This window comes from Trachypithecus francoisi, unplaced genomic scaffold, assembly GCF_009764315.1.
Source record: "Trachypithecus francoisi isolate TF-2019V2 unplaced genomic scaffold, Tfra_2.0 Contig01436, whole genome shotgun sequence".
NCBI lineage: Eukaryota > Metazoa > Chordata > Mammalia > Primates > Cercopithecidae > Trachypithecus > Trachypithecus francoisi.
Genome location: NW_022681430.1, coordinates 1,974,513 through 2,233,839, shown reverse-complemented (window position 1 = coordinate 2,233,839; position 259,327 = coordinate 1,974,513). Strand labels below are relative to the sequence as shown.

General features: G+C 44.0%; 2 protein-coding genes across 12 annotated transcripts; one reads left to right on the top strand and one right to left on the bottom strand.

Annotated features, from left to right (window-relative positions):
- Positions 1 to 30,736: 30,736 nt before the first annotated feature.
- On the bottom strand, positions 30,737 to 55,969 carry CEP55 (centrosomal protein 55). Of its 8 annotated transcripts, XM_033224754.1 has the most exons (10): positions 55,637 to 55,969; positions 55,197 to 55,468; positions 52,670 to 52,864; positions 49,227 to 49,502; positions 45,199 to 45,267; positions 38,724 to 38,874; positions 36,699 to 37,012; positions 35,004 to 35,075; positions 34,147 to 34,272; positions 30,737 to 31,880 (listed from the first exon to the last, which is right to left on the bottom strand). In XM_033224754.1, the coding sequence occupies exons 3-10, from the start codon at positions 52,850 to 52,852 to the stop codon at positions 31,677 to 31,679; spliced, it is 1,395 nt and encodes a 464-aa protein (XP_033080645.1). In that variant the 5' UTR covers positions 52,853 to 52,864; positions 55,197 to 55,468; positions 55,637 to 55,969; the 3' UTR covers positions 30,737 to 31,676. The 8 variants fall into 8 exon arrangements, with proteins under 8 accessions (XP_033080645.1, XP_033080674.1, XP_033080640.1 ...); XM_033224783.1 differs by lacking the exon at positions 55,197 to 55,468 and having other exon boundaries at positions 49,227 to 49,513; XM_033224749.1 differs by lacking the exon at positions 55,197 to 55,468.
- Positions 55,970 to 74,820: 18,851 nt separating this feature from the next.
- On the top strand, positions 74,821 to 250,367 carry MYOF (myoferlin). 4 transcript variants are annotated; one of them, XM_033224716.1, is made up of 55 exons: positions 74,821 to 75,151; positions 100,317 to 100,372; positions 105,337 to 105,428; positions 126,573 to 126,681; positions 131,289 to 131,376; positions 146,082 to 146,248; positions 146,906 to 147,034; positions 151,356 to 151,418; positions 151,502 to 151,552; positions 152,681 to 152,711; positions 153,197 to 153,312; positions 153,983 to 154,109; positions 156,010 to 156,113; positions 158,022 to 158,090; positions 158,186 to 158,229; positions 159,232 to 159,314; positions 162,124 to 162,162; positions 165,907 to 166,031; positions 167,593 to 167,709; positions 174,441 to 174,618; positions 175,851 to 175,975; positions 178,393 to 178,499; positions 180,853 to 181,045; positions 182,990 to 183,145; positions 186,299 to 186,430; positions 189,487 to 189,650; positions 191,957 to 192,071; positions 194,479 to 194,584; positions 196,052 to 196,197; positions 199,179 to 199,352; positions 200,299 to 200,407; positions 202,144 to 202,221; positions 204,194 to 204,375; positions 204,469 to 204,627; positions 204,745 to 204,843; positions 206,080 to 206,241; positions 208,264 to 208,429; positions 212,132 to 212,208; positions 214,076 to 214,132; positions 215,861 to 215,872; positions 218,109 to 218,207; positions 219,979 to 220,104; positions 221,999 to 222,154; positions 222,593 to 222,684; positions 226,748 to 226,918; positions 227,679 to 227,827; positions 230,607 to 230,746; positions 233,525 to 233,613; positions 233,703 to 233,798; positions 236,825 to 236,966; positions 240,078 to 240,177; positions 243,674 to 243,864; positions 246,182 to 246,291; positions 246,653 to 246,800; positions 249,798 to 250,367. In XM_033224716.1, the coding sequence occupies exons 1-55, from the start codon at positions 75,064 to 75,066 to the stop codon at positions 249,834 to 249,836; spliced, it is 6,243 nt and encodes a 2,080-aa protein (XP_033080607.1). In that variant the 5' UTR covers positions 74,821 to 75,063; the 3' UTR covers positions 249,837 to 250,367. The 4 variants fall into 4 exon arrangements, with proteins under 4 accessions (XP_033080607.1, XP_033080612.1, XP_033080620.1 ...); XM_033224721.1 differs by lacking the exon at positions 162,124 to 162,162; XM_033224729.1 differs by lacking the exon at positions 214,076 to 214,132 and having other exon boundaries at positions 74,924 to 75,151.
- The last annotated feature ends 8,960 nt before the right edge of the window (positions 250,368 to 259,327 follow it).

The window sequence follows — 259,327 nt, the reverse complement described above, 5'->3', positions numbered from 1 at the left end:
TCTTTTAGGACAGAGTATGTGTGGCAGTCATTAAAAACAAAACCAAAAAGACAATCCTATGTTAAAAACTTGACTACTGCTTCAATCTCCAGAGAAACTCAGTCAAGACTCACCAGCCTGTCACATGGCGATAAATAAGGACATATATTCCTACAAGCAAAGACCTCTGAATTTCCAGACCCTTTTACGTCCATGCTCTCTTATCTCATCTTGAGGACAGCTCTCCAGGGCAGTTGGTATGCTCTCCCATTTCACAGAGGAGGCAGCGGGTGGCCCCCATGCAGCAAAGGGAGATGATCCCGCTTACATGGCTCATTAGCCCCAGTGGAGCAGACTCAGGTTCTCAATTCTCAACCCAGTGACCTTGGAGGGGCTCTTCCCTGAGCTGCAGCTTTGCAACCATGCACCACTGAAGAATGGAACCTGATGGAACATTCTGGAATTCCACTCTGGAAGTCCCAAAGCTACAACACACTTCAGTGGCCAGAACCTAGGCCTGGGCATCTCTGCCACTCCTGCTCACCCGTTGGCCCTTGCTTGGGGCTGCGTGCTTCAGCACTCTGGCACTGCCTGTGGGGTGCAGCTGAAGAGGAAGATCTCTGTTTCTTCATTTGTAAAATGAAAATAACGGCCGGGCGCGGTGGCTCAAGCCTGTAATCCCAGCACTTTGGGAGGCCGAGACGGGCGGATCACGAGGTCAGGAGATCAAGACCATCCTGGCTAACACGGTGAAACCCCGTCTCTACTAAAAAATATAAAAAAAAGAGCCGGGCGAGGTGGCGGGCGCCTGTAGTCCCAGCTACTCCGGAGGCTGAGGCAGGAGAATGGCGTAAACCCGGGAGGCGGGGCTTGTAGTGAGCTGAGATCCGGCCACTGCACTCCAGCCTGGGGGACAGAGCGAGACTCCGTCTCAAAAAAAAAAAAAAAAAGAAAATAACAATGCATCCTTCAAGACTGGGCATGGTGGCTCACGCCTGTAAACCCAGCACTTTGGGAGGCTGAGGCAGGTGGATCACTCGAGGTCAGGAGTTCAAGACCAGCCTGGCCAACATGGCAAAACCCCGTCTCTACTAAAAAGACAAAAATTATCTGGGCATGGTGGTGGGTGCCTGTAATCCCAGCTACTCAGGAGGCTGAGGCAGGGAGAATAGCTTGAACCCAGGAGGTGGAGGTTGCAGTGAGCCGAGATGGCACCACTGCACTCCAGCCTGGGCAACAGAGCAAGACTCTGTCTCAAAAAAAAAAGAAAAAGAAAAAGAAAGTAAGAAAGAAAGAAAATATTAAACACTGAAACACTGAACCACTTCTAAAATAGATATAAGGTCAACAGTGGGGGAAGGTAAATAAGTTATATGTCTTCAGTAGAATATTACACAGTCATTAAAATACTTTCAAATTGAATGATATGGGTGGCAGGTGCCTGTAATCCCAGCTACTCAGGAGGCTGAAGCAGGAGAATTGCTTGAACCGAGGAGGTGAAGGTTGTAGTGAGCCAAGATCGTGCCACTGCACTCCAGCCTGGGTGACAGAGCAAGTCTCAAAAAAAATAAAAAAAATTAAAAATAAATAAATAAAATACCTCCTTCATAGGCTTGTGTAAGATAAAATACTAAATGTCACACCTTTAGTGTAGTAAAGGCTTAATAAGTGTAAGTTTGTGATTTTTTTTTTTTTTTGCATCTGACACATAGTAGGGACTTAAAATATTTTCAATAGTTGAATAATTAAATAGCTGACTGAATGAAAATGGAAATTTGAGGTTTAGTGAGCCTTTCGACATCTCTGCTATCTAAGTTGTGGTCCTCAGGAGCCTGCGGTAAAGATGGATAAGGATGGGGGTGGGGATGGGAGGGGATATCACCACACTGGTACTCCCCCACTCCACCCCCACTGCCCCAAAGAAACAGGCAGTGGAAATTAAAAAGCAGGGCTAGAGAGGATGTAACACAGAAGTAAATTTTGAGAAGAGAGGGATCATTTATCGTAAGATGTGTTCTCAGCGTGGGGTCCTTCCTTTCCTGGGAAATACGATCTCCAGGTGATCTGGATTCCAAAAGGAGAGAAAAGACATGGCTGGGGAAGGGGTATCCAATGAGGGCCCTAACACGCAGCCCTTGGGAGGGACTGAAGACAGTGACTCAGCCTGGCCAACACCCTGAACTCTGACTGTCTGTTTCCTCTATGCTGATTGAGTTCAGCAGCTGGCCGCAGATGAGCCTCCTAGGAAGGGATCCAGAGTCACTGAGAGCTGAGGGAGGCTTGGCAGCATCTGGGCTGTCCGAGCCTGGGAAGGTGGGCTTATGCAAATACTGTAATGCAGAGGGTGCTGGAGTCGCATCAAGAGCCAGCTCTGTTGCTGTGCGCTACTGACACAGCCATTCCTGTCTTGAGCCTCAACTCCTTCCTCACAAATGAAAATGCTGAACAAGGCCGGGCGTGGTGGCTCAAGCCTGTAATCCCAGCACTTTGGGAGGCTGAGACGGGCAGATCACGAGGTCAGGAGTTCAAGACCAGCCTGGCCAACATGGTGAAACCCCGTCTCTACTAAAAAATACAAAAAAAACTAGCCGGGAGAGGTGGCGGCGCCTGTAGTCCCAGCTACTTGGGAGGCTGAGGCAGGAGAATGGCGTGAACCCGGGAGGCGGAGCTTGCAGTGAGCTGAGATCCCGCCACAGCACTCCAGCCTGGGTGACAGAGTAAGACTCCATCTCAAAAAAAAAAAAAAGAAAATGTTGAACAAAATGAGCTCTCCAAGCCCAGCCAGCCGGGTCTGGTGGAAGAGTGTAGGGAGTTAGGCCTTGAAAGCTGCTCTGCACTGCCCCCTGGTGTCATTGGCTACAGTGACCATTGTCCCTCAAAGCTCTGGTGTCCATCCACCCACCCTCTCATCCGCCTATATGCCCATTCATCCACCCACCCATCCATCCATCCATCCATCCATCCATCCATCCATCCATGAGCCTGGTACATCTCTGAAGAGTGTGTCAGCTTTTCATTTCAGGGGGTAAGGGGAGAAAGGGACCTGGGCCCACATACAGGGGCAATGCTGACCTGAACAAGCAAAGCCACAAGGAGAAGGAGTGACCAGATGATGGTACCTGGAGTTTGGAGCTGTTGTCTGGACTCAGAGGTGTCAAGTGACACCCAAATGAGGGAACTGCGCTCCCTGTTCCTGGTGGCAGCTTGAATGACGATTCTTTGGATTTTTAAGGATGAAACTGTCCTGGAAAGGGGACCTTGAGATATAGATCATTTGTCTATTTCATACACACACACACATACACACACACCCAATACAGCAATGCTATTGTGGGGATATATATCAGACTTGATGACTGTCCTTTTGAACTCTATCAGGTGACTTGGAAATTTCCCGCAGTGTGAGTCCTGCCTCCCCAAGGGAAAGGTCAACACTGGCTTTCCCAGTCTCCCTTGCCCCAAGGCATGTACCCTAAGCTTAGGCCACCAGACATACCGTGAGAGACTTGGCTTCACAGAAGAGGACAAGCAGGGGTTTCACAGAATCCATTTGTGGGCAAGAGTTTAGGGCACAGTCAAGAGGCTTCTAGGATCCCATGTCTAGAACCAGTGGTACAAGCCAGGCATGGTGTCTGTGCTGTAGTGTGGTGACACTGAATGTTCCACTAGAGTAGGCTTCATCATGTGACATCATTCCAGACTGGGAAGTCTTCACGGTTAATTCTCTGGCCCTCCCATGGGAGAGCCTGTGAATTACATTATACCTTTTTCTGTTTAATCCAGCCAGAATGGGCTTGTGTGCGTGTGTGTGCGTGTGCGCGTGTGTGTGTGTAACTTTTGCTCCTCCCGTACTAATGTTTTGTTCAGCCTCAGAGGCCTCTGGCCTGGCTTCATTAGACTCCTGACTCCCCAGACAAATAACCAGACTTAGCTGAGCAGCTTCCGAATGGCAAGGCACATGTCCTCTCTTTCTACAACCCATGCAGGAAGGAGGCTCTAAGGCCTGGCTAACTTTCTCCCAGTTTACTTTTCCTCTCCCCAAACTGCATTGCAAAACCAGCCATTTCCGTCCAGCCAACCACCTCATCTCCCCTTTTTCCTCCTCTCTCGCAATTCCTGTGAAACACACACACACACACGCGTGCGAGAGAGTGAGAGAAAGAGAGAGAAACAAAAGGGTGAGGTGAGGTCAGTGACTCCTAGGCCATAAATTCTGGAATAATGACTCTTTGGTGAACTCACTGACACAGTGCTTTCTCTTTTCTCATAATTTGCATTATAGGAATCTATTCCTCATATTTTGATGCATGGAGAAATCTCTTTCTTTTTTGGGGGGGAGGGGGGAAATAAAACTTCCTTTTTTCTTTTTTTCTTTCTTTCTTTCTCTCTTTTTTTTTGAGACAGAGTCTCACTCTGTGGCCCAGGCTGGAATGCAATGGTGCAATCTTGGCTCACTGCAACCTCCGCCTCTCAGGTTCAAGCAATTCTCCTGCCTCAGCCTCCCGAGTAGCTGGGATTATAGGCACGTGCCACCACGCCTGGCTAATTTTCTGTATTTTTAGTAGAGGTGGGGTTTCACCATGTTGGCCAGGCTGGTCTTGAACTCCTGACCTCAGGTGATCCACCTGCCTCGGCCTCCCAAATTGCTGAGATTACAGGTGTGAGCCACCGCCCCCAGCTAGGAGATAAAATTCTCTGAATTCAGCTTTTTCTAACTCCTTAATAGGTAACATTTACTGATCACTCACTATGTAACAAGCACCTTACTTGTGGTAACTCAGCTAAGTTTCACAACGATCCTGTGCAGAATATCAACATTGTTATTATCATCCCCATTTTACAGGTGAGACGACTGAGGCTGAAGAATATAATGATCGGGAGACTTTGGGTTACAACTAACAGGAATCCAACTCAAACAAAAAACAGAAATGAAGGAGGAGAAGAAAGGGGAGAAGGAGGATAAGGGGGGGAGGAGGAAAAGTGAAAGAAGAAAAGTGAAAAAAATGAAATAAAAAATAAATGAAAGAAAGAGAAGAAGAAAGAAAGAAAGAAAAGAAGAAAGAAAGAAAGAAAGAAAAGAAAGAAGGAAGGAAGAAGGAAGGAAGGAAGGAAGGAAGAAAGAAGAAAGAAAGAAAAAGGAAGAAAAAAGAAGAAAGAAAGAAAGAACAAAAGAAAGAGAAGAAGAAAGAAAGAAAAGAAAAAGAAGAAAGAAAAAAGAAAGAAAGAAAGAAAAAAGAAAGGAAGGAGGAAGGAAGGAAGGAAGAAAGAAAGAAAGAAAGAAAGAAAGAAAGAAAGAGAAAGAGAAAGAGAAAGAAAGAAAGAAAGAAATGCACTGGCCCAGGTAAGCAAAAAGTCCTGGCTGTGACTCTAGCTTTAGGCACATCTGGATCCAGGGATGCAAACAACTTATTTGGGCACTTGTCCTCACACCTGACTCTTTTCTTTGAATTGGGTTTGTTTCAGGAAGCCCATTCATCCCCTAGTGGAGGCAAAGAGGCCACAGTGGCTCTTGCCCATTTCCTTCCAGTTCATCAGACTTGGTCAGCACTATCCTCAGACTTCCCAAGGCTGGCTCTTGTAGGCAGGGTGGGGGTCTCATGCCATCAGGAATCTGGACTGACTGAGGAAGGGCAGGTTCATAAGAAAAGTCAAGGTGCTGAGACCAAAAGATGGGGCAAGGGATTCTGGGTGGGCTAAAACAGGGGGTTCCCAAAAGATTAAGTTGCATAGAAAGTAAACTGTCCAAATTCAAAGCCAGGTATGACTTCATCTGAAGTCCATGAATGGCCCAGGAGATCTGGATCTCCTCCTGGTTTTGTCACTAATTGGCTGGTTAGAGGCTCACTTGTCCCATTTGCAGAATAGAAATAATAATACCTGTCCAGTCTCCGTCACTGAGTTATTACAGAAATCAATTTAAACCTTGAATTCGAAAGCACTTTGAAAAGTCAGATACACAATACTGTATTATTCATTTGTATATTTTCCATTGGTTGGTTGAAATCAGCTTAAAATCCTCTATATTTTCCTAATTCCCGTTCTTATTTTCTTTTTCAAAAACTCATTATGAAAGCAACACGTCCTATAAGCAATTTGAAAATATAGAGAAGAAAAAGAAAAAAATGTGAAATAAAAGAAAAAGAAAAGGCCGGGCACAGTGGCTCACACCTGTAATCCCAGCACTTTGGGAGGCCAAGGTGGGTGGATCACGAGATCAGGAGTTCGAGACCAGCCTGGCCAACACAGTGAAACCCCGTCTCTACTAAAACTACAAAAAATTAGCCAGGCATGGTGGCGGGTGCCTATAATCCCAGCTACTCGGGAGGCTAAGGCAGGAGAATTGCTTGAACCCGGGAGGCAGAGGTTGCAGTGAGCTGAGATTGCGCCATTGTACTCCAGCCCAGGCAACAGTGCAAGACTCTGTCTCAAAAAAAAAAAAGAAAAGAAAAGAAAAGAAATAAAGAAAAAGAAAAAAATCACCCATAGTTTCACCATCCTTAAATAACTATTATTAGCATTTTGGCATTCTTTCTTTCTTATCTCTTCTGTGTATATACCCACATGTATATTTTTGAAAAAAAAATACAATAATATTACAATGCTCTTTCAAAATCTGCTTTTTCCCCATCAGTAATATTGCAATCTTTCACGTGGCACTAAATCGTTTTCTACAACTTCAATTTAATGGCAGAATAGTTTCCCATTGTTTAACAAAATACTTCTTGTTAGATATTTAACTATTTGTAATTTTTCCCTGTTAGCAAAAATCTATGCAATCTAGAAAATTTTCTAGATATGAAATTTTGGATTGGGTTCATGTACATATGTGTGTGTGTGCTTGAGCGTGTGTGTGTGTGTTTAACTTTTGCTCCTCCTGTGCTGATGTTTTGTTCAGCCTCAGAGGCCCCTGACCTGGCCTCATCAGCCCCTCATCAAGCCCCATTTCCTGTCTTTCTACAACCCATGCAGGAAGGATACTCTAAGGCCTGGTTAACTTTCTCCTAGTTTACGAATTTTGCAAAACTCAGGCTTTGATATCTATTGCACATCTGGAAAGTTTGCACCAAATCACGCTCTCACGAGCAGTGGCCGCGCGTCCATTCCCCATCCCCAATTAGAGTAGGCATGACCATGTTGTAAAACTCTAACAATTGTGATAACCTTTTTCTTTTCAAATTTAGATCTGTGGTTGCTTCCACTCGATTACTTTTTGCAGGTGGCGACTCTTGTCTCCTTCCTGGTTTGTTCAAGGTGTCAAAAAGTTCTGAGGGTTGGCGGCTTGGAAAATTCTATAGTTTGCAAGGCTAAATCAGAAGACCAAATTTCACATTCCACACCCACATTTAGAAGCCGTGGGACTTTTGGTAATTCACTCAGTTTTGCTGAGCTACAGCGTCTATAGGTATAAAATAGAGATCTATATCCAGAATGTTCTGAGAACTGAAAAAATAAAAAGAAAAAGAAATCTAGTCCTGACGTGGGCTTGCCTAGCTCACAAACCTGTGACCAAATGAAAATGGATGTGAAAGCCCTTTCTAGAGGCATGGTCCTCACACGAGAGATGCCTTGTGTTTGCTCATTCAGCTTGCTCCACTGCGGTAGTCAGTCTCCACAATGGCTCCCAATGAAGGATGCTTTCTGGTATTCATCCGCTTGTGTTTGGTCCTCTCCACTTAAAGCAAGGCTGGTCCTGTGCCTCGTTTTTAAATAATAGAATGCAGTGGTTGGGCGCATGGCTCAGGCCTGTAATCCCAACACTTTGGGAGGCTGAGGCGGGCAGATCACCTGAGGTCAGGAGTTCAAGGCAAGCCTGGCCAATATGGTGAAACCCCGTCTCTACAAAAAATACAAAAATTAGCCAGGCATTATGGCACGTGCCTGTAATCCCAGCTACTCGGTAGGCTGAAGCAGGAGACTTGCTTGAACCCCGGAGCGGAGGTTGCAGTGTGCCGAGATGGCGCTATTGCACTCCAGCCTGGGCAACAAAAGTGAAACTCGGTCTCAAAAATAAATAAATAAAGGCTGGGCATGGTGGCTCACGCCGGTAATCCCAGCACTTTGGGAGGCCAAGGCGGGTGGATCACCTGAGGTCAGGAGTTCAAGACCAGCCTGACCAACATGGAGAAACCCCGTCTCTACTAAAAATACAAAAGAAAGAAAATTAGCTGGGCATGGTGGTGGGTGCCTGTAATCCCAGCTACTCGGGGGGCTGAAGCAGAATTGCTTGAACCTGGAAGTCGGAGGTTATGGTGCGCGGAGACTGTGCCATTGCACTCCAGCCTGGGCAAAAACAGTGAGATTCTACCTCAAAAATAAATAAATAAATAAATACAGTCAAAGTGGTGCTATGTGACTTCTAAAACTCGGCCTTAAGACTATCTGATGAAATTGCTGAGGGACTCTGAGAGGGAGCCACCCAACTGAGCCCCATCAATCCATAGAACCATGAGAGGTAGTCAGACATTTTTGTTGTAAGCCACTAGGCCTTGGGGTGTGTTGTTACACAGTGATGGATAAGCAAGACACCTGCTATAGGTTGGTGCAAAAGTAATTGCGGTTTTGTCGAAGTAATGGCACCACTGCACTCCAGCGTGGGTGACAGAGAGACACTTCATCTCAAACAAACAAACAAATAAACAACTATAAAGTGATGATAATCCCTGCTGATAAAGCATCTCTCTTATTTAGCTTCCTTAATTAAATTTCTTAAAGAGTATATATGTAACTACCCTGTATTTTTTACCCATTGCCTCAGCCACCATCCCTGTGGCACTTTCTCTGGGCATGCAAGGCACTCGACACTTTTTTTTTGAGATGGAGTTTCGCTCTTGTTGCCCAGGCTGGAGTGCAGTGGAGCAATCTCAGCTCACCGCAACTTCTACCTCCTGGTCAAGCCATTCTCCTGCCTCAGCCTCCCAAGTAACTGGGATTACAGGCATGTGCCACCACGCCTGGCTAGTTTTTTGTATTTTTAGTAGAAATGGGGTTTCTCCATGTTGGTCAGACTGGTCTCGAACTCCCAACCTCAGGTGATCTGCCCGCCTCAGCCTCCCAAAGTACTGGGATTACAGGCGTGAGGCACTGTGTCTGGCTCAACACTTTCAATCTGGGAGACATAGTTTTGAGTAAAACCAGGTCTTTTAAGGTATTTTAAGTGGGATTCTAAGTCAGTTTCCTTAAGGAAATGTTTTACATAGGTTGATGTCATTGACCAAATATTTACTTTATTTATGGCTGCATTTTTGAGGTTTGCATTATGGCATCTTGTGTATCCATGCTTATTTAAGGGTTGAATCATACTTCTCGTTCCTCAATGATTCTACCAGAAATTCCAAAGATAAAAAGCCAGGCAGCTCTCAGACACAAATGATTGAAACCATTGTTTCAAAAAGACCATCTTTCACTTGCTCTAAAAACGTCTGCTGAGCACCTACAATGGGCCAGATCCCAGTGTAGGCGTGAGAGATGGGAAGGGAAGACAGCCTGTGACCTTAAGAGGTCTACAGTCTGTTAGGGATCAGGGCTGGGGAGAGGGTGGCAGGCCAGTGAAAGACTAATACTGAGAGAGAAGGGTTAGGGAAGACAGAGGCACAAGAGACTGCAGAGGGGAATTGCTCTTTTTCACTTCTTAGTTGAGTCACTCTCCTGAAAACTAAAGTCAGATTAACAAAAGAAAAACAAGCAGAAGTGTATTAATGTGTGATGTACCCATTATGTGAAAGAGGCCTCAGTTTTAGAAGTATCCCTTTTCCACCAGGCACAGTGGCTCATGCCTGTAATCCCAGCACTTCGAGAGGCTGAGGCGGTAGGATTCCTTGAGCCCAGGAGTTTGAAACCAGCCTGGGCAACATGGCAAAATCCTGTCTCTACAAAAAATACAAGAATTAGCCAGGCGTGGTGGTGCACACCTGTAGTCCCAGCTACTCGAGAGACTGAGGTGGGAGGATCACTTGAGTCCAGGAGGTTGAGGCTGCAGTGAGCCTTGATTTTGTCACTGCACCCCAACCTGGGCCACAGAATGAGACCCTGTCTCAAAAAAAAAAAAAAAAATATATATATATATATATATTTCTTTCTCAAGGCAGTGACCTTGCTTAAATAGTACTTTAAGAAAGAGCCATAAATCCTACATAGTGACAAGACAAGGGAGAGAGCAGTTCCCTTTTTAAAAGGTAGGGAAAATGTGGAAAGATAGTAAAATTTGCTTCCAGATTCCTCTGGTACCTGCTGGTGTCTTATCTGGGTGCATAAGTAGTATAGAAGATCCATTCATCCACCCACCCACAAACCCATTCATTAACCCACCCACCCATCCATCCACCAACCCATCCACCTGTCCATCTATCCATCCATCCATCCATTCATCCATCCATCCATCCACCTACCAATCTACCCACCCACCAATCTATTTATTCATTTGCCCACCCACCCATCCATCCACCAGCCCACCACCTGCCCATCTATCCATCCATCCATCCATCCATCCATCTATCCACCAATCCATCCACTCACCAACCCACACATTCACCCACCCACCCATCCATTCATCCACCTATCAAATCCTCCACCCATCTATCCACCTACCCACCCATCTATCCACCCAATTATCCACCCACCCATCCATCCACCCGCTTATCTACCTACCCACTCATCCATCCAACTGCCCATTCACCCACACATCCAGTATGGAAAGATTTATGTCCTGCCATCAGGCAAGTAGAGGATGAGGTAGAATGTTCCCCTGTGTTTTAAGGGTCTTTAATTTAACAATCCTCAATATTTTAGGGAGAAATATTTTTATTTCCTTCAAGGTCATGGAAACCCACAGAAGGAGAGCCTTCCCTGCCACATCTTTGACCAGACTTGCTGGCCTGGTTGGGGAGTAAGTGGAAGTTAGGTGGAGTGGCAGATGCCCACCCGGCAGCCATTCCCAAGATCCTCCTTCCCTGACACGTGGGGGTGGCTGTTTGCCGCTCACAATACAATGTGTTCATCTTGCTGTTTCCTTTCCTGGGTCAATTGCCCTTGCCAGCCACCTCTGCAGTAGGTGAGGCCATGGGGCCAACTTCTAATAGGAAGGTGAGCAGAGATGTGGCACTTCCCATCTAGGGCAGTTAACAACCGGTGCACAAAGGCCAGGCGTGGTGGCTCGTGCCTGTAATCCCAGCACTCTGGGAGGCGGAGGCAGGCGGATCACCTGAAGTCAGGAGTTCGAGACCAGCCTGACCAATATGAAGAAACCCCATCTCTAATATGATGAAACCCCATCTCTAATATGATGAAACCCCATCTCTACTAAAAATACAAAAAAAAAAAAAAAATTAGCCGGGCATGGTGGCATGTGCTTGTAATCCTAGCTACTCAGGAGGCTGAGACAGGAGAATTGTTTGAACCTAGGAGGCGGAGGTTGCAGTGAGCCGATATCATGCCATTGCACTCCAGCCTAGGCAGTAAGAGGAAAACTCCGTCTCAAAAAAACAAAAACAAAAACAAAAACCATGCGCCATTTCCGTCTCTCTTTTCCCCTGCTGCAGTGATGGTGGATGCTACATGTTCCAGACGGTACAACACAAGATGAAAGAGGACCACCAAGACACAAAGATTGTCAGGCAAGCAAGAATTAAACCTCTGTTGTGTTCAGCCACTGAGATTTCAGGACTTATTTCTTACCGAAGCCTAGCCTGGCCCATCCTAATACATTATATATCCATTTCTAGTCAATGACATGTAAGGGACATGTGCTGTGGAGTTTCCTTATAGATATTTCCATTTCCAAAGAATGGATTTTCCAATAAAACAAAAGAAGCATACAAGGAGTGCTCATTCATGACCCTGGCTAGCTGTCTTCCTGGTTTTGAAGAAAAGTCTCATTAGAGTGTGAGACTTGGAACTGTAGCAGTCCACATGTGAACTTGAGCAGAGTGATAGAAATGAGAGTCCAGAGCCCCAACCTTGTGAAACTGCTGATCTAAACTGCGAGCATCTGATTCCATACTTCTTTTTAAAAAGACAATAAATGTCCTGATGGTGTAAGTATTTTCTGTTATTTGCATTTGAACGCATCTGCATTGATACTAGTTGCAAGTGAGGATGAGAGATGGTGATAATGGACAAGTAAAATGAATGGAGGTTCTGGGGGCAGGTCATGTCACTTTCTTCTCTCACATTCTCCCCAGCTCTATCTACACCAGTCATTGCTGAAAAATGAAAATAATCCGGGACAGTATTTGCCATCTGCAGTGTGCTTTCACATACATTTTCTGGCTTTAGGGTGATAGAAGAGTGGCCACATAATGTAGGGGTTGATAGCTCAGCCTCCAGAGGCAGACACACTTGGGTTCACATTCTGACTTGCCACTCTTTTAGCTGTCTGACCTTGGACAAGCTCTCTAAACATAGCTTTCTCGTCTGTATAATGGAACCATTATAGAAACTCTCATATAGTGTTACTGTGAGAATAAAATGACATGACACATATGAAGTGTTTAACGTATCACCTGGGATATTAAAAACACTTAATACACAGGAGCCCCTGGAATATACTGGATTTTGACTTTCTTTTCTTTTTTGAGATGGAGTCTCACTCTGTCACCTAGACTGGAATGCAGTGGTGCAATCTTGACCCACTGCAACCTCCACCTCCTGGGTTCAAATGATTCTCCTGCCTCAGCCTCCTGAGTAGCTGGGATTACAGGCACCTGCCACCATGCCTGGCTAAGTTTTGTATTTTTGTAGAGATGGGGGTTTCACCATGTTGGCCAGGCTGGTCTTGAACTCCTGATCTCAGGTGATCCACCTGCTTCAGCCTCCCAAAGTGCTGGGATTACAGGCGTAAGTCACCATGCCCAACCTGGATAACATCCTAGGATGTTATGGGATAGGCATTAATATTCCTATATTGGAGTTGAGGAAACTACAATTTTTACAGAATTTAAGAGACTGGCTCAAAGTCAGAACCAGAATTTGAATCCAGGTCTGGTAGTTTCCTTTTCAAAGCTCTTTGCACAGTAACATGATGTAAAACAAGTAGTAAAACAAAAGAAAAGTTTTAAATTGATTGGGCCGGGCATGGTGGCTTAAGCCTGTAATCCTAACACTTCAGGAGGCTGAGACGGCAGGAGGATTGTGTGAGCCTGGGAGTTCAAGACCAGACTGGGCATCATAATGAGACCTCATCTCTACAAAAGAAATCTTTTTAAATTTTGAGGTGCTTCTTTTTTGAGTGCCAATAAAGAGAATCACTTCCATAAAGTTCATTCCTTCAAGGGAAGAAATTACTACTGTAGCATATATGCAACAATTGTTAAATTCATTTAACAGATCAAAATTTAATTAACAGATTGTTAAGTTTATGCCGATAATAATATACTCTACAAGGTTATTTCTTACTCCTCTATTATCAGCTTCTCCTGCCCCTTACCTCTACCTTATAAAAGTCAAGTGAAAATGCATACCTTCATAACCCAAGCAAGGTAGCACATGTGCCATTATGCATAATTTGTGAATCAAACGGAATAATAGCCTTTTTCCCCCAAGGCTTTTCTTCTCCTTCATTAAAACCTTTAGTTTAGAGGCCACACCTGTAATCCAAGCATTTGGGAGGCTGAGGGCAGGGGATCGCTTGAAACCAGGAGTTTGAGACCAGCTTGGGCAACAAAACCGGACCTTGTCTCTGCAAATAATATAAAATTAGCAGCCGGGAGCTACTAAAGATACAAACATTAGATGGGCGTGGTGGTGCGCACCTGTAATCCCAGCTACTCAGGAGGCTGAGGCAGGAGAATTGCTTGAACCTGGGAGGTGTAGGTTTCAGGGAGCCAAGATGGCGCCATAGAACTCCAGCCTGGGTGACAGAGCGAGACTCCGTTTCAAAACAAAATGTAGCTGGGCACACAGTGGCACGTGCTTGTAGTCCCAGCTACTCAGGAGGCGGAGTGGGAGGATCACTTGTGTCCAGGAGTTTGAGGATGCAGTGAGTTAAGATTGCACCATTGGACTCCAGCTTGGGCAGCAGAGTGAGACCATGTCTCCAAACAACAACAAAAACACCTGTTTATTATCTCCTCTGATAGTTCAGCATTTAAAATAGTTTACTTACTGTATTTTTGAAGCTAAGTGACTCTCAACATTAAGTTAATAGAATATAGCCGGGCGCAGTGGCTCAAGCCTGTAATCCCAGCACTTTGGGAGGCCGAGACGGGCGAATCACGAGGTCAGGAGATCGAGACCACCCTGGCTAACACGGTGAAACCCCGTCTCTACTAAAAAATACAAAAAATTAGCCGGGCGAAGTGGCGGGCGCCTGTAGTCCCAGCTACTCGGGAGGCTGAGGCAGGAGAATGGCGTAAACCCGGGAGGCGGAGCTTGCAGTGAGCTGAGATCAGGCCACTGCACTCCAGCCCGGGCGACAGAGCGAGACTCTGCCTCAAAAAAAAAAAAAAATAGAATATGAAGGAACGCCTTTCACTTTATCAGAAACTGGATTGATATACTGCCCTTCCTCTACAGCCTCATCCTTTGACATCAGAAAGTGACCAATAAAATACAGGCCATGTTTTTCTTTAAGCTCTTCCCAGTGACTCACTTGCAACCTAAGTCCAGGAACAAATACTATTAATACTGAAATAGCGTTTGTTTTCTTAAACCTAGCTCGGTGTCTCGCACGTCCCTGTGAAGAGACCACCAAACAGCCTTTGTGTGAGCAACAAGGCTGTTTATTTCACCTGGGTGCAGGCGGGCTGAGTCCGAAAAGAGAGTCAGTGAAAGGAGATAGGGGTGGGGTTGTTTTATAGGATTTGGGTGGGTACTGGAAAATTACAGGTCGAAGGGGGATTTTTCTCTTCCGGGCAGGGGCGGGGGTCACAAGGTGCTCAGTGGGGGAGCTTCTGAGCCAGAAGAAGGAATTTCTAGAGGTTAATCGCTCAGCTAAGGTGGGACAGGAACAAATCACAATGGTGGAACGTCATCAGTTAAGGCAGGAACCGGCCATTTTCCCTTCTTTTGTGATTCTTCACTTGCTTCAGGCCATCTGGATGTGTACCTGCAGGCTTGGGCTCAGAGGCCTGACACTCCGTCATCACCTTGTTTGGAAAGCCTGTCCTCTCTTATCCTTGGGGTGACTTTAATGGGGCATTGACCTCATTGTGCTGCCATTGATCTGCATTGATGTCTGCCTGGCCATGGCTCTGCCAAAGACGATTTCTGCTTTACTCTTCTCTCCATCTCTAGTGCCTTGCACCGCACCTTGCCTGTTGCAAATGGGTTAAATATTTGCTGAAGCAAGTACAAGGTCAGTGCTTGATACATCCTGTGAAAGGGATGAGATTTCTTCAGGAAATTTACCTGTAATACCTGCTAAAACGTTTTAGTGGGAGATGTGCTGCTCCTGGGGTGAAATCAATCTAGTGAACCTGGCAGGTGAGGAGGTGAAGGCCATGATCAGATGCTAACTCATTCTCCTCGGTGCGTGCCATTCTTTCTTTCTATGGTTGCTTGATTTGGGTGACATAACATGAATGTGATTCTCTCTGAGTGTGCCTATCTACTTCTGGACCATGGGACAGTCCCCAGGGCTCAGTCTTCTCTACTCCTTTCTTTGTCATCTCTCTGGATTCTGTCTAGGCACTCTACAAAAACCCCTAGCTTGGTCTTGATCTTTCACCCTTGTTTGGGTGTTACCACAAGAGTGGCAGGTGGGATGGCAGACAGGATGCCCCTTGGATGTCTAGGTAATATTTCCTAGTCAACCATCAAAGCCAAAAATAATTAGATTCAAAAGCAGAGAGCACTGCACAGAGGACAAAGAAGAAGAAGGGAACCAAGCCAATAAACCACTAGGTTTGCCTTAGGAAGATGAAGCACTGAGGGGCTTAGAAAGAACCAAGTTGCTGGAATTGTGGCATACAGCCCCAGATGGTAGGGGCCCTAACAACCATTGCCTTCGGGAGCCTGGGCCTCCTTCCCTCTCCTGCAAATCTGCTCTGTGACCTTGGAAAAGTCACTTTCCTCTCTGGGACTCCATTTCATCAGGGTTAAGTGAGATCAGAGTTTTCCAATCTTAGTAATGCATCAGAATGCTTTGGAGAGCTTGTTAAAAATGCAGCTTCTTCCAGATGTTCTGATTTAGGGGAAGCCAAGAAACCACCGTTTTCAACAATCTCCATGAGTGAGGGATTTCCTGGACCAAAGACACTGGAGTAGATGATCTCAGAGTTCCTTTCCAGCCCTGACACTCCCTCCGTTGTTTGGTTAGGGGAGCAGAGGGTAGCCAGGAAATGCTGGCAGCCAGCCAGCTTTCTGTCCAAGAAGTGTAGCCAGGAAAGAAGCCAGATGGCAGATGGAAGGGAAGGGTCAGGGAGGGCGGTGTTCGCGGTGTCATTCACATCAGCACCTCTTTAATTGAACTGGACGTGGGGAGGCCTCCAGCGTAAGACCCGGGAGGGAACCAAGAACCTTCCTTGGTTTTCCTCCCACCCCAGCCTGAGCAAATCACTTTTCTTTTGCCTCATTCAGATGCTCCAAACAAACGTTACAAGCCGAAAAATGTGTTTGTCCCACAGTGTTAAAACTTTTATTAGATTTCGTATTTTAAAATCCCAACAAACAAACAAACAAATAAAATTCCAGATTTCTCTTGGAAAATCTAAAAGGATCAACCACACTGGACTCAGAGCGCCCTGGGACATCAGCTGGCGCTGAGCAGCTGCGCCCCCTTTGGGTGAAAGCGTGCATTTCCAGCATCTGCCATCGTCAGTGGCCTGCCTGACTCATGGTCCTTACCTGCCAGGCCCCCGTCAGAGGGGGCTCCCCTCACCCTGAATTTTATTCTGGGATAAGCCAGAACAGCAGAGAACTGCTCGATGTGACTGGACATTGCCTGCCCCTGAGGATTATGGAGTAGCCTCTGGTATTGAGGTTTCTCGCCTACTTGTAAAGGTATTAAGAAATCAGTGGGGTCGGGCACGGTGGCTCATGCCTGTAGTCCCCAGCACTTTGGGAGGCCGAGGCAGGTGGATCACGAGATCAGGAGTTTGAGACCAGCCTGGGCAACGTAGTGAAACCCCGTCTCTACTAAAAATACAAATAATTAGCCGAGTGTGGTGGCAGGTGCCTGTAATTCCAGCTACTCGGGAGGCTGAGGTAGGAGAATCGCCTGAACCCGGGAGGCAGAGGTTGCAGTGAGCTGAGATCGCATCATTGCACTCCAGCCTGGGCAAGAGTGAAACTCCGTCTCAAAATAATAATAATAATAATAATAATAATAATAATAATAATCAGTGAGGTGGGACTCACTGTTGTGTTTACGACAGGTAAACTGCTATGGGACTCACTGCTATGGAGAACATCCATCACTACACTACATGGTTTCTTCTCTGTGGAGCCCCAGTGGAGGAATGGATTTCTTTAGTCTCAGTACCCGGAGTGCTATAGTTATGTTTCTTCTGAGGATCAGTTGTGTTTTTAAGTCCTCTAAATGGTGTACAGGATGGTTTCTTTTCTTTTTTTTAATTCTTTTTCTTTTTTTTTTATACTTTAAGTTCTGGGTTACATGTGCAGAATGTGCAGTTTTGTTACATAGGTATACACGTGCCATGGTGGTTTGCTGCGGTCATCAACCCTTGTCACCGACATTAGGTATTTCTCCTAATGCTATCCCTCCCCTAGATCCCCACCCCCAACAGGCCCCAGTGTGTATGATGTTCCCCTCCTTGTGTCCATGTGTTCTCATTGTTCAACTCCCACTTATGAGTGAGAACATGTGGTGTTTGATTTTCTGATCTTGTGATAGTTTGCTGAGAATGATGGTTTCCAGCCTCATCCATGTCCCTGCAAAGGACAGGAATTCATCCTTTTTAATGGCTGCATAATATTCCATGGTGTATCTGTGCCACATTTTCTTTTTTTTTTTTTTTTTTTTTTTTTTGAGATGGAGTCTCGCTCTGTCGCCCAGGCTGGAGTGCAGTGGCCGGATCTCAGCTCACTGCAAGCTCCGCCTCCCAGGTTTACGCCATTCTCTCGCCTCAGCCTCCCAAGTAGCTGGGACTACAGGTGCCCGCCCTCTCACCCGGCTAATTTTTTTGTATTTTTTTAGTAGAGACGGGGTTTCACCGTGTTAGCCAGGATGGTCTCGATCTCCTGACCTCGTGATCCGCCCGTCTCGGCCTCCCAAAGTGCTGGGATTACAGGCTTGAGCCACTGCGCCCGGCCTGTGCCACATTTTCTTAATCTAGTCTATCATTGATGGACATTTGGGTTGGTTCCAAGTCTTTGCTATTGTGAACAGTGCTGTAGTAAACATACGTGTGCATGTGTCTTTATCATAGAATGATTTATAATCCTTTGGGTGTATACCCAGTAATGGGATTGCTGGGTCAAATGGTATTTCTAGTTCTAGATCCTTGAGGAATCACCACACTGTCTTCCACAATGGTCAAACTAATTTACATTCCCACAAACAGTGTAAAAGCGTTCCTATTTTTCCACAACCTCTCCAGCATCTGTTGTTTCCTGACTTTTTAATAATTGCCATTCTAACTAGCGTGAGACGCTATCTCATTGTGGTTTTGATTTGCATTTCTCTAATGACTAGTGGTGATGAGCATTTTTCACATGTCTGTTGGCTGCATAAATGTCTTCTTTTGAGAAGTGTCTGTTCATATCCTTTGCCCATTTTTTGATGGGGTTGTTTGCTTTTTTCTTGTAAATTTGTTTAAGTTCTTTGTAGATTCTGGCTTTTTTCTTGTAAATTTGTTTAAGTTCTTTGTAGATTCTGGATATTAGCCATTTGTCAGATGGATAGATGGCAAAATTTTCTCCCATTCTGTAGGTTGCTTGTTCACTCTGATGATAGTTTCTTTTGCTGTGCAGAAGCTCTTTAGTACAATTAGATCCCATTTGTCTATTTTGGCTTTTGCTACCATTGCTTTTGGTATTTTAGACATGAAGTCTTTGCCCATGCCTATCTCCTGAATGGTATTGCCCAAGTTTTCTTCTAGGATTTTTATGGTCCTAGGTCTTACGTTTAAGTGTTTGATCCATCTTGAGTTGATTTTTGCATAAGGTGTAAGGAAGGGGTCCAGTTTCAGTTTTCTGCATATGGCTAGCCAGTTTTCCCAACACCATTTATTGAATAGGAAATCTTTTCCCCCATTGCTTGTGTGTGTCAGGTTTGTCAAACATCAGATGGTGGCAGATGTGTGGCATTATTTCTGGGGCCTCTATTCTGTTCCATTGGTCTATATCTCTGTTTTGATACCAGTACCATGCTGTTTTAGTTACTGTAGCCTTGTAGTAAAGTTTGAAGTCAGGTAGCATGATGACTCCAGCTTTGTATCTTGCCCAGGATTGTCTTGGCAATGTGGCTCTTTTTTGGTTCCATATGAAGTTTAAAGTAGTTTTTTCCAATTCTGTGAAGAAAGTCAGTGGTAGCTTGATGGGAATAGCATTGAATCTATAAATTACTTTGGGCAGTATGGCCATTTCATGATATTGATTCTTCCTATCCATTAACATGGAACGTTTTTCCATTTGTTTATGTCCTCTCTTATTTCCTTGAGCAGTGGTTTGTAGTTCTCCTTGAAGAGTTCCTTTACATCTCGTGTAAGTTGGATTCCTAGGTATTTTATTTTCTTGTGATTTTTGCACATTGATTTTGTATCCTGAGACTTTGCTGAAGTTGCTTATCAGCGTAAGGAGATTTTGGGCTGAGAGGATGGGGTTTTCTAAATATACAATCATGTCATCTGGAAACAGAGACAATTTGACTTCCTCTTTTCCTAATTGAATACCCTCTATTGCTTTCTCTTGCCTTATTGCCCTGGCCAGAACTTCTAATACTATGTTGAATAGGAGTGGTGAGAGAGGGCATCCTTGTCTTGTGCTGGTTTTCAAAGGGAAAGCTTCCAGCTTTTGCCCATTCAGTATGATATTGGCTGTCGATTTGTCATAAATAGCTCTTATTATTTTGAGATATATTCCATTGATACCTAGTTTATTGAGAGTTTTTAGCATGAAGGACTGCTGAATTTTGTCGAAGGCCTTTTCTGCATCTATTGAGATAATCATGTGGTTTTTGTCATTGGTTCTGTTTATGTGATGGATTATGTTTATTGATTTGCGAATGTTGAACCAGCCTTGCATCCCAGGGATGAAGTCAACTTGATCATGGTGGATAAGCTTTTTGATGTGCTGCTGGATTTGGTTTGCCAGTATTTTATGGAAGATTTTCACATCAATGTTCATCAGGGATATTGGCCTAAAATTATCCTTTTTTTTGTTGTGTCTCTGCCAGGCTTTGGTATCAGAATGATGCTGGCCTCATAAAATGAGTTAAGGAGGATTCCCTCTTTTTCTATTGATTGGAATAGTTTCAGAAGGAATGGTACCAACTCCTCTTTGTACCTCTGGTAGAATTTGGCTGTGAATCCATCTGGTCCTGGACTTGTTTTTGGTTGGTAGGCTATTAATTATTGTCTCAATTTCAGAACATGTTATTGGTCTACTCAGAGATTCAACTTCTTCCTGGTTTAGTCTTGGGAGGGTGTATGTGTCCAGGAATTTATCCATTTCTTCTGGATTTTCTAGTTTATTTGTGTAGGGGTATTTATAGTATTCTCTGACAGCAGTTTGTATTTCTGTGGGATCGGTGGTGATATCCCCTTTATCATTTTTCATTGTGTCTGTTTGATTCTTCTCTCTTTTCTTCTTTATTAGTCTTGCTAGTAGTCTATCTATTTTGTTGATCTTTTCAAAAAACCAGCTCCTGGATTCATTTTCTTAAAGGGTTTTTTGTGTCTCTGTCTCCTTCAGTTCTGCTCTGATCTTAGTTATTTCTTGTCTTCTGCTAGCTTTTGAATTTGTTTGCTCTTGTTTCTCAAGTTCTTTTAATTGTGATGTTAGGGTGTCAACTTTAGATCTTTAGTGCTTTCTCTTGTGGGCATTTAGTGCTATAAATTTCTCTCTACACACTGCTTTAAATGTGTCCCAGAGCTTCTGGTACATTGTGTCTTTGTTCTCATTGGTTTCAAAGAACATCTTTATTTCTGCCTTCATTTCGCTAATTACCTAGTAGTCCTTTTGTTCAGTGTCCATGTAGTTGTGCGGTTTTGAGTGAGATTCTTAATCCTGAGTTCTAATTTCATTGCACTGTGGTCTGAGAGACAGTTGGGTGCGATTTCTGTTCTTTCATATTTGCTGAAGAGTGTTTTGCTTCTAATCATGTGGTCAATTTTCGAATAAGTGTGATGTGATGCTGAGAAGAATGTATATTATGTTGACTTGGGGTGGAGAGTTCTGTAGATGTCTATTAGATCCACTTGGTCCAGAGCTGAGTTCAAGTCCTGGATATCCTTGTTAATTTTCTGTCTTGTTGATCTGTCTAATATTGACAGTGGGGTGTTAAAGTCTCCCATTATTATCTTATGGGAGTCTAAGTCTCTTTGTAGGTCTCTAAGGACTTGCTTTATGAATCTGGGTGCTCCTGTATTGGGTGCATATATATTTAGGATAGTTAGCTCTTCTTGTTGAATCGATCCCTTTACCATTATGTAATGGGCTTCTTTGTCTCTTTTGATCTTTGTTCATTTAAAGTCTGTTTTATCAGTGACCAGGATTGCAACCCCTGCTTCGTTTAGCTTTCCAATTGCTTGGTAGATCTTCCTCCATCCCTTTATTTTGAGCCTATGTGCATCTTTGCATATGAGATGGATCTCCTGAATACAGCACACTGATGGGTCTTCACTCTTTTTTTTTTTTTTTTTTTTTTGAGACAGAGTCTCACTCTGTCACTGAGGCTGGAGTGCAGTGGCACGATCTCGGCTCACTGCAAGCTCCACCTATTGGGTTCACACCATTCTCCTGCCTCAGCCTCCCAAGTAGCTGGGACTACAGGCACTCACCACCACGCCCAGCTAATTTTTTGTAGAGACAGGGTTTCTCCGTGTTAGCCAGGATGGTCTCAATCTCCTGACCTCGTGATCTGCCCGCCTTGGCCTCCCAAAGTGCTGGGATTACAGGCGTGAGGCACCACACCTGGCTGGGTCTTGACTCTTTATCCTTTTAATAGGAGCATTTAGCTCATTTACATTTAAGGTTAATATTGTTATGTTTGGCCGGGCGCGGTGGCTCAAGCCTGTAATCCCAGCACTTTGGGAGGCCGAGACGGGCGAATCATGAGGTCAGGAGATCGAGACCATCCTGGCTAACACGGTGAAACCCCGTCTCTACTAAAAAAATACAAAAAAAAATTAGCCGGGCGAGGTAGCGGGCGCCTGTAGTCCCAGCTACTCGGGAGGCTGAGGCAGGAGAATGGCGTGAACCCGGGAGGCGGAGCTTGCAGTGAGCTGAGATCTGGCCACAGCAATCCAGCCTGGGCGGCAGAGTGAGACTCCGTCTCAAAAAAAAAAAAAAAAAAAAAAAAAAAAAAAAAAAAAATTGTTGTGTTTGAATTTTAACCTGTCATTATAATGCTTGTTGGTTATTTCCCCCGTTAATTGATGCAGTTTCTTCCTCGCATCAATGGTCTTTACAATTTGGTGTGTTTTTGCAGTGGCTGGTCCCGGTTGTTCCTTTCCATGTTTAGTGCTTCCTTCAGGAGCTCTTATAAGGCAGGCCTAGTGGTGACAAAATCTCTCAGCATTTGCTTGTCTGTAAAGGATTTTATTTCTCCTTCACTTATGAAACTTAGTTTGGCTGGATATGAAATTCTGGGTTGAAAATTCTTTTAAGAATGTTGAGACTGGACGCAGTGACTCATGCCTGTAATCCCAGCACTTTGGGAGGCTGAGGCGGGTGGATCACCTGAGGTCGGGAGTTCGAGACCAGCCTGTCCAACATGGAGAAACTCCATCTCTACTAAAAATACAAAATTAGCTGGGCATGGTGGCACATGCCTGTAATCCCAGCTACTCGGGAGGCTGAGGCAGGAGAATTGCTTGAATCCGGGAGGTGGAGGTTGTAGTGGGCTGAGATTGCGCCATTGCACTCCAGCCTGAACAACAAGAGTGAAACTCCATCACAAAAACAAACAAACAAACAAAAGAATGTTGAATATTGGCCCCCACTCTCTTCTGGCTTTTAGAGTTTCTGCAGAGAGAGCCACTGTTAGTCTGATGGGCTTCCCTTTGTGGGTAACCCGACCTTTCTCTCTGACTGCCCTTAACATTTTTTCTTTCATTTCAACCTTGGTGAATCTGACAATTATGTGTCTTGGGGTTGCCCTCCTTGAGGAGTATCTTTGTGGTGTTCTCTGTATTTCCTGAATTTGAATGTTGGCCTGCCTTGCGAGGTTGGGGAAGTTCTCCTGGATAATATCCTGAAGAGTGTTTTCTAAATTGCTTCCATTCTCCCCGTCACTTTCAGGTACACCAATCAAACGTAGATTTGGTCTTTTCACATAGTTCCATATTTCAGGAGGCTTTGTTCGTTTCTTTTCACTCTTTTTTCTCTGAGCTTGTCTTCTTGCTTTATCTCACTAATTTGATCTTCAATCACTGATATCCTTTCTTCTGCTTGATTGAATTGGCTATTGAAGCTTGTGTATGCTTCACGAAGTTCTCATACTGTGATTTTCAGCTCCATCAGGTCATTTAAGCTCTTCTCTACACTGTTTATTCTAGTTAGCCATTCGTCTAACCTCTTTTCAAGCTTCCTTGCGATGGGTTAGAACATGCTCCTTTAGCTCGGAGAAGTTTGTTATTACTGACCCTCTGAGGCCTACTTCTGTCAACTCGTCAAACTCATTCTCCATCCAGTTTGGTTCCCTTGCTGGTGAGGAGTTGTGTTTCTTTGGAGGAGAAGAGGCATTCTGGTTTTTGGAATTTTCGGCCTTTCTGCTCTGGTCTCTCCCCATCTTTGTGGTTTTATCTACCTTTGGTCTTTGATGTTGGTGACCTACAGATGGGGTTTTGGTGTGGATGTCCCTTTTGTTGACATTGATGCTATTCCTTTCTGTTTGTTAGTTTTCCTTCTAACAGGTCCCTCAGCTGCAGGTCTGTTGGAGTTTACTGGAGGTCCTCTCCAGACCCTGTTTTCCTGGGTATCACCAGCAGAGGCTGCAGAACAGCAAATATTGCTGCCTGATCCTTCCTCTGGAAGCTTCGTCCCAGAGGGGCACTCACCTGCATGAGGTGTCAGTCAACCCCTACTATGAGGTGTCTCTCAGTCAGGCTGCACGGGGGTCAGGGACCCACTTGAGGAGGCAGTCTGTCTGTTATCAGAGCTCAAACGCTGTGCTCGGAGAGCCACTGCTCTCCTCAGAGCTGTCAGGCGGGGACGTTTAAGTCTGGAGAAGCTGTCTACTGCCTTTTGTTCAGATATGCCCTGCCCTCATAGGTGGAATCTAGAGAGGCAGTAGGCCTTGCTGAGCTGCGGGGGCACTCCACCCAGTTTGAGCTCCCCTGCTCTTTGTTTACATTGTGAGCATAGAATGGCCTACTCAAGCATCAGCAATGGTGGACACCCCTCCCTCAACCAAGCTCCAGCATCCCAGGTCAATCTCAGACTGCTGCACTAGCAGTGAGCAAGGTTCCGTGGGCATGGGACCCGCCGAGCCAGGCATGGGAGGGGATCTCCTGGTCTGCCGATTGTGAAGACCTTAGGAAAAGCACAGTATTTGGGCAGGAGTGTACTGCTTCTCCAGGTCCAGTCACTCATAGCTTCCCTTGGCTAGGAAAGGGGAATCCTCCAACCCCTTGCACTTCCCGGGTGAGGCGACACCCCGCCCTGCTTCGGCTCGCCCTCCATGGGCTGCAACCACTGTCCAACCGGTCCAAATGAGATGAACCAGGTACCTCAGTTGGAAATGCAGAAATCACCCGTCTTCTGCTTGGGTCTCGCTGGGAACTACAGACCAGAGCTATTCCTATTCGGCCATCCTGGAAGCGACCAGGATGGTTTCTTTGTGCCACCATCTGCAAAGCTCAGCACCAGACTCATGGCTATCTTCGAAACTCCATGGCCTGCCTGGGGAGCTACCCTTATGAGTGACTCCATTTTCCTTTCTTAGAAGTGTCTTTTTCCTACTTATTTTTTATTCTATGTTAGTCTAAAATTTGTATCTTTGAAGAGTCAGATCTTTGATCTTTGTTAGAATAAACCAGAGTTTAAATAAACTCCTCTACCCTATATATACTTTGATTATAGCAGTTTCTACAATGTATTATACTTACCTGTTTAGATGTTGGTCTCTTCTGCTAGACTGTGAAGATTGAGCTGCATTTTATTACCACTTATCGCTAATACTGAGCCCAGAGCTTTGCATTTCATAAATGTTTGAAGAACGAAAGTAAAGATGTTGGAGAACTGGCATAGTGGGAATCCAGGTAACAGGTGGAAGTGTTGAACAAGGCAGGCCTTCTTCTCAGATCAGAGGGGTGCAAGAGACTGGCTGGTGTTTTCCATTTTTCTCTGTAACCCAAGAAAAATTCTATTACTCTAGTTAAGGTTTTATTAAGGCTCATTTAAGGTTATTTCACTTCACGCACTTCACTCAAGGTTATCGAGTTTGGACAATATGTAAGGGGTTTTCTGGCATGGTGGAAAGAAGATGGGCTTTGACCACGGACTTGGGTTGGAAACCCAGGAATGTCTTTTTGTTGTTGTTTTGTTAATGTTAGTGGGGGTTTTGCTTGAGCTTTCTTGCCTGTCAAAGTGGCTAGCTGGGCCAGGTGCAGTGGCTCACACCTGTAACCCCAGCACTTTGGAGGCCAAGGCGGATGGATCACCTGAGGTCAGGAGTACAAGACCAACTTGACCAACATGGAGAAACCCTGTCTCTAATAAAAATACAAAATTAGCCGGGCATGGTGGTGCCTGCCTGTAATCCCAGCTACTCAGGAGGCTGAGACAGGAGATTCACTTGGACTCGGCAGGTAGAGTTTGCAGTGAGCCGAGATCGCACCATTGCACTCCAGCCTGGGCAATAAGAGTGAAACTCCAATTCAAAGAAAACACACACAAAAACATCCAAGTGGCTACCTGTGGCACTTGATGAAGTAACACGTAACCACAAATTTAGCACATAGTGGGAACCTCAGAGGTTTTAGTTTTCCCCATAAAGTTCTCTTCTTTGAATGTATTTTTCTATCATCTGTCCCCTGCCTTTAAAACATTAAGCTCTTGGTGAAAGCAATGAATCCTGTAACCCATCTATCCTTCGCTCCCTTCTCCATTTACCTCCATCTGCCTTCTGTCTGATGATGAGAGTTGCTGATATTAAAGTCACCAAGGAATCACAAGTTTGTGCGTTTGTTGAGGGCTGGACATGCACACACAGAATGTGGCTCCTAGCATAAATTCCTGCTCAACTACAACAGACTTCTTAAGAAAAATAAATAAATAAATAAAAAATAAAAACAAAACAACAACAAAAAAAAACCAAAACCAGTAGATGGTTCCAGTTCTGGTAATGACAGTGCAGCTTTTATCAGACCAACCCACTATTCAATAACAGCTATAAACGCTGGACAAAATATAAAAAACAAGTGTTGATGGCAATGAAGAACAACCAAAGGTAGGCAGACACTGGAATGGCCATGGCTCTTGAAAGAAGGGAAACAAAATGTGTTCTATATTTAGCTGGCTTTCCCCCATAAGAATTATCTAGTCCTCACAGTGCATGGTGAAATAGAGCCTAAACAAATGTGGCAGTTTCAGTCTCCAAGAACACAACTGTATATTCTCAAAAGGAAAATAATCCAGAATTTCTGTAATGTATCATCTACAATGTCACTCCTATAATAAAAAATTTAATAGACATATATAGAAACAGAAAAATGTGACCCATAATGAGAAAAATTAGCCAATAAAAATGACACACAGATGACCTAGATGTTGGAATTAGCATCTATAATAACTGTTTTAAGTTGCTATGAATATGCTAAAGAATTTACAGGAAAAATGGACAGAATGGGTGAATAGAGAACTCAGTAGAGAAATGGGAACTCTAGTAAAAGAATAGAGATCCTAGATCCATGCTATCCAACATAGTAGCCCCTAACCACAACAGCCACAATGTGGCTATTGAGCATTTCAAGTGTGGTTAGTCCAAATTGGGATGTGCAGTAATTTTGAAATACTAAATTTCAAAGATTTAGTATAAAATAGCTCATTAATAGTTTTTATATTGATTATATGTTAAGCGATAATATTTGGGATATGTATAGTTAAATGAAATATATTATTAAAATTAGCTACACCAATTATTTTACTTTTTTATTTTTTGTAGAGATGGAGGGGGTCTCCTTGCTGCCCAGGCTGGTCTCGAACTCCTAGCTTCAAGTGATCCTATTCCCTTGGCCTCCCAAAGTGCTGGGATTACAGGTATGAGCCACTGCACCTGGCCTATTTTACTACTTTTGTTGTTGTTTTTTTTACTTTTTTTTTTTTTTTTTTGAGACAGGGTGTCATTTTGTCACGCAGGCTGGAGTGCAATGGCATGATCTCAACTCACTGCAATTTCCAGTTCCTGGGCTCAAGTGATCCTCTCACCTTAGCCCCCTGAGTAGCTGGGACTACAGGCATGCACCACCATGCCCAATTTTTTTTTTTTTTTTTTTTTTTTGGTACAAACAAGAGTTTCGCCATGTTGCCCAGGCTGGTCTCAAACTCCTGGGCTCAAGATATCTGTCTGCTCTGGCCTCCCAAAGCACTGGGATTACAGGAGTGAGCCACCATGCCTTGCCTATTTTACTGTTTTTTAATGTGGCTACTGGAAAACAAAATTACATGAGGCTTGCATATTTCCATTGCACAGCACTGTTCTAGAACTGTAAAATACAATATTTGAATTCAGAGAGGTGAAAATACTAAAATTAATTAATAAATTAATAAGATTCCAGGATGCTACTAGGTCAATATATAAAAATCAATTGTATTTCCAACCCTAGCAACAAACAATTAGAAAATATACATTTTTTTTTTTTTTTTTTTTTGAGACAGTCTCACTCTGTTGCCCAAGGCTGGAGTTCAGTGGCATGATCTTAGCTCACTGCAACTTCTACTTCCTGGGTTCAAGTGATTCTCATGCCTCAGACTTTCCAGTAGCTAGGATTACAGGTCCTCGCCACCATTCCTGGCTAATTTTTGTATTTTCTGTAGAGACGGGGTTTCACCGTGTTGGCCAGGCTGGTCTCGAACTCCTGACCACAGGTGATCCACCCACCTCGGCCTCCCAAAGTGCTGGGATTATAGGCATGAGCCTGACCAGAAAATAAATTTTTAAAAGGCCATTTATAATAGCATAAAACTCAGATTGCTAAGAATAAATTTAATAAAAGGCTAAGCTCTATGCACTGAAAGCTATAAAACATTGCTGACAACTGTTAAAAAAGAACTAAATAAATGAAGAAACACACCATGTTCCTGGATTGTGCAGATGTCAGTTTTTGAGAAATTGGTCTGTAGATATATGCTATCCCAGTGGACATTCCAGGAAACTTTTGTAAAAATTGACAAGCTGGTTTTAAAATGTATATGGAAATGGAAATGTCCTATATATTAGTCAAGACATTCTTGAAGAATAAAGTTGGGGGACTTACCCTGATTTCAAGACACAATAACACTCCAGCATTAGTCTTATTAATTTTGTTAATTTATTGTGACATTTAGTAATTTAGTTAATTAGTGTAGCTATTACTTAATTTAGTATGTGTTAAGATAAATAGGGCCAGGTGCGGTGACTCACACCTGTAATCCCAACAATTTGGGAGGCCAAGGCAGGAGACTTGCATTTGCCCAGGAGTTTGAGACCAGACTAGGCAACACAATGAGACTATGTCTCTACAAAAAATTAAAAATATTAGCAGGGCATGGTGGCATGCACTTGCAGTCCTAGTACTTGGGAGGCTGAGGCAGGAAGATCACTTGAGCCCAGGAGTTTAAGACTGCAGTGAGCTATGACTGCACCACTGCACTCCAGCCTGGGTGAGAGAGAGGACCCTGTCTCTAAAAATAAATACATAAATAAAAATAAAATTAAATTAGATTGCCTCTGGGAGGACGGGATTCTGGATTAGAAGTAATTAAAGAAACTTTCAGAAATGTTGGTAGAAATAGTCTGTAACTTTATTTGGCTGATGATTACAATGATATATATATATATATATACACATCTGTCAAAATTCATTGATCTGCACATTTTACTATATGTAAAATAATTGTTTAATAAAATACGTAAAATAATTTTTTAACAAAAAGCAACAGAGTGGAGTAATCCTGGCATGGCAGCCCCAGCATGTTGGTTGGGAATGTAACTGTACAATGGAGAGAGATGAACTCTGGGACACACTGAGCTGAGTTTATATCCTTTCTTTACTACTTATTAGTGGTGACCTTGGGCAAATTGTTCAATCTCTGCAAGCCTTAGTTTTCTCATCTGAAAAATGGTGCTGGTGCTAGCATTTTACTTCATAGAGTTGCAAGAAAGAGCTAATAAGTAGATAAAGTATTTAGCATGGTTTCTGCTACAGTTTATAGTTCCCCAGAACAAAACACACCCAAGGGTAAGTGGTTATCTGCCAAGAAAAAAGGTGGACAGTGAAGGAGGGGAAAAAAAAAGGCTTTAATTATGAGAACCTTGAAGATTTTCAGGTCTTGGAGATGCCTTTTATTGATCCTTGCTTTGGTAACATGATCCAGGAAAGTAGAATCCTTCCTGCTCTAAATCATCTACTATTCGGAAATATATAAATTCCCCCTCTACGGTAGCGGAGCTCAAGAGGCCTGCTCAGTTTTTCCAAAGTATATTTTTGATATTGGTGCCCAGATGTAGGTGGCTAAAGTGAGCTGGGAAAGCTAAGTACAGCCCTCCAGTGAAGCACAGAAAGTACAAGAGTCCTGAAACAAACTCCAGATCACCCAGTGTCTCTGGGAATCTTCAGAGGTCATCAGGCTGGTGCTTCTATTACGGGTTATGTCCTGGCCAGTTAGCCCATGAGACCGCATCTCTTGTTCCATACAGGCATAGACCAAAGGCCTGGGTTCTCCTTGACTCCACTGCTTACTGGATGACCAAGATATTTTCCACATCTATAAACTAGAGGTAATGCTTTAAAGGTAATGCTTTAAAGTTGTAAGGGGAGCAACTTCCTTATGGCATATATTTTTGCTTTAATACTATGATCTTTGCTATAACATTGTGGATCAGAATAAGAACTATGTGGCTGAATATTTCCATATCTTTTGTTCAACTGTAGTTGAAGATCTTGTGAGCCTGGGATTAACAGTAATGGCAAAATTTTATTTCCATAAACAGATCTGTATAATTTCTATGGTTGGAAAAAAAAAAAAAAACCCTGTATAATTTGGCATGCTTATTGTTTTGCCTCTGTAACAAATAACTCAGATTCACATTTATTGATAAAGAGTTGTTATCTATTCAAGAAAGATGCCTGAAAGCATCTACTCCCTCTAACTCCTTCACATAGTTTTCGGTTCTGATGTATCCTTAACTGCCTTATCATCTTACACTGAGTGTTAATCTGTAACCCCTGATAAGTCCTTGGGGGTAAAAATCTTAGAATATCTATTTATTGAGTTGTAATGGTGCTTTATATATTCTGGATACTAGACCCTTATCAGATACATGGTTTGAAAATATTTTTTCTCTTTCTATTGGTTGTATTTTCACTTTTTGGAGAATGTGCTTTGAATTATAAAAGTCTTGAATTTTTTATTGTGAAAATTTTAAATTTTGATTATGTCCAATAAATTTGTTTTTTTCAAAAAAGAATCTTAGAATATAACACGAATACACTAGACATATTAAAACATTAAATAATTTTATTCTTTTCTCATGTACAGTAGCCCAGTGGTAAGCATGTTAGAAAACCTGAAGAAATTTAAAAGTTTTTGGTTTACAAATAGCATGTATAAAGATATCTATTCAGATAAACAAAGATCTAATCATTACATTGCCCAGCTTTAAGAATGCCAAAAATAAATAAAATACAGTAAATCAAATGAGAGGGCTAGATGGGTTTATTAAAATTTATTTTAACAATTTTAGCTAACCAGCATGTGCCAATGTAATTCAAGTTACAGTTAGTGCCAGATAGTATGACAGAAAACATTGTGTGTGGCTACTTAAGAGTATGCCTCAAACAGATCCTGTTTTGTGCGCAGAACAGAGTTGGGGAACACAGCTGGGTTTAGTTTCAATGGTAAGCAGCAACAAAGATCAAGAAAATCCCCAACTTTTCTAGTAACCGCTCTACAATATGAAAAAAAAATAGTATCTATCACCACCTCTTAACAATGGACATCAAACTTGGGATTGTAGGTTTTCTAAGTGCTTGGATAAAAAATGCTAACACAGTTAAGATCCTCGGTTAATTATCTTTGATTTTTCAAAATCCCTAAAACATAAGATATTTTGCTTGCTGGTGCATTAACCCATTAGCAATAACCTGAGCTATCTTTTCCTCACCAAGTATTTTAACAGTGCAAAATGTTAGTAGTCTCAGTAGATGCTGCTCACCATATTCTGTCATTGCAGCCTGATGATGAACCATGTCAGGGAGGTATCACTGCCAAGAAAAATGCACAGCAGCCTAAAAGGTACATGATTCACTAGCATGCCAGGGTGTCAAAAGTAGATAGGCAGTTTTATGCAAAATGTGAAATATATAATTCAAAATGCCCACAAGATAACAGAAAATACAGTATTGAATCTTTTGATATAAAAACAAATACTTATTTTGCTACTTTGAACAGTACTCCACATGGACAAGCAGATCGCGATGCTCGGTGGCTGGATACTGTATATTGCACTTGGGACATTCCACCAGGCTTTCATTGAGTGCAGCAGTGGGACTTTTTGGCGAGGCGGCAACTTTTTCTCTCTTTTCAGTCTCTCCTTGGAAAGTGACTAATGGCTCTGTGATGGCAAACTCATGAAGCTGTTTCTGAAAAACAAGTTTCAAATAATAGAATTTGTAAATAAGGCCCATTGTTCAGCTTTTTTCCGTTTTTTGAGACAGTCTCACTCTGTCACCCAGGCTGGAGTGTAGTGGCACAAACACAGCTCACTACAGCCTCGACCTCCCAGGCTCGAGCAATCCTCGCACCTCAGCCTCCTAAGTAGCTGGGACTATAGGCACATGTCACCACGTCCAGATAATTTTTCTTTTTTTTTTTTTTTTGAGATGGAGTCTCGCTGTGTCCCCCAGGCTGGAGTGCAGTGGGGCGATCTCGGCTCACTGTGAGCTTCACCTCCCGGGTTCATGCCATTCTCCTGCCTCAGCCTCTTGAGTAGCTGGGACTACAGGCACCCGCTACCGTGCCCAGCTAATTTTTTTGTATTTTTAGTAGAGACGGGGTTTCACCATGGTCTCGATCTCCTGACCTTGTGATCCGCCCGCCTCGGCCTCCCAAAGTGCTGGGATTATAGACGTGAGCCACCGTGCCCGGCCAATTTTTCTATTTTTTGTAGAAATAGAAAAATCTGCAAAAAATTAATTCTATGTTGCCCAGGCTGGTCTCAAACTCCTAAGCTCAAGTGATCTGCCCACCTCAGCCTGCCAAAGTGTTGGGATTACAGGCGTGAGCCACTGTACCCAGCCTGTTCAGAAATGTTAACTGTTCCATAGGTATTCTAGCTGCTTCAGCACTGTAGACAGATTTTCTTTTGAATTTCAGCTCCTCAGTATTATGGGGACAATATAGGAGGTAGTTGTGAATTTACCCAGATATCTACTGTAATTACCCAGAAGTATTGGAGTTGGGTGTGTATATGAATATGTTTTATTAGGACACAGAGTCAAATATTAGGTAGGTCTATATACAAGGCTGATTCAATTTGCTAGTTTTGTAAAACAGAGGCAACCTCAGCAATAAAGTACTATATGGAAACCAAAGGCAGCAAGGAATTTTAGGAGCTCAAACAGCTTATACACAGAAATGACTAAGATATTGTATCATACCTTTGAGACTTGACTTTTTCGTGTTTTTTTCCTAAGAACTTGCAGTAGTTAAAAATGAGTATTTTACAGCACAGTGAAGAGGGTGACCAGCAGGAACAAAGTATAGGAAAATTACAAATTCTTTTGCATACCCTCTGCTCTCTACACTTTGAATGGTCAATAACAAAAATGAATTAAAAATTTTTATTTCAAATATTATAAATAGGTAAAATCAATGATATACTTAAGAACAGAGCCAAAAATATATTTTCTTTCTTTTATTCATACAGAAGTTACAGATGACTATTATTTTTACATTGCTTTCTTTCCTCCTTTGAAAACTGAGGAATCGTATTTGTAACATTTCACCATCTCCAAGTATGAATGAAATTTAAAATATGTACTAGTGGGACAGACATATATTCAAATGCAGACCCCCAACAAGTTTGGTCCAGAAGCTTATTAGTAAGGTGAGAATAAGTAAGTGAAAAATCATTTCCTCATAGAAATAATATTATTTAAAAGGTTCATGTTTTAAAAGATTATGTTTTCAGAGTGACTCACACAAATCTCATAATACATCTAAAAAGCACATGAACAGTAATAGTCCATTATCCCTAAAAACAGCATTTTTTTCTTTTTTTCTTTTTTGAGACAGAGTCTTGCTCTGCTGCCCAGGCTGGAGTGCAGTGGCACAGTCTTGGCTCACTGCAACCTCTGCCTCCCGGGTTCAAGTGATTCTCCTGCCTTGGCCTCCCAAGTAGCTGAGGTTACAGGCGCGTGCCACCATGGCCAGCTAATATTTTGTATTTTTAGTATAGACAGGGTTTTACCATGTTGGTCAGGTTGGTCTCCAACTCCTGACCTCGTGATCTGCCTGCCTTGGCCTCCCAAAGCGCTGGGATTAGAGGTATGAGCCACCGTGCCCAGCCTTTTTTTCTTTTTTAATAGATAAACACAATTTCAGTTCAGGATTCTGTGACTACCCTCTATTCTACCCTTTCGCTCCCAGCTCAGGCACTACTTAGTGCCTCTAGCATCACAGCAGCTGGGGTATTGGGGGAATGATTACAGATGTGATCATGTCCCTCTTTCTGGTCCTCTGAATTGATGCTCAAAGGGCAGTTGCTTCAAATGAGGCAGGGGCTCTGCCTACTGATTTGAGATACATCTAGCTGTTCGTTAAGCTGTATCCTTCTAAGTTCGGAACTGATTTGCTATATAAATGGAAAGACGAAGACAAATTTTAGTTTAATCATTCCAGACTCACCAAGGATTCCAACTGTGTTATTTGATTTCTTGCTTTTCGGAGCTCCTTAAGAATTATATGCAATTGATGCTGCATATGTTGACGGTCGAGTTTTTCATTTTCAAAGTCTAAAGTACATGCCTGCATCTGGAAAAGGCCCAGGACAAGACCATTACAGCTGATATAGACTGTCTAGTTCTCTTAACTGGATGCTCACATTTTCTTATTAGCACAAGAAGAAAATATTTATTGTACTATTGTAGCAAGAATTCACCTGAGCACCATGAAATGTTGATGAACGAGGCAGCTTATGGCTGAGGATTTGGTTTATCCAAGGAGCAAAGCCAATGCTGAGGTATAGGTGAGGGAAGAGCAGCTTAAGAAGTTGTTGATTAGAATGACTCCTCCCTATCCACCTTTTTTAAGGGGGAAGAAGAAGAAGGGAAAGAGCTAGCTATTCCCTGGTTTGGAATATACTAAATCTCAGCTTTACACCATTTATAATACATTCTGAGACTAAATGGTGTCTCTCCAAGTTCTGCTTGAAGTTATAAGGTAGCCCTAATTAGGAGATATTGTTAGGCTAGGAACTACAGCCACTGGGGAAGAGTAAAATTTGCCAAGGCCAACATCTACCTGTCAAGAAAATTGCCATCTCACCTCAAGAATCTGTTTAGCCTAAGGACAGTAACAGGAATAAGTAGCTAGCAGAGTCTCTTGAAATATCTTTTTTATTGAAGAAAAAAGACTTTTATTGAAGTATTTTAAAGACACTTTTCACAACTTTCAAATGCTTCTCCATAGAACAGCGTAAACATGAGGAAAAACTGCATTTTCTACAGGGCAGAATTGAATTTAGGAGCAACCCCAATGAGTACCTGTTGTTCCAACAGAGCTACCCTTGTTTGTTCTTCTTGCTGCTTTAGCAGAGTTGTGTAAAGAAACTGGATCTGTAGGATGTAAAGAGAACCAATGTTGTCACATCCGACCTTTTCTGGCGTGACCTGGGATGCATGAAAAGCTCACATCACAAGTCTCACATGTCTATCCAGGACACCTGCTAGTTGGGGGTGAATCATTCCAGCTGGCCATCTGATGGTTATCTATGCCAGCAGCTATGCAGTATTCCACCCTCGCCGCGAGTTCCCTGAGGCACACAGACTAAATGCTGATAAACAGCACCGAACTCTGCAGCGGCCACACCCCCTTTCTTGGAGGTTCTGACATTTCTGAGTAGGATAACATGGGTGGCGGTGCTGGGCCCTTAGCCAGAGTTGGAGCAAAATTTAATCAGTGCACTTAATCTCTCCCTAGTATCACTGCTCATGCCTGTAGACAGAAGTGTGAGTGGTAAAGACTAAGATGGCAGGCCGGGCCCGGTGACTTGCACCTGTAATCCCAGCACTTTGGGAGGCCATGGCAGGTGGATCACGTGAGGTCAGGAGTTTGAGACCAGCTTGGCCAACATGGCGAAACCCCATCTCTACTAAAAATACAAAAAATTGGCCAGCCGTGGTGGTGGGTGCCTGTAATCCCAGCTATTCGGGAGGCTGAGGCACAAGAATCGCTTGAACACAGGAGGTGGAGGTTGCAGTCAGCTGAGATTGCGCTATTGCACTCCAGCCTGGGTGACAGAGCAAGACCCTGTCTCAGAAAAAAAAAAAGACTAAGATGGCAAATGTTATAGATGGACTTGTTACTGTCCCAACACCAGCACTCTCAACTTTTGTAGGACTGTTAAAAATTACTATTAAAAGAGGGGCAATATCTAGCATTTTCCTTGCTTAGTTTACAAAGCACTTTCACCTTCTCTCAACTGACGCTCGCCAAAGCCCTATAAGGCAAGCAGAAGTTACTACTAATTTGACAAGTGAATAACCAGTGAGTAGTCAGAGAAGTTGGGTGATTTGCCTAAGGCCATATATCCTGGACTAGAGACTAGGCATAGATTCCAAATAATGTTCTTTCCATGATTCCAGGCTGACAAGCAAAATCTAAATTAGAGTTCCATCAAAGTAGTGTTCAATTCCAATAATCCTAACGTAGCAACTCCAACATTATTAAGATACTGTAGCATAAGGCTATGGGCATAACAAGAACATGGAACATGCCATGTGAATTCACTTGAGCACATATCATCACCATTAAGATGCCAGTCTAGGAATCAGCCTTGATTCCTGTCATTACTTCACGTCTTCTTTTGGCTTCTCACATATACTGACCTACCCCTCACCCAGAGCCTTTGTGTGTATAATTTCCTCCGTTGAGAGGAAGTAAGTCACCCACTTCACTGGGTCCTTCTCATCATCATGAGAATTTTCTTTCTTTGTCCAAATGCCATCTCCTCAGAGAGGCCTCCACTGGTCCACAATTTCCCTTTGTCACATCACCCTGCTACATTTTCTTTAGTTTCCTTATTTATTGTTTATGGTCTGTTTCTGTTCTGGAATATAAACTCCCACGAGGGGCAGGAACTTGTTTTGTCCCTAGCCGGTTCTCTAGTGGTTATATAGTCCCTGACACTTAGAAAGTGTTCAGTGAACACTCTGAATTATGGATCTGGTTAACCTTACCTGAGATAAGAGCTCTTCGGATCTCTTCTTCTCTTCTTCAAGTTTTCTCCTAGCAATATCATTCTCTTCCCTGAGTCTCCGTATCTTCTCTGTTTTATGCCTATCATCTTCCAGATACTGCACATCTGCCTTTCTTTGTGAATACAACAGCTGATTTAAATCGTGAACTTCTTTTTGGGCTTCTTCATATTTTCTTCGAAATTCACTCAGTTCAAAACTCAGCTGAGTTATGGTTTGTCGTTCAACCTCAAGATCTTTTTTTGCACTTGCCAAGAGATCGTTGTAACATTTCTGCTTCTCTTCTTGAAGATAACCTATGACAAACAACATTATGGCACAACACATTTTATAAAATAAATAATATTCCTGAAAAGTGAAACATCAAACATCTAAATGAATCACACTATTTCCTTAGTTTACAACATGAAGAGTCAAGAGATAGGGGCTATTGTTGATATCTGATGAAATAAAAAACAAGTTCAGGTATATTATTTGAAGTTATAAAAATCACAAATAAAAGAACTAAAAACAGTAACATCTATTTTGTAGGGAGGGAAAGTCTAAAGAAGTTCAATCAACAAATAGGAATACAAGCTCATTATCTATATATGGAGATAACTATCAAAATTAAAAACAGAAATATTAAGAGCAGTTGCCCTGATGGGAGGAAGAAACGGGGATTAGGATGGGAAAGACAGGGCAAGGCCCTTCTTAACTATTACATTATTCTAACAAGTGCTTATATGGCTTTGATAAAACAGATACACAGAGAAAGAGAGAGAGAGAGAGAGAACTGTATTACTAAAGAAAAGAAATTAGACTTAGCCCATAACTAAAATCCTGCTTTTACATAAACACATATTTTATAGAAGCAACTTTGTGCCATTAGGGCTGACAGCTTTGAAGTGCCTCCCGAGACATTTACAGTTTCTTTTTAGCATCAGCTTTGTTTTAAATATTCAAATATGATTCTCCAATCTTATGAATCTTATTCCCCTTTCTTTAGACTTCTCTATAAAATTCAAGGCTTTGGTCCCCTCCAAGCTGTCAGTCTTTTAAGGAGAGCTTTGCATGGAGTTTCTCATTTTTTTTTCTTAGCTTATCATCTAGAATTGCTAAACCTATTTCTTCATTTGTAAAATGAAAATACTGACCTTTCCTGCCCCGCCTCTTAGGGTTGCTCGGAAACTCCACTGAGATCTATGTAAGGGAAACTGCAAAGCACTTGGCAAAAAGAGAGCATCGTGAATAAGAAATTTCATCTCAGTTCTATACCTGAAGTTCAAACGATTTAAGGATCATCTATAAAAGGCATTCTTGGCCGGGCGCGGTGGCTCAAGCCTGTAATCCCAGCACTTTGGGAGGCCGAGACGGGCGGATCACGAGGTCAGGAGATCGAGACTATCCTGGCTAACACGGTGAAACCCCGTCTCTACTAAAAATACAAAAAACTAGCCGGGCGAGGTGGCGGGCGCCTGTAGTCCCAGCTACTCGGGAGGCTGAGGCGGGAGAATGGAGTAAACCCGGGAGGCGGAGCTTGCTGTGAGCTGAGATCCGGCCACTGTACTCCAGCCTGGGCGACAGAGCGAGACTCCGTCTCAAAAAAATAAATAAATAAATAAATAAATAAATAAATAAATAAAAGGCATTCTTTCTCCTGGGGTTGATATGAATAAGTGCTGAAGGGAAGCAAAGTGAAAAGAGAATTGTGACAAGGCCAGCTCTGGGGGAAGTAAAAGCTGGAGAAGGACTTTGAAGAAGGGGAAGGACATTCATGGGTAGAGAAAACTGAATGTGACTTCAGAACTGCCAAAGATCACCCATTAGCCTGTGTCGGTACTTCCTTTTGATCTGAAAACGTTAGGAAATAAAACTTGTGAAAATGGTATTTCTTACTTCAGGGCTACAAGACTTGCTCTTATTTTACTTTCTAACACATATCTATAAAAATCTAAATTTGATGAATCACTGTTTTTGGAAAATGTCAGGCCTATCCCAAGAGAACATTTTTATACCAGTCAGTACCTTCTGATTCAGGCTTTTTTGTCTGCTGTGGGAGTGAATGAGCAGCTGTTTCCGTTTTCTTTTCCAACTCAAAGATTTTTGCTAAAAGTCCTTTTACATAGACTTCCCGCTGCTGATCATACACGAGCCACTGCTGATTTTTCTCCAGAGCCTTAATGGGAAGATGAAAGAAAATCAACAGTAAAATACAAAAACAAAATCTTAAAATGGGCAAGAGAGTCCAAGTGATGTAGTCTTTTCCAACAAAAACTCTCTGGCTCATAGACTAATTCTGGGCAACCATTCTATGTTACATGCCTTCAGAATACATAACAACATGACACCGTCATAGTTTATGTAGGATTAAGTTCATCTGTTTGCTTTTTTCAGTACACAACTTGCTTTGTGTGTGCGTACATATCATTCTCTGTAAACTAAAACACCTTTTGCGGCAGACATGGAGATGAACTGCTCAGAACCCCCCTTCAAGAGCCCTGCCCAGTTAGCTGAGTGCAGTGGCTCACGGCTGTAATCCCAGCACTTTGAGAGGCCGAGGCGGGTGGATCACCTGAGATCAGGAGTTCAAGACCAGCCTGGCCAACATGGTGAAACCCTGTCTGTAATAAAAATACAAAAATTAGCCAGGCAAGGCAGCGAGCGCCTGTAATCCTAACTACCCGGTAGGCTGAGGCAGGAGAATCACTTGAACCTGGGAGGTGGAGGTTGCAATGAGCCAAGATCACGCCACTGCACTCTAGCCTGGAAACTCCAGTGAAACTGTGTCTCTCAAAAAACCAAAAAACAAACAAAAAAAGAGGAGCTCTGCCCAGCTGCATGGTGAGTGCTTAGCTGATTAGCTGACAGCCTCCATCTGTTAATTGCTTCAAGTCCCTGTCAGCTTTTGAGCTGAGCTGGGTTGGCCCAGCCAACAACTGAACAAGTGCCTAACTACTGCTGCCCAACAAGGACTCTGATTTGCAGTACTCTCTGCTCTGGAGCCTGCCATGGGGTGACAGAGACGTTGTTAGGTTTTCATCATGGTCTGATGGTCTCCCTGGCATACCTACTTCCTTTTTCCTTGCACAAATCTTGCTCCCCAATAAACTGTTTGCACTCCTAACATCATCTCAGTGTCTTAGAGGATCAACCTTAACAGCTACCTTCTCTCTTTACCACCAACTTTCATCCTTTATATGATCCTTTATAACCCCATTGAAAACTCCAAGGTGGGGTCAGTCACCTGTTTGTATAGGGATTTCATACTTACAGTGAGTTGAATAATGTCCCTCAAAATTCATGTCCACTTGAAACTTCAGAATATGACCTATTCAGAAATGGGGTCTGTGGGCCGGGTACAGTAGCTCAAACCTGTAATCCCAGCAACTTTGGGAGGCCGAGGCGGGCGGATCACTTGAGGCCAGGAGTTCAAGACCAGCCTGGCCAACATGGCAAAACTCTGTCTCTATTTTTTAGCCAGGAATGGTGGCACACACCTATAGTCCCAGCTACTGGGGAGGCTGAAGCAAGAGAATCACTTGAGCCCGGGAGGCAGAGGTTGCAGTGAGGTGAGATCATGCCACTGCACTCCAGCCTGGGCAACAGAGCGAGACTCCAACTCAAAAAAATAATAATAATAATTAATTTTTTCAAAAAGGAATCATACATCACTTAAGTATGAGAAACAAAAATACATGTTGAAGATTCAAGGGGTAATATTCTAAAAGGCCACAAGAGGGCGATGTTACCTCAATAAACATTTCCTTATTCCACCTCCTCACTGTGTGCATTGGCTTTCTATCAGTCTCTACATGGATTTGATAGCTATCATAAATATTGATATTAGTTTTGAGTTTTTAGAGTCAAACATCATTATATTTGATATGCTCTCCAGCTTTGTGTCATCTATACATTTGTTAGGCATGCATTTAACAATTTCCTCCAAGTTATCAATAAAAATATAGAACAAAAGTGGGAAAATAAAATGTCCTGTGGAGGCCGGGTGCGGTGGCTCACGCCTGTAAGCCCAACACTTTGGGAGGCTGAGGCAGGCAGATCATAAGGTCAGGAGTTCAAGACCAGCCTGCCAAGATGGTGAAACCCCGTCTCTACTAAAAATAAAAAAATTAGCCGGGCGCAATGGCAGGTGCCTGTAATCACAGCTACTCTGGAGGCTGAGGCAGGAGAATCGCTTGAACCAGGGAGGCAGAGGTTGCAGTGAGCTGAGATCACACCACTGCACTACAGCCTTGGCGAGAGTGAAACTCTGTCTCCAAAAAAAAAAAAAAAAAAAGGCGTGTGGAATGCTATAAAGGTCTTCCCCCAGGTTTGACAAGAATCCACTAAATATTCTGTAAACAAAAATTCCAAACAATGTAGATTAAAATGTTAGCCTGTACTGAAGGAATAAAAAATGTAGGTCAATTGACAAAACTGCAGTAGGAATGGTAGATTACAGAAGTATTGTGTCCATGTTAAATTTATTAAACTTGCTATCTGTGCTATAGTTGTGGGCAAGAGTATCCTCATTCTTAAGAAATATGCATTGAAGTCTATTGCCATACCACCCTGAACACGCCTGATCTTGGCTGATCTTGGAAGCTAAGCAGGGTTGAGCCTGATCAGTACTTGAATGGGAGAAGAAATACACATTGAAGTATATGAGTTTAAAGGGCTGTGGATATGTACAATTCATTCTCACATGGTTCAGAAAAAAATACTACATGTATATGTGTGTAGGTGAGGGTTGAAAGAGGAAAAAGAGAGTGCAAAATGGGGTAACATGTTAACGATGGTTGAATTTTAGTAAAGGCGATATGGACATTATAGGTTATCATACTCATTCTTTTTTTTTTTTTTTTTTTTTTTTTTTTTTGAGACGGAGTCTTGCTCTGTGGCCTGGGCTGGAGTGCAGTGGCCGGATCTCAGCTCACTGCAAGCTCCGCCTCCCGGGTTCACGCCATTCTCCTGCCTCAGCCTCCCGAGTAGCTGGGACTACAGGCGCCGCCACCTCGCCCGGCTAGTTTTTTTTTTTTGTATTTTTAGTAGAGACGGGGTTTCACCGTGTTAGCCAGGATGGTCTCGATCTCCTGACCTCGTGATCCGCCCATCTCGGCCTCCCAAAGTGCTGGGATTACAGGCTTGAGCCACCGCGCCCGGCCATACTCATTCTTGTAACTTTTCTGTTAATTTGAATGTTTGCAGACAAATAATTTTAAAATAATTATGATTTATCTTCCCTAAGTTCTATGCTTAAAATTCGGATATTTGAATTTAAGAGCAAGAAACACCTGTTAAAACTGTCTTTTGGCTATTTGGTTTGATCTAGTTTATACTAACATAATTCTTAAATAAAACTAAAAGTACTGACATTTGACAATGCTTACGACATTAACTCTATGTAATTATTTCAACTGTCCGCCAGAGTGAAATGGTAACTGAACAATGACACAACTGGGCCTAAAGAAGGTGTACATAAGTTGTTAGGGCTTATTTAAATATAACAAATACTAATTCTGAAAATACTTGGGTAAGCTTCTACAGGAAGTTTCTGCGAACTTTGAGAGGGTGATGGAACTAGAACTGCTGGGCTCTCAAAAGCCAAATAATGTGCCAGTGTCGGGGCTGCAAGAAGTGAGATGTCTCTTTCCATGCTCCCTTAGTCCTCCAACTACAATTTTCCTCCTGGTCTCAAAGATTTGCTGAAATTCCAAAAGGAAAACCAGAGCTAAACCACTTTTTGCTCCTTAAATGTAAGTTCATGTTTCTGGCTGGGCGCAATGACTCATATCTGTAATCCCAGCACTTTGAGAGGCCAAGGCAGGCGGGTCATCTGAGGTCAGGAGTTGGAGACCAGCCTGGCCAACATGGCAAAACCCCGTCTCTACTAAAAATACAAAAATTAGCTGGGCATGGTGGCACACACCTGTAATCTCTGCTACTCAGGAGGCTGAGGTATGAGAATCACTTGAACCCAGGAGGCGGAGGTTACAATGAGCCAAGATCATGCCACTGCCGTCCAACCTGGGTGACAGAGTGAGACTCCATCTCAAAATAATAATAATAATAATAATAATAATAATGTTAATGGTTCTGAAAGAGTAGTCCAAGGGCCAGCAGCAGCAGCAGCTGGGAACTTACTGGAAATGCAAAAAATCTCAGGCACTACCCCAGACCTAGCATATTAAGAGTCTGTGAATCTTGCTCAGTCTAGAGCACCATTTGTAGAAGAGTTGGGTTAAATTTTACCCCATTTGTATAAAAGCCTTTTTCTAAGACAGAGGAGATAAGCACAATGTGACCCTTAAATAAGCTGAGAAGATAGAACAAAAAGCTTGGGCTTACATATGCAGTATTTCAAAGTGAATTTCATCAAAAAGAATCATCATTATCTAAAAATACCCTCAGGTGATATCTGAAGCAGCACCGAGATGCCTAAAAAGCAGATGCTTCGGATAATGGCATCTATTTTCAGGTACTTTTCTAGAAGAGACACCAGTAAAATTCAAGAAACTTTCCAAGATTCCATCCAGTCATTCTTTCAAATGTTCTAGACACTGAGGATATAGCAGTGTACAAAACATGCAAAAATCCTTCCCTCATATGACTTCTATTCTGATGGGAAGGTCGAACATTAGACAAGAGAAGTTAAATAGATTGTAAATTTAGCCATAGTATGTGGTGAGGAGGGAAAAGCAGGAGAAAGGAATAGGAATTGTCTGGGAGCTATAATTTTAGATAAAGTGGTCAGGGAGCTCCCATTCTGTCCACCCCCTGGCCCCAAGAAAGTAGCATTTAAATAAAAACCTGCATGAGGTAGGCAGGAAATCATGAAGACATCTGGGGAAGAGTGTCCCAGGCAGAGGGAACAGAAAGAGAAAAGGTGGTTTATTTAAGGAGTAGCTGGAAAGCCACTGTGGTGGAGGTGGAGTAAATAAAGAGGAATGCAGGAGCTGTGTAAGGTATTTCTAGATATGCGCATCTAATGCATAGGTATGGATATACATAGAATAACAAACTTCAGTGTAATAAGACACAGAATTTTTCCTTTTCATTCTAGTTACCTCTAGGTAAATTATGTACTCTGATAAGAGTACTTGGCACCTGGCTAGACATCCAAGAGATTTAAATTCTTCTTTTGAAGATCAAAAAGACTTCAAAGGCTATTTGATAGATGAAGTAAAACAGAAATCTTAAGAACATGCTTATATCAGAAAAGACATGCCAGTAATATTTCTGGAACCAAAATACCAACCTACTGACCTAATACTTAAGTCAGAAACTTTATACTTCATATCTCTAAAACTTGAAAAAAAAAAAACACTGTAAATAGCAGTCCTGTGTCCTCAATTTATTCCATTCCCAACAAAACCCACCAATCCATTTATAAGTTTGAAATAATGCAGCTTTACTATATAATTAAAATAACCTCATATCAAATTCTAGAGAAAAGAAGTACTAAGTGTACAAAGAACATGTTTCCTTTTCAACCTATGAAAGCAAATCTTAGTTTCAAGAGAAGGATTCAAACCAGAGAGCATCTTGCATGGATAAACCAAAAAAGAATACACTACACATTAAATTACATTATAATAATAAAATGGAGGCCAGGCACAGTGGCTCACGTCCTTAATCCCAGCACTTTGGGAGGCCGAGGCGGGCGGATCACCTGAGGTCAGGAGTTCAAGACTAGCCTGGCCAACATGGTGAAACCCCATCTCTACTAAAAATAAAAATTAGCCGGGCGTGGTGGTGGGTGCCTGTAATCCCAGGTACTCAGGAGGCTGAGACAGGAGAGTCACTTGAACCTGGGAGGTGGAGGCTGCAGTGAGCTGAGATCACACCAGTCCATTCCAGCTTGGGCAACAGAGCAAGACTCTGTTTCAAAAAAATAAAAATACCAAAAAAAACAAGAAACAATAAAATGACTGGGCAAATTAGGGAAATTAGATTTAGATAGAAAAGGGATGTTACTGAAGTATTTGGTGGCAGTGATAATTTCTAGGGCTGTCTACCCTACAGAGACCATGCTGCTGGGCACGGTGGCTCATGGCTGTAATCCTAGCAATTTGGGAGGCCAAGGTGGGCGGATCACTTGAGGTCAGGAGTTCAAGACCAGCCTGGCCAACATGGTGAAACCCCATCTCTAATAAAAATACAAAAACTTAGCCAGGTGTGGTGGTTCGTGCCTGTAATCTCAGCTACTCAGGAGGCTGAGGCAGGAGAATTGCTTGAACCCAGGAGACAGAGGTTGCAGTGAACCAAGATCATGCCACTGTACTCCAGCCTGGGCAATAGACCGAGACGTTGCCTTAGAAAACAAAAAAAAGAGAGACCATGCTTAGAGGAAATGATTCTTGAATGTCTAGAAAGAGACTTAAACGAAGCTCACAAACCATTCAGTTTTTCTGTCACAGCACTAACGTTGCCAATTTCTATAAAACTTAAGAATAAGTGAATTAGCCCTCTTTACCCATAACTTAAAAGGAAATAAACTTACATCTTTCAGCTGTATTTCCATTTCATGAATATTATTTATTGATGAGTTGAAGCAGTTTGGAGCCACAGTCTGTAAATAATCCAACATTAGTTAACATCAGACATTCCACAATAGAAGTTGCCTCATTATATTCAGTTCCATAATAATACAGTATACCTCATGGGAGCATCCTGAAATCCAGATCTAGGCTGGGTGCGGTGGCTCACACCTATAATCCCAGTACTCTGGGAGGTTCAGGAGGGCAGATCACTTGAGGTTAGGAGTTTGAGACCAGTCTGGCCAACATGGCGAAAACCCGTCTCTACTAAAAATACAAAAAGAAAACTTAGCCGAGCGTGGTGGCCTGTGCTTATAATCCCAGCTACTCGGGAGGCTGAGGCAGGAGAATCGCTGGAATCCGGGAGGCAGAGGTTGCAGTGAGCCGAGATCATGCCACTGAACTCCAACCTGGTCAATAGAGTAAGACTCTGTCTCAAAAAAAAAAAAAAAAAAAAAAATCCAGATCTAGTAGATGGTGGTAAACCATCAAGTCAGGTGAGAGTTACCAGAGATAACCATTGTCAAAATTAAGATCTCCTGAAGTTGGCCGGGCGTGGTGGCTCAAGCCTGTAATCCCAGCACTTTGGGAGGCCGAGACGGGCGGATCACGAGGTCAGGAGATCGAGACCATCCTGGCTAACACGGTGAAACCCCGTCTCTACTAAAAAAATACAAAAAAACTAGCTGGGTGAGGTGGCGGGCGCCTGTAGTCCCAGCTACTCGGGAGGCTGAGGCAGGAGAATGGCCTAAACCCGGGAGGTGGAGCTTGCAGTGAGCTGAGATCCGGCCACTGCACTCCAGCCTGGGCAACAGAGCGAGACTCCACCTCAAAAAAAAAAAAAAAAAAAGATCTCCTGAAGTTTCCCAGACTGGAAACCCTGAGATTTTCTATCTAATCTGACTTCTGTGGTCCTCTGGACCCCCCAGGATTGCCAGAATAACCCTCAGTGCATATGAATAGCCCAGTGATTTTTACCAAAAAGACAAAAACAAAACAATTAGGCTATTTAAACGACATCTAGAAGACATTAAATTGTCAAACAAAAGGTAAAAGTTTTCTTCTAGAATCATGTTTTGTATTACTAATAGTATTCATTAGGCCAGGCGCAGTGGCTCACGCCTGTAATTCCAGCTCTTTGTGAGGCCGAGGCGGGCGGATCACAAGGTCAGGAGTTCGAGACCAGCTTGGCCAACATGGTGAAACCCCATCTCTACTAAAAATACAAAAATTAGCCAGGTGTGGTGGCGCACGCCTGTAGTCCCAGCTACTCGGGAGGCTGAGGCAGAAGCATCACTTGAACCCGGGAGAAGGAGGTTGCAGTGAGCCAAGATTGGGCTTACGTCTGTAATCCCAGCACTTTGGGAGGCCGAGGCAGGCAGATCACCTGAGGTCAGGAGTTCAAGACCAGCCTGGCCAACATGGTGAAACCCCGTCTCTACTAATAATACAAAAATTACTCCAGCCTGGGCGACAGAGTGAGACTCCATCTCAAAAAAAAAAAAAAGTATTAATTATTAGTTAGTATTAGTTCATATAGATTATATGGGACTCAAAAATTATTTCTCACCTCTTTTCATTTTCTCAGAGGAATAAAAGAGACGTAGGTGGCTAGGTAGCCAGGCTGGCCAACAAACATAGAAAAAGCTGTATTTCAGTCTTTTAATAGCTATAAGAGACTTGTGAATACTGGCAAAGAAGCTCAAAAAAATTATTTTTCTCCAAAGATGCTCTATTCATTCACTTTAATATGTAGCCCTTTCTCTCTCTCAATTCAGTCCTTGAGGTGGAAACTATGACAAAGATAGTTCTCCAAACCCCTTTCCTTTTACCCTGGGCACACTATAGACCATGATTCCAGCCTCCCCTGTGGTTAGTGGAGCCACGTTCCAGTGGAATGTGAGCAGAGGTGAGATATGTCAGTACCAGGCCTGGCCCCAGAACCCTCCTAGGCAGTACTCCACACTCTCCATCTCACAGCTACATACAGAGGTCTTGGTGGGGGCCCCACCCTAAAGGAAGGTGGAGCCACTAGAAGGAAGGAACCTGGAGTCAAATGACTCTGTGGAGCAAAGCTTCCTCCACTCCAATCTGGACTAGACTGGCATGAGAGAAAAATAAACATTTGTTGTGTAATACACTGATATTTGGAAGTTGTTATAGAAGTCAGACATGCTAGTTAAATACAGAAATCAATATGGGTAGCCCACAAAATTATTATAAGAATACATCTTTAAAAATTATAATTTCAGGCCAGGTGCGGTGGCTTACGCCTGTAATCCCAGCACTCTGGGAGGCCGAGGTGAGCGATCACCTGAGGTCAGGAGTTCAAGACCAGCCTGGCCAACATGTTGAAACCCCGTCTCTACTAATAATACAAAAATCAACAGGGCATGGTGGCAGGTGCCTGTAATCCCAAATACTTGGGAGGCTGAGGCAGGAGAATTGCTTGAACCCAGGTGGAGGTTGCAGTGAGCTGAGATTGCGCCATTGCACTCAACCCTGGGCAGCAAAATGAGACTGTCTCAAAAAATAAAAAATAAATAAAAATTTTAAAAATTATAATTTCTACCAAGCTTGTATTTCACATTCCAAAAGTGGAGAAACTAACTCTTGAACTTCAAAGAAAAATTTTAGTCAGATACTTTGAATCTGACTGTAATGTTTTATGAGTTTCAGTTCCGTGGAAATTCTCTAGAAAAACTTTGCCTTTTTGAACCCATCTGCAGAAACACTCAAACGCCCATCTATGAAAATACACATAAACATACAGGTCTGACCACTATCTCCCCTAAATGGGAAATAAAGTACAGAGAAAGATCCTTAACAGCACTGAGATATATTTGAAAGCTATAGATTTTCTTCTATAGATGAGTGGTTTTTTTGTTGTTATTTTTTTTTTTTTTTTGAGACAGAGGCTCACTCTGTCACCCAGGCCGAAGTGCAGTGGCTCTATCTCAGCTCACTGCAACCTCCATCTCTCAGGTTCAAGCAATTCTAGTGCCTCAGCCTCCTGAGTAGCTGGGATTACAGGCATGTGCCATCACGCCCGGCTAATTTTTGTATTTTTAGTAGAGATGGGGTTTCACTGTGTTGGCCAGGCTGGTCTCAAACTCCTGACCTCAGGTGATCCACCCGCCTTGGCCTCCCAAAGTGCTGGGATTATAGGCGTGAGCCACCATGCCCAGCCTATAGATGATATTAATGTTAGTATTATCGAACGTCCAAATCTCCAAAAGAATCAAAGGTCTGATCAATAAGTAACCATTTACTGAGCCCCTACTGTATATTAGGCACTATGTGAGGCAATTTACACACATTATCACATTTACTTATCAGTCTTCCTATCCGGATTTTACTGATGTGGAAACTCAGGTTTAGCTTATATGTTTAAAAAAAAAAGAAACTAAGATTTAGGACAGGGGTCTGGAGAAGTCTAGTATTGTCTCTAAGGCTATAAAGGTTAACAAATTTGTTCAGAGTCACAGAGCTGGCAAGTACAAAACCAAAATCTGAACTCACATGTCTACTTCTATATCCTTGTTCTTTCTATGACACTAGTGCCTCTCAAACAAAAGGGGGAGAAAATGCAAGAGCAGTTAGGAAAAGTATATTTGATATTAAATTGTGTGTTTCAAATATGAAAAATAACCAAAAAAATGAAGCCTACTGTTTTCATGATACAAACTACAGAAATAAGAACTCAAAAAAAACCTTGGTAATTGTAAATACACGGTAGATTTTGTCTTCTGAATATTCCTCCAGGCAAATCAATGGTACAAGGAGTGGAGGGTACCATATTAACTATTTTTGCTTATAGAGAAGGGACTGGGCTATTAAAAAAAAAGTCAAGTGACCTGTTAGTACACTATACTAATCATTTGTCTCATCATTTGGGAGGCATGTATTAACAAACTCATTCTTCCTAAGAATTACAAACTGTATCAGAAGAAAAAAAAAAAAAATCTGGGTTTAAAGAAATGATTAGCACCTGTGATAAACGAAGTGCACTGGTTTTGCTTTCAAGTTCAGCAATTCGTGAGGTTGCAGCAGACAACTGTTGTTTCAATACATCTTTCTCTTCAGATAAGGCTTTCAATACCTGCTCCCTCCTTTCACCTTCTTTTGTTGTCTCTTCCAGCTGTTCAAGCAATGTGGTAGTACTATATCTGGCCTTCAGTTGGTCTCTGAGTTGCTGTATTTCTTTGTCGTTCTCTGTGAGTTGATAAGCATTCTTCTCCTTCTCAGCCTCAAGGACTCGAATTTTCTAGATATAAACTAAGAAGAATCTTAGAACAAAGCCAGGTCAAACATCTAGCTAAACAATATATACTTCAACAAGCATTTATGAAGCATTTATTATATATCAAGTCAGCATTATGCTAAATACCAGGGCCAAAAAAGAGAGGAAGCCAAAGTTTTATGTTCAGATAGCTCACAGAGAAGTAAGTCAATGTATTAATGCAACATTGTAAGTGCTGTAGTTAAGATAGATTAAAAACTGGGCACAGACATGAAGAAAGGAGAAACCACCTCTATCAAGGGTGGTGAGAGAAAGCTAAAGAAGGGCTAGCTCTCCCGTGAGTATTTGGTAATCATTCTTCCATTAATACTGGATCTTGTAAAAACTAAAAGCTAAAAGTGGGTCACACAAGATATACATGCTCATTAATGAACTTGAATCAGTGGAACTTAAAAGTTACAGAATATTTCAGCAGGAGAGGGATGCATTCATTAACCTGCTTACTTTTGATAAATGATTCCATATTGAATCTAGAAGGTGATCTCTAAAGGAATGCTTAACATCTTCAAAAATTCACAAGATAGGTAAACTGCTGCTGGCATAAAGGAAAAGTCAAATAAAAAGATAATAGAAATAAATATTAAAATTATAGGCTAACAGGGTCAAAACAACATGAAGTTAAAACCTGCATTTAGGAAGGAAAAAGCAGCAGTTGTTCAAATACAAAATGAGGAAATTTAAGTTTAGGAGGATGGTTATTCATTTGAAAATGAGAGGATTTTAGTTGGTCACAAGCTTAACTCAAATCAGTAGTATGAGACAGATATAGAGTCATACAATTTTAGGCTTTAATGGAGTACAGTATCCAGCTAAGTAGATGTAACACTACTATTTCAATCTGTGTTTGCCAGAACATATTTAGGATAATGTGTTCAATTCTAAGTGCATAAATCAGGAGGGATATGAATAAACTAAAAATTGTTCAAGATGATAAGCCAGAAAAGCTGAAGAATATGAGCTTGGTCTGCAGAAAAGTTAAGAGGAAGCAAAATTTCCTTACATATCTAATAAGTTGCCAGTTTGCATAGGAAAAATAAGACTTGTTCTGTGTAACCTTAATAGGCACAATTAGAACAAATGGGTAGAAGTCATAGGAAGTTTAATTTCAATTGATTATAAAGGAACAAAGTACCCAGTGCTTCTCCAAAAGTGGAATGAAATGGAAAGCTGTCTCTCAGGGAAGCAATAAGATTCCTTCACCAGATTGCAAAATAACCTTCATATCTGTGGATTGGTGATGACTGTGTTCTCAATGCTTGAAAAAGCATTTACCTCAATGTATGTTGTTACAAAAAATAAACCAGTTTTATTATGTGCCTGTTTAGAGAATTTAAAGAAATCAAATGGTATAGTGTTTAACCATTTATTTTGTTTTATTTTATTTTATGTATTTATTTTTTGAGACGGAGTCTCGCTCTGTCACCCAGGCTGGAGTGCAGTGGTGCGATCTCGGCTCACTGCAACCTCTGCTTCTTGGGTTCAAGGGATTCTCCTGCCTCAGCCTCCCGAGTAGTTGGGATTACGGGGGCATACCACCACACCTGGCTAATTTTTGTATTTTTTGTAGAGACAGGATTTTGCCATACTGGCCCGGCTGGTCTTGAACTCCTGACCTCAGGTGATTCGCCTGCCTCAGCCTCACAAAGTGCTGGGATTACAGGCGTGAGCCACCATGCCCGGCCTTAACCATTTATTTTCTTTTTTTTTTTTTTTTGAAACAGAGTCTCGCTCTATCACCCAGGCTGGAGTGCTGTGGCCGGATCTCGGCTCACTGCAAGCTCTGCCTCCCGGGTTTACGCCATTCTCCTGCCTCAGCCTCCGGAGTAGCTGGGACTACAGGCTACCGCCACCTCGCCCGGCTAGTTTTTTTGTATTTTTTAGTAGAGACGGGGTTTCACCGTGTTAGCCAGGATGGTCTCGATCTCCTGACCTCGTGATCCACCCGTCTCGGCCTCCCAAAGTGCTGGGATTACAGGTTTGAGCCACCGCGCCCGGCAACCATTTATTTTCTAAATACAAACAATAAAAGCACTTTTGCAAAATAATTAAATCCAAATTTGTGATTATATTTATGATTACATTTTAAGTCCCTCTAGTTCTAAGTTCCTAACTTCCTTACTGTCTATGCCATGACAAATTATAAATTAGTGAATCTGAAATATAGTTGAACAGAGTATAAATACCAACACATCTAATAATTTTTCCTTCAAAAGCCTGAAAACCAGAATTACTTGGAAAGCAGCCAATATGCATGATAAAATATGTTTTAAACAAGGAAATTTGAACACTATTTAATACTCTGAAATGGACAGATTTGATTTTTTACATTTAGTAAATTAACAGGAAAATTATATAACTGTTGGGTAAATATTTTCTCTTCTCCCACAGTAAAAAAGAGACATAAGCTCAGCACAGTATCCTTAAAGTACATCAACAAGTAATACAGTACTCCAAAAAAGCATGGAATGGCCAGACACAGAGGTTCACACCTGTAATTCCAGCACTTTGGGAGGCCCAGGCAGGAGGATTGCCTAAGGCCCAGAGTTTGAGGCTGCAGTGAGCTATGATCAAGCCACTGTATTCCAGCCTGGGCAAGAGTTGAGATCCAGTCTCAAAAAAAAAAGTATGGAAAATCGAATGCTTCTAAGTTATGCTATCAATTTAAAAATGGCAAAAATAGCCAGAATGTTCCACAATCTTAAATACAGCATAACAAAAGTTATCAAGAATATTCATTATCAAGAAGCTATAGGAAAAATGATGGATTAGGTTATTACTTTGTTTTAAATAACTGAAAAACAGACCATACTAAAGGTGAAACAGACCATGTGAAAGGTGCAAAACTATTAATCACAATGTCTTTATTTCCAGAACAAACTCAGTACCTGGTAACCTAAAAACACATACTCAATTACATTTAAAAGGTAAGAGGTTAGTAATGACTAAAGTACATCTAAGACTTGGCAAAGTCAAAGTAGGAATTTAAGATTCTAAACCCAAGGTCAGCTTTCCAAAACTAATCAAATGGACAAGACAGGGAACACGGCAAGAGTAAGAAGGTAGCATCAGGAAATCTTCATGCATTGCTTTCTTGGAGAGCTTACAATTTAAAGGATCAGAAGAGCATTTACCTCCAGAAGTCTGTGTCTCTCTTTATCAGTCAGCTTTCCTTTCCCACTTGTGATTTCATCCACCGATGTCTTTAAATGCGCAATTTCTCCCTTTAATTTTTCTAATGTAGTTTCAGATTTGGAGTTACTAGGCTTCGATCCCCACTTACTTTTAATTAAATCTTTGGTACTTCTGGAAGACATCTCTGAAATGGTCTGTAAAAATAAAAATCAACTGTATAAGTCTGAGTTTAAAAATTTAAATCTCAAGTTTGAAACAGGTCTAATAACCTATCTGCTGTAAATAGAAATGATATATCCAAACCAGCAGGATATGGAGAAAGATGGATGGAGGCTTCTGGGGTATTGTAACTTTTTTTTTTTTTTAAATCTCAGTTGTACTTAAATGGGAGTATTCACCTTCTAAAATATGTCAACTTGGGCCGGGTATAGTGACTCACGCCTGTAGTCCCAGCACTTTGGGAGGCCAAGGTGGGTGGATCAAGAGGTCCGGAGTTCAAGACCAGTCTGGCCAACATGTTTGAAACCCCATCTCTACTAAAATTAAAAAAATTAGCAGGGCATGGTGGTGGGCGCCTTTAATCCCAGCTGCATGGGAGGCTGAGGCAGGAGAATCACTTGAGCCTGGGAGGCAGACGTTGCAGTGAGCCAAGATCGCACCATTGCATTCCAGCCTGGGTAACAGAGCAAGACTCCATCTCAAAAACAAACAAAAAAAAATGTCAACTTGTACATTTATGTTTTGTGTGGTGTTTTATATGTGTAATTCTTCAGTTAAAAAGTTTTGTTTAAAAAACAATGAAGGGGTCCCCAACCATTAAATAAAGCCTGAAAGAAGTAGGTCACTATCAAGGACATATCTTGGCCCAAAATAAAAAGCTGTTGGTAAATAATGTAATTTTGAGTATATAGGCACTGAAATATCATTACTCAACATAGGTCCTCTGTTTTAGAAGGTAGCCTAGTTCAGATCTATCTTAATAGTCATTTGAGAGAGCACAGTGGGAAAAAGTGAAGAGAACCTAAAATAAGACATTTACAGGAAAAGAGGCATAACATTCAGGGGAGTCAGGCATGAAAGGAATTAAGAATAAGGGGCCAAATTTAGTACGGAGAAACTCAGTATCTGCTAACAGTACTAGATGACAGTTTAGAAACAAGTATATCATATAAACTTTAGCAGGCAAAAATCTAGTGAGGCATACAATGCATATAAATAGTATACAAAAGTAACTCTAATTAGGGAGGTTAAAAAACATTTTTCCACTTCATGCATCCCAAGATAAAATAATGGCAATGTGATTAAAGGATATAAAGGAGTATGAGCCCATTAGTGCATTCAAAAATTACTATAGAGCCTACTGTTTACCAGGTATCCTAATACATGCTGGATGTAAACAGGTTTAAAAAAAAAAAAAAGACATGTTCCCCGATGTCATGGGGCTTTCAGTGTAGTACAGGCAGGCAATAACAAGGAAACAAACAAGGGTTCATGAATTTTCACACTGTAATAAATATTACACAGGAGAAGTACAGAGATAAAGGATATTAGTAAAAATAGGAGAGACCCCCTTAGAATGGTAGCGAAGTGACTTTTAAGATTGTCCTGTGTGAAATCAGAACGTCTAAACATATTAGCACTGTGAAGACTGAGAAGAAACCATCTATCAAAAGGTTAGTCCTGGATTTTTGCCATTATAAACTGAAAGATTAAGGTAGCTTATCCATCAGTTGAAGAAATGCAAGCTTATGGCGTCTCTCAGTCACCTACTGCCACAGGAAGTTCTTTCCTATGTGTTTCTGTTGATAACACACTGTTGACTTGATATCGTGGGTCGTAGGACAGAAAACTACTTTGCTACCAAGTCATTGGGACACAGAATGATGGAAATATAGATCTGCGGAACGTGAAAGAACCCCGAAACATCTGCTTCCTAATCTTTGGACAGAAACTCTGGCAGTGAATGAATGACTACCGATTCTAGCCTCTGGCCCAGACGGTTTGGATCTACCCCACCACCTAGTCCCACCAACCTCCTTTCCCTGTATTTTCTTTTTCTTTTTTTTTGGCGGGGGTGGGGGATTAGGGGCGGCAGAGTCTTGCTCTGTCGCCCAGGCTGGAGTGCAGTGGCACGATCTAAGATCACTGCAACCTCCACCTCCCGGGTTCAAGCGATTCTCCTGCCTCAGCCTCCTGAGTAGCTGGGACTACAGGTGCGCGCCACCACGCCCGGCTAATTTTTGTATCTATTAGTAGAGATGAGGTTTCACCATACTGGTCAGGCTAGTCTCGAACTCCTGACCTCAAGTGATCTGCCCGCCTCGGCCTCCCAAAGTGCTGGGATTACAGGGGTGAACCACCGCATCCTGTATTTTTCCCTGTATTTCCTATTCCAGTCATCCACAGGGTTCCCACAATTCAAACCTTCCTCAGCATGCCTTCCCTCTGTGAAATCTAATAAATGATATAGCTGTCCCACCCCCCCACCCCCACACAATCTGGTTCCCAATTACACTCCCCGCTAACCTTTTATTTTTTTCAATTGTTCAACTGTTGTTTCAAGGACTGCACTTCGATTTTTTTTTGGTCACCCACAGAGCCTAACAGCAAGCGCTCAGAAATGATTGGCTGATTGGCTGAAGTGACCTCATGCTGGACAGGAGGTGACAAAACAAGCGCTTCCATCCAGTAAACGGTACGAGGCATCAATTACAAGCCGCATATTCTACAAGGCGACGCCAATCTTTAAAAATTCCCCCATAAAATCTCACTTGAGGAGACAGAGAGGAAAAGAGAAACTGCAAAAAAAAAAAAAAAAAAGGCACTAGGTTTCTCAACTCTAAAATAAAGATGTTTGAGGAAGACATAAGTAAAGTGCTTGCCAATCGGAAAAAGTCGTCCTAACGAAAGACCTTGGGCAAGTCACTTGGCCTCTCTGGGCCTATCTGTAAGGAGATGATACCCACCGCCAAGTCCAAAGGAGCGATCAAGAGAGAACGGTCTTGAGGCGCCCAGCCGGGTGCTAGGCACGAAGTGGGCGCCAGGGAAAAGGACTGTTATCAAGGCGGGCAGAGATTGAATCCCGTGGACGCGATCTGCCCACTGACCTGCCCTCCCCGGCGGTCTGGACCGGCCCGGCCCCGGGGCTGCGGGTCCTGGCCGCCCCTCGCCACCCTCCGCGGTCGCCTCCCTTGGGCCAGCCAGCAGCTGAAGCGAAGCCCGGCGCTCGAGTCGGCCGAATCACACCATCAGGCGCGGATGCCGCTTCCGGGAGTTTGAATCCCGCGGCTGCAGGGCGGGGCACGTCACTGCCGGCTGGGCGCGGCCCGCAGGAAGGAGGAGCAGGACGCGCGAGGCGGGAACGCGGCGCCCCGATTGGCTGCCGCCCTTAAGGGGCGGGGATTAAACCTGGGGGCGGGCCGAGGAGGGACGGGGGCCGCGGGGCGGGACCGAGGGCTGGAACACCCTCTCCCCGGTCTGGGGCTAATTCTGGGGCTCGGGGATTCTCTGCGGGCTCAGACCTAAACAAGCTTGGTGTCACGCAGTCAGGGGCTGGTTTTGTGTTTATACGCTTTTAGGAGGAAGCAAATTGCTATTTTTGATGGGATAAAACCAGTGACAGGGATGAACTAGTTCTGCGCTCTTGAGCATAGTTTATCCCTGCGTGAAGTGCGGCCCCTCCTGCCCCGGGATTTCACAAAGGAGCACAGCCCCCTTGTCATCCCCTCGGGTATCACTCTGTCGCCCACGCTGGAGTGGAGTGGTGCAGTCATAGCTCACTGCAACCTCAGTATCCCGGGTTCAAGCGATCCTCCTGACTCAGCCTGCGAGAAGCTGAGACTACAGGCGCACGCCACCACTCCCGGCTAATTTTTTATTTAAAAATTTTATAGAGACAGAGGGGGTGGGGGGGTGTCTCACTTTGTTTCCCACTCTGGTCACGAACTCCTGCCTTCTAGTGATCCTTCCACCTCCGCCTCCCAAAGTGCTGGGATTACTGCCAAAAATCAGCAGCACAGGAGGGTGTGTTAACGGGAGAGCTGAGAGGCACGCCCAGGCTGAATGCTGAGATTATGAACGCTAGCGGGACGGGCTTTCAGGCCAGACTGCTACCCTCCAGCCTGATGTCTATCTATGGATCGATTCCAGCTCTTGATTCGCCACTTTGAGAACGTTACTGCTGAGAGAAGCACAGAAAGTGTTTGGCAGGGCCTCCCTGTCTCTCCTAGACCAAGCATAAACTCGCTGGAGATTTAAAACAGTAGATACACAGTAGCAAAACATCCTAGGAACGCAATGTTAAACAAAGGTTAAAAACTCTAGATTAGGACTTTCTAGATTTAATTCGTTACTGCCTTGACTAGATGCGTCTCCTTGGATAAGTTTATTTAACCTATTTGAGCCTCGGTTTCCCGATGTGTAAAATGATGCAAATAATAATATTTACCTCATAGCTCAGTTATAAGGATTAAGTGAGGGAATCCGGCCAGGTGGAATGGCAAATTCCTGTAATCCCACCACTATTTGAGGACGGGGAGGGAGGATTGCTTGAGGTCAGGAGTTGGAGACCAGCCTGGGCAACACAGAGAGATCCACCCTCACGCCACCCAATCCCTGTCTCTAATTTTAAAACCTTAAAAAAAAATTTTAAATGAAGGAAATTCATGTAAAGTGCTTAACATTTAGTAAATGCTCAATTGATGTTAGCCATTGTTAAACAAAAGGCAACACTCTCAAATGTTACTGAATAGAATGGATGAGAAAACCATGTAGGGAATTTTAAAGAATCAGAAAAACAAAAGGAAAACAGAATGTAAAACGACATTCGGTACTTTCTTCCAAGGAGCTCCCATTTCTGATGGGAAGGTGAACTAAAGTATCAGGTGGGATTAAGGTGGGAAAAATCAGGGCAAAATATAAATCATCGTGTGAACATTATTCATTGCCCAGAGTTAAGGGGCAAAATTAATTTCCGCAGAAATTTACAAAGATTCTTAAAGAGATATAAAGAAAATTTACAAAGATTCTTAAAGAGATATAGAGAAAAACATGTCCCTGTTCACCTTTGAGCCAAATGGGGAGCAGACAATGGAGGAAAAGGAGGAAGGACCCTGGAGACAGGTGGCACCTGGCAGACTGGCACCTTGGTAGCCAGCACCCAGGCCTGCTGTGCCAGACACTCCAATTCCACACCTGCCCTCCAGGACCTTCTTTTCTGGCTAAAGGTCGCCCTGTGAGTGGGGACCTTGAGGAAGAGGAGCAGAACAGAGGCTCATTGGCCTGGGGGTCTTGTTAAATTCCCTAATTGCCACTGCTAGCCCTGAAATGGAATGTTTGCTCTTTACAGACAGGGGCTGCCAGTCATGAGGCTGTGAGGAGGTGGTAGTTTCCACAAGGTCTCACAAGTACTTTGATGTTGATAGTTCACTCAGGGATAGTCTAGGATGAAGATTAGGAAACTCATCTTTATTCATATAAAGAGAAATGTAACAGCCAAGCCGACTAGATATTTATCTCAGCAGGTGAGCTCATTTTCTTCCCAGTAGGAACCTGTTCTTGGGAAACCAAAACAGGATCAAAAGGCTGCTGAATGGGTTTAAAGTTATTAAATGGAAATAGGGAGGCTGTTGTAGGTTACAGCACCTATCACCTTTGAAGGTTACATCTTCCAAGGCAATGCTGATGAACACACAGGGCCTCACCAGCACGTAGTCCTGCACTGTCCAATAGAACTTTCTGCAGTGATGGGAAGGCCCCTCCTGATCTATCCAATATGGTAGCACTAGCCATAGCTGGCGACTGAGTGCTTGAAATGTGGCCACTGTTATTGAGAAACTGAAATTCTAATTTTATTTAATCTTAATTTAAAAACTAATAGTTAATTTATTGAAAAACTTTTGTTTTTCTTATTTTTCTTTTATTATTATTATTATTTTATTGGAAAACTTTTAAGTATGTTTGGAACAACCTGGGTACAAAAACCTGTTTTTTCAATTGCGGATTTTATGAAATCTACATATAGATCAGGTATTTCTGAGGAAGATTTTATGTCCAAATTGAGGTGTGTGAATATACACAGCAGATTTCAAAAACTTAGTATGAAAAAAGAATGTAAAATATTGCACTAATACTTGTTTATATTATTACATGTTAAAATAATATTTTTGATACATTGGGTAAAATAAAACATATTAAAATTGATGTCACCTAATGTGTTTTACTTTTTTTGGTGTGACTAGAAAATTCAAAATGATAAATGTGGCTCATACTGTATTTCTATTGCATAGCACTGGTATGCACACAGTAACTGTTCTTTAAATGCAGAATAAGAAGAAATGAATACACTCTTGCCTCCTTTCAATCTGATTTCTCCTTAGCAGGGATTTTTTGTTTTAAATAATGCAAATGCAGTCTTGTCACATATTTCCCAATGCAAACACAAAACGTTTGATTGATTTGCCATTGTTCTTAAAATAAGGAAAAAAAAAATCCTGCATCTGTCCTCTGGGGCCTAGTGGAGACCGGAGTCCCAAACCAGTCACGCCTGACACCTTTCATTCCTTGACCAGGCCATCTCCTTACTGCCTCGGGGCTTTTTCACAGACCCGGTCTAGAATGCTCCACTATTATCTCCTTTCCTACTTCCCTGGTAGATCTTAGTTCTCACTGCTGCAGGGATGTCCTTGCTTTAGCTTGTACTTCTCCAACCATTCACCACAATTATAATTGCACATTTATTTGTGAGTGATTCTTTGATTGGTATCTTTTCCCCTCACTAGGCTGCAAACTACTTGAAGGTAGGGGCCACATCTGATTTTGCCAACCACCATGTCCCGAAGCACCTAGAAGAACCACAGTGATTGAGTGAATTAGATCAAGGATGAATTGATCAAAGTCTCATCTGATCTAAACTATTATGGAGAAACAGACAAATGCTTTACTCTCTTTCCTTTCTGTTATCAATATTCCTTAATTACCTAAAAGGATGCACCTTACCTAAAAGAATGCACCAAAAGCATGCTTTTAGAGCTCAGCACCTTTTCAGGGTAGACCCCCTGCTCTTTCCTAAAGTTTATCTTCAGCCAGGAAGGGCTGCATTTTAAATCGGCAAATAGGGAGACCCCCCCTCAGCATTTAGCTGTGATCACTGCAGCTCTATCAGCAAGCAACATATCTGAAAATCATTTCAGGGGCAGGTGGCTAATATCATATGAGACAATTCTTCTTAGGCAGTCAGTGATACTTCCTGACTTGGTTCTTGATTTGGGGTGCATCCTGTTTTGAGAGGGCAGGCCCCTGACTGCTCTGCCCGCTTTAGGTTTATTTTATTTTGTTTTGTTTTGTTTTGTTTTGTAGAGATGGGATCTCACTTATATTGCCCAGGCTGGTCTCAAACTTCTTCAAGCAATCCTCCTGGCCTCAAGCAGTCTTCCCACCTTGGCCTCCCAAAGTGCTGGGATTATAGGCATGAGCCACTGAACCTGGCCTATTTTAGCTGCTATTAAAATTTAAGTCTGCATGGTTATTAAAATATTTCATTTGTAACCAGGGTATTAATAGACAATCCAATCGCTCCACTTCCCTTCTTAAAAATACATCTCCAGTAGGTCCCCATCACCATGAGGTATGTGTAAGAATGAAGAGCACGGGCTCTGGAAAAAGACTGCCTGCATTCAGATCCTGGCCTTACTTACCATGAGAACCTAGGCAAGGTGCTTAGCCAAGCCAGGCCTCAGCTTTTTCGTCTGTAAAATGGGGATCCTACCATAGCACTGACTTCACAGGGTGGGGTAGTGGAAAGATTCAATGAGATAAAATGCTTCAGATGGTGTTTGGCACGTAGTGAATACTTAATAGATGTTACTGAGCAAATAAGGCTCTCGGAGCTGGTAACTGCCTGCCTGCCTAGGTTCAGTGCTTGAATGTTTCATGTCATACAAGATGTTCCACCAATGAGGAATGTCTTGAGGTTCCAAATGCTCACCATGTGTATTTAACTCTATTTCAGATCATACAGTCAGGCACACACACATACACACATACCAATCCAACCATTAAGATTCAGTCATTTCCAGCTGTCACCTCCTCCAGGGAGCCTACCATGCTTGCCCTCCCCTGCCCTACAGCTACCTACCTATCTCTTCTGTTTATCTCTTTCTATCATTGCCCTCACCACATGATGCTACAATTATCTGTGAGCTTCTTGCAGAGCAGAAATGTGTCGTATTCATTTTCGTAGTTAGCATTGTGCCTGGCACCAAGTAGCGTTCAATAAGTGTTAGCTGAAAAAGTCCATGTGTGCATGAATGAATGAGGGCTCTTCCAGAAGAACAGCTGGGAGCCATTTGTCTATCAAACATTTTGATGAATAATTATTGTTTCTGTAAAAGTGAGCACAAGACTTAAAATTATTCCACTTTTGTGGGGGGGAGGAGGGAGGGATTGCATTGGAGTTATACCTGATGTAAATGATGAGTTGATGGGTGCTGACGAGTTGATGGGTGCAGCACACCAACATGGCACAAGTATACATATGTAACAAACCTGCACGTTATGCACATGTACCATAGAACTTAAAGTATAATAATAATAATAATAATAAAGAAAATTTTTTTTTTTTTTTTTTTTTTTTTTTTTTTTTTGAGGCAGAGTCTCGCTCTGTCGCCCGGACTGGAGTGCAGTGGCCAGATCTCAGCTCACTGCAAGCTCCGCCTCCTGGGTTTATGCCATTCTCCTGCCTCAGCCTCCCGAGTAGCTGGGACTACAGGCAACCACCACCTCGCCCGGCTAGTTTTTTTTGTATTTTTAGTAGAGACGGGGTTTCACCATGTTAGCCAGGATGGTCTCGATCTCCTGACCTCGTGATCCGCCCATCTTGGCCTCCCAAAGTGCTGGGATTACAGGCTTGAGCCACCGCGCCCGGCCAAGAAAAAGATTTTTAAGGCAAAAAAAAAAAATTATTCCACTTTTGGCCGGGTGCAGTGGCTCAAGCCTGTAATCCCAGCACTTTGGGAGGCCGAGATGGGCGGATCATGAGGTCAGGAGATCGAGACCATCCTGGCTAACATGGTGAAACCCCGTCTCTACTAAAAAATACAATAAAACGGCGGATCACGAGGTCAGGAGATCGAGACCATCCTGGCTAATACGGTGAAACCCCGTCTCTACTAAAAAATACAAAAACTAGCCGGGCGCGTTGGCGGGCGCCTGTAGTCCTAGCTACTTGGGAGGCTGAGGCAGGAGAATGGCGGGAACCCGGGAGGCGGAGCTTGCAGTGAGCTGAGATCCGGCCACTGCACTCCAGCCTGGGCGACAGAGCGAGACTCCGTCTCAAAAAAAAAAAAAAAAAAAAAAAAAATACAATAAAACTAGCCGGCGAGGTGGTGGGCACCTGTAGTCCCAGCTACTCGGGAGGCTGAGGCAGGAGAATGGTGTAAACCCGGAAGGCGGAGCTTGCAGTGAGCCGAGATCCGGCCACTGCACTCCAGCCTGGGTGACCGAGCAAGACTCTGTCTCAAAAAAGAAAAAATTATTCCACTTTTGCCTGTTCTATTTTTTCTAGGTTGATTTTAGAAAATATATTAATATCTTCTTAGAGAAGTGAGATTAATTCCTATCTTATATTTAGCTCCCCAGTTGCCTTGAATGATGACAATATGATGGTGCCAAATGTTATAAAATAATTTATCTCCTCCTGCCCGCCATGTGGACTTAGTTGCTGCCAAGCACTTTCTTAAAGGAATGAAATTCAAATATTCTATATATTAACTTATTTAAAGATAGTGTCTTCCACTGTGATGAACCCTATAATTAAGCCACCAAAAATAGTATTTTAGCTCTAAAAAGCACTTTGGTTATCAACTGAAACAATGGACCCTTCTATGCATGCCAATTTGAAAAATGCTGTTAGGTAATACCTAAAATTCTGTAAAACTGGAATTGGAATAAGATGTTATGAATCTGTCTTCATTTCTCTTCCACTAAATCCTCTTTGCTACCCCAGCACTTTGTTCTTCACATCTAGATTTTTTGCTGAGTCTCCCTTCTCTTCCTCTCACATTTCTCTTTCTCCATCTCTTTTGTCTCACTGTTCCAGGGCAAGTGTAAGGCCACTCACCTAGATTAATGCTTGGGTTTACTTGAGAGAGGTGAGAAACAATGAAACAGAAATAAGAGATCTCATCTGAGGTGAAGCTGGGAAGGGAGTTTGACTCAGAATACACTAGGTTTGAATGCTGGCTCAAGTTTTTTGTCACTTCTGTGCCTCCATTTTGTCAGCTATAAAGATGACCACAGGAGTCCTGTCTCACAGAGTGGTTGACAACATCCAACGATTAGACATGTGACAGCACTGGCATGCGAGCCCCACTAGCTGGGGAGCTCCCTCAGGTCAGAACTCTGCCTGGCTTATTCTCTGCTGAGGCCCCGGCACCTAACTCCCCATCTGGCTCAAGTATTTATTGAGCAAATGAACATATTATTGATGAATTAATGGTCGATGGTCACTCTGTGTAAATTTACTCTTCCATGATATTTCCCAAGAGAAAATATTTTTTCCCTAAGTGTTTTCCTTATGGTGTTAGCTGGAATCTTGTAGAGTTTCAGAAGTTGATTGTATGAGAAAAAGAGGCCCTGTTAGCTTTTTGGATTTGAACAAAGCTAAGAGAAATCTTCTATTCCTTCATTCCCCCTTTCTATCTCCATTTATAACACAAATGAGTGTGTGTCTAGACTTGAAAAAAGTAGGGACAGTCCATAGAGAGGACACCAGGATAGAAGAACTGTGTGATTGGCACCTCCCCAGTCTCATAAGATGCAAGGAAAATTCCAAGGCTCACCAGAGACAGTCACTCTTACCTTCTTGGCCCTAGGAAGCTGGTGAGCTCAGAGGACAAAGACCTTGAGAGCAGATGGTGTCCAGGGAAGGCGATGCCACACTGTTTTAGTTTCCTCTGGCTGCCATGACAAATTACCCACCACAAACTGGATGGCTTAAAACAACAGCAGTTTATTCTCTTACAGTTCTGTGGCCTGGAAGTCTGAAATCGATGTGTTAAGGCACTATCTCTCTGAAGGCAGTAGCGGAGCATCCTTCCTTGCGTCTTCCTAGCTTTTGGTGGTTGCCAGCAATCCTTACCATTCACTGACCTGCATACATCACTCCAATCTTTGCCTCTGTTGCCACATAGCATTTTCCCTGTGTGTCTTTGGCTTTATGTCCAAATGACCTTCTTCTTATAGGGACACTAGTCATACTGGATGTAGGGCCTACCCTACATCCAGTATGACCTCATCTTAACTTGATTGTATTTGCTAAGACCCTATTTCCCATGAGGTCACATTCATAGGTTCCAGCTGTGCATGAATTTTGAGGAACGTTATTCAACTCAGTATATGCATCTTAGCAACCACAAAATTGGGCCTCGTGGTTTCCAGAGTGTGTAGATGCCACAGGAAAGTTCCCAACCAACTGCTTAGGTTTGAATTTCAGCTCTGCTATATATTAGCTGTAACCTTTAGCAGGCTACTTCATCTTTCTGTGCCTCAGTTTCCTAACTTATAGTGGAGATTATTACCTATCTCATAGGATTGTTTGTAGGACCAAAGGAGTTACTGCAAATGAAGCACTTCAGTCGGGAGCGGCCTGCTGAGCAGGACCCTGGGAGGCTGCCATTGGGCTGGAAGTGGTGGAGAGAGTAGTGGCAGCGCTGGTGGTGAGGAAGCCAGTTGTGATGGATATCAGAACACAGGCACTGTCTTTGTGTAAAGCTGTGCTGCCTCTAAAGTGCACATTCACATTCATATCCTACCAGTGAGTAGTCCCCACCTAACACTCAACCCACACACACACATACACAAACACACACACACACACACACGCTGTTGTGAAGTCAGACTGGAGCCTACTGACCAGTAGTCTGTAAGCCTCTACTCCCTTCTCTAAATAACACCCACTCGGGCTGGGCACAGTGGCACATGCCTGTAATCCTAGCACTTTGGGAGGCTGAGGCGGGTAGATCACCTGAGGTCAAGAGTTAGAGACCAGCCTGTCCAACATGACAAAATCCCGTCTCTACTAAAAATACAAAAATTAACTGGTGTGGTGGTGCATGCCTGTAATCTCAGCTAATTGGGAGGCTGAGATAGGAGAAGCATGCTTGAACCCAGAAGGCGGAGGTGGCAGGGAGCCAAGATTGCGCCACTGCACTCCAACCTGAGCAATAGAGTGAGACTCTGTCTCTAAATAAATAAATAATAAATACCACCTGCCCTAGTTCCTGTTACTGTCTCCTACCCTTCTAATATCTTAAAGCTCTCTTGATCCTCCTATTTCTTAATGAGACACAGCTCATAGACCCTCCTGGAATCTGAGTCAACCCTCACTCCATTCCTCCAGAGTTTTCCCTGGGGTCCTAGGGAGAGAAGTTGTGACTCCAGGCCATGACCCTCAGCTATCATCTTTCCACTCTAAGTTGCTACTTGTACTACTTTCTTTCTTTTGTTTTGTTTTTGTAAAGACAAGATCTGACTCTGTCCCCAGGCTGGAGTACAGTGGCACAATCATAGCTCACTTTAGCCTTAAACTCCTGGACTTAAGTGATCCTCCAGCCTTAGCCTCCCAAGTTACTGGGATTACAAGTGTGAGCCACCACACCTAGTGATTTTCACAATTTTTAACTAAACAATTATTATTTCCACTGTGAACGTTTTAAATTATTTTTAAGCTTATATATATACATACATATATATGCACACATATATATACACACACACACACATATATATATTTTTTGAGACGGGGTCTCACTCTGTCACCCAGGCTGGAGTGCAGTGGCACGGTCTCAGCTCACTGCAACCTCCACCTCCTGGGTTCAAGCGTTTCTCCTGCCCCAGCCTCCATAGTAGCTGGGATTACAGGCGCCTACCACCACACCCGGCTAATTTTTGCATTTTTAACAGAGACAAGGTTTCACCATATTGGCCAGGCTGGTCTTGAACTCCTGACCTCAGGTGATTCGCCTGCCTCGGCCTCCCAAAGCGCTGGGATTACAGGCGTGAGCCACTGCACCCGACTACATGTGTTCCTATCTTAACAAGGTGGGTTATGGTTATGTTTCAGGTCTCCAGGTATCAACATCAACTTGAGTCTTGTATCCAAAAGTCCTCAAAACACTTGGGTATTCCCCTTCTCCACTCAACAGCTACCTGAGTAAATGGCCACAGGTCCCTTTGGGGATGGGCGAGGGAATCATTATCATGCACATTTACCTTGGGGATGGAGGGTTCCTCCACTTGAGGACCTGACCTTTCCTTTAGTCAGTAGGCTTCATGTCCTGGGACTGGTCCAGGCCTGGAAACTGCACAGGAGAAGGTGACTTTGTATAGGGGTAATGGCCCTCAGCATTCCTATTTATTTTGATTGTATTGATCTTATTTATTTTGATTCACAAGCAGGGACCTTGTTTGCCACCCATCTATTTTGCCCCGGGATGCTGTGTTCTCTGTTGATCACCTCCATAATTCTATAAGCCTTAGGTTGGCTGCTACTCCAACCTGGATGTTCATTATGGTAACTGCTCACACCTGGCTGCTGACAATAACGTGCCACTCCCTGGCCTCTATTGTTCTGGGTCTTCTAGTCCCTGCTATAGTCAGCCCAGTTCTGTACCAGAATTTCTGACCTCAGTCCTGGCCTACAGAAGACTGAACTCTTTAGTGAAACTGATGCTCTTCTACCACTGTGTTCTTTATTGCTTTGGTAAATGATGTGTCCTCCAGGCCCTTGTAGAACACCGTCATCTAGTTCGTTTTCTGGCCTTACGTTGTAAATCCACTTGATCATGCCGCAGCATTTCAATCCTTACTGTCTGTCAGGGCAGTGCAGGTATTCCTTCTTAACTTAAGGTGGGCCGTTGCTTTTTTCATGTTCCTAGGCGCCACCTTAGTAGTGTTTATACCAACTCTGGGGGCCTTGTGGCATATGAAATCAGCATTCTGGGAGAGCACACCCATACTGGTCAACCCTCTTTTATCCAGATTTGTGTTCTGCACTGCCCCTCGACACAGCACGCTTAGAATTCAGCCCCATGTGAACTCTTCCAACTTCTGCCAGTCCAGTTGGTTGTGTCCTGCGGTTTGTTCAGCGGGTAGCCCCTTTCTGTCTTCAGCAGGCAGGGCTAGTACATCCCAGGCAGCAATATGTTGTTAGGACTTAACCGTAGTTATTGGTAATGGCCGGGGTGGGAGGTGAAGGCAGATCCTGAGAAAAGAACAAGTTGTCTTGCAGGGGAGAGGCCTTCACATCATCTCCAAGCAAGGCAGAGGGGTGCTTGTCTTTAATTTGAGCTCCCCCAGGCTCAGAGGTCGCAGAGAAATTTGGGGGTTTAAGGTTCTCAAGGACATCAAGCAGATATCCCCATCCTGTGTATCAGTGTCCCAGTCCTTCCCAAGAATAGCCTTGACCTTCTCAGAGTCAACTTGTCTCAGTTGGGGGTTCAATCTTCCTTGGAGCTTGTCATCTTTTGTGACTAAGTTCTGATGCTGGTCCTGAGCTTTCCCAGTTCTCCTGCTGCAGGAGAGAAGGCTCCCTGGCTTTCATTCATAGCTAATTATTGCTGATCAATCACTCTTAGCCTTTTGTGACTTTTCCAGAGTGTCAACTGAGTTTGGCAATGGTCCCCTGAATCCAAATCCTTACTTACTGTTTTCCCTGCGTATTTCAACTGCTTGACATTTCACACAGCTAACGTGTTCCCTTCCATTGGTGACACATTTTACAATTGTACTGTGCCAGGGATAACCATTGATGAGATTATCAGGGGTCTTCATTGCCATCTGGGTGGTGGAGGATCAAGCTCAAAATTCCATCTTAGGATCTGCTTTCTTGAACCACTCCTGGCACCCAACTGTGACAGGTTGCATTCCCCAGGGAAAATTTCTGAAATGATATCAGTATACAGGTATTTCTTAAGAAGTCTTCATGAGATCAACACCACAGAAGTGGGGAGAAGGAAGCTGGGTCCAACACTGGCTTCTGCTGACCCCATGGGGAACCCAGAGGCTGGAATGGCCCTGTAGATTGTCACCACTTGGGGCAAGGGAACCAGGCCTTTATATCCCTGCGCTGATCAGTCATTGGGAGGTAGGCTGCTTCTTGAAGGAAACATGATCTTGGGTGGGGCAATTTTCTTCAGTGCAGGCAATCCCTGAAGAGGGCTACCAGCTGAGGGAGGTTTTCTGGCAGCTCTCCCAGCAGCTGGGGGTATTTTATCCTTCATTCCGGAGGGATATCTGGGTGGTGTACTGTAGCAACTGCCACATTCCCACATTCCATTAAAGCCAGTCCCATAGCCATGTCTGCCACGAATGGGGTACAGGACAACATGCTTTGTATAGAAAAGCACTGAAGTCACACAGCACAGGTGCAGGTATGTGATACTTTCCTAGAGATGGCGGGAGTGAACTATATGGGAAACCAGAAGACAATGGAATAATGCTTTCAAATATTGGGAGGAAATGCTTTTGAACTTGGAATCCTGTGCCAGCCAAATTGCCAGTGAAATATGAGAGTGGAATAAAGCTGTTCAAGCAAGGAAGGTCTATGCTTCAGCAATACAAAAAAGTAAACCAAGAAAGAGGAAGACACAGAATCCAAAGTAAGAGAGATGCAAAGAGAGTTGAAGGGCAGCTCAGGGAAAGCAGCTATGCATAGCTCCCGAGCAAAGCCCTCCAGATCAGAGCCATTCAGAAGACTCCAGGTGGGAGTTCAAGATGAAATTCATACAATTTCAATATGTTTGAACATGTTGGAAATTTACACAATTTGGGAAGAGTTTAAAGTACAAAAAACAAAAAGGGGCTAGGTGCAGTGGTTTATGCCTGTAATCCCAGAACTTGGGGAGGCCGAGGTATGCAGATTGCTGGAGCCCGGGAGTTCAAGACCAGCCTGGGCAACATGACAAAAACCCAACTCTACAAAAATACAAAAAGTAGCCAGGTGTGGTGGTGTGTGCCTGTAGTCCCAACTATTTGGGAGGCTGAAGCAGGAGGATCACCCAAGCCAGGGAAGGTTGAGGCTACATTGAGCTGAGATCGCACCACTACACTCCAGCCTGGGTGACAGAGAACCTGTCTCAGAAAACAAACAAACAAACAAACTAAAACTAAAAACCGCCACCAACAAGGTATTAACTCCAAAAGAAAGAAAGATCAAAATATATGAAGCATGTTGCAGTATATACTTCATGGCTTGTGAATAGTGTTTACACAATCACAATGATGTATCTATGCAAATTTATGGTACAGCTATCCTGGGGGGATCGGATACAGAAAGTGTGCACATATGTGGTTGGATTTGAGGAGGGGCAAAAGACAGGTAAGTCCTCATTTTCCTTGTTAGGAAACAGATGATGCCTGATGCTGGAAAGTGAAAAATAGAAGAAAGCATATTACTTGGAGATGTGGAGATAAATACCAAAATAATCAGATGAAAGAATTGAAAACTGGGGCCGCTGGAAATGGAAATGCTGGCAGGAAATGCTAGAGGTAAGGAGAGGTGAACCGCTAATTTTATAACACGCCTGGTAGGGTTTACTTATTTATTTTGAGATAGGGTCCCACTCTGTCTCCCAGACTGGAGTGCAGTGGCACAATTATAGCTCACTGTAGCCTCGACCTCCCAGGCCTAGGTGATCCTCCCACCTCAGCCTCCCAAGTAGCTGGGATTATAGGCACACACCACCATGCCCAGCTAATTTTTTATTTTTTGCCATGTTGCCCAGGTTGGTTTCAAACTCCTGGACTCAAGCAACCCTCCCACCCCAGCCTCCCAAAATTCTGGGATTACAGTCGTGAGCCACTGCACCAGCCTCTGATAGGATTTCTTGGTTCTTTAAAATAAATACAGGTATGACTTTTGTGAAAGAGCAACATATCAGAAGAAATGATTCCAAGTTCACAAGCTTTTCCAAAGAATTAAAAAAGAGGCAACAGCACACCCCAACCCATTTTATGGTGCTAGCATGACCTCCACACCAAAGCTGACCAGGACAAAATGAGGAAGGCAAGTTGCAAGTCAGTCTTATTTATAAACATAGATGCAAAAGTCATAGATAGTGTATAAACATATTTGCAATCTAAATTTAGCAATATGAAAGTATAAGATATGAAAACCAAGTTGAGTTTATCTCAGGAATGCAAAGTTACTTTAATATTAGAAAATAAATGTAATTGGCTGGGTGTGGTGGCTCCTGCCTATAATCCCAGCACTTTGGGAGGCCGAGATGGGTGAATCACTTGAGGTCAGGAGTTTGAGACCAGCCTGGCCAATATGGTGAAATCCTGTCTCTACTACAAATACAAAATTATCTGGATGTGGTGGTGTGCACCTGTAATCCCAGCTACTTGGGAGGCTGAGGTAGGAGAATTGCTTGAACCGAGGAAGGGGAAGTTGCAGGGAGCTGAGATCACACCACTGCACTCCAGCCTGGGCAACAGAACGAGATTCTGTCTCAAAATAAAATAAAATAAATATAATTCACCACATTAAACATAGAATTCATATGATCATTTCAATAAAGTGAAACCATCTGATAAAATACAACTTTATGTCTTATAAAAAGCCTTAAAACTGGGCATTAAAAGTAGCTGGGCACTTGCCTGTAGTCTCAGCTACTTGGGAGGTAGAGGCAAGAGGATTGCTTGAGGCCAGGGGTTCAAGGCTGTAGTGCACTATGATTGTGCCTGTGAAAAATCACTGCATTCCAGCCAGAAGGACGTAACAAGACTCCATCTCAAAAAGAAAAGAAAAACAAACAAAAAAACCTCAAAGTTTTAGCAACCTAGGAATGAAGAGAACTCCTTTCATCTTAAAAGGTCTAATTACGAAAAACCAACAGCAAATATCATACTTTATGGTGAAGTATGGAAATCTTTCCCTTTGAAATGTGGAGAAAGATAAGGATGTCTGTTATTACCACCCCTAGTCAATATTATAATGAAAGGTCTAATCAACATAGAAATAAAAGGGAAAAGAAAGTAAGCACAAAGATTGAAAAGGAAGAAACACCCCAGGCGTTATTTGCAGATTCTATAATTGTAATGGTAGAAAATCCACGAGAATTTACTGCTGATTACACTCTCACCAACGGTGTATGAGACTTCCCGTTGTTCCACATTCTTGTCAAGCTCGGCAATGTTAGATTTTTACATATTTTCCCATCTGGTGAGTATATAATAATAACTCATTGGAGTTTTAATTTGCACTTTTCTAATTACCAATGAGGTTGAGTACCTTTTCATATTTACATTTCCTAATTTATGAAGTGCCTATTCAAATCTTTTACCTATTTTTCCACTGAGTTCTATGTGTTTGTCTTACTAATTTGCTGGAGATGTTTCTGTACTCTGAATACTAGTCCTTTGTAGGTTATGATTTTAATATCATTGAATTTATCATTATTTCCTTTATGATTTGTACATTTTTTCATATTAAGAAATCATTTCCTATCCTGGGGTCATATAGATATTCTTCTGTGGCTTTTCTTGGTGTTTGATTTTTTTCTTTACTTATTTGTTTTAGAGAGGAGGTCTGGCCATGTTGTCTAGGCTGGATTTGTATTTCTGGCCTCAAGTGATCCTTTTGCCTCAGCTTCCGAAATAGTTGGGACTACAGGTGTGAGCTGCCACCACCTGGCTAGATTTTTTTTTTTTTTTTTTGGAGACAGGGTCTCACTCTGTTGCCCAGGCTGGAGTGCAGTGGCACAATCATGGCTCGCTGCCACCAGGACTTCCCAGGCTCAAGTGGTTGTCCCACCTCAGCCTTTCAAGTAGCTGGGGCCACAGGTTCATGTCACCACACTCGATTAATTTTAACAATTTTTTGTAGAGACAGGGTCTCACTATGTTGCCCAGGCTGGTCTCAAACTCGCCTCGGCCTCCCCAAAGTGTTGAGATTACAGGCATGAACCACCGCGTCTGGGCTGAAACATGCTTTATCTTGCTTAGATTTATACTCCACCTGTAATTGATTATGTATTATGTAAGGTTGGAGGTCATTTGTCTTTTTCTCCCACATGAATAGGTAAAAGGCAAATTAAAACTTCAGTGAGATGCTATTATATGCTCACCAGAAGGGCAAATGTAAAAAAATCTAACATTGGTAAGTATGACAAGAATTTAGAACAACAGAAAGTCTCCTACACTGTTGGCAAGAGTACCACTGTGGAATATAATTTGGAATTACCTTTTAAAGGTGAAGAAATGCATACACTGGCCCAGCAAGCAATTCCACCCATAGATTAGACTCTAAATAGACTTATGCACATTTGTACCAGAACAGTCTTGGACTGTTCAGAATAGCACTGTTTGTAATAGCCCCATTCCCTGAACTATCCAAATGTCTGGCAGTAGTAGAATGAATTCATCAGACCTGGAGGCCAGGCACGGTGGCTCATGCCTGTAATCCCAGCACTTTGGGAGGCTGAGGCAGGCAGATCACAAGGTAAGGAGTTCAAGATCATCCTGGTTAACATGGTGAAACCCCGCCTCTACTGAAGACACAAAAATTAGCTAGGGTGGTGGTGTGCACCTGTAATCCCAGCTACTCAGGAGGCTGAGGCAGGAGAATTGCTTGGTCCCGGGAGGTGGAGGTTGCAGTGAGCCGAGATCGCGCCATTGCACTCCAGCCCAGGTGATAGAGCGAGACTCCGTCTCAAAATAAATAAATAAATAAAATAAAATGTTGGAACTCATACAATGAAATGCCATAAAGCAACAAGAGTGAAGGAAGTAGAGCTACATGAATGAATTTCACAATATAATACTGAGAAAAAAGAAGTCAAACACGAAAGAATCAATTCTGTATGATTCCATTTCTATAAAGTCATAATACAGCAAAGAATTCATAAAGTATAAACACATGTATGTGTGTATCTATACATATGAATATATGTGTACGTATGTAAAGTTCATAACATGCAAAAGAATTTATGTCACCAAAGGTCATGACCAAGCAAACTTAAACTGTTTTTTTTGTTATTGTTTTTTGTTTTGTGTTTTTTCTTGGGTAAAAACTACAAAGAAAAGCAAGGAAATCATTACCATAAAAATTAGGAGAGTGGGCCAGGTGTGGTGGCTCACACCTGTAATCTCAGCACTTTGGGAGGCCGAGGTGGATGGATCACCTGAGGTCAGGAGTTTGAGACCAGCCTGGCTAACACGGTGAAACCCTGTCTCTACTAAAAATACAAAATTAGCCAGGTGTGGTAGTGCATGCCTGTAATCCCAGCTACTTGGGAGGCTGAGGCAGGAGAAGGGCTTGAATCCAGGAGGTGGAGGTTGTAGTAAGCCGATCACCCCACTTCAATTCAGCCTGGGCAACAAGAGTGAAACTCAGTCTCAAAAAAGAAAACAAAACAAACAAACAAAAAAAACAAAATCAGGAGAGTGGTTACGTCTGGAAGAAGGAGGTGGATATGATACATGGGGTATTCCAGGGGCTTCTGGAGGGCTGGCAATGTTCGGTCTTGACCTGGAGACTTGTTAAACTGTCACATTTATGTAGTATGCATTTTTCTATAAATATATTTCACAGTAAAAATGACAAATAGAAAGCAGCCATATAAAATAAAAGTAATAATCTCTATATTCCACTAAAACTGCCGACATGTCCACTAAATACAATAATAATGAACACGGCACTGGGTAATTGGTTCTTGACTTTAAGCCTTTGAGAAACTCATGGAGACAGAAGAATTCCTGTAGGTTTAGTCATGCTTTTTCAATGTACTTGAAACGTTTATTTACAGGTGGATCTGCTTGACTGTGTGTTCTAAAGCAAAAAGAAGCCCAATGTTTCTTCATCCCAAGTTTTAGTCTTTTCTTCCGAAATATAACGAGATCCTGATTTAAAGTCAACCTGCATTAACAGAAACGCTATGAGATCACAAATAAGCATGAACTTCTTACATGTGCAAATTACTGTGTACTTTGTGCTAGCCCCTATGCTATGACCTTTATCTTATAACAGCCTTTATCCCCAGTTCATAGATGAGGAAACTGAGGAAGAAAAAGGTTAATAAACTTGCTGGCCGGCATGGTGGCTCACGCCTGTAATCCCAGCACTTTTGGAGGCCGAGGCGGGCATATCACAAGGTCAAGAGATCGAGACCATCCTGGCCAACATGGTGAAACCCCGTCTCTACCAAAAAAAAAAAAAAAAAAATTTAGCTGGGCGTGGAGGCGCGTGCCTTTAGTCCCAGCTAGTCGGGAGACTGAGACAGGAGAATCGCTTGAAACCGGGAGGCAGAGGTTGCAGTGAGTCAAGATCACGCCACTGCACTCCAGCCTGGCGGCAGAGCGAGACTTCGTCTCAAAAAAAAAAAAAAGAAAAGGAAAAAAGAAACTTGGTAAGGTGACATAGCTCAGAGTGGTGAGGCAGAATCTCACACTCAGAGCTGGCTGACTAGCCCCAGGCTGCCTCTTGTGATCTCAGCCAGGCTGCACCGTCTTCATGCACCCTCTGGGACAGAAAGACACCAAGGGCAGCTGTAGGTCCAGAAATAGTGGGGAGTGTCTTCTCCATTTTCACTGAAGGCAATTGGCAGCATTTGATGCGCCAGGAAAACTTAGGCGCCCAGCTCTCACCTCTGAAGGTGTTTTGAAGAAATTCTATGTTAAGTCATATATATGTGTGTGTGTGTGTGTGTATATATATATATGGTAAAGAATCAACTCACAGTACATCAATTCTGAAAAACCGTATTCCTTCCCATGCCCGGACCGCGTTTACTTGAAATAAACCCTGTCATTCCTTTGCCGTCCAGTAGGCGGCACCCTTTAGCTGCTTTAAAAAAGCTGAACATAGGGATACTGAGTGGGTGTGTTCAATAGCGTGAGAAGGAACAGCGAAAAGTCAAAAGAAAAAAATGACTAAAGTTTTAAAACTCCATGAAACTCAGAAGAAAATGAAAGCAGTGATGGACAAATCAATTAATTCAGTTTCACGAACCATTGCTAAAAGGCAGCAACGTTTTAGCGGTTTCCTGAGCTACCCGTATTTCTTAGCTCCAAATTCATGTTGCTTTCATTTGTTGCACGGAATTATTTTTAGTTTAAGGTGTGTCCTTTTCACTTCCACATTTCCCGAATTCGTAAGTCTGTGCCTGCGGCACTGCGTAGACGCGGGGAGTTCGGTATCAGTTTACACATTGCCTTCAGTAAAATCCGCCAGAGGTCCACCCATTTTTGCCTTTTCCTCTTCCTTGCCCCGTCCCTGGGAGAAATCCTCCCTTCACTGGGAGAGAACTTCTCTCCCGGGGCGGTGCGACCCGGAGCTCCAGCGCCCGAGTCTCCACTTCGTTTGCTGAAACTTGCTTTCTGCCAGTTAAGAGCCATGCTGCGAGTGATTGTGGAATCCGCCAGCAATATCCCTAAAACGAAATTTGGCAAGCCGGATCCTATTGTTTCTGTTATTTTTAAGGGTAAGAAAAAGTTTTCTTCTTTTTCTGAAGTCCTGTTTTGGAATGTTAGTTTCTTGGGTCACCTTCTTGAAAAGTCTGCATTTAGACGGCTGATGAAGCCAGTCTCTCCAGCAGCGTTTGTTACCTGCGCAGGACAGGGGAGAGGACCCATTTCTGGGGAAAGCATTTAATTTTCTCCAGGGCTTAAGACTCATGGAATGACCTGATGTTTTAGCTCTAAGAGTGTGATTTCTGTAAGCTCTTGGTGGAAAATGTATTTGCCAGTCCCTAAATTTCAGGTATCAACAAAGGTCTGTATTGGTTCAAAGTAAGTTTCAGTAGTCTTAGATGCATTTTAATTTTATCTGCCTGTGAGAAACGGGTAAAGGAGGAAGAAGAACAATTAAATTGTTGGAGGCACCATTACTCCTTGAATCAGCCTGACACTGCTTTGATTGTCAATGGGCTTCTGGGCGGTGGGGTGAAGTTCATAGTTTTACTGAGTTTTCCTGCCCTTTTGTGTCTTTGTAATTGTTTTTGTATCTAGGCAGTTGGGGTGTTTTTTGGTACATTCTGTAGCTTTTAAATTGCTCATTGAGGAAGAACTCTGGACTGCTAATTTGCAGTTTGGGGATCTAGTTCTATCTTGCTTGCTGAATGACCTTGGGCAAGTTACTTCGTTTCTCTGGGATCTCAATTTTCTTTTCTGCAAAACAGGCAAGAAGGGTTTATTTAGACAAGATCATCTCTAAAAGCCACATGGTTGGCTGAGTACGGTGGCTCACCAACCCTGAGCCAACTTTGGGAGGCCAAGACAGGAGGATTGCTTGAGCCCAGGAGTTTGAGGCTACAGTGAGCTGTGATCATGCCATTGCACTCCAGCCTGGGTGTAAAAATAAATAAAAATAAAAGGCTTGACCGGGCACTGTGGCTCATGCCTATAATCCCAGCACTTTGGGAGGCCGAGGTGGGTGGATCATGAGGTCAAGAAATCAAGACCATCCTGGCCAACATGGTGAAACCCCGTCTCTACTAAAATACAAAAATTAGCTGGGCATGGTGGCGTACACCTGTAGTCCCAGCTACTCAGGAAGCTGAGGCAGGAGGATCACTTGAACCCAGGAGGCAGAGGCTGCAGTGAACTGAGATCATGCCACTGCACTCCAGCCTGGCAACAGAGTGAGACTTGTCTCAAAAAAAAATAATAATAATAAAATAAAATTTAAAAAAAGGCTCATGGTAATTTCAAAAGGCTATTTTCATATGACACTTGCTTGCCATTGCAGGGGAGGGGACAGGAATGCTGTCATGGCACAATTCGATGTGACTTAGTTTTGGCTAAAGTAGGGTTTCTAACTCTCAGTGTGGAGGCTTTATCTGTTTTGTTTGTCATTGGTAAGATTGCCAGCTCACTTCTTGGCAAGAGGGATGGGAGAGAGAGGGAAAGGCAGAGAGAGTGGGAGCATGGATAGACACGTGTTTCCTGACCATGCCTTGCTACATTTCTCGTTTCTTCCAGGAGCCTGACTGCTACTCCCGGTCAGTTCCTGAGGCATCTATACCTTTTGCCTTCCTTTTTCCCATTTTCCCCCTTTATTTCTCTTCTTAAACCTCTCCCTCTGAGGATGAGCAAGAAAATGAAAGAAATGAAACTCAAAGCTGGCTGGCTGGGTGTGGGGACTGACGACTGTAATCCCAGAACTTTGGGAGGCTGAGGTGGGTGGATCATATGAGGGCAGGAGTTTGAGACCACCCTGGCCAACATAACAAAAAGCCATCTCTACTAAAAAATACAAAAATTAGCAGGGCATGGTGGCCTATAATCCTGCTACTTGGGAGGCTGAGGCAGGAGGATTGCTTGAACCCAGGAGGAGGAGGTTGCAGTGAGCCAAGATTGTGCCACTGCACTCCAGCCTGGGCGACAGAGCAAGACTCCGTCTCAAAAAAAAAAAAAGAAAGCTGGCAAATTGTTGGTTGGTTGAAAAAAAATCTGAAGAGCAAAAATTGGATTTAAAAAAAATTAAAAAAAAATTTTAGAATAAGACTGGGTCTTGCTATGTTGCTCAGGCTGGTTATAATTCCCTTGCTCACACTTTCTTCCCACCTCAGCTTCCCAAAGGGTTGGGATTACAGGCGTAAACTACCACGCCCAGCTTAAAATTGGGCTCTTAAAGGACAAAGAGGTTTGAAAATCTGGCTACTTAATATCATGGACTCATGTTATGTCAGAGTTTATTTACATGTGTTAGGTTTTATTAATTTTTTGTTTTCTTGAAGCAGTTACATAATAGTGACATAATATGAAGATTTTACATCCTTCATCATTGACATATAAAGACATTAAAATGTACTGGGATCAGTCCGATCATGTAATTATTTAAGTCTTACAGATTATAGAGGAATTGGAGTTAACACTATATTGAAATCTGACTTGTTATTTGTCTGGAGTTTGTATGCACTGATGGAACATTTTAAATGATGAAAAATATATCTAAGTCAATGAATGCAAACAATCAATTGAAAGTGGAAACCTTCAGTGAGGTTGGCAAATATAGTCTATCCAACCAATTACACATTTAACTTTAGTCTCTTTTCTGGCCTCCTTTGTTCATGCAAATCAAGTGGTAAAGTCATTCATTCATTTAACTAACAAGCAACCTGACAGAGGAAAGGACACTCAACTCAAAGAGTAGGAACATCTGCATTCTAGCTGACATTAACTCAATATCTGATTTAACTACCTGGGTCTCCAATTTCTCAGCTGTGGCATAATGGGAACTGGTCTTTAGATGTCTTCTGTCTTTTCGATTCTATAATTTTCTAGTTCCAGGTGTTGAGTTATCTGCTCTCAGCAAGATGTGAAATGCGTTGCCTTAGGTGCTGGAGGGGATATAGTAATGAACACAGCTCTCTTCCTGCTTTCAGTCTATGTCAGTGGTTTAAAATCCTGGTGATGGCAAACCCTTTACAGGTGTGTTCCCAATTTTGAGGACTGCGTAAAATTAAGTCACATTAAGTTCTGACTGAACTGAGGATACTTATAGCACAATATTGTCCATCAGAGGGAACATGGAACAAAGGCAGACACACTTCATAGTGTGTTGTAGGGTAGGGTATGGTAAAATGGAAAAAGCCCTACCATGCCTGTAATCCCAGCTCCTTGGGAGGCTGAGGCAGGAGAATCCCTTGAGCCTGGGAGGCAGAGGTTCCACTGAGCAGAGATTGTACCACTGCACTCCAGCCTGGGAGACAGAATGAGACTTCATCTCAAAAAAAAAAAAAAAAAAAAAAAAAAAAAGAAAGAAAAAAGGAAAAAGCCATACCAGAAGATCAAGGCAGCATCAAAGAAAGTCTCTGTGTTAACTGAAATATGTAAACATTTTGCCACTTGTATAAATAAGCAAAGTCAGGGCAGTAAGCAGCTCTTCTCAAACTATAAAACCAGGGGAAATGATTGTTAATGGTGATGCTCGCAGAGACACTGTGAGGCCCTATTAGGCTATAGCTACGCTTATTAGGCTTCAGCTACGCTGCACTTGGGATTGTGCTATACTGACAACCAACTGGTTTACAGCTGACCTCAGTCTTTCATGTTAAAACCCTTCCTTCCTTCCTTCCTTCCTTCCTTCCTTCCTTCCTTCCTTCCTTCCTTCCTTTCTCTCTCTCTCTCTCTCTTTTTTTTCCTGCCATCCAGGAGGGAGGAGTGCAGTGGTGTGATCATAGTCTCGAACTCCTGGCCTCAAGCGATCCTCCCACCTCAGCCTCCTGAGTAGCTGAACTATAGGCACACACCACCATGCCCAGCTAATTTTTAATTTTTTTTGTAGAGACAGGGCCTCTCTCTGTTTCTCAGGCTGGCCTTGAACTCTTGGGCTCAAGCAATCCTCCTGGCTTGGCCTCCCAAAGTACTGCACAGGTATGAACGCCCAGTTGTGTTCTACTGTGAGCAACCCTTCTGAGGCTGTCAAATTACTCAGGGCCTGGTAGGAACTAGGAGGATCTACGGGTTGCTGTAGTCCTGGTGCATGGTTGTTGTTGATGTTTAGCAGTGCAGGTGTAGATTATGAAAGACACAATGCTTATGTAATTTTTCACATCCTTGGGGTGCACCAGATTCCATGAGCCAGATCCGAATCGTGAGGCTGCAGTGAGTGCCTGTGAGCCAGGGGTGGCCATTCGGCCCTAAGTTCCATGCAGACAGCCAGGCTGTGAAGCTGAATCTAGCTTAGTCTACAAGACCTCTGAGACCAATTTCAACTCTGAGACTTGATGATTCCTCCAAACAGAACAGGTTGTTAAAAAAACTTTTTAATTTTAAATAATATGATATTTTTAACTTCTAAAATTAAAAATGCATGTAGACATAAAATAAACTAACAATCCAGAAGGGATTAATGCCACTAAAAAGTGCAAATTCTCCCTGCACCTCTTCTACTCTTTCTCTCTCCCACTGTTAGTCCTTCAGGGCCACCATGCTGAACAATTTGATTTGAATCCTTCTGGACCTTTTGCTATAGATATGTAAGTTGTCCCAACTACTACCTGTTAGCAACAGGACTGCAGTGGGTGTCCCTGTGGAGCATGTCTTTGTGAATATGCACATTTCATTTTTATTTTATTTACTTTTTTTTTTTTAAGACAGAGTCTCGCTTTGTCACCCAGGCTGGAGTGCAGTGGTGTGGTCTCGGCTCACTGCAACCTCTGCCTCCTGGGTTCAAGCGATTCTCTCGCCACAGCCTCCTGAGTAGCTGGGATTATAGGTGCCCACCACTGCGTCCGGCTAATTTTTGTATTTTCAGTAGAGACAGGGTTTCACCATGTTTTTCAGGCTGGTCTTGAACTCCTGGTCTCATGATCCACCGTCCTTGGCCTCCCAAAGTACTGGGATTATAGGCGTGAGCCACTGTGCCTGGCCATGAATATGCACATTTCAAAAGCACAGCTTCTATCTTTGTGTGTGTGTGTTATTTTTCTTTTTCTTTTCTTTTTTCTTTTTCTTTTTATTTTATTTTTTTTGAGACGGAGTCTTGCTCTGTTGCCCGGGCTGGAGTGCAGTGGCCAGATCTCAGCTCACTGCAAGCTCCGCCTCCCGTGTTCACGCCATTCTCCTGCCTCAGCCTCCAGAGTAGCTGGGACTACAGGCGCCCGCCACCTTGCCCGGCTAGTTTTTTGTATTTTTTAGTAGAGACGGGGTTTCACTGTGTTAGCCAGGATGGTCTCGATCTCCTGACCTTGTGATCCGCCCATCTCAGCCTCCCAAAGTGCTGGGATTACCTTTTTTTTTTTTTTTTTTAGACAGAGTTTTGCTCTTGTTGCCCAGGCTGGAGTGCACTGGCATAATCTTGACTCACTGCAACCTCCACCTCCCAGGTTTAAGTGATTCTCCTGCCTCGGTCTCCCGTGTAGCTGGGATTACAGGCAAGCACCACTACGCCTGGCTTATTTTTATGTTTTTTAGTAGAGACAGGGCTGCGCCATGTTGGCCAGGCTGGTCTCGAACTCCTGACCTCAGGTGATCCACCCGCCTCCGCCTCCCAAAGTGCTGAGATTACAGGCATGAGCCACTGCATCTGGCCTTTTCTTTTAAAAATGCTTTTGCTGGATCTTGACATTGGCTTCCATTTTCCCTTTGACCCATCCCTTGCTTCTGTGTCCAATCTCTTGAAAAGGTGACTGAGCAGAGGTTTCCTAGTATACTTTTATATTATTGTGTCTTTACAATGTGGCAACATTACATTCACATAAAACATCCATCTCCTTGGGTACATAGTTATTGCTACTATAGCATTTTTCTCGTCCTCTCCTTACGATATCCCCCTCCCATCAGCCAGAATTTTCTCTCCCTTCTGGTCTTGTGTAAATTTTTCCTTGTGGAATGTCTACTGCTACTGTCCAGACGGCCGCTGGATAATTGTCATATTATTACTTATTTTTTCCAGATTCCTGTTATTTTACTTGAACCTGTTTTTAGAATGTGAGCCTAGATATTTCTAGAATATCCCCCTCTAACTAGCATATCAAACTTTGTAGTCTTGAGCAAACCACTTAACCTCTCAGAGAGTCCTTTTTTCTTTTGAGAAATGGGGCTGTAATGGCTTATCTGAAAGGGAGTTAATCTCTAGACATCCCAAAGGCTGTGATGTATCCAATAGACACATGTGTATTTTTAGTAAAAACCTGCTTTGCTATTTGAAATTATAAAGTGGGTTTTTTTTTCAGTCGGGGACATTAACACCAAGAATATATCTTTTAAAGCATTTTTTAAATAAGCTCCAAAGCTATGAGAACTTTACTGCCTGGCGACAGAGCGAGACTCTAGCTAAAAAAAAAAAAAAAAAAAGAATGAGGAAGTGAGGAAGTGATGTGAGAAAGAAAGACCTCATGAATATTATTCCCTGTGGTCTGTCCAGGCACTTGGTGTGTTGCCCACACAGAGCCTTGGTTCACCCAGTAAGAACCATAGGACTTATCAAGAAGATCCCTATCAGCTCAAACTGATAATCACACTCCTCTGGTATTCCCACAAAACCACTGTATTGTATTGACAAAACAATCAGGAAGGCAAAAGTGTTTAATCTACTGTGTCATTCCCATCCCTTCCTGGAGAACAAGGCTTAGAGACTCACTGCCTAAGGAAAGTGGCCCCACCCTATGGCAGCATGGGAACTCTCAAAGGTACACTGCAGGGTCTTAGTCATCTATAAAGCTACAATTGCCCTTAAAAAATTAATTAATGTGCCTTGTTTTTCTTTCCTCCTTCACAACATATCTCACCTGCGTGCCCTCAGCTTAGGGGTGCTGGTATTTGTCTGGTACGGGTTTTCCTTTCTAACCACACGTGTGTTTCTCCTTTCCCCTAGGATCTGGCCCTGCCAAGAAGGCATGGGATTGTTATAACTTCTGCAACACCCAGTACATCACTGATGTTGAATATACGTTTTAAATATTGAGCATGTAAGAAAAGAACTGGCAGGAGATTTGAGACACCTTGGTGTGATAAAGTCCTTGATGCTTAGTCCTGAAAGAGACCCTGGGAAGTCAGCCAGTTGCCCTTCTTTCCAGCTGAATTACATTTAATATTCCCTCAGATGTTTGTGAATGAGGCTTAGCAAAGAACCCTGTCAAATATTTATGAACTTGGAGTATAACCAGTTCCTAGCACCTGGTCTCTGGGGGCAAATCGGTGTCTTAGACCTTTTGCATTCTTGTTCCTGGCAAGGAAAACGTGAAGCTGCCAGTTTTTATGTTGAACCTTCGTCCATGAAACATACTATATAGAATGCCATGATATGGCAGAGGTCACCTGACTCACTGTCTAATTTCTATTGAACAGCTGTTCTATAGCACAGGGGTGTGCTCTGAGCAGGTCTGAGTACAGTTCTCTCTCAGAAAAAGTATGGGACATTTGATACCTTAAGCCTTATCAGTTAACTTCTTACTGGGCATGAGGGTGCAAAGGCCCTGAGCTCTGGGGCCAGGGATGCCTAAATGAGAATTCCAGTTGCAGTCCCTAGTTGTTCATGAGCAGATAAAATCTTCAACTTCAAGCCTGGGCATGGTGGCTCACGCCTGTAATCCCAGCACTTTGGGAAGCCGAGGTGGGTGGATCACCTGAGGTCAGGAGTTCGAGACCAGCCTGGCCAACATGGTGAATCCCTGTCTCTACTCAAAATACAAAAAAATTAGCCAGGCATGGTGACGGGCAGCTGTAGTCCCAGCTACTCAGGAGGCTGAGGCAGGAGAACTGCTTGAACTCAGGAGGTGAAGGTTGCAGTGAGCTGAGATGGTGCCATTACACTCCAGCCTGGGCAACAAGAGTGAAACTTCATCTCAAAAAAAAAAAAAAAAAAACAAAAAGAAACAAACAAAAAAAACCCCCAAAAAAACAACAGCAAAAAAGCACATCAGTTTCAGTGTTAATAATACCTCCTGCCTTGCAGGGCTCTTTGAGGATTAAATTAATGTACATGTGACATTGCACATGGCAATCTATAAATCTCCTTACCTATTTGATAGTAGTTTCATGGAGCACTACAGTGCACCAGAGAGTATTTCTGGAACTAAGGCTAGAAAAATATACATAAGATGGCTTGGACTTTTAAGCCTAGGTGACCGTCTAGTTAGCCCACAAGAATGAGATGCAAACCAGAATAGACATGAAAAGTTACAATCTGAGTAGATGAAAGAGTGAAAAACCTTGTGGGGAAAGTGTCATTTGGCTTGGTTTTAAACGATGAGTGGAAATTTGACAGAAATAATGGAAAAAACACATTCCAGGCTTTGGAACAGCACAGAAGGACCAGGGAGCCATGGGGAGGAGTAATGTGGTATGAATAGGGTTTGAACTTTACTCATCAACCAGTGGGGAGCCTTGTTAGGCAGCAATGTGAACAGCAGACTCATACTAGTCAGGGAGACTAGTAAGAAGGCTTATTAGTTGAGTCAAATGCTTCTCAGGACAGGTGGAGCTCATCCCAGGGCTGGAATCAGAAGGAAGGCACTAATAAGGAAAGACACTGAGGAAGCAGCCTGATTAAATTAAATTAATAAGGAAGCCACACTGCACAGGCGAATTCGGCCATCCTTCCTCGCATTCTACTGTGAAATGGAACATCAGACTGCCTTGCTTCCAGCTGGAGTGTGCGCCCTGTGGGCAAGTGCAGGGCTGGTTGGGTAGCTCTGCAAGAAGCCAGCATGAGGGCAGTAGCCACCTAAGGCAGCAGGCAGAGAGGCCACCAGGAGATCGAAGGAAAACAGAAATACAAAGTGATTTTTGAAGACAAATTGTGGTGTCTTCCCAAAGATCAAATTCGGGAGCATTTCCTCAACCAAGCTGAGCTGTGGTTCATTTGCATAAGGTCCTTCTCTCCCTAGCCTGTTGTACTATCTGAAAGGATAGGGAGTTACGGTTCAGAATTGCTTCATTGCAAGGAGCAGATACCCACTTCACCGTACTCAAGGAAACCTTGGTTTTTCTATAGCTAGAGAGAAATCTGGAGTCCAGATCACAGACCTCACAGGAACCAGAATCATGTCAGCTCACTTCTCCCCACCTCCCAGGGACTGTGCAGCCTCCTGCCTCTGTTTCTCCCTGCACATGGCAACCATTACTTTTCTGCATATTGGCTATAATTGTTGACTCTCTGCAAATTGGCTATCCTTAGTGAGGCCTCGTGCATGGGCTTTGGGTTACCACAAGGTGACTGGGTCCTGACTCTACATCCAACTACAGTGGCAGCATCTCATGCATGAGATAGCTCAGAGAAAAACACCCATTGGCTTGGTTTTGGTCAGATATTCAGCCCTGCTCCAATCAACTGTGGTCAAGGGGCATGGAAACTCAAGACAAAGTGGGTAGACCAGATGTGTCTACTCACAGGGCAGCCTTCTGGGGCCCTAGAATATGAACTCTCTACCCCATCTCCTTCCAGGGATTAGATCTGTTCTTTTCCATCTTTTATCTGTTGGTTGACATAACCTCTCACTTAAAGAACCCCCTTCTTTCTGTAATTAACACAATACCTGGAAAGGGATGTCCTTTGGATTAGAAAAATTAATTTTCACTCCTGATTTTATCGCTAGGAGCTGGGTGTCTTTGGGCAACTTTATTTCTGAGCCTTCATTTCCTCATCTACAGAGTGTGGAGAATAATCTGTACCTCTCAGGGAGCTTGTCGGGAGCAATTGTGATAAAATATCTAAAGAACTTGTCATAGTGCTGACACGGAATGTTGTATGACAAGTGCTCGTGTCTTCCGGCTTTTATGCCCCACTTCTTCCCCCATTGCTGCAGGGACATACAGAGTCCTGGGGGACATTTCCAAGGGGTGGCCTAGGCTTAGCTGTTCAGAATAAACAGGATGCTGGTCAGATGTGGCTGCACAAACAGCCTAAAGGTATTGCCCAAGTAGGTTATTTGTTTTTAATAGTGGTAAAACACATATAAGGTAAGATTTACCATCTTAACTATTTTAAATGTACAGGTTTTTTTATTTTATTTTTATTTTTAGTTTTTTTTTTTTTTTTGAGATGGAGTGTCGCTGTCACCCAAGCTGGAGTGCAATGGCACCATCTGAGCTCACTGCAATCTCTGCCTCCTGGGTTCAAGTGATTCTTCTGCCTCAGCCTCCCAAGTAGCTGAGATTACAGGCATGTACCACCATGCCCGGCTAATTTTTGTATTTTTAGTAGAGGAGGGATTTCGCCATGTTGGCCAGGCTAGTCTTGAACTCCTGACCTCAAGTGATCTGCCCGCCTCAGCCTCCCAAAATGCTGGGATTTTATTTCTAATTTCCTGAGGAAATGGCCTACTGTTCTCCATAGAGCCTGCACCATTTTACATTCCCACGAACACTGCACAAGTGTTCCAATTCTCCACAGCCTTGACAACACTTCTTCTTTTTTTCTTCTTTCTTTCTTTCTTTTTTTTTTTTTTTTGAGATGGAGTCTCGCTCTGTCGCCCGGGGCTGGAGTGCAGTGTCACTGCAAGCTCCGCCTCCCGGGTTCATGCCATTCTCCTGCCTCAGCCTCCAGAGTAGCTGGGACTACAGGCGACCGCCACCTCGCCCGGCTAGTTTTTTGTATTTTTTAGTAGAGACGGGGTTTCACCGTGTTAGCCAGGATGGCCTCGATCTCCTGACCTCGTGATCCGCCCGTCTCAGCCTCCCAAAGTGCTGGGATTACAGGCTTGAGCCACCATGCCCGGCTTCTTCTTTATTTCATAGTAGCATCTTAATGGGTGTGAGCATAGTAGGTTCTTAGCAACTCTCTGGCTTGGATTTTCAGCTCACACTTGCTGCATTAGCTCAGAGTGAGAATTGCTGCAGTGCAGGCCTCGTCCTCAGTGATCAGCAGGAAGGCAGCTCTCCTGTGATGGAAAGCCTGCCTGGCAAGAGCCCAGCAGCAGCCTGAAAGAGCCTGGTGGCCTCTTGGCCAGTGGAGCCCAGCTCTGAGGTCCGTGTGGCCAGAGTTGTGCTGGGAACCATAGCAGACCAAAAGACATGTGAGAAATAGCGATCTTGACTCACTGCAACCTCCACCTCCCAGGTTCAAGCGATTCTCCTGCCTTAGCCTCCTGAGTAGCTAGGATTACAGGAGCATGCCACCATACCCAGCTAATTTTTGTATTTTTAGTAGAGAAGGGGTTTTGCCATGTTGGCCAGGCTGGTCTTGATCTCCTGACCTCAGGTTATCTGCCCACCTCGGCCTCCCAAAGTGCTGAGATTACAAGCATGAGGCACCGCACCCGGCCCTCATTTCATTTTTAGGAAGTAGGTATTATTGCCACCTTCATTTTCCCTATGAGGGAGCTGAGGCAGAGACAGATCAGGATTTAACTGGATTCCAGATGATCCATGCGTCTTCACTGAGCTCAGCATGGATGAAGAGGTTTCTTCACAACCTCTGACTACACAACCAACTCAGAAAAACAGTTCCTCTCCCTCTGAACGGATTGAGTTGTTTAGTGGTTGGGGTTATTAGGATCCAGTCTGAAAAAGGAAGAAAGTGTACCAAGAACAAAAGAACATAAAAAAAAAAAGAAAAAGAAAAACAAAACCCATCCCTCCTCGGGTGAGTTTGCAACAGAGCAATGAAAGCCTTTATGATATGCTGTGACTCAGAAGCTCAGAGGTGACATAGCTTAGCAGTGAATCAGTTCCGCTGATAGTCAAGTTTGAGCCATTTTATTAGTGGAGACTAGAACCGTAACTTCTTGTAATGTAAAGTATTAAAAATCTAATATTTGACTGGCAGGGTGAGGTCCACTTCATTTCACCTCCGTTTGTTGGTTTATGACCTTCATCATCTTTTTCATCTGAATAGTGCAGCTTATAAATTGAAAAAAAAAAATCCTTGCCCTTCTCTCTCTTTCTTTCAATAAACAAAACGTTATGTTTTTGTTTACCCCGCCTAACAGTCTGAATTCATTGCCGGGACACTCCCTGTCTCTGTCCCTCCTATGTTTAGCAGCTCCTTCCTCATTCCAAGCATGAATCCATCCAACAAGTATTGATCCAAGTGTTGATGGAGAGGGTACTCTTCCAGGCAGCGTGCTTAGCTCTGTGTATAGGGTGGGGAACAAAGCAAGTTTAGCCCTGTCCACATGCATCTTATAGTCTAAGCTGTAAATAGGGCCAGCGTTCAGTGAATTAAGAGTACAGGCTGGGTGTGGTTACTCACACCTGTAATCGCAGCACTTTGGGAGGCTGAGGCGGATCACTTGAGGTCAGGAGTTCGAGACCAGCCTGGTCAACATGTTGAAACTCTGTCTCTGCTAAAAATACAAAAATTAGCCAGGCATGGTGGTGGGCACCTGTAGTCCCAGCTACTTGAGAGGCTGAGGCAGGAGAATTGCTTGGACCTGGGAGACGGAGGTTGCAGTGAGCCGAGATTGTGCCACTGCACTCCAGCCGGGAGGACAGAGCAACTCTGTCTCAAAAAAAGAAAAAGAAAGAGTGCAGTGTGTTTAAACTTCTGGAAAGGAGACATTATCATTATTGGCAATTATATTGATGGTGATGGTTTACTAGCTGTTAAGCACTCTGCTCATGCTTCACATGTACTTAGTTATTCAATTTTAATATACTCCTTTATCTTTTTTTTTTTTTTTTTTAAAGACAGAGTCTTTCTCTGTCACCCAGGCTGGAGTATAGTCGTGTGATCTCAGCTCACTGCAGCCTCCACCTCCCGGGGTCAAGCAATTCTCCTACTTCTGCCTCCTGAGTAGCTGGGATTTCAGGTGCGCACCACCATACTCAGCTAATTTTTGTATTTTTAATAGAGTCGTGGTTTCACCATGTTGGCCAGACTGGTCTCGAACTCCTGACCTCAGGCGATCTGCCCGCCTTGGCCTCCCAAAGTGCTGTGATTACAGGCGTGAGCCACCGTGCTTGGCCTACTCCTTTATTTTCTCACCAAAAAAGTAAAAATAAAAATAAGAAAGAAGTCCTCACTTGAGAGCTGGATAAACTGAGTCTCGGGTAGAGTGGGTGAAATGCTTCGCTCAAGGTCTCACAGCAGGGTCCAGGTGGAGCTGGAACACTAACGCCCACTGCCGAGGCTGTACCACCTATGCTTTCCCTTACGCAGCCCTGAGTGCTTGGTCTTGGTCGCATCCAAATTTGGCCCATCCTGTGGTCAGGCACATGAACTGAGCCCACGTGGCTGGCAATCTGGGCTCTACTGCTTACTCTTGGCAGTAACCTCCCTGGACAAAGCCAGCCCTGAGGGCATCTGGTCACACCACGCTGGGGCCTGGGGCATTGGTGCCTTTGAGCTGGACATCTTTGGTCTCAGAGGACTTGTCTAGGGCCCCAAATTCCCTCTTGTTTGCCCTAGGGTGTTGGACACATTATGATGGCTTCCATGTGTGAAAGTGCCTTGCAGGGCACTGACAGTGTAGAAAGCTTTTTCATGGGTGTAACCTTTTTTTTTTTTTCTTCAGAGATGCAGTCTAGCTCTGTCACGCAGACTGGAGTGCAGTGGTGTGATCCTGGCTCACTGCAACCTCTGCCTCCTAAGCTCAAGCAATTCTCCTGCCTCGGCCTCCCAAGTAGCTGGGACTACAGGAGTGCACCACCATGCCCTGCTAATTTTTTGTATTTTTAATAGAGACGAGGTTTCACCAAGTTGGCCAGGCTGGCCTCGAACTCCTGACCTCAAGCAATCTGCCCGTTTTGGCTTCCTAAATTGCTGTGATTATAGGCGTGAGCCACCACGCTTGGCTCATGGGTGTAATCTTATTTGTTCTCCACAATAACAGAAGGTGGTGCTGAGGACCGATATTCATACCCATTGTTCAGACGAAGATATTGAGACTCAGATATCAAGGGAGGCCAAAGCTGTGTAGCCAGAAAGAGGCAGGGAAGGACTAACATTTACCTTTTTCCACTGCTTCACATATGGCTGGTTTTCTTTGTGCTTGGCGTCTTCTCGTTTTAATTCCACCCTCTGTCCCTGTCCCAGGCCCCACTGACAAACAACAGCCCGCCAACACTCTTGACCCCCAGCTCTCCCTCCGATCCACAGCAAACAACCAGCCCAGCGTGCTAAAGCACCCACAGGTGAAAGCCATGCACAGCATAGGAAGGAGGGTCGAGGAAAGTGAATTAAACTGCTGGCAGGGCCAAAAATTCCACTGAAAGAGATGATTAATGGTGAGACAACAGGGTCTAAAGCTGAGGGTAAACTCAACTGGAAATTATTTGCCTGGGAAGGATAGGATCTAATTATCAAGATTTTTGACTCAGCACTTTGCATTTGTTTTCAAAGTTGTTTGAAGTGACTATTTTGTTTTCTCTTGATACCATCTCTTGGATGGGGGAAGGGCAGAGGACCGGATCCTCCCAAAGCTTGCCTGAAGGAAGCAGTTGATAGTTCTGATCCAACACATGGTAATGTCCCCTGTGTCCTGGGCACTGTATGTCTTCTCATTTGACCCTTGCTGCAATTCTACCAGGTGGGCTTTTGTATCTCCTTTTTAGAGGACACTCGGGCCTTGAGAGGCCCTGTAGGCCCTACCTCCTTAGCTGGGTTTGAAGCGTATTTGCTGAATACCTGAGACTTAATTCATTCTCTAGCAAATTATGTCTCAGAAATACACCAGTCAGAAGCCAGATAGGTTGAGTGGCTCCAGAGCCAGAAAACCTATATTCAAATTCTGGCTCTGTTTCTTACTAGCAGGTAATCCTGGACAAGCTACTTCACTTTCTTGTGCCTTGAATAAGGATCATAATAATAATAGGTAACATTTACAAAGCCCTTAGAAGAGTGCCTGGCACATGGTGAGCCTTATAGATGGTAGCTATTATTCCTGGGCATTAGATACCAATCTTTATTAATGAAGAAGTCTAGATATGAAGAGTTGCAGTAAGTAGACCAAGTTTACACCACTGGAAGGTCTGAAAAAGTGACAGGTCACCTGGCACCCTCTGCCTGCAGTGGCAGTTAAGAGTACAGGTTTGGAAACAAGGCTGACTTGGGCTCAAGCTCAGCTCTGCTACTTACTGGCTCTGTGATCTTGGGCAACTGATCTACGATCTATGCCCAAGATCTATGATCTATGCCCAAGATCTATGCCTAAGATCTATGATCTTAGGATCAGTTAACAACCCTGGTCCTCAGTTTCCTTATCTGTAAAATAAGCATACTCATATCTTCTGTTTTTGTTGTTGTTGTTTGTTTGTTTGAGACAGGGTCTTGCTCTGTCACCCAGGCTGGAGTGCAGTGGCCTGATCATGGCCCACTGCAGCCTTGATCTCTAGGGCTCAAATGATCCTTCCACCTCAGCCTCCTAAGTAATTGGGACCACAGGTGCAAGCCACCATACCAGGCTAATTTTTTAATTTTTTGTAAAGATGGAGTCTCACTATGTTGCCCAGGAAGGTCTCAAACTCCTGGGCTCAAGCCATCTCCCACCTCTGGCCTCCCAAAGTGCTAGGATTACAGATGTGAGCACTGCGCCCAGCCTCCCCTGTAGGGAACAGGCGTGAACGTGTTTAATATGCCCAGCACACAACACAAACACCAAGGCAGTCAAGCCGGGTGCCTGGCCCTCCTGGGCACCCTTCCCAGCAGCCCTGGCAGTGAGCAGAGCTGGGACATGACCACGCCCCAGCATCAGCTTTTAGGAAGCAGATTCTGGCTGAGTCATTCAAACGGACTGGACTTCACTGCAACTCCCTTGGAAAATGTGGGTTTGATTCAAGAGCCTGTACGTCCGAAAGGTCATTTCCAGAGGCCAGTGGGGCACTGGGTGTGGAGAGGGGAGCAGTCACCCCGCCTGCCTTTTTGCTGGGGCATTTCTGTTTATCAGTGATATCAGTGACTGTTTCAGAAATGTCCCAAACAGCCTCACTTTGTATCACCATTTCCACTTGCCCAAAGTGCCTTTCTCCTAGAACCTGTTTGGCAGCATCTTCCTGGAACGATAGGGCAGCCAGGGTTGGAAAGCCAAAGTCAGCGACACTCCCAGAGAGTGGTCCACCTGATGGGCCCTGTGTCCCTGTGCTCCCCCAGGTGTCTCTCAAGTCCCAAGGACGGAGGCGTCTCTGCCGGCCTTTCTCAGAACCTTCTCTGCCCCTTGTTGATAGTAGAAATTAGCTGGCTCCTGGTGGCTGCCAGGCTGCCTGCCAGGGAGGAGCAGTCACTGCTCACATACCAGCTGCCCCAGGGAACCTCAGAGGCCTGGAATGGAGCCATATGGAAGAAATATTCCACCAGGGCAGTCCCAGCCTCACCGGGCACTTCCTCTAGTCACAGAGGCCCTGCCCTCCGGGGCTCCACAGCCTGGGAACACCCTGGGGGGATGCAAGGAGGCTGCCCTGGTGCTGTAATAAGAAATCATTTAGCTGGGCACGGTGGCTCATGCCTGTAATCCCAGCACTTTGGGAGGCTGAGGTGGGTGGATCACCCGAGGTCAGGAGTTCGAGACCAGCCTGGCCAACATGGTGAAACCCCATCTCTCCTCAAAATACAAAAAGTAGACAGGCATGGTGGCGCATGCCTGTAGTCCCAGCTACTTGGGAGGCTGAGGCAGGAGAACGGCTTGAATCCGAGAGGTGGAGGTTGTAGTGAGCCGAGATTGCACCACTGCATTCCAGCCGTCTCAAAACCAAAAGGAAGGAAGGGAGGGAGGGAAGGAATCATCTGATAGTTTTCATTTATTTAGTGCTTACTGTGTGCCAGGCCCTGGGCTGGGCACTTTGTATTCATTCCTTCATTTAGTCATTAAAGCAGCCCTAGTAATCATACTTATATGAACTTATGAAGTCCAATTTACTCCAGTCATGGAGAAATTACTACATAGTAAGCATTGTAGGGGGAATAACAATATTAATAATACATAGTCTCAGCCTTCAAGGCATCACCCTCTGGTCTTAATCCTCCAACTCTGGAAACTAATTGCTCTTTGTCTCTTTTGACCAGTGTTTGAATCCCAGCTCCATCACTTACTAGCTGTGTGACCTCTAATAAGTTGCTTAACCTCTCTGTGTCTTGGTTTCTTCCTCTGTAACTGGGAATGATCATAATAGAACTTATCTGTTAGAGTTGTGAACATTAAGTGAGAGAATCCATGGGAAGTACTGGGAACAGTGACTCCGTTCAGAGCACTTAATAAGTGCTAGTCATGTATGGGTGTGGTTCAGGGGTATGTGAAATGTTAGGCACAATGGCAGATGAATTCATTTGGGGCTTTATATATCTCAAAAGAAAGGAGGCATGACTTAGAGACCTAGAAAAGGTGAAGAAGTACTTCTGAATAGGAGATCAAATGTAGACTCCTGGCTGAACCTAGAGATCTTATTGTTTTATTTTGTCTACTGAAGAGCTGAGTTACTTAGGGAGCTTTTGTAGACAGCACCCTCACTTTTCCTGAGGCCATTTCAGAAAGACATAGCAATCTAACTGTTCAGGACTTGGGGGCACGTCATAAATCTTATGTTCCATAAGTCTGGGGGAAAACTTCGAGATTATCTATCTCACCTGAATGCATCAGTTTATATATGAGGGACTCTGAGCTTGAGGGTTCAGCCTTATATTTTCCCAAGATGACAGCTCAAAGGAAGAGAAGTCACAGATGCGAAAGTCCAGTCAGAAGGGCTGGGCCGACATCTCTACTTTTCCCTGCAGGATTTTTAGGATCAGTGAGATGGTGTGTATTCGGAAGCGTTTCAAATGTGTTACCATCATGTTACTTCCGTGGGCACCTGGTGTTATTGGTTGGACTAGTCAGAATTCTCCAGAGCAGCAGAAGCAATGGGATGTGTGTGCATGTGTTGTGTAGAGACAGAAAGAGAGATTTTAAGGATCTGGCTCATGCAGTTGTGGGGGCTATCAAGTCTGAAATTTGCAGGGCGGGCCAGTAAGCTGGAAATTCACATAAGAGTTGTTGCAATCTCCAGTCTGAATTCCACAGCTTAGAAACTCAGGCAGGGTTTCTACATTAGAGTCTAGAGGCAGAATTTCTTCTCCAGGAAACCAGTTTTTGCTCTTAAGACCTTCAACTGTTTGGATGAAGCCCATCTACATTATAGAGGGTAATTTTGCTTTACTTAAAGTCAACTGAGTGTAAATGTTTATCACATCTACAAAATATCTCGACAACAACATCTGGACTTATGTTTGACCAAACAACTAGACACCATAGCCTAGCCAACTTGACACATAAAATGAACCATCCCAGCTGACCACTGGCACAGATGTAACAAGCCAGTCTCAGGAGTCCTGATGTCTTTCAGGCCTTTTTTTTTTTTTTTGAGACAGGGTCTTGCTCTGTCACCCAGGATGAAGTGCAGGGGTGTGGCCACTGCAGCCTCGACCTCCCAAGTGCAAGCAATCCTCCCACCTCAGCCTCCTGAGTAGCTGGGACTATTGGTGCATGCCAGTATGCCTGGTTCATTTTTAAATATTTTGTAGAGATGGGCTGGGCATGGTAGCTCATGCCTGTAATCCCAGCACTAGGAGGCCAAGATGAGTGGATCATTTGAGGTCAGGAGTTCGAGACCAGCCCAACCAAAATGGTGAAACCCCCGTCTCTACTAAAATACAAAATTAGCCAGGCGTGGTAGTGGGTACCTGTACTCTCAGCTACTCGGCAGGCTGGGGCAGGAGAATCACTTGAATCCAGGAGGTGGAGGTTGCAGTGAGCTGAGATCTCACCACTACACTAGATCCTGGGTGACAGAGTGAGACTCCCTCTCATTAAGAAAAAAAAAAAAAGATATTTTGTAGAGACAAAGTCTCACTATGTTGCCCAGGCTGGTCTTGAACTCCAGAACTCAAGTGATCCTCTGGCCTTGGCCTTCCAAAGTGTTGGGATTACAGGTGTGAGCACCGCACTGGGCCAGGCCTTTTCAGTAAGGGTCTGACACACTGGCTGGTAAGTGAACAGCAAAGGAAATGGTTCTGTGCAGGAGGGTGGGTGGTTTGGCTAAGAGAGCTGTCAGTTCTCCTGGAAACCTTGTTCGGAGGCTGACATTGGGGTTAATTACTGCAGTGGTAACCTCCGCAGAACTGAGTGAGAGGCAGGCATAACTAATCGGAAGACAGGAAATGTCCCGAAGAATGACTTGAGCCCTTGAGCACACTCAGAGTGTGCCCTGCATTTGAGTCAGTTGTTATGTTCTGGGCTGAAAGTATTTGATTTCTTTCCATAGGAAGAAACAGTCATCTTAATAAAATTAGACGCTGAAGCCAGGTTGGGGGATAGGTAATATGGAGAAAGAGGGAGTTTCCTGTTATTCAATTTGATGTTCAGTGCCTGTAGTTTTAACCTTTTTTGTTTTTTTTTAAAGAGGTAGAATCAAATAATTGACTAATATAAATATGTGACTGGCTGCTGATAAGAAAAATAATTTATCTCCCTTTTTTTTTTTTGCCTTATGTGTTTATGTGTGAGAATAGGTTTTCAATAAAATGTAACATATACGCATTTTGATAAATATCAGAGCTCCTTCTTGGAAGAGATTGAGCTGGATTTCTCCAGAAGGGTAGGAGCCAATGCCAGCCACTTAGTTTTTCCTTATTAGCTAGGGAAATGGGAGGTGCAGTGGTTAAATGCATGGGCTCAGGAGTCATACTAGACCTGGTTAGAGGACTTCGTCCTAGCCCTGTGATCTTTGGCAAATTACCTAAGCATTCTGGGGCTCTCTTTGCTTGTCTGCAAACTGAGGATAATAACAGTGCCTACTACCTCATAGGCTTGCCAGGAGGATTCAATGAAATGATGCATGTGAAGGGCTTAGCAGCCCGGGCGCGGTGGCTAACGCCTGTAATCCCAGCACTTTGGGAGGCCGAGGCGGGCAGATCGCCTGAGGTTAGGAGTTCGAGACTAGCCTGGCTAACATGGGGAAACCCAGTCTCTATTACAAATATAAAAATTAGCTGGGCTTGGTGGTACACACCTGTAATCCTAGCTACTCAGGAGGTTGAAGCAGGAGAGAGATTGTAGTGAGCCAAGATCGCGCCGTTGCACTCCAGCCTAGATGACAGAGTGAGACTCTAACTCAAAAAAAAAAAAAGGTGAGGGGCTTAGCAATGCCCCGCCCACAGTGAGCGCCCCCTAGGGGTAGTGCCATTAGCAACAACCTCACACAGTGAGTGCCAGGAGCTGCAGGAAGTTCTGGTTGAATAACTCCACCTGGTCTGTGGTCAACTGGCATCTGCCTGGACTCAGCCACTCCCCTTTGTTTTCAACACACAACTGAATCATGTGTTCAGGAACATGCGCTAGGAGAATTGTTGGGCCACTTGGATTTTCCTCGTAGGTTATAAATTTTTGAAGTCATAAAATCCAGTTTCTAATACCCTCCTCCTTTAAGTACTTATATCAGCCAGATGAAGTTTAGCCTGGCACTTGAGGCTTCACAGTGACACCATAACCTTCCCACAAAGGCCAGTTGCCCCCTACCCACTTCTACACTCTTTGGTTCCAGCTGGTTGGGTCCTGGAGTGTCCCCACATGTGATGTAACGAGTTCTCCCTCCTCCATGCCTGATCCACCCACCCTATTGCGTCTACTCGAGTGAGCTAGTCTTCTGGCGCCACATTTCCAACCCCTCATTGTCCTCGAATTCTCATCTAGTTCAGCCTCTGCTTCTTCTGTGCACACAGCCTGAAGTCACCTTTCTTTCCTCTGAATTTGCCTGTGCATTGATACCCCTCTGAAAGCAACTGAAGTCCTTTCTCTATTAGTCCCCTATAGCCACATTTCCCCTCCCCACTAGACCCCCTGAGGGCAGGAACCACGTCTTGGGTATTTTTGCGTCTCCTATAGTGCTTAGCTTAGTGCCTGGCAAACGCCATTTCACAAACATTTGTTGGGTGGAAGAACGAAGGAGTTGATTAATGTCTGTGGAAGAACTCACTCGGTGAACCATTTCTGTGGTCTGAGCTCTGAGGTCTCTTGGCCTGAGCTGACTAGTCATTATTTCTGTTTATTCCCCCTCTGACAGCCAGGAAGGAACTTCAGGATGAGAATGAGACAGGCAAGAGCATGGTGGAGATTTTTGCTATGTCTTTTCTTTTTTCTTTTCTTTTTTTGATGGAGTTTTGCTCTTTTTGCCAAGCTGGAGTGCAATGGCACGATCTGGGCTCACTGCAACTTCCGCCTACCAGGATCAAGCGATTCTCCTGCCTCAGCCACCCGAGTATCTGGGATTACAGGTGCCCGCCACCACGCATGGCTAAATTTTGTGTTTTTTGTAGAGATGGAGTTTCACCAGGTTGGCCAGACTGGTCTCGAACTCCTGACCTCAGGTGATCCTCCTGCCTCAGCCTCCCAAAGTGCTGGGATTACAGTCGGAGCCACTGTGCCTGGCCTGTGGAACTTTTTTTTTTTTGGAGATGGGGTCTCGCTCTGTCACCCAGGCTGGAGTGCAGTGGCTTGATCTCGGCTCACTGTAACTTCCGCCTCCTGGGTTCAAGCAATTCTCCTGCCTCAGCCTCCCGAGTGGTTGGGACTACAGGCGTCCACCACCATGCCCGGCTAATGTTTTTCGTATTTTAGTAGAGACAGGGTTTCACCATGTTGCCCAGGCTGGTCTCGAACTCCTGAGCTCCAGCAATCTAGCTGTCTCGGCCTCCCAAAGTGCTAGGATTACAGGCGTGAGCCACCATGTGCGGCCAGCCTGTGGAACTTTTTAAGACTAAGAACTATCTTACGCTCTTCTGTTTTCTGTTACTGGCACACAGTGGATGCTTAATAAATGTTTGTGAATGAATGAATGAACAAATGAATCTTTTCACACTCCCCAGCTGCTGACTCTGGAACAATACTGTCCCTCCTGAGGGCAGAGAGGATCCGTGGTCCCAGGCTCGGTGTCAAGGTAGCTTGCAGCGAGTCTTCCATGTACTCTATTTCCTAGGTCAGGAACCAGGCTTGGGACTCGTTTCACGTTGACAAGTGCTGGTTTTTTCTGTGATCTACCTGGAGCCCTTGTCCCTGCCTTGGCTCCCTGGTTGGAGTCTTGGGGACTTGGAGACTGGAATTTTGCTTCAGTGCCATCTTTCAGTGATACAAATCCTACCCCAAGCCTGGGTGCTCAGTTTCTGTTGCATTATTTGCTGGCTTCTCCTTGCTTTCCCTTCTTGCTGGTACTTCTTGGAATCCCCTATCTTCTCTCTTGAAGGACTGCCATGGTCTCAGGGTCCAGATCCACTCCTTTGTGACTCAGTTCTCCACCCCCCAAGCCCCGGTTATGGGAGCAGGGGTAGCGGTAAGGTAGAGGGAGATTGGTGGAACTATTTCATGCTTGTTGAATGCAGGGATTCCTAACCTTTTTCAAGGTCACTAACACATTTGAGAATCTGATGAGAACAATGAGCTCTTTCCTCCAAGAAAATTCACAGATGCAATATTTTGTGTATTAGAGCAAATAATCTTGTAGAGTTTCAGGATACCCTGGAAAGTGACCATAAACTTCCTTTTGGATATTTTCCAAGATGCCAAGCCTGTCATACATGTTATATTTATGCATCTTCATTATCCAGCATTTCTGACAGCTTCCAATAAGGCACTGTGGTGTGGTGGCAAATACACACAAACACAGATTTTGGAGCCAGAGGGATGTAGTTCAAAATCTAGCTCTGTTTCTTTATTAGTTGTGTGATCGAAGGCAGGTTAACTACTCTCCATTTTCTTGGCTGAGAAATGGGAATGACCATGTTTACCTCAAAGAATTGTCTCAATGGTTGGAGACACTGCGGTAGAATGCACAGCCTGGCACCTAGAGATGATTCTGTAGAGGGAGCAGCTACAATTACACATAGAAACCATTTTGTCCAGTTCTATTTAAGTTAAAAATTCTTTGCATGTCTCCTCTTTCTCTCAAGAGCACTTTATTATACTGTAACCAGAAAGCAGGATTGGGAGTTTCTGTTAGAGGAGGAGAGGGATGGGTGGGGTGAAAATGGAAGTGTGGGAGGGGAAGTTTCAGGACAGCTTCTAGGGGACCTCAGAGTCAGATGCCGTGAGGGGCTCTGTAGGTCACATAGAGAGAGCACAGGCAGAACCAGCCAGGATAGGTCTGGGCACAAGCCGACAAGTAGCGTCATGCTGAAGCTTAGGAAGGGAAACCATTGGGCTGTGTATTACCCTCTCAAGTGGAAAAGTTAATGCTTAGCAGAGTGAAGGCCATGACTCACAGCCTTACTATGCTGAGGTCTTGGAAGAATGACGTGGTTAGTCCCACAGGCAGCTGTGTGCTGGGAGCCAAAGCAATGTGACATTAGCTAAACAAAACCCACTACTTTCTACATTCCACAGCAATAAAGGAGAAGCAAAGGCTGAGGAGTGATTCAAAGTGTGGCCACCAATGTGAGTCTGCCTGGGTCTCAAATCCTAGCAGGACCATTTATTAACTGGGTGACTTACTTGTTTTTTGTTTTGAGACTGAGTCTCGTTTCATCCCTTAGGCAGGAGTGCAGTGGCACGATCTTGGCTTACTGCAACCTCTGCCTCCTGCGTTCAAATGATTCTCCTGCCTCAGCCTCCCAAGTAGCTGGGATTACAGGCACCCGCCACCACGCCTGACTAATTTTTGTATTTTCAGTAGAAATGGAGTTTCACCATGTGGCCAGGCTGGTCTCAAACTCCTGACCTCAAGTGATCTGCCCACCTCGGCCCCCCAAAGTGCTGGGATTACAGGTGTAAGCCACCACACCCAACCAACTGGGTGACTTTGAATGTTACTCAGCTTCTCAGTTTCCTTAACTGTGAAAATAGTAATTACTTACCTCCTAGGGTTTTTATTTTTTATTTTATTTTTATTTTTTGGACAGGGTCTTGCTTTGTTTCCCAGGCTGGAGTGCAGTGATAGGATCTTGGCTCACTGCAGCCCTGACCTCCTGGGCTCAAGGGATCCTCCCACCTCAGCCTCCTGAGTAGGTGGAAATATAGGCATGTGCCACCACACAGAGCTAATTGTATTTTTGTAGAGATGGGGTTTCATTATGTTTCCTATGCTGGTTTTAAACTCCTAGGCTCAAGCATTCCTCCCACCTTGGCCTCCATAAGTGTTGGGACTACAAGCGTGCACCACCTCACCTGGCTCCTCCTAGGTTTTTAAGATTAGATGAAGGCCGGGCACAGTGCTCATACCTGTAATCCCAGCACTTTGGGAGGCTGAGGCAGGTGGATCACTTGAGCTCGGGGGTTTGAGACCAGCCTGGGCAACATGGCAAAACCCCATCTCTACTGAAAAAACAAGTAGAAAAATTAGCTGGGTGTGGTGGTGTGCACCTGTGGTCCCAACTACATAGGGGGCTGAGGTGGGAGGATCGCTTGAGCCGGGAGGCAGAGGTTGCAGTGGGCTGAAATAGCACCACTGTACTCCAGCCTAGGTGACAGCACGAGACCCTGTCTCAAAAAAAAAAAAAAAAGGTTAGATGAGATAACGCTTACAAAGTATTTTGTACGCAAAGATTAGCTTTTATTTGGGTAGGTATTTGAGGACTTGGGGACCCAAGGGAAGCCTCTGCTCTTTGGACATTGCTACAAGGAAACTTTAAGTACTTGCTTAAAGTTGAATTACTCGTGTGCTCATCCAGGTGGGGTACTGTCCAGGCTCAGACACAGAGAAGAAAGATCTTATGTCTGCAGAAAAGATGGCGTCAGAGTAAAGGAAGTCCCAAATTATCTGCGAGTCCTAGAAAGTGTTCATCTGCTAATGACCTTGTACCGAAGCCTATGGGAGGGAGTCCAGCTTAATATTGGAGCTGTGTTGGCGTCTTAGCACACTCAAAAGCAGTATGAGCTTCAAAGCTGAAATTCCAGGTTTAAATCAGGGCATCACTGCCAGGTGTGAGCTCAGATAAATGTCTTAACTCTTTGAGCCTCAATATCCTTGTCTATAAAATAGCAATATCAGCATCTCAGAGGTTAGCTTTGTTGGCTTCTTTCTGCAGCAAGCCGGAGATGCAGAGGCTCTGGGTAGCCTTGGTGAGGGAAGGGCAGAACATCACATCTCTTAACTCCATGTAGACCTGGAGATGGGAAAATCTTGTAGACCAAAAAATGCCATTTCATTTGGAAAACTGTGATCCAGGTAAACCCCCATCCTAAGCAGATGAATGGGGAAATGTGGGCACAAGTAGGCCTTTGGGTAATGTTCTTAGAATAAATGAATGGCCCATGCTCTTTAATTTTTTATAAATGATTGCTGTCTCTTCCTTTATCTCTTTTGCAGATGAGAAAAAGAAAACAAAGAAAGTTGATAATGAATTGAACCCTGTCTGGAATGAGGTGACTTCATCGTTTTTTCAACTTTGTTTTAATAGACAAGTTATCTCTGCTTGTCCTATCTTTGGGTGAGAGGTTATCTCTTCCCTTTGGAAGGAGAATCTCTACATTTCACCCCTACCCACTCCATTTCCCTTTGTGTTCACCAAGAGAGCAGAGCAGTTCAAGGACAGTAGCTTACCAGCGACCATCTTCTGTATAGCAGTGGCACGGCGAGGGAAGCCTGGACTGGCAAGGGAGTTGAGTTCTTACCAGGCACTGCCATGAGCTTGCTGTGTGGGCTTGGTCCACTTACATTGCATATCTGGGGCACATGTGTAGAGCAAGGGTGGGATTAGATCATCTCCAGAGTCTCAGAAGGAAGGCCTCATAATTAAAAACATATCTGCATGTGACAAATCAAGAGTATATCACATGATTCTCTGTGTGTCTAGCTGGGTAATGACATATATCGTTTTTATGTTGGTAAAAGTGATGTCCAGTATACTTCATGTGGAAATTTTTGGAAACTTCAGTTAATCATTAAAAAATTAACTTGGGTCCCACTGTGTAGAGGCACCTACTAATAACATCTGTGATGTATCACTAAGTGTTTATTGGAGGAATGTATTTAATAAAATCCGACGTCTCATACACAAACTAGCATCATATAGCAAATGATTTCCTCTCCTACACTTTCTTACTATTATATTCTGAGCATATGCCTATATCATTCAATTCAAAAGTATTTTAATGACTGTGTAATATTCTACTGAAGATATATAAATTATTTACCTCCCCCCACTGTTGACCTTATATCTATTTTAGAAGTGTTTCAGTGTTTAATATTTTCACAAATACGTGAAACAATTTAATTCTTCCCACTGAATAGGATTTTCCTACTCTCTCTCTCTTTTTTTTAAACCACCCAATTATTCATGAAACTTTAACTTTTTAACAGTTGATGGCCAGCTCCACTGTGTTTTTCAAAAGCTGAGTCAAACCTCCCTGGACAAGAGCAATAATGAATGTCTTTGTTATTTTCACCAAGTCACCAGGCCACGAAGGCTCCCCTCCACCCACCCCCCTTTCTCTCCCAACTAGTTTCAATCTCTATAAGATACGGACTAGACCCTTATCTTTTTGTTTTCTTTTTTTTTTCTTGAGACAGGGTCTCCCTCAGGTTGGAGTGCAGTGGCATGATTAAAGCTCAATACTGCCTTGAATTCCTGGGCTCAGGTGATCCTCCCACCTCAGCCTCCTGAGTAGCTGGGACCACAAGTGCGCACCACACCCCAGCTAAGTTTTTTTGTAGAGATGGGCTTTTGCTGTGTTGCCCAGGCTGGTCTTGAACTACTGAGCTCCAGTGATCCACCTGCTTCAGCCTCGCAAAGTGCTGGGATTATAGGTGTAAGCCATTGCGCCTGGCTAGACCTTTTATCCTTGAATGAAATGAAACAAAAAACTTTTTAATGCCTTGTGTTTTTTTTGTTTTTTTTGGGAGGGGGTTTTTTTGAGACAGAGTTTCACTCTTGTTGCCCAGGCTGGAGTGCAGGTTGCTCACCGCAACCTCTGCCTCCCGGGTTCAAGCGATTCTCCTGCCTCAGCCTCCTGAGTAGCTGGGATTACAGGCATGTGCCACCACACCCAGCTAATTTTGTATTTTTAGTAGAAACGGGGTTTCTCCATGTTGGTCAGGCTGGTCTCGAACTCTCGACCTCAGGTCATCCACCCACTTGGCCTCCCAAAGTGCTGGGATTACACGCGTAAGTCACCAAGTCTAGTGTTTTTTTTTTTTTTTTTTTTTTTTTTTTTTGAGACGGAGTCTCACTCTGTCGCCGGGGCTGGAGTGCAGTGGCCGGATCTCAGCTCACTGCAAGCTCCGCCTCCCGGGTTCACGCCATTCTCCTGCCTCAGCCGGCTGAGACGGGCGGATCACGAGGTCAGGAGATCGAGACCATCCTGGCTAACACTGTGAAACCCCGTCTCTACCAAAAAATACAAAAAACTAGCCGGCGAGGTGGCGGGCGCCTGTAGTCCCAGCTACTCGGGAAGCCTAGCGTTTTTTATTTTTTATTTACTTATTTATTTTTGAGACAGAGTCTCACTCTGTTGCCCAGGCCGGAGTACAGTGGCGCTATCTCGGCTCACCGCAAGCTCCGCCTCCTGAGTTCTCACCATTCTCCTGCCTCAGCCTCCCTAGGAGCGGGACTACAGGCGCCCGCCACCATGCCCGGCTAATTTTTTGTATTTTTAGTAGAGATGGGGTTTCACCGTGTTAGCCAGGATGGTTCGTGATCCGCCTGCCTGGGCCTCCCAAAGGGCTGGGATTACAGGCGTGAGCCACCGCGCCTGGCTCTTTATTTATTTATTTATTTTTAAATTAAAAAAAGACAGGGTCTCACTCTGTCACCCAGACTGGAGTGCAGTGGTGCAATCACATCTTACTGCAGCCTCGATCTCCCGGGCCCAAGCGATCCCCCTGCTTTAGCCTCCTGAATAGCTGGGACTACAGGTATAGACCACCATGCCCAGCTAATTTTAAAAAACGTTTGTAGAGATTACATCCTGCTGTGTTGCCCGGGCTGGTCTTGAGTTCCTGGGCTCAAGCCATTTTCCCATCTTGGCCTCCCAAAGTGCTGAGATTACAGGCGTGAGCCACTGTGACCAGCCTTTTTAATGCCTTTCTGAAACGCCCGGCAGGTCTCAGGCAGGTTGAGAGGGAATTTCAGTTATCTGTAATTTCTCCAGAACCCAGAACACAGTCAGCTGGACTACAAGCTCCATGAGAGCAAGAGACCCCTTGGGTTGGTCACTGCGGATTCCTAGCACCTGACACAGAGCTCCAAGAATAAAGCAAATAAAAAATACATTTATGTGAGAGTGCTCCTACTTCAGATTTTGAATCATCCCAACTCATCTCTTTATATTTGAGATCAAGCCACATGACCAACGGCAGAGAGAGATGTGCTCTCGGGCGAGTTGGCATGTCCTCTGCAGAGAATCAGCCATCTTATTCCATTTTGTTTCCAACTTTTTTTTTTCCCTTTCCTTTCGTATTGCAGATGTACTTATCAAGTAAACTGTTATATAATTGAAACCAAACACAAATGAAATGTCAACCCCAAACCCACTGGGATTGCTGGTGCCAGGTGTGTTCTTTTTTTTCTTTTTTCTTTTGAGATGGAGTTTCGCTCTTGTTGCCCAGGCTTGAGTGCAATGGTGCAATCCCGGCTCACTGCAACTTCCACCTCCTGGGTTCAAGTGATTCTCCTGCCTCAGCCTCCCAAGTAACTGGGATTACAGGCATGTGCCACTACACCTGGCTAATTTTGTATTTTTAGTAGAGATGGGATTTCACCATGTTGGTCAGGCTGGTCTCGAACTCCTGATCTCAGGTAATCCACCTGTCTTGACCTCCCAAAGTGCTGGGATTACAGGTGTGAGCCACTGCACCCGGCTCTTGTTTTCTTTTTTGAGACAGGGTCTTGCTCTGTCACCCAGGCTAGAGTGTAATGGCACAGTCATAACTAACTGCAGCCATAACTAACAGGGCTCAAGCGATCCTCCCGCCTCAGCCTCCCAAGCAGCTGGGACTACAGGTACACACCACCTCGCTCTGCTGATTTTTAAATTTTTCATAGAGATAGAATCTTACTATGTTGCCCAGGCTGGTCTTGAACTCCTTGCCTCAGCCTACCAAAGTGCTGGAGTTACAGGTATGAGCCACCATTCCCAACCTGGGCATGTTCTAATAGAAGCTCTGGGGCCAGGTGTGGTGGCACATGCCTGTAATCCCAGCACTTTGGGAGGCCAAGACGGGTGGATCACATGAGGTCAGGAGTTCGAGACCAGCCTGGCCAACATGGTGAAACCCTATGTCTATTAAAAATACAAAAATTGGCCAGGTACAGTGGCTCACATCTGTAATCCCAGGACTTTGGGAGATTGAGGTGGGTGGATCACGAGGTCAGGAGTTCGAGACCAGCCTGGACAACATGGTGAAACCCCATCTCTACTAAAAATACACAAATTAGCAGGGCATGGTGGCAGGCTCCTGTAGTCCCAGCTATTCAGGAGGCTGAGATAGGAGAATCACTTGAACCCAGGAAGCAGAGGTTGCAGTGAGCCGAAATTGTGCCACTGCACTTTAGCCTGGGCAACAGAGCAAGACTCTGTCTCAAAAAAAAAAAAAAAAGAAAGAAATAAAAGAAAAGAAAAATTAGCCAGGCATGGTGGTGTGCACCTGTAATCCCCAGCTACTGAGGAGAGTGAGAACTTGGGTTTTTTTTAAAAGTTCTGAAAATAATTTTTTTAGAAGTTCTGAAACAAGCTTTCCTTCCATTCCAAGCCCACTACAAGGAGGATCAAGTCATCATTTAATTTATTTAATTCATGTATTACCTAATCAATCAAAGGCATCAGTGACGCTTTATCAATCTTTTTTTTTACATTTGTCATTAGGAAGCAACCTACTGCATTAAAATGAGAGACTCAAAAAGGTCGGTGTATTATAGCATTGACCTCCCATGGTGGAACTTAAAATGAGAGGCATTTTAGAAAATGTTTTCTTAGATTATTCATCTTCTTTGTTTGATAGTAGTATGATTAAGAAGAGCAGATAATTTAAAACTAGCCATTGAAGAAAATGTTTTCACATACGCCTTGCATTTTATTCTTTCAGCGGTTGTGGTAGGTGTTGGGTCCAGCTCTTGAGTATGAGGCAGGGGTGTGTGGCAACCTGGCTGAAGCCACAGAACCTAGAAAGCAGGAAGCCAGGAGTTGTCTACAGGTCCTCTAAGTCAACATCTGGTTTGCCTTCCCACCCCCTCAGCTACCTTAAGGTTTAGAATTTAATCATTTCTGCCTAACTTCAAAAGATTGTCATTGGTGAAAATAATGACCCACCATGTGGTAACTGGTGTATCTTAGTATAATCTCTGCTCCTTTTAACAGCCTTTTTTTTTTCAAAACCTTTCTGTGAACAGATTTTGGAGTTTGACTTGAGGGGTATACCACTGGACTTTTCATCTTCCCTTGGGATTATTGTGAAAGATTTCGAGACAATTGGACAAAATAAGTAAGTTGTTTTCACCTGTTTTTCTCATTTTATGTATTACTATCTCACTGTTGTTTATTTTGTTGAAGAGACACATCTTTAATAACATATTATAATCCTTCCAATATAAATGTGCTTTAATTCCATGCCCTGCTCCCTTCTGAGCCAATAGCAGATGTGGCTAATCCATCACAGCACTTTTTCCCACTGACTACTTTTTTCCTAAAAAGCTGCAAACACCAAGCCACCACTAGTCTATCAAACTTGGCACTTAGAGTGAAGCCTGTTCACATGCTTGCAACTTCTTGATTAACTGCAGTTCCTACCTCTGGTAGTTTATCTGAACTGTAGTGATAATGCATACAACCCCGATCACTTCTTCTGATTATTTGTGGCCCATACACATCTCATTCAAGTTTTACTTTCAGCCCATTTCCATTGTAATGTCTCCTTCGCCTTTTAATCCCAACAGACCTAAACAGACCTTAATCCTTGCCTTACTGCCTCTTTCCTTTCACATGGGGAAAGGTCGTGGTGGTGCCCGTGGTGACACCAAGGGTTGTCCTCTGGGTAATGTTGGGAGACTTCCCCAACAGCTCCCCGTGGGACAGAAGGACCTTAATATTAATAAATTTACCCTAGCCCTGGATCTGGACTTTGGCCTTGTAGACTTAGACCCAGTCTTATGTTACCAATTCAAACTAACCAAGTTCACAAGAGACCAGAGTTTTTTGTTTTGTTTTTTTTTTGAGATGGAGTCTCGCTCTGTCACCCAGGCTGGAGTGCAGTGGCACAATCTTGGCTCACTGCAACCTCCACCTCCCAGGTTCAAGCGATTCTCCTGCCTCAGCCTCCCAAGTAGTTGGGATTATAGGCATGTACCACCACGCCCAACTAACTTATGTATTTGTAGTAGAGACAGGGTTTCACCATATTGCCCAGGCTGGTCTTGAACTCCTTACCTCAGGTGATCTACCCACTTCGGCTTCCCAAAGTGCTGGAATTACAGGCGTGAGTTACTGTGCCTGGCTGAGACTAATGCTTAAAGCCAGAATACCTGCTTATTTTCCTTCTGGTGGAAGTCAATCGCCTAGTGACAGGGCATTTCTACCCTCCCACTCATGAATTTTCCTTCAAGCCATACCACGTGGGAAGCCAAATTACTTTATATCCTTGATTGCAAGATGTTACTGTTTATAACATGTACTATCAAATGAATAACAGGTCAGGAGCCAAAAAAAAAAAGTCTGATGTTTAATGCCCACATCAATAGTAAGAAGCATTTCAGTTTTTAGTAATGTTAGTACACTTAAAAATGTATGTCTTAGGCACATCTGGCATAATCTGAAGGCTGCAGTGAAAGCAAAATTTAGGATGAATTAGTTGAGGTAGGTGGTCACATGCTCTGATGCTTGGGACAGTCCTGGTTTGCTGTCCTAGCACAGTGATTAATAATGCCCCTTTTGCAGTCAACGTGGCTTGATTTGGACAGTAAATTATTATTATTTTTTGTTTTTGAGATAGAGTCTCACTCTGTCACCCAGGCTGGAGTGCAGTGGTGCAGTCTCAGCTCACTGCAACCTCCGCCTCCCATGTTCAAGTGATTCTTGTGCCTCAGCCTCCTGAGTAGCTGGGACTACAGGCGTGTGCCACCACGCCTGGCTAATTTTTGTGTTTTTAGTATAGATGGGGTTTCACCATGTTGGTCAGGCTGATCTCGAACTCCTGACCTCATGATTTGCCTGCCTCAGCTTCCCAAAGTGCTGGGATTACAGGTGTGAGCCACTACACCCGGCCTGTTTTTGTGTTTTTTAGTAGAGATAAGGTTTCACCATGTTGGCCAGGTTGGTCTCGAACTCTCGGCCTCAACTAATCTGTCCATCTCAGCCTCCCAAAGTGCTGGAATTACAGGGGTACAGTAAATTAGATGGTCACTCCAGTTATTGGGGTCTTCTGCTTACCAGCATCAGAATAAGATGGTCTGCACAGACATGGACTCCCTGGACAGCTTTGATAGGCACTCCCATGTTTGCCTTTGATGAGATCCTTTTTACCCTTCTCCATTGCTGACCGATGCCCCCTGCATATTTTTCTGTAACTATATAAATACATTCTGGGATGGGTGTGGTATCTCATGCCTATAATCCTAGCACTTTGGGATGCTGAGGTGGAAGGATCACTTGAGCCAAGGAGTTGGAAACCAGCCTGGGTAACATAGTGAGACCCCATCTCTAAATAAATAAATACATACCTGCATACACTCTGGCAGGTTCTGGTCCCACTCTCTTGCACTGGAAACTATTCTAGCTTTTTAAGCGTCCGTTGTATATCTCAGCTGTGAACTATTATATGATTATTTATTCCCCACCCCAACTCCCAAAAGCCAGTTTTATTTCCCATATTTCAAAGTTTTGGGGAAGGGGAGGGGAGGGCCTCACACTAGCCTCCTGCATGTTACTAAGACTAGGCCCTCCTCTTCTTTGCTTTCTTCTTTCTGCAAATGGTACCGCTGTTTCTATTCTAGACCAGGCCTCTCCAACAGAAATACAGTGCAGGGTGCATATGCAATTTAAAATTTTCTAGTTGCCAGATTAACACAAATATAAAGAAATGGGTGAAATCAATTTTAATAATATATTTAACTCAGCAGATCCAAAATGTTATTTCAACATGTAATCAATGTGTTTGAATCATTGTGATATTCTGCATACATTCTTTCTCTTACTCAGGCTTTGGAAGTGTTTACTTCACACTTACAGCACCTCTCAATTCAGAGACTAACCACATTTCAAGTTCTCTGTAGCCAAGTGTGGCTAGTGGCCACCATATTGGACAGGATGGTTTCAGATCCTGGGCTTAAAACTTCAAACCTCTCTGCACCCTCTCCCTCTTGCTTTTGTTTTGTTTTGTTTTGTTTGAGACAGAGTCTCACTCTGTCACCCAGGCTGGAGTGCAGTGGTGTGATCTTGGCTCACTGCAACCTCTGCCTCCCAGGTTCAAGTGATTCTCCTGCCTCAGCCTCCCGAGTAGCTGGGATTACAGGTGTGCACCACCATGCCCAGCTAACTTTTGCATTTTTAGTAGAGACGGGGTTTTACCATGTTGGCCAGGCTGGTCTCAAACTCCTGACCGCAAGTGATCTGCCTACCTCGGCCTTCCAAAGTGCTGGGATTACAGGCATGAGCCACCGCACACAGCCCCCTCTTGCCTCTTATCCAGTCTGTCCCCAGATCTTATGTTTTCTTCCTTTCCAAAGTCTGTGCTTGTGCGTGTGTTTCTTCCCCAAACCTACAGCCACCAGCCTAGTTGAGGTCTTCCTCATTTTATGCCTTATCTATTTCAGCATGGCAATGGGTTGGCCTCAAAACTCTCATCTGTGGTTTAAAGTCCTTGCTTTCCTGAAGGCTATGATACTTAGAGAAAGTTAGAAAATAAACAAATACACTAAAAAATATATACTTAATGTGTCAGGTACCATGAAGTGCTGTGAGCTAAAGAAGAAACTGTTATATCCCATGAAGAAAAGCAAATCAGAGGAAAAAGGAAAGTGGTCAGGGATAGCGGGGAAGGGAGATCCCATTTTATGTGAAGTGGTGATAAGGTGACAATTGAGCATAGACCCAAATATAATCACAAAAGTAATTGCAATTTTGCACCAACCTAACACAATGAAGAACTGAGCCATGCAGTTCACTGGGGGGCAGGGGGGAAGAATATTCCAGGCAGAGAATAGCAAGTGCAAAGGCCCTGAGGCAGGAGTGCACTGGGGATGCTGGAGAAATGTGAGAAGGGCAGCCAGGCTGGGGCACAGTGAGGGGTGAAAGTGCAGGAAGGAGGTGAGGTCAGAGAAACCACAATATGTGTGACTTTGTGGGCCAAGGCATGGGCTTTGGATTTCATCCCAAGTGGAATGGGAATCCGTTAAAAGGTTTTGCTTATGATCTGATGTATTTTAAAAGGATCACTCAGGCTTTTTGTGTTGAGACTGGAGGGTAGGAACCAGTTAGGAAGCAGGAAAACAATACTGGGATGCCATTATATATTTATTTTAGACCTATTGAAAACACAGTGGGGTCCTCAGATGACAGCAGTGATGGGAAGAGGACAGCCCCCCACCCTCAACTCATCCTGGCACTCATTTTGGGCATTTGTGTGCATTTCTAGAGATGGAGTTCATGTACAGTCTATCTGAACCTGGACATTTTCATATTTTTCTGAACTTATGACATGCATAATTCTGAACAAAGAAAATACGATAGGTCCTGTTCTAACAGGATCCTTCTAAGGTTCAGGGGCACCATGCATCATGCTGAGCTATGGTGTACTTGGTGTTCTGATGCCTGCTGAGTATAAAGACCAAATGAGGCTGGGTGTGGTGGCTCATGCCTGTCATGTCAGCACTTTGGGAGGCAGAGGCAGGCGGATCACTCGAGGCCAGGAGTTCGAGACCAGCCTGGTCATTGTGGCAAAACCCTGTCTCTACCAAAATACAAAAATTAGCTGGGCATGGTAGTGCACAGCTGTCATCCCAGCTTGGGAGGCCGAGGCACAAGAATCTCTGGAACCTGGGAGACAGAGGTTGCAGTGAACCAAGATCACACCACTGCGCTCCAGCCCTGGTGACGGAGTGAGGGGAAAAAAAAAAAAAGACTGAATGAGCACGTGGTTACTCTGATATGATGATGACGGGAATTGTTAGGCATAACAGAAGAAGGTAAATTCTAAGCCAGTTTTGAAGCTGGTCTTCATTACTTTTTCAATCTTTCCTTCCTCCCATCTTCCATCTCCCTGACTTTTGCTGGGCACCCAGTGTCTTTAAGTTTCCTGGCTCCCACTGTGGTATGCGCTGAGGCCTGCCCTCTGAGCCACACTCTGCACCCTCTGCCAATTCTTTTCCTGTACAAAACTTACCTGTCCTGTGGCTCAGTCCTTCAAGTCCCCGCTTCAAAGCGCTTTCTGAGAAAGTAATCGAGTGATGGCATAACAGCTGCTAATAGTTAATTTCCCCATAGCATTGACTTTTGGACTGAAGGCCATCAGTGACTTACTTGAAAGAGTGAACAACATGGGAATTTTAGGCCTTATGGTCAGGTCATTGGAGGAGGTGTTTTTATTAATAATTAGAACATTATCTCTCTGTCCTGCAGATTCCACTACATAGTTTACTGTCTTGCAGTGGAAGGCCGACCCTGCGTCAGCTCTGTAATGAACAAGGCATGATTTCCTGTCCCTCCATCGCCTCTGCTTTTACTCAGCAGTGTGCCTCCCCGTCCTCAGCTGGGAATCACGATCATTAATTAGTTTAGTTTCCACCAACTAACCAATACACACACCTTGGTCAAATTACCTGTGCATTTCAGAAACAAACTTTTTTTTAACCATCTGGGAATAAGCTGTATGTGTGTCCAAAATATTTGTGTATTTTGGGCCCGGATTTTCTTTTTGGCTTTTCTACTAAAGTTCTGGCCTTTGAGGATCAACTTACAGCTCAGTGTGGGACCGCTTCCCTCACCTGAAGCGCAGGGTAGGGGCGGAAGGGTTTTCTACAACTTAAGGAATGTCCTGCCTGTTGACTTTGCTGTTACTATGGAGATGGCCTGTGCAAACACGAGCCCTCATTTTGCATCTGCTGCTCCTGGCCTGTTAGCAAACAGTTCCCAGCTGCCTGGGCTGGCTGTGCTCCATGCCTACACCCGCATGGGCTAGACCCAGGCAGTCCCAGGCTCACAGCGCCTGTGGGCAGTGACACCTCCCCACCCCTCAGGCACTGGGAGCAGGTTGCCCAATTCAGTATGGACTCTCCTCTTCCTCACTTTACAGTCATCCAACCAGCCATTCGGAGGGAATGAGGGTGAGAAAGGAGACAGAGGAGGCTCTTGGTTTCATGAGGAACATGAAATGCTATTTTTAGAGGAAATGTCAGAGTAGAAAGATTTTCCCAGAGGCTGAAGAATGAAAGTTCCCTTTGCAGACAGCCAATGGCTATCGCTTGGTGAGGACTTAGCATGTGCCGAGGGCTGTGCCCAGCCCTTTGCATTCATTATCCCACTTGATCCTCACACACACTCCATATGATGGGTCTGATTTTTCCTCAGAAAGGTTTAGTAATCTGCTCAAGGTCACACAGCAGGTGTGTGTCAGAGTCAGCTCATTTATATCCAGGCCTGTACACTTGACTTTTATGTTATACTAAAAGCCTCTGACTACCTATAGGAAACAAAATGTAGGTAGAATGATCAATTATCTCTGCTGAAATAGACGTGATTTTTCCTCCTAATTTTGAAAAAAAAAAAAGAATTCTCAATATCAGTGTATTGCTACCTTTTATAAGCTCCATCCTAGGTAAAAGTTTTAAGCATTTTTATACTGTTGAATAGGAAGTCACTTGTGCCTATATTCTGCAATGGGCCAGATATATGAAGAGACTATATCTCATCTCATTTGCTTTTCACAGTGACCTTGAGAAGGAGAGAGTAGACTTTAGCCTCTGGGACCCTGATCTGTTGGCATCCTGGCCCTACCCTTGAGTTCCTAAAAGTGCCATCCTCAAGAACCTGTACATGTAGAAATAAAAGATATTGACAAGTTTTCAGATTTGTGTATGTGTGTGTGTGTGTGTGTGTATGCACACGTGGACACACATGCCCAGGAGAAAAAACAGGTACTGCATAGAGTTTTTACATTTGCTCTTCCCTTTGCCTGGAGTGCTCCTTCCTTCAAACTACAATAGATGTAAAATCTTGTCATTGGGCCTCACCATGTCTGATCATCCAGCCTAGAGCAGCCTCTCCCTGTCACTCTTTATCTTATTACTCTGTTTTATTCTTTCAAAGCCCTTCTTATTAGGGAGCTCATGCGAGCATAAGAATGGGAAAAGGATTCTGCATGAGCATATAGATGTTAGAATTGTGTTTTAGACAAGTACTCAGGGTATGTGCTGGTCCACACACCTGCTATATGTAACTCAGCATTTACCACCATCTGAAATGTTCTTTTCTATTTACTTAATCATTTGTTCTCTCTCTACTGGATAGCAAACTCCATATCGCTCTTGTTCAGTGCCGTAAGACCAGCACTTAGCACAGTGCCTGGCATATAGTAGGCTCTAAATAAATGTGTGTTGGATGAATGAGTGAACAATTGAATTTATGATGCTCCTACATGGATGACATTTACCATTTACAAAGCACCTTGCAGCTGTCATGTCAGCTTACTGGTAATGGGCACCAATGTGGAATCTGTCCACCTCGGCTCTCTGGAACAGCTCCCTAGTTCCAACTTGGGTTTAAGCTGCAAAGGGGTCAGGATACAAAGGTCAGAACACAAGAGAAACAAACCTCTCTTACAAAGCTCATGCCCTTTTGTAGAGAAATGTGGAACTCAAGGCTGAGCTCACAGGAAGGCAGCAGAGCATGGTATTTGAAAGCTGGGATTCTGGAGCCAGGCAGAAGCCGATTAGAGACCCAGATCTACTGATTACTAGTGGGTGACCTGGGCAAGTTACTTACCCTCTCCAGGCCTCAGAATTCTCATCCTTAAATAGACTGTAGTTTGGAATTGACTGTAGTTTCGTTATGCTAAGGGATTAAATTTACCCTTCTACCTGACACAACTAGAACAAAATACATGCAACAGTAGTTTTCAGATGTTGGACTTTGCTGACACAGAACAGTGATCTCTAAGAGATGGGAGATAAATGAGGTAAGCCCTGTGAGTTCCCAGCTTAATGCCTAGAAAGACTCATTTCCATGCTGCAATGCAAGAAAAGGGAACCCAGGCAGATCCTTGTGGTCTCCGAGAGTTGGAGAGGTGCAGGTGGGAGTCTAGAGATGCCAAGGTTAGTCTAGAGACGCCAAGGTTACTAATGGACCAAGAGGAGAGAAACATACACACACACACACACACACACACACACACACAGAGAGAGAGAGAGAGAGAGAGAGAGAAGAAAGAAGAGAGAAGAAAGAGAGAAGAAAGAAGAGAGAAAAGAGAGGAGAGACAGAGAGCACTTCAGAGACTTACAGAGAGTTCCCCTTGAATCTTCAGCCGAGAACTGAGTGAGGAAACTACCTAAGGCAGGACTAGAAAGAGTTTATGTTCCCACCAACCAGGGGAAACACTTGTAATTCATAGGGAAGGATTTTGCCTCCATAATGTAGAGAGAAAACAATAGAAACTGACCCAGAAATGGCACACAATCAGTAGACATGGACAGTGAAACAAGTATTATAATTCTTTAAAAATTTTTTTAAATGCTTTAAAAAAATTAAAATTCTTAAAAAAAATTGTGTGTGTGTGCATGTGTGTGTGGTTTTGTTTTGTTTTGTTTTTGTGAGACAGAGTCTTACTCTGTTGCCCAGGCTGGAGTGCAGTGGCACGATCTCAGCTCACTGCAACCTCCGCCTCCAGGTTCAAGTGATTCTCCTACCTCAGCCTCCAGAGTAGATGGAATTACAGGCACACACCACCATGCTCAGCTAATTTATGTCTTTTTACTAGAGACGGGGTTTCACCATGTTGGCCGGGCTGGTCTCAAACTCCTGGCCTCATGTGATCCACCCCCCTCAGCCTCCCAAAGTACTGGGATTACAGGCATAAGCCACCATGCCCTGCTGAGTATTAGAATTATATTCTATAGATTCAAGAAGGTGGAGAATTACTTGAGCATGTTAGTAGGGACATGGAAGATAATTTAAAATCTTAACTTGAACTACTAGAGATGAAAATTGCAATGTCTGAAATACAGTGACCATAATTATCTGTCTCAGAATTTGCATTTCTAGTATTCTTTCTGCCTTCCAAATATATGTACTTATGCATGCAAAACCACCATTATATATACTCCCACACCAATGCAGAACAAAGTTAGAAACAGTTTCTGAATATAAATCTCAAGCAAGGCATCTGTTTTGCTGTATTGTTGTAGCAGGACGAGCCACAGACAAAACCTCTCAGACACCAAGTTGTAGAAGGAAGGGCTTTATTCAGCTGGGAGCATCGGCAAGCTACTGCCTTAAAATCCGAGTTCCCTGAGTGCACAATTTCTGTCCCTTTTAAGGGCTCACAACACGAAAGATTTCACATGAAAGCATTGTGATTGATTTGAGCAAGCAGGGGGTACATGACAGGGGCTGCATGCACTGGTGGTCAGAGAGAAACAGAACAGGGCAGGGAGTTTCACAGTGTTCTTCTATACACTGTCTGGCATCTATGCATAACATCAGTCTCTAAGTCATGAGTTAGAGAAGAGAGAGGAGACCAGCTCAGAACTTTTCGGTGTCGCTGCTCTAACACGGAACTAAAACTCAATCAGAACGGAGAGTTCTGCCCCAGAATAACATCTGCTTCTGGTTTAGATTTTCAAACAGCCTGAGAAGGTTTAGGCCAGGCAGGCCCAGGCCTGGTTTTGGGCCTGGTGCCGGGCTGCCTGTTTTTGGTTTTACTTCCTTGTTTTTTTCTTAAAACAGGTACTGAGTATAAAACAATATAAAACAATATGAGAGGGTCTCTTTCTTTCCTCATTGTGAGAAGGAGATAACAAAAAGCCTAACAATATACCTAGGAGGAAATGTATTCCAGTTCTTGTGTAAGAGATGTGGGCATGTGGCCAGCTGTACAATCATGAGATTAGGTAGAATTTTAGTTTTACTTCTTGTTGTTTGGGCGACTCTTGGCAAATTTCTTAATCTTTATAATGGGAACTGTGGTACTTCCTCAATAAATAGTAGCTATAGGGCAAATTTGATATAATTAAGAAAAAATTACTTCAGTTTCCTGATAACAAAATAGCTAATTTTTTTTTTTTTTTTCTTTCTAGCTTTACTGTGTGTCAGGGACTATGCTAAAACTATTTCACTTATAATTGCATTTAATCTTTATAATAACTATGAGTCAGTCAGACAGTCTTATCTTCAGCTCACAGATGAGAAAAATGTGGCTGAAAGAGGTTCATTAAATTGTGAAAGGTCTCTCAGCTCTTTAAGTGGAAGCATGTGGATTTTACACAGGTATATTGAAATCCTCTTACACAGAGCCCAGACCTTCCAAGGTTTATTCTGTGTGTGTGTGTGTGTGTGTGTGTGTGTGTGTGTGTGTTCAGGTTGAGGGCCAGGGTGCTAAAACTTGAAAGTGAGAGGTTGTTCTGGGGACTATAGAATTAGAAAAAGCAAAAGACCTAGCTTACGTTGTGAAATGTACTAACTCCCGGCCGGGCACAATGGCTTATGCCTATAATCCCAGCACTTTGGGAGGCCGAGGTGGGTGGATCACGAGGTCAGGAGTTCGAGACCAGCCTGGCCAACCTGGTCAAACACCCGTCTCTACCAAAAATACAAAAATTAGCCAGGTGTGGTGGCAGGCACCTGTAATCCCAACTACTCAAGAGGCTGAGGCAGGAGAATCGCTTGAACCCAGGAGGTGGAGGTTGCAGTGAACCGAGACCGCACCATTGCACTCCAGCCTGGGTGGAGTGCAAAAACACAAACAAACAAACAAACAAAATTATCCAGGCATGGTGGCAGGCACCTGAAATCTCAGCTACTCCAGAGACTGAGGCAGGAGAATTGCTTGAGGCAGAGGTTGCAGTGAGCCGAGATTGTGCCATTGCACTCCAGCCTGGGTGACAGAGAGAGACTCTGTCTCAAAAAAGAAAAAAAAAAAAAAAGAAAGGAAGAAAAGAAATATACTAACTCCCTAGGCAAAGCCCAAAGCTTGTTTTAAATTAGAAAAACCAAAAAAACTGTGTTTGGAATAAAATTAATTTGGTGGGGCAAAGTGTGGTATTGCTCATAAGTTTTTCATTTCCTAGTATATGAAATACCTTGTCTTTAAGCTTTTATTACTTTTATTTCTCCTAGTTATAAAACTCATTTCTGACCTTGCCCCATGTAAATATGACAGTGGGAGAAGGTGGTCTTTCTTCTCCTGGGGTTGGTTGGTGAGGAAGGATGAGATAGCCCATGGATTGAAGCAAGTTCTTCTCACTGGAGTAGCTTCTCAGGCTGTTCGAAAATGGAAACCAGAAGCAGATGTTACTCTGGGGCAGAACTCTCAGTTCTGATTTCTTTTTAGTTTGGTGTTAGAGCAGCGACACTGAAAAGTTCTGAGCTGGTTTGGGCTGGCTATCTCTATATAGGGAGAGGCTGAACTGCACTTTTTGGGGAGGCAGATTAAGTAGCTGCTGCAATCCTGCTGGTATCTGTTAAGATCTTGTGATTAAATAAGAAAGGGCCACAGCCCTGGAGAAAGATACCCAGAGAGGCTGAATGAGAAAAGGCATCTCATAAAGGCAAGAGCTGTAATTATGTTCCGATGGCTCTTTGGCGGGTGATCTCTTAGGAGAGGAAGATTTACAACCTGTAAATAATTTCCAAGGTTATTGGACTATCTTCAATGATGTATCAGCTAATTTATTTATGCCACAAATATTTACTAATGCCTACTATGTGTCAGACACAGCTCTAGACACTGTGGGTACTCCATACCTTTTATGGAGCTGACATCTGAGTAGAGGGAACAGATAAATACACATATGACATAACAGATGGTGATAAGTGATACGAAGAAAATAAAGAGAGAAAGCAGGGTGAGATCTGAGTGGTGGTTTAGATAGGGTTGTTGTATGAGGGTTTGTTTTGGGGGATTTTTTTTTTCTGAGATGGACTCTTGCTCTGTCAACAGGCTGGAGTGCAGTGGCACAATCCCAGCTCACTGCAACCTCTGCCTCCCGGGTTGAAGTGATTTTTCTGCCCCAGCCTCCTGAGTGGCTGGGACTACAGACACCCGCCACCACGCCCAGCTAATTTTTTTTTTTTTTTTGAGGCAGAGTCTCGCTCTGTCGCCCGGACTGGAGTGCAGTGGCCGGATCTCAGCTCACTGCAAGCTCCACCTCCTGGGTTCACGCCATTCTCCTGCCTCAGCCTCCGAGCAGCTGGGACTACAGGCGCCCGCCACCTCGCCCGGCTAGTTTTTGTATTTTTAGTAGAGACGGGGTTTCACCGTGTTAGCCAGGATGGTCTCGATCTCCTGACCTCGTGATCCGCCCGTCTCGGCCTCCCAAAGTGCTGGGATTACAGGCTTGAGCCACCGCGCCCGGCCTCCAGCTAATTTTTATATTTTTAGTAGAGATGAGGTTTCACCATGTTGGCCAGGATGGTCTTGATCTCTTGACCTCATGATCTACCCACCTCGGCCTCCCGAAGTGTTGGGATTACAGGCGTAAACCACCACGCCCAGCCTGGGGAATCTTTTATAATGGGTTATGAAGTTTACAAACTTCATTCAGATGCCACTAAATTGGATTTTATGAGAATTCAGCTGCAGCTGACATTTACCTCTGGTCTAACTCTGAAAAGAAAAATTGTTTTCCGAAAGGATTTGTGGTATATGTAGTATTAAGGGTGGGGAAGGGCTATTTAATGTAGGTAAGATAAAGAACTGGCTTTTAGAACTTTGCACAGTGATTACATAGAAATGGATGTGGGTAGTTACAAAGGGTTCTTATCTATTCATTCATGCCCACCTGTCCAGCCCCCTGCTGATTCAGACCAGCTTTCACTGCCAAGTACTAGCCAGGAGCCCTGTCTTCATATGCTTTTTATAGATCTCTTTTTCTTTTTTTTTTTTTTGAGGCGGAGTCGCGCTCTGTCACCCGGACTGGAGTGCAGTGGCCAGATCTCAGCTCACTGCAAGCTCCGCCTCCCGGGTTTACGCCATTCTCCTGCCTCAGCCTCCCGAGTAGCCGGGACTACAGGCGCCCGCCACCTCGCCCGGCTAGTTTTTGTATTTTTAGTAGAGACGGGGTTTCACCGTGTTAGCCAGGATGGTCTCGATCTCCTGACCTCGTGATCTACCCGTCTCGGCCTCCCAAAGTGCTGGGATTACAGGCTTGAGCCACCGCGCCCGGCCAGATCTCTTTTTCTAGCATAGTGTCTGAAATAATAATACAAGGTGACTGTTAAGCCCTTGCCATATCATTCTTTTAATCCCTGCAACAATACCATTAAGTAGGACCTGTCATTATCCCCATTTTACAGTTGAGGAAACTGAAGCCCGGAGAAGTTAACCTGTATACAGCCTGAGCCTGAATTAGTGGGGTCTGTCTGCCTCCACGTTCCTAGTCATTAGGCAAAGCTGTCCCTCCTCATCTTAAAAGGTTCAAGTGCATGAATTAGTGAATAAATGGATGGATGGATGGATGAAAAAACTACTACTTTGATTCTAACAGTTGAGGGAATTAGCTGGAGACAGAGCATCAGAACTCCACGGAACCATCAGAGCAGGCAGGCAGGCAGGCACAGAATTGGTCAGGTGAAAATAAAATAGCAGGTGACCATCTATTCAAGAAAAAATATTCAGGATCTCCTCCATGCCAGAGGAGTTAAGCCTGCTCCTCGCAGCCACAGACTCTGGCCTCAATGCCTCACTGACCCGGAGGGCTTTGGTGAGGAGACCTGGGTTTCCACTCAGCCCTTTGCAGGTGTTACAGTGATATCATTGTGGCCAGAGTGGCAGAGGTGAGAGGGACTGGGAAAAAGAGCGCAGTAGATGCTGGCCACGAAAACCGTTCAAATCCTGCCACAGCCTTCAGGCTATGTCAGTGATTCCAAAACCAGGGCATGGCGTGAGCTAAAGGTAGAGGCAAGACTTGTGCCAGCCAGGTTTGGGAATCACGGTTAAAGATCAAGGCTTCTACCTTTTAAAAAGCCACACCCCCTTTCGATGAACAGGAAAGGAGCCCCAAGGTTCTCTGGCAGTCCTGGCCTGGAGTCAGGAGCGGAAGTTCCCAGGGGAGGGTAGGAGAGCGCAGGTCACTAGGCCTGCCCAGGAGGTTTTCATGGAGTTTGCCTGCTACAGTTTGTTCTATTAAATAATTGGACAATCCCTGGTTCTCAAAAGTGAGCCTGGATTCCCATGCTGAATGTTTTTAAAACCACTCACATCCCTCTCTCCCCAGATCCCACGTTGCCTGCTGCCTTCCCTACCCCCAGCCCTCCACCTCCTCCACTTTACTCCCACAGCCATTGGGAGTTACTGTCTAGACCATTGTTTCTCGGACTTCCTGGGTATAAGAATTACCTAAAGGAAAAAGTCGAACTCAGGGACTTGGGAATCTGCAGACGCCCTGGTGAGGGACGTCTGGGGAAGCACACTCTGAGAAATGTTTTGGGAGATGATGCGGAGGCCGAGTGAGGGTGGGCGGGCAAGTGCAAGTGGAGGGGTGAACCGAGGCGCAGCCCTTTGCGGGGATTTTACCTTAGCAAGGGCTTCCTGTGATATGAGCTGCTGCCATGGGTGTTTTCAGAAAGAAATATTCAGTGACACCTGGTATACTATGGGCAGGAAGGCTTCATTCAGGACTGAGTTAGGTCAAGTGACCCCTGCAATGGGGACTGGTGGGAGGGAAGAGAAATGGGGTGCCGCTCAGACACAGCATGGGCAAGTAGGAACTGGTAGCCAAGGAGCAGTGTGGAGGTCAGTGGATGGAACATTCCTAAGTGGAAGTGTCACGGTCAGGGGGATTCTGGCTAACCCAACCTAACAGGATTCTTGCTGAGGACATCACGTGGGGGATGGCAGAGAATGAGAAACCCGATCAGATATGGAGAGTGATCACATCTCAAGGATGGGGGTTGTTTGCTAGACTGACTGAGTAGGATTCTCTGCTAACACTGGATTTCATAAGAAAGCACTAGTCAGGCCTAGGAGGAGGCTCAGGAACTCCACTCAAGTTTGGCCAAGCGAAGACTCTTGGTCAGCTGACATGGCCTCTCCTACCAGTCTGGTTCACAGGGGGCGTGCTTGGTTCTCCTGCCTTTTGGCTGGGGATCAGGGCAGGAGCTTAACAGATACTGGCCCAGGAGAGGGAGAAGTGTAGGGGAGGGAGACGGGGCCCAGCCTTGGAACCCCAGGGCCATAGGCCTGCCAAAATGACAAGGCATGGCCAGCTGAGAGCCCACTGCTTTGAGGGTGGGGAGGTCAGCCTCTTTTTAGTTTTCCTACAGGGGACCTAGGGGCAGCTTAGAATCGTGTTTGTCCCCAGTCCAGTTGGGATTGCTGTTCCTGCTCAGAGGTCAGGAAGTTGAGACCGAGCTGCGATCTCTAGAGGCAGAAACAGTGCAACATGTGATTTATTTCTCAGCCTCCAACACATTTTTTCCTTCATGAAGGAATTTCCAAGTTACTCCTCCTCCAGAAATCATGTGGGCTGTGTCTCTGCTGCATAGAGGAACAACTTGGTATACGTGAGCTCCCCTGGGTAAGAGTCAGCCGGCAAAGCCCTTACTCACTCCAGAGGCATGCGGCCCTTCACATTTGCGCCCATGCTAAAGGGGAGAACATTTTCCATTTCTCTTTTGTAAACAAACTATACTCTGTCTATTTTAAGAAGAAGGAGGAAAAAAAAAAAACAGTTTAAGCAGCTCTTAACCAATACTTGCAAGACTAAGTTGACTGGTTTACAATTAAACTCTTTTATTCCCCCAGTCGTAACATCTCATTTTCAAGTAGTTGCTCCCACTGCGTAATATTTGATGTCACATAGAGACTTGATTCCAAACTCTATGACATTCGTGGGCTGAAAGACAAAGAAGCATGACTGGCTTTTTCTTCACTTTGAAGACATCTGCAGTTTATTAATTCCACAAGGAAAGCTGGAGGGCCAGAGGATGTCGAGATTCTTTCACTATAAAATTTCCTTTTGAGACAGTAGTCCTTCTGTTTTAGTGTTGGTTGGAGTTCATGGGGAGACTTACTTTTCCATGAAAGTATAGAGCAAAGCTTCCCCATCACTGTCACACTATAATATTCTAGCATTTTCGTAACATTAGTAATAGAAAAGAAAAAAGGCTCTTGGTTTAGTGTCACCTCCTTTAAAGGAAATTGGCTTATGGTTAGACCAAACTGTTCTTATCCTCTGTGTAAGAGGCCAAGTCATCATTTCCCAGTTTTTCACAGTATTTTGTATCCAGGCAACGTCATAGAAAATAGGCCTGGCCAGGAGTGCTCTGGAAGTCACTGCAGAGCTCAGACTTATCCATGGGACATATTTTCTTCAATTCACAATGAAAACTCCTAGAAGTTCTGTTTGAATTTTTCCTGAAGTCAACCTGTTGTAAAAATATCTTTGGGATTAAAGGCTTTCCAGGCCTTCATCTAAACACACTATCTTTACTTCAGAAAAAAAAAAATAATAAATCCTTTTATGTGTCGCCCCTACAAAAGCATCAGAATTTTAGAAGAAAGCAAATCTTTCTTTCCAAATAGGATTTGAAACTAAAGGTTTCTAAAATAAGGAATTGAGGTTAGGCTTTATAATTGGTTTCTGTTATTTTACTCCATTCCTGGTCAGTGATCTGTTACTACCCTCTCTGGGGGAAGAGAAACTAGCAGATATTGGTTGGGTCAGAATGGAGGTTGTAAAACCACTCAAGGCCATAAAGGGTCAGCAGACAGGCTTTGTGTTTTAGGCAAGCCTGTTCTTTCCAGTTAACCATCAGCCCCACCATTCGCTATTGTATTACATAGCACACATTGCATTCCACATTTCTGTTATTGGCCTAACGTTCTCTCCTGACACTCTGTGTGAATTCTAGTTTGATTCATGACATTATAAGACAATCTCTTTGAAGGCAGAAACCCTGACTAGCATTCTGGATGGTCTAACATGGACATGTTCTAGGAGATTTTTTTTTTTCCTTTAAATTAGAGATCAGGACCTTAAAAAAAGAGAGAGAGAAAAAAAATTTATTATTATTATTATTATTATTTGAGACAAGGTCTTGCTCGGTTGCCCAGGCTGAAATGCAGTAGCATATTGACGACTCACTTGGCCTCCCAAGTAGCTGAGGCTACTGGTGTGAGCCACCACACCCAGCTCATTTTTCGTTTTTTGTGTGTGTGCCCAGGCTGGTCTGGAACTTCTTGGACTCAAGTTATCCACCTACCTCAGCTTCCTGAAGTGGTGAGATGACAGGTGTGAGCCACCACACCTGGCCAGAAAAGAAATGTTTAACATTAGATGGTTTCCCGTAGACATATATAGAAAGCATCACATATACAAGCCTAGTAGCAGACTGTTAGAGCTGGAAAGCATTTGAGAAATTTTTTGCTTCAATCCACTTGTTTGCAAATAACAAAGAGTTGGGTGACTTAGCCAAGTACTTTAAGAAAGTTGGGACAGAGTTAGGAATAGAACAGGAGTTGTTTTCAACCTGGAGCAGTTTTGCCCTCCAGGGAACAACTGGCAATGCGCCTCGAAGTTTTCAATGATCACAAATGGTATCTAGCTGAACAGTATAGCCTCCCATAAAAAAAAAATTAACGGGTTCAAAATGTCCGTAGTGCTGAGGTCAAGACACACTGGTCCAACACCAGGCTGGCCCTCTTTCTCCTTCACCGTAGTCCCAGCATGTTGCACTGTTTGTTCTAAGATTTATTTATTGATGACAGAGATTCAGGTCATTTTGACTTTAGCAGAAGCAAATCGGTACATGTTCAAGTGTGCAGTGTTGCTGTCTCAGTCCTAGGGTTAGGCTATGAATTATAGAATTGCAAGGAATGAAGTCCAGTTTCTTTCCACATCTTTCATCGCATTGAGACATTTAATACCAGTTGGATGACTTTTAAACCTAAATTTTTTACGTTTTGATTTTCTTGAAAACTCAATTAGCTGATTTCATGACTTAAAAACCATGGAAATAAATTCTCCTTAATACTCATGCTATGTGGCTGAGAGAGATGTGGAAGAGATTTTAGGGGCTTTCACCTTGTTTGGAGGCTCATCTGTTTTGTCTGGTGAAGATGGAGTAATGGGTGTCCTCAGTATGTCACGGGAATAAATAAGTAAGGAGAAAAAATATACTCCTGTAAAAAAGCCTGAAAAACATACTAATCTAAAAATGTACTCTGTAAAATTTCCATCCAATCTTTTTTTCTGTTAATGTAAAACATAGTTTTATTTTAAAAATTTCCTTAAAAGATAATTGTTTTGAGAAAAAATAATAACAATAAATTATGGTTTTGTAACATGTAAACGTTAAATGTATGACAGCAACAGGAAAAACAACAACAATAAAACAGGAGAAAATTCCCACCAATTCTCAACATTGACTGGGAGAATTAATTTCTTTAATGACCAAAAAGGGCTGAAAAGTTCACTATTATCCCTCTGGAGGCAAAAATTTTCTTTTCCATTGCCAACTACGGCGGACTCTTTTTTTTTTTTTTTTTTGAGACAGGGTCTTGCTCTGTCACCCAGGCTGGAGTACAGTGGCCTGATCTTGGCTCACTGTAACCTCTGCCTCACGGGTTCAAGTGATTCTCCTACCTCAGCCTCCCAAGTAGCTGGGATTACAGGCACGCACCACCACACCTGGCTAATTTGTTGTATTTTTAGTAGAGATGGGGTTTCACCATGTTGGCCAGGCTGGTTTTGAACTCCTGGCCTCAAGTGATCGACCCACCTTGGCCTCCTAAAGTGCTAGGATTACAGGCATGAGCTACCGCACCTGACCCCAACTACAAATTCTGCTTGTGATATTAGAAGGGATGAGAGTCCATCACAGTTGTTGAGCATCTTGTGTGGTGTTCTTTACAAGAAAGTGCACTCTTCCGAGAAGACATCATGTACAAAGCGCTCCTATCATTGGGTAAATTGGGCGAAACAGGGTGCTATAGTAATTTCCTGGTCTTGTGCAATATCCTATTCATAGAACGCGAAGACACTTATTAATATTGCCACGTCTCTGGACCTATATGGTTGAGTTACAGTCCCCAGCATTAAAATCTAATCCTATTTCTGAAGACTGAAGAGGACTGGGGCGAATAATACAGACACTGCTAACATCTGTCACTTCAGAAATGATGTGCCCATGTTGCCATGTGGTGTCCCCGGAGCACTTCTGAGAAACAACTTTTACCTTCTGATTTTTAAAGAAACTGTATTATATTTTAAAATAAAATGAATTCTTTTTCCACAAGATGAATTTTCCTGATTATTATGTTTGTCCAAAAGCCTGGAGTTACGTAGAAATGTTCAGTTGCAGTTTCCTCACCCCAGATGTTTTGGCGTAAGGAATCTCTGCTATCACTTTAAGGACTCAATGTTTAGCTTTCTATTTTTATGCTAATGATTTTCTATTCTATCTGCTAGTGTAAGTCAGTGCCAATGTAGACAGGATATAAGTAAGTAACAGTTAAAAATTCTAAATATTGGGCCGGGCGCAGTGGCTCACGCCTGTAATCCCAGCACTTTGGGAGGCTGAGGCGGGTGGATCACCTGAGATTGGAACTTCTAGACCAGCCTAACCAACGTGGAGAAACCCCATCTCTACTAAAAATATACAAAATGAGCCAGGCGTGGTGGCACATGTCTGTAATCCCAGCTACTTGGGAGGCTGAGGCAGGAGAATTGCTTGAACCCGGGAGGCGGAGGTTGCGGTGAGCCAAGATCGCTCCATTGTACTCCAGCCTGGTCAATAAGAAAGAAACTCTGTCTCAGCGAAGAAAATAAATAAAACATTCTAAACATTTCTTCTGTCCTTTATCAGGATACATACTGAAAGCACGTGACTCTCTGCCTTTCTGATTGCATTTCACACAAGGAACTTCCTTGGTTTACCTACTCTCATTCATGTTTCATGTTATAACCTCAATTTACAGGCTATTTTTCACAGGTTACATTTTTATATAGACTGGGGAACGTGTGTTCTATAGGTGTTTTTGATCATATTCCCTAACTATAAAAATGTTTTCAGTATTAATTCTCAATATATGTAGACTTATTTATTCTTTCCTTCATTCAGGAACCTGCTGTTAAGTGTCTACTATATTCTGGTACTGTGTTAGAGTAGTGAATAAAACCGGGCAGCAATCCCTGCATCGAGGGGGCTTTCCTCATGAGCAGAGACACGAGGGTAGTTCTGTGCCAACATGTTAGGTACGATAGGAGATAGACAGGTAAGTGACAGAGGCTGATATTATCCACCAAGTTCTAGGAAGAGAGAAGTACACACACTGAACGTCTGAATGCTGCACCATCATACAGAGGAGAGCAAGCTAACCCTATCAGTGAACTAGCAACCTATTTACAACCCTAGAAGGTCTACTTGGGGGATTATTTTCACAGTGGGCAAAGATTTATGGGTCCTTTTACATTTCCATTACAGAGAAATGTCTTCCTCTCTCACTGAATTTTTTCCTACTTTTCGTTCTTTCTGGATTCTGGGTGGCGGGGCGTGGGGAGGGGGAGGGGGCGGGCTATTTTTAGTCTTTCTTTTTCCTTTTTCTTTTTTTTGAGACAAGGTCTCACTCTGTTGCCCAGCCTGGAGTACAGTGATACAATCATAGCTCACTGCAACCTCAAGCTCCTGGGTTCAAGTGAGCTTCCCACCTTATTCTCCCATGTAGCTGGGATTACAGGCATGCACCACCACTCCCAATTAATTTTTTAATTTTTTGTAGAGATGGGGTCTCATCATCTTGCCCAGGCTGGTCTCAAACTCCTGGACTCAATTGATCCTTCCACCTCAGCCTCCTAAAGTGCTGGGATTACAGGCATGAGCCACTGTGTCTGGCCACTCTATTCAGTCTTCATCTCTTGCCCTTCTATCTCCTTCATGACTGTTGACATTTCAGGCTGGGAGCAGTGATTCACACCTGTAATCCCAGCACTTTGGGCAGCTGAGGTGGGCAGATCACCTGAGGTCAGGAGTTTGAGACCACCATCCTGGCCAACATGGCGAAAACCCATCTCTATGAAAAAATCCGAAAATTAGCTGGGTGTGGGGTGGGCACCTATAATCTCCGCTATTTGGGAGGCTGAGGCAGGAGAATCACTTGTACCCAGTACGTGGAGGCTGCAGTGAGTGGAGATCGCCCCAGGGCACTCCAGCCTAGGTGACACAGCAAGAGTCTGTCTTAAAAAAAGAAAAGAAAAAAAAAAGATGGGAATTTCATAGGCACCAGAGTTTGACTCTTGTCATGGAGAAGCGATGGGAGATACATTTACTGCCAAAATGCCCTGCGAGGCTAATAGCAAAATGGCCCACATCTCACTATAGGTGACTTTTATTATAACAGACGAAGAGGTTGGGGTTGAGAGGTCCTGAGTCAGTGGAAGCCTATCTCCTACTTAGGCTGCTATGTGCTTTCCTGTTTTCCTTGCAGATTAATTGGCACGGCGACCGTAGCCCTGAAGGACCTGACTGGTGACCAGAGCAGATCCCTGCCGTACAAGCTGATCTCCCTGCTAAATGAAAGGGGGCAAGATACTGGGGTGAGTGTTTTCTCTCTCATTGAATGACTTTGAAGTGAGATGATTGAGCAAAATTTCATTAAGAAAAAGGTCTAAGGCCAGGCGAGGTGGCTCGCACCTGTGGGTTATTATACATAACCCACATTTGTGTGGTTATGTATAATTATGTGTATCAGATACTCTTTGAAATATTCTGTAGAAGGCAGTTCATTGATATAACCTTGGAATATGAAGATGGTAATATCATAATCTATTTTTTTTTTTTTTGAGATAGAGTCTCACTCTGTCACCCAGGCTGGAGTGTGGTAGTGTAATCTCGGCTCACTGCAACCTCTTCCTCCTGGGTTCAAGTGATTCTCCAGCCTCAGCCTTCCAAGTAGCTGGGATTATAGGCAAGTGCCTCCATGCCCAGTTAATTTTTATGTTTTTAGTAGAGATGGAGTTTCATCATATTGGTTAGGCTGGTCTCAAACTCCTGACCTCAGGTGATCCTCCCGCCTCGACCTACCAAAGTACTGGGATTACAGGCATAAGCCACCACACCTGGTCTCATAATCTTTATTACATTGGGTATTGGATGTTTTCTGGTCACAGCCTCTCTCAGTAAGTACATCTTGCTGGGTGTAGTGACTCACGCCTGTAATCCCACCACTTTGGGAGGCTGAGGCGCGCAGATCATGAGGTCAGGAGATCCAGACCATCCTGCCTAACACGGTGAAACCCCGTCTCTACTAAAAATACAAAAAAATAGCCGGGCGTGGTGGCATGTGCCTGTAGTCCCAGCTACTTGGGAGGCTGAAGCAGGAGAATCAACGAACCCGGGAGGCCCAGGTTGTAGTGAGCCAAGATCGCGCCACTGCACTCCAGCCTGGGCAACAGAGCAAGACTCTGTCTCAAAAATAAAATAAAATAAAATAAAAGTACATCTTAATATTGTCCGATGCAAGACCAGAATTCTCTTTCTCAAGTGCATGTGCTTTTAAAAAAATGACTCAAGTGTCACAAGTCCCAGATTTCATATAATTAATAAGAAGCATTCATAAAGATACTGTCCTTGGCCCGTAACTTCCAACCCCTTCATTTTCCAATCAATTTATTTTTCTTGGGAGCCTGAGCAAAGGGAGAAAAATATACACTAAAAGATAAAGTCCCTGTAGGCAGAGCTAGGCTTCTCAATAGCCATGTGAGAGAATGGCAGTTTTGCTGGTCTGGTCTCTAAAATTTATAGGTTTGCCACAAATCAGCATTCTAATCAAAACACACATTCAAAATGTGGGCTATCATCTGTTTACCCAAAACCTAGCTAAGAGAAATGATTCTGAGGAAAGATGGTATAAGTCAGTGATTTTTCTGCCTTCTTTTTTTTAAGCACAGAAGAAAGCATATGTAGACCCCTAGAACAGCAGAACTGTTGTGATTCAATGGAGTGTGTTAGTCCATTTGGCACTGCTATAAAGGAATACCTGAGGCTGGGTAATTTATAAAGAAAAGAGGTTTATTTGGCTCACAGTTCTGCAGGCTGTGCAAGCATGGCACTGACATCTGCTTGGCTTCTGGTGAGGCCTCAGGAAGCTTTTACTCATGCGGGAAGGTGGAGAGGAAGCAGGCATGACACATGGTGAGAAAGGGAGCAAGAGAGAAGAGGGGGAAGAGGCCAGACCCTTTTTAATAACCAGACCTTGCAGTAACTATAGAATGAGAACTCACTCATTACTACAAGAATGGTACCAAGCCCTTCATGAGGGATCCACCCCCATGACCCAAACACCTCCCACCAGGGTCCACCTCCACTATTGGAGGTCACATTTCAACATGAGATTTGGAGGCAACAAACATCTAAACCATATCATCGAGTAAAGAAAATGAAGGGCCTCAAGCCCTGCCCCCTGTAATTTCTCTTACCCTTTTGGGGTTCCCTGGAGTACCTCTGGGAGTCCCGAGGTTACTAGAACACAGCATGAAAACCGTAGATCAAGGGGGGGCTGTCTGTGTGTTCTTCTAGGTTTGAAAAGTTTGATTCTTAGATTAAGTTTAGCAACTAAGCCCTTCAGTGCTCCCTGCGTTGAGCCATGAGATGCTGCTTTTATGATTCTTTGTGTGCTGTGAAACTGTGGCTGGGGGCATATTCCTTATCCTGTTCAGTGTCTTCCAGAGCAGTAGTTCCAAGTCACAGGGTGTGCCAGTGTATGAGGGAGTATTCACTGATAAATAGAGAAATGGAAAAAAATAGGGCAATGCACTGTGTATGTGTTTGTTTACCAGATGTAGGAAAAGTGGCAAATGAAAATATAGGATGTGTATTTAAATTCACATAAACAAGCCGGGCAAGGTGGCTCATGCCTATAATCCCAGCACTTTGGGAGGCTGAAGTAGGCAGATCACCTGAGGTCAGGAGTTTGAGACCAGCCCGGCCAACATGGTGAAACCCCATCTCTATTTTTAAAAAATACAAAAATTAGCTGGGTGTGGTGGCGCTTGCCTGTAATCCCAGCCACCCAGGAGGCTGAAGCAGGAGAATCACTGGGACCCAGGTGTGAGGTGGAGGCTGCAATGAGCCGAGATTGCGCCACAGTGCTCCAGCCTGGGCGACGGAGTGAGACTCTGTCTCCAAAAAAAAAAAAAATTCACGTAAACAATGAATAATTTCTCAGTGTAAGTATGTCCTAAATATGATGTCCTGTGTTTTTTCTGGCCACCTTACATGTGTGTGCACGTGTGTGTGTACGTGTGCGCCATCCTTATTTGCAAATGATTCCCTTTATTCTGAGGTTTGTCTCTGCTCATTTTTGGTGTTAAAATTCCTCCCTTTTATAAAATGATTGTGATAATAGATGATAGTTGAGGGCAGGTATTTGGCAAAATACGGGTTAGCAACCCAATGTTGATGTCCCCTAGCATTTTTTTGAAATTTTGTGGGTCCATGAAATTAAAAAGTACTGTATACAGCAAACTCTGCCCTAAAATAATGCTCCAGGTGAGAAATTGATCTCAGCTCTTGTAAGTAGGAATAACATTGTCTCTTGTAAGGAACTAGTGTGTTTCCTTCTGTTGCTAGAGAAAGCTACATAACGTTTTAAGTTTCCCTTTTTGTTTGGCTCTAGGCATTTTGGAGGTCACAGATTACACAAGAGAAATGGCAATTATATTTAACTTCATGGTCTGCATATTTGTTTCTTCTTTAGCCAGATTCAATTCTCCTTTTTTTATCCTATTTTATGAATCACAATTTTATATACATGTTTTGTTAGTCATTTTTTTTTTTTTGAGACAGAGTCTAGCTCTGTTGCCCAGGCTGCAGTGCAGTGGCACGATCTTGGCTCACTGCAACCTCCTCCTCCCGGGTTCAAGCGATTCTCTGGCCTCAGCCTCCTGAGCAGCTGGGATTACAGGTGCCCGCCACCGTGCCCAGCTAATTTTTGTATTTTTAGTAGAGATGGGGTTTTACTGTGTTGGTCAGGCTGGTCTCGAACTCCTGATCTCATGATCCACCCGCCTTGGCCTCCCAAAGTACTGGGATTAAAATCGCAAGCCACCACGCCTAGCCTTGTTAGTCACTTAAAGTTCTCTCTCTTTTTTTTTTCTTTTCTTTTTTTTTTAAGACAAAGTCTTGCTGGGCACGGTGGCTCACGTCTGTAATCCCAGTACTTTGAGAGGCTGAGGCGGGCGGATCACAAGGTCAGGAGATAGAGACCAGCCTGGCCAACACGATGAAACCCCATCTCACTAAAAATACAAAAAATTAGCCGGTCGTGGTGGTGCACGCCTGTACTCCCAGCTACTCAGGAGGCTGAGGCAGGAGAATCACTTGAACTCAGGTGGTGGAGGCTGCAGTGAGCCGAGATTGTGCCCTGCACTCCAGCCTGGGTGACAGAGTGAGACTGTCTCAAAAAAAAAAAAAAAAGGACAGAGTCTCGTTCTTTTGCCTAGGCTGGAGTAAAGTGGCACGATCTCAGCTCACCGCAACCTCTGCCGCCTCTGGGTTCCAGCAATTCTTCTGCCTCAGCCTCTGAGTAGCTGGGATTACAGGCGCCTGCCACCACGCTCAGTTAATTTTTGTATTTTTAGTAGAGATGGGGTTTCGCCATGTTGGCCAGGCTGGTCTCGAACTCCTGACCACAGGTGATCCACCTGCTTCGGTCTCCCAAAGTGCTAGGATTATAGGCATGAGCCACTGTGCCCGGCCCTAAACGTCTTCTTTAAAGAGAAGCATGAAAATAAATCTCAGCAATTCATAATGAAATAAGCAATGAGCAAACAAATAAATTAATCACTTACAGTGAGCCTCTGTAATTGTAATTCTGTGATGGGAGGGCATCTCCAGTCTAGGATGGAGGTGTGTGACAAGTTCACATCTGCTTGTCACTTTACTCTGTTGATGAGGTGGCACCTTAGCAAGGATACACTTGGCAACCTGAGACAGGGAGCTCCTTCCCCACCCGCCTTGGCTCTCAGTGGAAGGATAGGAACAGTTGAGCTTGTGTCCCCCTTCCCCTTTCCAGCCTCCCTTTCCTACTCCCTATCTCTTACCCCTTCCAAGACTTTGGCTCCTGCTGAAGTCGCTTGCATTGAGTCTATAACATGCTGGTGCCCTGCACTGATAATATTTGCAACGAATTATTTCTACCCAGGCCACCATTGACTTGGTGATCGGCTATGATCCGCCTTCTGCTCCACATCCAAATGACCCGAGTGGGCCCAGCGTGCCAGGCATGGGAGGTAAGCTGACCCTTCTGAAGGTCCAGCCACCCCCAAGGGGAGGCTGCTAAAGACACACAGGAGAGTGTCTAGAAAAAACCTGCCATTGATCACAAGCCTGTAGCTCCCTGCCCACCCAGACAGGGGCCCTGCGAGGCAGGTGGGGCTGCCTGAATTGAGACATTGCAATTGTTTACAGAATGCCCTTCAAGGTAGAGGGGAAGGGTGAACCAGCCCTTTACTGAGCAACCTCACGGTGCGCACAAAAACCACATGTGGGCTACAGCAGAATGTCCCAGGGCTTTGCTTCAGGTTCGTGGCTTCCACCCCATACAGTGTCCCCAGGCTGTTTGGCTCAAGGACTGGCCCCTGTGCTCTCCTCCATGTGTCTCCTCACCTCCCAAAGGTGCCACCTCTAGTCTCTGCTGTCAGTACCAGTCTCATGGGAGTGGTCTTCGACTGGAGCTTCCTTCTCTTTCTCCCATAATGCTGGCCCCATCTTGTCCCCAAACAGCCCCAGGTCCTCTAAACAATTGCTTCTCTTCAGCATAACCCGCATTGTCCTTGGTCTCTGACAGGGGTTGCCAGTCATTCAGGGCCATCAGGTGCCACTCTAGGTGGGGTTGGGGCTGAGGGCTCAGGGAGGGAGGGCCTACAGGATAATCAGGCCTCTCATGCAGCTGAGTCTGACCCCCTCTCAGTGTCTTCCCAGGATGATGTGATGCTAAAAGTGTCTCTGTCCCTTCCTCAGCCCTAAGATGCATGACCAAGGGCCCCATCTGTTACCCCAGTCTCAGCATGTGCCCCAGGAAGGGAGGGGCCCCTTATCTCACCACACTCACCTGCTTCCTTGAAACTCTCCCTCCTGGCTGGGCACGGTGGCTCATGCCTATAATCCCAACACTTTGGGAGGCCGAGGCAGGTGAATCACCTGGGGTCAGGAGTTGGAGACCAGCCTGGCCAACGTGGTGAAACCTTGTCTCTAATAAAAATTCAAAAAAATTAGCCAGGTGTGGTGGCTCCTTGGGGCCCATCTTCTCCTTGCTTCTCTTGGTTCGGAATTCGGCTCTCCGGCCACCCAAGGGTTCACTCTACAGTAGCCCATAGCAGCACCATCCCTGCCTGCCCTGCCCACTCCCACCGCACTTCTCATCTTTCTCAGCCTGATCGCAGCCCCTGCCCCTGCTTATGCACCCATTATGAATGTTTTGGCCCATTTTTTGACTAAGTAGTTGTGAGTTTCCAGTGAGGTTTAGCCGGCTTCCTCTTGGTGACAAGACTGAGATGGCCCCGGCACATCAGCAGTATGCTCTGCCCTTCACCCTCTTCCTAGCAGCACCCTGAGCATACTACTTGGCTTTGGACACTCAGCACTGCAGATGCCCTGCAGTGACTCAAGAATATCATGGCTCCCTTTGCTTCCACAGCAGTGATGACAAAAAAAAAAAAAAAACAAAAAAACCACGAAACACAGAGGACACAAGCCAGCACCAATAACACCATAGGGTGCAGAACCAAGTAGTTCCACCCATTTCCCTTGGACCTCCCCTGCCCATGACTGTTGTCACCAGCATTTGTATCTGTGTGGGAAGGGCACTAAGCGCTTTCTGGCCTGCACAAGGCAGCCCTCATTGATGGGCTATTTGGAGTAGCCTCTGAATTGGAAAAATCAGGGCATCTTTCTTCATTCTGTCATTTCTCCTAAGCTAGATCCTGTTAGTTTTAGGGCTGCTGTCCTAAACTATTGCAAACTGGGTGGCTTAAGCAACAGAAACATTCTCTCGCAGTTCTAGAAATCAGAAGTCTGAAATCAAGACAAATAAACCAAAACTTGGGTTCCTTGTATTTGGATTTCAAACAAAGAAGGTCACCAAGGGTTGGTCTGCAAATGAGCAGTGTCTGCAGGGCAATTTTATTTTTAAGTGCAAGATGACAAAGTGAAATTTCTACACTTGATCTTAGCCAAAAGGCCGAGAAGTGGTATGAAATTTCTTTATTACAAAAAATAAACCGGCTCTTTGATCTGGAAGTGCTGTCTTTGTTCTATAAAATGAATATTTGCCAGGGCTGGGTCAAGGGTGGCATTCTGTGTGTCGGCTTCCTAATCTGGCTAAGAGAAACTTTCCTCCAGCGTTAAAACAAACCAAACCAAACCAAACAAAAACTTCTAATAGCCTCAACTATCTAGATGCTTCAAGGGAAAACATTTGTTTTCCCTAACATAGTGTCTTAGTCTGTTTGCATTGCTATAAAGGAATCCCTGAGGCTGGGTAAGATATAAAGAAAAGAAGTTTATTTGGCTCATGGTTCTTCAGACTGTACAAGAAGCATGGTGCCAGCCTGTGCCTCTGGTGAGTGCTTCAGGAAGCTTCCACTCATGGAGGAAGGGGAAGGCAAGCCAGCATCACATGATCAGAGAGGAGGAAAATGAGAGAGAAGGCGAGGGTGCCACTCTCTTTTAATTTTTTTATTTTTAGTAGAGACAGGGTTTTGCCATGTTGGCCAGGCTGGTCTTGAACTCCTGACCACAAGTGATCCACCTGCCTCGACCTCCCAAAGTGCTGGGATGACAGTCATGAGCCACCGCAGCTGGCCTCCCTTCAATTGACTCTTAAACCCTAAAACTTTACTGTTCTATATAAAAGTAATGTCTGCTTCTTCTAATTTATATATTTTCAGATTCTTACAATTTAAGCTTGTTTTTCCTTCCTTGAGCAAAAGAAAAAAAAAGAAAAACTCTGCTTAATAAAATGTAAACATCACAGAGATACATGACACAGAAAGTGAAAATCTCTTGGTCCCATCCTCCTGAGATAACCACTGCCAGCAACTTCTGCTATTGATTTTAAAGGTTCTTATCCACATAGTGGCTCCTGCAGAGGGGATATTAGAAATATTTATGCTGGAACACAAAAGTGAATATTTTTAGGAAAATTTGCCCTTGCAATTTGAAAAAGCTAGTTATGATCACATATCACAGAAGGTGAACACCTGAGGGGTTCTTTTTAAGGAATGCTTTCTTAGAGCTTTTATATGAAGATGACAAAAGGTAGAGACCCTGGGGCACTGGTGGCTTGACTGAAAGTGTGTGTTGTCAAAGATGTTCTTTTCATTGACTCCCCTGGAAGACTGTTCCCGTGACAGAGGGGAGGGCTGACCCAGTCTCCAGGCTTGACCTGAAAACCTGTTACCATGGCAACTTAATTCGCCAGATGTCAGTCTGCTTAACTACAGCCTACCTACCCATAGCTGGAAGAAACTATTTTTGAAATCTCATGTCTATTTTTGAAGCACCATCTGCTAAATTTGCGCTCTGTCCAAACATAGACATGCAAAAACTCATTCATAGCCAGACTTCACCGCTTCAAATGTCTTTCATTCCATGAATCCGAAAGTCATTTGCTTAAAAGTAATTATTATTATTATTTTTGATGGAGTTTCTGTTCTGTTGCCCAGGCTGGAGTGCAGTGGCATGATCTTGGCTCACTGAAACCTCCACCTCCTGGGTTCAAGGGATTCTCCTGCCTCAGTCTCCTGAGTAGCTGAGATTACAGGCACCCGCCACCACACCTGGCTAATTTTTTTATTTTTAGTAGAGATGAGGTTTCGCCATGTTGGCCAAGCTGGTCTTGAACTCCTGACCTGAGGTCATCTGCCAGCCTCAGCCTCCCAAAGTGCTGGGATTACAGGCATGAGCCACCAAGCCCAGCCTTAAAATTAAATTTGATCTAGTTCAGAAAACATTAATGACACCTGACTGTGGGACATACAGAGGTGAGAAAGCCATTGTTTTGCCACCAAGGAGCTTGCAGTTCAGTAGGAAGGTAAGAGATAAACATGAATAACTATAGTCCAGAGCTGAATGTAATACATTCCTCCCGAGAGGATTGACCAAATTGTTATACAGGAAACAATTGCTTTCAGAAAGTACTTTTTCAGCTGTGCATTTTAACTCTGTATTCATGGTGCCTTGCACAGCCTTTGAGAAGTCATAATTGTTAATAAATGCTTGGTTGGTTGAGTGAATGAATGAGTGAGTGAATGATAGGTGGCCATTGAATATGGTTTAAAAAAAATTTTTTAAGAAGGGCATTTTGGGGCCGGGCGCACTGCCCCCGCTAGTTCACCCAAACTGCTCTTGTCAAGGTCACTAAAGACCTTCATGTTGCAAAATCCAATGGTCCAGCTTCAGGTCTCTTCTTACTCAAACTCTCTGCAGCATTTGTTCATTTAATCCCTGAAACACTTTCTGCTCTTGGATTCAGCCTATTTGAACTAAAGCGTAGCTGCTCATCCTGGCATTCGCAAATAGAAGTGATCACCAAAGAAACTTCTCTCGGCCAGGTGTGGTGGCTCATGCCTGTAATCCCCACTTTGGGAGGCCAAGGCGGGCAGATCTCTTGAGGTCAGGAGTTCAAGATCAGCCTGACCAATACGGTGAAACCCTGTCTCTACTGAAAATAGAAAAATTAGCTGGGCACGGTGGCATGTGCCTATAATCCCAGCTACTCTGGAGGCTGAGACAGGAGAATTGCTTGAACCGAGGAGGCAGAGGTTGCAGTGAACCGAGATTGTGCCATTGCACTCCAGCCTGGGCGAGAGAACAATACTCCATCTCAAAAAAAAAAAAAAAAAAAAAAGGGAGAAAGAAAAAAAGGAAGGGCATTTAGGGGAACACTAGTGAATATGCCATAGCTCCTGGCTCGTTCTGAAGTGTGTTGAAAGGGAAGCATGTTCCTGAAGGCTGTAGGTGCTAGGCTGAGACGTTTGTCCTTGATGGGAAGACCATGGGGCTCCATGAAAGGTGCTCCATGACAAGGGACTGACTTGGTCAGAGCTGAACTGGAAAATGATCCTTGTGCCAGAAGATTGTTGCAGGCCGTGTTTCCAGGATTGGGTTTCTAATCAAGTGGCTTTGTCTAGTAAACTGATTATATTAGTCCAATTTTTTTCTAGGATATTTAGGAAAATCAAAGTGCTCATCATAAGCAAGTGATTCTCAATATTTAGACACAGTGAACTCATCAAGGGAGATCTCTAAACGTGCAGTCATCTGGCTCCCATCTCCAGAGAGTTTAATACAGCTCATGTGGAGGGGAGTCCCCGGTCCATATGGAGAGCCTGATGCAGGCAGATTTCACTTGAGAAATGCTGCAGTTGTACATTTCGCCTGGTGAACGTGATGTTGCCCAGAGGAAGACAGCTCTCTGGGCTTTGTTCTCTAGACTGGCTCACGGCCTGATTCATCAACTGCCCCCAGGACTGCATGTGCATCCCTGCCTCTTAGGTTCCTCCGTGGTATCTTTGCTCTGGTCTATGTATTAGAATGTGCTAGAAAATTCTTAGGGCACATTTAGTGTTATTTACCCAGGAACTGGGGTGGGGTAATGAATTGCTTTCAGTAGGACACAAGCATTTATTTATAAAACTTTTAACCTTTTAGAAATTCAGAAACAAATTATTCTACATTCCAGCTAAGAAAATGTGTTATCTCCAAAATATTACCTGTTTTCCTGCTTCAAAACTTACTCTTTCCTGTTCTGCATTGTCCTTTTAGCTTACACTGAAGATAATATGATATTAGCCCTTTGTTGTGCTTGGGCAATGACCTTTGGCTCAAAGTAATAAAATTCTGGCTTAACCAGTACCACCATTTAACAAGACTTCATCTTGAAAAGCAGAATGAGGATCAAAGGCAGAGGCCAGGCACCATGGCTCATGCCAGAAATACCAGCACTTTGGGAGGCTGAGGCAGGAGAATCACTTGAGTCTGGGATCACTTGACACCAGCCTGGGCAACACAGGGAGACTCCAACTCTACAAAAAATAAAAATAGTTAGCTGGGTGTGGTGATTCACGTCTGTAATTCCAGCCACTCTGGGGGCTGAGGTGGAATGATCATTTGAACCCGGGAGGAGATGAGTGGAGAGGGAGAATGTTTGGAAAAAGGGGACTGCCAGGGGCTGAAGTGGGGTTTGTGTTCCAGCCAGGAGATCCCAGTCCAGCCAGGGTGAGCAGCAAGTGCTCCTCTTCCTCAGCCATTCCTAGGAGTTGCCTTCACTGGGGAGTTCTAACAAGGATCTCCCTCCCTGGCAAGGTGCAGACAAAGCGGGGTGATGGAGGTGAGGGGACAATGACCTGCAGATCTGGTGACATCTGATATCTGAGTGACTGATAGCCCACTCTCTTCTGCTTGGTAGAGAGAAGTGGTACTAGAGAAGAGTATGGGAGCCTGGAGGAAGAAGGGACATTGATATGCACTGGGGAAAGGCACAGTTGGGGATGCCAAAGGCAAACTTGACTGTATCACCAGGTCCTCTAGGGCTGCCAACTCTTCAGCACTGAGTGGGTGGACAGAAGCCATGTAGGCAAGTGTCATTATCATAAGTGACTGCACCCAAGGGCAGTTGGCAGGAATATTGCTGCTGAGCTTCTGGAAAGAGGACACAATACATCCCAGGAATGATTACATTGCTGGAGCTATGATGGAGAGCCATTTATAAATGTTAATGGAAACATCACAAGGAAGGAAGAGTGGATCACGCACGCGGTTACTGATATTCAGAAAGGAGATAGGTCAGTGTTAGATGCAGTCAGAAGCTTGGTAGGATTTGACCAAGTGACATTATAATTGTTGGAGAGGCAGGATGGCATTCCTACAAGGGACTTGTGAAGAGCTTGTCATAGCCAGAGAGGGACAGTGAGGAACCTTGAACCATTTTGAATCAACAGATCTGGATTTGAGCATGGGCTCCACTATCAAGCTGTGTGACAATAGGCATGTCACTTAACCTCTCTGAGCCTCAAGTTCCTTTCTTACAACATCAGGAGGTTGGATTTAATTATATGTAGGGTCTCCTCCAGCTCCAAGTTCTGTGATTCTATTAAAACGGCCTGGTCACGGCTGGGTGCAGTGGCTCACGTCTGTAATCCCAGCGTTTTGAGAGACTGAGGTGGGTGGATCACTTGAGGTCAGGAGTCAAAGACCAGCCTGGCCAATATGGCAAAACCCTGTCTCTATTAAAAATACAAAAATTAGCCAGGCATGGTGGTGTGCTCCTGTAGTCCCAGCTACTTGGGAGGTCGAGACTGGAGAATCCCTTGAACCCAGGAGGTGAAGGATGCAGTGAGCTGAGGTCGTGCCACTGCACTCCAGCCTGGGTGAAAGAGCGAGACTCTGTCTCAAAAAAAAAAAAAAAAAAAAAAAAAAGCCTGATCAAAGCCAGGGTTCATGTATTATAAGAAGATAGGATGAGAGAAGTTTTTTTTTTTTTTTTTTCAGATGGAGTCTTGCTCTGTTGCCAAGGCTGGAGTGCAGTGGCGCTATCTCGGTTCACTACAACCTCTGCCTCTGTGCTCAAGTGACTCTCCTGTCTCAGCCTCCCAAGTAGCTGGGATTACAGGCGTCCACCACCATGCCTGGCTAATTTTTGTAATTTTTTTTTTTTTAGTAGAGAAGGGGTTTTGCCCTGTTGGCCAGATTGGTCTCGAACTCCTGACCTCAGGTGATCCACCCACCTTTGCCTCCCAAAGTGGGGATTACAGGCATGAGCCACCATGCCCGGCCGAGAGAAGTTTCTTTGGTGATTACTTCTATTTGCAAATGCCAGGATGAGCAGCTACGCTTTAGTTCAAATAGGCTGAATCCAAGAGCAGAAAGTGTTTCAGGGATTAAATGAACAAATGCTGCAGAGAGTTTGAGTAAGAAGAGACCTGAGGCTGGACCGCTGGATTTTGCAACATGAAGATCTTTAGCGACCTTGACAAGAGCAGTTTTGGTGGACTAGTGGGGCAGAGGGCTGGCTGGAAGAAGCATGAGAATCAGAGGCAGAGTGAAGAATGTGAGTAAAAATTATTCTTCTGAGGAGTTTGCTCCCAAGAGGGTCAGGAAAAATGGAGCAGTAACTGTAGGAGGCACTGTGGAGTCAATGAAAGTTTTGTTTTTTAAAATGCTCGGTGATATTTTAGCCTGTTTATATTTTGATAGGAATGATCCAGTAGAAAGGGGGAAAATGATGAACGTATAAAGAGGCAGAAATCGCAGAGGCAAAACTTGAGTAGCAACAGGAGATAGGATCTGTGCAAATGTGGAAGAGTTGGCTTCAAGTCGGGGAGCACAGATAGTTCAGTGACTAATTGTAGCAGGAGAGAAGGCAACAGATACAGGTAGATGATTGATTTGGAGTTGGAAAGATGTGGAAATTGTCTTCTAATCGCCTATTTTCTCAATGAAATAAGAAGCCAGGTCATTAGTGGACAATGAGAAAGAAAGGATGTTGGAAGCTTTCAAGATGCAAAATAGGTGGCAGTTCAGAAAGGTAAAGTGATTTGACTGTGCTGGTTAATTCGTGGTCATCTCAGACCAGGATCCAGGAAAGCTTTGGGATAGATGTCTTGGAAATGTGGTAAGATGTCCAGGCAGCCATGTGAGGACACTTAGAGTTTGCGATCAGGAAATTGAAGTGAGACCAGTCCAGTAAGATGTCTATGCTTCCCAGCCAAGTTCAGCTGGCTGGGTGCAGAGGTGAAGTCAGTGGAGGGTTGAATAAACCAGGTAAGCACAGTGAAGTGAGAGGCGGAAAGGGATCAAGGGGCATGCAGTGGGGTGGTTGCAGTGTTAGGTGGCGGGATCTAACCTGGGCTAGGGGAAAAGCAAAGACATGGAGGAAGTGGGGAGCAGGGAAGGCAGTGTGCTCATTAGATTGGGGCTGCCCATGGGCTGGAGTAAGAGAGGAAGCAAACTGGAAAGATACAAAAGATGGCCTCTTGCCCAGGCATGGTGGCTCACGCTTGTAATCCCAGCACTTTGGGAGGCCAAGGCGGGCAGATCACTTGAGGTCAGGAGTTCGAGGCCAGCCTGGTCAACATGGTGAAACCCCGTCTCTACTAAAAATACAAAAATTAGCTGGGTGTGGTGGTGGGTGCCTGTAATCCCAGCTACTCAGGAAGCTGAGGCAGGAGAATCGCTTGAACCCGGGAAGCAGAGGTTGCAGTGAGCTGAAATCACACCACTACACTCCAGCCTGGATGACACAGTGAGACTCCACCTCAAAAAAAAAAAAAAAAAAAGATGGCCTCTCTAGTGGATTGAATAGTGGCCCTCTAAAACGCATGCCTATGTGGAACCTCAGAATATGACCTTATTTGGAAACAGGGTCTTTGCAGATGTAATTAGTTAAGTAAAGTCACACTAAATTCAGTGACTGTTGTTCCTTGTTTGTTTTGTTTTTTGAGACAGAATCTCTCTCTGATGCCCAGGCTGGAGTGCAGTGGCATGATCTCAGCTCACTGCAAACTCCGCCTTCCAGGTTCAAGTGATTCTCCTGCCTCAGCCTCCCAAGTAGCTGGGACCACAGGTGTGCACCACCACGCCTAGCTAATTCTTTTTGTATTTTTAGTAGAATGGGGCTTTGCCATGTTGACCAGTCTGGTCTTGAACTCCTGGCCTCAGGTGATCTGCCCGCCTCAGTCTCCCAAAGTGCTGGGATTACAGGTGTGAGCTGCTGAACCTGGCCAACTTGTTCTTATGAGAAGAGGGGAGGACACACAGGGAGAAAGGCCATGTGACCACAGAGGCAGAGACTGGAGTAATGTAGCCATAGGCAAGGCATGCTTAGGATTGCTGGGAGCTACCGGCTAGGAAGAGACAGGAAGGATTTTTCCCTCGAGGCTTCAGAGGGAGAACGTCTCTGCCAATATCTTGATTTTATACTTGTAAGGTTTGGAACTGTCAGGGAATATATTTCTTTATTTTCTTTTCTTTCTTTTTCTTTCCTTGCTCTGTCACCCAGGACAGAGTGCAAGGGCATGATCATGGCTCACTGCAGCCTTGACCTCCTGGGGTCAGATAGTCCTCCCACCTTAGCCTCCCGAATAGCTCGGACTACAGGCATGCACCACCATGCCTGGCTAGTTTTAAAAAAATTTTTTTGTAGAGATGGGGGGGGTCTCCCTATGTTGCCCAGGCTGATCTCAAACTCCTGGGCTCAAGCGATCCTCCTGCTTCGGCCTCCCAAAGTACTGGGATTAGAGGTGTGAGCCCCTGCACCTAGCCAGATGATAAATTTCTATTGTTTTAAGTCACCCAGTTTGTGGGACTTCCTTACGACAGCCTTCAGAAGCTAATACAACTAGCAGCTTCCTGTTCAGTGGGAGATTCCTGCCTTGGTGTGGCCCTCTGTGGTGGTGAAAGAGTAGCTCTTTGTAGATCCACTTGGCTGTGGATCACACTCATGCCTGGGTCTCATGAACAGGGCCTGCCAGCACAACTGCTAGCATTTTGCTCATGACACAGCTTGCACATGAGGGTGTGTTTAACAGTGCCATAGGGGCCCCCTCGTTCTTTGTGGAACCCATAGCATTCTTTGTGGAGCCCATACCATTGTTTAATCCCCTGCAGCTTCCTGCCACATAAAGGGGAGGTTTCCTGCTCGAATATTCTTCTGCTGCAAGGCACAGAAGCTGGCTGTCACCATGGCTTAGGCTGGTTTCCTTTGACTCATCCCTTTAGCCTAAAGTCTGAATAGCAGAAGACGTTCCCAGAAGAAATTGGCTCTTCATTATCCACAGGCTGATTCTAGAGCATCCATTGAGAATGTAATGAGTACTTGTCCAGAGTCCAGCATTGCAAAGGGGTATGATTGACCCCGACTTTTTCTCCTGCTTACTGCCATAAACAATCACTGGCCCAAAATGGTATAATTTACGGCAAGGAAGATGTCCCACTTAGGCCCAGGATGACGGAAGGAAGTTCGTCTTCGTTGTTTGGAGGAACCCAACAGCTATCAGCCCCAGCCATTTTTTGGTCCAGGACAGGTTTGCAGAGAGAAGGCGCCTGGCCCCCAGTGCTTCCCTGATGCTGGTGCCAAGGTTGGGAGGAGCACCCCTTCAACCGTCTGGGTATTCTTTTCTGAGAGCTGCTCAGTAGTTTTTCAAATGTGAAGGCACATTTGTGCCTGGGATCCTGTTCCCCTTCCCATTTATTTACTCATTCCACATTTATCAAGCCCTTTCTATATACTTTATGTAAGGTGCTCTGTAAGGCATGGGGCAGATACTAACCCAGTGGCACTAGAGGAATTAAAGACACACACACAGAAATATAGAGTGTGGAGTGGGAAAGCGGGGCTGACAGCCTTGGGAACTGAGAGCCAGGAACAGAGATTTACCCACATATTTATTGACAGCAAGCCAGTGATAAGCATTGTTTCTATAGATTAACTAAAAGTATTCCTTATGGGAAACAAAGGGATGGGCTCTGGCTAGTTATCTGCAGCAGGAACATGTCCTTAAGGCACAGATCACTCATGCTGTTGTTTGTGGCTTAGGAATACCTTAAGCGGTTTTCTGCCCTGGGTGGGCCAGGTATTCCTTGCCCTCATTCCAGTAAACCCACAACCTTCAGCGTGGGCATCATGGCCACCGTGAACACCACAAAAAGCTCTTTCATCTTTCTTCTCTTCACGGTGCTGCAGAGATTTTGTTTATGGTCAGTTTTGGGGCCAGTTTATGGCCAGATTTGAAGGCCTGTTCCCAACAGATACAAAGAAGCAAAGGCAAGCTCCCTGCTTCTGAAATGCCTGGGAGCAGAGGAAGCCTATGGGTTGACAAGCAGGTGCAAGACTGTGTGGCAAGGACTAGAAAGAACAATGTGTGAGTAGGACAGAGTGGGACTAACTCCATCTGGAAAAGGTGGGGAGGGTGTTTTGGAAGACGATATGTTTCATCTGAAACTTAAGGAGGAGAGGAACTTACCTGGTAGAGAGTAGGACAAAGAAGATTCCAAGAGCTTGCATCCAGGTGCCCTAAGAGAAAAAGCAGGTAAGCCCTTTTTTTGATGTCTCTTCAAGAATAGGCAAGAGGAGGCCCAGATCATCTTGCAGAGGACAAAGATTTCTTATCTTTGGCTTCCATGAGGTTTTCTCAGTAGCCTGAAAAAGATGTTGAGGTACTAGCAGGACAACATGTCCTTTACCTGCAGCCTGGTTTTAAATCCGGTTTTAAACCAGTGAGACAGGGTGAAAACTTGGTCCTGGTTTTAGCTCAGCTTCTAATAACTTAACCACAGGCAAGTTGCCTCAGCTTTCTGGACCTCAGGTTTTCTGTCCATAAAATGGGGTGAAGGGTAAGTTGGATCAAGGATCTCTAAGATCCCTTCTAGGACAACATTCTGTGGGTCCATGGCTACTTGAAGGAAGTGTGAAGTGAGGATCTAGAGAGTGTTGAGTCCAAGGATCAGAGGACAGAGTAGGAAGTCACACTCAATGAGTAGGAGACAAAAACGGGGACCCACAGAAGAACCCAAAAAAGTAGATGGGGGGAGGAGAGCTGCCATGATCTAAAAATATGCATATGAGCACTGGTGTTCAAGGCTGTGGAAGATTCAATATGGAGATACAGAAAAGGGTACTGAGCTTGGCAAGGAGAGGTTGTGATTGACCTTTGAAGAACAGAAGCCAGGCTAGGATGGGCAAAGCATGAATGAATGGATGGTGAGGAGCAGGGCCCACCCTGGGCTAATTGCAAAGCAGTGCATATGGAGGCCCCCTCTTCCCTTGTGGCTGCCTCTTCCTCACTATCAGCCCCCTGCCTGCTGTGCTGTCCACTCTAGCGCCCCATCCCCATGCCCCACATAGCTGGTTCCAGGAAATGTCCTGTGCTCCAGAAGAAGCCCCTTCCCATTGCAATGGTCTGAATGTTTGTGTCCCTCCACAATTCATACATTGAAATCCTAACCCTGAAGGTGATGGTATTAGGCAGCGAGGCCTTTAGGGAGGTGATTAGGTCACGGGGGCAGAGCCCTCATGCATGGGATTAGTGCCCTGATAAAAATGGGCCCAAGGGAACTCCTTTGCTCCTTCCACTGTGGGAGGCAGAGAAGGCTCCAACTGCATACCAGGAAGTGGGCCCTCACCAGACACCAAATCCGCCAGTGCCTTGATCTTAGACTTCCCCACCTGCAGAACTGTGAGAAAAATAAATTTCTGTTATCTAAAAGCCACCCAGTTTGTGGTATTTTGTTATAGCAGCCCAAACAGATGAAGACACCAACCGAAACTGATTGTACAGCAAAACTGAAAAATAAAAAGTTAATTTATTGGCACTTTGGGAGGCCGAGACGGGAGGATCACGAGGTCAGGAGATCGAGACCATCCTGGCTAACACGGTGAAACCCCGTCTCTACTAAAAAATACAAAAAACTAGCCGGGCGAGGTGGCGGGCACCTGTAGTCTCAGCTACTCGGGAGGCTGAGGCAGGAGAATGGCGAGAACCCGGGAGGCGGAGCTTGCAGTGAGCTGAGATCCGGCCACTGCACTCCAGCCCGGGCGACAGAGCGAGACTCCATCTCAAAAAAAAAAAAAAAAAAAAGTTAATTTGTTGGGTGCTGCTATATGCCAGATACTGTGCTAAAGGCTTCAGCTATAGATAATTACACCTTTACAGTAACCCTGTGGTAAATACCATTATTTTACCCTTTTAACAAATGAAGAAACTGAAGCTTAGAGAAATTAAGAAACTTACTCAGACTCACATAGCTGGAAAGTGGAAGGTGGGGAATGGATTTGAGCCCAGGCTGCACGGCTTCAGAACCCAAGATTTCAAGAGCCATGCTACATAGTAATCTGATGAAACTCATTCATACCAGGATGTGAATGACTGACAGGTGACTGTGGAAATTAAATCTGTTTCATGATCTTGCATCATAGAGAAGGAGTTTCAGCATCCAAAAGCAGGGTTCTAGACAGGGAGGCTTGTCTTCTAGGCTCTCTTAGATTATATTGTACAGATTACCAGAAGTTTTAACTCTTTGTGTATTAAGAAAAGAAAAGTTAAAGTTTGTCAGTGAGTTTCAAAGAGCTCGTGAATAAAAGAAAGGGGAGAGGTAGTAGGCAGAGTTGATATTTGGTTTTTGGTTTTGTAAGGAGAGAAAGATCTGTGTCTACTTGAAGGCATAGGAAAGGCTGCAATAGAGACAGAACCCCTTTAGGTACACAAGAGAGAGGAGACATCTGGGGAGCCTGAAAATATTCAGGAGGTCGTAGGATCTAATGCATGTCAGAGGGTTGAGATTTTCACCCCGCTGAGCAAGGTAAACCTTTTCCTGAGTGCAGAGGAAAGGTAGGGGGATAAAAGAGAGGACACATGTGTGTGAAAGTGACAAGCCAGGAGGAGGAAGGGAGAGCACGATGATCACCTTGGTGCTTGGCAAGAAAATGAGGAGAGTTTCTTTTCTGCCATGAGAGTGGAAAGAGCAGTTGTGAATTAGGAGGTTCAAGCAGGAAACAGTGTAAATAGTTCACGAGCAGATCTCTAGAGAAAAGATCTGCAGTGGGAGGGATGGAGTTGAAGCCTGTCCTTGCAAGACTTCAGTGTTCCATGGCGTTTCTTCCTTTCTCCATCCTGACACTGATGAGAACTCAGTGATCCCTGGCTGGGTGCGACGGTGCCATCTCCTCTCATTGTCCCTGTGATCTCTGCCATTCTCTTGGTCTCTTTTGAAGGCAGCCTGAGCAAGAGCCCCGATGCACCGTGAACACATTTTCCTAAAGAATTTTTCCAAGTCACAAGAAGTCCCAAGTCAGTGTCACCAAGAGGATCTCCTTCACCTGCCACTTTAGGAACACTTAAAACATGATGGCAGACAAAACTGTGTCCTGGAAACCTGAACCTTTGGACATTTATAGGATAAGGGCTATCCCTCACTGGGTTTCTTTCTGATATTTTAGGAGATGGGGAAGAAGATGAAGGTGATGAAGACAGGTTGGACAATGCAGTCAGGGGCCCTGGGCCTAAGGGGCCAGTTGGGACGGTGTCAGAAGCTCAGCTTGCTCGGAGGCTCACCAAAGTAAAGAACAGCCGGCGGATGCTGTCCAATAAGCCACAGGACTTCCAGGTAGGAATGGCCTGGTGCTCTGCATCTTTGTTTAATCTTCACATTGCCCATCTGCTGGCAATTGCAGTGATGTTTCAGTGGACCTATTCCAATGGACAATGGCTCACCTAGTAAAGGGAGATGTCAGTGCGTAAACCCAGTAAGAAAAGCTCTCCATCTTTCTTCTGCAGGCACACGTGGGTTTAGTCCAGCCAGATGACAGTCTCCAGAGAAATAAAACTATAATTCTCCTTCCCTTTGGCAGAAGGAAAGAGCTAATCAAAGAATAGAAGCACAAATACTGTGTTTTTCGTAGCTCTGGGCACTGTCTTAGACTTGGGAGGCAGCTGTGGAGTTCGTTCATCACTAGGCTCAGCAAGACCAGGTGCATGGCTGGAGTCTGAGCAGTGACCTCCACCTGCCCTGCCCTTTCCCAGACCAGCTTTGAATGATTTCATCCCCACAGCTGCTCTTGGTCTCTATAACCCAACCCCAGCTCCCATCTTGGGAATGAGCCCACGTGGCCCCGCCCAACTGGTAGCACCTGGTATACCACACCGCTGCCCTGGCCTGGTGTTAGCAATCCTAATAGGCGAAGGAAATGAAGCAACACCTGAGGATCCTAAGGATCCCACGTGCTGGGAAAGGATGGGTGACCACCCCTCTTCTGTGCTGCAGATCCGCGTCCGGGTGATTGAGGGCCGACAGTTAAGTGGCAACAACATAAGGCCTGTGGTCAAAGTTCACGTCTGTGGCCAGACACACCGAACAAGAATCAGGAGAGGAAATAACCCATTTTTTGATGAGGTAAAAGGGTTGAGAGGCCATGTTTCTGCTCGTGAGTCCCACAGGGGAGGGAAACATGGGAGCAACTTCACTGGTGAAGACGCCACTGAGTTCCAATCAGAGATCACAGGAACAAAATTAGGTGTAACCATGTGAACACATGGCAGGGTCTTGGACAAAGCCCTGGAGTTTAAGCTTCGTGGTAAACCCACTTCTGGAGAAATGGGTAAGTAACAAATATAGCTTTTTTTTTTTTTTGAGACAGAGTTTTGCTCTTGTTGCCCAGGCTGGAGTGCAGTGGCATGATCTCGGCTCACTGCAACCTCCGCCTCCGGGGTTCAAGTGATCCTTCTGCCTTAGCCTCCCAAGTAACTGGGATTACAGGCATGCACCACCACACCTAGCTAATTTTGTATTTTCAGTAGAGACGAGGTTTCACTATGTTAGTCAGTCTGGTCTCGAACTCCTGACCTCAAGTTATCCACCCACTGCCAAAGTGCGGGGATTACAGGCGTGAGCCACTGCGCCCAGCCAGCATTTATTTAAATAAAATTGTTCACTTGGGACAATCTAAAAAATATCTAGCTTTTAGATATCTAAATGCTAAATGATGTGAAGATTCAAGGCTAAGCAGGTATGGGGGTACACAACTGTAATCCCAACACTCAAGAGGCTGAGATGGGAAGAGTGCTTGATCCAAGGCTAAGCAGGTATGGGAGTACACACCTGTAATCCCAACACTCAAGAGGCTGAGATGGGAAGAGTGCTTGAGCCCGGATGTTCAAGACCAGCCTGGGCAATATAGTGAGACGTCTTTAAAAAAAAGAAAAGTACCTGGTCCCCTCTGGCAGTGGCTCTCAGATGCTGTTGCCTTTCTGCTGTTTTTGTGACAGCTTCTTGATGATCCCTTCCTGATGGATCCCTTTGACCCTTGTGAGAGAGGACGTGATGTCTCCGAAATCTACCTTTGCTTATTCTAATTAGCAAGGTGTCTCTGAGGGACAACTCTCTGTGACTAATCCAGTTTTTTAGAGGTGTCAAAACATACTTGGCTGCAAAAATAATGTATGTTGAAGGAAAGCAGTTATTTGCACACAGGGGTTTTGTTTGTTTTGCCCCCCATACTGATTTTTTTTTTTTTTTTTGAGACAGAGTCTCACTCTGTTGCCAAGGCTGGAGTGTGGTGGTGCAATCTCAGCTCACTGCAACCTCCACCTTCCAGGCTGAAGCAATCCTGTCACCTCAGCCTCCTAAGTAGGTGGAACTACAGGCACACACCAACATGCTCAGCTAATATTTATATTTTTAGTAGAGATGGGGTTTTGCCATGTTGCCCAGGCTGGTCTCAAACTCCTGGCCTCAAGTGTTCTGCCTACCTTGGCCTTGCAAAGTGCTGGGATTACAAACGTGAGCCACTGTGCCCTGCCTCCCATAGTGAGAATTTAGCCTGTTCTATTGCCCTCTTTTATAACACTCCACAAAAATACGTGATACCTTGACAACCATCTCAAATGCCACAAAACTCCATGACTGGGCTGTGGGGAGAAATGATATATTTAGGGAACTTTTCAGAGTCTTGCCCAACTGTACTGAGAAGACACATTTCTGGGATTCCTCAGGCCTATATCTCCCGCTCTGTTCTCCAGCCCAGGCCTGTCTTATCACACTTCCTCTTCATTCCCTACAGCTTCTAATCCCAACCCTGGCGTTTGTCTTTTTTTTTTTTTTTTTTTCTTTTTTTCCCTATCTTTGTTCAGAAAAGACATGGTTTCTTCCATGCAGCGTTTCTCTTTCTTCCCCTTTGTTCAAACTGGCTTCCAGCTCTGCAGAAGGCCCCATTTTCTTCTCACCTATAACCTCTCCCCGTCAAAGGAATCGCAGACGACAGCAGGCAGCCAAGTACAGTAGTATACACATTCTCACAAGAGGTAGGGGCTGCACAGAGATGGGGCACTAGAAATGGACTTGAGGGAAGGCAGAGAGAGATTCACGTTGAGGGCAAGACTGGATGGGGAGGGGAGGAGGCAAGATGCTGGATTACTTGGGCCTAACGCATAAACCCTGTCGATGCGTTGATAATGCAGGCTTCCTGTTGACTCAGCTACATTCCCAGGAGCCCAGCAAACACCTCCACCTTCCTCAGAATTTTCCTATTTTAATGAGTTTGAGGGGGATTAGATCTCTTGGCAAAAGAGAAGACCAGTACATTAATCAATAAAAAATTTTATGGGATAGGAGAAACAAAAGTAAGATGATAAAAACAAATATATATATATAAGAGGTTTACTAAAAAAGTTTCTAGTATGGCCAGGCATGGTAGCTCACACCTATAATACCAGCACTTTGGGAGGCCGAGGTGGGTAGATCACTGAAGATCAGGCGTTCAAGACCAGCCTGGACAACATGGTGAAACCCTATCTCTACTAAAAATGCAAACAATTAGCTGGGTGTGGTGGCGTGCACCTGTAGTCCCAGCTACTCAGGAGGCTGAGGCAGGAGAATTGCTTGAACCTGGGAGCAGGGTTGCAGTGAGCCAAGATCGGGCCACTGCCCTCCAGCCTGGGTGACAGAGCGAGACTCGGTCTCACAACAAAAAATTAGCCTGGCATGGTGATGGGTGGCTGTAATCCGAGTTACTTGGGAGGTTGAGGCAGGAGAATTGCTTGAATCCTGGAGGCGGAGGTTACATTGAGCCAAGATCTTGCCACTGCACTCCAGCCTGGGTGACAGAGCAAGACTCTGTCTTTAAAAAAAAAAAAATCCTAACCTGTATATATCTTTTTAACCAAATAATATTAAACTTACTATCACCAATAATGGGAACAAAAAAAAAAAAAAAAAAAGATGTGGTGTCCTCAGGTGGTATAATGGAAGTAATCAACATCACCTGTGTCAAGTCTTGTCAAATGGCCAATTTGCATCCAACAGTGAGGAAACATTCACCCAAGTCTAGACTGTGGGATATTCCACAAAACAATGGGCATGGTGGCTCACACCTGTAATCCCAGTACTTTGGGAGGCCAAGGCAGGAAGATCACTTGAGGCCAGTAGTTCAAGACCAGCCCGAGCAACATAGTGAAATTTCATCTCTATTTAAAGAAGAAGAAGAAGCAAGGAAAAACACAAGAAACAAAGAAGGAAATAGCACTGTTCTATATAAAAAGGAAGCTGAAGAGACTCAAAAACCAAATGCAATGTATGATTCTTGCATAGATCCTAGATTTCTTTGAAAAGCTAAAGTGTTTTTGTAGGGATGATTGGCGAAATGTGAAAATTGACTGTATGTTAGGTGTTAAATTTCTTGGTTATGATAATGGTATTGCAATTATATAAGAAGATGTCCTTGCTCTTAGGAGATGCATGTAAATGTATTTTGAAGGGGTGAAGTGTCATGATATCTAGAACTTTCTTACAAATAGTTTAGTTTGAAAAAGAGAAAGATAAAGCAAGTGTCCAAAAATGGAACAATTGGTGAACATAGGTGAAAGGTGGTATTTATTTTACCATTCTTTCAGCTTTCCTGTAGATTACAAATATCCCTAAGTAAAAAGTTGGAGGAAAAAGTCTCAGTTGGAATAAATGCTCTATCTTTTTCTTTTAGGATTGACATTTATTAGCCTAACATGGTTAAACCTCCTATATACCTAATATTCATATCCCAAGAATCAACCTTCTTAGAATTAGCTTTTACAATGTGGTCAATATTGACTTTGCTGAGGCACTAACTTAATTTAATGGGCAAAATTGTCTTTAAAGATGCTTTCTTGGAGTAAAATTAGAGTCACTAGACACTAATACAGCTAAAGATATTAGGGAAATTTAAAACACACCAAGTCATGCCAGCTGTAAGCAATTGTTTTAGTAAGCATTGCAACATGAAGTCACCTTGGATCTTTTTCCCTCTTTTTTTTTTTTTTTTTTTTTGAGATGGCTTCTCACTATATTGCCCTGGCTGACCTTGAACTCCTGGGCTCAAGCACTCCTCTCAGCCTCCTGAGTGTTGGATTACAGGGGTGTACCCCCATACCTGCTTAGGCTTGGATCTTTACATCATTTAGCCTTTAGATATCTAGTCCCAGGTGAACAATTTTATTTAGTTAACTAAATGCTGTATTTGTTATTTACTCCTTTCTCCTTTTTCCAACATGAAGAAGTGGGTTTACCATGAAGCTTAAACGCCAGGGCTTAAACTCCAGGCCTTGCCATGTGTTCACATGGTCAAAACTAATTTTGAATTTGTGTTTTGTATTTTTTTAGGAGGGCCCCCAAAATTATAGCATCAGATCCCACTAAATCCGAATCCCCTGTTAACATTTAAACATCTGCTCTATTGTTTTGGCAGTTGTTTTTCTACAATGTCAACATGACCCCTTCTGAATTGATGGATGAGATCATCAGCATCCGGGTAAGGGTCAGTGAGTAGGAAGGTGCTGCTCACTCACTGCCAGGCAAAGCCAATCATTTCTTCACTACTCTTCTTTCTTGCAGGTTTATAATTCTCACTCTCTGCGGGCAGATTGTCTGATGGGGGAATTTAAGGTGGGTGACAACAGTCTGCTTCATTCAACTTACAGAAAGATGAGAACTTTCATAATAGAAATGTGATTCCTGTGTACCCATCTTGGTGGCATCTTGGGAATGTGTAAGGGTGCAGCATGATGACGCTTGCTGAAGGCTGCCTGGGGCTTGTCTATTTCCAAAGTGTAACACTGAACAGAGCTCTCAAAGTAAGATGACCTGAAGCTGCCATATCAGGGCCCTTCCCAGGCTTGTATCTGTAGATGGAAGCAAATCCACTGCCACAGAGGGAAGGGGTGTTGACCAGGGCAAGAAACCCACCATCCATCTCCACTTACTGGGGGCCCCAGAGCTCCATCTGTAAAGCCAATTATGATGAATCCACAGTGTGAAAGGAAAGCCAAACAAGGCAAGATATTCAGGGTGTTTCTCTAAGTAACTCTCACTGGAATGAAAGGACAAATTCTTAGCTGGCTTCTTCCCAGCAATTCTTTGTGGAATAGGCTGCCTCTCCAAGAAAGGAGCTCTAGTCACTAGAAGTCCTAGAGGATGATCTGGGTCAGGCAGACCTGTGTTCATACCCTGTCTGCCACCAAGTAGCCACATGTCCCAGAGGAACTCAATCTCTCTGATCCTTAGTTTCTTCATCTGTAAAATGAGGTGATTGAGAAAATTAAATGAGATGGTATGTGTAAAGCACCTAGCACAGTACCTGGCACATTGAAGTGCACAATCAATGGTTATATTAATAGTAGCATTAGCTGGAGGAAGAGGAGGAGAATTGGACAGGAAACTGGGCCAGGTGAATTTCTGTAGGATGACCAATGGTCCCACTTTGCCTGGGATTTTAGTGGTAAAATTGAGAATAACCAGGGCAGACTGGGACATATTGGTCACTTTGCTTCCGTGGTCTCTTCCAGCCCTAAGACTAGCTCATTCATTCAATAGTGATTTACTGAGAGTCTTCCATGTGCCACACATCAGACAAGGCACTGGGGATACAGAGAGGATAAGATGGAAATGTTGGGTCTTAAGGAAATTTAAGTGTAATCAAGATATGATATTGACATATAATAATGATGGCTTCTTTAAAGTGACTAGACTGATTTTAAAATCTACTTAGACTACTTTTGATTATTGTTTTCCCAGATTGATGTTGGATTTGTTTATGATGAACCTGGTAAGTAAGATTCTCCCATCAATTTGAAGTCTTCAATTCATTCCTTCTAACTCTGAAGATGATTCCAGGAATCAAGACAATCTGGGGGATCAAAGAATTAAAGGAATTTTTAAAAAATATTAGGGAGAAGAGAGGATGCTTAGTGGGAATAAGTAACAGTAGCTTAGTATAAATGTCTAATTTTTTATCTTAACATTCAAAATAAATGATTTCTATGTTTCGTGAGGATATTTTGACCTTATCAAAGTTAAATTATAAAACTAGTTGGTACAGCGTAGTCTTGTTTGTTACATGAGGACAGAATGGTGGGGGTGGGGTACAGGGAGAGTAAAAAACAAGACATGAAAGTGGAGACTCATCTGGGGAATTCGGTGTGTCATGAGGAGGCTTCCAAGAAAATGCAGTTGATCTTATGGCAGAGGAATCACAGACCTATCAGCATCTCTTTAGCATGTCCCTTTCCTTTTACTCCTTCTCTATTTTAGGCCATGCTGTCATGAGAAAGTGGCTTCTTCTCAATGACCCGGAAGATACCAGTTCAGGTTCTAAAGGTTATATGAAAGTCAGCATGTTTGTCCTGGGGACCGGAGATGAGCCTCCTGTGAGTCCCTACGTTCTCTACTTTCTACACTTCTCACTAAAAAAGAAGACCAAGAGTTAAGCCTGTGGGCATGGGTAATTGTGAAATGGAGCACAGCTTGCCGTCAGTACCCTCTGATTGCCCCTATTCTTCAAAAGCTGTTCTTTTCTTCATCATGGAATTATCATTCTAGCTTGCTTAGACTCCTATCTGGTGTCTATGAGTGAGCATTTAATTGAGAAAAGATGCATGTGTTTTTACAGTGTCCTTGCATCATTAGAAAGACTGCTTTTATCTAGAAAGCATGACTTACTTGCAGAATTAGGCATTGCTACCTAAATGGTTAGTGATTATTCTAGGAAACTGGGTAGCAAACTGCAGAATAGTAAGTGGCCAGAGAGAAGTTGAAGGGACATCAGGAACACACACATTCTCTCTCTCTCTCTCTCTCTTACTATTTGGTGCTCATAAAATGACAGAAAAATACACAAAAATATGAGCATTGATTTTGTGGTGCAGTTTTGAGGTTGAAGGAAAACTGGTGGCTAATGGCAGGTTGAACTCTTAAGTCCCAAACACAGGAAATCCTAATGGAAACAATTCTGAATGGTTTCATTTTATAAGCATTCATTTGGCTTTTTCCAAGTGCTGCTTTTCTGTATGTATAATTTAAATCGTGTGCCCCTAATAGCCTGAGAGACGAGATCGTGATAATGACAGTGACGATGTGGAGAGTAATTTGTTACTCCCTGCTGGCATCGCCCTCCGGTGGGTGACCTTCTTGCTGAAAATCTACCGAGCTGAGGACATTCCCCAGAGTATGTACTGATTTAATCTTGCCTCAGTATTGTCGGTTATCTACGTGATGAGATGTGTTAAAATCAATGTCTAATAGTGATTGGTGTCCCTATCGGATGTTTTTCTTCCAAAAGGGCTTCATGGGCTTATTTTCATTCATTCTGGTCCCGTTAAAAGCTACCTAAGCAGGCTCATGGCACAGCCAGTTGGTTGCTGATCGTGTTCCTTGTTGAGTGCCTGCCTTTGGCCCATTTGGCTCTCTCCCTTCTTCTATCAATGTTCTAGATCTTCTCTTTATTCTAGAGGATGCTAAAGAGACATGAGCAGTCAGCACCTCCAACCCCTTTCATCCCAAATGAAAATGTGAACTGTTATCAAATCAAGGTGTTTGCTATCCGGCTATAAAAAAAAAAAATAGCTGAAATTAGCTGGGCGTGGTGGCGGGTGCCTGTAATCCCAGTTACCTGGGAGGCTGAGGCATGAGAATCACTTGAACCCAGGAGGCGGAGGTTGCAGTGAGCCACGCCACTGCACTCAAGCCTGGGCAACAGAGCGAAACTCCATCTCAAAAAAAAAAAAAGTGCTGAGCAAAGGGTAGTAATGTCCCAATGACTAGAAGTCTGCCACTATTGTATTATGAAATATATTCAGCAAGAGACTGGATACATTTAAGGGATCACTTCTAGTGATTCCATTTATAGGAGCTAGTCTGGTTATCCCTCTGTCACAGCTGATGGCCCAGCCTCCTATCTGCCTTGCTGGGCCTGTCTGGTTCCTGCTGGGCTCTGGGACATGGGATCCTTCTCCAAGTCCCCAGGAAGCTGCACCCACTATACAGGCCATGGGTCTCTTCAGGATTTGCTGCTGTTCTTGGGAATCCTTTTCCTCTTTTAAGATCATATGGTCTTAAAAAATGGTATTGTAGGACCTCCCCATACCCACCTTTCTCTCAAAAATGTGTCAAATGGGCCGGATGCAGTGGCTTATGCCTATAATCCCAGCACTTTGGAAGGCCAAGGTAGAAGGATTGCTTGAGGCAAGGAGTTCAAGAGCAGCCTGAGGAACATAGCAAGACCTCGTCTCTATTTTTTTTTAAAGAAGAAAGAAATACATAAAATGAAGTAAATAAAATCCTGATCTCTATTTATATTTTAGCTTAATCAACTATAGATTGTAGTTAAGTGTATTATTTGTGATTATGCCAAATTTTCTTGAATTTCTCTGAAAAAGACTAGGACTAGATCATTTTGACCTATAGTACCTTTCTCCCGATTGAAAGCAGACCTGAGTTTGAGAATCATCTTATTCTCACTGAATGAAATGTGTTGTATTTTTTCCCTCCATAAAAGATCAAGTCTTTTTTTTTTTTTTTTTTTGAGATAGTCTCACTCTGTCACCCAGGCTGGAGGCTGGCATATACTGGCTTGATCTTCACTAACTGCATGATTCAAGTGATTCTCGTGCCTCAGCCTCCCAAGTGGCTGGGATTCCAGGCATGTGCCACCACACCTGGCTAATTTTGTTTGTTTGTTTTGATACTGAGTCTTGCTCTGTCACCAGGCTGGACTACAGTGGCGTGATCTTGGCTCACTGCAATCTCCGCCTCCCAGGTTCAAGCAATTCTCCTGCCTCAGCCTCCCGAGCAGCTGGGATTACAAGCGTGTACCACCACACCCAGCTAATTTTTGTATTTTCAGTAGAGAAAGGGTTTCACCATGTTGGCCAGGATGGCCTCGATCTTCTGACCTTGTGATCCGCCTGCCTTAGCCTCTCAGAGTGCTGGGATTACAGGCATGAGCCACTGCACCTAGCCTGTTGCAACTATTTTGATGTATAAGAGAACTTTAAAAATTTTGCCAAATTTCTGCTGTTTTTAAGAGAATTGAATTTCATTTCTGCTGTATAACTGTTACCTTCCAGTGGATGATGCCTTCTCACAGACAGTAAAGGAAATATTTGGAGGCAATGCAGATAAGAAAAATCTCGTGGATCCTTTTGTAGAAGTTTCCTTTGCCGGAAAAAAGGTTCGTACATGATCTAAATGCAGATGCTGTAAGAATAAATATTTAAAACCACTGTGCTTTCCTTGGAGTGAATTCCTACTTACTCTTTGTTAAAATAGCCCCCTGATGAGCCAGGCACTCTGCAGGAACACAGATTTTCTGAGTCTGAACATGCCAGACTTCTCCACAGGTTTATTTTGGAGTGGAAAGTATGCAGAACACAAATTAGAAAATTCAGTCTTTTGAGAGATTAACATAGGGAAGGCTACCACTGAATTTCTGGAACTGCTTTTCAGGTCCAAACATTGTCTTAACCTTAGGCAAGCTCTCTGGCCAGCCACACTCATCCCTGGTAAATGCTGTAGGACAGAGACACCCCCCCCCCCCCCCCCCCCAGTGCCCTGCTGCCTCCTCCTGTCATGTTTCTCACCTTCCATACCCCAGTGAACTGTTGAAACTGGAGAATGGGTCAGGGAAGCCCCATTCCACTCCCCTGAAAAAAATCTGGGACACTCTTGGCGTAGGGGCAGCTACAACCACCACTTCCACCTACAGAGATGGTCAAAGATTGGAGAGTTGAGAGTTGAGTGAGATTCTACAGTCGAATAATAGCACATCATGGACAGTTGTAGACAAAAAGAACTTGCATCTTTTGTGTGTTTGTACCATGTAATTATGAAAGCAAAATTCAGCAAACCACATACACACACATATGACTGATGCTTTTTTCTAAAAGATTCAGTGGCTGTGGTGGAGAGCCTTCAGCTCTGGGGCAAAATGAGTCCTGAATGCAGGCTTTACCCCAGTTCATAGGCAGACAAATGGCTTACCCTCTGAGTTTCCATTTCCTGCACTATAAAGGGAGGTAATAATAATCACATAGGAATATTGAGAGATTTGACTCATTCAAAAAGTCATTAAGTACCAGATTCTGTTCCATGTGGTGGGATATAGAAATGAACATATGGGAATAGAAGAGACAACAAGCAAACAAATGAAATAATTTTAAATGGTGCCCAGTACTATAAAGAAAACAAAGCAGGGACGAGAAGTGATTGGTACAGGGGAGGAGTGTTTATCCAGGTTATCAGGTGAGACCCCTTGCGAAAGTGACAGTTGAACAGAGGCCTGGATATGCAGAGACCAGGGGAAGGAGGCATCCAGGCAGGGAGAAGGTTGATGGAATAGCCCCAGGGAGGAAAATGTTAGCAGGGAAGGCCTGCCCGTGTGGCTGCCGTGGAGCCAGCAAGGGGGAAAACTAGGAGGTCAGAGAGAAATAGGGTTGGAACAGTAGGGCTTCATCAGCGCAGGGAAGGATCGGGGCTTTATCTGAAGTATACTTTGAGGGCCCCCTGAAGATGTTACAGAGAGAAGTGACATGAAAGTCAGGAAGCAAGAGAGGGTGTGGAGTTCCAGACAGGAGACAACCACAGGCATCCTGGGTAGAAACGTTTCAGGATCAGCTTGAAGACAGAAGTGTCAGGGTGTGGCTGTTTCTGGTTCTGAGCCTGACCACCTGAATGAAAAGTGATGGAAAGACTGGAACAAGAGCCAGTTTGGGGTAGGGGACAAGGAGGCTGGCAGGAAGGGTCAAAAGATCTGTCTGGATGTGTTAATGGTAGATGCTTCCCAAGTGGTATATAAAAAATGCTCTATCAACCTTATCTTTTGCTTTATTACATTAATCTAATGTTAGAAGTCTGACAACTGAAAACGAGTGAAAAAATGGTTAAAAACAAGTTCCTGGTGCATTGAAACAGCAATGATTAATGTTAAACCCATTTCATATTTTACAAATCAAGAAAAAGTTCAACCAGGTTCTTAAGTATATAAGTAAACTGCTAAAGTCATAATCTAGTATGCATAGATTATAAACTTTTAGAACTTAGAAACTTGAAAACCTACACTTTTGCTTTGGTGATTTTGCAGGTTTGTACAAACATAATTGAGAAAAATGCAAACCCAGAGTGGAATCAGGTCGTCAATCTTCAGATCAAGGTTTGACTTTCTTTTTTTTTCAGAAAAAGTAAGAGTACTTTAATAATTACTAAATCATCGAGAAATAACTACTTTTTTCTGTTTCATTTTTGTAGTTTCCTTCAGTGTGTGAAAAAATAAAACTGACAATATATGACTGGTGAGTTGAAAATAGATACGTGTCTAATTCAACATAAAAGAATTAAACATTTGAATATTGTGAAACATTACTCTGGATGGTCTGTTTCTGGTGTTTTGCTTTCCTTCCAGAGGAAAGGATAAATTGCTCCTGGAACTGGGTGTTTTCTTAAAACAAAATTTAATAATAGTGCTACTGCAAAAAAAGCTTTATTTCGGTTCAACTGCTCATAAACAAAAGAAGGGGAACGTGCTCTGAAAATGCCCCAAGATAAGAAATCAGGGATTTAAATATCATTAGGCTGTCCAGAATAGACTTCAGAAATACAGTCAAGCATTTCTTGGGAAGAATCACCAAAACATTCTGAGAGCAATTCATTGTTATTGTTAAAAAAGAAAATGGTAAAACTACCTCAATGAAGGCAAGGAAAAGTCCTTGAAATGTTCTGATGGAATTTTTACTAGACCAGCCTCCTAGCACTGATTGGCCATAACAAGACCATTCTTGGAATGTTCTAGTTGGATGTAGCATTCAGCAGGCACCCTTAGCTCCCTGAAAGTGGAAACATGACAAGTATCATTACCATCATCATCATGATCGTAATTATGTAATCTGCCTATAATTGATTAATTCATTTTATGACAGTGGTATTGAGTATAGCCATAGGCACATCCGTTAGCCTCTCTGTACAATTGCAATTTCATAACTTCAGAATAAATTACCTCACAAGATCGGTGTTTCTAAAGGGTGGTTGGAAGACCATCTCTATCAGAATCAATTGGGTTATACTTATAAATGCAAACTCTTGGTCCCCACTGTAGGCTTATTGAATTAAAAATGTGGACAGGGGATGAGGGTGAGAAGTCTCCAGCTGATTACTAAGTACAATTAAGTTTGAGGCCCACTGGGCATGATTATTTCTGAAGTCTGGGATATTTTCCAGTTCTAACTTTTTTTAATTGTTAAAATGACATATCTTCATAGATGGAGCTCTTAACCTATTATTATTATTTTTTTACATAGGGACCGTCTTACTAAAAATGATGTAGTTGGAACGACATATCTACACCTCTCTAAAATTGCTGCCTCTGGTGGGGAAGTGGAAGGTAAGTCACTCAACAGATCTGGAGCAAGACTGGATACAAAACTTCTGGAGAAAAAAAATAAACAGTAGGTTTGGTTTCTTAGAAGCCAAATGTGATGAACCTAGTGAAGCATTTCAATGATGTTTTGATGATGGCCTGCAAAACAATTAATAATTGAAGTATATAAGTAAACTGCTAAAGTCATAATCCAGTATGCATAGATTATAAACTTTTAGGAAAAATGAAATTTACAGTTTGAAGATTTTCAGCTTTCTTGCTTCCATCCAAAACTTCTTTCCCAAAAGCGGTTTTATGAAATTTTTGTGTCAATACAGAGAGCTACCACCTTATTTTTTAGAGTGGCATTGACCCAAGTCCACCCAAATATACAATAATACTCCCTTCTCAACTGATTCCCTTGGCAGGAACAGTAAGGTCAGATGCCAATGAACCATGTCATTGTCACTCCCTAAGATAGTGTGTATTAGGCCTTCATTCTCACAAGCACTGATAGCCAACACATTGTTTTTTCTGTAGTTTTCCTAACACTTTTCTTGAGAACTACTTGGCTATACCTGGCATTATGGTTTTGTGCATATATACCAGAAACTGTAACAGGGAATGAAGGAAAGAGGGCAAGATGATAAGAGAAAAAATTAATGTTAACACAGTAATACCAACAGCTTGTTTATTTATTTATTTTTTGAGACGAAGTCTCACTCTGTCACCCAGGCTAGAGTGCAGTGGCATGATCTCAGCTCACTGCAACCTCTGCCTCCCAGGTTCAAGCAATTCTTCTGCCTCAGCCTCCCGAGTAGCTGGGACTACAGGTGCCTGCCACCATGCCCAGCTAATTTTTGTATTTTTAGTAGAGACAGAGTTTTACTGTGTTGGCCAGGATGGTCTCCGTCTCCTGACCTCGTGATCCACCCGCCTTGGCCTCCCAAAGTGCTGGGATTATAGGCGTGAGCCACTGTGCCTGTCCCAGCAGCTTATTTTTTGTGACCAAAACAAAAATTATTGTAATTGCCAATAGATTAAACATATTGAGAGATTAAACACAGGAAACAAAGTGAGAGACTTTGAGACAAAATTTTGTCTTGGGGAACCCAAGGTTCCTCTCAACCTTATCTTGTTTAAGATCTTTTATAGGTTTTGAAAAAATATTGTTAAAAGCAATGGATAACATAAATAAGAACCTGGATATATATATAGAGAGATAGATAGATATAGTATTAGATATTAAAAGATGAAGAAGATATTAGAGATATGGTGAAGAACATATAGATTTCCTGTCTCCAGAAGGGGGGAAAAAAAATAAAGACAATCAGAAGACAAGGTGGTGAACAGAGATACAGTACAAATATAAAGGTACATGGCTTGGCACGGTGGCTCATGCCTAAATCCCAGCACTTTGGGAGGCCAAGGCGGGCAGATTACTTGAGGTCAGGAGTTCAACACCAGGCTGGCCAACATGGTGAAACTCTGTCTCTACTAAAAATGCAAAAATGAGCCAGGCCTGGTGGTGGGGACCTGTAATCCCAGTTAGGAAGCTGAGGCGGGAGAATCGCTTGAACCTGGGAAGTGGAGGTTGCAGTGAGCCGAGATTGCGCCACTGCACTCCAGCCTGGGCAACAGAGCAAGACTCCATCTTGAATGAATGAATAAAAATAAATAGTTCTATGTGGCATTATTTTAAGCAAATGGTAGAGGGTAAGAAAGAGATTCCATCTGAATGTTCTCTGCTGAGTAGCATAGTGATCATAACACTGGAGCTGCAATGAAGGAAATGTAATCACAGCCCTTTGCTTTTCTCTGCAGAGCATAAGATTTATATGATTGCTAGAATGTAAGCACTATTTATTTTGATTTTTGATTTTTAAAATTTAACCTATAACCAAAGCTCTGAACAAAGTGTAGATGTCATCACCCATTACAGTGTAAAAGTATGGAAGATAGAGATGAGAAGCCGAAGGAGGAAGGGGAGTGGAGGTAGGGCAGGGGTGCTAATAGCCTCTTCTCTTCAAGTCAGGAATCTCAATATGACTATAGATAAAATCATAAAGGTGACCATTACAGTAAATAAACACCATGCTGGAACTATTTGGGGGGAGGGTAAAAATGACTGAAATCCATTCATTATTCATGAGAAGCCATTAAATAATATCTAAAGATAATTATTCAGAAGTAGTGGCATAAGCATTTTGCTTAGTGATGTGTGGTAACATCCAGAAGAACTAAAAACAGATTGCTACAAGCAATTTTAGCTTCTGTCTCTGGGGCCTCTTATTGCAAGCCCTACAGACCATGGGGTTACAGGGTCTTAAAATAACAATGAGCTGTCAACATCACCTTTCCCCTCACAAAGAAACAAACCATGCTTTCAATCAAATAATGTGCAGTAAACTCCAGGCCTTTGCTTACACAGCCTAAGACCACATTTACTTAGATTTTTTGATGTTGGTCCCAACTAAGCCGTAAGATAAATAAATGTTTTATTAAAAACGTGAAATGCTGGTAACTTCACCAGGACCCCTCTGTCCCTGGGCAGCTAGCTCTTCTGCTTCCTGGCTTCCTTGGGGCTGGGTGAGATTGAGTTACTCACGTGTGGTGGTTCTGCCCATTGTCACAAAATCAGGTGTCATTTTGCATTTAACCAATGAGAATTGTATGCATTACAAAAGGGTCATATGTGACTTGGGTCTGAATTTGGGATTTTTCTAGTGTTGCTAAATCACGTACCTGGCACTGGATTTGATTAATGTTTTCAATGTCTGTTTCATAATGCCTGTGTTTTTCTTGTTTAACCAGTCGTATTTTTACTATATAGATTTCTCATCTTCGGGAACTGGGGCTGCATCATATACAGGTTTATGCTTCGTAACTTTGCTTTCTGTTAGATCTTCCTAGCTAATGTTATCTTATTAAGAATATATTGATTGTCTTTAGAACTTTTTTTTTTGACATTTTGCTGTCTCAACATAGTTTCGCTAGAGTAATAATTTTTGTGTTAGTGCCGTATGGTTGTCCTGCATGGCTAAGTTTAAAAGAAATGTGCTAACCAGGCTTTGCTCCATGTCTCATGCTTTCAGCTAAATGCATACCATCGTATTTGGCTTTATTGCAAATAATTTATTGTGAGATATAACATTTTCTGTTATCGTTTATGTTCAGTAGGTAGAGATATGGAGCACTAAATCAATTGTTCTGAAATTTATCAAGTAACTTTCCCCCAATATCAATGTGACTCTCTAGGTTGGAAAATACTGAACGTTTTTTAGTTTGCAACCTGAAGATCTTCCCCTCCCCCCAAAATGAGGGATCATAACACATCCTTTGGTTTGCACAGAACTTGTCATTTTTTGCAAGTTTGCTCAATACTGTCACACACTTGACCATCACAACTCTCCTAGGGCAGATGTTTTTGTTCCCCTAATAGACAAAGACTCTGAGGTTTAGAGAGGTTCATTATCTGTCAGATAAGCATGATTCGCCCTGCCACAATAATCTCCCAGGGTTGTGGTAAGAGAGGAAAGAGATATTGCATGTGGGAAAGCTTTGCAAACTCTGAAGCTGTGTGCAAATATAAGGTGATATCATGTAAATATGTAATTGACACATGCCCAGTTCTTATTTGCTTTAAACAATCTGTTTTATTATAATCACACTTTATATGAATATTAAGTAGTCCTTAGATTTGCAGTGAACTTGGCAGATGGGCAAGCATTTTATTCCTTTATTCATTTGTTTAACCAATCCATGAATATTTATGTAGTAGTATCACATGATAGAACCAGTAGTAGGTGTTTAGGAAATCAAAATACAACATACTTAAATCCTGCCACTCCCCCTGAAAAGTGATACTTTAGTCACAGAGATGTGCAGCTATGTAGGGTTCTAGAAACTAAAATATACAGTAATTATTTGTAGGAATCCAAAACATGAAGGGGATTCAAAAAGCTAAAGGAGGCAAGTAAAATATTGTTGGAAAGTGGGTTGTAGCTAGGTCAGAGGAAATCCTTGATGGCAGGCTAAAGGATTTTTATTTTATTTTGTATAGGCTTTTCAGCAAGGATATTGGGAAGTTTGATGTGACCACGGTGCATTAAACGGATTAGGAAACTTTGGAGGCAGGAAGAGACTTAGCTTATGAGAGAATGGGTTTTCTTTCTTTTTTTTTTTTTTTTTTTTTCTGAGACAGAGTTTTGCTCAATTGCCTAGCCTGGAGTGCAATGGCATGATCTTGGTTCACTGCAACCTCCAACTCCTGGATTCAAATGATTCTCCTGGCTCAGCCTCCCTAGTAGCTGGAATTACAGGCACCTGCCACCACGCCTGGCTAATTTTATTTTTGTGTGTGTATTTTTAGTAGAGACTGGGTTTCACCATGTTGGCCAGGCTGGTCTCGAACTCCTGAACCTCAGGTGATCCTCCTGCCTCGGCCTCCCAAAGTACTGGAATTACAGGCGTGAGCCACCATGCCTGACCTAGAGAATGGGTTTTCCCAGGAGACTACACTACGATGTGAGCACATAGAAGGAAGATTCCTTCTGTTAATGCGCAATGAAGCAAGTCAAAGGGGTAACATACCAGAGAAGAGATTTGTTGGACAAAAATAATTAAGCCCCTGGCATTAAGCTGATATGCAGTGGATCATTCTCGACAATTTGTGTTTCAATCCCTGGGGATCTTTAACAAAAAGCAAATACACATGACAGCACAGTCAGTCACTCATGGGAACCAGGTGGAGGAGAGGTGAGGTTAGACCAAAGGAATGGATGGGGTAGTGGAGGGTATCCTCTTCTGAGCTTTGAAACTCAAGGTCTGGAGTTAAATCTGCCAGTTTGTGGGACTTTTGACAAGTCGCATCACTTCTGTAGGCTTTGGCTTGCCCATCCATAATGTGACATGGCTGTGGTGCCACAGTTTAAACATCCATTCTTACTGGAATATTCTGTGATTCCACTTCTCTCTTTTTTTTTTAAATCTTTTTTTGTGTGTGATTCAACTTCTAAAAATGACTTCCTTTCCTCTCTATGAATCTCTGCTTTAATTCTCTGTTCTCACCCAACATCCCTCCACTAAAACAAAATATTTTAGCACACAGAAAGAAGTCCAAACCCTGCTTATTAGTGATCAATTAATCGTCTTTGCAATGTTCCATATGCCACAGTGGATAAAGCCAAGCCAATTTATATGCTCATGTATATAGTCATTCCTCCTGTTCATTTGTCTTCAAGATGATAACATGATTCAGAGAAATCTCTGTTGAAGAAACTACTGGTCCCTCTTTGGGTTTCATAAGAGATTTCCAAATGTGTGTGACATGTAGCATCCTAGGGTGTTGCCAAGTCTCACCCTTAGGCTGCATATGCATTACTTTTGTACATCTTAAATGTTTCTTGTTTCTTGCTGTCTTCACTGAGATTGCTATTCAGCTCTTTTCTGCCTGTGTCCATGATTTCTATCTCCCCACAAATGTGTACACGCCCACTTAAACATGCAGAGAACCTCACATAATGAAAATGATTGTTCAGTACATGTCTATAGGGTTAGGTAAATTATTTATTAATGGGCATCATTCTGATGACACTGCCCCATATTTGTCTTTCTCCCTTAGTTTTAAGCATATAGTTGGAAAGGGCCATAGATATGATCTGGTCAACCTCATCGATAACAGGAATTATCCTGAAAACATGCTGAAAGATAGGCTGAAGGCTTTGCCTCAACATTTCTTCTGATTGTCCCTAATGCAGCCTGTCCCATTGTTTGTCATTTCTAATTCACAGAAAGTTCTGCCTTATACAGAGTGAACCAAAGCTGATCTCCCTGTAACTCCCAGCAGTGGTCCTTACTCTGCTTCTGGACACAAGTCCATCCCTCTCCCCTATGGGGGCCATTCAGGCTACTGAAGGCATATTTCCCCAGCCTCACCCACAGTTTCCCCATTTCCAGCTACTTAGTTATATTGTCCTCAGTGCCCTTTATTGAGAAGTTGTCTTGCTAAGACCAGGTAGCAGAAATAAGGAGCTTATCAGATGACCACCAGAGATAGAAAGGAATGAATGGGAATCTTCATGTCACTTACGAATATCACATGGTCTTACAACCACAGGCAGGCAGTTTATTAGTACTTATAACATTTAAAAAATCTTGTATTTTTAACAGCATCTGCTAGAGTTATACTAACTACTGAAGATAAGTGACACCTTTAGAGGAACAAATGAAGTTCATATAATATGTCATTTAATTGACTCCCCAAAACAATATAATCTTTTGCCTCAATTGGCAATGGCATGTTTAATACAATGCCCATTATAAACTTGCAAAAAATGTGAAGGTCAACTTCAAAGTCTAATTGCTCTTTATTTAAATAGCATTATATATTTATAAAAATAAGTTTACCTGCGCTATCCCCAAATGTTTTTATTTAATATTTTATGTAGCAATAAGAAAAGAGAAATACAGCAAGCCTCATGATGCTTACAACTTGCATTAATACAACTAACTCACAAAATGGAGGAAAATAGTCTCACCTAACTAATAACTAATATTTATTTCAATAGATTGAATGTTAAAAGCCTAACACCTAATGATGATGTTTCTCTCTCAGTAAACACAGGAGAAACAGAGGTAGGCTTTGTTCCAACATTTGGACCTTGTTACCTGAATCTTTACGGAAGCCCCAGAGAGTACACAGGATTCCCAGACCCCTATGATGAGCTGAATACTGGAAAGGTTGGTTTCTCAATTAAGGTGGCTATGAATCAGCATTGGTTAATGTGATTATTTCTTCTTATAATGTCTGATCGAGTATTGCAGGACAGAAGTTTCATACTCCCTAAGACTTAGAATGCAAAGATAGGAAAAGATTGTGGAGATGATCTCACTGGGGGATGGCCAATGGCCATTTCCCCCAACTTCTATGCTTATGGTAGACATCAATAATCAATGCTGGCTCTCTTTCCTAATAAGCCCCTGTGCTGCCTTGGAATTCTTTTCAACATCACATTCCAGGAATTTACCAAGCACTAGGCAGTGACATGCTCCCTGAAACCCTTTATTACCCTTGATCTGATCAATCCTTTCATTTCATAGATGAAGACATTGAAACCCAGAGATGGGAAATGCTCTTTTTACTACAACAGAAGCCAAATGTCTTTTAGGTATCTCCAAGGCTCAAGAAAGGGACCAAGCTAGAGAGAAAAAGCCCTGAGAGGGGAAGGGTAAAAGACTGGCTGTGGCGATGGGGACCCTCCCATCCTTTCCAGAAGGTTCTATTGCCAGCACTGCTGGGTGTGGTGGGAGGAGTAGCCGCTCTTCATCCTCATGCTCAGCTGCACCCAGAACATCTTCCTCCTACATCTTCCTCCTTTACTTCCCGGCTATTCTGAGACTTGCCCTGGTTGCCAACATGGCAGCCTCCCTATTCTGAGAAGAGGAGAAAGGCGACCACGTTAACACAGAAAAATGCAGAGCTTTCCTGCTAAAGTACGGTGAAGGGAGACTTAGAGCCCCATCTACCTCCCAGGCTCCGCAACCTCCTTCTGGAGTTAGAGCATGGTTTGAAGGCCTCTGACCTTGGTCATAGCTAAGATCTTTTTCAGCCCTGGCATCCCAAGGCGCTCTTTGTTCCAACATTTGGACCTTGTTACCTGAATCTTTTTTTTTTTTTTTTTTTTTTTTTTTTGTTGAGACGGAGTCTCACTCTGTCGCCCAGGCTGGAGTGCAGTGGCCGGATCTCAGCTCACTGCAAGCTCCGCCTCCCGGGTTTACGCCATTCTCTCGCCTCAGCCTCCCCAGTAGCTGGGATTACAGGCGCCCGCCATCTCGCCCGGCTAATTTTTTGTATTTTTTTTTAGTAGAGACGGGGTTTCACCGTGTTAGCCAGGATGGTCTCGATCTCCTGACCTCGTGATCCGCCCGTCTCGGCCTCCCAAAGTGCTGGGATTACAGGGTTGAGCCACCGCGCCCGGCCGTTACCTGAATCTTTACGGAAGCCCCAGAGAGTACACAGGATTCCCAGACCCCTATGATGAGCTGAATACTGGAAAGGTTGGTTTCTCAATTAAGGTGGCTATGAATCAGCATTGGTTAAATGCTGCATTGGCTAAAGCAAGTGGCTCTTCTTTCAAATACCAGAGACCTGAATCCAGCTGGGAGAGTTGCCGACTGATTCATTTTGAAAGTTAGGGCCATGGGAAGGAGAAACTTTTTGCAGTTGTATTAGCCTGACTAGAGACACAATTCTTTTTGCTATTACTACCTAGAGGAATAATCCTGGATTATTGCCTTTCAGGGGGAAGGAGTTGCCTACAGAGGCAGGATCTTGGTTGAATTAGTCACTTTTCTTGAGAAGACACCACCAGATAAAAAGCTTGAGCCCATTGCAAATGATGACCTGCTGGTTGTTGAGGTAAATGTTAGAGAGTGAATAATGTATGGTATAGAAAAGGAGACCTCCAGGGACTGAAGGGGTAGCTGGGGGTGTTGGAAGGCAACCCAACTCACAATGAACGCACTCATCTGGATGTTTCTACAATAGCCCTATGAGAATTGCTTCATCCTTTGAGATGTTAATACCCTATTGAAAACTGGCAAGAGCACTGATATGGTTTTTGCACAAACTGAATGACCTGTTTGCTAACTGGTGTTGGGGGTCATGGGGAAGTGGCCGTTAACAGTCACTTCTTGCTGGCACCAAGAACTATAGGTGCCACCACTACTCATTTCCATTTTCAGAGGTGGCTGGTGGGCCTCAGGCTTCCCAGCATGGGAGGGCAGGTGTGCTGAGGGCTCACATTGCAATGGCTGTGAACCCTGCTTCCTCCTTGAAGACAGGAAATCTTCCCAGTTGACTTCCCCAACCATTTCTGAGAATCCAGATCGATGTCCGTGTGTTGCACAAATTTGAATTGTTTGCCAGCACAGCCAGCTCATGGATACCCGTCTGTCTGAGGCCCTCCTTGCTGGGTTGCAAATCACTGCCAGCCCCCCCAGCTGCCCCAGGCTGCTGTCACCCTCTGTTCCAAGCACACAGGATAGGCCCTGCCCTGATTTCCCCACTTTACAGCAGAAACCAAACAGCAACTTTTAAAAAGCTTTCACTTTCAGTTTTTGGGATAAGAATAAGAAAATACAGTAAAACGGGTGACAATGTGGTTGCAAAATGTGGCTATTTTCAAAGCTCATAGGGTCAGGCTGGTGTTCTGGGTCCCTGACAGTCAGCTTTCCTGTCTACTCACAGCCTGTCTCCTTGTGGCAGGACTGGGTTCTCCATGCTCTCCCCAAACTCCTGTGGTGCCCAGAACACATCTTCATGCGAGTCCAGGCCCAACTGCCATGAGTTCTCCAGCGAGCCTGGGCCTTTTCCCTCTAGTCATCCGATGTCTGCCTGTTACATCAGCTCCCTTTGCAGGATGATTGACAGGGAGAATAGCCATGCCCTTTAACAGAAACTATCCCTCCTTCCCCAGAGCAATATGGCCTTGCTCATTGACTCCAGAAGACAGCTATATCAGGAGGTTAGCATCCAAAGCAGTCTTCTGGATTCCCCAGGCTTCACATGTTTGAGACATCCGTGGTCCAGTGCTTGAGCTGTACTAATTTCATTCCTGTCTCCTCCTTTGAGAGGAAAGGAGCAGGCTCCTGAGACTGCCCTCTCTCCACCCCACAGCCTCAGGAAGGAACCTAGCATCGCCACAGCAGCAAGCCACGGGGCATCCGTGTAACTTCACACTGGAAAAAGAAATAGTTCTCCCCCATGAATTATTACGGCAAAGATGATCCTTTGTTTTGTTTTCTTACTAGTTAAGGACAAAAGTCAATAAGGTCCTGGTCATAGTCTTTCTGTCTATTCCACAACATGATCCACTCCGAAGTCCAGGAATTACAATAGATCTTGAGGAAAACTTAAGAAAAGGAAAAAAAAGGGAGGGAGAGTGGGAAAAGGGGCTGTTTCCATGCTAGTTACAGCCAGGATCATGCAAGAGAATAGCCAGAAACCACTTGGAGGCCTCCGTAGAGACACATGGTGGTTTTTGACTTGAGTAGTTACAGATTGGAGTTGGCTCTTGAAATGTTGGTTGGAATTCAGGGTTATGCACAAATGCCACCATGGACATTCAACCATTATGGTACCTCTTTATTTTGTTCCATCACCAGAATGTAATTTAAGTTCATGCTGCTCCTCTTTGTTTTAAACAACTGTAGCTGCAGGGAGAAGTTCTTGAGAAAGAGACCCAAGAAAATATTTTTAAAATGCTTTATTAACTGGAGTGCAAAACAAAATTAGTTTTCTTCACTGCAAATAGTTAAACACATACAGGCAAAGAAGCTTATTTCATTAATTTAGTGTAAAAGCAAAAAAAAAATCAACAATATATATTGCCCACGGTGTATGTCAACAGAATAAAAGAAGAACTTTTTATTGACTGGTAAACAAAACAGAATTCATTTTCTTTGCTCTGAATAATTAAACACAGACAGCAAAATAGCTCATCTTTTTAATTAAATAAATTTAATAAAATCAAAAGTGAAATGAAGCAAAAATTTTAAAAACCTAACAGCGTTACAGAATAGGAGAGAAACGGGGACTCTGAAGATGTAGCCACACTTCAAGCAACCAGGGACCCCAGGAGAGAGTGAAATGAGCAGATCTGTGCACCTGCCAGAAGGACTGAATGAATGAATGCAGTCAACCTACAACATGATCATGACCCTTGTCCGTCTTCAAAGGTCCTCTGTTCTGGGTGTTGTGCAGCTAACAAAACTTTTTGGTAAAGCTAAAGAGGCTGCAACAAACGGGCAACTTTGTTGCCAAAAAGCCAAGCGCTCCCCATCTTTCTAAAGCAGAACTGAGCTATTGCTCCCGGTGGGCCTGGTCAACAGAGGCTGCAGTGCAGGAGGGATGCAGCAGGTTCAGCCTGGCCACTTCCATAGTAAGAATCAGGCAGATAGAAGATCAAGTGTTGCCAACCCAGTGTTGTTCTAATACCTGCTGGCTTCTGGAACCTCTGCCCTGCCTCTAAAGGACCCCATTTTTTTTGGTCTCCAGGATCAAGAGTCTGTTGTTGGACCGCTTTCTCCCTGCTCCTCTTTCGCCAGTCTCCTTAGATGTGACTGAATGTATTTTGGGAGCATTCTATGCACTTGCATTCTCCCTCCTACTCAACTACAATCTCCTTGAGAGCTCTCATTGGCCTGGCCCACATTAAGGGCTCAAAAATATTGCTAGAAACAGCACCTTCAGGTTCTTCCAGCTGCTCCATCAGGTGTCAGCTCCCTTTAGTAGACACACCGAAGGTGGCATGCTGGGCAGTGTTCACTTGTACCTGATCTCCTTGTCACTGACCTTTAGTGTCCCATGCCTTGTGTGTCCACAGCCACTTTCAAGAACTCTTAGCTCTTATCGATATCTTGCTTGACAGAAATCACCTCCTTTTCGAAATCGACTGCTGAAACTTTATACCACCTTATCTACAAGGTGCACTAGTCACTGATGATCAGAAAGAGAGTCCCAAGGCCCTTAACCCCACCTGAGTCCAATAGACTACAACTTATATTCTTTTTTTTTTTTTTTTCTGAGACAGAGTTTTACTCTTGTTGCCTAGACTGGAGTGCAATGGTGTGATCTTGGCTCACTGAAACCTCCACCTCCTGGGTTCAAGCGATTTTCTTGCCTCAGCCTCCCAAGTAGCTGGGGTTACTGGCACCTCTCATCATGCCCGGCTAATTTTTTGTATTTTTAGTAGAGATGGAGTTTCACCATGTTGGCCAGGCTGGTCTGGAACTCCTGACCTCAGGTGATCCACTGGCCTTGGTCCCCCAGTGCTGGGATTACAGGCGTGAGCCACCGCACCCAGCCCAATTTATGTTCTTTAATTTTCTCATGTTGTAGGCAGGTCTTGTCCCAGGCTCTGTTCTTCTCTGAATGGTGTTTGTTGTTCCTTCCCCGCGCTACCTCTTTGTGCCCTGAGGGCAGAGAGGAAGTGGGAAAGGTCTGAGGGAGCAGCAGAATTCTCAGCTGCCTGAATCATGGAGGGTAGCCTGGCTCTGGGGCGGGTGAGCAGATGGTGGAGGTGCTCTTCCTGGAGTCTTGGCTTGCCTGGTGATCCCAGGAGCTGCTCTGTCTTCAGCGGCTTGCTCACAGTGTGTTCCCTCTCTGTTGGGAATTGTGCTGATGGCCAGAAGCCCAAACTATTGCTTTTAGGGCTCTGACTCTCCAGGGAGGGTCCTATCAGGGATTCTGTGGGTCATTTTGCAGGCTCTGCATGAGAGCATCCACAGAGTTCTAATGGAATCCTGGCCATGTGGAGGCCTGAGGGCAGAGCCGGCCCAGCTGCAGTATCATCCCTGTAGTTCCCACCACACCTCTGAGCCTCCCCATGAACCTTCTCCATCCTGTGCAGCCCCTGGCTTAACAGATGGCTCCAGCTTAAATACCGGCCATTTTCTCCTGGGCCCTGACTCGGGTCACAAATTATGTTTCCTATTTTTAGCTCCTTCCCTTTTCTCCTATCATGCTAGTTGGTTTACAAAGAAGAAGTTATATTATATATAGTTCTGACTAATCCAAATAACTTCCTGCTTTTTCGTTTTGACACAATTCAAGCTCAAACCCAGAATTTCCACATCATTCTGGACCACGGGTATTCCAGGGGGCTTAGCTGTGAGTAGCTGAGCAGAGCTCTTGATAAGTGGCATGCTCCCCTATTCCCCCTCTATCAAGGTGACAGTGGACTAAGCTAGGGAGGCTTTTAGACTCACAATGCCCAGGTTAAAGCTTCCTCAGGTCATTCAATGTGCAGCTCCTAAAACCAATGTTTTAGGAAGACTTTTTAGAAAGATTGAGGCCTAGAAGGGATTTGACAAAACCCTATTGGAGGGTTTTATTATACCATGTCAAAAACTCCTTTAACCAAAATGGAGACTCTGTAATAGAAGGATGTTCAGGGGTTCTTCAAGACCACAAGCTTCAGTCACTGTCAGAAGTTCTTAAAACAGTCCTCAAAAATTTAAAAATTCCATCCAGGCACGGCGGCTCATGCCTATAATCCCAGCACTTTGGGAGGCCGAGGCAGGCGGGTCACTTGAGGTCAGGAGTTAGAGACCAGCCTGGCCAACATGGTAAAACCCCGTGTCTACTAAAAATACAAAAATTAGCCAGGTGTGGTGACACACGCCTGTAATCCCAGCTACTTGGGAGGCTGAGGCAGGAGAATCACTTGAACCCGGGAGGCAGAAGTTGCAATGAGCCAAGATTGAACCACTGTACTCCAGCCAGGGCGAAAGAGTGAGACACAGTCTTAAAAAAAAAAAAAGAATTAAAAATTCTACTTCTGGGTATATACCCAAAATAATTAAAAGCAGAGACTGGGTACCATCAGAGTTCTAGAATAGACACAGGATGCGGATAGTATTGCATGGCAGAATGCACAGGACATAATGAAACACAGCAACCTAAACCATTGCATGGCTCTTTGCCAAAAGAAGGCATAGTGCCTGAAGATCTGTGGGAATATGTCTCATAAAGAAGGAGATATGCCAGCTGAGCAAGGATTTGGGGCAGGATATGGATTCAAGAGATTTTATGTGCCCATGAAGGAAGGCCTGAAGGGCTCATGGTCATTTCTGGTAGGCTGGTAGGTACTCAGTGTGGTTATTGTTGACCCTATCTTCGACTCTCTCACTAAACCAGTAATTTAAAAAGAAAAAGGAAGGTTTGGGGCTGGGCGTGGTGGTTCATGCCTGTAATCCCAGCATTTTGGGAGGCTGAGGAGGGCGGATCACGAGGTCAGGAGATCGAGACCATCCTGGCTTACACGGTGAAACCCCGTCTCTACTAAAAATACAAAAAATTAGCCAGGTGCAGTGGAGGGTGCCTGTAGTCCCAGCTATTCGGGAGGCTGAGGCAGGAGAATGGCATGAACCTGGAGGCGGAGCTTCCAGTGAGCCAAGATTGTGCCACCGCACTTCAGCCTGAGTGACAGAGTGAGACTGTCTCAGGAAAAAAAAAAGAAAAGGAAGGTTTGATTTCCATTTCAATTTAAAATAAATTTACCTTATTTCCCTATTTTTATTTATATCTGACATTAAAATCTTTATTGTTATTTGTGATCAGAAAATTAATACTTTAGCTGGGTGCAGTGGCACACACCTGTAGTCGCAGCTAGTTGGGAGGCTGAGGCCAGAGGATCACTTGAGCCCCCAAGAGGTTGAGGCTGTAGTGAGCCTTGATTGTGCCATTGCACTCCAACCTAGTGACAGCGCAAGACCCTGCCTCAAAAAAAAAAAGAAAAATGAAAATTACTACTTCATTCAAAATCATTAAAAATGTGTAAGTTAGAATGTAAAGTTTGCCATAATCTCTCTACCTTCTCCAACATAACTGCTGTTAACAATTTGAGTTATATTCCTCCAGACCTTCTTTATGAATATGCCAATAGTAAAATATCTATTTAATAGATTTACTTAAAATATACTGGTTTTTTTTTTTTTTTTTTTTTTTTGAGACGCAGTCTTGCTCTGTCAACCAGGCTAGATGCAGTGGCACGATCTTGGCTCACTGCAACCTCTGTCTCCCGGGTTCAAGTGATTCTCGTGCCTCAGCCTCCCAAGTAGCTGGGATTACAGGTGTGCACCACCATGCCCGGCTAATTTTTGTATTTTTAGTAGAGACGGGGTTTCACCGTGTTGGCCAGGATGGTCTTGAACTCCTGACCTCAACTGATCCACTCACCTCGGGCTCCCAAAGTGCTGGGATTACAGGCATGAGCCACTGCGCCCAGCCCAAAAAATACTCTTTTGTCATGGTTGCACATATGGATCTATTTAAGTCTTTTTATGAACTTTCATTCTATTTTATGGATGTAACATAACTTGTTTAACAAGTGGCCTACTGAAAGATGTGTGTACTGTTTTCATTTTTTTCCCTCCATTTCAGTCAATGCCACAAGGGACATTCTAGTGCTTCTATCTTTGCTCACTTGTATGAGCGCAAGAGGAACTGCTGGGTCCAAGAACATTCTCCCCTGTCATTTCATTCAGCACTACTTACTAGGTTTAGAATTGCATCTGCTAGAAATCCACATATAAATAAGGACAAAAGGCCTTTCAGTGAACCTTCTGTCTGCTCACACTTTATAGAAATACCAGCGAAGGCGGAAGTACAGCCTGTCTGCTGTGTTTCATTCGGCCACCATGTTGCAAGATGTCGGTGAGGCCATTCAGTTTGAAGTCAGCATTGGGAACTATGGCAACAAATTTGACACCACCTGTAAACCTTTGGCGTCAACAACTCAATACAGCCGTGCTGTATTTGATGGTAAGATTGGCACTAACCGTTTTCTCCTCTGCACGTTGACAGTGGGTGCACCACGGGACTGGAAGCAAGCACTGTGTCTTCCCTCTGGCACTGTTCTCCCCAGCCTATGGTTAGTGGAAAGGAAAAGGTTGAATGAGGAAGAGAGTATGGTTGGGGTTCAGGCACCTTAAAGACTGGCCAAACCCAAGAAATTGCAGGTCCCATTGCCAGAGGTTGAACCCCAATGCCACCCTCTCCCCAGCCAGCTTTAACATTGGTTTTGCCATGTAAGACCCCAAGGTAGCCATTGTGCTAAGTACTGAGCTCCCCAAAGCAGCTTCTACCCCTACAAAGCCCCAAATCTTTCTGAGGTGGAGTAGTTGAAATGAATGGGACTCTGGCTCAGATACTGGGAAACCATGCTTCTGATCTTCACTCTGTCACTCACCAGCCTGTGACCTTAACCGCATCACTGAATTCTAACCCTCAGTTTCTTTGTCTTCTCCGGAGTTGATGTGAGGATTAAATAGCTGTATTTGAACAAAGATGGGTAAGAAATGATTCCTGATTTTAAGGAGCTTACATTCTAGTCTATAAAAATAAATCATAATAGAAAGCAAGGTATGAGAATTTCCAATAAAACTGTCAACAAATTGAGAGTACAGAGAAGGGAGAGAGGAATACTGATCACATTTCCCAACAGCATTGCCAGAGTTTTAACTTAATTTTTGTACAATCAGTTTTAAAATATAAGACATCCTAGAAAATATCAGCTAATAATTCTTAATCACGGTAAGGCTCTAGTACCAAACCCTATGTAGCCAGCTAAAGCTTTCAAAGAACAGGAAATTCTTTCCTTTTGCCCACTTCCAACAAAAACATTTATTTAGAAGAACAATTTTTAGGGACTAACATGTTCAGTCTAGCTTCCTGTGTGGTCTGTATTTTCTGCTGCCATGTTAGGAAACCATCTTTGATGTTCAGATATGTGGCCCTGAATCACTAAACGATCCTGAGATTGCTGTGCTCTGTCTACTAGGGTGTCTCAGAGAAAATTTCAGAACAGACTGAATGAAAAAGAGCTTCCTAGTCTTCAATTGCTTAATTGAGTCAAATTAAAGCACCAGATCACCTCAAGCTATTCCCTAAGCCTGTGGATTAATCAATCAGCAGCTCAGTCTGCGCATCTCTTTAATAAACATGCTGTCATTTTAAGTGTTCAGTGTTCATTGACCCCCAATGTTTTATACCAGGGAACTACTATTATTACTTGCCTTGGGCCCACACCAAGCCAGTTGTTACCCTGACTTCATACTGGGAGGATATTAGTCATCGCCTGGATGCGGTGAACACTCTCCTAGTTATGGCAGAACGACTGGTAAGTTTCTCTTTTTCTGCATTTCCTTTTCACCAGGCAGGGTGAATTAGGTATTAGGATGCAGGCCAGGCCACTATAACACAAAACAGTGCTCAATACAGTGATCAATAAGGTAAGAGCAATGTCTCTAGGAAAAGTGGAGGTAGATGGTCCTAAGTTAGTATGGAGGTTCAGTGGTATTGGGGACCCAGACTCTTACCCCCGGGTTGCTCTGCCATCACTCAGTAGTTATCATTGTCTGCATGGTAGAGGCAACTCACTACTACATCTGCCCTCCAGCCTGAGGGGAGCGGTGGTAAACAGTGGGGAGAAGATGACATCAGCCTTTCTCTTGAAGGGAAAGATGCAGAAGTCATACTCCTAATTTCTACTCACTTTCTACTGGCCAGAATCCAGTCATACAGCCACATGTGACTCCAAGGAAGGTGGAAAATGTAGTCTTATGCCTGGGCAGGCACATGCCCAGATAAAAATTTTTTTACTGTGGAAGAGGGGAGGATGAAAAAGGTAGGAGTGGGGGTGGAATAGGAACTCATAGTTTCTGCCTTAATTTTTGTGTGGAGAATGGTTCATTCCAATAGCAATATAAAACTCTGAAAACTTTGCAGTGGAAATCTCCACTGCAGGAAGAGGTAGCTTAGAGGAACCAATGTCTGACACATTCCACTCTTGCTGCAGACTAGAGGAACTTCTTTTGTTTGGAGGTTGGGGATTTCCTTTGGTGCAAACTGCATATATATGATATCTGTGATTATTCGTCTAGTTGACATTGGTCAACTAGATTGGCGAGGAGAAGGGGATATGTTTGGGATATTTCTAATTAAGCAAAAATACCAAGTTACTTGGCCAGGTGCAGTGGCTCAGCCAGTAATCCCAGCACTTTGGGAGACCAAGGTGGGCGATCACTTGAGGTCAGGAGGCAGAGACCAGCCTGGTCAGCACGGTGAAACCCTATCTCTACTAAAAATACAAAAGAAATGACCTGGGCATGGTGATGTGAGCCTGTAATCCCAGCTACTAGGGAGGCTTAGACAGGAGAATCGCTTGAACCCGGGAGACGAAGGTTGCAGTGAGCCAAGAGAGCGCCATTACACTCTAGCCTGGACAGAGTGAGACTCTGTCTAAAAATATGTATATATACACCAAGTTACTCCTGTCAGGTAGTGATAAAATCCATCTGGCTTTGGTGCTTTGGTTTCCAAATTATGTTAATATTAATTTTTTAAAGATCTAATCTCTACCAGGGCTGGACCAAAACATATGGGGTTTTAGGAGTATACTTGATCTAAAACTCTATGGCAAAATGTGGAATATTTTACATTATAAAGGCAATCTGGGAGGATAACTATAGGTTTAATATGACTTAATCATAACTGTCCCTAAAATAAAGTTGCAGTTGATAGGCAATGTACATCTCAAAGGCATTGGTGGAGAATTAGTTGCACCTGTGTTCTAACTGCGTTTGCGATGCTCTTCAGCAGTTTTCACCCTGGTTCTTCTTATCAGCTCCCTCCACTGACCAAGCTGCCTAATGCAGACAGGATGGTGGCTTTCCCTATCCCCTGATTGGGATTTTTGATACTCATGGTAGGCTCTTCTTCAGCTTCTCTGTTGGCAGGTGCTCAATGAGATAGAACCACATGTTCTGAGCTTATCTCGTACTTTCTCTGCCCCAGTCCGTAAATCGCCATTTCTCCAAGCAACTGTTTCCTTTGAGTGGGGAATAGCATTTTAGAAACAAGATCTGGGTACTAGAGTGCTCACTACTACTGAAATATCATTGCTTCTAGGCCTTCTTGGCAAACGAATTTGCACACATACACATGTCTATTTATTTCTATATCTATCAATATATTAAAAGCCATGACTTCATAAAGATACTTCCAATTCCAGTCCAGTACCACGAGGTTTATTCTAGTCCTCCGTGTTTCTGTATCTCTAACTTTCTTCTCCAGCGGTGAGAAATCTGGCCTTCGTTATCCTCAATATATTTGCTCCTTGGTTCAATCCTAAAATCTGTAGGTAAACCACTGTGAAAAATAAGCCTACTAATTAGAGTTCAATATGTTTATGGGTTTGTTTTGTTTGTTTGTTTGTTTGTTTTTTGTTTTTTTTTGTTTTTTGTTTTTTGTTTTTTTACCTTTTAACAAAGAGTACATGGTCAAAATACTGTGTTCCAAAAGTTACTTGGGTTAGTTTAGTGTAATTATGTTATTCATCTGAAATGGAATTAGGTCTGTTTTATTTCTGGTTATATTCCACTTTAGGGTTCCCTCTCCTATCTTTGCTGGTTTCGTTTTATTTGTTTTTTGAATATATAACAATATTTACATGATTTCAAAGGTTAAACTATATGAAAAGGTATAATGGCATAATAAACAATTATCAATTATTTCCTCTCTTTTCAAATTCTTCAGCAAACAAATCTAGAGGCTCTAAAATCAGGGATACAAGGTAAAATTCCTGCAAACCAGCTGGCTGAATTGTGGCTGAAGCTAATAGATGAAGTTATAGAAGACACGAGGTACAGTGATCTTACACCTATCTCAGAATTTTTATCCAGGCTCTCCTCCCTGAAATTCTAAGACTGTAAAGCCTGAGGAATTGTTTCTAATGTTTGTCTAAGAAGTGATTTTGAATTGTTCAAACTTCGTAAAAAGCCCTCACTGGGAGGAGCGCCTGAATCACCACCAGGAAAAGCTCCACTTTCTGATTTGGTGCCAGTTCTAAAGTAGCCTAGGGAGGCTGAGGTCCCCACTCCCGGAAGCACATCCCAGGCAGCCTCAGGCAAGGGATGGGGAGGGGAGGAAGAAGCAAGCCTGAGCCTCTGCTTCTCATCAACCCAAGGATGACCCCCACCCTGGAGAAGGGTGACTTCTGGCTTCTACGGAGAATGGAATCTGGGGGTGGAGCATCGATTTTGCCATTCAGAACAATATCTCTAATTCATAAACATATTTTTAGAAACTGCCTTTTTACTTGCTCTTTTACTGAATGCCTAATGAACACTGTGGCCAAGCCTCTGTTAGGCAAAACCAGTAGATTTGACTTGAACCAGCGGACCTTTCATAACCGATGAGGGGAAACAGCTCAGATCTTTTAGCATGTGGAAATCAAAGGGGGAAGTGATTTGTTACAAACTCATTTTAAATATTGGTTATTAAAGCAGTGGACAGGGAAGTTCTGAAAGAAAAGCATATTGAATGCTTTCCACAAGCAAAAAGGCCTTTATTCCCCACTCTGGGCTAACGCCCTAAGTCACCCTGTCTTCTTGTGCCTCCTAGTGGTAAAGCCGGTAATTGAAACGCAACCCAAATCAAAGTACTACTGGAGCGCTTGTTTAAATTCTGAATGTTAGAGCTGGGTCCTAAGGGATCATGTCCTTCAGTCTCCTTATCTTGTAAATGAGAAAACAGAGGCCCAAAGAGGTGAAATGACGTATCTGATGCCCAGAGCTAGGTTTGACAACTCAGCCCCTCTTCCTGCCACATATTTCACAGTCAACATCTATTTGTCCAAGGCCCCAAGTGTGACTTTTGAACTAGTAGCTTCCAGATATCTTTTTGCCTCAAAGTCTTACTCTGGGGAATTAACTCTTCAAGTGCAATGCCATAGTTATTTATGAAATCAAACAGAAACATTTGGTAATAACTTTCATGGAGAAAATGTCTGTGAATTTTAAGATTTACAGTCATCTATTTATAGTTCTGATATGAGCTGTTTTTGAGGAATCAAATTGGAATCTTTTAAAACTTTATGTAACAGGAAATTCAGTGTTTAAGGGAAGTCATGCTAGGATTTTCTTCACTGAAGAAGCTGGGTGAAATTCAAGTGAGTGGAAATTCTAGGTAGGGACACTGTGAATAGAGCTTCCTGAACCTGCTGAAAACCTCACCCAGTGTCCACCAGATGCCATGGTGAGAGGGAAGGCCTGGCAGCAGAAGGCTAATTCTGGCCCCAGCTCAGCCGTTCTCAGTAACCCTTGGGGGTCTCATCACAACACATCCAAGTTCTCATATTGAATGGAGATTTGGCCTACATGGGTGGTTCATAAATCTTTCTGGAGTTCATGGGCCCCTTTGAGAATCTGATGAGATGATGATGATAAAGATGACAATGAGATGATGATGAGGATGGCAACGTTGTTTAGACTTTGCTACGCAACTGTTCTAAATGCTTTCCATACAGCAACTCATTTCCTTCTCACAACAGCCCTAAAAAGTATGTCCCACATTTGAAAATAGGAGGACAAGGAAGTAAGTTGACTGGTCAAGACAATAGAACTAGTAAAGAATGGAGCCACGCTTAGTACCCAGGTTGTTGGCTCCAAAGCCTATGTTTATCATTACATCACACTACGTGTTGACACAGATAGACACAGTTTTCTTTATAAGTTCCAGAGTTTCACAGACCTTCTAAGACCCACCCACAGACTGCTTAGAGGCCCAGGATTCCCTAAGTTAACTATGCTTCAGCTAAATGGTCTCTAAGCTCCCTTCCTCTTCCATCATTTTGGGGGTCTGTAAAATGATTATAGACAGCAGAAGAAGGGAAAGCCAGTTTCTCTCAGCTGCCACTGTTTGCATCTTCTTTCCAGTGACTCCTCGGGCCATAAGTTAAACTCTAAGGCCTAAAACAGCTTTTGGATTTTCATCTCCCTGTATTCCTTATGAACATTAAGAGACTGGCAGGTCTGCTCTGGCAATGCCAGATGCATTCAACTCCCAGCGTAAACTAGGCAATGCTTTGTAGATTCAGTTAGGAGGTCGATGTGGTTTGCAAGATGGAAATCAAACATAAATGTATTTGACCGTTCTGAAGCCTAAAATTAGGTTATTCTTCAAATCCTCTCTTTCTTTTTTTCTTCCTTTTTCTAGATACACGTTGCCTCTCACAGAAGGAAAAGCCAACATCACAGTTCTCGATACTCAGATCCGAAAGCTCCGATTCAGATTTCTCTCCCAGATACATGAGGCGGCTGTGAGGATGAGGTCGGAAGCCACAGACGTGAAGTCCACACTGGCAGAAATTGAGGACTGGCTTGATAAATTAATGCAGCTGACTGAAGAGGTAGGACTTTTAAACTACACGAACGTCACCTGATATGGGAGAAGGGCTCTGCGAAATGGCACCAAGAATAGGGTGGTGGAAAGAGAATCTACTACATTATCTTGGATATTGAGCAGATCTGACAGATTGTAAAAATCAGTGAGTAACTGGGCTGAGGATGCTAGTGATGAATGTGATTGAAATCAGAGCAGGGGAATAATTTTGAGTTGGTGATCTTGGAAATGTCTTCAAAAGTGGAAAAATCATTAGCATTTTCATGGTACTGTTGGAGAATATTTCGAATGATCTTTGTAGTTCAGAGGATTAAAATGTCAGCTTTGGCTGGGGTTGGGAAGACCTGAATTTGAACCTTGCTTCTACCATGTATAACATTGGGCTAGGCCGGGTGTGGTGGCTCAAGCCTGTAATCCCAGCACTTTGGGAGGCCGAGACTGGCGGATCACGAGGTCAGGAGATCGAGACCATCATGGCTAACATGGTGAAACCCTGTCTCTACTAAAAAAATACAAAAAATTAGCCGGGCGAGGTGGCAGGCGCCTGTAGTCCCAGCTACTCGGGAGGCTGAGGCAGGAGAATGGCGTGAACCTGGGAGGCGGAGCTTGCAGTGAGCTGAGATCTGGCCACTGCACTCCAGCCTGGGTGACAGAGCAAGACTCCGTCTCAAAAAAAAAAAAAAACAAAACATTGGGCAAGTTATTCAACCTCTCCGAGCCTCAGTTTCCCCATCTGTAAAATGGAGATAAACATAGCGCTTACTAGTTAGCTTTGTTGTGTGAAGATTTTAAAAAGATGGTGGGTGTAAAAATGTCCATCAATGATAGACTGGATTAAGAAAATGTGGCACATACACACCATGGAATACTATGCAGCCATTAAAAGGATGAGTTCATGTCCTTTGTAGGGACGTGGATGAAGCTGGAAACCATCATTCTCAGCAAACTATTACAAGGACAGAAAACCAAATACTGCATGTTCTCACTCATAGGTGGGAACTGAACAATGAGAACATTTGGACATAGGGCGAGGGACATCACACACTGGGACCTGTTGGGGGGTGGGAGACTGGGGGAGGGATAGCATTAAGAGAAATACCTAATGTAAATGACGAGTTGATGGATACAGCAAACCAACACGGCACATGTATACCTATGTAACAAACCTGCACGTTGTGCACATGTACCCTAGAACTTAAAGTATATGTGTATATATATATATGTGTGTGTGTGTGTGTGTGTGTATACATATATATATATATATATATATATACACTCTTTACATTCTCTTCCTGTCTCAGAAATCAGAGGGTTAGGTAGGTAGTCATATATTTGTTGGTAGAAATACACTTGAAAAAGCACACAGGATTGTAGGTAATTTAATTTTCTACTTTGTATGCTTTGGTACTTTCACAGGGTTTTATAGTGGACTTAGGAGAAGCAATTTTTTATACCACTGTGTGCCAATAGGGACATTTGAATATCCAGCCCTGGAAGCTGGATAATCTCCTTTACAATCAGAAAAAAAGAGGTTTGAAAACAAAATTAATATTTCAGATTTGGCAAATATTGGATGGTGAACCAGAGACCCTGTGTCCTGTAAAATATATGCAATTATAACCCTTTGACTGCCGCTGGTAGCTTTCTTCAAATGATGCTTGAGATAAGATGGAATATTTTCTAAGATACCTCCCAGAGAAGAGTAGGAGGGGCTTTTGCTAGGTGAAGCTGTGCCTCTGCTTCTCACCCTTCCCTTTGGCCTGCCTCCCGGCCCTGCAAACTCACAGTGTGGTCCTAGAAGATGGGAGCTCAGGAATTTGAGACAGAGCCCTAACCATAGCATTTCTTTGCTAAATGAGTCCCTGAGGGTCCAGCTTGCAGGGTCTTCAGTCCCTCTCCATTTAGACTAACCATGACTGTGCTTCCTCTTCCACCCAATCCTCATGACCAGCCACAGAACAGCATGCCTGACATCATCATCTGGATGATCCGGGGAGAGAAGAGACTGGCCTATGCACGAATTCCCGCACATCAGGTCTTATACTCCACCAGTGGTGAGAATGCATCTGGAAAATACTGTGGGAAAACCCAAACCATCTTTCTGAAGGTACATGTCTTCACTGTGTCACGTGAAACACACTAAATGCAAAAGCTGTATTCCTGAGAAGGGGCTGCTTTATGTCATTTGCTAATCATTGAACAGTGAGGCTGTTTGGGATCAATTCCAGCCCATTCTGGTCCCTCCCTCTGGGGTGATGATTCTGAGAGTGTGATCTGAGGTGGGCTGGCTTTCAATCAAGGACACCTCCTTAGATGTCTTTGTGACGTTAATATAAACATGGCATTGTGAATGCTTTGCTTTCTGGCATGAATATTTCACTTCTAATGTCTCATGCAAGGCAGTGCCTGTCTTCCTTTCATTCTAGTGAATGTTGGGGAAAGAAAGAGAAAGCAGTAGAGCTGGTCCATGGAATCTGTTGCTCTAACCAAATGAGCAATAGATTGAATCAATTTCAGTTTGATGAACCAATCAAAGTGAATATTTTTGACAATCGTAACTTTAGGGAAGATATTCTGAGTATTTTTAGAGTTATAGACCCTCTTAAGTGCCTGACGAAAACCACAGGCCATCTCCCCCAGGGAAATGCACACTGCGCATGCAGCTAATATTTTGCATAGAATTTAGGAGCTTTATACAGCCCATAAGCCCATTCTAGGGTCCCGTATTAAGAACTCTGTGTGTGCATATGGGGAATCAAAGGTGAACCTAGGGCCGGAAACAAAGAAATCAGAATAATTCCCATTACTATGTTTTGACATCTCTCTGGCCAACCCCAACTGGAGTTCTTTGGATTTGGGACACAGAAATAACAATTAAGAAGAGAAAAGGCAGAGTCGGGAGAGTGTTCTCTTCAAACAAGGAGATTCTGCTAACTTTTAATAAATTTACTCATTGCTCTTTAATCAGGAGGGTGTAAATAGAATCAGAGTGATTATCTTCTTTCAAGTGTCTCTTGGTAGAATAAATTTTACTTAAGATAGAACCACAATTATAATTGACCTCAGCAGTGGGTGGAAGCAAACTGATTAATAAATAAAACTTCCCAGGGGGTGGGAGAGGAGACAAAGGCACCTTCTCTGTGTTAGGTTTTAGAAGTTAGTGGATAAACAGCAAAATGCTTTTAAGAGAATGCTTTATATATTTATTGATTTTGTTAATACTCATTACACAGTTTAGGGAGCTATTTAACTCGTGAGTTTTTTTGGTCTTGAGATCCCTTTATACTTTAGAAAAAAAAGATTGAAGACCCCAGAGAGCTTTGATTTATGTGGGTTATGCCTATCAATATTTACTGCAATAGAAATCAAAACTGATAAATTTTAAAAATATTTATTGATTTAACCATAATAACAAACCCATTACTAACATAAATTACATCAATTATGTATTTAAAATGTTAACATAATTGTTAACATAAACTATGTATTTTTACAAAATACATTTTGTGTAGTAAATCAGAAAGCAGAGTGAGACTATTTTACATTTTTGCAAACTTCTTTAATGTCTTGCTAAACAGAAACATAACTGGATTCTCTCATCTTCTTGTGCATTTAAGCTGATGGAATTAGTTATTTGGTTGAAGTATATGAAGAGTATCTGGCCTCACATAGATATGTAGTTGGAAAAGGGAGGAGTATTGTAATAACCTTTTCAGATAATTATGAATATTCATCTTTGATATAACACCAAACTCAAGTGGTAGCTTTTAAAAAGGTTAATTGCAATGTGAAACCTGAAACCATATCAATGAATTTTTCATACTCAGCTACATTAAAATCCTTGGTCTTTCTTGGACTTTGAATGACTCTTTTATTCATGCATGATTTTGTAACATAATGTACAATCATTTGGAAAATTCACGGAGTTATGTAGATCACTGAGTTATGACACATTTTATCAAACAATATTGAAAAAAATCACACTCTAAAATCACATTTGTTAATATCACTTATCAGAAAGTCTTTGTGTGTTGGGAAGCTATCAAACTTACTGTTACAGATTCAAGTTTTCCAATACTCTATTATTTTGCTTGAAAGCTTGAATTTTGTCATCACCAACAAATAAAGAGTTCTTTTCCTTGGAGTGAGAGGCTTGCTTTGTTTATGTTAAAAAAAAAAAAAAAAATGCCTGCCCCATACTCAAATTGGAATAACCACGTTTACCTGTCAATTGCAGTTTTAAGTAAAAGTGATATTTCATTTTTCAAAAATCTAGTTCAACCTACAACTCAAAAAACTGCACAAGAGCTTTTTCTCAAGAGAGCCATCATATGCCAATATGCAGCAGAAGTGCTTCACGTCTACTTCCCATGTCATCGCACAAAGTATTAACAAGACATGTATTCAAGGGTCGAGATTTAATAAGATTGGTAATCTTGTCTGGGCACAGTGGTGCACGCTTGTCATCCCAGCACTTTGGGAGGCTGAGGTGGGCGGATCATTTGAGTTCAGGAGTTCAAGACCCGACTGGGCAACATGGCAAGACCCCCTGTCTCTACAAAAAATACAAAAATTAGCCAGGCATGGTGGCATGCATCTGTAATCCCAGCTATTCTGGCAGCTGGGGTGGGAGGATTGCTTGAGCCCAGGAGGTCAAGAGTGCAGTGAGCCGAGATTGAGCCACTGTACTCCAGCAACAGAGTGAGACTCTGTCTCAAAAAAAAAATTAGTAATCTTTACTGCTTGATCAACAGAATCCTTTTATTTTTATGTTTTTGCACAGGGGAAAAGAAGGAAAAGATAATTCTTTAGTGAAACAGGACTTTTGTTTCTTTACTGAGATTGCAGTTATTATTACTATTACTTTTACTGTTACCACTAGGTCCAGTTTGGCAATCCTGCCTTGATTCCTGCTACAGTGCAGGAGTTTTTTCCACTGTTGCTTCTGCACCACCCGTGCAAGTGCCAATACAATAAAGAAGATAAATACCATGTTAGTGTTATTAGAAAAATTGTTTTGACCTCCTGAAAATGTCGCAGAGACCAGTAGGAATCTATGGATCACACTGTGAGATCTGCTGCTTTAATTGTGATTTTAATCTTTGCTGTAGGGTCATCTGGAAATGTTTTAACTGAAGCAAACATAAAATTAGACTGGTGAGAGCAATGATTAGATGTTCGCTCTGCTTTTGGCTTTAACATAATGTCACAGTCCGTGCTGTGCCTAATGTAACATCACATGCTATTGTTCATCTCACAGTATCCACAGGAGAAAAACAACGGGCCAAAGGTGCCTGTGGAGCTGCGGGTGAACATCTGGCTAGGCTTAAGTGCTGTGGAGAAGAAGTTTAACAGCTTCGCAGAAGGAACTTTCACCGTCTTTGCTGAAATGGTACCTTTAATAATTCACTATCTTTTCTTCTTTGGTCGGGGGAGGGATACTTTTAATTTTCACCTTTATGGAAAACATTTACATACCAAAAACGACCACAGCCCTCCTTACCATCCCCTAAAATCCCATCCAAGGGATCTTAACCTAAGGGGATAAGAGAAGATGCTCTTGAGATTTTATTGCCAACATCGGAACACACCATGGTGATGAACACTTTTGTGTGATAATTCCAAGAGATGACTTAGATGACTTCCACCGCAATGCTCCCAGCAGTACTGAAAATGGGTGCCTTTCTAGCTCTCAAAACTAGAACTCTGTAGTAATCTTATTGGTGCCTGATGCTGGAACACTAAGTAGAGTACACACACACACACACCAACCCAGGAGAGGGGACTCTTGAGATGTTCACATCTTGATAAGCTTACTTGGGGTAGAGGGTCTTAAAACCCCTGAAAACCCATTTCACTCTTAAGGGAAGCCTCAGATAGGCTTGTCCAGGGGCAAAAAAAAAGCTGCCTGAATACCTCAAAAACAATAGAGATCATTTGTAAAACCTTCACTGAGCTTAAAATCCACTTAGTTAATGAAAAGTCTCATTACAATTAAACCAATGAAAACAATGTTCACAAACATTTACAGCTAAAAGTAGAATTATTTTGATTTTTTTATACTATTTTTAACTCAAGTGCTTATTGACTTAAATTTACTAGATGTATTTGGTGGGTCTCTTCTGACAATTTTCAGGTGAACACCGCTCTACACATAGGCCTTCATGCTCAAATCAATGAGGAGAAGACTGTCATCATTTTAGCTAATCTAGAAATCTGTTCCTGCTACCCACTGCTATGCCTGGCAGCTGGTTCAGGACTGTGGCTCTGATCTGCTTGCTAGGCAAGACAACCCATGACCATCTTTTATTTTTACTTTTTATTAATTCAGCAGTTCCTGGCACATAATAGGTCCCACTACATGTTTATTGAAGGAATAAATAAATGATGACAATTTATCCTGCTGTCCACCCAATCATTCATTCCTCCATCCATCCATCTGTCCATCGAAGCTTTTAGGGAGTGGTGGCTTCGTGCCAGGCACTGAGCCAGGTAGCCAGGTGCTGAAGATGATGAAGAAGCCAAGCCTTGTCCTCAAGGATCTCACAGTCTATTGCAATGATTGCAAAACTGGGTATCTTGTTAAGCATGCAGACTCCAGGGGCACCCTGGGGATTCTGATTCTGTAGCTTAGGTTAGGGATTAGCACCAGTGGTGATTCCAACATGGGGCGACAGTGGGGACCACTTTAAGAAACAGTGGAATGTGTGAGAAACACACAAACAAGCCCTCGCACTCAGGCTTGGAAGTGCTAGTGAAGATAGAGGGTGTGCTGGAGGCCACGAGGGAGGCCCTGAGTGGAGGATGTTGATGTCCAGCCAGCTGGATCGTGTGGAGTAGGGGCTTCATGGCATATATAAGGAGAGGCTCATTCCTGCCTTCCGGTAGGATTTCTTGGCATCCACCTGCCCTCCAGCTCTGTGGCTGGGTCTAAACCTGGAGAAAGCAGCCCTGAGCAATGATCAACCAGTCCAAGCCTTCCTTCCACTCTTTCCCATTTTCGGATCCTTCCCTGCATAGAGTGAAGCCTGAGTTTCAACTCATGTAGAGAGATGATCACCCATTTCTGTTGTTCTGTGTGACTCACCTGTGAGTACAAGCAGAGGCACATTAATAATAATAATGGAAATTTTATTGGCTCTTGCCTTCATGTGCTAATACTAGCACTTAATTTTCTACAAAATTTCCTCCCGAGATTTCTGGGAGTCTTTGAGGTGCTTCACATGTGCTTGCTCATGAGTACTTTTTTCTTACTGTCCTGCCCTAGTCCTGCTGACTAAAGCCACAGCCCTCAAAGCCACTTGAGGCTCCCATCTCCACTGCTGCTGCTACCCTCTTGTCCATGCCAAAGTCTTTGCCTGGATTTTACTAAAGCTATGCTGGCTTCCAAGCAGAACAGCAGGAAGGTCTTGCTCTCCATTCTGTGTCCATGTCATGTGACCCCAAGCCCTAAGGTCCCTTAGGATAATAGTTCCTTTACTTTCTGCCTGAAGCGCATCTCCCCTCCAGGCTGAGAGCCAGTATCTGAGATAGGCACTACTGTGTCCTCTTGATTCCAATTTTCTAATCAGGCCCCCACTCAAATCTCCTCCTTTCTCCTTCAGCCAAAAACTTTCCTATGGCTTATGCAAATCCTCTCAGTGGATTCATCAGCAGACAATTGGAAATTCTAGTTTGGATCCAAACAGGGACACCCACCACACTGGCAAATCTCTACCCTCTCCATGGTTGCCATGATGAAGAGCAGACCATCATACATTTATAGATTCTAACTTGGAAAGCAATGCCTTAGAAGCCAGAGTCTGCCATTGCCATTCAGCCTGCTTCCCAGAGAGGCCTTGGTCTCCTTGCCACACTCCAGATGGAATTAAGGCTCATAACTTTTAGGTCCAATAAGGGCTGGGTACTAAAGGACCTTCATGTTTCAGATGGGTTTTTTGGTGGACTGCTTGGGAAAGGGCAACATTAATTGTATATTGTTTCTACAGGGAAATGTGCCCCAAGTTCTCAGCAGTAGACTTACAAATAAATTTTATAAAATCTGCTCACTCATAAGCTGAGGACTTTCATAGGTATTTAAAAGATACGGTTCACAGAACTATCTTGAGCCATTCAAAATTATAATAGAAACAATTAGGATGCTGTATCGCTATTTAAAAAGCACGTTCACAATCATTTGCACGTTTAAACTCCGAATTACTCTGTAGGAGAGGTAGCGTTATCCTCAGCTTTCAGATGAGAGCACTGAGTCTTAGAAAGGTGAATGATTTATCCAAAGTTGCATCATCAGTAACAGCTCAAATTAGGTCCATACCTTCTGAGCATAAAGCTTTATTCTGTTTTCTGTGGTTGTCTAGCCTAAGTCCTCGATTAACTTGAAAATGTATGTGCTAGCTTTATTTTTTGCTCTCTGATGGCATTTCTCCAATTTTATGTTTTTTTTAATAGTATGAAAATCAAGCTCTCATGTTTGGAAAATGGGGCACTTCTGGATTAGTAGGACGTCATAAGTTTTCTGATGTCACAGGAAAAATAAAACTCAAGAGGGAATTTTTTCTGCCTCCAAAAGGCTGGGAATGGGAAGGAGAGTGGATAGTTGATCCTGAAAGAAGGTAAGTTGTCCATTTTCTGAGTAAAAAGGATAGCAATGAGATCTTTCTCTAGAAATTGCTAAATATATTATATCTCCATCATCATTCTTGATAATATTTGTGTAACACCCACTGAGCAAAACTAAGTCCATTGAAATTTATAGAAAGTTGAAAGATGTTCCGTCATAAGACAGGCAAATATAAAAAGCACCTGGTAACTAACATTTTGAGAACTTATTATGCTTGACTGTGTCAGGCAGTATGCTGGGCACTGGCATCATCTTATTTAATCTTTACTACAGCCCTACAAGGGAGGCAGTGGCAAGAAGGATCTGAGATTTGATGCTGCTTGCAAGCAAACAAGGTCTCCCGTGACAGTTTCACAGATGCCGGCACATGACTCCTGGGTTAGAATAAAAGAACTTTATTGCCCACAGCAATAGTAATGCCAGAGTATCGATATTTGCTCGACTTCTTCATGCCCCAGTTCCCACAGAGTAACATGAAGAGCGCCAGATGACACTTGTACACACAGTGGATTGAGTTCTATGAGAGAACTCTAAGCTTAGGGGACTTGAATTTTTTATAATGGGCAGTAAGCAGGCTGGCCCTTTGCTGTGCAGAGAGACACTATCTTAGTGTTCCCTATATAAACATCTTTGAGAAGAGAGCCCATAACAAAGGTAGTCGGTGCCTGAGCTCGCAAGATGCGCAGAAACACAAGAGACTCACAGAGAATTATCTCCCAACAAGTAGTAGTAGTATCTCCACTTCACAAATGAGGAAACTGAGATCTAGAGAGATTAAATAACTTGTCCAAAGGCACATAGCTTGTCAATGATACAGTTGGGGCTAGAATCCAAGTCTAGCATGGGCACCAAAACCAGTACTCAACTATTATGCCAGGACGTCTGCAAGAAGCAGTAGGAGGTACACTGTAAGTGGATGAATTCCATATATGTGAACTACATCTCAAAAGCTGTTATTTAAAAAAAAAAATAGACAGTAGAAGGTGGTAAAGATGGTTCCCTTGGAGTCTGGGGGACACTGTAGCCTGTTTTCTAAATGTTGCCAACAACATTAGAACCAGCATTCCCTCCTCTTCTTGCCATCTTATGACAGCATCTTTGAGTTGGGAGGGAAGAAGCTTGTGAAGTTGAATTTTAAAGGCCTCCAACTAGAGTTTGGTCTCTCTGTTGTTCATTTCCTGTGATTGCATAGGCATTAGGGAGGGAGGGAGGGAAGCGAAAATACTGCTCTCTTAAGACTCAAACATGCTTGCTTGCTTGTGATTGCTTTCAATTCAGGCAGTTTGCTCTGGGTGGAGTTGGGGGAGATTAGGGAGGGAAGGGAAAATGGGGTTTGAATTGGCTGGAAGGAAGGAAGGTTAGTGAGGACAGGGAAAGGATAGGGAAATTGTGACAGAAAAAGCAGAAGGTCAAAGCATGTCAGGGCTGGATGGAATCCTAGAGGCAGCAGCCAGGGCTTTTACTCTCCTTTTTTGAGGCCCAGAGAAGGGATGCCCAATTTATATAAATGATTGGGACTATTTGTTTTTTGATTCCTTTCCTGTGCTGGATTCTAGGGGAGAATACAGCAGAGAAAAGATGCAGAAACAATAAAGGAAAAACCCCTCATTTGAGTAGGTTACCTGGCAGAAGACTTGAGTCAAAGCTGGAACCTCTGTAACTTTCCTCTGTAGGTTGTCCAAAGAATTCCAAATCCAAGAGGAAAATTAACATGGCAGAGAGTCAGTATGGATTTCCCAAATGCCCAAATGTAGTTTGGACTCTTAAATGACCTGGTTTGACTGTCTACCTAGGAACTCTCTAGAAAACTTAAACTCCTCCCTTCAGTTTGTGTTAGCAAGCCACATTTGGCTTCATGAGACTGTCTCCACTCTGTTTTAAAAAATAGCGGGGACAGCTCCCTTTTCTTTTGAACTGTTAGCCAAGAGTTTCATTGAGAAAAAGCTGAGCAGCCCCGAACTGAAACAGAAACATGGAAGGCTCTGTCTGTGGTCTCTGTAAGAAGCTGCCCACAATACTGTTTTCCCAGACCCCATCCTCGTTACTGAGAAGGAGCAACCTTGCTAATTTGAGGAGTTCTCTATGATTTAGGTCACGTTGTTCCAGCAGGCCCTTTCTTCAAAGGAATGTCAAAAGCGATCAGTACAAAGAGGAATTTGGAGTCAGAACCAACAGGGGTAAAGTGAAGAGGGAAGTGGTACCACTCCCAGGGTGTAGATGCTTCCTGAGTGTTGGCAATCGCTGAGGCTGCCAGTTACCCGGTCTCCTTGGGTAACTCGAGCCCTCCCCGCCCCGCAGCTTGCTGACTGAAGCAGATGCAGGCCACACAGAGTTCACTGATGAAGTCTATCAGAACGAGAGCCGCTACCCCGGGGGAGATTGGAAGCCAGCCGAGGACACCTACACGGATGCGGTGAGTGGCCTGCTCTGGAGAGAAACTCTCACCTGTCACCTCTGATCGCAATCTGCGGGGAACCCAGCAGCCACCTGGCTTGGGCTTTACCCTCTCCTCTGCTCCATCTTACGTTCTGAAGAGTCTTCCACTTATAGCTTAAGCCACATAAGTGCCACAATAAGTATTTTCTTTAGAATAGAAATGAGGCCTATTTAACTAGATGTTGAAACATGATATAGTTTGGATTGTGCAAACTTTTTAGGTAAATTTTTATTATCATCTAACTAGGGTTTTGTTGTTGTTTGAGGGTTTTTTGAGATGGGCTCTTTTTCCCAGGCTGAGCGTAGTGGTGCGATCATAGCTCACTCTAACCTCAAATTCGTGGGCTCAAGCAGTCCTCCTGCCTCAGCCTCCCCGGTAGCTGGGACTAGAGGGACATGCCACCATGCCAGAATAATTTTTTATTTTTTTGTAGAAATGGCTTCTTATTATGTTGCCCATGCAGGTCTTGAATTCCTGGCTTCAAGCAATCCTCCAGCCTCGGCTTCACAAAGTGCTGGGATTACAGGCATGAGACACCAAGCTTGGCCTAGTTTTTAATATTGTAACAAATGAAATGTTTCTGTCTTTAAAAAATCCAAGCAGCGTTAAAGGAAATCAAAAGTAATTCTTCTCCCCAATCCATATTCCACTCCCCGAAGATAACCACTGATGTCTGTTTTCTGTTCATAAGCAAGTATATAACGTCCTCTTTCCCTGCCTAAATAGAATTGTGTTGTACACACAGTTTCATAGCTTGTATTTTTCACATAATAATGTATCTTGGACATTTTTTATATCAATGCATATAGATCTATGACCTTTTAAAAAATGGCTGCAGAATGTTTTATTATATGTACCTACTCTAATTCATTTAATTCCCTCTTTCTGGGCATTTAGGTGCTTTTGGTTTTGAGTTGTTGGTTTTTATAAGCAATGTAACAGTGAACATCCTTAAACATACATTTTTGTATGTTTATGAAAGTTTATCTGTAGGGAAGATCCTTGCATTTGGTCTAGGTTTCAATGCATATAAAATTTTGCTAAAATTTTATAGCCTTCAAAAAGGTTTTATAAATTCATATTTTCAACAAAAATATGAGAAGCCTGTTTGCCTAAACATTCACCATCCATCCCACTTTATAACATTTGCCACATATTATAAGTGGTATCCTGTTGTTATTTCAATTTTCACTATCTTAAAGTGAAGCTGAGTATTTTTTCATGTTTATGGGCCACCTTTTTTTCCTTTGCTTAGGAACTTTCTTTTCATAATTCTCTTCAGTTTTATGCAAACTTGTCAATATTTTACATAAATTTTGCTCAGTTGTGTATGATTAACATTATGAACCTCCAGTAGCATTTCTCTGTACTCGAAAACGTGTGTCTGCCAGGTGTGGTGCGTCACATCTGTAATCCCAGCACTTTGGGAGGCTGAGGTGGGTGGATCACTGAAAGTCAGGAGTTTGAGACCAGCCTGGCCAACATAATGAAACCCCATCTATACTAAAAATACAAAAAGTAGCCAGGTGTGGTGGCGGGTGCCTGTAATCCCGGCTACTTGGGAGGCTGAGGTGGGAGAATCGCTTGAACCTGGGAAGGGAGGTTGCAGTGACTTGAGATCGCGCCACTGCACTCCAGCTTGTGTAACAGAGAAAAACTGTCTCAAAAAAGAAAAAAGAAGAAAAAAAAACAGGGCCGGGCGCAGTGGCTCACGGCTGTAATCCCAGCACTTTGGGAGGCCTAGAAGGGCGGATCGCGAGGTCAGGAGATCGAGACCATCCTGGCTAACATGGTGAAACCCCATCTCCACTAAAAATACAAAAAATTAGCTGGGCATAGTGGCGGGCGCCTGTAGTCCCAGCTCCTCGGGAGGTCGAGGCAGGAGAATGGCGTGAACCTGGGAGGCAGAGCTTGCAGTGAGCCGAAATGGCGCCACTGCCCTCCAGCCTGGGTGACAGAGCGAGACTCCATCTCAAAACAAACAAACAAACAACCATGTGTCTTTAATGTTTTGCCCATTCTCTGATGTGTTCTTTCCCATGTAACCCCTCATAAAGAGAGTTGCACTATTTCATAATATTAAGTTGAACCATAAGAAATTGCTGAGATTCAACCACTTTAACCTACAAAAACAGCAATTTCACGTGATTGAACCTAATACTATTCCCTAATAGTAAAAACAAAAGGTAGTTTAAACTAATTATTATTTAGCAATTGTGAATAAATAAAGATTAGAGATTTTTCTGAGTGAAATGGATCTCTAAGATGGTATCTAAGTAAAGGTGTGAATGCCATAGTTAAGTGAGAAACTATATCGGACCCTTTGCATCTTACTGACATTATGGCTTACCTCTCTTCTTTGTTTTTATTTTTGTTTTGTAAGAACGGCGACAAAGCAGCATCGCCCAGCGAGTTGACTTGTCCTCTAGGTTGGGAATGGGAAGATGATGCATGGTCTTATGACATAAATAGAGCGGTGGATGAGAAAGGTAAAATTGTACATCTGTGACCTGATCAGGGCTCTGCAGCAGGGCCTTGGTTAATCAGGGTAAAGGTTCCTTGGGAGAGAGGGGCCTCACTTTGGTCTACGGCAGGAGTCCCCAGTTCCCCGGGCCACAGACCGGTACCAGTTCATGGCCTGTTAGGAAAAGGGCCGCACAGCAGGAGGTGAGTGGCAGGCAAGGGAGCCTTACCATCTGAGCTCCGCCTCCTGTCAGATATGTGGCAGCATTAGATTCTAAGAGTGCGAACTCTATTGTGAACTGCATGTGACAGGGGTCTAGGTTGCGTGCTCCTTGTGGGAATCTAGCCATCCTCCCCTACCCCACAACCCTGTCCATAGAAAAATTGTCTCCCAGGGAACTGGTCCTTGGTGCAAGAAAGGTTGGGGACCGCTGGTCTGTGGCATCTGGGTCATGTGGCACCATCTGTGACTAATCAAATGTAGAATCCAAGGGACAGGCAAGTGTATGGACAAGTGCTAAGTGGGCAGGGGTGAAAAACATCAGGTGATGGGGCCAACTGGCTGGGTTTTGAGATGCTTGGGGATCCAGGATGAGAATTTGGGAGGGAGCTGGAGTCAAGATTTTCTCTATTCTAACCACACCCCATAACCTCCCTGGGAACATCACATTCAGGGCCCCCCGACTCAGAAAAGAGAACTGTAAACTACCCTTAAAGTTGTCCTATGCAGCAATGATGCAGACTATTGATACAGCTTCTGGTGTGTGTCTTTTTCTGAACCATAATTAAAGTTAAGTGAACAATAGCATTTGGAATTATCAAAAGAGAAAATCTGATTCATTTCTTTCTTTATGCATGGTGCATAGAACCGGCATTGACCCAGAAGATTTCAAATCGATTACAAGCTCTTCGCTGATCCCAATGCACACATCAGATCTTAGAATAATCGTTAGCATTTGACTGGGCAATAACTGTGGGCTAAGTATGGCCCTAAAGCTTTGCATATGTTATTTTGATAGTGTTAAAATACTGTAACCCTATCAGAAGGTGTGTTTTATCTTTACAGTGGGGAAATTGGGCCATAGGCGGGTTTACCAACTTGCTGGAAACTTATTTAGTTAACAGCCAACGTGTGGCAATGCTAGGATTTGAACCCAGGCTGTGCAACTGCACAGTCCACACGCATACCTGGTGTTTCTTCCTGCCTCTTGAACTGTGCTTTATTCTTAAGTGCACTCAATTACCGTGAATGACTGGAAGCCTAAAAGTGGGGGAGAACATGGTCACCAAGGAAGCATTTTGAGGAGCTGAATGGGAATGAGCTGTATTCTGTTTGGCTGAATATCCCAGCAAAGTGAAAACAGCCACGCATTTGGTCACGATAGTACAGAACATCTGGGGGCAGGGAGAGTGACCGAATGTTTCCTGGAGGTTTATTTGGTGATCTGGCAAATGCATCTCTTTTGGGTAACTATTCACAAACTGTGTTCCAGGCTGGGAATATGGAATCACCATTCCTCCTGATCATAAGCCCAAATCCTGGGTTGCAGCAGAGAAAATGTACCACACTCATAGACGGCGAAGGCTGGTCCGAAAACGCAAGAAAGATTTAACACAGACTGCTTCAAGCACTGCAAGGGTAAGAGAAGCAAGGGAAGGGAGCTGGACTGGGGACTCTGCCCTCCTGACCACAAAGTCCCAACTAACTAGCCATTTCTGCAGAAACTACTTGCAAATCCAGAGCCTAATACTGCACTCAAGGGTTCTCAAAGTGAGTCCACCCCAGCCAGCAATATCATCATCACCCGGGAATTCGTTCGAACTGTCCCACCCCGAACCTACTGATTTAGAAATCCTGGGGGTGGGCCCAGCCAGCTGTAGTTCAGTAGACCATCCAGGTGATTCCCAGGCAGGCTAAATGTTGAGAACTGCTACAAAGGTGTTAAAAGAAACAGAAACTATTTTGGCAGCGTAGTATAGTAGCAGTAATAGCTCAGGACTTGGAACAAGATGTGTAAAGATTCAAACCCTGAATTGCCTTTCTTTCTCATCTGCAAAATGGGAATAATATCTATACCTTTTAATTAGGGTATTGTAAGCTTTCAATGGAATAGTAATACATAGAACAGTAACACTCATAATAATAAGTGGCAGGTATAGAAGTGGCCTTCTCTAATGCTAGGTACTGAATATGCATCATCTATAGTCTGTAAGGTTTGGATTTTATGCCCATTTTACAGATAATGCTCACAGAGTTTAAATAGACTTGCGTAGGCCAAGTGTTTAGTAAGAGACAAAGCTGGTGTTGGAACCCAGGCTAAGCTAAGTCCAAACAGGAACTCTCTCTATTCCACAGAATGGGTAACTCTGGTAGGTACTATGACATTATTTTTATTAGATGGTGAGCTTCTGGAAGCAAAAATTGAGCCATAGTCATCTTTGTATCCTCCTTGCTAACTCAGAAATGTGCTCCCAGTAAATAATCGAGTCAAATAAATGAGCTAATGAATGAATGAGTCTTTTTTTTTTTAATTTAAGTTCCAAGATACATGTGTAGGACATGCAGGTTTGTTACACAGGTAAATGTGTGCCATGGTGGTTTGCTGCACCTATCAACCCATCACCTGGATATTAAACCCAGCATGCATTAACTATTCATCCTGATGCTCTCCCTCCCTCCACTCCCCGGCCCCAGTGTGTGATGTTCCACTCCCGGTGTCCATGTGTTCTCATTGTTCAGCTCCCATCTATAAGTGAGAACATGTGGTGTTTGGTTTTCTGTTCCTCTGTTTGCTGAGGATAACGGTTTCCAGCTCCATCCATGTCCCTGCAAAGGACATGATCTCATTCCTTTTTATGTCTGCGTAGTATTCCATGGTGTGTATGTACCACATTTTCTTTATCCAGTCCATCATTGATGGACATTTGGGTTGATTCCATGTCTTTGCTATTGCGAAGAGTGCTGCAGTGAAAATACGTGTGCATGTATCTTTATAATAGAATGATTTATATTCCTCTGGGTATATACCCAGTAATGGGATTGCTGGGTCAAATGGCATTTCTGGTTCTAGGTCTTTGAAGAATCGTCACACTGTCTTCCACAATGGTGGAACTAATTTACTCTCCCACCAACAGTGTAAAAGCATTCCTATTTCTCCACAGCCTCACCAGCATCTGTTGTTTCTTGACCTTTTAATCTCTGTTCTGACTAGTGTGAGATGGTATCTCATTGTGGTTTTGATTTGCATTTCTCTAGTGATCAGTGATGTTGAGCTTTTTTTCATATGTTTGTTGGCCACAGAAATGTCGTCTTTTGAGACATATCTGTTCATGTCCTTTGCCCACTTTTTAATGAGGTTTTTTTTTTTTTCCTTGTAAATTTGCTTAAATTCCTTGTGGATTCTGGATATTAGACCTTTGTCAGATGGATAGATTGCAAACATTTTCTCCCATTCTGTAGGTTTTCTGTTCACTCTGATGATAGTTTCTTTTGCTGTGCAGAAACTCCTTAGTTTAATGGATATCTCTTTATTGTTTATCCCAGGCTGATGGGGTGAGAAGTTTCTGAAGGTGCTTGAACCCTCTCCTTCCACAGGAGGGCACCAAGTTGAAGTGGGAAGAACACTGAGCCACTAGTTAGAAGGCTCAGGATATGGCCCAGCTCTACTAACGAGTATTTCTGAGACTTTGATCATGTTTCCTAACCTGCCTTACTCTTGGCTATGTGAAAATTTTCACTGCTACTATTTATGTTACTAGAGGGTCAGGTACAAAATCATGCTTAACCTGCATTTCACATTTATTCAAAGTGAAAAAAAAAGACCCAACAATAATTACCCACATGGAGCTCTCATTTCTCAGATCTGAAATATTATTCCATATTATTTTACATTTATTAAATCCAGTCATACTTTTAAGATATTTAAATCAAATTTCTGCCATGAAAATGTCAGCTGTGTGAAAGCAAAGACCCTATCTCTTCTTCACTGCGTCCTCAGCCCCTGACACGATCCCTGTCACATAGTAGGCACTCATATTTGTTAAATGAATAGAACATTGAAAACCGATACCACTGGTAAATCAGTAGTTTTTAAGCTAAAAAGTACCACATGAATATATTAGTTATTACAGAAATAACATATTTTGATCTATCACTTAATTATTAGTTATGGCAGCTATTAGCTCAGGCAAGACATTTAAACCTGGGAGGGGGCATTTGATTTTTGTCCTACATATGTAAAATGGAGATACTAATGTTTTACAAACTATATCACAATAGCAATTTTTATGAACTAATGAAGTGAGAAAACAGAAAGCAATTTGGGAAAGAATCCACTTGCTTCACCCACCCCCAAATCAGGTATGCCCACAACTGTGCTGTCATTGTCTGGTTATCTCTCCGCACTACCGCAGTCCATCAGCTCTGCAAGGCAGAGGTCCTGTCTGAGTGTTTTCTTTTCTGTATTTCTGGCTGTAGCTCAGTACCTGGCACAGAGTAGATTTTGAATACTGTGTATCTGTTGATTGATCAAATAACCTGTTTTATCAATAAAAGGAATATCATCATCATCATCATCATCATCATCATCATCATCATCAACATGTTTACTTCTGTTTTAGGCCATGGAGGAATTGGAAGACCAAGAGGGCTGGGAATATGCTTCTTTAATTGGCTGGAAATTTCATTGGAAACAACGTAGTTCAGATACCTTCCGCCGCAGACGCTGGAGGAGAAAAATGGCTCCTTCAGAAACACATGGTGCAGCTGCCATCTTTAAACTTGAAGGTGCTCTTGTAAGTACCGGGTTGCCAGAGCGCAGATCATATTGGTATAGAGAAAATATATGAGTGTTGGATACAGCACTGCCAACTCCATAGAGGTCCCTGTAACCCTGGTACTATAAGACGGCAAATATTCACAGGTTGAGGGAAAGCCACACATCCTGGGTGCTCAATACCTCAGGTGGAACGAATAGACCATTAACACAGGAGTGTTCTAAGAAATACTACTGTCGACACACCTGTTTGACCTAGCATTTTCCAAACGTGTCTGTTCCAGGACGCTTGTTTCAGGTAACATCTATTCACATCCCAGGCACAAGTTCCTTGAATCATATCTTGGAAACTGCAACTGTTCAACAAAATGTTCATACATATATTCATAAAGATACAGATGTGAAGGGGAGGAAGTCAGAAGGCTAGCTCACAAAATTAGAGAGCAATACGGAAGCACATATGGAAGCACAGTAAAGAAGTCAGCGGGGAAAAGCAGGCAGGTGGAAGGAAGGAATAGAGGATGGCAGGGGGTAATCTAAAACAATAGGGTGGTCAGGAGCCATTTCTCAATAGCCTATTTTTGTATTTCTGCACTCTGACCCCACAGTATTCTGCTACTGCTGCTCTTTCTCTTCCTTATCCCATCCTTTTTCTCCCTATTTATCCTCTACATTTTTCCTTTTTTTCCCTTTCTTTCAGCAGCAGGGTTTGGCAAACCTGGACTCGAGGTAGGAGGGCTGGCTCCCACTTCCTGCTCGGCTGCTTTCCAGCTAAGCGACTTCAGGGAAGTCACTTGCTATCCTGGGACTTATTCATCTTTTTAAAAAATGGGGTGCTTGCACGATAACATCTTTTAAAAGCTAGAATTCCATTTGTTTGTGATTCTTGCCTGTTGGTTGGTTGGTTTGCTTTTAGGCAGTGTTTATTGACTTATCTGCTAATTGACTCTGTTAATTGACTTTAGGGGGCAGACACTACAGAAGATGGGGATGAGAAGAGCCTGGAGAAACAGAAGCACAGCGCCACCACTGTGTTTGGAGCAAACACCCCCATTGTTTCCTGCAATTTTGACAGTGAGTTTTATTTTTATTTTAATTTTATTTATTTATTTACTTATTTATTCATTTTTTGAGACTGAGTCTGGCCCTATCACCCGGGCTGGAGTGCAGTGGTGCGATATCAGCTCGCTGCAACCTCCCAGGTTCAAGCGTTTCTTCTGCCTCAGCCTCCTGAGTAGCTGGGACTACAGGCACACGTCACCATGCCCAGCTAATTTTTTGTATTTTTGCATCTTCTCCATGTTAGCCAGGCTGGTCTTGACCTCCTGACCTCTCAAGACCCATCTTGGCCTCTCAAAGTGCTGGGATTATAGGCGTGAGCCACCACACCTGGCCAGCAGTGAATTTTAAACATGACTTTGTGAATTCCACTTCTGTAACTTTTATCTTAAGGAAACTCTTCAAATCACCAAATATGATTTTTAAAACCTCTTCATGCAAACGTGACTTTCATTTTCATCCTTGATGAAATGGGTTTTTAAAAATGCAGTTGAAAACCATATCATGTATAAGGTGAAGGGTGGTCAAATCACTGATTTTAACAGTCTATCTCATATGTGCTTATTCTGTCTAGTAAGCCCTCCAAAGCTGAAATTTTTAACTGGGAAAAAAGGCACAAAAAATTAAATAATGGTTGGTTTCAATAATAACCTTCAGGATTTTTGGAATGAGACAGACCTGCTCTACAATAATATTAGCAAATGCTTATATAGGTCTTAGAATGGGCTAGGAACTGTACATATTATAACTTTTTAATCCTCAACAACCCTATAAGGTAGGTGTTACTATTGTCCGCATTATACAGAAGAAGGAACCTAGGTACCGGAAGATTAAATTACTTGCCCAAAGTCTTATGGCTTATGAGCACTAGAGAGATTTGAACCAGGTAGAGCTCCCAGAATCTGTGCATGGAATCACAATGCTCTGCTATCTCACAAAGAGAGAGAGAGAAAGAAAGAGAAAGAGAGTGAATGTGTGTGTGACAGAGAGACGGAGACAGAGAGAATATAATAATAAAAGGAGTATGAATATTTTGAAATGTCAAAGAATCTTTTAGATGATAATTGTTTCCCAGATCTGATGCTGAAGTAGTATAGAAAACCCTATTTCTATAACTGCTGGAGACCCAGTTTCATTGTAAAGGTCTGTGATAATAAGTAGTACCCTAAATTTAGTTAGTTTATAACAGAGGTAATGTTTTCCTGATTGATACACTTTGCATTGAGCTTACTATAGTATTTCTTTAAAATAGGATTTTTGTTTTTAAGACCGAGTCTCACTCTGTTGCCCAGGCTGGAATGCAGTGGTGTGATCTCAGCTCACTGAAACCTCCGTCTCCAGGGTTCAAGTGATTCTTGTGCCTCAGCCTCCCGAGTAGCTAGGATTACAGACGTGCACCACCATGCCAGCTAATTTTTGTATTTTTAGTACAGACAAGGTTTTGCCATATTGACCAGGCTGGTCTCCTAACTCCTGGCCTCAAACAGTCCGCCTGCCTCAGCCTCCCAAAATGCTGGGATTACAGGCATGAGCCACCGCACCCAGCCTAAAAAATAAGTTTCATTTTACAGGAAATAGAACTACTTTGGGAGGCCACATCATCACTATTCTGTGTGCTCTTTGCTGTGGGGAATTATAATAGAGTCAAGTGACCCATTTATCAGAAACATGTATTTTTTCCAAATATTCCAGTAAAATAGCAGTTTACAGTGTTATGTTTCTTGTAAGTAATCTTCATCCTGTTTTTTTAGGAGTCTACATCTACCATCTGCGCTGCTATGTCTATCAAGCCAGAAACCTCCTGGCTTTAGACAAGGATAGCTTTTCAGGTAAAGGAAAAAAAAAATCTCCATGCTACGCATGATTACATAGCATGCTGTTTTGCTTCTGTGTTTCAGGTGAATGCTTTTGGTCATTTCTAACAACAAAAACCCTTTACATGTTGAGGTTATTTTTGCATGCTTGAAGCAAACTGCTCAGTGATTAGCTAAATCATCACTGAATGCTTTAGACACCATTGCTGGGTGCTAGTGATAACAGAAAATACTTTTGATACTAATAGATATTAATTGATTAAGTAATAAGAAGCACTGAGAAAGTGATTTCTCATCTCTGTTTATGTACATGGCTGTGTTTTCATCCCTGGACCCTCGGGTTGACTGGTAAGTTAAGATCCTTTAAGTTTTTTGTAGGCTCTCTCAAGGTATCAAAAAGATGACAAGTGTGCCCATTTGCCTACAGCACCAGGCTTTGAGCAGTTTGGAGTACATTTTAACCTCCTCCTCTGCCTGCTCCCCACATTCTCAATAACATAAAACCATGAGGCTTTGTCATCTCTTGCACTGACACCCAGCTGCTTTTGTTGCTTTGGACTGGCTCTGAGAGGAAGGCTATTGGCAAGGGACGGGGGAGGAGGGGAGAACACGCCTGTCTGGGGATTTGAGTCCTTGTTGCTGAACCATGGATAGTTCAGGCTATCTGGGGAGCATTCCACTTCGGGACTCAAAGCCCAGCAGAGTTTCCCTGGGCCTTCTATGAAAACACCTCTTAACCCATTTCCCGTTTGCCCCGAGAAATGAGTGCTGGCGGCGAACTGCACTTTTCTTCCAAACAGGAAGTGTGTTAGAGCATTTGACTGACAATCTCATGTGCTCGCATCAATTTTGAAGCGTGTTCCAAGCACTAATATTTACCAATATTTGTGAATGGTTTCCTTTTCTTACAAATTTGACCAGATTCAAGATTATCCCTGCGATATACATCTCCAACAGGGTCTTTGAAGACATTTTCAAATATTTTCCACCAGGGGGCACTCTATCACTGAAAGTTAAAAAAAGAAAAAAAAAATTTCCAAAATTCTTGACTAAAGCTTCCTAAAACTCTAAGCGCATTCCTTGCAGTTTTGGAGATAGAAGAATTATCATCAGGGCAAAAGCAAAGGGTTCATATGATGGCTCCCCTGCTAGAAACCAAGCACTTTTGGCTCATACAAGAGTTTCAGGCTAGATACTGTGTTATTTTTCAGATAGGTCAGCCCCCAGGCAACTGCAAAAAGGTTTGATGAAATTATTTAACATAAAGGAGAACATGGATTATTTCTCCATACATAATATTGATTTCTCTCCATTCTTAAGTGTAGTGAGACAAAATTTTCTGCTGTCACAGATTGTAAACTCTATGAGCATCTGAGCTTTTCCTGTTACTGTTGTACTCTTGAGACCTGGAACTCAATAAATATTTGCTGAATGAATGGATTACCATCAACATTAGAAACAACTATAATAAAAACTAGCATTTATCAAATACTTCCTATAGGACAGGCTCTGTCCCAAGTAGCTAACCTTCCTTATATCATTTCGTCCTCTCAACACTGTGAAGCAGATATTACTTTCATTGCATGGAGGAAGGGATCAACGTTTAGGAAGATTATTTTTTCCCTCAAAGTTATGCAGCAGGGGTGAAGGGTGGGTGTTGACCCCAGGTGTATCTGACTGCAGAGCCTCACTCAACCATGAGTGCAGTACTCTTGCAGAGAAAAACTGTGGGCCCCATTAACCTTGGTGGGAACATACTCCAAAGACAGGCCTCTCAGTACACATCAGGGTCTCGCTTCAGGTGCCTCTGCTGCAGTGCCAGAACCTTCCATGGGGAACTCCCTGCTCCCTAGAAACCCTGTCTCCAGGCAGGTGGTGAGAGCCCACTGTCATTATATCCAGAGGAAAAGAATATGGTTGCAGTGAGTGGTTCTGGGGAGTTAGATTTTAACCATGACCCCATTGTTATTCTCTTTTTCTGTTTTAGATCCATATGCTCATGTCTGTTTCCTCCATCGGAGCAAAACCACTGAGATCATCCATTCAACCCTGAATCCCACATGGGACCAAACAATTATATTTGATGAAGTTGAAATCTATGGGGAACCCCAAACAGTTCTGCAGAATCCACCCAAAGTTATTATGGAACTTTTTGACAATGACCAAGTGGTAGGTCATTTAGAATTTCTAAGATAACTTGGGGATGATGGAGATTTGAAGGGATGAATGTTGGGGAATTTAAGGATCACTTTGTTTCTCTAGGGCAAAGATGAATTTTTAGGACGAAGCATTTTCTCTCCTCTGGTGAAACTGAACTCAGAAATGGACATCACACCCAAACTTCTGTGGCACCCAGTAATGAATGGAGACAAAGCCTGCGGGGAAGTTCTTGTAACTGCAGAGCTGATTCTGAGGGACAAGGTACATCGCTGTGTTCTTCCTCATGTATTCTGTCAACTGCTTAAAATGCGTGTTAATTCTAGGCACTGTTTGCTCGAACTAAAGCGAGCCATTGACATACCCATGTTTGTTTCACAGGATGGCTCCAACCTTCCCATTCTTCCCCCTCAAAGGGCGCCAAATCTATACATGGTCCCCCAGGGGATCAGGCCTGTGGTCCAGCTCACTGCCATTGAGGTATGCTGCTCCCCACGTGTTACTCATCAAATCAAACAGATGTGACTGCACAGCAGGAATCTTCTGTATAGAAAATAGAATCCTGCTGTGTATTTTCTTGCTATCTCCAACTTCCTTTACAACTTGTCCAAAAACTGGAGATATTCATGGGAGTAGAAGGCTTGCTGAGGCAACAAGGAGAGGTCAATTCTAACATTCCTGAGGGCATCTAAACTCCGCATTTACTGGGAGCCAGCAGGTTTCTGAGTTTTTCAGGTCACCTGGAGAACTGGGAGAGGGAAGATGGACCAGAAGGGAATGACAGTGTATATGCCAAGAGATGGGGGCATGGCAGGGAGGCAGAGATGGAAGTTGAATGGGAGCAGTGAGCAATGTTAGCAATGTTGACATGTCAGATACAAGCTGATGACCTCAACCAGGTGGCTTGATAGACAGTGTCTGGCCCACTCTCAAGACTTTCCCCTGTCCAGTCAAGCAGCTGTTAACACCCAACATTTCCCTTTTCTGGCTGTCTTGCTAAGAGTTCTCAAAGGCTGAAGCTATCACTTCGAAATGCTTGCATGTCAGACACCGTGTTAAGAAGTTTACAGGTGGGCTGGATGCAGTGGCTCCTGCCTGTAATTCCAGCACTTTGGGAGGCCAAGGCAGGCAGCCTTGAAGTCAGGAGTTCGAGGCCAGCCTGGCCAACATGGTGAAACCCTGCCTCTACTAAAAATACAAAAATTAGCTAGGCATGGTGGCACACACCTGTAATCCCAGCTACTTGGGAGGCTGAGACAAAAATCACTTGAACTCAGGGTAGGGTAGAGGTTGCAGTGAGCCTAGTTCGTACTATTGCACTCCAGTCTGGGTGACAGAGTGAGACTCTGTCTCAAAAAAGAAAAAACAAAGAAGTTTATAGGTGATCATCAGAATAACCCCATGACAGATAATACAATCAGTCTTGTTTGTAGATGAGACATAGAGAGGTGAGTTACCTTGTCAGCGCTGACACAGCTACTAGATGGCACAGCCAGGATTTGATTCCTATACTCTTAACTGCATTGCTTTTTTAGGGGCTCAGGCAGGAGAAAGAAAGGGGCAAAACCACTTTCTTTGCATGACCTACAAGCTTACAAGGATAATGTTCAAATTAATCGTGAAGACTTTGCCAGTAATTAAGACAGAATTTTTACTTTTGAGTGTTATTTTTAAAGTGCTGGGTTACCTTCTCCTCTTTTTAAATTGTTTTCTTAGATTCTAGCTTGGGGCTTAAGAAATATGAAAAACTTCCAGATGGCTTCTATCACATCCCCCAGTCTTGTTGTGGAGTGTGGAGGAGAAAGGGTGGAATCAGTGGTGATCAAAAACCTTAAGAAGACACCCAACTTTCTAAGTTCTGTTCTCTTCATGAAAGTGGTACAGTATCGATTTTCTGTAATCACCCATGTGCGTTGAAATATGAAAGTATGTGCCTCACACACACATGCAAACACACAGAGTTTATTTCCAAAATCTGACAAATACAAAAACCCTGCGTTATATTCAGCTTGTCAATGACTTTTTTCCCCTTAAATTCTCGCACTGTGGCAATGCTTTCTTAAAGCTTCAAAGCAACTCCAGTGGCACAGAAATATCTGTGAGCAATATTTATTTATTTCTCTGGTAAACTTTCCATCTATTCGGCTATCTATTACAGGCTGTTGGTCAACCCCGTGAAGGCAGAATATTAACCCCCAGTCATGCATGGACCAGATATACCATCCCCGTCCCCTACGCCACAGCTGTGCATGCAGCAGAACCCTCTGGATAAGGACTGGCCGTCTGAGGAAGGGGCGGCTGTGGGGGAAGGTGTATGGGGTGATAGGGCCATGACCCTGGCAGCCCGTAACTGTGCCCCACCTCCAGGTGCCCCTGGGATGGCACCTTTTTTGGTCCATTGAGGCTATCCTCTGGTTGTTAAAGATGTGAGAACATTGGATCCAGTTCACAGCATCACAGACCCCGTAATACCTGGGGCAGGAAGAGGTCACCTAGTCTTTCCATTTTTAAAGAAGTTAATTTCTTAACTTTTACAAAAAAAAATTTCTTTTTTACTCTATTATATAAATAGGTGAAATAAAGACAGTTCCTTACCTTGAAGTGTTGGAAGACCTAGAACGATCCCATTCCTTTCCCTACCCGAGTCGTTTTCCTGACCTTGATGTCTCCAATACAGTGCTCTTGAACTCTAGGGTCATGTGCTCTTATTTTACAGAGGAGGAAACTGAGGCCTAAAGAGGGGAAATGATTTATCCAGTGTCATAGTGTTAGGCCATGCCTTCTATATCGCAGGGACTGTGTCCTAACTACAGTGACAGCTGCAGCGCAGGGCTTGGTGCATTCTTACTCAGTACACCTCGTCTTTAATCCTGCCGGGTGAACATTTTCACCTCTCTTATGCCCACTTCGGGGAAAACCAAGAGGTAATGAATTTACACAAGGGGACATCGCCAGCAAGTGAGTGGCCAGAGTTTGCACATAGGTCCCTCCAACCCCAAAGCCCATGTTTTCCTCCCTATCATGTGACAGTGAGTTGCCAGGATGCTTCCAGCCAGGGTCCCAAAGTGGTTGCCCCTGGGCCACTCCCCTATCCTTGTCTACTCCCCACACCTCCCCCACCTTCCAAGTTCTAGTCTAGAATCTAGCCTTGGTCAGCAGAGAAGAGAAAAACCACTCAGGTGACCTCAGCTTCTACTCCTGTGTGAAGCCAGAGATAGAAATTCACCTGAACCACATACCAAATGGGCCCCCAGGTCAGCTCATGATTCCCCAATCAGGCATTGTCACCAAAGCCACCAAACTCCATGAGAGGGAGCTGGGGGAGAAGAGGAAAAAGTAGCAATCCATTTCTGCACGGAATTTCCAGGGCGAAAAGAGTCTCAGCCACAGTTATTTCCCTTAGAAGTTCAGTTTTGTCTTGACCATTTCTAAAGTCTGCTCAGAACTTGGCTAGTAGATGACCAAAGCCCTGGGCTTGTTAGCCTTGCACATGTCCCCTCCCAGGAAGCAGAGCACAGGGAAGAGTACAGGGCAGTGACTGAGAGTAACGAGCATGGGTCAGTGATTCCACACTTACAGGACGCAGCATGGGCCAGGTACTATTCTAAGTACTCTTCACATAGAATTCAACAATATTACTATTACTCATGAAATAATGGGGGCATGGAAGGGTTAGCCAGGTGGTTCATGGTGGCAGTGCCAGAATTTGACCCAGGCAGTCTAGCTGACAGCTCACGCTCTTAAGCACTGAGCTCCTTGCCTAGCACATGAGTAACTATTGTGAGTCCTCTGGGCTATGTGGCAGAGAGAATCTGGACTGGTCCGTCAGGGGAATTTTTCTCAAAGCTGCCCTTGTCTGGTCTTGTAAAGAGAAATGAAACCTACCTTTATGACCCCCAGTTCTTGCCCAAGGAGGAATTGTACATGCCCCCGCTGGTGATCAAGGTCATCGACCACAGGCAGTTTGGGCGGAAGCCTGTCGTCGGCCAGTGCACCATCGAGCGCCTGGACCGCTTTCGCTGCGACCCATATGCAGGGAAAGAGGACATCGTCCCACAGCTCAAAGGTAACGTGCAAGTCTGTGCGGAAGTCTAAGGGCTTTTCATGCATAACTCTGATGTACTCTTTACAGACGTTCTCAAGGTAAGTCCTGGATTCATTGGCTACATTTTACAGATGAGCAAACTGTGTGAATTGCAGTGTGTTGTGTCACTTTCCTGAGGTTCTATCATTCGTACGTGGTAGAACTGGGCTGGAATCTCAGCCTCGTTTTAGGGGTGGGTGGTGTGCTCCGGGGATTCCTCTCTGAAGCGTCCTGCTCCTGGGGGAATGTAAGACTTCTTTTTTTTTTTTTTTTTTTTTTTTTGAGGCGGAGTCTTGCTCTGTCGCCCAGGCTGGAGTGCAGTGGCCGGATCTCAGCTCACTGCAAGCTCCGCCTCCCGGGTTCCCGCCATTCTCCTGCCTCAGCCTCCCAAGTAGCTGGGACTACAGGCGCCCGCCACCTCGCCCGGCTAGTTTTTTGTATTTTTAGTAGAGACAGGGTTTCACTGTGTTCGCCAGGATGGTCTCGATCTCCTGACCTCGTGATCCGCCCGTCTCGGCCTCCCAAAGAGGAAGTGTTAAGTGCTCATGAATGTTCCCTATTTACTTTTCTTTTATTTATTTATTTATTTATTTTTTATTATACTTTAAGTTCTAGGGTACATGTGCATAACACAGCAGTCTGCGATCTAACCCTATTTACTTTTCAACAAGCAGCTAGCAAAGCAGGGAGAGCTGTTCCCACATCAGTGATGGGGATGAAGTCATTTCCTCCACCTTTCGCCGAATGGTTAGGAAGCACTCATTGACTGCCACGTGCTTTTCTAGCCATCTGGGGACAGTGGGGACCAAGACAGCCGTGTTCCCCTCTCACAAAGCAAGAGTCCAGCAGGGAAGGCAAACGAGGAAGGGTGCAGTTGCAGTCCAGTGTGATAAATACCTTGATGGGGAAAACAGGAACCTCCCTGACCCCATGAACATTGAGAGAGGAGGAGATTTTATTTCAGATTGCTTTCCATCTGTTGGCCTACCTCATTATCACATATCATTAATATGTAAATGACAGAGCAGGGCATAATACTTACTTTAGATTTCCATAATAAATAATAGCTAGTGATACAGCATTTTGCAATTACCCATTCAATAGTTACTTGCTTTTAGCTTACCATGTGCTAGGGACTGTGTTAGGGGCTGGGGACTATATTGCATCAGTGCAAGAGATCCCAGGGCCCCTGGCCTCATAAATTAAACACCGTGGGAGGGCTGGAACAGCCTCATTCAGCTGATCTTTGGTGGCTTCAAGACTGAAGCAGATGTCTTCTATTTAAGCAGCTGTGTCACTAACTGGTTCTATTAAAACTTTCATGAGGGTTGGTATCGATTTTACAGAGCCTCTGAAACTCATCTGCTGTGTAGGTGTGAGCATCCTGGATCCCTGATTCAGAGAAGAGGGAGAAAATCCACAGTCACATTTAAGCAAAACTCTACGTGTGCTTATCAAGAAATGTTCCATGTAAAACATTTTATGCTGAATTGATGGTGCCTAAAATAGCAGCATTTTTTATAACAACAAGGATTGTTGTAATTGCAGAAATTGTTTCATTTTAAGGTTACTAAATGGAGAGAAACCACTTTCCTGGCTTTTTTTTTTTTCTTACTGTTTTCATGAGAGAAGGTTTTTTGGTCCAAATACATGAAATCATCCGGAGGGTACAAATGCTACACACTTTCTCTGGCCCTAGAATCACTTACGTGGATCTGTTTGTGTCTATTGCTCAGGGGTGGGCTAGGTCCAGGGCAGACATAGCCTGGCTAGTGATTCTACGTAATCAATGTAGAGTGTGGTCAATGTTTCAGAGAGCCCCAGAAAAGGAAAATCTGGTCCTTTCATAAAACCAATGAGAGGTTAATGGCCTCATGTTGGAAGTGCACAGAATACCATTCTCCTGTCCCTTGGGCTTTATTTTCATGAGGAGGGTGAAGTGGAGAACTGGTCCTCTAGGAAAGAACTTGGGTTCAGTGTGTTCCTGTGTCCCTGCCCTCTGGTTGTCTTGTTCTGTACTGTTGCAGTTGTCAGGATCTGCAGGGGAGACTATCTTGGAAGTGTAGAGACTGCTTACAGGTCTAGAGATGCCACATAGATCTAAAACTACCTCACACAGTAACTGATAGATCACAGATGCTCGGGAAATGTCAGTCTCCCCTCCTCCCCAGTATCCCCCTGATGGTTACTCCAGGCTCTGGTGTGGTGGTTAAAACACAAGCTTTGGAGTCAGCCAGACCTGGGTTACTTACTCCCCAACTTGCCACTAATTGTTTCACCTGAAGCAAGTGACTTGCTTGCTCTTAGCTTCAGTTTGTTTTAAAATTTTTAAAACGGGGAAAATGGCACATATTCTACAGGATTATTGAGGTATGAAATGAGATCATGTAAGTAAAGTGTTTAGCTCAGTGCCCAGCACATGGTAATTACCAAAAAAGGTTTCTTGCCTCTCCTCCTTTATGTCCTGTATGTCACTTGCCAGAGTGGGTTAAACAGAAAGTTCTATTGGCTTGGCAGAGTTTGTTCTGTCTGGGTTCTGGCCTCCTGTTAAATGTCTTCCTGTTCGATGCTTCTTCAATAAATGGAGATGTACCTCTCATCCTATCCCCATCCCAGGGTGAGGCTTTGGTACCCCCGCTTTAGCTGAATCAAATGTAGTAAGCCCAGGGACGACTACTGAGTCCATGCTCTAACCCCCAAATCCTGAGTCACAGATAGTTTGGGAATTGTATATAAAGTCAGGGCACATGTCTTCTCCCTCTATCTACGCTGTTGAGAATAAGGGCTGAATAAGCCAGTGCAACTTCAGACCTGAAATATAAAACAATCCACCCTGCTTTTCTTTTCCTTTCCTTTCTCTTCTTCTTTTTTTTTTTTGATTTAAGTTCTGGGATACATGTGCAGAACGTGCAGGTTTGTTACATAGGTATACACGTGCCACAGTGGTTTGCTGCACCCATTAACCTGTCATCCACATTAGATATTTCTCCTAATGCTATCCCTCCCCTAGCCTCTCGCCCCTCCTTTCCCTTCTTTTTCTTATTTTTCTCTTATTTATTTTCTGTGTTTTAGGAACAAATTTCAAGAAAAGAAGACTCCTTCAGATGTAGGCTGTCTGTATGTTCTCACTTATAAGTAGGAGCTAAGCTATGGGAACACAAAGGCATACACAGTGGTATAATGGACATTGGAGACTCAGAAGGGGGAGGGGGATAAAAAGCTGCATATTGGGCACAATGTACACTAACTACTCAGGTGACAGGTGCACTACAATCTCAGAATTCTCCACTATATAATTCATCTGTGTAACCAAAAGCCTCTTGTACCCCAAAAGCTATTGAAATAAAAAATAGCTCCCCACCCCTACTCCTGCACCCTCTAAAGACATATATTGACACAATTCTTTTCTGAGCACTTTCTGTATAGGCACTGGACTAATTATCTAAAACAAAACAGTATGGACATATCCCCTAGAAAATGTCTAAAACCATATTATATTTGGGGAAATGTGATGGATTGTTGGGTTATTTTCTACATTCAGGAGTTGCCCTCCCTATTCCATAAGTCTCATCCAAGAATAAACTCTACCATCCACCCTATAGCTGTCAAACTTGAACTTGGAGTAGAATGTTCGCCACTATATTTCTCTAAGTATTTTAAATTTAAGAAGTATTTGTCTTGCAGCCTCCCTTCTGTCTGCCCCACCATGCCGGGACATCGTTATCGAAATGGAAGACACCAAACCATTACTGGCTTCTAAGGTAGGCTTCAGAGCTCATCATTGGATGCTGTCAGTTTTATCTTCCAGATGTCTAAGCATTTGGTGAATTCAGTCAAACAACAATTTGTTGCAATTATAATCATCAGCCAATCCATTTATTGAAGACTGAGTACAGACAAGAGTCTAAATCTTGCGCTCATCAACAGTTATGACACTGTATAGACTAGTAGTCTTCAACCCTCACTAATATGTCACTCAGAATACTTAAAATAAAACCCATGCCCAGGCCCCACCTCCCAAGAGGGAGAGGGACCTAGACATCAGTATGTTTTTAAATCTCCTCGAATGATTTTAATATGCGGGCACGTCTGAGAACCACAGGTGTAGACAGTCTGAGAAAGATCATTTGCTAGAAAGCGAAGTGTCAGAAGCAAATTTATAGCATTGCAACATTCAGATCAGAGATAACATGCAACACGCCAGATTCTTCCCCCTACATAAAGCAGAAGTGTTTCAAAATTTCTAATGACCATATTTATCAGTATATGGGACACCCAGGTTTTTATATTCACTGTCGTTTTGAAGTGAAGAAATTGGTTAAAATATTCACTCAAGGCCCTATTTTAAAATTAACTATTCCAGCCACTTCTACATGAAGGAATGGGGGAAAAAGTCTCAGCCCAGAAAAAAAGAAAACACCAAATATCTCCCTGTTTCTCTTGGCATCTATGATGAACATTCACAGCATGTTTTAATGTGCAAACTAGCCCAAAAATGCACACGATTGCACTTTAATATGTTATGTCCATAAACAGTGCCTTTAAAAAAATCTACTTCCTTCCCACTGCATTAAACTCACTAACAACTGGACCGTATAAAATATAGTCTCCACAGCCAGCACTGTGCAGGAGTGTGTTTGATTCTACTTCTGGGAATCCTACGTAGTCACAAATGACAATATCAAATTTCCAATCCCATAGGCCAAAACTACTGTGATCACTTTGTAAACCACCCCAAATATCCCTAATAATATGCCTAGTAGCCCTGGCAGAAGTTAATATACTTAAGATCTTTTCTGTAGATTTTTACAACTACTCTAGAAAAAGACAGTTTAAGATCTTGCTGTATAATCTGCCTCCAGGTTTGCCATCTCTCATCGTCAGTCAATTCTTATTACATGCCTTCAGTGTACTCAGTAGCCCTAAGTACAACTGAGGAACAGGAGAAGAATAAAGTCAAAATCTATGCCAGTATTTTCATACATTTCTTAACCATAGTTAGGAAATGTGACTATGTTACTGTAGCAACACTTTATGAAAGTTCAGTTTACATCATAGAATTAAACATTGCAACATAGCAGGATTGGGGATGGTAGTATCAGTCATTCCCACTGTATTGTAAATTGCTTTAATCCGCCTGCTCTCCTAATATCTAGTTGAGGTACGCTGTGTTAATAAGAAAGGCTGGTTGAAATCTCTAAAAATCTGAGTCCACTTGTTCATCAAAGTAGACATGGCACATCTGTACAATGTCAAATAAACAAAGTTGTACTTTGAAAGAGCCAATAACAAGCTTGCGGATGTCCTGTATTACATGTATATGTAATGTACATGTAATGCACATGTATTACCACTTAATCCAGGCCTTGTGTCTGGGTAAATGGAGGGAATGCCTTAAAAATAACTATGCTGTTGCTGGGAGCTGGAGGCTGTGTCTTTGAGTGACAGTGTCACACTCCGGAAACTCATGGCATTACTCTGTGATGTCCATGGGAATTCTTAACAAATGGACTGAGCGCTATCACAAGAAAAGTGAGAAATAAGTCTTTGGGGAAAATTGGTCAAGTGCTAGCCAAATAACATGGACATGCGTACATGGCCATCTCAACAATTACCTTCCAATTCCAGTGCTTAAGCAGTATGTCAACAGCACTCAGCAAAATGGCTTCTCCAGCGACAGTGCATGTATGTATGGTAAACAAATGCATGAGGCTGCCTGGGGCTGTGGGACCTTGGCCTAAAGACTTGAATTATTCTTACAACTCTTTCTATTAGTAGATTTTGGAGTGAAAAGTGATCTTTAAACAAACGTGATTGTTTTAAGCCTAAAAGAAGAATCTTCTGTGCCATTTAATTATTTGATTCCCGTTGCAAGTTTATTATTAGATATAATAAAGCAAGTCACATCAGTTGCTTCTATTACCTTTCCACATGAACTAATGATCATGTAGGCATGAATAAATTATCCCGTACTAATGCTAAAGTTTAAAATCAGCAACTTGTTTTAAATAATGCCTTTTAGGCTGGACATGGTGGCTCATGCCTGTAATTCCAGCACTTTGGGAGGCTGGATCACCTGAGGTCAGGAGTTTGTGACCAGCCTGGCCAACATGGTGAAACCCTGTCTCTACTAAAAATACAAAAAATTAGCCGGGCGTGGTGGTGGGCACCTGTAATCCCAGCTACTTGGGAAGTTGAGGCAGGAGAATCACTTGAACCTGGGAGGCGGAGGTTGCAGGGAGCCAAGATCATGCCATTGCACTCTAGCCTGGGCAACAAGAGCAAAACTTAGTCTAAAAAAAAAAAAAGTCTTTTAAATCATGAACTGTTATTTTCCTTGAAATGGTTTGAATTGTGAACAAACGCATTCTAAAAATCTGATTTCGGGAACCATTGAGAATGTAAGAGTACTTCGGAAATAAAATCACTCTCTCCAAAATCTCAATTCAGCTGTGATGATCTAACCCTTAAATCTTGCTTTGGTATGAATCTAATAGAAAGAATTGCCTATCTGTCCCTCTGCCTCTCTTGGCAATTCCATCGTGCTGAACAAAAATCAATCCAGAAAATACCAGGGGGCACCTACGGAAGCAGCCCCATGGCCTCTCACATGATGGCAGCTGGAGGAAGACCCTTTAGGATGAACATAAAGTTAGGATCTCAGAAAAGGGTCTAGGCAGCATGTCTTCAAACTGCCACTGAGGACCAGCTTGGCTAATGCCCCAAAAGATACCAGGACCACATTCAGGCCCCGCTTCCCAGTTCATTCTCTCATCTCCTGGATGGGCCCTAGATCAGGGTGGGTTCTCTATGAAAAAAATCACGTGAAAGGATTTGGCCAATGGGAAACTTCACATCCTCATATTAGAGCAGCTTTGATGGATGAGTATTTATTTGGTGCTGTAACATAGGCATGGCGGAGGGGGTACCTACGCGATAACATTGCAGTCAAACATATCTTGTGACAGGACAGTTTTTTGTGGGGAGGAGAATTACACCAAGTTTGGAGATATATTTTAGGAACTAAACGGAATGTAAGGTCTGGAGCAGGGGGATGAGCAGCTCCATACCCTGCTCCTGTGTGAGCTGTGAAATGTCTAACTCCATCGAAAACATGAGACCGCGGGGCAGAGAAGGGGCTATTTCCAAACCTTTCATTGTAATACTGTGTGTAACCTTTTGCATATTTTCAGAAAAGAAACCAGTAAGGTGGGTTCAGCTGTGGACTCATCTTGACTTAGAAAGATTTAAATAATTTAAATAACTCATCAAAATGTTGATAATATAAGGCATGCATGAATAATAATTTTTCCTTCTTTCTTTCTCTTTAAACCTCATGTTCCTGGGGTCTCCATATCTGTGTGACCTGTTATATGGTTCGCCCTCTTCCTGACCCGACATGGGCATGAGCAGCTGACAGAAAAGGTAACTATGGTATACATTTTGCCACATTTAAGATTCATGGACCGGGCGTGGGCGTGGTGGCTCACGCCTGTAATCCCAGAACTTTGGGAGGCCGAGGCGGGCAGATCATCTGAGGTCAGGAGTTCAAGACCAGCCTGACCAACATAAAGAAACCCCATCTCTACTAAAAATACAAAATTAGCTGGGCATGGTAGTGGATGCCTGTAATCCCAGCTACTCAGGAGGCTGAGGCAGGAGAATCGCTTGAACCCGGGAGGCGGAGGTTGTGGTGAGCTGAGATCACACCATTGCACTTCAGCCTGGGCTTGAAACTCCATCTCAAAAAAAAAAAAAAAAAAGATTCATGTATTTTCTGCCCAGATTTTTTATGGAAATAGTTTTTTCTAAATCTAGGGGGGCCGGGCACAGTTGCTCACTCCTATAATCCCAGCACTTTGGGAGGCTGAAACAGGCAGATCACTTGAGGCTAGGAGTTTGAGATCAGCCTGGCCAACACATGAAACCCTGTCTCTACTGAAAATACAAACATTCACCAGGCGTGGTGGTGGGTGCTTGTAATCCCAGCTTTTCAGGAGGCTGAGGCACAAGAATCGCTTGAACCTGGGAGGTGGAGGTTGCAATGCAATGAGCTGAGATTGCACCACTGTACTCCAGCCTGGGCAACAGAGCGAGACTGTGTGTCAAAATTTAAAAAAAGAGCTAAATCCACGGGTAGGTTGCTGACCCATAAAGGGGAAGTAATTCTGTGTAAGTATGTGTAACACACACGCATCACACACACACACATAAATAAGAAGCATATAATATAATATATAATATAACACAAATAAGAAGTAGCTTTTCAAGGCTGGGCGCGGTGGCTTACGCCCATAATCCCAGCACTTTGGGAGGCCGAGGCGGGCGGATTACGAGGTCAGGAGTTCGAGACCAGCTGGCCAATATGGTGAAACCCCATCTCTACTGAAAATACAAAAAGTAGCTGGGTATGATGGCACATGCCTGTAGTCCCAGCTACTCGGGAGGCTGAGGCAGGAGAATCTCTTGAACCCAGAAGGCAGAGCTTGCAGTGAGCTGAGATCATGCCACTGCACTCCAGCCTGGGCAACAGAGTGAGACTCTGTCTCAAAAAAATAAAAATGAAAAGAAGTAGCCTTTCTTGTCCCTTCTTTCTTTCCCCCAAGAGGCACTATTGCAGGTGACATTCTGTGTGTTTTTGTTTGTTTTTGTTTTGGTGTTACTATTTCCAAGGTAGGTTAAAATAAGCAATGGTTGGGTCTGATAAGAATCTATTCTTGTTATAAATCTGAGTGGGAGGCCTTCTATATAGTTTGACAATATTCCACAAGTGACTCTGACATGCTGTCCCTTCTGTCCAACCAAGAACCACCCATTAAAACTGGAGATTCCCAACACCATCTCCACATTGGACTCTCCTGGGGAACTTCTGAAAGCTTATTGGATGCCCTGGTCTCACCCCCGACTGATTGCACCAGAATCTCCTAGGATAGGTCGGGAGCCCTGGTCTAACTGAACCACCATGCCTCCCTTCCTTTCATTTCAAGTTTTATAATTTTCAAAGCTCTTTCTCCTAAAGATCCCCTATGATTTCCAGAACAACTTTTGGAGGTACATGGAGGCAGGTGGATGAAGGCAGCATGTGAATGCTTTGTCCATTGTATTATTATTCCATTCAGTGGATGAAGAAATTGATGCTCAGAGATGTTAAACAACTTGCCCAAGCCGGTACAGCTTGTAACTTAAGGGTATGGCTTGTAACGTAAAGGAAGGAACTTATTAAAACCAGTTTTTCCAATTTTTAGCTAGTGAGTATTTATTACAAGCCATTACTGGCTAAAAGGGCTAAGAAAATGAGATAGTAGAAAACATATATTGGAGGTTTTCTTTAAATTTATATGTATATGTAAATATCAAGTTAACTGAATAAAAACGTAAAAACCAACAAATTAATAGATTGTGTCTAAAGGACATAAGAACATTATCTAGTATGACTGTAGCCAAACACATTTCATTGACCAAGAATGGTCATTTCACCTCTAGCTTCCGAGTAGAAGAATCGTGAAGGCTTTGTCTATTATGCATGTAAACAAAAGTCATATAATCTCACCTATAACAGGGTCAGAAGAACCTATTTCTTAACTATTAAATATGCATTTTCCTTTATAGATTGGAAGTCCAGGACATCACTAAAGATTTTTCCATTTTGACATGTCTTTAGGAGGAAGAAATCATGGACTGGTGGAGTAAATTTTATGCTTCCTCAGGGGAACATGAAAAATGCGGACAGTATATTCAGAAAGGCTATTCCAAGCTCAAGGTACCTGGATCTATGCTGCTGTGGGTGGAGAATCGACATCCTTTAAAACTGGCCACAGGCAGAGCTCAGAGGATGACTAAAAGGTCCCTTGGGTGGGTGCTAATGAGCAGGGGCCAGGAAAACCTCTGTCTTCCCAGAGAGCCCTCTCGCACGAGTTTTGGCTTTGCCAAGATTCCAGGGATTTGAGGACAGCTATTGAGTTATGGTTACGTGCCTGCCACGTTGGGGCTCGGAGGCATCTGGCAGACATTTGGGAATGGGCTGGCATCACGCTAATTAAGCCATGATGATCCAATTTGACTCAGGGAAACCCAGAAGTCATAGTGCTATTTGCAGAATGACACAAGATGTCAACATGCTTCATTGTGTACTTTGAACAGGGATTGGTTTCACGAGCTGAAAAGTTGAATCTGTCACATGTATGCAGCATAAAATCACAGCCATGAGAACATGCATACCGGAGGAAGACAAGCGACTGAGCTAGGCATGGCTGACTAGCTCTGAGCTTTCTGTTCATGTTTTGAATTTTCTAATTCTTCGTTCAATTTTCAGCCTGTAGGGTACTCAAGTAGAAGCAGTGCTAAAGTTTTCAGAACAATGTATATGAGAAAAAAAACTTTAGAATGAGAAATATATGGTCATTGAAATAATTTCCCCCATCAAAGCAAAAATCCACACCTTTTCATGTTATTGTCATAACCTCTCAGTGTAGCCTAAGAAATGCTAGCATGTAAATAACCATTAATTCAGAAAAACGATCCAACGGGGCTGAAGGATCAGCCTCATACTCCATCCTCCCTCACTCCCTCTTCCCTTCCTGCCTGCCTTATTATCCTCCTGCCTGCTTGCCTTCCTTTCCTCCCTCCCTCTCTCCCTCCCTTCCTCCTTTCCTTCCTTCCTTCCTTCCTTCCTTCCTCCCTCCCTCCCTCCCTCCCTCCCTCCCTCCTCCTTTCCTTCCCTTCCCCTCCCCTCCCCGCCTCTCTTCCTGCCTTCGCTCCCTTCTTCCTGCTCCCTCCCTTCCCTCCCTTGCTCCTTTTCTCCTTTCTTCCCTCCTTCTCCTCCTTCCTCCTCTTCTTGCTTTTTAAATTGAGAAATAATTTACACAAAATAAAGTGATCCATTCAACAAGTTGTGATTATTGTATATACCCTGTGTGAACCACCACCCAAAACAAGACAGAGAACATTCCCATTCCCACAGAAAACTTCCCCGTGTCCCTTTCCAGTCAATTTTCCACTATCCTCATCCCTCCTAGGAGCAACTGATTGGATTTCTCTCACCACAAACTGATTTTGCCTGATTTTGCACTTGCTCTAAATGGATTCGTATGATTTATGTTTTGTGTGTCTGGCCTCTTTAGCCCTACGTTGCAGTTTTGAGACTCATCATGTGGTTGTGTGTATTCATGGTGGGTCCCTTGTCATTGCTGAGTAGTGTTCCATTGTGTGGATATGCCACAAGTTGTTTTTCCAGTCTCCTGATAATGAAGTTGCTGTGAACATTCTTCTAGCATGTGTATGTGTTTTCACTTCTCATCAGTAAATGCCTAGGAGTGTAATCTCTGGATCATAGAATAGGTGGCTACTTAACTCCATAAGAAACTACCAGTCATTTTCCAAAGTGGTTGTATCCGTCTACACTCCCGCCAGCGATGTGGGAGTTCCGGTTGCCCCCTCCACAACCTCATGCCCACCTGATACTGTCAGCCCTTTTGATTTTAGACCTTACCTGCATTTTAATGAGAAGTTAAGACTCTGTTGGTGGTTTTCAGATATATAATTGCGAACTGGAAAATGTAGCAGAATTTGAGGGCTTGACAGACTTCTCAGATACATTCAAGTTATACCGAGGCAAGTCAGATGAGAATGAAGATCCTTCTGTGGTCGGAGAGTTTAAGGTGAGTAAGATGTGTGTGTTGGTCCTGTTTAAAATCCACCTTCATTTTCTGTATAGGCCTAGGATAAAGGACAATCAGGGTCTGGGGAGGGGCGTGTCCTGCAGCCTCTGAGGGATGCTGGAAGGTACCAGAAAGGAAAAGGGGAAGGAGGAGCCAGAGCACTCTGAGCTGTCTTCGCATCTCCTCCTGCCTCCCTGCTCATGCTAAGCAGCCTTGAATCCTAAGATGCAGTCTCTCCAAGATCTAGTTCCTCTCCTCATCCTACTGCCCCTACCATGCTTTCAGCAGGATCCTTGTGACAACTTCTCACGTGACAGCCCTCGTCACCTTTCTCATCACACACCTCTCCAGCCTCCATGCAACCAAATCTGATCTTCTCTCTGGACTACTGAAAGGCTTTGCTTGGGTTTCCACAGGCAAGTCACAACTCCTTCCAAAGGCAGAGCCAGTCTTTCCCAAGCTACATGGTCCCCTGCCTCCCTCCCCCTCACACACTCCACCCTCCTGCCTGGGAGAGCCTCGCCCAAGCCCCAGACACACCTTGTCCTCTCACAAGTCGGAGACTTGGGAGGCTCTTCTTCCTTCCCTGGATGCCCTTTCTACCCCCTTTGTGGTCTGACAAAGTCCTACTCATTCTTTTAAGCACCAGCTCAAATGTCACTCTCTTTGTCAAGTGTTCCCTGATTGCTTCGGGCAGTGTGACTCACTCCTGCTCTGGGCTCCCACAGGTCTGGGTTCATGCCTCCATGAAAGCATCTTACACATGGAAAGTATCTGCAGTTATAATTGCCCCTCCCTGCAACCACACTTGGCAAAGTCATGGCAGATGTGCTGCTGCTTCTTCTTAATCCTTTGCCTGTAGCAGACATTGCTAAGGGACCAGAGGATGATGCCCAGTGCATGGTCTCAAATCCTTCTCAGTACAGCCTCCCACCAAGCAATCACAAATGGCACAAGAGCCAACCCTACTGACCACCGCTGTGCCAGATGAGAGTCCTTGAGTTCTTTTGTGGGTCCCTAGTACCTGGCACAGAGTAGGTGCTTATTCCATGCCACTTGACTGAATGAAGACCGCTGGAACTAAGATCTGTATATTTCGAATCCAGCTTCAGTGCGTTCTCCTGGTTTCAGGGCAAAATATGTGGCCTCTCCAGCAGGTCTTGTTGGCTCACTCCTTCAAAATACAATTTTTGTGCTCTTACTATATGCCTAGTCCTGTGTTAGGCCCTGGAGATAGGGTGATGAACAAGACCTCATGCCCCCCTCATCCATCTCTAGAAGCTCACGGTCTAGCGAAGGATCTAGACAATAAATAGATTATCTCAATGCAGAGGACAGGGCTGTGTCGGGGTGAGTGTGGGGTTGGATGAGAGCACCCAGAGAACATACCTGGCCCAGGAGCGGTCAGGGAGGTTTCCTGGAGGAAGTGACACCTTTCAGCTGAGATTTGAAAGGTGTCACTTTTGAAACAGATTTGAAAGAAGTTTGCCTGGGAGTGGGAGGTGGAGTACAGAGGTGCTACAGGAAAAGGGGGATCACTATTGGTATTTTGTTGGCTTTAAAATGTAATTATTGTTGTTCCTATCTTCAAAGAATGTGCAGGATTTCACTCTTTCTCACTACCACCTCGTCCATCACACTGGCCTGTGTTCTCCTCTTGACTCCCGATTTCTGCTGTGCTCTCTCTTCTCCCCTGTGAGCTCTCAAGTAATTACTTGAGAATCATTTCACTTTCCCTACTGGAAATATGCAAAGTGCAATATGCATTATTTCTTCCACAAAAGGCAGCCTTCCATCCCTCAATCCCACACCCCTGTGGGGGAAGGGGACTTCCTGGGAGCCCTCTATCTGGGCCACCCAGGGCCCTGTGAGTCCTTCTGTCTCTCCCTCATAGGGCTCCTTTCGGATCTACCCTCTGCCGGATGACCCCAGCGTGCCAGCCCCTCCCAGACAGTTTCGGGAATTACCTGACAGCGTCCCACAGGAATGCACGGTTAGGATTTACATTGTTCGAGGCTTAGAGCTCCAGCCCCAGGACAACAATGGCCTGGTAAGAGTTTGGGTGTGGGGCCTTCTCCTGTAGCAAGATAATTACAGTCATCAGCCACAATAATTGTCTTGTTCTTTCTTTCTGGGCGTCTGTTATCTCACTAGGGGAAAGATACTCCATCAAAACAATGTATTCAGGAGGATTGTCCCCATGGGGATTTATCTAAGAGCTTGCAGGGGCTTAAGGTCCCCTGGTTCATCCTTCTCATTTTACAGGTGTGAGCCAGGACTCCCCCTGCCACCACCCCTGCACCCACACAACTGGCTGCATGCCACCCAAAGGAGAGCACTGCTCCCTCGTCTTAGGCACAGGGGTGCCATGGCGGCCACCTTGTCATCAGCTGAGAGTGGGTGTGGAGGCTAGCTGAGTCTGTCCCTGAACTTGACTTCACCTTGTGTCCTATGATGATGTAACATCCCGTCTATTTTGTCCCCGCAGTGTGACCCTTACATAAAAATAACACTGGGCAAAAAAGTCATTGAAGACCGAGATCACTACATTCCCAACACTCTCAACCCAGTCTTTGGCAGGTAATGTGCATTCTTAAATGTTTTTCTGGCCTTCATTTCTCCACGGAACATGCATGCAGACTCTAATGTGTGTCCAACCTTGTCCTAGGCCCTGTGATTGTGAACTAGATAAACATTCTAGACAGGAGAACAGGTAATAAATTGATCAACCCAAAATAAAAGAATTTCACGGAAGTGAAGAAGCTTGGTTCTGATAGCTGGTAGGGTAGACAGGCAGCGTTCATACTAGTGTTACAGGAGCACAGACCAGTTGGAGTTTTTCCGGGGACCACCCTGTCACCTGGCTGTCTGTGGAGCTGTTTATATAAAACATCTCAAAAAAAAACTCACAACTCTGAGGTGCCATTATTATTCCTATTTTATTTTATTTTTTTTAAAAACGGAGTCTTGCTCTGTCACCCATGTTGGAGTGCACTGGCGTGATCTCGGTTCACTGCAACCTCCGCCTCTCAGGTTCAAGTGATTGTCCTGCCTCAGCCGCCCAAGTAGCTGGGATTACAGGCGTGTGCCACCACACCCAGGTAATTTTTGTGTTTTTAGTAAAGAAAGGATTTCACCATGTTGGCCAGGCTGGTCTCGAACTCCTAACCTCAAGTGATCCTCTCGCCTCCGCCTCCCAACGTGCTGGGATTACAGGCATGTGCCACTGTGCCCACCCCATCATTCCTATTTTATAACAGAGGAAACTGAGGCACAGAGAGATGCAGTGTTTAATATACTTAGCTGTTTTTTTTTTTTTTTTTTTTTTTTTTTTGAGACGGAGTCTGGCTCTGTCGCCCAGGCTGGAGTGCGGTGGCCGGATCTCAGCTCACTGCAAGCTCCTCCTCCCAGGTTCACGCCATTCTCCTGCCTCCGCCTCCCAAGTAGCTGGGACTACAGGCGCCCGCCTCGTCGCCCGGCTAGTTTTTTGTATTCTTTAGTAGAGACGGGGTTTCACCGTATTAGCCAGGATGGTCTCGATCTCCTGACCTTGTGATCCGCCCGTCTCAGCCTCCCAAAGTGCTGGGATTACAGGCTTGAGCCACCGCGCCCGGCTACTTAGCTGTTAAGAGAAGAGTGAGGGCCGGGCGCAATGGCTCACACCTGTAATCCCAGCACTTTGGGAGTCTGAGGTGGGTAGATCACAAGGTCAGGAGTTCGATGCCAGTCTGGCCAACCTAGTGAAACCCCGTCTCTACAAACAAAACAAAAATTAGCTAGGTGTGGTGGCACATGCCTGTAATCCCAGCTACTCAGGAGGCTGAGGCTGGAGAATTGCTTGAACCCAGGAGGTGGAGGTTGCAGTGAGCTGAGATCGCACCATTGCACTCCAGCCTGGGCAGCAGAGCTTCATCTTCAAAAAAAAAAAAAAAAAAAAGAGAAGCGTGAGGATTCGAACTCAGACCATCTGACCCCAGTGTCTTTGTGGCACACCACGGTCTGATTTCCATCTCCATGTCAAACTTATTAGCTGCTCAGGGCAGGGATTACCAACCCAACTGTACAGGTGAAGAAAACAGGGCTCCCAGAGCTCTATTAATAGGGGGGGTAGGGTAAGTGATAGAGCCGAGATTTAGCTAGAAATTCTGCTGACTCTAAGCCCCAGGCTTTCCCAACCGCCTTGGTGATATTCACATTTGTGGCAAAGCCATCACCTGTAGAAAAATGCTCTCTGTCTGAGACATTTGTGAAAATGATGTTTTGTTCTGAGAACCTTGCTGAGTGAGAGAATACTGTGTTCTTGTTTGCTGCATGGCATATATTTTTATTTCTGGCTTTATTATGTTGCCCATACGCTTCTTTTCTTCTTGAGTTTGTTGGTTTGTAGCCTTATGGGTTCTTTCTCTGTCATGTGTCGCACACACATACCTGCGCACACACTCCCCCCGACCCCCCGCATGCTGCACACCCAAGGCCATGCGCCCGGGCCAGGGAATGGAAGTAATCCTCTGGCACCGCAATCTGATCGTTTTCCTTTTCTTCCACTGATCCAGCCCCGAGGTCTAGACAGGAAAAGGCACGCAGGGCAGGAAGAAGGGCTCCTGTGAGGGAGACAGGGAAGCAGGGAAAGCCAGCTTTGAAGGGAGAAAGGCAACCCTGTCTGAATTGCTCGTCTCAGAGGAGCCAGGCACAAGCTTAATTAAGTGGCAGGAAAAGTCTTGCTCGGAGGCACCCTGGAAGGAAGCGGTGCTGTCAGGCTCTGCTAGGCCAATTGCTGTCTGGCAGGTGGGCAGACTTCCCCTCATCCAGCAGGGTGGAGCCAAGGAGATGCCGGCTCTGCAGCCCCTCAGATGGCTCCGGTCCATGGCCTCGGTCTTAGCGGGTAGCTTTCTTCTCTGCAGAGACTCTTGGGGACTCTGGAACAGGAATTCAGAAAGGACCAACCTTTCCTATGTGCGTGGCCGTTACTCAGAGTCCTATCCATCATGGCAGATCGCCTTCGAAAGAATAGCAGTGTCTTCCGCAGGATATTAATTGATGTTCCAAGAAAAAAATATATTCCTTAGTAAAACCAAGACACTTGGGTTTAAAAAGATTATAATTGCAGGACTTCTCAGAACCTTTAGTATGTCCAGAAGAACTGCAAAAGAAGCGGTTCTCAACTTTATTTGACTGAAGAATTCTTTCTCCCAGAGATCACATATGATTTGTTTCTTGGAACTTGGGATTGGAAATGTGCTGGTTTGGGGCACATGTGGGTAAGGTGCTTCATGTGTCATGACTCGAGCACCTTTTCTCACATCTGTTTTCTGCTCAAATGGATCAACATTCCTGGCTCTTTGGGCAGGAACCAGTCCACACACCAGAGTGCAAGGAGAAGGGGAGGAGGCAGAGAGGAGTCCTCTCATAGCTCCTTCAAGAGAATGTATTGAACACCTTCTCTGGGATGAGTCCCTCTGTGGACAGTGCAGATACAGAACCCAAAGCCCACCCTCTAGTGCGCATTGCTCACCCACCACAGAAGCACTGTCTGACTCTTTATCTTCATCTCAGAAGTGTGTACATTTGAATGTGGGTTCTCTAGAAAAGCCTTAAAGAACTAGAGCCGGCAGGGCGCGGTGGCTCATGTCTGTAATCCCAGCACTTTGTGAGGCCGAGGTGGGCAGATCGCTAGGTCAGGAGATTGAGACCATCCTGGCTAACACGGTGAAACCCCGTCTCTACTAAAAATACAATAAATTAGTCAGGCGTGGTGGCGGGCACCTGTGGTCCCAGCTGCTAGGGAGGCTGAGGCAGGAGAATGGCATGAACTTGGGAGGCAGAGCTTGCAGTGAGCTGAGATCACGCAACTGCACTCCAGCCTGGGCAACAGAGTGAGGCTCTATCTCAAAAAAAAAAAAAAAAAAAAAAAAAACTGGAGCCAAGGGCAGACCCAGAGGGTCTGGGAGGAGAGGGGGAGCCTTCAGGACACCCTGCATATCACACCCTATGGTAAATCGCACTCCCTCTCCTCCCCTGTGCTTCTATGGGCTGAGTCAAAGATGTTCCATGGGGCGGTGGTCTCTATGAAGGCAGAGGAGGGAACCTAGCAGGGGCACAGTTATGGAGGGTACTTGTGCCTTACTCATCTCTGAGCTGGGTAGAGGTGCTCTGGTGAACAGCTAATGGGCATGTGATGATAAAGTTAATAATATAATAACACATCATTATTATTATACTGGCATTGGAGCAATGCACTCACGCCAAATGCTCTCTAAATATTTCTTCACTTGACCCTTATAGCGACACTGATGGGAGGTGTTATTATCACCACTTTACAGATGAGAAAACTTAGCACAGAGAAGTTAAGTAACTGGTCTAGAGTCCCACAGCTGGTAAGCAGCAGAGGTAGGATTTGAACCTAGGCATTTAAAGCCCACAGGTTTCCTGAGCAAGCATATGTTCTCTTCTTGTTCTTATTTCTAGTATGTACTATTCAGCAAGCCACCCACCACCACCCACCCTGATTATCCTACTCAGATGTCCTCCATCTGAGGACATACCATACCACACATGGCCCTGGGAAATCTGTGCATGGAGCACCGGTTTTTGTGAGGTACCCAGATGGATCATGGAGATTCTGACCTTGCATTTGTTTATTTAGGATGTACGAACTGAGCTGCTACTTACCTCAGGAAAAAGACCTGAAAATTTCTGTCTATGATTATGACACCTTTACCCGGGATGAAAAAGTAGGAGAAACAATTATTGATCTGGAAAACCGATTCCTTTCCCGCTTTGGGTCCCACTGCGGCATACCAGAGGAGTACTGTGTGTAAGTTGCTTGACCATACAAAGGGCACTTTGCTGCCTCTGACATTGGCACCCCAGGAGGCCTAAGCCCTCTACCTTAGCACCTTCCTTCACTGAGCCACTGCTCCTGTCACTCAGTTAGGTACGGATTTCAATCACAGGATTATTTTAGGGAATCTTAGGGCCACCTCATGAACCCCTCTCACATCACAGTGTGTGTAAAATGGTGGCAGCTGGAGCAGTGCCATGCGCTGGGGAATGGCACAGGTGGCAGCCCAGAAGACCAGTTCCCTTGCTACCCCTCACTGAGTCCCTCCTGGATGTCAAGGACTGAGGGCTGGCAATGTTTGACGGCAAGGATTCCCTGCCCTTCGGAAATAGGGATTCTCTGCGCCTGGTACTTAATTTTGTGATGTCCCTCTTCTCCTGCCTGCTATACAGTGTCTCTCCACCGTATCTGATGAGACATAGCTTGCAATTTCTAGTTTATTAGTTTGCCTATTATGACTCAGTGATCTCAGTCAAACTCCTCACTTTTACAGAGGAGGAAACTGAAGGCTAAATAAATGTTAAATAAATAAATACATTTGTTTCGCTGAGGCCAAAATAGCATATGGATTTTTAGGACTCTGAAATAGATTTCTAGGCCAAAGTCGGAGTGTAATGCAGATTTTCTGCCCCACTGTATGGGAGCACCTAAGAGTCCATGAGCATGTGTGTGTGAATCCGAGCAGAACCTGCATGCTCCTCCATAACTCCGAGCCACCTGATGCTATTCACAGTTCTGGAGTCAATACCTGGCGAGATCAACTGAGACCAACACAGCTGCTTCAAAATGTCGCCAGATTCAAAGGCTTCCCACAACCCATCCTTTCCGAAGATGGGAGTAGAATCAGATACGGAGGACGAGACTACAGTTTGGATGAATTTGGTGAGCACCTAGCTGTGGATTGTAAACTTGTACAAAGTATGGTAACCCATATATATTACTTGGTTTGGGGGAGTGAATAGACAGAGCCAGTACCCTAATTATACCACATGAGGCTCTGCGCACGTGACACTATCTAACAACACTGTTTAACAACAGCCACATCAGAGTTCTGCTGTCTTGTCAAGTGTCAAAGTGGACACATTTTCTTGTCGTCTTATGTTTTACTTGCCCTTTTTAGATCATAGCCATTAGAGTTTTACACAAAGTACTAGTAATGAACTAATTTCCATGTAATGCATAATTTGCTTAAAAATGCCCAGATGGTAGTGCAGGAATTTCCCTTCCAGGTTTATTCCATCATTTGTTCCATCCCTTCTCCCAGAAGCTTCAGGGATGCTGTGGTTGGCTTGAAGAGCCTGCTACATTCCTATTTGGCTCATGTCCAAGCCTGGGGTCTTGCTCTTTCCAAGCAGCAATTTATAATACGGCCTGTCCTGACGCATCAATAGCTAGCCACACTGTGACAAAGACTGCAGTAAGCATCACAGAGCATGCAAACTGTGCTTCCATATTTTGCATGGGGGAGGGATACCCAGAGGGGGTGGCGGCAGGTGCATGGGATATCCAGGGGGAGCTGAACAAAGGTGCACAGGAAGAAAAGTGCTTTCTGCGCCTCAGCTTGATTCATGACATTGTAGAAAACTATGTTTTCAGGCCGGGCACGGTGGTTCACACCTGTAATCTCAGCATTTTGGGAGGCCAAGCAGGTGGATCATTTGAGGTCAGGAGTTCAAGACCAGCCTGGCCAACATGGTGAAAGCCCATCTCTACTAAAACTGAAAAAAAAAAAAAAAGAGCCAGGTGTGGTGGCATGCACCTGTAATCCTAGCCACTCAGGAGGCTGAAGCATGAGAATCACTTGAACCCAGGAGGTAGAGGTGGCAGTGAGCCAAGATCGTGCTGCTGTACTCCAGCCTGGGTGACAGTGAGACCTTGTCTCAAAAAACAAACAAACAAAAAAACCTATGTTTTGTCTTTGCATTTTAAAGAGGACTTGGTATCAGGGATGATTAGATGTTTAAGAAATGTTGATGCTGCTAACATGTGAACTTGCAAACAGAATTGGAAATAAATTGGGAAGCATCATGGTCTGATGGTTAAGGGTAACCCCAAACAAACAACTGCCCTGTCATGGGGATTGTTCCAGTTACTATTGATATATAACAGATCACCCCAAACGTAGTAACTGGAAACAACCATTTGTTTTCCTCACAATTTTGGGGGGTCAGGAGTTTAGGACAGGCTCAGGTGAACAGTTCTGGCCGAGGCTGGCCGTGAGCTTGTGCCGCAAGAGTAAATACAGAACGCTCCCTCTCACCGGATCTGGAGTTCTGGTCCCTTTGCTCTTGGCAGTCCACAAGTTACGTTTGAGACTGGGTGGCTCATCTCCTGAGGCTGCAGTCAGATGTCAGCTGAGGCTGCAGTCATCTGAGAGCCCTGCTTGGGGGAGCCATCAGGTGGCCCACACACGCAGCTGGCAGTTGTGCTGGCTCTCGGCTGGGGCTAATGACCAGAGCACCTACACAGGCCTTTCCAGCATGGCAGACTCTGTGGACTCAGGCTCCTTACATGTGGATGGTGTCCCCCAGAAAACCAGGGAGGAGCTGTGTGGCCTTTGTGTCTAAGCCTCGGAGTCACACAGCATCTTTTCTCCATACTTTAGTGTTTGACTACGTCTCCAGATTCAAAGGGAAATGACACAGACCCCACTTCTTCATGGGAGAAGTGTCAAGAGAATCTGGGGCCTATGTTTTCAGAATACCACAGTGATGGCCGGGTGCGGTGGCTCACGCCTGTAATCCCAGCACTTTGGGATGCCGAGGTGGGCAGATCACTTGAGCTCAGGAGTTTGACACCAGCCTGGCCATCATAGCGAAAACCCCCCTCTACTAAAAATACAAAAATTAGCTGCGTGTGGTGGCACATGCCTGTAGTCCCAGCTACTCGGGAGGCTGAGGCGTGAGAATCACTTGAACCCAGGAGGTGGAGGTTGCAGTGAGCCGAGATTGCGCTGTTGCACTCCAGCTGGATGACAGAGCAAGACTGTCTCAAAAAACAAAAAACCAGAATACCACAGTGATGCTAGCTGCTGTAAAAATTGAACCTCCAAATGTCCGTGTTCTAACACAAAAAAAGTTTATTTCTCATTGATTCTAAGTAGACATTCCTCCAGGTGGGTAGCTGTCTTCCAAGCAGTGTTCCATGGACCCAGGTCCCTGCCGTCTTCTAGCTCTGCAGTTCTTCACTGCAGGAGTCTAAGGCTGCTGTTCCTTTTTGCAGTCAGAAGAAAAAGGCACATAGAGACTCCTACCCAGGAGGGATTTATGGGCCAGGTCCGGAGGGGATGCACATGTCACTTCTACCCATGTTACCCTCTGGCTGAAGTTGGTCACATGGCCTCCTCTAACCACAAGGGAGGCTGAGAAACAGGCACACCATGAGCTCGTGCCACAGAATTAAATACAGAATGCTCCCACTTACCCGTTCTGGTATCCTGGTCCCTTGACTAGTGGCAGCCCGCAAGTTAGGTTTGAGCCTGGGTGGGGCAGGGCTCCTGGTCAGTTCTGTCAACCCTTCCTTCCCAAGTCAAAGTCTGCATGTTGGCACTGCCTGTCCATTTTGGCAAAGTCTGGGATGAAGTGCTGGAAGCAGGTCCAGGCAATCTGGCTAAACTATTCACAAATATTCATTCCTGCTTCAATGCCGCTTTCCATTGCAGAAGCCAACAAAATCCTGCACCGACACCTCGGGGCCCCTGAAGAGCGGCTTGCTCTTCACATCCTCAGGACTCAGGGGCTGGTCCCTGAGCACGTGGAAACAAGGACTTTGCACAGCACCTTCCAGCCCAACATTTCCCAGGTAAAGGGCCTCCCCTCCCTTGAAGACCATTATCCCTGCCCCAAATGCAATGGCAGTAGTTGACGTGTTTGCCCCTTTTATCTTCTTTGAATGCTTTTAGATGTACAGAAATAGAAATGAGATTCAAATTAGTGTCATATCAAAGGGGAATTTTTTGTAAGAATTTCCAGGTAACTCTCTAAATCCAGAAAGGAGATTGGCCATGACTCAGAACAAACCAGAACCAGGGTCTCTCTGTCTCATCTCTGTTTTCTGGGTCTATTTCATCTGCCCTCTTGCTGTGATCACCTTCCTATGAGTCCAGCGATTACAGAGAGTCCTTGAGTGCTTGTGTGTTGTAATGCGGCCCCATCTACTTCTAAATGCATAGGGATTCATTGCCCAGACTTGGCCCCCTTGCCAACCATGGGACCACTCAGCTCCAGCGAGGTGGGCAGGGTCTGGGAAAGTGGTTGAGCTCAGCCCAGTTCAGGAGGTGCCATCTGAGACTACAGTATCAGGGAGGCAAGGACCATGTGGATAGCGATGGGGGACATTCCACTCCCAGAAGATGGAGAGCAGTTCCCACAGAAGCAAAGCAAGACATGGCCACTGACAAAATAATCTATGTGGAAGCTTGTTATAATAAAGATGTCCAGGTCACGTCTGCAGAGATTTGGATCCAGTAGGTCTAGGGTGGGTCCAGGAATCTGAATTTTAACAAGTACCTGAAGAGGTTCTGATCACACTTTAAGAAATATTAATCTAGGATGGGCGAAGTGGCTCACACCTATAATCCCAACACTTTGGGAGGCCAAGGCGGGTGGATCACGAAGTCGGGAGTTCAAGACCAGCCTGGCCAAGATGGTGAAACCCCACCTCTACCAAAAATACAAAAATTAGTTGGCTGCGGTGGTGGGTGCCAGTAAGCCCAGCTACTGGGGAGGCTGAGGCAGGAGAATTGCTTGAACTGGGGAGGCGGAGGTTGCAGTGAGTCGTGATCACACCACTGCACTCCAGCCTGGGTGACACAGCTAGACTCTGTCTCAAAAAAAAAAAAAAAAAAAAAAAAAAAAAATTAATCTCATGATGCTAATATTGTTGACCCTGACAGCAAAACTATGGACGTGCTGATTGCAAAAGGGTTGGCCTGGGCTTTCTAGGTGGTTTTGTCACTTACTTCTTGCTTTTATTTTGTTCTACATTTCCACTTCTTCCTTTCACCAAAGAATCTATTCCTCCTCCTTTTTCTCCTCTCACCCCTTCGCTGTATAAGGAGTTTCAAGAAATGACAGAGTATGGCCGGGCGCGGTGGCTCAAGCCTGTAATCCCAGCACTTTGGGAGGCCGAGACGGGCGGATCACGAGGTCAGAAGATCAAGACCATCCTGGCTAACATGGTGAAACCCCGTCTCTACTAAAAAAAAAAAATACAAAAAAACTAGCCGGGCGACGTGGCGGGCGCCTGTAGTCCCAGCTACTCGGGAGGCTGAGGCAGGAGAATGGCGTGAACCCGGGAGGCGGAGCTTGCAGTGAGCTGAGATCCGGCCACTGCACTCCAGCCTGGGCGGCAGAGCGAGACTCCGTCTCAAAAAAAAAAAAAAGAAATGACAGAGTGAGGAAGATTTCTCCCTGGGAATCCACAAACCCCCATCACTTCTGCCTACAGCATTAGCCACAGACTGTGGCTGCGTCTGGGGAGACACTGGGCGCCTAATATTCTGTAGAGTGCTTGATGAATTATAGAGCCCTGAGCCCTACAGATTAGTTGGAGGAGAGTCAGATCATAGTAAAATATATCCCTTTTCAAGAGCTGCACTTCATGTATTTTGGTCACAATACATTAGGAAGCCAATCTAGTGGTTTCCTTGGCAACTTTCTTGAAGATCAGTTTGTTTTTGTCTAAAGACAGAGTCTACAGAACATTCAAAAACAGTTTGAAGAATACAAATTGGTTTGTACGGTTGATATAGTTTTTTCATGGCATTCCTGACCTGTCTGGAAGAACATTCGAGTCAGATGGATGGGCCCAGTCTGTGGCAGTCAAAGAGCTGAGCAGGACCTCCCCAGGATGGCAGCACAAATGTCAGTCCAGGCTTTCACCTCCCCTTCCTGCTAGCCACTTACCTGATGGTGGGCACCAATGAACCAATGGCCAGGAATCCTTACCTTTTGGGAACTATAATATTATCATTGTTTGAGCTCCTGTTTTGAAAATGCCATGTTGTCAGTTTTCCTTGTTGTAAGTTTTCCTTTTACAAAATTTAATACCATTTTCACTAATTGCATTCATTACTTTTTGTATTTTGAGGTAAGTAGAGAAACACTTGGGTATGGCAAAATGGAGATTGGTGTCAGGTGGGCAATGTGATGGATAGAATGACAGCATGAGAACTGCTAAAGGTGAAGGACCCAATTTTAAGTCATTGTAAAAGGGGGTGGGTGTGTGCGTGTGTGTGTATGCATGCCTGCATGTGGGGTGTATATGTGGATATGTTGGGATTGGGTTCGTAATGGGAAGTCCGCAGTTTTATTAACCAGGTGAGACCCAGACTATGATACAGGTGGACATGTGCAGCCATCAGAGACCCCTGGGTGAGAATGGAAAGTGGGTGGCCCAAATGACATTATACATGCAAGATTAATCTTGGTTTGCTCTCTTCCACTTCTTGCCTTCCATATGGACTAATAAATTAGAGCGACTAAAGAAACAGTTTCATCTAAGAAATATGAAAGAAAATTGTGGCTTCTGCTACCCATCATATAACTTCAGTCCTCTTTTCATTTTCAAATGGTTTAGGGAAAACTTCAGATGTGGGTGGATGTTTTCCCCAAGAGTTTGGGGCCACCAGGCCCTCCTTTCAACATCACACCCCGGAAAGCCAAGAAGTAAGTCATCTTGAGACCCTGCTACATACACTGGGCTGGGGACTTGGTCCAGTACCAGAAAAAAAGTACCTTCCAACTGCTTCTTGCAGATACTACCTGCGTGTGATCATCTGGAACACCAAGGACGTTATCTTGGATGAGAAAAGCATCACGGGAGAGGAAATGAGTGACATCTACGTCAAAGGGTGAGGTTAGCACACAAGAGACTTTGCCAAGCTCAGGGAGACAGACTCTCTCCTTCGTGAGTTTTCATTACTGAATGTGCCCAAGATAGGATTCTTGGTTTTTTGAGGCTATTTTATCTCATTAATGCGATCTACTTAGGTAGCTCCTGGAAAGCAAAGGGGAGAGAATAGAGAAAGAGAGAGTGAGACCTGTATGGACTTTGTTTATGAGCAAAGCTATATAAGGATTATAAGAACTGATAAATATTTGTTTCCTTTTTGACAAAGTGGATTTTTTTTTCAGTTTCTTGAGCAGATTTATTATTTCTGGGACTTTTTAGCCATGTAGTTTCTTTTTATTCCCCTTTGATACCCTGAATAGCCTTTGAGACACAAGTAAAGCTTCCAAAATTTCATTTTCTACATATTGTATTACCAGAAGCCCATGTCTATGGAAAAGAGGAAATGTTCACAGATTTCAAAAGAAGTCATTTATTCTACCAACCTGCATTGAGTGCCAGCGTCCAACATGTCCAGGGTCATTGTTGTTCAATATTCTCTTACTTGCCTAATTCAATTTCAAATCATCTGTGTGGATGCCTTGATCATATGCCTCAATCATAGATGTTGCGTGCAGTACAGCATAGTGACTAAATTCTGGTACTTTCCCTACTGGCTGGGCAAGGTAGTTAGCTCGCTGTTCCTCATCTGTAAAATGGTGATAATGATTATTCCTCCTTCCCAGGGATATTCAGGTGACCCAGTTATTCAAAGCATTTAGGACAGCGCCTGGCAGATAGTATTGTTGCTGTTCCACATGGACTGAGTTTGGTTCCTCGATATATAAAAGATAAGACTTGTGACTTTTAATATATTCGTAAAGTCAGAATAAACTTTCACCTATAATCCCATGTGGCCTTCAATCAAAACTTTGTTAAAGATATAATTAGTATCATTTAGGTTCACTGTAAACAGGGAATGTTTCATCAAGTTCTTCATTATTCTTTCTCATTTTGGGATCTCATTACCATTCTCTACGGAAAACTAATCTCAGCTAATTATATATATGCAAATTTATTTGACTATCATAAGCATTATTTTTTTTTTCAAATCAGGGAAACAAACTCAAGTAATTCTGAACTGAGAGAAAACTCCTCTAATCAGAGAATAAAGCTCAACTTAAAGTACTTTGAAAAATGTGCAATAAAAATCTAAATACGATACGTGAAAAGATACTAGACACAGCTGGGTATTGTATTACATATCAAGCTATACATACGTGCACACAAATACATATACCTAGAGGAGCTGTTCGACTTGTCTTAAAGTATGGAAAGATTTATGTTTAAAATTAAATGTGAAAATTCATAAGAAAAGAGAGGAAGAGCTGTAAGGGTGAGCAGTCTAGGATAGGATGATGGTGACCCTTAGGGGTGGATCAGGAGGTGAGGCCCCTAAGGTGGTGACCAAGAGAACGTGAACTGTCCTCGATGAGTTACCTTAAAAATTAATTGTCAAAACTGGGCATGATGGCTTATGCCTGCAGTCTCAGCTACTCATGAGTCTGAGGCAGGAGGATCACTTGAGCCCCGTAGTTTGAAGTCCAGCCTGGGCAGCATAGTGAGAACCTGGCTCTTTAAAAAGAAAAAAAAAAAAAAGTTATTAAAAAAATAGTTAATAGTCAAAAGGAATCTTTCAACTCATTTATCTAGTCAGTTAATTGACTAGCAAAAAGAAAAGTACTGTAGTTGTTTGATATTAATACCACTACTAATAGTAGGACTTAGTATTTTTGAGTGACTTTGCAGTCTCTATGGTTGAGGCAGAGTAACAGGTATGGACTTTGCCATCAGACTGACCTGGGAATCATGTCAGTTCTGGGCTATGTGACCTTGTGCAAGTTAATATATTCTCTCTGAACCTCAGTTGCCTCTTCCACAAAGTGGAGAGAGTCACACAGTTGTTGGGAAGAATAAAATAATGCATGTTACGTACCTGGTTCACGGAAGATGATAACCTGTGTGTTAAAGGTGTCCCCATTCGCACTCTGCCCCTGCTAAACCATAATCTTTTCTCTCTTCGTGTCGACCATGTGAAGGGAGCACATATCATTAATCTTATTTTACAGATGCGAGATGAGGCTCAGAGAGTTTTTCCAGCCAGGCCTGCCTCCTACCAAGAATCTCTATCTGTGGGGTCCAGGCATCAATATTTTTAAAATGTCCCCAGTCAATTCTAATGTGATTCTAATGTGCAGTTTCGAGAACCATGCACTCTCTATTACTTTGACAGTGTAAAATCGAATGTTACCCCCCGGTTTCAAACTAGAAGTCCTCCCAGTAGCAACAGCTTCTTTTCAGGCACACTCATTCATTCGTTCCTTCAGTAGGTATTTATCTAGTGTCTACTATGTGCCAGGCACAAGCAGAAGAAAACTTCTCGAACGTTAAAAGTTAAGATGTTAGTGAAATGAATGCTCACAGATATGCATGTGGAAATAAGAGCTGACATCTTCCTTGCCAGTATCATTAATATTATCATAGTGAATTTAAGAATAATTTATAAAAAGGAAGCTGTAAGATTACTTGATTTGTGCTTCTTTGGTCTGCTTAAGTAAAATATGGGAAAGGAAATGCTAAAATTTTGAGCTAACTCATATTCATTTAACCTATCAGCAGTGCTGACAGACACTGATGAGTTATAGTTGTGAGGACTCAAATCATAGCCAGCAGGCTTCAATGTACCCAAAATAGAAGCTACATTGTTGATGTTTTCCAGAAAATTTCACCTTAGCCCTGTTAACTGAAGTCTAAAGGATTTCCTGCTTTGGTTTTAGAGGGATGATATTTTATTTGGCCACAACCTGTGTTGGATGCAATAGAGCACCTCCCCTCCGTAAATCACCCCCAGCTCCGTAGATAACTGGAAGTTGCCCAAGAAAAGTGCATTCATTCTCCTGCTCTCCGCTACCCTAATTACTGCACAATTTTGCGGCTACATGACTTGTCAATCACGTGAAGCTAAGTCTATTTGCCTCTGCCTTTCAGCTGGATTCCTGGCAATGAAGAAAACAAACAGAAAACAGATGTCCATTACAGGTCTTTGGATGGTGAAGGGAATTTTAACTGGAGATTTGTTTTCCCGTTTGACTACCTTCCAGCCGAACAACTCTGTATCGTTGCGAAAAAAGTGAGCTCTGAAATACGCCAGTGGGAAGTGGGTATCATGGATCTTCCTTAACTCAGAAACTCATAGAATGCTCAGGATCTCGGACGTCACTGAGTCTGGCTCCTTTTCAGTAGAGATGGGGAATCTGCCACCTTGACTGGTCCAAGGTCACACTGCTAGGACAGGTATTTGTGTAATTAGGAAGCATAAGGAGCACAACTTTCTTTCCCCTCACATACTGGTGGTGCGGTGAAGGATAAAGGGTAGAAGTAATGGTTTTGTATTAGTATAAACAACAACCCAAGTGTGTTCTTTATGTGACAGGGAGACTGACGTCTTCCCAGGCTAGGCAGAGTCAAGCAGAGGCCCGGTATTAAAGTGGGTATCCTTCCTTATTAAACCTCCACGTCTGCTTTCTCTCCTTCCGAGACACCACCGTGAGGGCTCAGGGCCCTCCTGGTCTTAGCTAGTTAGACTTTCAGTTACAGAACTCAACTCAAACTGGCTGACACCAGAAAAGGGATGTATTGGTTCACATTACCAAAAAGTCCAGGGGTCTGCTGGCTTTAGGCCTGTCTGGATCCCGCAGTGAAGTGATGATGACTTTAGAAACTGGTCTCACCCTCCCCGCTCCTCCGCCCCACCCTCCTCCACGGACTCATGGTGGCAGCCCCAGGTAACATCCTGTCCTTCCCTCTAACCTCAGCAGAAAGAGAAGAGCGAAGCCCTCATGGGGCCAACCAGAGTTCTGGAATTGGGCCTCAGTGTCTCTGCCTTTGGGGGTCATGTGCCTATCCCTGAACCAACCATTGTTGCCCAGGGATGCTCTGATTGTCCAGGCTCCAGAGTTAGAGACAGAGGCAGCTTCTCTAAAATTTGGGGGAAAGGGGAGTCTGCTAAGGAAAAGCTGGGTGCTTTCATTCCAGAAAAGGGGGTCTAGAACCTGCATAGTCGATAAAAGATGTCTTCCGTAGATGCCCTGTTCCATTCCTGCCTCCACATTCTCTCAGCTTCCCCTAGCTTTGCCTGGTCACCTCCTCTCCCCACACCTGATCAGAATGTACCAGCCACCAGCCCTGTGTTGCATTAGGCCTACCCTCTGCTGGCCCTACTTAGTGCTAATGCTGTAGTAAGCACTGTTTTTTGTTTTTTGGTTTTTGTGTTTTTGAGACAGAGTTTCACTGTTGTCACCCAGGCTGGAGTGCAATGGCACAATCTCGGCTCCCTGCAACCTCTACCTCCTGGATTCAAGCGATTCTCCTGCCTCAGCCTCCCAAGTAGATGGGATTACAGGCATGTGCCACCACGCCTGGCTAATTTTGTATTTTTAGTAGAGATGGGGTTTCTTCATGTTGGTCAGGCTGATCTTGAACTCCCGACCTCAGGTGATTCACCCACCTCGGCCCCTGCAAAGTGCTGGGATTACAGGTATGAGCTACCGCATCCAGCCAGTGGGCGGGTTTTCATACCAGTGGGATGAATGCCTTCAAAGGGGGCCTTTTTTTTTTTCTTTTTGAGACAAGGTCTCACTCTGCCACCCAGGCTGGAGTGTACTGGTGCACTCATGGCTCACTGCAGCCTTGACCTCCTGGGCTGAAGCAATCCTCCCACCTCAGCTTTCCTAGTAGCTGGAACTACAGGCATGCATCACCAAGCCTGGCTAGTTTTTATATTTTTTGTAGAGACAGGGTTTCACTTTGTTGCCCAGGCTGGTCTCGAACTCCTGGGATCAAGCCGTTCTCCCACCTTGGCCTCCCAAAGTGCCAAAGGGGACTTTCAAGAGGCACAGAGGCTCAATGTGACACCACAAGTGCACTTTCAGATGGTGCAGCATCAGGGCTGATGGCGGGGATCAGGGCTTTTAGGTACGGTTACCTTTCCTGTTTACCCACATCTAGGGCTGGACCTCCCCATACCCTGTGGTGCTTGGAGCATGATCCTACCCAGGATGGTCAGGCAGCAACATACAAGAGCAGAGTGGGCTGCCCAGTCCCTCAAAGCCAGGCTCTCTGAGCCCTGCAAAGGAAAACATTCCTGGAATATGAAAAACAAACAACCCAGTGATCTTCCTTCAAATTCATGAAGCACTGGGAAATTCCCTTTCTACTAGGACCAGAGGAACTTAGGTGTACCTGAGCTGGAGAGATGTTTAGTCTTGGCTAACATTGAGGCAAGGAGAGGCAAGAACTTGCAGGACAGTTACCTAGTCCTCCTTCGACCTACCTCTAGTATGAGGATCTGAGGGTCTTAAGTGACCACAAGCAAACAAAAGCCAGTGGTATTTTTCTTTCTTTCTTTCTTTCTTTTTTCTTCTGAGATAGAATCTCACTCTGTCACCCAGGCTGGAGTGCAGTGGTATGATCTCGGCTCACTGCAACCTCCACTTCCCAGGTTCAAGTGATTGTCATGCCTCAGCCTCCCAAGTAGCTGGTATTACAGGTATGCACCATCATACCTAGCTATGTTTTGTATTTTTAGTAGAGACGGGGTTTCACCATGTTGGCCAGGCTGGTCTCAAACTCCTGGCCTCAAGTGTCCTCAGCCTCCCAAAGTGCTGGGATTACAAGCCACTGCCCCCAGCCCAGTGGTATTTTTCAAAGGCCAAAAATCCCAGGACATGCTAAATCTGCACTGATAAAAGAGTAGCATCTGGGCCGCCTCCTTACCCCCATGTAAAATGAGAGCACACTCAGACATCTGTGTGGGTGGGGGGCGGGTGGAAAGTTGCTAAGCAGAAGTGACACCGCAGTGGGTGATACTGTGGGCTGGCCTAGAATGCCCGGCCTTAGGAGGATAATCTAAATAGGACATAGGGGTCTTTGGTGGGGAGATGAGTCACTCTCCAACCCCCAGGTGGCAGCAGGAAGTCACACTGATAGGGACATGGCAAGGAATCTTCTTCTTTGGGACATGCCTGGGACATTCTTTCAGTTGCCCAGCTTGTGATTTCCTGGGGAGCCTGACTGCTCTCCATACAGATAAAGTGGAAGGATTTAGGCCCAAGGAAGTGTCAGGGTGGGGGGTGCAAAGGAGAGAAAGGCCCCAGGCTTTGAGGCTGTCTTAAGGAGCCAAAGGTGAGTGTTTCAGAGTCATCATGATCACCTGGTATGTCCATGTTTCTTTTCGTTTTAGGAGCATTTCTGGAGTATTGACCAAACAGAATTTCGAATCCCACCCAGGCTGATCATTCAGATATGGGACAATGACAAGTTTTCTCTGGATGACTACTTGGGTAGGGCTTCCATTTGGATCATTGCTTCTAAGAAACTATACTTGGAATTAGGTCAATGAAAACTTGGAAGCAATTCTTTAAATCTTCAATACTTTTGGTAATGGGGGCCTAGTGGGGGATAGGGGACACACCCACTGCTTGCATGAGCTCTTGGCAGTGCAGCCTGACAGTGAGTACCATCCCTTTTCAAGGGCTCTGGTGAGGGTCTTACACCAGTGTCTGTCTGTGGAGACTCAAATCCTGTTTCTGCGGGGGGATGCCACACTCCTATATCCACTTTCAAACCAGCCACTCTCCCCTCAGCACCTGGGAATCAGCTCCCACCCTCCTCAACCTGTCCCCAAGTTACCAAGGTCCCCCAATCCCCTAGCCATTGCTCCTGTCTTCTGTGGTAACGGCACTAGCTCAATGCACCCTCAGCCCGGGCCCCTCCCTCTCCTGGCACACTCCTCCCTTGCCCCCCATGGCACTGTGCTCTCCAGATTTTCACTCTTCCTGGCTCTGGCCTTGTCACATTAGCCAGCTTTGTTTCTGCATCCCACTCTATTTTTTACTTTTTTTATTTTTGGAGACAAGTCTCTCTTTGTTACCCAGGCTGGAGTGCAGTGGCACGATCCTAGCTTACTGTAACCTCAACCTCCTGGGCTCAACAAATCCTTCCCCCTCAGCCTCCTGAGTAGCTGAGACTACAGGCGTGTACCACCACACCGGGCTAATTTTTTTTTTCTTTAGTTTTTAGTACAGATGAGGTCTCACTATGTTGCCCAGGCTGGTCTTGAACCCCTGAGCTCAAGCAATCCTTGCACCTCAGCCTCCCAAAGTGCCAGGATTACAAGCATAAGCCACAGTGCCCAGACTCCCACTCTTTAAATACAGGCCTTCCCTGAGGTTCCTCTGCTCTCCTCCAACCTGCCAGCCACCCCCTCCAGGGATTTACCCACTCTAACCTCAGTGGAACATCATGCTTCAAGTCTCACCTTTCCGCAAAGTGTGGCTCCTAAACCAGGATGTGTAGCCTGTGCTCTCAGAGTGCCTGTGGTACAGTCAAAGGAAATCGTTGAGGGTCATTCCCGATTCCTGGCCAGAACCCCCCACCTTTATACCTGGCGGGCAGCTCGCCTGTACTGTGACTGAAATCACACTCAGCATTTCTTCCGTCACCTCACCCCTGCTCTCCTCAGAAACTTATTTAGCAGCTCACGACCCCTCCATTTCCCCAGCCACCCAGGCGAAAGCACCCGGAGTCCTCTGTAGTTTTCCTCCTCTCTTTTCCCCCACGCCCCGCCAGCCACTCCATCCTAGCAATGTCATCTGTTTTATCACGCACACTTACTTTCTTAGTCCTGTGATCTCTGCCACTTGCCAGTTGAACCTCACTTTCTGCTAGCCACATGTTACAGTAGCCCTTGACTGGTCTCCCTGTTTCCATGCTGCTTCCAGGGGTCCCTCCTGGCAGAGGAAACACCCACCAAAAGTTGTATCTTATTTATCCCTTTTCCCTGCACAGCACTTAATGCAATGGTTTTGACTTAGTGCTTAGTAAGAGGTCAGTAAACAAATGAGTATGCAAGTAGGCTTACATAAAGCATATGGATAGTAAATTCTAGGCTAATAAAGGGTTTGCGCTTGGCTTTGTTTGTTGAGACAGTCTCTCGCTCTCTCACCCAGGCTGGAGTGCAGTGGCACAATCTAGGATCACTGCCACCTCCACCTCCTGGGCTCAGGAGATCCTCCCAACCTCAGCCTCCCAAGTAGTTGGGACCACAGACACATGCCACCAAGCCTGGCTAATTTTGTGTATGTTTTGTAGAGATGGAGTTTTGCCATGTTGCCCAAGCTGGTCTCAAATTCCTGAGCTCAAGTAATCTGCCCACCTCGGCCTCCCAATATTGCTGGGATTACAGGCATGAGCCACCATGCCTGGCCTTGCCTTGGAATTTAAACAAAACTGTCAGGCAACAAATAAAGAGAATGACTGTTTCTCAAACTGCCGACTGAGAACATAACCAAAAGGAGAGGGGAGACAAAAGCAGTCACAGGTCAAGAAAGGCTAAGGTCACGTGTCTTATGGGTCCACTATATGCTGCAGGGCCGTCCCTAAGTCTGACAGTTTAAACAGAAAATGCCACAACCTCCCTGTTGCTCTTTGCTGCCACTACTGAAGGTCAGACTCTTGCCCCCGTCATCCATAGACTTGACCCCACATCACACATACCATTTTCTGGAGGAAAGGGCTCACAGGAGTTCCCAAGCCCAAAACACACTTTCCCTAACTGTGGAAGTGGTACTAAAGAGTTAATGCGGCTGGGCGCGGTTGCTCACGCCTGTAATTCCAGAACTTTGGGAGGCCAAGGTGGGTGGATCACCTGAGGTCAGGAGTTCAAGACTAGCCTGGCCAACATGGCCAAACCTTGTCTCCATGGCAAAACCGCATCTCCACTAAAAATCAAAAATTAGCTGGGCATGGTGGTGCACACCTATAGTCCCAGCTACTAGGGAGGCTGAGGCATGAGAATCGCTTGAACCCAGGAGGCGGCGGTTGCAGTGAGCCGAGATCACATCACTGTATTCCAGCCTGGGTGAGAGAGAGAGAGACTCAGTCTCAAAACGAACAAACAAGAGTTAATACCTCACATTATAGAAGGGGCGATGTGCTTCTCCAGACACTCTGATTGAGGCTAGGAGTCTCAGTTCCTGGTGAGGATTTTCTTTTGAGTTGTGTTCCTTCTCAAGATTCTGTTTCTGAGGTTTTACTAGGAGAGTCTTAGATGTACACATTTCATGCAGCATCCTGTGTTTGTTTTGGTTTTTGGTTTTTTTTTTTTTGAGACAGAGTCTTGCTCTGCTGCCCAGGCTGGAGAACAGTGGTGCAATCTCTGCTCACTGCAACCTCTGCCTCCCAGGCTCACGCGATTCTTGTGCCTCAGCCTCTTGAGTAGCTGGGATTATAGATGTGTGCCATCGTGCCCAGCTAATTTTTAGTAGAGACGGGGTTTCACCATGTTGGCCAGGCTGGTCTCGAACTCCTGGCCTCAAAGTGATCTGCCCACCTCGGCCTCCCAAAGTGCTAGGATTATAGCTGTGCACCCAGCCAGCATCCTGTGTTCTAAGCACCTATTGTCTTTACCCAAAGCCAAATGACCTCTCTGCTCAGGGCAGCTCAGAACTAAAAGGAAAACATTTCAGATCCAAGGGCCTTGAGTTGAGTGAAAATTGTGTCTGTAGATATTTCATTACTTTTAAAGAACTCTGTTTATGCTCATGTCTTTGAGAAAGAAAACAGGAGATGCTGTACAGTGGATGGCTATTTCTTCGGCCATTTTCCATCCTAACTGGAAATACTTTAAATGTCTGCCAGGCCCCCTTTCTCTAACTCACCTTTTACATGTTCAAAATCACTGCATGCCTCTTTCCTGACAAGAACGTTCTGTTCACTTGTGAACAACAGCTGATCCACTTGAAGCTCATTTGGACTTACTGTTGTTTCCTTGGCTAGGTTTCCTAGAACTTGATTTGCATCACACTATCATTCCTGCAAAATCACCAGAGAAATGCAGTTTGGACATGATTCCGGACCTCAAAGCCATGGACCCCCTTAAAGCCAAGACAGCCTCCCTCTTTGAGCAGAAGTCCATGAAAGGATGGTGGCCGTGCTATGCAGAGAAAGATGGCGCCCGCGTGATGACTGTATGAACATTTCCTGGTTCTGGTTGAAGATCGTTTGTGCCTTTTATCATTTAGGTTTTGCCCTTTATCCATAGACTTACTCCAGATAAAATGAAGTTTTAAATTGGTGGGAGTTTAAGTTATAGGAACAGTTTGTCTTTGGGATATGTTTGCCTTTGTCTTACAATATAAGGTGGGAGATGCTGTGAGCATGTGCTTGGAGTTGGAGGAAGGTGAAGTAGTTGGAATGGTCAAAAACTAGAAGCTCAGGTAGTTTCACTATATTTTCCTTGGACTCTTCTTCATCAGGAAAGTTAATTAATGCTGGGCTTCTAGTACAATTTAGTATGGAAAAGGGAACTTCAAATTTGAACTTTTCTCATTAAAAAAAAAAAAGGTGGGGCTGAGTGTGGTGGCTCACACCTGTAATCCAAAGCAGGTGGATCACCTGAGGTCAGGAGTTCAAGACCAACCTGGCCAACATGGCAAAACCCCATCTCTACTAAAAAAAAAAAAAAAGTAGCCAGGAGGGGTGGTGCACACCTGTAGTCCCAGCTGCTCAGGAGGCTGAGGCATGAGAATCACTTGGACCCAGGAGGTGTAGGTTGCAGTGAGCCAAGATCGTGCCACTGCACTCCAGCCTGAGTGACAGAGTGAAACTCTGTCTCAAAAAAAAAAAAAAGGGTGGAAGCAGCAAGCTGTGCTGGCATTAGTTGGATAAAAAGGCCATAAATTACAAGCAAGTTCAGGAACTCAAGATGTATTTTGATCTAGAAGCAATAGTGTGGGTTACCTTGCCATATCACAAAAGACTACCGAGTTCATTATGCATTATTAAAAATAGCTAATATTTTTGATCATTAATTTTGAACCAGGCAGTATGCCAAGTGCCTTACATTCATAATCTTTTTAAAAACAACCTTGGTGTATAATTTATATAAACTGTATTCATTTAAAGTACACAATTTGATGAGTTTTGACAGATGTATACATTCATCGAACCATAATCAAGATCCGGAACCTTCCCATCACCTCTAAAATGTCCTTGTGTTCTGTCTCTGGAGTCCATTGCTCCCTCCCTCCCTGGTCCCAGGAAACCACTGACCTGCTTTCCATTACAATACAGCAGTTTGCACATAAATTCACTTAGTTCTGCTGACAACGCCATGAAGTAGACATTGTCCCCATTTTAGCGATTCCACAAACAGGCTTGGAGAGATCGAGCAACTTGCCGAAGTCAGAAACCCAGCTTTGTCTGACTTGTAAGGGTAGGAGTCCTCAGAGCTCTACTCAGGGCCAGTGCTTCCCAAATTGTTGGTGACCTTGCGGGCCTTCCTGGCTCTTAGAAAGTCAGTTACAATTTTAGGTATGGCTCACTATAAAAGTGGGCAAGTTTGTTTGTTTGTTTGTTTTTTTTTTGGAGATGAAGTCTCACTCTGTCTCCCAGGCTGGAGTGCAGTGGTACAATCTCTGCTCACTGCAACCTCTTCCTCTCGAGTAGCTGGGACCACAGGCACGCGCCACCATGCTGGCTAATTTTTTTGTATTTTTAGTAGAGATGGGGTTTCACCATGTTGGCCAGGCTGGTCTTGAACTCCTGACCTTGGGTGATCCTCCCGCCTTGGCCTCCCAAAGTGCTAGGATTACAGGCATGAGCCACTGCACCGGGCCAAAAGTGGGCAAGTTTCTAGACCACTTTCACTTTGGCCTCACTGTTCTCATTTGCACATGAACACAATAGTAGTTGTAGGGTTGCCATGAGCATTACACGAGATAACCCATGTAGAACATTTAAACGGTGCTGGGAACATCACTCAGGAACCCCTGAGCAGGGAGACAACATTCATTCACTCACTCATTCATTGAGCTAGTGTACACGGAGTACCTACTGAATGCCAGCAACTGTGCACAATAGGTGACAATGATAGGCATGAAGAGACATGGCTCTGTTCTCTTAATGGGAGCCTACAATAATGCTCAATAAATATTAGATATTGTTATTAGCGGTATTCAGGTTAGTCTGGGTCCAAGTGAAGTTACATAGGAAGGTGTGTGGGAAGACAAGGAGACCAATGTGAGAACGTTAGAGTGAGGGGGATACAGAAAATGAAAAGTAGGGAGTGGGGGAAGCAATTTGTCCTCCAAGTTTCCCACACAGCATCAGTTCAGAAACACATGGAAGAGGAAATGGGATGAAATCTCTTGAGAAAAACTGAAGGCAATCTAAGGATTGTTTTACAAGTATAAAAATCATTGCTGGGGGAATACTTCTTGGGTTGAAGTAAAAATATTTGTGAAACGTGATGTCATGTGTTTAACCTGCTCTGCTTTACTGAAGGGGAAAGTGGAGATGACATTGGAAATCCTCAACGAGAAGGAGGCCGACGAGAGGCCAGCCGGGAAGGGGCGGGATGAACCCAACATGAACCCCAAGCTGGACTTACCAAAGTGAGAGGCCTTCTTTGTTCTCCCACTCCCCAAACACCTGCAGTCTGAGAGCCCCCCCTTCCCATTGGCTTAATAAGATGGATTAGCTTTTGTGGTCCTCCTAATCTGGTATTTAATAGTGGTGGGCGGGGGTGGAGAGGTTGGTGATCTGGCTTCATTTAAAGAATTCTCTCCAGGAAACCAAAGTTCAGCATCTTAGGAAGCTGTCATAGGTTAAAGAGCCTTTCTCAGTCAACGAAGGGGAATATCTTTTCTTGGCCTTATTAATATGATTCTTTATTCCTGAAACTGTGTTATGCTCTGGGATAAAATATGCATCCCTCCTGAGTTGGGTAGGTGATACCGTTTCTTTGCAATGCAGTCGACCAGAAACCTCCTTCCTCTGGTTCACCAACCCATGCAAGACCATGAAGTTCATCGTGTGGCGCCGCTTTAAGTGGGTCATCATCGGCTTGCTGTTCCTGCTCATCCTGCTGCTCTTCGTGGCGGTGCTCCTCTACTCGTTGCCGGTAGGAGCCCTTCCTTGGTCCCTTGTCTTGGCTTTCTTGTGAGTTGCGGTTGGCCCTCTCCCTTGGCATCTGCGCTGACCACTGTGCAGAAGAACGACCCGCTCAGCAGCGTGTTTTGCAACCCTTCTGCTTTGGGGAAATTTAAACTAATGTGTCTTGTAATTAGAATCACATTCTCAGGGTTTCACAAATTACGGGCAGAACTTTGCTTCATGGTCTGCAAATAACTTTGGTTTCAGCAACTCTAGGAGAAATCACTCAGGTCTCAATCAGTGTGTGTCTGGACCAAAGCCAGCATTTCCAACTGATTTTCCTGACTTCAGACTTTCTTGTTCCAAACCATCCTGCATCCCAATTCCTTGTCCTAGCTTCAAGAATCCCCAAATCTGAGTTCATTGTGGGTCTGCATACACCCTGTGTTCCATCCAAACTAGATCGTTGATCCCAGCCTCCCCGAATATATTGCCCTTACCTATCTGGATGCCTTTGCCAATTTTGTTTCTCTGTCCATATTTATCTATCAAAACCTCGCTCATTCTGGCCGGGCGTGGTGGCTCAAGCCTGTAATCCCAGCACTTTGGGAGGCAGAGACGGGCGGATCACGAGGTCAGGAGATTGAGACCATCCTGGCTAACACAGTGAAACCCCGTCTCTACTAAAAAATACAAAAAACTAGCCGGGCGAGGTGGCGGGCGCCTGTAGTCCCAGCTACTCGGGAGGCTGAGGCAGGAGAATGGCGTAAACCCGGGAGGCGGAGCTTGCAGTGAGCTGAGATCCGGCCACTGCACTCCAGCCTGAGCAACAGAGCGAGACTCCGTCTCAAAAAAAAAAAAAGAAAAGAAAACAAAACCTCACTCATTCTTTAAGGTTCGTGTCACATATACCCTCCCCCTTAAATTTTCCTCTAATCACCCCAGTCATAAATGGGAATCCAAGTGGGAGATTTGGCAGTGTGCCTAGAAGCAGTACCTCCCTTCCTCCATCCAGATGATGTATTGCGCATCTATGATAGGCTAGGAATTAAGTTATAGAGACGATTGAATTATTGGCATGATGGGTGCCCAGGAGCAGTTCATATTCTGGGAACTAGCAACCATAGGAACAAGGACACGTTACTAAGGGAGGTGGGCTGTTATCGCGACAGAAACAACCGTGGGCACCCCCTGCTAAGACAGTTCCTCCAAGGAGGGGACATTCAAGTTTGCCAAGTGGAGAAGGGATAGTCCAGGCAGAGGAAGCCATGCTCAGAAGTTGGACGAGTGACACTGAATGTCACAGGAGGCATTCAAAAGCTCTTACTCCAAAATTCACATTAATAATATCAGCCGGGCGAGGTGGCTCATGCCTGTAATCCTGGCACTTTGGGAGACTGAAGCGGGTGGATCATTTGAGGTCAGGAGTTCAAGACCAGTGAACTCCAACATAGTGAAACCCCGTCTCTACTAAAAATACAAAAATTAGTTGGGTGTGGTGGCACATGCCTGTAATCCCAGCTACTGGGGAGGCGGAGGTTGCAGTGAGCTGAGATCGCGCCATTGCACTCCAGCCTGGATAAAGAAGCAAGACTCTGTCTCAAAAAAATAGTATTGTAGCCACACAAGTAGCAGGGGTTTTGGGTTTTGTGTCTTCATTTTTGTGTCTTCATTTTTCCCCAGTGTAGCACTTCCAGTTTGTCATCTATGAGTATATGTACACTATTTTATAGTCGTAGATGGTCAAACTGCTTTTTTGTTTGTTTGGTTTTTTTTTTTTTTTTTTTGGAGACAGAGTCTCACTCTATCACCCAGGCTGGAGTACAGTGGCATGATCTCGGCTCACTGCAACCTCCACCTCCCAGGTTCAAGCATTGCTCATGCCTCAGCCTCCTGAGTAGCTGGGATTACAGGCGCCCGCCACCACATCCAGTCAATTTTTGTATTTTTAGTAGAGACAGGGTTTCACCATGTTGGCCAGGCTGGTCTCGAATTCCTGATCTCAAGTGATCCACCCACCTCGGCCTCCCAAAGTGCTAGGATTACAAGTGTGAGCCACCACACTCGGTCCCAGTCCCACTGTCTTGACCATTTAAAAAGCTGCTCCTAGTTATTTTATTTTTTTGAGATGGAGTCTTGCTCTGTTACCTAGGCTGGAGTGCAGTGGCACAATCTTGGCTCACTGCAAAATCTGCCTCGCAGGTTCAAGCGATTCTCCAGCCTCAGCCTCCCAAGTAGCTAGGATTACAGGCGCCCACCACCATGCCCAGCTAATTTTTTTATTTTTAGTAGAGATGGGGTTTCACCATGTTGGCCAGGCTGGTCTCCAACTCCTGACCTCATGTGATCCGCCCACCTTAGCCTCCCAAAGTGCTGGGATTACAGGCGTGAGCTACTGCGCTGGCCTAGTTATTTATTTTTCCTGATTTAGATTTTATTGGCAGCTGGGTACAGTGGCTCACACTTATAATTCCAGCAATTTGGGAGGCTGAGGCAAGTGGATCACCTGAGGTCAGGAGTTCGAGACCAGCCTGACCAACATGGTGAAACCCCATCTCTACTAAAAATTAAAAAATTAGCCGGGCATGGTGGTGGGTACCTGTAATCCCAGCTACTTGGGAGGCTGAGGCTGGAGAATTGCTGTAACCTGTGAGGCAGAGGTTGCAGTGACCAGAGATCGTGCCACTGCATTCCAGCCTGGGTGACAAGAGAGAAACTCCGTCTCGAAAAAAAAATTCTATTGGTTTAAACCAGTAGTTCCCAATTAGGGGAGATTTTGCTCCCCACCCCCAAGAGGACATTTGGCAATGTCTGGAGACATTTTGGTTGCAACAACTTGGGGGGTGCTACTGGCACTCGGTGGGTAGAGGCCAGTGACAGCTGCTGAACATCCTACAAGGCACAGGACACTCCCCAACAAGAATCATCTGGTTCGAAATGTCAGTAGTGCCAAGATTGAGAAACCCTAACTGAAAACCATATATACATACATATTTTTTTACCACTGTTTTTGTTTCCTTGCCAGAACTATTTGTCAATGAAGATTGTAAAGCCAAATGCGTAACAAAAGCAAAGGCTTCGTTTCAAGAGTCATCCAGCAATGAGAGAATCCTGCCTCTGTGGACCAACATCCAGTGTGATTTTGTGTCTGAGACCGCACCCCAGTAGCAGATTTCGCTACGTCACCGAGCCCCATTGATTCCCAGAGGGTCTTAGTCCTGGAAAGTCAGGTCAACAAGCAACCTTTGCATCATGTTATCTCTTAAGAAGTATTAAAAGTTTTATTTTCTAAAGTTTAAATCATGTTTTTCAAAATATTTTTCCAGGTGGCTGGTTCCATTTAAAAATTATCTTTTTATATGTCTTTGGTTCTAGAATTCAGATTTTTGAAATTGCTAAATAGAATTCAAAAATCTCTGCATCTTGAGGTGATATACTTCATATTTGTAATCAACTAAAGGAGCTGTGCATTATAAAATCAGAATAGTTAGAACAATTCTTATTTATGCCCACATAAATGTTGTTATATTTTGTATGGATGTCATAAAAGTCTATTTAACCTCTGTCATGAAACTGAATAAAAATGTTTCACTTTACACCTGGCTGTTCATTGTAGCTGTGGGTCAAGTTGGGAAGGAGGCGTTTTTCTGGCCTTGTCTCAGTGAAGAGAATGCCATGGCATACCTCTGGGCCATATACCCTTTATAAATACCTGCGCAATTTTAGTCAATTGGTCAAGCTGAATATAACATTATAAATAATAAAAACTAACACTTGGCCTGGCACAGTGGTTCACGCCTGTAATCCCAGCACTTTGAGAAGCCGAGGCGGGCAGATCACCTGAGGTTGGGAGTTCAAGACCAGCCTGACCAACATGGAGAAACCCTGTCTCTACTAAAAATACAAAATTAGCCGGGCATAGTGGTGCATGCCTGTAATTCCAGCTGCTCGGGAGGCTGAGGCAGGAGAATCGCTTGAACCCGGGAGACGGAGGTTGTGGTGAGCCGAGATTGCGTCATTGCACTCCAGCCTGGGCAACAAGAGCGAAATTCTGTCTCAAAAAAAAAAAAAAAAAGAAGAAGAAAAAGCTGACACTAAAGAGACTTACTCTGTGCACAGCACTGTTTTAAGTGGTTTATGTGTATTAACTCACTTAAGAACAAGGAAGCCCTATAAACGTAGGTAACATTCTTAACCCCATGTGTAAGTCCATTTTCACACTGCTATAAAGGTACTACTGGAGACAAGGCACTTTATAAAGAAAGGATGTTTAATTGACTCACAGGTCTGCATGGCTGGGGAGGCCTCAGGAAACTTACCATCCTGGTGGAAGGCAAAGTAGAAGCAAGCACCTTCTTCACAAGGTGGCAGGAGAGAGCGAGCAAACAGGGCAGATGCCAGACACTTAGCAAACAACCAGATCTTGTGAGAACTCTCTCACTATCATGAGAACAGCACGGGAGAAACTATCCCCATGATCCAGTTACCTCCCACCAGGTCCCTCCCTCAACACGTGGGGATTACAATTCAGATCACAATTCAAGATGAGATTTGGGTGGGGACACAGCCAAACCATATCACCCCATTTACAGTTGAAGAAAGTAAGTCACAAAGAGGTTTAGGAACTTGCCCAAAGCCACACAACCAATAAGTGGTAGAGCTGGAACTTGAACCAAGGCAGTCTTAACTTCTTTTTCATATAATGGAGTTTTGCTCTTGTTGCCCAGGCTGGAGTACAATGGCGCGATCTGGGCTCACTGCAGCCTCCACCTCCCAGATTCAAGCGATTCTCCTGTCTCAGTCGCCCGAGTAGCTGGAATTACAGGCACCACCTACGACGTCCAGCTAATTTTTTCTATTTTTAGTAAAGACGGGGTTTCAGCATATTGGCAAGGCTGGTCTCAAACTCCTGACCTCAGGTGATCCACCCACCTTGGCCTCCCAAAGTGCTGGGATTACAGGTGTGAGCCACTGTGCCTTGCCAGCTTCTCTTAACCATAAATCTATATACTACCAGTGGGAGGTCTGTCAAGAGGAACATAGGGCTGAGATTATCAAGTAATGAGTGACAGCAACACAGTGTGACTCCATGTCAATGCGAAAGGCAGCATGTTCTAGAACATGTGAGAAAACCGTCCTGTTATATGAGAGCATGGTAAGATCAGTAAACAGCTCTATTCAAACAGCAACATAGAGCTGAGGGGAGTAAGAAATGGTACAATAATGACAATGCCTTTAGACGCTTAGACAAAGTTAAACAGCAATGGTGATTGTGTCAGTGTTTTTGCTAAGTTGTTTCACGTTTTGAATATTTTAATTCCCTTTATGGCCTGCCCCAAATCCTAGCATTCAATACACAAAATCACTAAGTCAATACACAGGATATTCTCCAATGCTGCTGAATTTAAATGCTCATCATCTCCCATATACCTTGTCCCCTCCTTTCTCAACGGCACCCCTGCCTTCATTGGTGGAACTCCTGCCAGCCCTCAATGTTCTGGTTCAAATGCCACTTTCTTTTTTCTTTTTTTTTTTGAGACAGAGTCTCACTCTGTCACCCAGGCTGGAGTGCAGCATCATAACCCCGGCTCACTGCAACCTCTGCCTCCCAGTTTCAAACGATTCTCCTGCTTCAGCCTCCTGAGTAGCTGAGATTACAGGAGCCTGACACCACACCTGGCTAATTTTTGTATTTTCAGTAGAGTCGGGGTTTCACCATGTTGGCCAGGCTGATCTCGAACTCCTTACCTCAGGTGATCTGCCTGCCTCGGCATCCCAGAAGTGCTGGGATTACAGGCGTGAGCCACCACACCCGGCCATCCAATGCCACTTTCTCTTTGACACCTCTTGCACCCCAAAGTGATTATTCAATCTTAGAAGTAGAAAAATTAGTACAACCTTTCTGGAGAAATACGTATGTTAAAAGCTTTAAAACTGTTTATGCCTGTGGAACTGGTAATTTCACTCCTATTAACTCCAAGGAAATAATCAGAAAGGCAGCCAAAGGTTCATGTGCAAAAACGTATGTTACAGTGTGCTTTACCATGGCACAAATCAGAAACACCCTAAAAGCCCACTTATAGGGGAATCATTTAATACATAATGAAATCCCATATATTGATGCAAGAATGAAAACAACAATTTTCTCCCATCCAAGTACTAACCTGACCCTGCTTAGCTTCTGAGTTCAGACAAGAGCGGGCATGTTCAGGATGGTATGGCCGTAGACACGAACAACAATTTTTTTTTTTTGAGACGGAGTTTTGCTCTTGTTGCCCGAGCTGTAGTACAATGGCACAACCTTGGCTCACTGCAATGTCCGCCTCCTGGGTTCAAGCAATTCTCCTGCCTCAGCCTCCCGAGTAGCTGGGATTACAGGCATGCGCCACCACACCTGGCTAATTTTTTGTATTTTTAGTAGAAACGGGGTTTCACCATGTTGGCTAGGCTGGTCTCAAACTCCTGACCTCAGGTGATCCGCCCACCTTGGCCTCCCAAATGCTGGGATTACAGGTGTGAGCCACTGCGCCCGGCCCAGAACAACAATTTTCTACATTTTGTGACTGGCATAGGGAAATGTTAGCGTATGGGAAATTTTTGAAGAGCATAATTACAAATCGATTTAAAGTAAAGACCCAAATACTTGGGTACATATATAAGGAAATGCACCAAATTATTACTAGTATAAGAAATGTTGCAAAGTTTGTATTTGTGCATATTTAAATAATTTATGAATGTAAATCAACACTGGAGGTTCATTACAATTATTTTTCAGTAAAACCAGAACCTCAAGTTTGACAAACTTTGTGATATTTAGTTTCACCTTGCAGTTATAGGGGCATGGTTCATCTTCCCAACCGACTGTAAGCCCCTTTAGAGCAGAGGTAGCACCTGTAAGAGCTATCCCATGAAGCAGCAGGCCTGGGTTTGCATCCCGGGTCTTGCCTCAGCCTCATCCAGGACTTGGGAGAAATAATCCTGTCTCACTGGATTGAGGTGAGGGTTGAATGGCAGCAAGTGTGTAAAGTGCCTTCACAACTCCCAATGCCCAGCAGGTAGCTTTAGGCGTTGCATTCGACTGGTTAAAGTCAGATGTTCTGGTTCCAAAAGTAGAACTAAAAAAAGGTTCTTTTCGTTTTAACCCTGGGACTTTTATACAGAAAACACAGACTTACATATAGAAGGGGAGCAAAAGCAAGATAAGATGTAAGTACTTTCCCAAGACCCAGAAGGAAAGGAGGAAGATCCCAGTTTCAGGGGGTGGGAAGAAGTCAGCTCTTGCCACTCTAAGCAGCATGGTGCAGGTTGCCATGTGTGGGGTGGTAGCGGGAATGATTGCATTGTTCCAGTGGAACAGAGGATATAATTCCTACTTGCGATTCAGGCTCCCCCTGTAGACCTCTGTCTTAGGAGGCCGACTGAGTGTTGCCACGGCCCTCAAGAGCAGCCAGCTCTTCTGGACGGCCCTCAAGAGCAGCCAGCTCTTCTGGGTCCAGGCCCCAAAGCACATATAACCTCCCAATTTTTTCAAATCATATTATACCTACATCCAAACTACTACTTTCTAACAACGTCATGTCATCTTGCTTCGACCTTAACTAAGAGTCTACAGCTTTTATCTAATAAACGAGACACTCTGATGATGAAAGGGAGTTTAACTGAAAACGGCATTTTCTTGCAGAAAAAGTAGGCTTCACAAAAGAATGCTCCGGGCAAGGGTGCTATTTGGAATTTTTAACAATCAGTATGGCACTGGCACCAACCAATCAGAAGAGATGCACCAACCCATCATGGTGGATACATGCTATTTAAAAACAAAAACAAACAAACTAAAAAACACAACAACCATACCAGTATGTGCAGGCTGAATAACAGCCTTCATACCTGGGAACCCTACCAATACACTCTCCTGCAATGACTCCCTCAAGGAACAGTTGCAGAGTGGATAAATGAGTGGCTATGAGGAAAGTCTTTTCCTTCTTTGACTTCACGATACCTAATCAGAATCTATGGTAGTCTTGTGCCATTTTGGTCAATGGCAGACTGGATGATATAATAGTGATCCCATAAGATTATAATATCATATTTTTTTGGAGAGAAGGTCTCACCCTGATGCCTGAACTGTAGGTGTATAATACCATGTTTTTAGAGTACCTTTTCTATATTACGATGTTTAGATACACAAATACCTACCATTATTTTACATTACCTGCAGCATTTAGTAGAGTAACATGCTGGACAGGTTTGTAGTCTACGAGCAATAGGCTGTACCATAGAGCCTAGGTGTGTGCAGGCTGTATCATCCAGGTTTGTGTAAATACCTTCTATGATGTTCACACAATAACAAAATCACCTAATAACACATTTCTCATAACATATCCTGGTCTTAAACAGTGTGTGACTGTAGCGTGGAATCTTTGAGTAAGTAGCAGCAAAGCTCTAGTAGGAATGAAGTTATTGCCATGGAGAGCAATGAGCTGGGCTTTCTCGGTAGAACTCCTTTCTCTCCCCTCCTATCCCCCAGAAAAAAAGCTTCATCTTGTCAAAAGATAATGGTCTCTCAATTGAGGTTGTTAGCCGCCTGGTGACCTATAAATGATAGCTAAAAGCTGGAACTAATCACAGTCCAGTCAGATTGTCACTTCACTGTGAATTAAATAACACTTAGTCCTAACTGATTCTAGCAAGTACCACCATTAACGCTGGAGCCTTCATTGGGAAAATAAATCTCCATCAATGCCATGAGATGACAGGGAACTGAAAATCCTGACAGGCTAACACTTGATTTTGTTTTGTTCTTCCTTTCTTGTTTTAAGGCTAGAAAAAAATATATATGTCACAATTAGACCTGCATGTTGCATTAAAGGGCTATTTAAAAGATGGACAGATTCGAAAACCCATTTGGGAAACCCCAAACGGGCAGAGGGAAGCTGAGCTGTCTGGCGTCCAAGTGCTGGCCAAGTGGCAGCTCTCTGCCCCTCCAAGCTCACCCCAGCTCGCAGGATTGTTTGTCCAAGGACCAGAGCTGACTTGTTTCACCACCGTGAAGCAGATGTTGTGACAAACGCAACTAGAAGATGAGGGAACTTTCCAGAAATTGCCCATTCTGTGTGGGGAGACAGGACACAAAGAGCAACTCGACTCCCATCTAGGGAACAAACAGCCACGGTGATCTCAAAGTTTGAACACCCTGTACGGCGTACATATTTTGTGCTAAATAGATTCTTTTGTGAGGCTAATACATTTAGTACTCGGGACCATATGTATCCAGGCTCCAAAGGCAGATGGGAATTCATTCAGAAGAATTCTTTTCAAAGTCGGCTTGCTGTGGAATTAGTTCATAATGGAGTTGATGTTGTAAATAGATTAAGCACCCGCCATTTTTGCAGCTGAATTTTGTGTTTGTTCAGCGTTGAATGAAAACTCCCTAATCTTTCTTAGGTTAAACATAATGGGGTCCTGAGGAAGATCAAAGGAAGGCTACTTTTCCCTTGGATATACATCCATGAAATGAAATGCCAGAGTTCATGAAGTTCAAGAAAAACACGAAGGAAACGTGTAACATGGACTAACTGCAAACCCTAACGAGTAAGAGAACATAATGAAAAACACAGGCCCACCATATGTAGGGTCTGACTCATAATTTCAGGGGTGCAAGTTTACAAGAAATGCAGACTCCAGGTTTTTACTATTTAAATAAACCGAACAAGGGGGAAAAAAACGTAATTTTTTTTAGCAACTCTCTCACAGTACATTGAATGCTTCTCGGGGCAACCTGATTTTGCTAAAATTTATCTCAAGTTCTTAAAAAGGCTCTTTCAGTCCTTGACTAATATTAATATGCTACTTCCATGTGTTTTCACAAAATCCTAGAGCCAACACTGTAATCCTCCCCCATCATATTTCAGCTCAGTCCTGCCCCAGTAATGATCAGGACGACGACCAGGAAGATCCAGCTGGATTCAGACACAGCACGGAAGCCTCTCAGATGAGGTTTTGCCTGGGTCACTGGGATAAACAAAATAAATGAATAGAATCCTGTCTTAGAGGCAGCAAGATCATGGGGCCAGGGGATTCCAGACGTCTGGAAGCCTACAAGTTCACCCCAGCTTGGTTTACGATGTGAGGCATCTCCCCTCAGGGGCTCCTTTCCCTCACTGGTGAAAGTAAGCATTGAATGAAATGATCTTGTCCACTCCAGCATTGTTTTATGGGTCTGCTTCTCTGTGACTCAGTTTCTTCATCTGTAAAATTAGGGCAACAATCTCCATAGAATGATTGTGAAGATAAAATGATTTACAATATGTTAAAGTGTTTCAAATCATGCTTGAGACAAAGTAAAACCTCAATATATTTGATCATCCCAATCATCTTTCTAATTGCCATCATCATTACAGGACGAGAATAGCCAAACAGATAGAGGCTGGAAGGGAACAGTCATTCTGCTCTTGCAATGTGGCCTTAGAAAAGAAATAAATCAACACTGTCCAAAATGAGGCTGATTTTCCCTCAAGTTCTAACTGCACAATCTGAATTAAAGAAATTAGGTAAAAAATATTAAGAAAGGCCAGGCATGGTGTAATCCCATGGCTGTAATCCCAGCACTTTGGGAGGCTGTGTAGGGAAGATCGCTTGAACTCAGGAGTTCAAGACCAGCCTAGGCAACATAGGGAGACTCTGTCACTACAAAAAAATAAAAATAAATTGCCAGGGATGGTGGTGTGTGCCTGTAGTCCCATCTACTAGGAAGGCTGAGGTGGGAGGATGGCTTGAGCCTGAAAGGCAGAGGCTGCAGTGAGCTGTGATCCCACCACTGCGCTCCAGCCTGGGTGACAGAGTGAGACTTTGTTTCTAAAACAAAAAATGCTAGGAGAGTAGGGCAATTTCTCAAAAATTTAAATATAGAATTACTATACGATCCAGCAATTCTACTTCTAGGTATATGTCCAAAAGAGAAATTGAAAGCAGGGACTTTGAGAGAATTTTATACACCCATGTTCATAGCAGCATTACTCACAATAGCCAAAAGGTAGACGCAATCTGCTATAGACTGAATATTTGTGGCCCTAACCCAAATTCCTGTGTTGAAATCTGAACCCCCAAGGCAAAGGTTCGTAATGGAACCATTACAAGGTGAGACCTTTGAGAGGTGATTAGGTCACGAGGGTAGGGGCCCCATGGCTGGGATTAGTGTCCTTATCAAAGAGACTCACAGAAGGTCCCTTGTCCCTTCCACCATGTAAAGACACAGCAAGAAGATGGTCATCTGTGAACCAGGGAGCAAGTTCTTACCAGACACTGAATCTGCTAGAGCCTTGAGCTTAGACTTCCCAACCTCCGGAACTGTTAGAAATAAATGTCTGTTGTTTATAAGCCCCTAGTCTATGGTATTCTCTAAGAGCAGCCTAAACAGACTAAGATGTTCACTGATGGATGAATGGATAAACCAAATGTGGTATCTACACACAATGGAATATTATTCCGGTTTAAAAAGAAAGGAAATTCTGTCCCATGCTACAACATGGGTAAATCTTGAAGGCATTATGTTAGGTGAAATAAGCCAGATGCAAAAGGACAAATGTTATATGATTCCATTTATATGAGGTTCCTAGAGTAGTCAAATTTATACAGATGGCCAGGCGCGGTGGCTCACACCTGTAATCCCAGCACTTTGGGAGGCCCAGGCGGGCAGATCACTTGCAGTGAGGAGTTCGAGACTACCCTGGCCAACATGGTGAAACCCCCGTCTCTACTAAAAATACAAAAATTAACAGGGCATGGTGGTACATGCCTGCAATCCCAGCTACACGGAAGGCTGAGGCAGGAGAATCGCTTGAACCCAGGAAATGGAGGTTGCAGTAAGCCAAGATCATACCACTGTGCTCCAGTCTGAGCAACAGAGCGAGAGTCCGTCTCAAAATAAATAAATAAATAAATAAATAAATAAATAAATAAATAATCTATAGAGTCAAAAAGTAGAATGGTAGCTGCCAGAGGAGGCTGGGTGAAGGGGAGGAATGAAGAGTCATTGTTTAATGAGTACAGAATTTACATTTTGTAAGATGAAAAGAGTTCTGTGGCGCACAACAGTGTGAATGCACTTACTGCCAGTGAACTGAACAGCTACAAGTGGTAAATTTTAAGTCATGCCTGTTTTACCACACACACACACAAACGTGCTAAAAGAATGAAGTATCCTCTCAGACTGATGCCTCCATGAAGTCAGGGGCCTATTTTTTCTCCTGTTCCCTACACAAAAGTAGGTCCCCAGGCCTCAGGAGACAGGTAATACTTGCTGATTGTCTGAGGAGTAAATCTTGTCTCACAACCAAAGCTCGGGTCACTTTCAGCCTTTTGACAGCGACATCCAGCACCACAGACAGTTGATTTGGCTCAAACCACCTTTATTTAACTAGCTGACAATGTTTAACCATTGGAAAAATTCACATTAAAGATTATATTTTGAGCTTTTCCCGACACATTGAAAAGTCTGCCAGCATTTCACCATGCAGAAATTGGCTGGAGTCATGTGCCTGCCAGTCACCCCAAGTCCCC

What these genes read in the sequence shown, in the direction of transcription:
- CEP55 (XM_033224754.1), bottom strand. Translation starts at nt 52,852, where the DNA reads ATGTCTTCCAGAAGTACCAAAGATTTAATTAAAAGTAAGTGGGGATCG. An exon ending in AAAAAAGCCTGAATCAGAAG is followed by an intron (nt 37,013 to 38,723) that starts GTACTGACTGGT and finishes TGTTTGTCATAG; the next exon opens with GTTATCTTCAAGAAGAGAAG. An exon ending in TAACACAGTTGGAATCCTTG is followed by an intron (nt 31,881 to 34,146) that starts GTGAGTCTGGAA and finishes CTTGTTTTTCAG; the next exon opens with AAACAGCTTCATGAGTTTGC.
- MYOF (XM_033224716.1), top strand. Translation starts at nt 75,064, where the DNA reads ATGCTGCGAGTGATTGTGGAATCCGCCAGCAATATCCCTAAAACGAAA. An exon ending in CATCGTCCCACAGCTCAAAG is followed by an intron (nt 208,430 to 212,131) that starts GTAACGTGCAAG and finishes TTTGTCTTGCAG; the next exon opens with CCTCCCTTCTGTCTGCCCCA. An exon ending in CCCAAGCTGGACTTACCAAA is followed by an intron (nt 246,292 to 246,652) that starts GTGAGAGGCCTT and finishes TTTGCAATGCAG; the next exon opens with TCGACCAGAAACCTCCTTCC.